Genomic DNA, 288,358 nt, shown 5'->3' on the forward strand with positions numbered 1-288,358 from the left:
ACCCAGAAAGCTGTCTGTGGACAAACGCCGGCTCCCTCAGCCTGAAGCAAGATGAGCGCCGCAACCCCATAGTTTCCTTTGACTGGACTTAACCATCCAGGGGTCCTTTAGCTTTTTCTACCTTATAGGCTCAACATGATTGATTCCATGTTAGCCTCTGTAAGTTAAATGGATGGTACGATACAGGGCAAATCACCCACCTATTAGCATTACATGCAGCAGAAATTGTGCTTCTTGTCCCCACCGATAGAGCCACCTAGCAATGACTCGAGTCCAGATGTGCAGTCCTCAAGCAATACAAGTCCTCACTCCACGCCTTGGATTACAACATCAAACATAAACTATTCAGTGGTTCTCAACTTGTGGGTCCCCAGAGGTGGTTGTACTACAACTCCCATCATCCCTGAGCTCTGGCCTTGCTAGCTAGGGGCGATGGGAGTTGTAGTTCAACAACATCTGGGGACCCACAGGTTGAGAAAGACTATGTGCACACCAACAGCAGTGCTACGCTCTCAGCTTTACAGCGCAGGCCACAACCACCTTGTTTCAGAACCTATGACAAGAAACATCCAGCTTTCTCATACGGAACACCCAATGCTTTCGGGAGAAAATTAACGTCTGGCCATTTCCCTGGCCTTTTTGCCACAGGCGGGAAGCTGCTTTCAACATGCCGACGCTGGAAGCAGAAGCAAACAAAATGAAATAAATAAACAAATCCCCACAGCATACCATTTTACAGCTTCATTTTACTCGAGTTTGAAACCTCAGTCAGTATCGGAGACACTAGAACATGAGTAATGTTCTGTCTGAGGGACTGGAATGTTCCGGAGGCCCTTAGCCCCTTGTCAAGCGTGTGCATTTATTTTTTAAATATATATATATAAAGTACAGAGGAGATGAGAAATAGGCCTGGTTTATTGTTGTATTCAGGGAATAGTTCCTTCTCCACTCCCCTCTCTTTTTCTATATACAAGTCACCACCACAGAATGTCCACGGGTAATTTATTTCCAAGCTCCAGCCAATATTAAGTTTGGTTCTGCATCACAGAAGCGTGGAGTTGGAGGTTTCTCTTAGGCCATCTGCTCAAATATCCTCTGGACGTAGGGCAAAGTAACCCAGTAAGACAAAGTTGTTAAATTGTTATACTGTGTCAAACTATATTCTGTATCTTATTTATTTCTATCTAAGTTTTTATGTGCTGCTCTCTTGTAAATTATCAGGGCACTGTACAACGATAGGTGTACAATAAAATATAAAACCCATTACCTTCCAGTTCTTCTTTGGCTAAGTCCCTTAAAGCGATTATAAGAAGGTTATGAGAACTCAGGCTTTACATTTTTTTCAGCTCCATTTGCAGTCTTCTGCGTAAACATTCGCAGGACTGCATTGCACACCGTGTTATGCAGCTTTAAGTATTTGTCTAATTGTGCACATCCTACCCATTGTTTCCAAACAGACACAGTTGTAAGAATTTAGAAATGGCATTCCATTTGAAATGAAACGAAACACTGTGCTTAAATACGGGGAACGTTTAAACATTAGTTAGGGTTCAGGGTATTTTACTGGAGCAGGCATGACACAAACACTGTTTTCTGAAAAAGAGAAAAAGCAAAAAGCTTGGCACTGGTGAGGTGGAAGGAATCTCTACAGCCCCTCAGTGCAAATGTTATATACTTGCATGTAATTATTTTTGCATGCTTTGCGGTCACAGTCACCCACCCCACCCTTCTTTTGCAGGTCTTGCTCTTGGATTGTCAGCCACCATAAGGCCTAGAATTACAGTTATTTTTATAGCATTGCTGGATACATTCAGTGGTGACAAACAAGGGTCATCGTATAAACATTTAATTGGTTACTTATTAGTGGCAGAAAGAATATTGATAGCTAGAAATTGGAAAGAAGTGAAGAGTTTAAATGTACAAAAATGGTATAACAAGGCAGCCCCGTATCGGGAAGTTTTTAATATGTGATGGTCTGTTGTGTCTTTGTACAGTGGTACCTCGGGTTACATACTCTTCAGGTTACATACGCTTCAGGTTACAGACTCCACTAACCCAGAAATAGTGCTTCAGGTTAAGAACTTTGCTTCAGGGTGAGAAAAGAAATCGTGCTCCGGTGGCGCAGTGGCAGCAGGAGGCCCCATTAGCTAAAAGGGTGCTTCAGGTTAAGAACAGTTTCAGGTTAAGAACAGACCTCCGGAATGAATTAAGTTCTTAACCTGAGGTACCACTGTATATTTGTTGGAAGCTGCCCAGAGTGGCTGGGGCAACACAGATGGACGGGTACACAAAACAAATTGTTGTAGTTGTTGTTAATGTAATTTGGGATCTGAAAACCAATGCAAAAACTTGTGTAGCTAGAGGGCAACAAACCTGAGACTTCCAGGGCAGACTGTAGCCATTCAACCAGGACACAAACAAGGACAAAATGTACTTGCTTAAATTCCTTAATACATATGGCTGTATTAACTGTTTCCTTCATATTGATATTAGCAATTTCCAGTCTCTCGCGACTTCAGTGATTGTATGAACTTACTACTATTGTTTACATCTGAACCATGCCTTTGGGTTGGGGAAAAGGGGAAGGGAAAGTGAGGATATTCAGTTTGTAATTCTTTTCCATTTCCTTTTACCTTTTTCCAAAGCTAGAAACACAGCTATTTTTTTAAATGAGCATTCATATTTCCAGGTACTATGCAAGTGCTGGTTGATCAGGTGCCAGTGCTGGTTGATCAGTTGACATCCATTGCTTGGCTCCCACAGCTCCTGTACAGTAGAAGAAATGGCTCAGTCAATATGCAGCACATATGGTTAACGTATTTAAAGTGAATTATTGACCTGCCATTCTTGAGCATCAGAAGCAGAGATCCAGGTAACCAGCCAGTTCATAACAGGACGCGACATAATACAATTAGGTCTCATTCGGTTTTATCTTTGAATACTCTCAGCATGCATTAAAGTTCATAGACATCAATGAAGGATATAGTTGAAAGATCCAGGAAAAAACAGGGTTCTTGCCTGCCTCTTTATTAGCAACTAGAAGGGAGAATTCTGTTGACTGCTGCTTCTCCTGTCAGAGCACTGGAGTAAATGAAGGAGGCCCTGTTCAAAACCTCCTTTCTGTGACTTAAAGGAAAGTCCATTTACGTGTGGAAACTGTTGAGCATATATCCCACATGTTGTGTCTGAACAGAGGGCAGCAGAAGGCATGGCCAATGGTCTAGGATGATGGCAACTGTAGCCCAACAACATCTGGAGGGTACCATATTGACTATCCCTTCATTCACAGTATCCTTCTTAAAGCTAACAATGATACTGTGAATGGACTAGTAGCCAGTGTGTTGCCCTAGATTTTAGTTGATTGCCATTTTTTCCCCTTGCAAATTGCTGGAGAACAGCATGGTAAGCACTTGTTCGCTTATGCATTAGGTCACTTTGAAGACACTCAAACTCAGGACAAAAGGGAGAAACGTGCTAAAAGGAAGACACGTTTGGCAAACCCTCACCATGATCAACTTCCGCCCGGAAATCTATGTCCCCACTGTGGAAGGACGTGTGTATCCAGAATTGGCCTCCACAGTCACTTACGGACTCACTGTTAAGACTGTGTTCATGGAAGACAATCTTACTCAGCTACGAGCGATTGCTGAAGAAGAAGAAGAAGAGGAGGAGGAGATCAGTTGCTTATTCCTCTATGTAAATTCCTATGGATACAAATATTGCAATGTTTGCAAAATAATTGGAAATCAACACTAATGTGCCTGTTTATAACTTCCAGAAAGGCACTGGCACAACTCAAAAGTTTGAGGCTTATATAATTTATTGTGCCTGATGTCAAAAATGATCATGCAATGGGCCCTTTTTGGATATTAAAGCTGAATCCAACAGCGTCGTGAGACTCACGCTTTACACATGAAGATCTGATTGGAGTTTATTATGGAGGAAAACTGGCTGGCTGAAAAGCATGATAAAATGATGGACGAAAGTGGGGAAAGCAGTGGAATGGATCCCATTCTAAATGCAGCTTCGGGCTGAACAGAAATCTTAAAGAGTCCAGTCAAGTAGAAATATGCAAGAAAGGAACCCCAGAACTTCCCATATAACAAATCAAGGGTGACTAAATCTTGCTTTACTCAAGCAGTAGATCTAGAGCTGCCAGCTGACCAGAAAAAAAGGCCTGGCCTGCTCCTATGCCTTTAACAGCAGCTTCATTTGCCAAAATGAGTCGATGAAACCTAGAATGGTATGGATATGAGCATCATCACATGCAAAGGTCTGTTCTTAGGGCTACACAGGAGCAGGGGGCTCACACAGACCAGCTACATCTACTGGCAGTGGTCTTCCCCAGAACTACTATCCTCTAGCTGGAGATGAAGGGAATTGAAAAGCATGTAGTCTTCCACTGGGCAGTGCCTTCATAGAATTGAAGAGTTGGAAGGGACCCAAAGGGTCGTCTAGTTCAATCACAGCTTCATTCTAAGCTTTCTCCACCCAGGAACAGTTTTGTCTCTTGATTTGCTAGTTGTGTGTTGAATGGACTTTTTCATCTGAGCCAACAATTCCATGCTACATTCAGACATCAGCAGTCCACTCCTGGAGGCTTGGCAATGCTAGGCCAGTTGCACTTGATGTCTTGAGCATTCAAATGCAGTGAGAAAGTATGCTGGAGTTTCTGTTTACAAGGAAGAAAGTTTCTTAGAAGTTCATTTAATGGCCATCAATCAAGGCACAATATCTTTTCAAAGGAAGCCTTCCTCATCATTCAGGGTATTTCCCCCCTAAAAAAAAGAGCAGTGGAATAATAAATGGCTATTTCCGACCAGGTTTCTATTTGAGGCATGCCTTGTTGAGCAGCATTGCTCCCCCTTCTCAGCAATTCTCGCTCCACAGCACCAGTTTTATTTGCTGGGCCCTCCAAACAATGGTCTATCCATCCATGTCATGCATATAATATCAAATTTATTACAGCAGCTCCTCAGCATATTTTCAGCCGAGGCTTCATTCTTCTCGCACATTCTGCAAATGAACAACAGTTTTAGTTACAAATGTTTCCCGGCGAGACGGCAGACCTGACGGTAGAATGAAACGCGGTGCATTTCTTCCCGACGTCTGACCCCCATACAACCAATCATTATGACACACTGCTGAGAAATGCCATTCCTGCCCTGCACCTGATGTATTTCCACTCTAAAGCGAACAGTCGTGGAAACTGAGAGCTGCTGAGCCCTTGATTAGCACTTGAGCAGAGCCAACATATATATCTCTGCATCACTCTTAAGGACAGGAGAATTAAAGTCCCATGTGACCAGGAATCAAGGAGAGGCTGCAAATGGAGCGGATGATGGATCAGGAATCATCTCCCACTTTGGGACATTGAAATGCCATCATTCACAGAGACTGGGCTGTCGTGAACATGCTTCAACTGTGTTCTTGGCCCCACTAGATTCTGACTGTGATATACATTGGTGCATTGAGCTAACCAATAGTCTGGAAACTCTCCCTGTGGACGTTCCTTCCATGCTTGATGAGGAACCTCTCCATGTCATCCATAGAAGTCCTGTGCTTTGTGAGGATTCTAAGGCATAATATGGGATGTACACAGTTTGCACATGGCAACTGAACAAGCTGGGCGTTTCATAAACGGTATCGGTCAATTACAATCATGGGGTGCCTATCCAGACCTATAACTTCCACTACCTGCTCTCACTCACTAAACCACCTCTCAGATATTTACTTGTCTTCCTAGCTCCTAACTGTTCCTGACTCAGCTTATTTCTCTACACTTAACTCAACCTACCCCCAGGCTCTATCCCAATTCACTCCCACTCCAACCAACCACCCAACTCCCAATGAACTCCTCCCTTCACCCCTCCCAGAGCTGGTTTTATAGTTCCTTGGACTCCACCCCCCTGGGTTCTGATTGGGTAACCTGTTTAACTGGTCCAGTATACCTGAAGGAGTGTCTCCACCTCCATCATTCTGCCCGGACACTGAGGTCTGGTGCCAAGGGCCTTCTGGCGGTTCCCTCGCTGCAAGAAGCCAAGTTACAGGGAACCAGGCAGAGGGCCTTCTCGGTAGTGGCACCCGCCCTGTGGAATGCCCTCCCACCAGATGTCAAAGAGAAAAATAACTACCAAACTTTTAGAAGACATCTAAAGGCAGCCCTGTTTAGGGAAGCTTTTAATGTTTAATAGGTTATTGTATTTTAGTGTTTTGTTGGAAGCCGCCCAGAGTGGCTGGAGAAACCCAGCCAGATGGGCAGGGTATAAATAAATTATTATTATTATTATTATTATTATTATTATTATTATTATTAAACTATTTCACCTCCAGCACTCTCATATGTTAACGTCACAGTAACCCATTCCAGTACTTCCGGGTTTTGGCGGGTGCGTAACCCGAAAAAATGCAATCTGAAGCAGCTGTAACCCGAGGTGTGACTGTAGTGTCTACACACACTCACACATCCCTCTCGATGCTCCATCCAGTCAAGTCAGAGGCATGATCAGAGTTCAAGGATGGATTCCAGCTAAGCAACAACAGCCGTAAGGGGTGTGCTAGGGAGGGGTGTAGCCTGGGGAGAGGGTGTGTGGCCTTAAAGAGTTGTATAGTAATAACTGGTTTTTATTTTCATTGTATTGAGTTATTTGTACACTGCTTAGGGATGATTAAGCAGTATGAAAATTGTCGAAATAAAGCAAAAAATAGAGTGGATTAGAGAGCAACATGTGGCATCCAGGCCTGAGTTTCACATCCTTATTCTAACTTAACAGTGCTGACAGACTTCCAAGCAGAGCTTTTTCCCCTCAACCGGAACTCACCAGAACTCTGTTCTGGCACCTCTCAGGTGGGTACCATTGCCATTCTAAGAGAATGAGATGAGTTCTGGCACTTCTTTTTCTTGAAAAATAGCACCTCTTCCAAGGTTCATCAAGCTGTCGTCAAAACATGGTTTGGAAGCCACTCACATTAACTGGGCGATGCCACGATTTATACACTTATACAGGGCAAAAATTGCTACCCACATACAATATACAACTTAAGCTTAAGCTTGCACCAGCGCAACAAAAAAGACTCAATTTACTCAGTGAGCAATATAACAAATACATTCAAAAGGCCTTGTAACTTTTGTTAAGCTTCACTGCATTTCTTTCCCACACAAAACCATCACGCTAGGTCAAAAACAACAACACACCAATCTGGGATTTTATTTTATTTTTTGCTGGCTTTATTTTATTTTTTTGCCAGTGTTACACTCATAAGATTTCATGCTCCACTGCTCTAATCATTTGCTCCAAACCAGTATTTCTTATAAAGTGCCTCAGATTCAGAGAAAGACATTAAGGTGATTATTAGCCCTAAATGAACCGAGGAAAATATCTTTCTGACTAGCGTGCATGTTGACTTGCTTTTCATTGCACTTCCAAACAGTATAATACCCAGTGGGTGTTTTTTTTTAACACTTTGCATTTCAAGAAACCAGGGACTGGACTTGGAATGGTGGAAGTCTGAAATACTTCAGTTTGAACAATGCCCAGTTTGAAAAAGTCCCAACTTCTCCAAATTCAGGTGTAAGCTATTCTCTAAAGTACTTCATCACACAGGTCTTTGTTATGGAACTTGCACCCACAGGAGGCAGTGATGGCTACCAACCTGGATGGCTTTAAAAGAGGACTGGACCAATTCATGGAGGAGAAGGCTATCAATGCCTACTAGCCATGATGCTGGAGGAGGGGAGAGTGCTGGTGTGCTTGGTTCCTCCTTAAATGTTTCCCACAGGCATCTGGTTGGCCACCATGAGAACAGGATATTGGACTAGATCAGGCTTCCTCAACCTTGGCCCTCCAGATGTTTTTGGCCTACAACTCCCATGATCCCTAGCTAGCAGGACCAGTGGTCAGGGATGATGGGAACTCAAGTCTCAAAACATCTAGAGGGCTGAGGAAGCCTGGCCTTGATGCTCTCCTTTTATTGTTGAACTCCAACTTCCATGAACCCCAGCCCCCAGCCAGCATGGCCATTGGTCAAGGATGATGAGACTTGTAGTCCCACAGTATCTGGAGGGAACCACACTGGCCGTCCTGCCCCATGGCTTCATTTGGACATAACCCCTATCCATGGTTTAGTTTAGGGATCATGATGGTCCATGGGAATTTCTACCACTTGGCAGTTGCCTAATTTTTGTTAGTATTGTAGATGATGCTTCGTTTTTGGAGTTGTTCTTAAAAAAAAACAAAGCTCAGAGAGATGGTTAAAATGCAGCTATAGTTTTCCGAGGCATCTAAATGAGATAAGTTGCGGATTACATCAAAAAGAGGACAAACAATTCTAGGAAGCTTTTCAAAGTGAGAACTACCACGAATTTTTTAGCTCCTCCTGTGCTCATGCAATGACTGTGTGCGCTTGTTTTTAAATAAAATTCTACAATGTCTCCAACATTACTGAGGCACACCGGAGATATGAACCTACCCCCCCCCCCAAAAAAAAATGGATGAAAAGGAATATATTCTTAGTGAACACTGAATATTTGAGAGCATCCAGGATTCATATCAAGTTACCACCTTTCCTTCCAGGGAACTTAAAATATCCTGTAAAAAATTCATGGCTTCTTCAAAATGCTTATGCAGCTAATGCACAGGCTCCTCTTGCCTGTTCTTTCCGTTATCTGGCCCAGTCAGCCCATGTTTCCTGCCCTGTATTCCCCTGGGGTGTTGCAACAACACTCAACATTTTTTTTAATGAGTTCCAATCCAGCTTTACAAGTCCCATCCTATTACAATGACTGGCCAAAGAAACAAATGTCACAGAACACAGAGTTGCATATTCTGTGGAGAGAAGCAATCCAAACAAAGCGGTTCTAACCACAGGTCATCGAAATCGAAAACAAAATATGCAAGCTACGGTCTTTTATACACATTTACCCTCTGCTTGGCAGGCTTCCTCCTTGGAGAGTGAAGAAACAGAGAAGACTTACGGAGACGCCTGTCTCTTCTCTCCAGGGATCCTGTGGGCTGGTTCACACATCACAACAGCCTCCACAAAAATTGCTGCAGGATTGTGAGGAGGGGGTGTTTGTTCAGCTAGCACAGGGATGAGGAACTTGGGGTCCTTCAGACATTGCTGGACTCCAAGTCCCATCAGCCCAAGCCAGCTTGGCCAATAGCCAGGGATGATGGGCATTGTAGTCCAGCAACATCTGGAAGAATGCAAGTTCCCCGTCTCTGAGTTAGCAGCAAAGCTATGCTCTTACCATGAACATAGAAAGCTGCCTTAAACTGAATAAGGCAGCCCTGTTTAGGGAAGCTTTTAATGCTTGATGCATTACTGTATTTTAATATTTTGTTGGAAGCTGCCCAGAGTGGCTGGGGAAGCCCAGGCAGATGGGTAGGATATAAATAATAAATTATTATAAATAAATTATTATTATTATTATAAAACCTTTGGTCTATCCAGCTCAGTATTGTCTAGACTAGCCTTGGGTCCAGGCCTACAAGCACTCCACTTGGAGATCAGCCTTTACCAAAGGTGTCATGGGCTTTGAAGACACTCGAACTCAGGACGCAAGGGAGAAGCGTGCTAAGAGGAAGGCATGCTTGGCAAATCCACACCGTGATCAACTCCCGCCCGGAAACCAATGTCCCCACTGTGGAAGGACGTGAGGATCCAGAATTGGCCTCCACAGTCACTTACGGACTCATTGTTAAAATCATGTTTATGGAAGACAATCTTACTCAGCTACGAGTGATCGCCAAAGAAGAAGAAAAAGAGCCTTGGGTCCCCAGGTGTTGTTGGACTAGCTAGCAGGACCGTCGGTCAGGGATGATGGGGGTTATAGTCCAACAACAGCAGGGACCCAAGGTTGAGAAAGACTGGTCTAGACTCACAGCAGCCTTCCAAGTTTCAGATGGGGGATGACATGGATTAAATCTGAGGCCTTCTGCATGCCTAAGTGATGCTCTATTACTGAGCCCTTCTCTACAGAATTCAATTTTAGTTTTATTATTTATATGCCTCCCATCTGACTGGGTTGCCCCAGCCACTCTGGGCGGCTTCCAGCAAATTATAAAAAGACAAAACATTGAAAACTTCCCTATACAGGGAAGTACTCTTTGCAGAAGCTGGTGCTTCTGCATGATTGTTTGTGGTTGGGGCAACCCAGCCATTTGGGTGGGATATAAATAATAAAATTATTATTATATAACAAAATTGTTATGCGGAGCCACTGAGCACTGCATCTCAAAGAAACCAACTGACCACCTTTCACCATTGCAGACACTTTAGGGGAACAACACTGTAGAAGTATAGTTGTTGGTTCACAAAAAGAGCAGCCCTTTACAAAAGTGGCCAGACCAGAAGTTTAATGAAGACCTGGTACAGACTGTGGGCAATTACATGAGGACTGACATCATCATCATCATCATCTATTATTTATACCCCGCCCATCTGGCTGGGTTTTCCCAGCCACTCTGGGCAGCTGTTTAATAGGCGCAGAAGTGCCAGAAGTTGTGGCGGATTGAGGTTCCTTGTGATCCCACCCACTCCCACTTGCAATAGCAAAATGAACACTGCAAACAGCACTAACACAGGCAACTTCCACCAAGGTTGCACTTTTAATGTGCATTTATGGGCTAGTGATTAAACCCAATAAGACAAAAGTATATCGCCACCTACTGGTTGGAGGTCCCACAGGGCTAGTCATTGCAATACATATTTGGATAGGTCTGCGGCATCACCCCACCCCCTGCCCAACCCTTTCCCCATAATGATGTATCGTAACTCCTTGGTTTCTTTTTAAAAAAATGTTCTTATTTATTGTTGCTCGATTCCTAACAGAATTGGTTCCATGAAACCAGTCTGGTTTCTATTCCTTTTTCTTTTTACGAGAGATAATTTGTTACCAGTTTTCAGCAGCCTAATTTGTATGTCATAATAAACTCCAGAAGCTTCACTCTATTAGCTATAGAGAGTAATACTGAAATATATTGCTTGAGAAAAAGGAGACCCAATGCTTCTTGGCTAGAATTTATCAGAGCAGATGTACCCCTTCTATCGGGCACCATTTGCTTCAATTATTCTTAATGCTTAACGGCAGAATAATTGGGACAAATATTGATGGATATTCTAATAAAAACACTTTCGTCAAATGCTTTAATTGCTGGATCCCGTAACTACGGCATAAAACATTTTGCTTTGCCCATTGACATTTGACAGACTGAAATACGAACCCATCACGTTCATATAAATCTCCAAGCTTGGTTTCGACAGACATAAACACTTGTGCCAACGGAAACACATCTCCAGCTGAAAATAGGCTGCAGGACTAGAGCCATAGCCCTTGGTGGGAGAACCGTAGCTCAGTGGTACAGCTTCTGCTTAGCATGCAAAGGACCAGCTTCTATCCCTGGCACCTCCAGGGAAAGACTGAGGGCCTGTTTGGATGTAACAGTCCTGAGTTCCTAAACCAGGTGTAGAGGAACCTTTTGCCCAGAAACTGAATGGGTCTCTTTATCCAGCCCTTGGAATATCCCATTGGTCACACCATTAACTGAGAATCCTCAGTTTCCACAAAAGTTTTGCCTGGCTAGCATGTGGTCATGAATTGTGATGATGATAGTGTGTGGGGGTGGGGGTGAGAGAGGCCTCTGAATTTTGGAATATCACATGCGCACCACTAGCAGGTGACTCCAGGAAGGTCCTCGAGCTGAAAGTGTTTCCTCAACCCTGCCCTAGACCATGGTTTAGGAAGCCAGAATGTCAAGCTGATGTACTCCTCTTAATCATATTGAAACACACACATATACACCGCCCACAGCTTCCTTGCAATAAGCTGAAAGGCCCACATGTACAGAACAGCTAAAGGAATTCTAATGTGCTCCGAGAAAAAGACAGCAAATGGACGCCTTTTTCACAGGGGAAGGAATTGGACAGATTTCAGAAAAGCACTGGCCGTGAGCATGTTGTGTCCCTCCTTAAATACAGAGAGCTCCTTGTTCGCTCCCAGATTTGCGCAAACTTATGATTATCTCCCACGCCCCTGTCCCTAGCAGCTTGCAAGCTGAAATTTGACACAGGGTGACAAATGGAAGGGAGGGTAAACAGGGGAATGTGCATTCAGCTCAGGATGAGTTTCACCAGGAAACGTATTCTGAAGCATCGGCAGAAGACCTGAGATTTGAGATAACAGCTTGAAGGTTTCCAGGGACCTTGTTCCAGGAATAAGGGGGAGCAAGGGGAAAAGAATGGAGCTAAGCAGCAGGAGACCCAAGCACTCTGGCTTCAAACTACCATGCTGAAGGATGCAAGACTGGCGCCAACATTGTACTCTTTCCAGCACCAGATTACGGCATTTTTATTCGCCTAGGTTTTTCAGATTTACTGTTATCGTTTTAGCTTGATGAATAGCTTCCGGTTCCTACTTCTCAGACCTTGCTATATTTTGATTTTTGTTCATTAATATTGTGTTGATGTTTTAATGTTTATGTACACTGGCCCATGTTTGGATTCTTGAAATATTACTCTGTTTTGTAATTATACTATAGGAGTTTACTATAATCATTAAAATAATTAAAAATAATTTGAAAAAAAGGTTGGTGGTGATGCAATAGGTGAGAGAAGTTTGGGGGTGTCAGGAGCTGCCAGAGCTTGGATTGGGACCCTTCATGCGTGGCTGCCCCATGTGGTGAGTCCTTGAACTGCATGCTGTAGCAGCTCCCAAGGAAGCTTTGTCTCTTCAGAGCCTGGATTGTCCATCCAATCAGGACAGGGAGACTTCCTGTTAAGCAACAAGGTTTTCCTAAACCCTGGTGTGCTCCTGTGTCCTTTGGCCCTGCCTTCTGTCCAACTCCTTGATCATGTATTGCCACATGGAAACAGTGAAGAGTCTTAGAAGTATCCAAAACCGGCTGGTTTGGTTGTATTGGCCAACACTCGTTGTGTCCATTAAAACAGAAGATCTGTTGTCATCCTGGTTCCCTCCGGATGCTTTGGACCATAACTCCCATTAGCCTCAGTCAGCATAACTGTGCTGGTTGCAACTGATGGGAGTTATGCTCCAAAACATCTGGAGGGAACCAGGTCGGCCATGACTATGCTGGGAAGATCACATCTCTTTCTCCTGCTTGTGGAATTTGGGGGAGGAAGTCTGTCTTAACGTGGATAGTCCTCCGAGCCTTGCCGTCCCAGAAGTGTTTACAGATGCTTTGTCACTGTCAGCCTGCCTCGCCATGAGCTGCTTTTTTCCAGAAGCGTCAGTTTACAAAATGTAAAAAGGTCTGCCTCAAACTCCCATCATGTCATCTCCCTCAACAGCAGCTCATTCGCAGAGTAACCTACTTCTGTCACCGACTGGCCCCATTAGTTTTCAGAACAAATTAGTCTTGATTTCAATAGGAATTTAGTGTCAGATTATCAGACTACTTTCCGACACCGTTCCTGTACATCTGCCCTAGGGGAAAACGTTGGCTCCACTCCCCCCTCCCCCCTGTAAAATCTGGAGGAACAAACTGGCTATAGTCCAACAGAGTCAAGCGAGCTATTAATGGCAGGTACACTTTTTAGCTATGCAGATAATACATCCTGCATCAGGGCATTGGTCCAGGACTAGAAAACCAGTTAAGGTAACAGGGCTGCTATGCATTTGCAATTTTAAAGGGAATCCTTGTTGTCCAAGACTGTGATCAGAAGTGCACTCACTAAGAAGCTCTGTTGGAATGAGACTGCGGTATAAATTAATGTTGGGGGGAAATGAAGAAGGACTGGAAGCTGCCTTATACTGAGTCAGAACACATGGCAGAAGAAGAAGAAGAAGAAGAAGAGGAGGAGGAGGAGGAGGAGTTTGGATTTGATATCCCGCTTTATCACTACCTGAAGGAGTCTCAAAGGAGTCTCCTTTCCCCTTCCTGCCCCACAACAAACACTCTGGGAGGTGAGTGGGGCTGAGAGACTTCAGAGAAGTGTGACATGCCCAAGGTCACCCAGCAGCTGCATGTGGAGGAGCGGAGACGCGAACCCGGTTCCCCAGATTACGAGTCCACCGCTCTTAACCACTACACCACACTGGGTCTCAGGGTTGGAGTCAGGCATAGGTCAGCAACAAAAACCATCGATCACCTGCAGTTAAATCTTTATTCAAAGGAACAAGCCACGGCTCAGGCCTAGTGTTCTTAGCAACTCTTCCCAGGTCTTGCCCCAATGAAGCAGTTGCGAGGACTGAAGGTCGCCGCCTTCCCAGTGTCCACCTGGAGTCCTCCTCTCCAGGGTCTTTCCCATGCCGTCTCATGCTGTGTCTGTGCACAACCATCCTCTGCTCTCTCATTTCGTTTCTTTGTTAGTTCTAGGAGACCAAGGGGGAAACTCCCCGGAGCAGCCTGTCTCCACTCCGTCTCCTGGCTGCCCTCCTCTCCAGCCTCAGAGTCTGAACTGATCTCTGCCACAGCCTCTTCCTGTTCACTAAACCCTGCTACCTCTTCAGCTTCCAACACCACCTCCTCCCAGTCTGCTCTTTCTTCCTCTGACCACTCATCACCGTCCCACCACCAATTCCCTGGCTCTGAGCCTTCTTCCCTTGGGGGTTTCCTGGTTCCATCACTCTTTTGTATCCCCCCAGTCCATGTCATCCAGCCAGACGTCAGAACGGCTTTTCCAGCCCTATATGCAGAGGCTAGGACCTTCTGGTTGTGAGAAAAATGTGTGATCTAACATTAATGGTGCAATTCTGTGGTGTCTGGGAGTGTGTCCCAGGGGAGCATCAGATTTCACAGTGGTGGTGGTGGGGGGAGAGAAAATAGAGATTTCCACCCATCTTGCTAGTTTGGGTCCAACACAGCTTTGGAATTGGCAGTTTGCCTACGACTTCATGAGAATCTTGTATAAAAAAAAACAAACCCACAGCATTAATTGGAACTAATGAGATATTAACAATGAAAAATTTATTAGATAATTTTCACTTAAATTAGTTTCAATAGTCTTTCCTGAACATTAAACAAAAACGTTCAGCACATGCATTTGTGGTTTAAGTTAGTTAGACAATGCGGCGTATACTTCTGTTTCCTTATTGTAGAACTCGTGTGAATTACCAGCACCAAAAACAAAGTAGATTTCAACAGTGAACATTCCAGTTGTTGTTCTTTTTAAAAAACAAATCTTTCCATTGTGAAATAAGCATAATCGTTATTGAATCAGTTCAACAGCTTCTGCACCTTTTTTGCATACATAATTTCCACAAATCAAAGGCACGATAAAGCCAACGTTAAGTACTTGAAAGTTCAATTTATTGCAAAATGAAAATGAAGCACATGATTAATACCTTCTTCGCAATTAACAGAACTGGAAAGTTCTTATCTCAAGCCAGATTATGCCCTAATAATTCTCATTATGGTTTATATATTTTTTCACATTCTTTTTAATGACGGCAGGTTCCCTGACAGCTCCTACTAGGCAGGTTTGACTAATCTCAGTGGGATAACAGTATAAATGTTTGAAGAAATGTCATCCCCCCCACAAAAAGATCTTCAGCACACTATGTCGATTCTCCAGCAACAATGCACATTGATTTAGGAAGGTCACAGTCAGTATTAAGTGGACACACAGTTATCAAAATAACATGGCACTATGCATTGCATTCGTCCTTCACTGCTTAAGTATTCACACAAGAAACTCATTCATTCATGATATGATATATCAGTATGCTTTCACACAGCTACATTTTTGAGTTTTCTTCTGATGTGAGGTATACAGTGGATATCAAAGCACAAACATTTAATTTTAAGGCATGTGTGAAACAGGTACACATCTTCTAAGTGAAAAATCCAATTCCTGTTATTTTGGCTCAAATGACATAATATAAATGTAACCATTTCTCTAGCCCTAGTTGGAAAAGCTTTTTTTAAAAAAAAATGGCCAAGATTCAGAAAGCTGTATCTTACACCCTGAAGGCTTTTGGGCATACCCAATTTGGAGTCTTTTTTTTTTTTGTCTTTTAAAAATTCAATTGGCAAGTCTTATCACAAATGGCATTTGTGACACTTTCAAAAGTTGGAAGGCTGCTATTTTTGAGAAACAAAATTCCCATTGTGTGCTTCCTTGGATCCTGGCCATGATGACCAATAAAGACCAAACCATTCTCTACTATTCCTCCAGGACATTAAAGATGTACCAAAACACCTTACAAAAATTACAAGTCACTAACAATGGCATATTATATGAGGAAGAAACCAGAGTGGAAATAGATAGTGGTTACTCATCATACTGTACTCACGGACCATTGTGAAATATCACTGAACAACAGGAGCTCTGTGTGAAGTTCCAAGCAATTTTTGTTTTTTATACACCAAAAAAACCTCATACTTTATTATGGATAGGTTAGGCTGACCAAATAGAGTTTTACTCCTGGCTGGTTAAAAGATATGCATTTGAGACAACTTGGGGAATGTTGTATGTTATATAAAGTCCTTTGCTGGAAGTGTCTTCTATTTCTTCGTCACACTGGCCACTGCCTTCTTGGCAGCATCTTCAAGGTCACTTGCGGCGGTGATTGGGAGCCCACTTTCAGTCAGAATGCGCTTGGCTTCATGAACATTTGTCCCTGGTGGGAGAAAGAGGAGGGGAAAAGTTAACTTCCAGTTTTTGCCTTCTAGATTTCGCAGGTCCAGAAGAAGGAGAGCGAATGGAGATCCTATTTTACACCTAATGAACATTTTGATGTGAAATCACCACACACACACACACACACCCCAACAACAACAACTCAGCAGGTTTCCAGTATTCATGACTGCACAGATAATCTCAAAACACAAAGACGGGGTCTGTTAAGGCTTCAAGAGCCACAGAAATACAGCTTCAAGGACAATCTTCTGAAACTTGGAGAGTCCCGGCCAGTGTATACAATACTGAGCGTGGGGTAGAATAATGGAATCATAGAGCTGGAAGGGATCCCAGGAGTTATCTAGTCCAACCTCTTGCAATGCAGGAAACTCAGCTAAAGCATCCACAGCAGATGGCCATCCAAGCTCCACTTAAAAACCTTCAAGGAAGGAGAGTCCACAACCTCCTGAGGGAGACTATTGAACAGTTCGTACTGTCAGAAAGTTTTTCCTGATGTTTAGCTGGAATTTCCAATGGCCTGATTTGGTAGCTGGATTTCCAAGAGGCAGAGGAACCAGAGACCAAATTGCAAACGTGTGCTGGATTATGGGAAAAGCTAGAGAGTTCCAGAAAAACATCTACTTCTGCTTCATTGACTATGCAAAAGCCTTTGACTATGTCGACCACAGCAAACTATGGCAAGTTCTTAAAGAAATGGGAGTGCCTGATCACCTCATCTGTCTCCTGAGAAATCTCTATGTGGGACAAGAAGCTACAGTTAGAACTGGATATGGAACAACTGATTGGTTCAAAATTGGGAAAGGAGTACGACAAGGCTGTATATTGTCTCCCTGCTTATTTAACTTATATGCAGAATTCATCATGTGAAAGGCTGGGCTGGATGAATCCCTAGCCGGAATTAAGATTGCTGGAAGAAATATCAACAACCTCAGATATGCAGATGACACAACCTTGATGGCAGAAAGTGAGGAGGAATTAAAGAACCTTTTAATGAGGGTGAAAGAGGAGAGCGCAAAATATGGTCTGAAGCTCAACATCAAAAAAACGAAGATCATGGCCACTGGGCCCATCACCTCCTGGCAAATAGAAGGGGAAGAAATGGAGGCAGTGAGAGATTATACTTTCTTGGGCTCCATGATCACTGCAGATGGTGACAGCAGTCATGAAATTAAAAGACGCCTGCTTCTTGGGAGAAAAGCAATGACAAATCTAGACAACATCTTAAAAAGCAGAGATATCACCTTGCCAATAAAGGTCTGTACAGTTAAAGCTATGGTTTCCCCAGTAGTGATGTATGGAAGTGAGAGCTGGACCATAAAGAAGGCTGATCGCCGAAGAATTGATGCTTTTGAATTATGGTGCTGGAGGAGACTCTTGAGAGTCCCATGGACGGCAAGAAGATCAAACGTATCCATTCTTAAGGAAATCAGCCCTGAGTGCTCATTGGAAGGACAGATCGTGAAGCTGAGGCTCCAATACTTTGGCCACCTCATGAGAAGAGAAGACTCCCTGGAAAAGACCCTGATGTTGGGAAAGATGGAGGGCACAAGGAGAAGGGACGACAGAGGACAAGATGGTTGGACAGTGTTCTCGAAGCTACCAACATGACTAAACTGCGGGAGGCAGTGGAAGACAGGAGTGCCTAGCATGCTGTGGTTCATGGGGTCACGAAGAGTCGGACCCGACTAAACAACAACAAGTTTTCTAAGTTCTCGTAGAACTTTTTTGATTGGAGATGCCAAAGATTGAACCTTGGACCTTTGGCATGCAAAGTATATGTTCTACTGCTGAGTAAAAGGTCCTCCTGCTGTATTTTCAAAACAGGCCAATATGTGCTCAGCAGTAAATTGTTTAGGTTAGGGGCAGGGAACTTTGGGCCCTTTAGACATTGCTAAGCTACTACTCCCATCACCCCTAGCAAGCATGGTCAATGAGCAGAGACGTTGGGAGTCACAGTCCAGCAACATATGGAGGGCTAATTTTCCCCTACACTGATTTAGATTAAGGTTGCTGCAATGCAGTGCATGTTCCTTGGAACAACAGAACACACTTTTGAGCCTAAGGTTGCAATCCTGTGCACATTTACCTGGACGTAAGCTTAATTTAACAGACAGTGGGACTTAGGTAAAGGTAAAGGTACCCCTGCCCGTACAGGCCAGTCTTGACAGGCTCTAGGGTTGTGCGCCCATCTCACTCAAGAAGCCGGGGGCCAGCGCTGTCCGGAGACACTTCCGGGTCACGTGGCCAGCGTGACATTGCTGCTCTGGCGAGCCAGAGCCACACACGGAAACGCCGTTTACCGTCCCGCTAGTAAGCGGTCCCTATTTATCTACTTGCACCCGGAGGTGCTTTCGAACTGCTAGGTTGGCAGGCGCTGGGACCGAACGACGGGAGCGCACCCCGCCGCTGGGATTCGAACCGCCGACCTTTCGATCGGCAAGCCCTAGGAGCTGAGGCTTTTACCCACAGCGCCACCCGCGTCCCTTTAACAGTGGGACTTAGTTCTGAGTAAATATGCACAGGATGGAATAGTAAGAGCCGCATTAGCTGATGCACACTTCATGTTCAGTCAACAGCAGCACTGCTTCCCCTTTGAAAAAAAAATGCCATAAATTAAGAGAGACATTTCAGGGAAGTGTGCGTTACACTCTGTCAAGCTCCTATAAAAGGCACATGCATAGCTAAATGAGAGGAGATTAATTAAAAGAGATGACTGATTGCTGCTCACATCCTGTAGCTCTTTGCTCATTAATGCTGGAAAAAAGATAGGCGCAGTTGAAATGTTCTGGCAGAGTGATCATACAAATTCCAGCTTTCCCAAAAGCCTCCTATGCGCTTTGGGCATCTCCTGACAATGATGGCACCTTTCACGGGGTAGCAGAAAGGGCAATGCGCAAGACAAAAAGGTCTGTCAGAAATTGAGACAGGTGCTCCCCCCGCCTCCCCCAAGCTCTGGAGGCTTTAATAAGCACAGGCACTGAATGTCAATAAGGAAGATCAATACAAAAATGACAAGTGCCGTCTCGGAACCATCCTGGGAGTGGAGACCTCATTTGGGCCTTGGGTAAAATATCCACACGTCTATGTTGGGACTAAAGCTAGAAAGAGGACAGTCACCTTTATGTTTCATTCCTGGAGCAGTAAAGCGTGGCAATAAATCAACGGGAAGGGGATCAGTGTCTGGCTGTATAACGTGGAACAGATATATTTCCCCCATGTAAGTCAGGAAGGCAGGAACATACAGAGCTGTTTTAGACAAGTCCATTGTCTGCATTGATTGGAAGAGGCTCTCCAGGGTTTTGGACCGGGGACATTTTCCAGCCATTCCTGGACATGCCAGAGGTTGGACCAGGGACCTTCTGAATGGTCTACCAGTGATCGGCAGCTCTTCTAGTTAAGTAGGGCTGGCTGGCTAAGTCTTATGCAACAAGTGCAACAAGCATCAAAGCGGCTCAATAAATATGCACCAATGAAGTATTATTCAAATGCCCATGTCCTACAGGAGCTGGTCTACTACTATGCATTTATACTAGAGATGGGGAATGTGATCTTCCAGATGCTGATGGACCACAAGTCCCATCATCCCTGCTGGATAGGGCTGATGGTAACTGGAGTCAAACTGTCAGCATGGTCAATGGTTAGAGATGAAGTAGTACAGAATATCTGCGGGGGGCATCATGTTGGGGGAAGGCTGGTTGAGAGACTTATTTTTATTCAGAGCGGATGCTCAAGAAGTTCAATTCTCTGTGGGTCTTCAATTTCTACACTTGAACACAAAATAAGCAGAGGCTTATGCCCGTTCATTAAGTAACTACATTTCAATTGGATGAAATGAGTTTCACATACCAGGAATATTAGTAGGTGGCTTAAATCACCACTAACCAGAGAGCTGCAGAATTATCTTAATTGTGGCGGATGGAAAAATTCTTGCAAAATCTTTTCCTCAAATTGCATGTGAGCGAGAACATCGATCTTTAAGTTTAAGAGCCAATGGTTTCACAGTCCCAACAGCAGGTAAAATCTCTCCATCTCAATTGCAGGAAGGCCAGTTCAATAGTGTTTACTCAGCTTCGAACTGTAAGTAACAAAACCACTGAAGACCACTTACATTAGTCATTTACCACCCACCGTGATAGGTTTAGCCTGTTTCTTTGTTCAAAGTATCGCCAAACTTGCAATACTTCTTGTTATAGTAATGTACTAAATGCACCTTTGCACTGAATATACCCATGAAAAGATTATCTTGATTCAACTCATTTACCTCCCATCAAAACTGCTTGATTGTGATGCACGGAGGGAAACTGAAAAAACAATCCCTTAGCGTCAAACTGGTGAATGTGGAGTCAGCATATTTTTTTCAAAAACGGGATGGAGCAGAGGAACCTCCTATCATACAGTAGCCATGGATTGTCTCTACCTGGCAGAAATTCCAACTAAGTCATCAGAGAACAAAGCCAGGGTCTATCTGTATAATTCAGCTGATTTCACTGCTGTGCTCTTCTGTCTTGCTGAATGCTTAAACCAGGGCTGAATGACCCGTTGCCTTCCAGATGCGAACTCAACACATACCTCTTTGACAATAATCATTTCCTTTTCTAGGGTCAGATAGGTCTAGAAGGCTAGGCAATGTTCACACAGCATAGGAAGAAAGCACGGAGGTTACAAAATGCAGGCACACAAAAACCAAGGCTAATACATTCTATCTAAAGGCAATTGATATTGGGACAGTTAGTGCAGAATCTATATCTATATCATCTATATCTATATCTATCTATATCTAATATTCAATCAAATATCACAATGTTTGCATCATTGTTGAACTTTAACTTCCATCAGCCTCGGACAGCATGACCAATGAGAAGAGATGATGGGCACCATTGTGCAAAAAACCACTGGAAGACCACAGGTTCCCCATCACGATTTTTAAATAGTTTAGCACAATGTGCACAAGCCTGCCCTCTCATTGAGGACTGCATGCTCCGCTCACCCTTTCTTCCCATGTGACTGCTTCCCATGCTGCCCAAACTGAAAATTGTGGTTAATAACAACTATGGTTTGTTTAAAGAAGCCAGTTTTCATGAACAGTGTTTCAAAATGACATGTTTGAAACTAACCAGAGTTACTGTTAACCACGGTTTGTTGCACCTGGTGGCAAGATAAACCATGGGTAAGGGAAGAGGAAAGCTTCTGAATTTCTCCTCAGGAGGAGAGGCTGAGAGGGAGTATGCAAGCTCAGGAGGCGGCCATTTGGGACTGTGCATGAGCAGGGAATTATCCTTATGATTAATTGCTACAAAACACTCAAGAGTTATGAATTGACTTATCTGACATTTAAAAGACGGGGATAGCTCCAGCTTGAACAAAACTCTTGAATGTGTAGTGAGGCCCTGTGGAGTCTTAAAATGCAATCAGGCGACTTCAGGCCAGCTCTAGTTAAAAGGGACTTCTGATGCAACATTTTAAAGGGAAAGTGAACTTTGGCACGCAGTGCCGGCGATCTGCAGAGGTATACATAAAAACCTTACAATAAGTTTTACTTTGATTATGCACCAAGTGTGCTGAAAAACACAGAAATAAGGTCACAGAAACTTCTTCCAAAGAAGAGCTTATCTGGGCCACTTTTTGTTGATAATTGGCAATCTCTGAAAAACTATCACTTGGCAGTGCTCAGAGCTTCCTTCTGCCCTGTTTTCTTTCTGCACACATAATGCAGTCCCAATGCAGCTTCCAAAAGACAAACACAGTTTTGACCTTAACTCCCTCTTCCTTTGCCACTAGAATGTAATTAATGTCATCTCAATATTTAACAATTTGTGCTGCTTCAGCCCTTTTAATCGGAGATAATCCTAAATGAGAGCAGAAGGATGTTAGTCATTCTGGAGACTACTGCTTATGCTCATGAATATGCCAGGACGTTTCCACAGAATGTGAAGATAAATTCTAATCAGGTCACTTCAGGACGAGAATGGGGAATTTTTAAACGGGATAAGATGCTGAACCAATTTAAGCTTCCAAATTGCATCAAGATCATTTTAATCTGGGTGTGTGTGCCAAATTCTTTTTATACTTCCATAGAGGGATTTTAAGATTTTATTTTCCTGCTCTTGATATCCCCTTTGCCAACTTTTGTATCAACAATACAGAATCCCTCCTGCAGTATACTGACTTTCGGTGTATTCAGTTCACGTAAAATCTTAGGTGAACTTTTCATTCACTAGGTAAAGTGGTTGACTTCTGCAAAAGAGCCACAAACGAGTAGCTTTTAGGTTTCCGGTACACTAATTTCTCTAACTTTTCATGTTTGAGTACTCGGAATACTGAAAATTGCAGAGGCAACAGCAGTTGCGATTCATGAAACTCCCCTGCTCCTTTTGGGGAATGAACAATATGCTCCGAGAGAAAAAGATTCCGCAAATACATCCAACGTACTCTGTGAAATGTCCTCCCGCATTCCACCAAAATATTGAAGCAAGTTTGGAAATGAAATTGTTGAAAAACTGGAGTATCACAGATCAGAGTTAGAAAGCATCTCAAAAGCCAAATTGTCCAACCCCCTATCAAAGTAGGAAATACAGCTTCCCTGGCAGGGAAGCCTCTGCCAATAAACGTCTAATAAAAGAGCCTATCACCTTCTGAGGCAACCTGTTCAGTTGCTAAATAGCTTTCCCAATCAGTTTCCCCTAACACTTAGTCAAAATCTTCCTTCTTCTAATTTGAACCCATCGTTTTAAGGTTCTGATAGCCCTGGGTTTGTCTTATGACATGTAGTGGTGTTGTGCTAAAATACATTGGTACCTCAGGATACAGATGCATCAGGTTACAGACTCCGCTAACCCAAAAATAGTACCTCGGGTTAAGAATTTTGCTTCAGGATGAGAACAGAAATTGTGCGGTGGCGGCATGGCAGCAGTGGGAGGCCCCATTAGCTAAAGTGGTACCTCAAGTTAAGAACAGTTTCTGGTTAAGAACAGACCTCCAAAATGAATTAAGTTCTTAACCTGAGGTACCACTGTGGCAGTCAGCACATTCCACCTTGAGCAATTATTTGCTGATGCTAGCAGGCCTCAAAACTGAGGTGCATGGCTGCAGATGGTTGCTGGAGCTGTCTTCAGGGAAATGTCACTGAGAGATCACTCTGAGGTTGTCACACTGGTGTATTACAGGCTTGGCACTTTTGAAACATCATGAAACATCAAGCCAGGACATCTAAAACCATACTAGTGCCCTGCTCCCTCCTTACTCGACAGCCTTCCCTAAACCAAATTCCTTGTTCATTTTGCCACATCAAAATGCTTAAGGGAATGTTAATGAGATCCTCCTAAAAGAAAGCTAATTATACTAGCAGCTTTCTTCTAATGACACCCCTTAGCTGTTAACCATAAAGGATTATTTCTGCTACATAGATGAGATATTTCTAAAACATGTGGGAGAGCAATATGAACAGGGCAAGAGACACCCGGTCTTGTATCCAACTAAGTCACTGCATGAGCAAAATGGCATTGTGCAATGGAAAACCACTTGCACCCACCCCACTTGCAGATCTGAGTGCGGGACAGGGGGCATGCAGGAGAAATAAAGGGAGGGGAGTTCTGTTGTGTTATCCAACTACTTAGTTGGCTAAATGACAGTTCTGACCAAGGCATGCAAGTATATCTCAAAAGTTGCCAAGGGACAGCAAACTCATGCCCAAATGGCTCAGTCAGTCCAGCATGAGACTCTTAATCGCAGAGTCAGGGGTTTGTGCCCCACTCTGAGCGAAAGATTCCTGCATTGCAGGGGGCTGGACTAGATGTCCTTTGTGGCCCCTTCCGACTCTACAATTCTGTGATTCCCTTGCCCTTCTTTCTTTGGAACAGGAATGATTATACATGTCTTTCCCCATGGGGATCTGGTTGACCACTGTGAGATCAGAGTGCTAAACTAGCAGGGCTCTTTGTATGTCTTGTTCTAGCTGTATGCAGAAATCATTTGCAAAATGCACAGTGACTTCAATAGTGCTCTCCTAGTGCAGGCGATACTCTTGGAAGTTCTGCATCTACAGAGCAGGCAAGGAGGGCAATAGAGATAGTATCTCAACAGGAAGCAGAAGGGATATTCACTGGAGCTGAAATTCATGACGACACAAAACTAGCAGTGTGATTAGGTGCAGTAGTGTAAAGTATTAGAACTTGGGCCATGAGGCTTCTTCAGAAAACATTTAGATTTCTATAAATGCTGCAGCAAGGCTTATCACGGAGTCCCTGCCATGGGAGCATATTCACCCAGTGCTTTACCAGTTGCACTGGCTCCCGGTGTAGTATAGGGCCAGGTTCAAGGTGCTGGTTTTGACCTTTAAAGCCCTTTGTGGCTTAGGGCCCTCGTATTTATGGGACCGCCTCTTCTGGTATGCCCTGCAGAGGACCTTAAGGTCCATGAATAACCATAGTTTAGAGGTCCCGGGCCCTAACGAAGTCAGACTATCCTTCACCAGGGCCAGGGCCTTTTCAGTGATGGCTCCAACCTGGTGGAATGCTCTGTCCCATGAGACTAGGGCCCTTCAGAATTTAACCTCCTTCTGCAGGGCCTGTAAGACAGAGCTATTCCGCCTGGCCGTAAATTTGAATTCAGCCTGATCTTTTATTTCCCTTCCCTTCCCTTCCCTCCCCCTCCACTTTTATGAAGATTACCCGCTCTGAGACCTCACAGCTAATTTTCCCCTGGCCTCCTCGTAGGGCTAATTCAGCCAGCTAGCCCCGGTGACTAGCTAATACTTATTGGATGGATTTTCCCCAAATTGATTTTTGAACTTTGAATTTTATTGTTATTCATGCTTTTATACTATATTTTATGCTACTTCTATGTTGTATTACAATTAAGTGTTTAAAATTTGTTGTTAGCTGCCCTGAGCAGGGCGGGGTATAAATAAAATTTACTATGAGCAGGGCGGGGTATAAATAATTTTATTATTATTGTTGTTGTTGTTGTTGTTGTTGTTGTTGCCATTAAAAATGAGTGAAAAGGGAAAGTAGTAAAGATTCTCACTAATGGCAAGGAATAATCAGCTGTTTGTTTTATCCGAACCATTTTATTTTTTTAAAATCTCCTCTCTGGTGTTTTGGTTTTCATTATTATTATTTTTTACTCAAAAGTTACATGCAGCTCTACAAAGGACAGTAAACAGAATTGATGTGAGTAAAAGTTTCCATGCAAAAAAAGTAAAATGGACAAAGTTGGGTGTTCTCACGAGGAATATAAACGGGTGTGAATAGTTCATACAATATCAGTCGCACAAAGCAAACACTTGAATTAAACTGTCTTGCGGAAATGAAAGGAAACAGGTAAATGATGTACAGGCAATAGATAGACTATGAGCAAAATTAACTATGCACAGAGGAGACATTTCCAGGTTGTCAAGAAACAGAAGCTAAAAGCCTTCCATGAACTAAAACGGGTGGAAGCGACCAATTGTTTGTACCCTGTTCCTGCCACAAAGCATGGGAATTTGATAAACCTTGCTTATTTTGAGACATGAATGAGAATATCACCAGAAAGTAAAGCAAAGACTAAAACATTTGAAACCTAGAAAGCTCAGGAGGCAGGCTTTTTTTTTGGGGGGGGGGGGAGAAGCTTCTCCCTCTAAACTAAACCAGCATTAACCTCCTGCCACTGGATGGTGTTAGAGAACTGTAAACAGGTTTCCAACGCAAAGCTATCAAAATAATCTGCACTTTGCTTGCACGAAAGCAAGTTTGACAGAGAAAAGGCATGGGATTTGAAGAGAGATTTATACTGCCTTACTCCAGTCACACCAGATAATAGGGAAGATTTCCCTCAAATTTTAACTCTTGCAAAGTGGGGCAAAATGATGAACCGTTTTATTAAATATGCTAAGGAGCTGGGCACCAAACAAATTTGGGTCACCGATGGCCTGACAAATATACATCTGTTTTCCATATTATTTATTTAATTATTATTTTTATTTATTATTTTTACTTTTAGAAAGCACAGTAAAGTTACTTTCAGATGCATACTTGTCTGTGAATTTTCATTTCTCAAGTTTCAGATAAGTGTCCTGAATTATAAGAATAGGTTCCCAAACATTTATTGCAGATCCATGGAGAGATTAAAAAAAGAGAGAAAAACATGTCAAATTTTCATGCAAGATGCTGCACAGAGTAAAACAATTATACAAAAACTGGGGGAGAAGCACAAGATCGGCAGTGCAGATCTATATACACTTAGGTTCCGCTATGCAAACCTAATTCGAAAGCATGTCAAAGTGCAAGTAGATAAATAGGTACCACTCTGGCGGGAAGGTAAACAGCATTTCCGTGTGCTGCTCTGGTTCGCCAGAAGCGGCTTCGTCATGCTGGCCACATGACCCAGAAGCTGTACGCCGGCTCCCTTGGCCAATAAAGCGAGATGTGCGCCGCAACCCCAGAGTCGGTCACGACTGCACCTAACGGTCAGAGGTCCCTTTACCTATTGCCGAAAATTGCTCACCTGTCTGAGCAGCGCTGCCACCCATGCTCCACAAAAGCCGCCTATCAACTGTTCCTTCCCCGCCAAAAGAACAGAAAACGCCAGCCCTGTTACCATGGTAAAAGCAAATAGACGCCAGAACTTGTCACAGCCACCAAAGACATCGCAGACCAACCATGCACTGGCCATGTATAATACGACACCCTCCCATTTCTGAACATGATCTTTTTGGGAGGAAACCTCGTCCAATACATGGAAAAGTACGGTATCCATAGCAGTGACCACAGGAGGAATGACTGCTGGGAGGAGCAGAGAGAGAAGAAATACCATGACGCATCCAGCGCAACCAGATGCCTTCATTTGCCCCAGCTGAAACAAAACAGCATCGGTCTCTACAGCCGCAACAGGCGCTGCAACCTTCCAACGGTTTGACTTCACACTCCTCCATTGATAGATGGATGCCCACAACAACATAGCCCTGCTACCCTCCATGTACTGGGCGGGGAAGTGTCTGCAGCAGGGCTCTGGCTGTACTTGTGGTGGATCCCCAAGTGATTCAGGAACCCTCCCCTTCGAGATCCTAAATTGTGCAAGGAACCTCTGTAAGCACAACAGGCTCCCCAACTCACATGTTTGTCTTTGCCTGGGCGGGCTAGGCAGGGAGGTGCGATGGGGCTTGATTCCTCACTACGCCTCGTGCTGTGCGCTGAACACCTAAACAGGGCTAAAGAGTAGCACAGCTGCTTGCCTAGTAATTAGTCTTGGGATTCGTCATCTCTATATCTGGCTGCACGAAGCCACATACAAATCTATGCCTTGCTTGATGTGGTGGGACAGTTAGTAATGTCCCCCGGCTTGTTTTCACTAGAGCTCCCCTACTTGGATGCTACGCTCCATCTTTTGCAGCATGTATTTGAGTCCAAAAGGTATGCCTTCACTATTAAGCATGGATTACTCAAAAAGGTGCCTCTTAAATCAGGCTTCCTCAACCTTGGCCCTCCAGATGTTTTGAGACTACAATTCCCATCATCCCTGACCACTGGTCCTGCTAGCTAGGGATTATGGGAGTTGTAGGCTAGGGATTATGGGAGTTGTAGGCTAGGGATTATGGGAGTTGTAGGCTAGGGATTATGGGAGTTGTAGGCCAAAAACATCTGGAGGGTCGAGGTTGAGGAAGCCTGTCTTAAATCAATAACAAAATTTTGAGGTGGAACAGCAGGGAAACATGCTCAAAGGCATTTTCACCATGCTTGATTCAACCATTTATTCTGGAGCTGAACATCTGCGTTTGTCAGATGTCAAATTTTAACTGCTTTGTAGTGGCTTCTGCAGGAATCTGGTATCTACATACTGTAATAGGCGGACGTTTATCATCTGCATATGTTACACCAATGCATGGTGTAAGTGAGGCAGAAATGGAGGTGGGATGACAATGATCCTGGTGTGCCACATGCACTGAGTTTATGTGAATTGGTCCCTAACAACAACAACAACAACAATAACAACAACAATTTATTATTTATACCCTGCCCATCTGGCTGGGTTTCCCCAGCCATTCTGGGCGGCTTCCAAGAAAATATTAAAATACAATAGTCTATTAAACATTAAAAGCTTCCCTAAGCAGGGCTGCCTTCAGATGTCTTCTAAAAGTCTGGTATTGTTTTTCTCTTTGACATCTGATAAGAGGGTGCTCCACAGGATGGGCGCCACTACCAAGAAGGCCCTCTGCTTGGTTCCCTGTAACTTGGCTTCTCGCAGTGAGGGAACCGCCAGAAGGCCCTTGGAGCTGGTCCTCAGTGTCCGGGCAGAATGATGGGGGTGGAGATGCTCCTTCAGGTATACTGGATCAAGGCCATTTAGGGCTTTAAAGGTCAGCACCAACACTTTGAATTGTGCTCGGAAACGTACTGAGAGCCAATGTAGATCTTTTAAGACCAGTGTTATGTGGTCTTGGCGGCCACTCCCGGTCACCAGTCTAGCTGCCGCATTCTGGATTAGTTGTAGTTTCCAGGTCACCTTCAAAGGTAGTCCCACATAGAGTGCATTGCAGTAGTCCAAGCGAGAGATAACTACAGCATGCACCACTCTGGCGAGACAGTTTGTGTGCAGGTAGGGTCTCAGCCTGCGTACCAGATGGAGTTGGTAAACAGCTGCCCTGGACACAGAATAACTAAAGAGAAAGAGATTGTGGTTTGTTTATTCATTCAGTGGTGTATTGAGGAGATTTCCTATTCATTTAATACGAGGGAAAAGGTGTGTCCCTGCATAAAAGTACACCTGCAATCAGAACTACCCCTTCCACTAAAACGAATGAAGATATAGGAATTTTGTGTGTGGTGTGTGTTTACACAAGTATGGAACCACAGCCTGGAGACAGAGACGTACAGAAAGCTGGTAACAGTGGGTTGTATCCAATGCCAGTCCTACCCAGGGTAGACTCACTGAAGTTAATGGATATGGTTAACTTAGGCTCATTAATTTCAATGGGTCTACTCTGTGTAGAACTTAAGTTGGATACAACCCAGAGCATCATGACTGAGGAAAAATCCTGTATTATTTTGCAATTATGTCTATACTTTGTATGAGGAGTACATGTCTGGCTTTAATCCAATACTTTTAACTATTTGCTATGAAAATCCTGTTAACAAAAAATTGCTAACGGGGAGCTGCTCTTTCCCAGCACAAACGACTACTTCAAGTTAAAATGCAAAATACACAGTTCTTCAAGTCAACCTGGCTCCTAAAAAAAAAAAAAAAAAAAAAAAAAGGCTTTTCTGCTGGAAAATTCATTCTCTCTCTCTCCTCTCTTTTATCAAGAAGAAAATACATGTAATTATAAAGTTACCATTTTCAAACGGGAGAATAATCCTTTCTTTATCCACTGGTAAAACAGCTGGTAATTATTATATAGCTGGGAACAAAGATTTGTCCAGAAAATCCAGCTAAATCAAGACAGATCTGACTGATTAAAACTTTACTCATCCAGACATTTGTAATACATTGCATGTGGGCAAATAGTCTTTAAAGTCCAGGGCACCAATCTGTAAAGATTTATGGGAATAATCATGAACCTTCGGTTAGGGGGGAATGTGCCAAATGGAAAACACAAACCACACTAGGTCCCTCTTCATGATCTTATGAAGCTGTATTTTATTGTATCTGTGGACTCGTCTCCCCATAAAAAAATAAGGAATTATTAATTTTAATTAATTTTAGTCTCGTTCCACGCGTTGGGAAGTTCAAAGAAGAGCAGATAATACGATTAAGGGTCTGCGATGGAGGATCAGCTACAAGGGAAGATTAAAGAAACTAAATCTACATGCATCTCAGCCAATGATTACGAAACTTGCGGGTGGATGTTTTGTGTCACACGATTTTGGCCTACAAGTATAGTGCTGTTAAGATGCAGATTGTAACAAAACGCTGCTTCCAGTGATCCAAAAACCCCAAAATAAAAATGAAGTATAGAAAGAGTAAAACATCGGAGATCTTTAAATGTGGGACATCTTTCCTCAATGAAAGGGATGTTCTGGAAGACACCAAGGACCTTTTTCACAAGTTGTAGAGATGGCCACCAAGATGGCTTTAAAAGAAGATTAGACAAATGAATGAAGGATAAGGCTATCAATGGCTAAAAGTTATGATGGCTGCGCTCTACCTCCACTGTCAGAGGTGCTGTTAGCCAGAGGACAGAGCCCTGAATGCCATTTGCTGGGAATCACAAGTGGGGAAAAGGGGTATTGCACTTTGGTCTTGCTTGTGAGCTTCCCATAGGCATATGGTTGGCCACTGTGAGAATAGGTTGCTGGACTAGACAGGGTTTTTGACTGATGCAACAGGACTCTTCTTACATTTCTCACCCACATCTAGAATGCTCTCTAAGGACAAATTAAACAAGTTATGTACTGTTCCGTGTGTGTGTGTGTGTGTGTGAGAGAGAGAGAGAGAGAGAGAGAGAGAGAAATCTCGTTTCAAAGGCACCCAGCACACACACAAAAATCTGGATAGAATTTTCAGTAATTTGTCAAAATTTATCCACTCAGAAGGGCTAATACGCTTGCAAATTTTATCCACTTCTGTCAAACAGTTATGGGCCATAGTGAATGGGGGAAGTGTGAAGTTTCTTTTCATCTGAATCAAACCGAGACCCTGAAGTTTCTGAATGTTGCTCCTTTCTGAACCACTGAATTGGAGTCAGAACTGAATGTGTGGTAGGTGTGCAACCCTAATAATAATAAAAAAGGTCAACGGATGCAAAGGAATGTTGTAGATTTCAAACTTACCTTCAAGTCTGACCACTAGAGGCACTTTCAGTTCAAGCTCTCGGCAGGCTTTGGTGATGCCGTTGGCTATAATGGCACAGTTGACAATCCCACCAAAAATATTGACCAGAATTGCTTCAACCTGGGGGAGAAAAAGAAACATGCTGTCAGATTTGTTAAAACATGTGCCTTTTAAAATGGAGGCACAAGGCAGTAGCAGTAGATGCAGCTACTACTAGAAGTGGATGGATATGACCTGAGACAGTGGAAGCCTGTGAGATTCAACATATAGTGTGCTGGAAAAGTTAATGTAGATTTCTCAATATTATGCAGACTCCCCGCAGTCTAAATTGGACAGGTTTATATAGAAGTTCGGCTGCTTTCTCAAAAGTCAGAAGCTTATTTTCCGAGCCAATAAGACTTCAGAAGTTATCTTCACCCTTTGTCCTATTTGCCGCCAAAGTGGCCCTGGCAAAAACTACAGTTCTCAAAAGCCACTTTTGCTTTTGGGGAAAAAAGAGAGATCACTTCCTCTTCTCTTTCCCTATAGCAGGGATGGAGAATGTATGTCCCTCCAGATGTTGCTGGACTACAAATTCCATTATCCCTGGCTACTGGCCATTTTGGCTGGGACTGATGGGATTTGTAGTCCAACAACAACCACTGCAGGGGACATACGTTAGCCACCCCTGCTCAAAGGAATGTAAAGCAGTGACACAGCTCTGTTACACTGAATAGGGGAAGGCAGTGATTATTCTTCAGGTCCAATTGAGAGGCAAGCTTTAACAAGCAACTGACGTTTTTTCTGAGTGTGGCTTTTAAGGACTGGTCTGGCATCTCTAATTGGAAGGGAAGCGGGGAGGGATATTGAGAATTGGGCAGGCAAGCCAAGAATTCTTTTCTAGCTTGGATTAAAATCTGAGCTGGAAAAGCTTGCCTTTTCTTTAAGGAGATCTTTATGAGCTCCAGAAGCTCATATTTGAGTATCAGAGAACTTAACTGGCTTTTGTCGCCAGACTTAAAATCGAAGAAAATCTTTCAGATTATTAGGGACCAGCTGGCATACTCTTGATGTGAAAGGTCTGGGTTCTTGGTTTTACAAAGCCTTGAAATGTTTGAGTTCTGGGTTCAGATGAGTAGCTGTGGGAAAGCCAGATAATTTCAGATGTAATTTTCCACGAATAAAATTGTGGTAATATTGACAAACATCAGTAAACGTGTGATGAAAATGCATAAGGTAATGGACCGAACATATAGCATATAGGCTGAGCTTTGAGAATGGTGATTAGTGACTCAGCCAGACCTTCTGACTTTTGATTGCCCTGTATAAATAGGTTCTTAAGAGGCCTTCAGTGCCATCCGTTTTGGTAATCTGCATAATTTTCTCGTTTGTTGCAGAATATGCACCTATAGGTCACACTCCTGTTACTGGGAGATTTGCATATCCAGCAGTTAGAAACATAGTATATAACACCTGCAAAAATGCAAAACTTTCCCAAAGGTTTTGCCATCTACTGCTTATTGTGATTGCTTTGTGGAATGAGATGGCGCAAGTGTCATGGACAGCTGCTGGATAATGTATGCCACGATTAGTGAGCAGCGGCGATATCCCCTGCAATGGCTCTATTTTGTAAACTCCCCCCCCCCTTTTAAAAAATGCTTATTCCTCTTCAATTCTTTTGAGGTGTTAGCACTATAATTATAATGTGGGAGATTTCATCCAGTTGTTAGATGGGGGATTCAGGAAGATAAGCTTTCAAAGCAAATCTCCAATTATGTGAACCTTTTGCTCGTTAATCATATTAACCGAAAAGGATATTTAACCGAAAAGGATGTCTTTCTTCTGTCTTACATAGTGCTTTCCCATCAACAAGCCTCGATCCTCAAGGCACGACTCCTGTAATTATAGAGCATATGGCAAACGACGAGTCTATGGACTTGTCGGTTAGTAACACCCCCTCGCATCAAGATTTTCTCTTACAGCGATCTACAAATTTGCCCCAGCCACTGGCTGTTCCTGTGCCATGTGATAACTTGAACCTGAAACGCAAACAATCAAAAATCACTGCTTTTTTTCACCCTACTGCCCCTTCACGTAGTGTGCACCCCCATTTGGACTCTTCAGGATTAACCACGCAAGAGAAATCATGACTTGAGGGAATCACAAAGCGGCCTCTTACACTACTATCATGGAATGTGGCTGGTATTAAATCCAAACTGACAGACCCATCATTTGTTGCCTATATAAATGGCAGCCACATCCTTCTATTCCAAGAGTCATGGGCCTGTGAGGACTTCTATCTATCAGGATACAAGGGCTTCTACCTGAATGCCACGCAGAATCCGTTATCACATGGTAGACCGCAAGGAGGCCTGGCTACTTTTGTTTCCCTAGCCATAAATCTTCAGGCCGAAAAAATCGACATCCAGTCGTCACTTATGTTGGTTATAAAGTTGCAAACAGCAGAGGAAACGATAGTAGTGATCAACATCTACTTATGTCCAATTCATAAGAGAAATTTGGTTGATTTGAGATGGCAGGAAATCCAAGTGACATTGGAAATGCTTTTCGACAAATACCCAGAAGCCACTTTTTTGTTGGCGGGAGATTTTAATGGACGCCTGTCACATACTGACCAAATCTTATTCTCTAAATTTAACAAGTGTCCTTCTTCACCTCTTATGACTACAGACCTTTTACCAAGGAAATTCAAAGATAACATAGCCACTTACGCAGGTTTTAAATGCAGGCAAACCTTGCTGGCCCTCAATTTCCTTCTGCTAAATGGGGCAGTCAGCTCTGACTACCCTGCTGAATTCACCTATTGGTCGGGTTCACGTGCATCCACTATTGATTTTGTATGGATATCTCCCGACCTTACCCCTAAAATATCCAGCTTTAAGGTGGCTACAAGATTGGAGAGTGATCACTTCCCTCTAGAAATTTCCTTGACTCTGGCTGACGAACTTGATAGGCACTCCTTTGTGCACCTATCAAATGATCATCTGGAGATAAGACCTACAGCCCTTAAATGGACCTCCAACTCGGCCCAGCAGTTGAACGAACTTCTCTGGTCTGATCAGCTCCAAATAAAAAGGGCTTCCCTTATGCAGGCGGATGAGCCTCTACCAATATATAATGATTTAGTAGAACTTCTAAAACCAACACTAGCTCGGCCCCCCACAAAGCGCGGTAAACAGTTTTTCCACAAAAAATGGTTTGATGAGGAATGCAAAAACTTCAAGAATCTTCTGTACAATGAATGGCTGGCATACAGAGCATCAAATGACCCCATGCCAAATAACCGCCTTATCACCCTCAGGAGAAGTTACAAAGCCCTATTAAAGGAAAAGAAGCTCGAGGCAGAAAGAAACAATTGGAACAACCTCTTGATAGCTGCAGAGAATAGAAATCCAGCCCCCTTTTGGCAGTTAATCTCTAGATACCTGGGTAGGCCGCTTGCAAGAATAGAACCCCACATCTCAGCGGACACTTGGGAAAGATACTTTGCCGATCTGTATGCAGCCCATGATGCCTGCGGAGACACGGTGGAGCAGGAAGCACTGCCCGATTGGGACCCAGTTACATGCCCTGAAGTTGAAACTCTCATAGATCGATTTAAAGCAGGCAAGGCCCCCGGTGACGACCTTATATCCATTGATGCCATCAAAGCAAATAAAGATTGGTGGACCCCACTTTTAGCAGCACTTTATACGCATATAAACAAAACAGCAAAATTTCCCTCAAGCTGGAGCTCTGCGTTGATTGTATTAATACATAAGAAAGGCCCACGTACAGAGCCGAGCAACTTTAGGCCAATCAGCTTGCTAAATGTTATTGGGAAGATTTACTCGGGATACCTGCTAAACAAACTATCAAAATGGATGGAGGATGACAATATTATTGCCGATGAACAGGCGGGTTTTCGCCCTGGAAGATCTACCATAGACCAAATATTAACCTTGAATCACCTGGCGGAAAAGTATGCCGGCAAAGCCCCAAAGGTTCTTCATGTGGCTTTTATTGACCTTAAGCAGGCATTTGATCGAATCTCTAGAAAGCAGCTATGGTCAAAACTGGCCGCTACAAAGATCGATCGTCGTCTCCTTCATCTGATTATCAGTCTCCATACAAACACCTTTCTGAGAATCAGGCTTGACAATAAAGGCCTAGTCTCCAACCCCGTTACCACCACTAGAGGGGTAAGACAGGGTTGTTTATTGGCCCCAGCATTGTTTAACTTTTACATTAATTCACTGGTGACTCACATGGCCAATGATGCATTCCACCCCCCCAAATTAGCAGGCCGATCTCTGAATGTTCTTCTGTATGCGGATGATGCCGCACTTCTTGCCAGATCCCCTATTGGACTGAGGAGAATGTTGCAAGCTCTACATGAATACTGTGACCAGCATGAGCTCCAACCCAACTATGCTAAGACCAAGATCATGGTCTTCTCTGCCCGACCGAGAATCCATCGATGGTCGATGAACGGGATCCCCCTAGAGCAGGTTAACTGCTTTAAATATCTGGGACAAGTAATACGGTCAAATAGGTCTTTTCTGGCCCATAGAGACTATATAACAACTAATGCATCTAAAGCAGCCATCCAGATTAGATCTCTATATGCTAAGAATCAGGCTCATTCAGTGAAGATAGCTCTGAGACTCTTTCAAATGAAAGTCCTCCCCCTTCTTTTGGTGGGCATCTCTTTAGGCTCCCGTAGGGATTTTTTGAAACTGGATTCTATTCAGACGCGATTCCTTAGAGCCATCCTTAGGATTCCCCCCTCGGTAGCGGGTGCGGTTATGAGATTAGAGGTCGGCTGGCAAGCTCTACGGTACGTGGCCTTGAAGACGAAACTCTGGCTATGGCTAAAGCTTTGTTTTAATCCAGTGGGTATTGCCCCCTTGATATTGAGGGACGATTTCCAATCATCGTGGGAAAAGGAGGTCATTAATGAGGTTCAATCCTGCGGATTGTCTCACCTTTACTTTGAGTCTATGACGTATAATCAAGCTAGAGCTGTGATTTCCCGGAGACTGTGTGACATTGCCAGGCAAGAGGACATAGCCCAGGTAAAACCAGGGATGTTCCTAGGGGACCAGATTTATCGGACCATACCAGCTCCCTACCTTGCAGAAATCCACTATGTGGAATATCGCAGACTTTTTACAGCGGCTAGATTAAATGTCCTCGACTCTGCGATATTGTGGGGAAGGTATAGGGGAGTACCATACGCCCAGAGAACCTGTCATTGTGCCATGGGTGTGGTTGAGTCCACCGAACACATTCTCTTGACTTGCCCTTCTTATGCAGAGCTTAGACAAAATTTTATAGCCCCACTTCTACATCAATTTAGCTTCCTACCCGGAGAAAACCAGGTTTTACGCTTGCTAAATAATTTCACTAGAGCTATAGCTTCCTTGGTGGCCAAATTTCTTTTTTTAGCTTTTAAGCGTCGCAAGACTTTAATTGACTGTATTGATATAGGGCTATCTGCTTGACCCATTTTAGTGTTGGTTAAGTTTTAAAATTTTTATCGATGTTTTTAACTGTGTACTGACAAATGTTTCTTTTCTGACTGACGGTCGAATAAAAAGGTTGATTGATTGATAATCATATTAATATAATGATATTATTATTATTATTATTATTATTGAATAGAAGTCATCTAGACTGCCTGCTCCATGCACATTGAGTCAGGTTTCAGAGAGGTGGCTATGTCAATCCAAGAAAGCTATCCTTTCTCACTCTATAATGTGCGACAAAATATACCACGATAGCCAGAAAATGGGAAATTGCACTGGTATTCTGCAAAGTGTAACATGTGACCGGGTTATGCTCTGAGTGCTTCTGAAGAAAGCGCCATCAACAGACAGCTAGTTCCTACTCTTTAAAAGCGACAGGAAAATGTCCACAAAGGAACTCAACAGCAGGAGAGCTCTTGCTATCAAGGGGATACCTCTCCAACACTGCATGGGGCTTATCAACAATTCAGGCCAGAAATTCCACATCAGCCATTCATGAAGGCACAGCATGTTTCTTAAAAATAAACTTCACTTTTGGTCGGCCTGGCTTATACTTTTTAAACCTCGTGGGTTTAAACAGCTCCCACTGATATGACTAAATAAACATGTGAGATCTGGGTAGCTGATAAGCGATGTTTGTGGCAAAAAGATTTATTTTAAAAAACCCAGTACAGTGGAATCTCGGTTTTTGAACATAATCAGTTCTGGAAGATCGTTTTGACTTCTGAAACGTTCGAAAACTGAAAGCAGAAGCCTCAATACGATAGGGAAACTCAAAATGGAAGCTGTGTAGAATGTTCGGCTTCCGAAAATTGTTTGAAAACCAGAGCAGCTACTTCTGGGTTTTCGGCGTTCGGGAGCCGAAACATACGGTAACGGAGGTGTTTGACAACTGAGGTTCCACTGTACATTACTTGAATGTAACAAAGGAGAAAACATAAAGGCCAGACATCTTTCCCTTCTCTTTAGTCAAATGCCTGAATAATCTGAACCACAGTATTTAGCAAGTGGATTTTTGCTGAAATCACTGGGGCATATTCCACATTCAAAACAGAGGAGACTCACAGAGGTAAAGTACTTGTCCTGGAGTGATAAACAGGGTAAGAAAATCCTTTACAATCAACAAGGAGAGGTAAGTAATAGGGAGTTCATCACAACAGATTAATAGTTAAGTCCCACCAGGAAAAGGGCTGTCCATCAACTCGGAGGAACCGAAATTTCTGGTATGTAACTTACAATCAAATTGCCCTATGGAAATTCCCTTCCCATTTGACTTCAGGCCATTATTTTACTTGGACGCATGCACATAAAAAGTTTCCCTGCGGCCTATCTGCACATCTCTATGGAAGCTGCCTTAATTAACTCCACACATTCAATTTTACCTCAAAGTTTATATGCACCTGGGAACTATGTAGATCAGGTGAGTTCAGCATGGTACCACAAGTTCCTTGTGACGTAAGTGAAAATTATCCAGTGTGCTTGGTGGCACAAATAGTGTACTGCATGAGAGATGAAGAAATAGGCCCCTAGCTAATGTGATGGTGCACAATAGTCACAAACATTCTAACTACTTATGGGGAACATCTTTTAAGGAACACTGAAAATGACTCGAGCTCCCATGAGGAAAACAGAAAGCAGAGGAGCCATGAGCAGGAGAGGAGCTACAGGCAGGAGAAGCCATGGACTGCTGGGAAAGCCTCTCCTCTTCCCGGAGGAGACGGGTTGTGAGCGGGAATCGCTTCCTGTGCTCATGGGGGGGGGGCATGGCCGGGCCCCCTGCGTCACTGGAGCCCTGTGCCCGTGTCATGCACCCTAGCCAGCCAATCCGGTTGGCTGGGTGTGTGTGGTTTAGCTGGAAAAATGGCCGCAAGCTCAGGACTAGACCCACTGAAAGAAATCAACAAAACTTAGTCGTGTTCACTGATTTCAATGGGTCTACTCTGGGTAAAACAGAATACCACTCAATGTAATTTTGCCTGACAGCAGTAAAACAGAAGCTTCCTAGCATTAGAATGTTCTTCTCTGTATTATATCTGTAAAACAATGCTTCCATGCCAGAAATGGATTCACTAAAACTCTTCAGTGCTCTCAGATCAGGACCATTGTTTAGGATAAGCATATGCAGAATTAAGAGCACAAGGGAATGCTAAGCTTAGTGTCATTTTAATATGATCAAGATGGCACTGGTATCTTCTCATTAACTTCCTTTTCAACTAGTTTTTACTATATTCTTTTTGTGCTTCCCTTGCAGTCTAGAATAGTTTATATCTTGCTTTTACATTTCCCTGCTAAATACTGCGTTGAATACCACACTTGATGGCATAGAAGGATTACCACAGCGAAGCTCCCCTAGTCAAGAAATAAGTGATTGGAGCCACATAAGACAAAATGTGTGTAAAGGGATTTATGAAGGATAAGAATGCACTATGAATAGTCTCTGCTGATTTTGACCTTTCATTTAAAGGGAAGAAAAGACTTGCTTCTTAATCTCATGGTTGAGATAGAAAAACTTGAAAACCTTTTATATAGCTTCTTCAGAAAACGAAAACAAATAATCCAGAGATAGATGGAGCTGAAGCTACCACTGTTGGGAACCACTTTAATTAGAAAAGATTCAATTTCTGGACCTTCAGCAACATAAACTAATCCCACTTTCCTATTTCTCTGCAGATCACATATTTCACCTTGGAACAGGACCATAATACCTTTTACTCTGGCACAGTTGGAAGCAAAGAGACTAGCTGGGGAAACTCAGCCAGATGGGTGGGGTATAAATAATAAATTATTATTATTATTATTATTATTATTATTATTATTATTATTATTATTATTATTATTATTATTTTCACCAAGTCCATGGAAGAGCAATGAACAAGGCGCAGGCTTTGCATGTAGGCTTTCAAAAATATAGAAGTTAAGAGGGCCTTCTTGGTGGCTGCTCCCAGACTCTGGAACTCCCCTAGAGAAGCTAGACTGGATCTCTCCTTGTTGTCCTTTCGCCAGCAGGTGAAGACTTTGTTGTTCGAACAGGCTTTTGGGAATTGACTGCTTTAAGGGCTGGTGCTGTGCTGCTTTTATTGTACTCATTAGTATATTTTAAACAGATTTTATATATGCAGATAGTTATGGATAATATGGACAGATTAGCTACATACGAACGAATTGCATGTCGACGCAAAATAATAATGGATAAATATGAAGAAATCTGGAACGAATATTTAAGCGATAAGGAGGATAGTGGTGGGAAGTAGGGGGAGGAGAGAGAGGTGGGAAAATATTGTTTAAAAAGGTGTAGTCATAGGTATATCAGTGTATTCAAATCTGAATTGTCAAATTGTGTTATTATTGTCATTATGTTTTTTGTTGTGTGTGTCTTTTGCGGTTGTTATTTGTATCGAAAAAATGATTAAATAATTTTTTTAAAAAAATCTATCAATGTTTAATTGTTTTAAATGATTGTCTTTTTTTCTATATTTGTAGCAGCTCATATTTAATCTGTAAGCTGCCTTGAGTCAAGGGAAAAGGCGGGGTATGAATTAAAATAAAATAAAAATAATATTCTGAATGTGAAACTTGTAATAAGCACACAGTTGCTGTTTTCAGCTAGGTGTTTAACTTCTCTTTCTAAGAACCAGTAGAGCTTGCCAGGCATTGTGATGTCACAATGCTCTGCATTTCTCCATCTCCACTGCCCACGTCTCTGGTTGTGAGGGGCAACCAATGTGGACAAGTAAACTTCTATCATACACTACAGACAGAAGAGAGGAATGAAACGTGATTTCCAGCAGCATGTTTAAAACCTTCTGGTTTAACTAACATGCCAGCAGAGACGTATTCAAACATCACATTATCTGATCATCCAAACCAGGCATCCCCAAACTCGGCCCTCCCGATGTTTTGGGACTACAATTCCCATCATCCCTGACCACTGGCCCTGTTAGCTAGGGATGATGGGCGTTGTAGTCCCAAAACATCTGGAGGGCTGAGTTTGGGGGTGCCTGATCCAAACCATGACTTGGAAGAGTGGGAATAAGCTGTGCGCACACATACTTTATCCTTCCCTTTCCTCTTCCCATTAACAGAAATCTTCCTGGTTTGTCAAAGTTTGCTATGATATCTGAACTAGTGAATGTTGAATGGTTATGTTAAATGTAAAGGTTCATCATTGCTTCACCCAATGTGTATACCTTTAAGAGGCCAGAGCAAGGGCCAGAGCAAACTAACGAGATCCAGCTTTGCAGCTGTGAGGCATAGCAGGTGCTGCTGAGTTGCATTGATTAAGCTGTGTTGGGAATTGGCTGCAGTATATAAGGAGCAGCACCTAGCTCTGCCATTCACCCTGGGGGATGGGTTGGTGGATTAAAAACCACTTATTAAAACCTTGTTTAAGTTATTTTTGAGTCCTTTCTTTTTCTAATGCATGGTCTCCCCAGCAAGCTCTCTGCAGCGTTACAACACTGCGAAAAGCCAACAGTGAATTGGTTGGAGCAGGAACCAGGAAGTGCTCTATTGAGCCAGTTGCTTGAGGAAAGGAAGGGGGGAAAGAAGTGTGTGCACACACAACTCAGTTGTGGTATTCTAAAATGAACCCACTGAACAGAGCTCTGTTGCAACTGAAAACCTCCTAATTTTTTTCCTCTCTAACGTGTTCCTAACGTTGGGGCACTGGACCAGCTACATGACAGATCCACTTAAGAAAGCATGTTTATATCATTAAAGATAAGGAAGAGGATTTTGTGCCCAATATAGACACTTTAATTCCTAATGCAGCCCCCTCATTTAAAGATCTGCCTTTTCCGTTTTCAAGCTGAATTCTAATCAGCTCCATTGGCAGCCACATGAAGAAGAAAAAAAGTATTTGGGAAGAAAATTAAATTTGGCACTGGATAACCGGCATTACGTGTGCCTGGCTTTAATAATAACGACAACAATAATATAAATAAAATCAGCTAAATTAGAGAGGAGCCTGAATGAGTTCAATCAGTAGGAAACTGAATCAGGTGGAGAATTTAATCAGGGCTTTATTATAATTTTATAAATAAGCCTAAAGACCGGTTTAGACAGCCAAGAGATTCCGTTACAAACTCTGCTGAAAATTGGTGAACATTGCTTATTATTTCTCTGCTGCCCTAAATGGATTTTGCAGTTTTTAACATTCAGGCAATGCATTCTGATGAAGGGGGTACGTTCTGGTATTCTTGTGTTCACAGAAGAAGGAAGGAGACTGAAAAAGTGCTCAGTGGGGGAAAAGAAAAACCACCCACTGCATATTGCAAACAAGTCTTCATTAACATACCCAGCATCTGAGGACACAGAACATAAAATGCGCACAGAGAACAGAGTACGCTGCCTGCAGAAGAGAGCGATTTCCTCAAATGGCATATTAATGATTAACATCTCCACCTTGCTTCATGCCTTGCAAGGCAGAGCTCTATCTCTCAGGTAGCCTTTTAGTAGGAAGTATAGATGCAAGCATCTTTGTCCGGTAACTGTTTGCTTTTACTGACACAGCAGACATGAAATATCCATCAAAGGGAAGCCATGGCCGACGGCAACAGCTAATGCTAATATGTAAAGACATCCACTGCTCTGGCCAATGCGCAGCTCATCAATACGAAGGATTAATGTTGGGAAATAGGTGCTACATGAGGACTGTCAGCATTTTGCAACAGCCTCTCAGAAGCTGCTCACAGAATCCTGTGCATCTCTGGTATCTGCAAGTCGAGAATGACATTTAGCAGCCAGAACCCTAGAGGGTTAAGAAGGGGGCCGGTTAACTTCCTGCCTGTCTGGAACAAGGACCTCCAAGCAATTCATTCACATTAGCCAATCACATTTACACCCTTACTGAGTTGCCTTCAGGACCCATTCTTCATAAACTAGTTGCCACAAAGTGCCTGCTTATTGTTAATTTATTAATCCTGTCAAGAGCTTATTACGGCTTATTACCAACCAATATACAAAATATGAAGTACAGTGGACCCTCTGGATATGAATTAAATTCGTTCCAGGGGTCCTTACTTAACCTGAAAAGTCTGTAACTGGAGGCGCCGCTTCTGCGCACGGCGCAATAGAGTGCGTCTGCGCACCCACGTGGTGTGCAGAGTGCTTCTGCGCATGCGACGAAACTTGGAAGTATACACTTCTGGGTTTGCCACGTTCGCAACCCAAAAGTTACGTATCCAGAGCGGTACGTAACTCGAGGGTCCACTGTACAAAACCACAATGTCAGAAGAATGTTATTTTGTTTTAAAAGACAACCTGAGGACCAACTGTCACAGAGAGAGACACAACCACATTTAGATATTTTGCCACCTGTTTGATCGTGAATGTATTGGTCCCCTCAAGAAAGATGTTCAGAATGGTCTCTGAAGGTCAACTAGGAAACCATCTCATAAGAGAATATATTATGCATTCTCTAACCCCCTGATAAACAGCAAAATAAAATGAAAGGCAATTTCAACCTGTGAGCGGTTGTACAGGCAGCATACTATTGTTCTAGAATGATATTTTAAAATATAATAATAATAATAATAATAATAATAATAATAATAATGTTATCCATAGGTGAATCTATAATAAAGTTCTCAGGTGGCTCAAAACAAGAAAAAATCAAGGGTTAGCAGGGCCTTGCATCTGGTACAGGAGGAAAGCCCCAGGTGTGGAACCCAAATTAAAACTCACAGATTTTCTCCCAGCAGATGTCTACACCTAATGCTAGGTTCATATATGGATTAGGGGCTAAGTTCTCTAATGGATACATAAATGGTTTAAAACAACAACAGGAAAAGTAGTTTACTTATTTACAAATGATGTGCAGTCAGGGATAACCAGCAAAAGAAGCAAATCTATGGATGACAACACCAAATTATGGCAATATAAGTGACAATGGTACCAGTTGTGTTTGTTTGTCCATGGGTCTTTCACATGGGGTAGGCTACAATTTCAGCCTAAGGGGTGTGTGGGTGAAGGGAGCCAAATCTCCACCTATCATCACCATCTTAGTTAATTTAGTTAGTGAATTATCCACCCTTCACCCTAGGTTCCCATGCAACAGTAAAAACAGTATAAAACTAATTGCAATCATAACAAGAATCCTAAAAACATACCTAGATCCTAAAAACATACCTCTCAAGCGATATTTGGGGCACAAGTCATTTAGGGCTTTAAACACTAATGTAAGCACCTTGAATTGGGCCCGAAAACAAACTGGCAACCAATGCAGAGCTGTTTCAGTAATTTGGTTGCTGCATTTTGGACCAGTTAAAGCTTCTGAGACAGCTCCATTGCAATAATCCAGTCTGGAAGTTATCAGAGCATGGAATACAGTGGCCAAGTAATTTCTGCCCCAAAGGGACCATAGCTGGTGAGCCACCCAACGCTGGGAAAAGGTGCTCCTAGCTGGAAAAGGGTAGAGGCCACCTGAGCTTCTAGGGGCAGGGCTAGATCCAGGAGCAACCTCAGCCCTGCTCCTTCTAAGACAGGCCATCTCCCACCACCCAGACTTGAGAACTTGGGACACATAAAACCTCTGACTTTTCAGGATTCAGCTTCAATTTCTTGGCCTACAGTTAGTCCACCAAACCCCTTAAATACCAGCCTAACACCTCAACTGCCTCCCTCAAATCTTGGAACAGAGAGATGGAGCTGGGAGCAGCAGCCCAAGCTTAAAGAGTCCATGGTCAAGGAGAGGAGTTCAGAAGTACATGGAAGCAATGGAGTAGTTCCATGGATTGCTACCCCACCAAGACAAGGCAACACATGCTTATCTTTAATGCATTTGTGCCTTGCAAGATGTGCACTGTGTCAGGAAGGATGCAACAGGAGTGTCACTTGGTTGTGGGTGACTGGGCTGTGCCCTCCCTTTCTGGCTGTGGTTCTTTACTCCATACCGGTGGGCAGGCACCCTCCCCAGATTCCTTTGCTGTGCCTCTCCCCACAAGAGGGCTGAGGGGAGTCCTTCTGTTTTCCCAATAATCCTGTTCCTCCTCCTTGCCTATCTCAGTCCGCCACTCCATTACTGAGCCTGGGCGTGGTTCTGGACACGTCAGGGAGTGAATGATGTCCAATGGGCAGTTGGAAGTCAGGAAGAGAGGAGGATTCATCTCCTCTCACCCAAAGTTCCCTTTTAAGATTAGAATCAGAGGCTCCCCCTTCTGCTTTAGACATTCACATAAGGAGGTGAACAACAAACATGGCTGCTGTTGCCATGTCTACGATGGCCCCTATACACACAGTCACTCTGAACTAGGCAAAATCTACTAAAGTATCTATGTGTTTCAAAAGGAAAAAAAACAAACGAAAAGCCCTACCACACGCAGAGAACACATCTATAAATCTATATACAGTCTAGCTGTTTGATGCAGCAAGAATCTCACCTATCACAGGTACCCTTTGAATCCTACATCAGCAAAATGAATATTGCACACAGTGGCTAAAAGCATTTGTGCATGCCAGTGTAGGAGTTTTCAAAATGGCTTCTCAAATATGGAACCCTCTTCGAAAGCACTGAACAATACAATGGTGTCCATATTACACCTTCACAGACTCGGGATACATTTATTATTAGCAGCACAGGACGAAGAGCAGAATTCGGTGTCGCCGTCAGAAAAACAACCCCAGCTGCTTCTGGACCAGAATGCCAGAAACACTGATTAATTCATAAGGCAGCATCAATGTTGACTTAAAACGAGAGATTGCAAAGGTACTTTCTGATACTTTTATAGGCACATGTTAATTCAAAATAAAGACCTCTCCAAAACACAATGGGTCTTCTCAATATAAAGTGGGGAAATAATTTTAAAAACAAGTCCCAGTCTCCCTTTCTCTCTCACACACACCGAGTATGTAATTGAGGGGGCTAATTAACAGGAGTCCTTAGATCCCAAGAATCAAAGCTGCTGCTAATGTTCTCTTTATGAGATGCTTCTATTGAAGACAAATTAAATGTTATCTAATCTTGCAGCAGTAGGAAAACCTAATCTTCTGGGTTAGTTTTTCATCTGCTGCTGGTGTCAGATATCTCCATCAGAAAACACCAGCACAGGGAGAGAGAGAAAAAAAATCTGTTATAAACAATATTCTAAAATTACTGATATCTCTGTCTGACCTTGCTGTAATCTGTTGCTCTGTAGCTTGATCCATTTATTTTAGCTGAAACAAGCAGCTCAGTAACTGTCAGTAAAGCCGTGTCTGCAGTGAATTAAAAGCTACATATTGGCAGAGAGCTTGCCTCAAGCCTGAGGTGATTGAAATCTGACAAAACCTTTTTACACCTGCAGGTAGCTCAATGCATTTGTTGAACACTCCTCCTTCCCAAGGCAAACAAGCTCGGCTTAACCCTTTCACTGGCTGCAGTAACAAAATCCTGTTGTTAAAGAGAGCATTTCCCTTCTGATTATTTCACAAAGATTTTACTGTCACAGTTCTCCCAGGCACAGGAGAAGCCAAGTTAACACGGGAACTGAGGAACATTTTTGAGTATCTGGGTGTCGCTGCCGTGACCTTTTGCATCAGCCATAGAAGGGCTAAAATCTGTGTGCAGATCTCTTCAGCGACTCTGTTAGAAATAAGTCCCAGCATCTCTTTGGGAGGAACATGGAGAGATTTAAGATAATGTTACCATAACAATTGCTCCAGACTTCCACTAGAGGACAGTAGAAATTCAGAATGGGAAGGGAAAATAAAAATGCAATGGGGGCTTTAGAAAGCAAAAAACCCGAAACCAGTCGTTTGTTTCAATACTTTGGGGTGTGGATTTTTCAAGAGCCAAGGAAAGTAAACATGCAAGGTAATTTAATGCGACCACCTCTCCCGCCAGCCTAAGAAGGATAGTTACAATTAGCCATCCTGGGCCGAATTTAACTAGCTAACTGGTGTGACTCTTTCAGGAACACAGGAAGTTGTCTTATACGGAATTGGACAATTGGTTCATCTGATCTAGTATTGTCAACACTGACTGACAATGCCTCTCCATGGTTTCAGGCAGGGGTCTCTCCTAGCCCTTCCTGGAGTTGCCAGGGGTTGAAACATGATGCAGAGCATGTGCTCTACCACGCAGCTGTGACCTTTCTCTCAAAGTTGCTGTGATGCCTTCAATGAAGTATCCCTTTGGACTGGTTCTGTGGGCTCAGGAATGTTCTGCTCTTAGTTGCAAGACCATGACCAGAAGGCAGGACTAAGGGACTACTGCTAGGCCCCATCTCTGTTATGAAAATCAGGAGTTCCATCCTGTTCTATTTGCTTTTTCATATCTACAGTGGTTACAGATGCTTCAGGTTACAGATGCTTCAGGTTGCAGACTCCGCTAACCCAGAAATAGTACCTCAGGTTAAGAACTTTGCTTCAGGATGAGAACAGAAATCGTGCGGCGGCAGCAGCAAGCGGCCCCATTAGCTAAAGTGGTACCTCAGGTTAAGAACAGTTTCAGGTTAAGAACGGACACCCAGAATGAATTAAGTTCTTAACCCAAGGTACCACTGGATGTGAAACTGTTGGGCAAGATCACTGGGGGACTTGGGGTGCAATGCCAACAATAAGCAGGTGACATTCACATATTTCTCCTTGTCATCAGAATCAGGTGATGTGATGGATGTACTCAATCCAGGAACTGCTTTCAGTAATGGGTTGAATGATGGCCAGTAAACTACAGCTTAATTCTAGCAAGATGGGAGGTTCTGTGGGTGGATGGTTCCTGTGCCTGGGGAAATGGGGCTCAATTTGTTTTGTAAGGGGGTGCACTCCATGTGAAAGTTCAGGTTTGCAGTGTGGATGTGCCCAGAACAACTGTGTGAACTGGTTAAGTTGAGACAGTGGCTGGCCTAAAGACATTTAGTGAACTTTGTGGCTGAGTGGGGATTTGAACACTGACCTCCCAGGTTCAACAACTACAGTGGATCTCATAGGGTGCTGCTTATGCCAAGTCAAACCACTGGCCCATTGAGCTGACTACTGTGCACCCCACACAGACTGGCAGCATCTCTGCATAGTTGCAAGCAGGGGACCTTCCAAGCCGTACTTGTGAGATGTCAGGAATCAAATCTGGGATTTTCTGGAAGTTAGTGCTCTGTCACTCAGCTGCGGACATTCCTCTACAGGTGAGATTCATAAGGAAGATGGTTGTGTTTTAAATGATTTTTTAAAAATATTTAAATCTTAAAGGAAAGATTTCCTTAAAAATCAAGGAAAGAGAGTGGTGGTGGTGGGGAGATGTCTGAATACTAAGTTGGGTCTTGTTAGAAACCTGTAAGTCTCTCAACTCCTCTGCCCTTACGATTGAAAATTTAACAACAAATATAGGAATGAAATGGCAAGGAGCCCCATTTTATCATGATTGCCCCTACCGAAGTCATCATAATTCATGGTTTCCCCATTTCATGACTTTTTGAGGACCTGGCTCGATTTTATTTTTCTTAGCTGAATTTAAACAATTCCAGGACGTTGCCAGGGCAAATGAAAACCCATCTCTGTTATGTCTTGGCATCCACCGTCCAAGCAAATGAAGTGGAAGCACTGCTGTTTTAGAAGGAAGATAATGCGAACGAGTCGCTTCCGTCAAATGCGCCACTTATTTCAAGGGTGGCTTGAAGAACCCATCAGATCCCATAGCAAGGGATTAGCTGGCTCATGCACTAGCTTGGCTCTCAATCGGAATCAACTTGAAACCTTTTCTTCTTCCTTCCCGTTTGCCCTCTCTGTGCCCAAAGTGGTCATGTTATGTGGAGAGGCTCAGGAATTAATAGCTTGTTTTCCTCCTTGGCCACCGTATCAGGGAAAAACCTCGTAATGAACTGACTAGCATGTGAGCCACAGTCCCCGCTCAGTGTGGTATAATCAGTATCCTACCGTATAATTGGTATAATCAGTGCAGTGATTAGAATGCTCAATATAATCGTGGCTGCTGGGACGCGGGTTGCAGGACTTCCAGCGATAGCAGCTGAAGGAGAGTTTCCTTCAGCCAAATTGCCGGAGGCTTCAGTTACTGTAGGAGGGGGAGAAGGCTAAAGGGCTATCCTTCCTTGCCATCATAAAGTTCAGGACAGACATGGTATGTGGCCAAGTGACACCTGTCAGCGCTGCTCATCACGTCAGCTTCAATCTCTGTTTTCTAGTAAGACACCCCAGGTACTGGCAGGGCTTAACGCGGTGCCTTGTTTACAGGACAGCTTTGGCTTGAATCATCGGGAAATAGATGGTAAATAAGATGCAGCAGCGCTAAATTCATTCCTGCACAGGGTGAATACATAATGCCATTTTATCGAGCGGACACCACTTCACATCTCAAGAAGCTATCTCAATTTGTGTTTATTTTTATGATTTATGGAAAACGGGGATTTCTTTCTTTTTTTTAAAAAAAGGAAAAATAATAACAATAACGAAGCAGGACTCAAATTATTTATTATTTAAGCCAGTGCAACAACAATACGCTGCATGTTCCTCTGCAATTAGTCCGTGGCACTTTTAAAAATGTACCGAAAGCTCCAGTGACATATAACAAAACAAGAATTATGCAGTGATCTGAGAAGTAAAGCGGGTGGTGTGGAGGGGAAAGCAAGCGTAGGATTAATAATTTAAGCAATGTGACACAACAGGTTGTGTATTTCTCCGGCGTTTTACCAATGCGCTGTGACAGAGAGCGCGTTTCTGTACAACCTCATCATGTTCTACGTGGCGTTACAAAGCTAAGGGGCTGAGCGACTTTAACCACTTGAAGAGGGCGATAATCTTCTGAAATGACACAATCCCATGTATGTGTGAATGTTCTGAAGGCAAGAGAATGCCCAACGAAAACAAAACTAGAGGAGTTCTTCTGCCAAAAAAAGAATCTTATATAAGAAATAAGGAGGTCTATTTTAATCAACTGCAACCTTCCAAATTAGCAAGCGTTATGTATCACCATGACATATCATGTAAATTTCTTCCAAGGAACCAAAAATTGCAGCTGCTTCTCTGAAGATGGTTCTGTGAGTTAGGTTCAGGGAAAGCATAAATCTAGGCCTCAGTGACTGGCTCTCTCAGCGGAAGGTTTTGGCATACACAGCTTGGATTTCGGCTGAAGGGCCTCAGCTACTCTGTGAGGTCCAAAGTGTGGCCAATGCTGCCTGTATTTACACCACATACTAAACCATGGGTAGGCAACCTAAGGCCCAGGGGCCGGATCTGGCCCAATTGCCTTCTAAATCTGGCCCGCGGACGGTCCAGGAATCAGCGTGTTTTAACATGAGTAGAATGTGTCAGTTTATTTAAAATGCATCTCTGGGTTATTTGTGGGGTATAGGAATTCATTCTTTTTTTCCCTTCCCAAAATATAGTCCGGCCCCCCACAAGGTCTGAGGAAGAGTGGACCGGCCCCCTGCTGAAAAAGTTTGCTGACCCCTGTTAACTAAAGCAATACGACACCACTTTAAACTGTCATGGCTTCCCCAAAAGAATCCCAGGAGCTGTCGTTTGCCATGGGTGCTAAGAGTCATTAAGAGACTCCTGTTCCCCCTCACATAACAACAATTCTCAGGAATTGAGTGTTAAGTCATTCTGGGAACTGTAGCTCTGTGAAGGGACTAGGGGGTCTCCTAACAATTCTCAGCACCTTTAACATACTACAGCTCTAGAATATAGAGGTGGGGAGAGCCATGCCTATTTATAATATTAAAGATGTGGCTACTGTTGACATACAGTGGAACCAAGAGGCTTGGGTGAAGGATTGTGGGCCGGTGGCTGGAAGGAGGAAGCGACTATGATGATTCTGATGAATCTTCACCCAAGTCCGACCCTCAACTCAAGGGCTGCATGGAGATTATTCTGGCATTGTCTATCTGTATAGTCTTGCTTCTCCCAGAACTGTGTGGGCTGGAAGTGGGGAGAGGGGCACAAGTAAGCCCCATCCTCTGCATGCTAGCTCCAGTTCAGACCTTCCTGCATTGATGGGGAAGGTTGGAAGTGAAATCCTGACTTGCAATCCTCTTTGTGGAAAAGACCCCTGTCTTATCAGGGTTCCCGATCTCAAGGTATCAAAGTGCATTCACCCAAACTGAAGAGGGCTAATGTATAGGTTGGAAAGCAAAAACTGTTCTTTCCACGCTCCTACTGCGACCTTCTGAAAATCACACAGAATGCTGAATTCTCTCTCTTTTTGGCTGACATTTATTGCTGTCTCTTTTATAGGCAGAGTTCCATATTTTCCTTAGGGCGCAGGGCAAGTGCTATACTTTAAAAGGACATACAACAAGGGAACACCAAAATCTCACCCTGAAGAAACATCATGCCCTGCTAAACAGCATTCCCCAAATATATGCTGCCTCCACTTACTGCACCTGTCAAAACATTTACTTTTGATACCCACCCACCAGAATAAAAACAGACGAAGAAACAGTTAGTCACCAGCTAGGAGAGATTTGGGAATTTTCAGCATTTTGTCACCTGAGAAACATCTTTGGCATTTATTCCCTGTGCAGGAGAAAAAAAGCAGCTTCTCAGTAATTCCTATCTAGGTCAAGCCACTTTTAAATTGATAGACAGACGCTTCTAGGATTCTTAATAATAAGAGAGTAATTAACATATAAAAACACAATGTCAGGAGCGCTGAATTGCATCTGTTATGTCAAATATTTGCACCTGGCAAATAATTTAAAAAGGGTCTTTTAGCAATGAGCACACAGTAATCAAACAGGGTACTTTAATTGTGGCAATTTTTTAAAACATATTTTTTGATTTTGTTGGCTGAGGGTGCAATCCTGATGGTGGTGGTGAGAGAATTGAAGATGGACTAACCACAACATTTTCTCCTGCCCAGGAGGGTAGACTAGAACCCAATAGCTTCAAGTTACAAGAAAGGAGATTCCGACTAAACATATGGAGAAAATTTCTGACAGTAAGAGCTGTTTGACAGTGGAAGGGTCTCCCTCGGGAGGTGGTGGACTCTCCTCCTTTGGAGGTTTCAAAGCAGAGGCTGGATGGCCATCTGTCATAGATGCTTTAGCTGAGATTTCTGCATTGCAGGGGGTTGGACTAGATGATGCTTGGGTCCCTTCCAACTCTATGATTTTGTGATTCAGCGGTCTATTGGCCTCCCAAGTGAAGTGCTATTACTTGTGTATAGCCACTGGGCAAGTTGTCTTTGGGGTGGGTTAGGGAGGTGAGTAGTTCTAACAAACTTGTCAGGGTTAAGGTAAAGGTAAAGGTACCCCTGCCCGTACGGGCCAGTCTTGCCAGACTCTAGGGTTGTGCGCTCATCTCACTCTAGAGGCCGGGAGCCAGCGCTGTCCGGAGACACTTCCGGGTCACGTGGCCAGCGTGACAAGCTGCATCTGGCGAGCCAGCGCAGCACACGGAACGCTGTTTACCTTCCCGCTGGTAAGCGGTCCCTATTTATCTACTTGCACCCGGGGGTGCTTTCGAACTGCTAGGTTGGCAGGCGCTGGGACCGAGCGACGGGAGCGCACCCCGCCGCGGGGATTCGAACCGCCGACCGTGCGATCAGCAAGTCCTAGACGTTGAGGTTTTACCCACAGCGCCACCTGCGTCCCTGTCAGGGTTAATAGGGTTCAAAATGGAGATCTGGGATGCAGATGCAATTTGGTGAAATAATTTTGCCTTTTGAATGCTAAATTGCAGTGAATGGGTCTTCTGGTTGTGTTTTGTTGGATTCTAGCCCATGTGGGAGTGTAGCTGGATCAGGAAACTCAGAAGGCATTGGGACATGACACTGACTTTGTGTTGCAAATGTCCTCTTTGCAAGTTAAAAGTGGGGTTAAGGGGAAAGTGATGGGTGAGCAGCAAAGACAGTGCAAACTTCCGACAAGAGTGTGGGTTGAATATGAAAATAATTATAGTACACACACTCCTAAGAAAAGCAGACAAAATGTTACTTCAGAGTAGGATAATAATGAAGCAACTTAGTATACCCAGTAAATATGGTCCCTTGCTCACTTCCACTTAGACTTAGGGAAGAACTTTTGTCCTTAATGTTATCTTCAGGGACTGCCAGGTTACTTGCTGAGTATATTAAAGGCCATCCATTGTGAGCAAAGTTTTGGGAAGATGAATGTTCATTTTTATCTTCTGCAGAGTTATATAAAACTAATTTGATTTTTTTTATAAAAAAAGAACCTGAATAACTGTGACAGTTTAAAAATTAATGATCAGTAATAACGTTCATACAACTAAAGTGCTAACTTCGGAATTCACATTATAGGATGAACTAGATGGCTCACAGGCTCGGTAATGAGTTTGAAGTCCTTTTATCACTGCCAATTTGAAGCTATAATATTTGTAAATTTGCCGGGCAGCTTTAAAACAAATCACATTTCAGATGTAATGCTCTAGTCCAAATCTGAAGCAGGCATAAAAATGAAGGTGTCCGCATTTACATGTGCTATGTACCTGATTTATTAGCCAAAACAAAGTGTGGCATGCAACAAAGGAACATGGATCCAGAGATGAGATGTGGGTAAGGTATTCTCATCTGCATGGCAAGAAAGACTGAGACACATATCCTAGCCTGCAATGTGTGGCTTCAATAAAGATGCACATTACCATCATTATGTGCTTGTGGACCCACCCCCCATCAATGCTTCTTTCCATGCATATCAGCTTGCATGATTACAGAAGTTTCAAGAGCTGGATGCACATGACATGCAGATATACATCTGAGACTCGCTCCATCCAACTCAGCAGACTTCTCTTCATGTACACAAAAGATAGCCTACTATAGTGTGCATCCCAGTAGTGATGTATGGAAGTGAGAGATGGACCATAAAGAAGGCTGATCGCCGAAGAATTGATGCTTTTGAATTATGGTGCTGGAGGAGACTCTTGAGAGTCCCATGGACTGCAATAAGATCAAACTTATCCATTCTGAAGGAAATCAGCCCTGGGTGCTCACTGGAAGGACAGATCCTGAAGCTGAGGCTCCAATACTTTGGCCACCTCATGAGAAGAGAAGACTCCCTGGAAAAGACCTTGATGTTGGAGAAGGGGACGGCAGAGGATGAGATGGCTGGACAGTGTTCTCGAAGCTACCAGCATGAGTTTGACCAAGCTGCGGGGAGGCAGTGGAAGACAGGAGTGCCTGGCATGCTCTGGTCCATGGGGTCACAAAGAGTTGGACACGACTAAACAACAGTGTGCATCTCTCTTATACAGGGCATAGAACTTCCTTTTATGCACTTTTGAGTGGTGAGAGCATTGCTTGATTAATTGCATATTCTCCCATATACTACTAGCCAAGTTCAAGGCTTTTGTGGTAATACACAAAGCACTAAACAACTTGGGCCCCTTGATACATTAAGGCAGTGGTTGTCAAAGGGTGGATGTGGCAGAAGCGGATGGCAAGCCACGGTAAGAAGATTCAAGGACAATCAAAGAAACTTTTAAACATTTCAGTGGAGTGGAGTGGAGTACAGTACACACACACACAAAACCAGAAATAGTATCCCTGTGTCTCTTCAAGAGCATTGGCTATTCTTTTACAGTTCCCCACAACATATTGTTGTGAGCAGGGATTTTCAACTCTGGCAAATATGAAAGAGCACTGCTGGTTGTTCCCTGTGTTACAGAGGCCCAACCAGGAGTCTTGCTGCTGGTTTTGCTCTGTGGAACACTCTTCCTCTGGAGATTCGGCAGGCCTCTTTGTTGTTCACTTCCAGGAATCTCTTGAAGACCATTTTATACTGACAGCCCTATTTGGTTGTTCATATTTTCCTCAGGATTAGTCAGACATTGTAACAATTATTTTGTATTGCTTTTACAGCCTTTTGGGTTTTGTTGCATTTGCATATATTGATGTGCAGCGCCTTGATATTTTATATGAGTTGGCAGTATAGAAATATGTATTTTTAATACAAATAAATGAAACAGTTGGCAAAACAAGCTTGCTTTTTTCTCAAGCAGCAGGGGACATCCAAGTGGCATTATCACAGTTTTATTGCAGTTGTATAATCTGCCCAAAGCGGTTTAGGATCACTTGGATAAAGAAAAACTAAGGGGCAGGTGATGTGAAGACCTAGCTGGGAAAAATGGGAGGTTGCGACAACAATCTAAATTTTCCCAATGGTATAGTCTCTTATTTGAAAGAACAAAAGATCCAGTTACCTAAAAGAACTGATAGTTTCCATTCTACATAGGACTTTTCTAGAATTATACCTACAGATTTGCCTTCTGCTACATTGGACGGTAGCTACAAAGAGATACCTGTCTCCTAACATATTTGCATCTGTAATTTGAAGAAGGAGGAGAATGCAATCCTTTGTGTACTGGAATTCCCTTTATCTGATGGTCCAAAGGAAACATTCTTGAGAAATATTTTGTCTAGTTTAACAACCTGTTCTAATGAAGAAACTATCTGCTTTCTGTTAGAAGTTATTTACCAATTTGTGACATACAGAACAACATTACATGCTTTAGCTGCATTGAAACGTCAGATGGAAAGAACCAGCTAAGGAACCAGCTGTTGTCTGAGAGTTTAAGGTTTATTCTCCTCAGTTATTTCAGAATGGTTTTGTTCTTTTTATTATGCCAAGTAATGGTTTTTAGTGCAATTATACCATATTTTCACTTTTATCTTATTTTACCTTCAGCTCATTGCTTAAGCGTCAAAACCATATTAGAAATTTATTTTTAAAGTGGCCAACATCACTTCAAGGCTAGTACAATAAATGTGTTGATTTAAGCAAGCCTAGTGTCACCATTCTGCTGTCCCCGTTCCTCCAGACTTCCAAGTAGTCAGGCCAACTGTGTGGCTGAAGGAAAGCTGTTGAGAGGATGGTCCTGCTGCAACACAAACCACCAGAAGTGTCTCGCCCGGGTGAGGTGGAACTGCTGTGCTGGCTTCCCAGCACATAGGTTGCTGCTGTTTTGCTGGGGGAAGAAGGGCGAGGAGGTTGGCAGGGTGTAAATGCACCAGTAGGAGCACTGGATTACTATTATTCATAATACAGTGGTACCTCGGGTTAAGTATTTAATTCGTTCCGGAGGTCCGTACTTAACCTAAAACTGTTCTTAACCTGAAGCACCACTTTAGCTAATGGGGCCTCCTGCTGCTGCCATGCCACCGGAGCACGATTTCTGAAGCAAAGTTCTTAACCTGAAGCACCATTTCTGGGTTAGCGGAGTCTGAAACCTGAAGCGTATGTAACCTGAAGCGTATGTAACCCGAGGTACCACTGTAATGATAATACAATCTTATTACCTGCCCTTCACCTTAAGGTCCTCGGGTTGGTTGTTGTTGTTGTTGTTGTTGTTGTTGTATACACACAGGTCTCAAGGCAGTTCACAACAACATCAATCTAAAGTTCAGTATTGACACCAGTTTAAAACAAATTGCAAACACAGGAATAGGGCCTGTCCTGAAAATATATACAGCCGACTCTCAGCTTACGACAGTGTAACGTTCCGGGTACAGTGGTACCTCGGGTTACAGATGCTTCAGGTTACAGACGCTTCAGGTTACAGATTCCACTAACCCAGAAATAGTACCTAGGGTTAAGAACTTTGCTTCAGGATGAGAACAGAAATTGTGCTCTGGCGGCGCTGCAGCAGCGGGAGGCCCCATTAGCTAAAGTGGTACCTCAGGTTAAGAACAGTTTCAGGTTAAGAACGGACCTCCAGAACGAATTAAGTTCTTAACTTGAAGTACCACTGTATAGTGCATAAAGCCAAAATGAGTATGGTCAAAACACACACTCTCTGCTTTCCCAAGGCCACATATACTCTACCAAGAAACTCTGCACCTTCGAACGTTCTCCCAAGTCGAGTGCAATGGCGGGTGGGACAGCCGATGTTTTTACCCCTGGAAGCCCAACCCCTTTATTTTCCTTTTGCCCCCAGCCAACTGCATAAATCTGAATTCGGAGTCAAAGGCCAGGGTAAAGAGGTGTGTCACGATGTGATGGAAACCATGCCAACCTCCCTCCAACCAGCCGCCCCCCCCCCCCCCGGTGAGCCTCATCTGCAAACCGCTCTCTGCTTGGTGGCGCCCCGAGAGAGCGTTCACACAAAAAGTGCAGACTTTCCTGCTACCCTTCGGTCTAATTAAAATGTTTAAGAACCATTTAATTACAACGTGCCGAACTATACAAATGCAAAGATCTTTCCTACAGAGAATACGGAGATGAACTGAATGTTGGGATTTTTTGATTTTATTTTTTTAATCAAATCTTTAGCGAGTACGCGACTTCCTTGTTTGTAAACAGCTATACTAATGCTAAACATATTTATTCATGACTTGACAAGAAATATAGCTCTGTAATTAATCATTTCCCTATCTAATTCAGACCACATAGAAAAAAGCACAAACAGAACTTGTAGCCCCTCTCCCATTGTGAAAGTCAGCTATATACAAATGAATGATTATCTGCATTATCAACTATCTACACATGTGCGGCTCTTTTCAGCAGAAACAATACCATACCCTTGATGCATGTTGCTAATCTCACCCGCATTCACTCAGCCTTTGTTTTGTTTTAAACTAAGAAAATCCCCTCACATATTAAACGCTCTCTATCATGGGCTATTAAAATTATTGTTTTAGGTTATCTATTAATTGCAGGCTTCTCCATCTGCATTCACTGCTAAGAAGCTAACCCTTTATTAATTGAAAACTCTTTTCAAAAATCTGGTGGCGCAGAAATGTTAAAGGTCAAGGGTCAAGATGAATTCTTTGAGAGAGCCGCCATAACTCCTTTAGCTTCTGAGGAAATTAACTTGCTTTGAAAATAATAATAATAATAAAAGACTTGAGTTCTTACCGCACAGGCAAAAAAAACACACACACAAAAAACGTAGCTGGGAATAAACAGAACAAATATTTAGTAGATTAGAGGACGCTATTAAAAGAAGAGTTTGATACTCGGTTTCAAAGTTCTTATGCGCTTTGCGATATTATCACTGAATGCTATATTGACAACATCCAAGAGGAGGAAGGAGTGGGGAGGTTGGAGGTACCAGACCTTCTTCCAAGTGCAAACTAAGGAGGTGGAGTGCCCCATCCATTTGGAAGTGAAACAGAGCCAGCTAACAACAACAACAACAACAACAACAACATATTATTTATACCCCACCCATCTGACTGGGTTTCCCCAGCCACTCTGGGCGGCTTCCAACAGAACATTAAAATACAATAACCTATTAAACATTAAAAGCTTCCCTTCAGATGTTTTCTAAAAGTCTGGTAGTTGTTTTTCTCTTTGACATCCGGTGGGAAGGCATTCCACAGGGCGGGTGCCACTACCGAGAAGGCCCTCTGTCTGGTTCCCTGTAGCTTGGCTTCTCGCAGGGAGGGAACTGCCAGAAGGCCCTCAGCACTGTACCTCAGTGTCCGGGCAGAACGATGGGGGTGGAGACGCTCCTTCAGGTATACTGGACTGGGGCCATTTAGGGCTTTAAAGGTCAGCACCACACCAAAGGTGGAATGGCGGCTGGGCAGACCGGGGCGTAACAAGCTTATGCATGCTCCTCCAATGTGCACGGGGACCGGGAATGGAACCTATGTGCAAAATGGTTGTCGACTGCACACACCAATACCACCGAATCCACACAATATTTGATATTTGTGGTGGCAAATTCACATGCAGCCCTGAACACCCTGCATGCCGATACTCATCCCAGGGTGAAACAGCCCCAACAAATAAGCAGGCTAAATAATAATATGTGAAAAGCAGGAAGTGTATTTGTGTCATAGAGGAGGCGGGGGTGGGGGGAGAGAAGAGCATCAGTTTAATTTTAGAGCTCTGTTGAATTCTGCAAAGGACGACAAAATTATTCTGGAATAACTGCAGATGATAATACATTCATTATCATTGTTTCACATTGTCATTTGTCTAAGTGTCTGCAACCGACAGATAGACCCATTTATAATCCCTTGCCCGTCAGAGACGGGAAAATTCTTTTGAATTAGCTCCTAAACTTGAGCTACCCAATCCAATTCTCTCCGCGAATGACTGGGCAACGGTTCAAAACTTTGCTCGGTGCTGGTGTGCATTATTCAGCCTCTTCAAAACAAACAAACAAACCAACAATCCCCAAATTAGTAAACAGAGAGGAACTGATGGGATTTTTCCAAAACGTTTGCTCGACTACTAGCTTCAGTTTTGTTCTGAAGGGAACAAAAGAATATGTAAAAAAACACACAAAATATAAAAGCCTCGATATAGCAGAGCCCAGCAACACCTGCTTCTCCACCCCCTGGACTGTAGAGACCGATACGGACACCCTAGACAAAACATTAACATGGATTGAATTGTATTGGCATCCCAGTCTTGGTGGAAGGTGTATGCCATTTCCCTACTACTATTGCTTCACCTACTTCACAGAGTTGTTGTGAGGATGAAATGGGGAGGAGAAGAACCATATATATCACCTAATAATAATAATAATAATAACAATAATATTTGTACCCCACCCATTTGACTGGGTTGCCCCAGCATCTTGAAATCCATGGAGGATAGAGGTGGTACAGTGGTACCTCGGGTTACATACGCTTCAGGTTACATACGCTTCAGGTTACAGACTCCACTAACCCAGAAATAGTGCTTCAGGTTAAGAACTTTGCTTCAGGATGAGAGCAGAAAACGTGCTCCGGCGGCGCGGCGGCAGCGGGAGGCCCCATTAGCTAAAGTGGTGCTTCAGGTAAAGAACAGTTTCAGGTTAAGTATGGACTTCCGGAATGAATTAAGTACTTAACCTGAGGTACCACTGTATATGAAGGTAATGAATAAATAATAATAATAACAATAAATCTTTAGCAGACAGCTCTTGTTCCCTGCAGTCATGATCTGAATCTCGCACCCTCCAGCTGTCATGCATTTGCTATTTCATATTTTTTATAATCAGAACAGGCAGTTAGTGTGACATGTTTTAACATCACATCGAGTTTGGACGTGAATGTGGTACTGCCTGGTACAATACACTACCCATTACACAGAATTCCAGTCCTTTCACCACAGCAGGATTACAGAATGTACTAATGGATTACTTAAACATTTCCGACCTCGGCAGTGCAAGAGTGAACTTTATGCTTGGCAGGTATGTGGGGCTGGGGCAGGAGGCCAAAAATGCGGAAGCTTTTATAGAAAGAGAGGGAATAGAAAACCATGGCTGAATGCATTAACTAAGCGGGAGCCATGTTGTTTTGTGGAAATAGCAGCAAATGGAAGTGGACCGCCTGAAAATGTATTGACGACAGGAAGACATTCTACAATTTGCCAGGTATACAAAAATGGCTTGTGATAAAGTTGAATAGTGAAAACTGCAGGTATGCTAAGTGGACCTGGTGAGCTAAATAGAAAACGTGGTCTAGACCTTTGTTTGCAGTTCTTTACGAATGCATTAGTAACGTCTTCAGCAAGACACGGAGGCAGAGAAGATAAGACTGTGAAGGGTAGAGCAGAGGAGGAAGCTCCTTAGGCATTTTTAGACGGAAAGTCCACCCCATTTTAAAATGTTGGATGTTCCGCCTCAGAGTACGTAATACATGGCCACCTTAGGGCACCATGCCAATCACTGCAGTAATAAACGGAATGACAAGTTTGGACCTAGAAAGACGAGTGCTAATGATAGGGCCTGAATGATCAAGGAGCTTATAACTTACAGCCATTCGCTTCTCTCTGGCTGGAATCTCTTCCTTGAGGTAGATTTCCCCTCAGTTATTATTTTATCGTGACTGTTCAGTGGTGACTTGTGAGTTGGATGGTAGTGGGACCTCCGCCCAGCCCTAGTGCTGAGCTTGTCGGAATGGAAATGGGGCAGCGAAGTCAGGGAAGCTCTGGAGCGGCAACAACGTCTATGCAAGGCCACAGCTCCCCTTATCCTAAAAGGGTATCAACTAATATGGGCCTTGTTATTATTAAAGATGGAAAAAACATTTATCTATAAAGCATTTCTGTACTGCCACATCATAATATGGCACACTATAAAACCTCATTTAATGTTATTCATTCAGATGACCAACTGATCAAAAACTGAACATCTGCAAAGGACTGTCGGCTTTTGTGCTGCAATCCCCTTTTTTCTTATCATGCTTGTTTGTGAGTCATGTTTTTCCCCATCTGAACAACCGGTGACCCATCTAGACCAGCATTCTCTTCCCACAGTGTCAGGCTTTGGGGAATCCGATCCCTCCCACGGTGGTAGCCAAGAAGCAGAAAAACAAGAAAAATTCTTACCAAGTATTTTATTCAATATTCACAGAGAGAGAACGTAGAAATGCAGTCTATCTTAGATAATGCCATTGCTTCAAGTAAAGTCCCACCCCCTCTGTCTCTCCTATTCTACGTCATCCCTCACCGGCTTACCTGTGCTTTCTGCCTCTGAGCTTTCTGTTCTACTACTCTCAAAGCACGCCGGGTCCTGGGATGGGGGGGGGGATCAGGAATGCTTTCTAAAATCACTGAGTCTGTCAGATGTCTCTCTCCTGGTACTTCTTCTTCCTGATGCCCTCCCAATATTTCCCATCGTCTCCCCTCTGCAGCCTCTGAACTATGACATGTTGTAAATCTATACGGTGGTACCTCGGGCTACAGACACTTCAGGTTACAGACTCATAAATAGTACCTCGGGTTAACTTTGCTTCAGGATGAGAACAGAAATCGCACAGTGGTGGTGCGGCGGCAGCAGGAGGCCCCATTAGCTAAAGTGGTGTCTCAGGTTAAGAACAGTTTCAGGTTAAGAACGGATCTCCGGAACAAATTAAGTTCTTAACCTGAGGTACCACTGTACTGTCCCCCTCTTCTCGGGAAAGTTCAGCAAAGGGGAACGGGGCAGCCCCCACCATTCCTCCTCAGTCCAGCCCCTGACACACAGTGGCCTATCAGATGCCTGTGGTAAATCTGATAAAATTGTGGTTTGTTGCAACTGGTACTCTTGACAGCCTCTGACAGTGGAGGTAGAACTTAGCCATCAGGTTTAGTGGCCATTGATAGCCCAATTCTCCAGGATTCCAGGATGCTCCCTTTGCTGTTGTTTCAGCGAACGAAAAACAATTAACACAGAGAGACGAGTCCAGTCCTGTGTACTGGCTGGGTATTGCTCCAAAATCTTCCCATCTGGAAGCAACTCCCCTGGAGATGCATTTATTCACACCTGGCTTAACACTAAGTGCTACATCAACTAACCAAAGGAGGAACCAGCAGCTGGACACTCTCTTGGATATGTTGGAGAAAGAAGCACGCGGCAACGAGATGTGGGTATGTCCCAATGGCTTTGAACCAATGATTTCCAGCACAACGTCATGATTTTACCTGCCCATGGTTTGTCAGGCAACAGTCTCAGAGTATCACAAAACTGTAGCACACTCACCAGCTGTAGTCTGGGCACTCAAATTCAAAGCCAGATTTTGCCCTCCAGGCTCATGGCATATTTTTCTTTCAACTCCCCTACCCTGCTATTCATAACTCTTAAAATAAAAAATAAATGTAGTAATCGGAATTAATGCTTGAGGAGTTTGTTTTATCCCATTCTCACTGCAGTCTGAAAGGCAACTGTATTAGCACTGCATTACCCTGACATCCTCTATGTTGATTAATCAGGTTATCAGCAAAGCCAGTGATGCTGATCCCTTTTCATACCTGTTGCAGCTATAAAACGGGCTCCTTTCAGAGAAAACGGTGGAGGGCTGATACCATGGAGGAACCATGGATTTTCACTTTAGGTGACACACCAAACAGGGGCAAGGGAAGAAAAAAGAATAGAACAGCTATGCTTTTCGTGAAAAGTTAATCTCTGACAGAGCCCCATTTCTCTGGCTTCTCCACCTGATCTAATTGCCATAGTACCAATATTTTGAATGCTGATGCTTTTCATTTGGTAAGAAGGGGGGTTGTCTTCAGAAATCCCGTGGTGTTATGCAGAAAACATACAGTTTCCCAAACGGGAGTGAAGAATTGAAGCCAGATTTAGCTGAACAGCAGCCACTCCATAAGATGAACCAAGAACGCGCAGTCTAGCCTGGTGGGGACATCTGTGTAGCAGCGTCATTTTTGCACATATTGTGTGGGCAGGGACTGTTAGGGTTTTGCTATTATAGTCAGGTCATGAAACGTATTCATGAAACGGTTGCTGTAACCACGTTGTCCCATCTGTGCTGAAATCTATTTCAGAGCACACAACATCTTAACCATGCCAGACACCCAAGAGCACGCTGTAAAATCTTACATTTGCAGGCAAAACCTGAAAGGAAGAGACATAATTCTTCTGATTTGTTGGATAACTGTGTGGGACTTGCCATTACTGAAAGGCTCAGCTGCCTTGTTGCTCATTTCCCCTGTAATTCTACTCTCTGAATCTAAAATCTTCTTTAGGAAGCATTATAGGAAATGTTCAAACAGAGCATCCTTTGTGATGCTGCTGATTGTTCTCCCCCCTCTGTTTTTAATTCCTTTATGTGGTTGTCTGTGGAACTTTGCACAATCAGCTGCGGCAGGAGAGAGTGTTTTGCACAAAAATGAAATGAAATGTGTAAGTGGCATATACCTGGGGCACTCGTGGTAAGAAACAAGTATTTCCAAAAGAGACGAGCTCTTAAGAGATGCTCCTATCCCTGACAAAACAAACACAGCAGAATCCAAGGAATGTCCAGGCTTCACCTTGTCATATTTGGCGTATGGTGTAGTGGTTAAGAGCGGTAGACTTGTAATCTGGTGAACCGGGTTCGCGTCTCCGCTCCTCCACCTGCAGCTGCTGGGTGACCATGGGCTAGTCATACTTCTCTGAAGTCTCTCAGCCTCACTCGCCTCACAGAGTGTTTGTTGTGGGGGAGGAAGGGAAAGGAGAATGTTAGCCGCTTTGAGACTCCTTCGGGTAGTGATAAAACGGGATATGAAATCCAAACTCTTCTTCCTTTTCTTCTTCTGTGATGCTAATCTAGCCCATGGAGCCAAAAGGGTTCCTTACCTCTGGGGTATACTATGGGGAGAAATCCACGCATGGCAAAGCTTTCCCTGGACTATACAACTTCATGTTGCAGGTGTGGTTAAATGCTTCTCTCATTTGGGGATGGGAGGAACCTGCATAGCTAGGCTGAATTCATGACATGCTAGCTCTCTCTATATGAAGGGAGCTTTTCTCCTGATGGAGCAAACATGCCTGCACTAAACACCTCTAGCCTAAAGAGCTCCAGTCTAGATTCACCACGAAACGCAGTTGATTATGTGAACTGGCATCAACTGAGCCTGCCATACTGTTCAGAATAAGGAGTCACCACTTCCACTAATATCAAAGAGGGCGTGTGTCTAACCAATTAAACTTGACGGATGGATTACTTCCATTGAGGAGACATTTGCATAATTGGTTCCATTTCAGTCTGTTTGCCGTGAACCTATAAAATGTGACTTTTACTTTGGATTCTCCCCCCCCACCCCACAATAAAGGTGAGGGGTTGCTTGAGGATAAAGTTGCAATTGGATTCCCCACAAATTAACGAGACACAATGGCAGATGTTCTGCCATGGAAATCATCTTAGCTCCAGCAATTTCTCCTGAGTTATGCTAATCTCCATCAGCTGTGGAGCCAGTCCATGGTGTTTATTTCTTTTGTTGATGAAAATGCACCACTTTTTCATGTAATTCAGAAATGATGCAGACACACAAACACACAAAGAAAGGAAAGGAAGGAAGAATGCTGAAAAGAATGGCAGAACTTTAATCCGATAGATGAAGGCAGCATATCCTGAAAATCAAAGCGGGTAGAGGATCCCTTAGAATACACAGATGCCTGCATGGAATTGCTGATCTAGTCCGGGACACTGTTTGCCAAACTAAGAGACAATTAGGAGAGCTACGGCAACACAGGCAATGATGGTGCACTGAGAAGGAAACTGAAAAGGACATGGTAATTTCAAGGTCCATTAGAGACACGGAGGGTGGGAAGGAAATCAATGTTTGCCAAATAGAAAGGGGCAAAATCGGTAGGGAAAGGAATTTTAATTTCAAGCTACTAAGCAGGTATTATGAATAATGCAATGCGAAAATAACCCATATATCTATATATATGTAATATTTGCATTTTAAGAACTGGGGGAAAGGTAAAATCCTGAGAAAATGAAAAGACAGGGCCAGGAGCACCAAAGCTAGTTGCTGCGCCCAAGCCTGGACCATTGAGAAAAGCCCTGCTGGATCACACCAAAGGTCAATCTGGCCCTGTGAAGGCTATGCGCTGATCAGCGTGCACTGATCTCCCACACATAAAACAAATTCACACACAGGCTTCTTCCAAAATCCATCCTGTTTCTTACAGCGGCCAACCAAGTGCCTATGGGAAGCCCACAAGCGGGGCAGAAGCTTAATAGCCCTCTCCTGCTGCTGTTCCCCAATGACTGGTATTCAGAAGCCGGCATGGTGCCTCTGATCCAGGAGGCCATTGTGTCCAGGAGTGATTGACAGCCTTATTCCCCAAGAATTTGTTTAACCAGTTTTGAAAGCCAGCCAAGTTGCTGGCCATCACAACGTCTTATGGTAGCAAATTCCACAGTTTTACGATGCACTGGGCAATTAAGTATTTCCTGTTGTCTGTCCTGAATCTCCTACCATTCAGTGGTACCACTGGATGACCACAGGTTCTTTTTTTTATAAAAAAAGAGTCTTTATTAATTTAAATTACACGCATATACAAAGAATTTACAAAGAATTTACAGTGGTACCTCGGGTTACATACGCTTCAGGTTACATACGCTTCAGGTTACAGACTCCGCTAACCCAGAAATAGTGCTTCAGGTTAAGAACTTTGCTTCAGGATGAGAACAGAAATCGTGCTCCGGTGGTGCGGCGGCAGCAGGAGGCCCCATTAGCTAAAGTGGTGCTTCAGGTTAAGAACAGTTTCAGGTTAAGAACGGACCTCTGGAACGAATTAAGTACTTAACCTGAGGTACCACTGTATAATCTCATACTACAAAAAGAAAACTAAAGAAAAAACAATTAAGAAAAAAGAAAAGAAGAAAATACAGAAAAAAGAAAGAAGAAAAAGCAGATTTATGTGCATAAAAAATTAATCTTCCTAATTAATACTTAAATAAACACTTAAATAAAAAAGACTTCTGACAAAACGAGTCTTCCAATCATTCTCATTGTACTGTTTATACTGTCATTATTTTTCCCTCACAGTTTTATATTCTTTAATATTGTTCCCATCTACTCCACAAACGGTATTTGTTGTGTTTACAAGTATCACTCAAGTTCTGATAATATGGTGTGGTTGGTACAATATGATCTTATATAATCCTTAAATATTCTCAATTCTCCAAATATTTTCTGGTTCAATACTCCTCTAACTCTTCCCATCAGTTTTGCTAGTTGTAAATATTCTAACACGAGTATCTGCCAATCTGTGAATGTCGGCATTCTAAAATAGATGTGGGGTCATACTACCACATGTGGTGGACTTGTGCAATCATTAGGGAATTCTGGGATAATATCTATAATGAATTCAAGAAATTATTCAGACTCACTTTTTTAAAAACCCCAGAGATCTTTCTTTTAGGCATTTTACCATTAGAAATTAAAAAAGACATAAGACCACTGTATATGTATGCCACCACAGCAGCAAGATTTTTTGTGGCGAGGAAGTGGAAAGGATGATCACAGGTTCTAATATGAGACATGTAGGGAAACTTCCAACAGCAGTCTCCTGGAAATCTTCAGGCCACATGACAAAGAAAGTACCACAAGAAAGTAGCCAAAACATTTGAGTACTTTTTTTGTGTGTCCAGGGGTGGAGGAGATCAGAATGTGGATTCTTGAGTTCCAGTTGAAGTCTCATCCAAAAAATAATCATTATTATGCATGTATGCACACGTGTCTTTTGGGGGAAGGTGTGCTATGGTATGGCCCATACTTTACAGGTGAAACTCAGAAAATTAGAATATCGTGGAAAAGTTCATTTATTTCAGTAATTCAACTTAAAAGGTGAAACTAATATATGAGATAGACTCATGACATGCAAAGCGAGATATGTCAAGCCTTTATTTGTTATAATTGTGATGATCATGGCGTACAGCTGATGAAAACCCCAAATTAACAATCTCAGAAAATTAGAATATTAAATTAAATCAGCAAAACAAGGACTGCAAATAGAGCAATATTGGACCTCTAAGAAATAGAAGCATGCATATGTACTCAGTACTTGGTTTGGGCCCCTTTTGCATCAATTACTGCCTCAGCTGTATGCCATGATCATCACAATTATAGCAAATAAAGGCTTGACATATCTCGCTTTTAAGTTGAATTACGGAAATAAATGAACTTTTCCATGATATTCTAATTTTCCGAGTTTCACCTGTACTTGCAACATTGAAAGAACCTACACTTTTCAAAACCAAACCATGACTAATGGTCTATAAACGAGAATATGAGAAACTATGGGGCGGCTATGGAGGAGGACTTGTAGTATGAAAACCAGTAAGGAGCTCAGTGTAGCTAGTTCAATTGCAAAGTAAAAATGGCTGCCTAGGTGGCTGCAGCATGCCCATCCCCTTAAAAGACCACTAGTGGCACACGCCAGAGTGCTCAGCTATCACCCTGATATTTATTTTGCAATAACGAAGGTGAGCTGGATGCAAGCCACTCCTTGGAGACTGATGATCAGTTGGCTTTAATTGCCCTTAATTATACTTGAGCCATCAGCTCCTCCCCGCTACTCATTAATCCCTAAGAAATGTCTTAATGCCTGAATTGTTACTGCTTAGGCATCACACTTGTTTATTTCCCAGGCCTTAAATCTTAAAAAGTAATTTTTCCTCCTACTTTATAAGACTGCATTTCACTGCAGTTGACAAGCTGGGTAAAACCAAAGCGACTTGACCAAACCGCAGCCCCTACCTGCCTGTCAGCTTTCTCCTCTTTAGTCTCAGTGCTGCCCTTGTAGGTGGAGGATGGGGCCCAAACTAGAATTAGATGACTCTGCCTGTCCCTGGCTCTAGCTGTGCTGTTTGGGGTCTCTGTCTTCTCCCCTCCTAGTCCAAAAGAGTACAAGCCGCCACTGATCATCACATCTGGTTTGCTCATCAAAATGCCTACTGTTTCGTTGTGGTGGTTGCATGTAGGATGAGGCTAACACACACACACGCATACACACACACACACCTTTTCTGGAAAAGAAAACCAAAATCACATTACATAGAATTAAACACATATGCAATCACATTAATGGTCCTTCTATAAGACAAGAGACCAAAAATAAAGGATCGAGGTGGCTGGGGAGAAAGAAGAACCATAAGGTATTAGGCAAAATTCAATATTCAAGAAGTGGCCAAAAGAGGAGTTCTGAATGAGACACAGAAGATCAATACCTGGTTCTGTTACACACTTGACATGTGTCCGTAGAGAAATCATTAGGGTTTACATTTTCCAATTTAGCCTTTGATATTGAGTGACCTCCTTGGTCCTGATATTTCAGAGGGGAAAAGGAATGGAAGTGCCCATCGATTTCAGATAAAAATGGTGGGTGCCGAAATGCTTTTTTTGGGGGGGGGGGAGGGGAGGGAAAACCAAATGCACACAAAGACGCACAAGGGGGACAGACAGAGTAGGCAGCCATAGGCGCCCATCTCATGTGAGCGCAGCAAGCTGAGGTCGATAATGACAAGGAGGACTTGCTTGAGAGTCCCAAATCATCACTCCTACACAAAGGACTCTCGCAATAGGGCATGTAAGCAGCCCCTTGAGAAAAGCATAACACTGTTCCTAGACAAAAAGCACTGCTGTTAAGAGAAAGAGCAAGGATCTTTATAAGGCTAAGTAGGATGCCTCTTTGTCCATGTGGCTCAGCTTGAGCTTGGCAGATTCAGGCAGGTTCATTTGGTTTTCCATTGCTTTGACCCTTTCTTTTTCAAAGACACACCTTCTCATCTTCGCACACTGAGGGAAGTGGCCTTTTGGAACAGGGATGGAGAAAGTCTTGTCTTCCAGGTGTTACTGGACTCCAACTCCCATCAACCATAGCAAGCGTGGCATGTCATAGGACGAACGGGAGTTGTAGTCCAGTAAGTTCTGGAAGGCCAGAGGTCATTTTGTTATGGCTTGGGCATTTGCAGTTTCTTCGAGCTTTCATGTAAAACAAAAGAAAGTTCCTAAACACCAGAGTCAAGAATACAGTGGTGCCTCGCAAGACGAAAAGAATCCGTTCCGGGAGTCTTTTCGTCTTGCGTTTTTTTCGTCTTGCGAAGCAAGCCCATTGACGGAGTAGCGCTATTAGCGCTATTGACATTTTAAGGGCTAAAAACGGCTTTTTAAGGCTTGGGGGATTAGCGGTTTTGCTGCTAAAATGCTTTTAGCAGCTTAGCGATTCAGAAAAAGGGGTTTTGGAGCGAACCCCCCCCCCCGAAAATTTTCATCAATTTTCGTCTTGCGAAGCAAGCCCATAGGGAAATTCGTCTTGCGAAGCGCCTCTGCAGACGGAAAACCCTTTCGTCTTGCGGGTTTTCCGTCTTGCGAGGCATTCGTCTTGCGGGGCACCACTGTAAAACATTCAACAGAAACCAGATAGTGATCTCAAATATAACTTCCGCTAGGAAAGTCAGGAGCGGAGAGCTTGATCCTTGCAGTGGACCAGATCCAGTGGGCCCAAGTCTGACAAATGGACAGTGTTGTCCACATTACAATGACAACAAAGGAACAATTTGCAAAGCACCAAAAAACATCTGGCAGTCAGAGCTTGTGGAGAGCTGTGCTCTAGGCTTTGCAAGACCTGACGGTCAGTGAGGCTCCACCACAACACCCATTGCTTATGCACAAAAATGTCCATATTTGTTTATACAGATAAATAGGTGCAGCCTCTACAACCCTCCCCCTCCCAACGTTTATGCAAGGAAGTTTTACTATTTGTCGAGATAATTCTGGGCAACACTTTGGAAGCTGAAAAGCAAGTTGCATGCACAGTAAAGTTTAATGGCAAATATCAAATTCGCCCTGACCTTTAAAAATATTTACAAGAGGGAAAAATGGATTATTATTATTTTTTAAGCCTAAGAGAGAGCAGCACTGTGATATAATTCGGGGAGAAACTGACACACACACACAACACACACACACGAACACACACCAACAAATCATCCAAACTGGATAATAGCTTCAAGGTAAAGTTTGCTTACACTTGTTGTGATAAAAATACGCATATAAAACATGTGTGGAAAATTGGTTATGTGGCAGAGGGAAAATTATGGGAGAAGTATGAAGTGGAACAGCACAAGGCCCTAAAGAGATTTTATGAACAGAGCTCATGGTATGACTTCGAAGCCCAAGGGTGTCCATACAGATGAAAACTATGTAGATTTTCTCTGCACAAGTAGCAACAATTTTATGCTTTCCCACATCTTCAAAATATTTTACTGATACTGTTTCTTCTGTGTCATTTTTCCTGCTGCGGCGGATCCCCTCCCTTTTTTTTACTTTCACGGTTCCTTCCTCCCTCGCCACCTGGGACAAAGGTTTCCCTTCCTGAAAATATCTTATCTATGCTCCAGTGAGTGTTCAAACCGCCAGATTGCTGACAGCCATGAAGGAATGCTGCTGGCCCTCATACACCTGGTGAATGCCCTGGAATGTCAAAGGGCAAACATGGCCACGTACAAAAATGGTACATGAAAGTGCATCACGGAAACGACATTTATGTCTGATGCTGGGGATGGGTGGGTCTAATGTACCCTGACTTTACCATATGCAAGTGAAGGGCATGACTGGAGAATGGATTCTGGACACTTTTTTTGGATTCCATAGCCCACTACAGAATTTCAGTGCCAATCCCTAATCCTCATGTTGCCTACTTCTAATCAGCGGTGGAGCTCCAAGAACTTAGGTAGAGGTCCTCCACTGGATAAAGGACCCCTGACCATTAGGTCCAGTCGTGGCCGACTCTGGGGTTGCGTTGCTCATCTTGTTTTAGTGGCCGAGGGAGCCAGTGTACAGCTTCTGGGTCATGTGGCCAGCATGACTAAGCACTTCTGGTGAACCAGAGCAGCGCACGGAAATGCCGTTTACCTTCCCGCCGGATCAGTACCTATTTATCTACTTGCACTTTGATGTGCTTTCGAACTGCTAGATTGGCAGGAGCAGGGACCGAGCAATGGGAGCTCACCCCGTTGCGGGGATTCGAACCGCCGACCTTCTGATCAGCAAGTCCTAGGTTATGTGGTTTAACCCACAGCGCCACCCGTGTCCCTCCACTGGATAGAAGATATATAAACACGCGAGCATTTAAAATGATTGTTTGCAATATGCAAACAACGCCATGCAGCACCCATATTATTTCACATCTTATCTAAGTCGGAGCTGACCAGGAATCCCTTTGATACCGGGACACGATCTCAAAGCAGGTAAGTTCAATAAGCTGTGCAGTTATTTTTTTACTTCTTTTTGAGAGGGGTGGGGGCATCACTTTCACCGCATGTTTGAAGCAATTTTCTCGAGTGACAGGCTGTGTTTTGTCTTATTGAACATTTAACCTCTAGATTTGGACAGCACACATTTGGCTTAGCCACATTTCTTTAGGGAACACTGGAGTGGTTACTTCAAGTGACAGTTTTCTAATTATTCTGTCAAGCATCAATCTGTGAAGTTCTACATTCCTCAGAGCGCTGACTGACTGGGCAATCAGCACCTTACTTATAGCCTAAGTATCATCTCCCCTGGAGCGCCTGCCCTGCCAAAGGCTTTGGGGGGGGGGTGTCCGAGCATACACATGGCAAAAGCTGAAAGTATCATAACATGCTGCCAGTGCGTATTCCCACCCTAAAATCAGTAGCTTAAGATAGGCTGTTTTGCATCATGGCCGCTGGCTGCAGACTGATGCGAGATTAACAGCAGCAAATGGACATCGCTAGCAAGAGCTCCAGATGGATGCCCTTGTGCCTGGACACCACAGAAGACAGAATGCTAAAACAGATGGACCATAGTGTGTCTCAGCATAGCAAGTATGATTGATTATTTAATTTATATATCACTTATTATTTAACATATCTTTAAGCGGAGTACAAAAAACTAAAGCAACAACAGACGACTTGAACAAAATATTACGAAAATACACAGCAACATATAAAAACGTTATACTAATACAAAGTCACACACACACAAGTTCATTTTCCTTCTGACACATTAATTTTCCTTCCTCTCTCTTAGCTTCCAGGTTCTCATCCAAGGTCCAAACAAGCTCCCTGCTCACCCACAAAAGAGGGTGGTGCCAGTGTGGTGTAGTGGTTAAGAGCGGTAGTCTCGTAATCTGGGGAACCGGGTTCGTGTCTCCGCTCCTCCACATGCAGCTGCTGGGTGACCTTGGGCCAGTCACACCTCTTTGAAGTCTCTCAGCCCCACTCACCTCACAGAGTGTTTGTTGTGTGGGAGGAAGGGAAAGGAGAATGTTAGCCGCTTTGAGACTCCTTAAAAGGGAGTGAAAGGTGGGATATCAAATCCAAACTCTTCTTCTTCTCTTCTAAAAGTCTCACAATGAGAAGAGTTTCTGGAAACTGCAGGCATCACCCTAGAGTCTCATTCTAGCCTTGTTTTTTATGGGCAGGCCCAAAGCGGATGGTACTTCCTCAGGCTATGCTAGAAGCTGTGGTTCTCCAGTTGTTGCTTGGCTACTTTAATAGACTTTGGCTGTAGCTGATGGGAGTTGGGAGTCCAAGAAAATGCGGGGAGCCACCGGTTCCCCCATCTTAGCTTACACAGAATGTACATAGTTACTGCTTTCTATATAATTTTGTACATCTGCTTATCTATACAGTGGTACCTCGGGTTAATTCATTCTGGAGGTCTGTTCTTAACCTGAAACTGTCCTTAACCTGAAGCACCACTTTAGCTAATGGGGCCTCCAGCTGCTGCCATGCCACCGGAACCCAATTTCTGTTCTCATCGTGAAGCAAAGTTCTTAACCCGAGGTAATATTTCTGGGTTAGCAGAGTCCGAAGCGTATGTAACCTGAAGCTTATGTAACCCAAGGTACCACAGTAATTCCACTTTTGTCTCTCGTGAAATCCTGGACCTGCTTTTGTAACATCAATCTTTATATCGTAATAACTCATTTTACAAATATGAGGTGAATATTGACTCTCAGTGGGTCTGTGGCCATTGCGTAGTTCATCTGCGTAGAGCAGGGATGGGGGAAATTTGACTCATGGGCCTAATCAGGTCTGACAGGCCATTTTAGACAAGCCACCGTGCTTTTAAATCCTGACAACCAGCTGAGAGGGCTTCAAAGTGTGTCAGGCACAGGAATGGGGAGATCCCTACTTGGCCATGAAGCCCACTCGGTAACCTTGGACCACTCACCAGCGAACAATCTATCCTCACAACATTGTTGTGAGGATAAAATGGCGGCAGTGATGACATACACTGCCTTGAACCCATTGAAGGAAAGGCAGGATACAAAATGAAATCAACCAACCAAATCAATCAATCATAGGCTGTAGGCTTGAGGAGACCCACATCAGTCGCTTCTTCCAGAGAATCTAGTTAAAAATGGGGACAGTCAGAGCATCTTGTTGCTTGATGTGCCTGAGGCCTAAATCACAGTTAAGACAAGATGTGTACTGGGAAGTATTTTGGTTTGAAAACAAAAACAATCATTTGATGAAAAATTTTATTCCAGAGATCCGCTTTATACCAGACCAGGAAATCAGGCTCTTCCCCTGTTTTGGTGCCAATATATACAGAGCCCTGCTCAACTGAGTGCTTCTCCATTCTCCACTGTGTGGCAAACACAATCTTACTGAACTGAAAAAGGAAGACCCTGCTCAAGGGGCCACTAGGTGGCGCGTTGGAAGATGGCCGACAATAACATCTCTCTGACCCATACGAGGTATTAAGGGGCTGCTATGGGAAGTAGGCAGCCTTCCTACCCCCCCCCCAAGGGTATGGGGGGGGCTGCCCTGCCAGCGGTGTTCATAATGCACCCCCTGATCCGAGAGACGGGGGTGTGGAACACTTGGCAAAAGCCCTCGATGGAATCAGATCTTCCCGACGCCGATTCCAATCAGCGCGTGCTGGTTGCTTCAGCCTGGAATTATAATTGGAACTAATTGGCAATAACGGATCGGAAGAAGGCTGAAGCACATATATCAAGTAAGGCTCGAAGATAAGGACTGCTGACTAATGCATCTCTGTGATCGGGAGTGACGGATGGATAAGTAAATCTCTTGATGAATTACCACCATGAGAACGTAAGGCTGGAACGAAGGGGGGGGGGTGGAGGAAAAAACCCTCTTAAATTCCTTTGCATGATATGACTATAATAATCCTCCACCCTAGAAAGAAATAAGATCGTCGCGTTTTAAAAAACATAAACAGAACTTTAAAACTGTGTGGGGGAAATGACTACAATACGAGAAGATTGAAAGGCGAGAAGGAGGAAAATTCCTATGACGCAGTTAAAAAAACATGGCGTCTCGCAAAGACAGGCTGGCAGGAGAACAGACGAGGGGGAGGAGATTCAGGACTTTGAAAAAGAAAGAAGGCTGGAATGCAAGTTTGACCTGACAGAGCCCCTGATAATGTCTGATTTATTGGGCTAGCCTGAGGAAAAATAATGGACCGACCGAAGACTAACAGAGGTCGTTCCTGAATAATATGAGCTTGGAAGAGCACAAAACCCACACAGAGACGCCAAATCTTCAATCTGTTTGTGAAAATCATCAGAGATCGCAAAGAAAGGAATAAATGATAACAACAAGAAGAGAAAGAAAGTAATAAAGATCTATCCGAATCGAACTGGATGGAACTGTTTAATAAAAGCAGCAAATAAGTGATGTCTGGAGTCATCTGGAATTTTGGACTCGTGCTGAGCTTGATGTATGGGTACCCCCCCAAAATTTTAAAATTTGGCTGTATAATTTGGAATTAATGTGATTTGAACAATGTGATGTGATTGGCCTGTTAATAAAAATTATTTCAAAAAAAAAAAAAAAAAAGGAAGACCCTGCTCTGTGGGCATGCTCACTCTCTGAGAAGTTTAGATCAGGAAACTGCCTTTCTTCATAAGCATGTGTTAATTATGTGTGTGTTTTGGTTTTTGTGTTTTTTTTGTAAATAATTTTATTGAGATTTTCCACCAAATTTTAACATATTCAGAAAATTCAAATTACATTTTCAGTTTAAACGCCCCCCACAACTTCCCACAACTTCCCTTTCTGGTTTAGAGTATATTATTTCTGTTCTGCATATAATTTTATGTACCTTCCATGCTAAAATAAATTTATTTCCTAATCTATTCTTAACCTCTTATTCCCTATTTGTATTTACTATTTGTATTTGTAAATCCTGCAAGTAAGTTCATTTCAATGTATTGCTTCTGTATATATATCTTAAAAGGTTCCCAATCCTTTTTAAAGTCATTATTGTTAGTTATTGTGTTATATACTGGTTATATCCTATTGAAACTTAACATTGTAGATGGTTCTGGTTTAGTAATTTTTAAAAACCATCATTAGTTCAAAGGAATTCTGTGGCTCGTGATAAAAACAAAATACCCCGCTGCCAAATAAGGTTTTCTTCTAAGTATCGCACAATACGAAAAAAGTATATAAGGCTATATGAAAGTTTTGATTAAAGGCAAATCTTTCACAATCCACAGAGCACATACTCAATCAGGGGCTGAAGAGGAAAACCTCTAGAGAGCTGGAGGAACTAAACAATTCTGGTAAGGTTTCTGTGACTTTCCAGCAAATAGTAATTTGCTCTTTTATATTTCTTCAATGAAAAGCCATGCATTGCAGTCCCAAAACCTTTAAATCAAATGATTTTCTGGGCATCAGGCATTCAAGTTTCATCACCTACTATAAAATATTGACTCTGCACATTCGTTCCCCTCCCTATACCCTCTCTCTGACTTACTCTTAACAGTAATTGATTTCTTTTTTCAAAGACTTGCCTCTGAAGAGCCCTGCAATAGGATCCAGAAGGCCTAGCTTAATCGGGACTTAGTTTCAACAAAATTAACTTTGCAAAATAAAAATGTTGCCAGTAAATAATAATAATACTCTCAAAACAAACAAACTTAGAAAACCCAATTAGTTAACAAGCTCCTTTTTTCGGGTTCAGAGAAATGATTATTTTAAGAAATCTATCATTGTTACATGTTTTCTGTCTTAATGTGCTCGCTTTAATCACGTACAGTTGACATTACCTTGTCAACAAGAATAAAGCTTCACAAACTCTCACGCTTAATAAAACTCTCAGCTGGAGTTCATTTCTGAGCACAACTCAATCTGGCATGTGCTTGCAAACCAAATTAAAAGTTTTTTCTTCTCCCCTTTGAACATCGCCTTTCAGCGGCTATTTTACTTTTCTGTAAAACGACCTTTGGCTTGGTCCAATATGTTCGCAAATGCAAATGCCGTCCTTGGGACAAACGTGACCCGGTAGCCTTGCTGTTAAACTTATCAGGCTGGTTGATGCCGTTTTTGTAACGGAGGCGGGAAGACGCGGCACTGCCCACCTCCGCCACCGCACTCCCAAAGTCAGGCAGAGACCGCTCTGTGTGGGTGGCCCGCAGTTCAATTCTAATTGAGGGGAAAGAATTGCACAATCAAGCCTTCACGCACACAGGCCTCAGCATGGATCTCCGAAAGGAGGGCTGTGTGCCTGCTCCGCCACCACTTCAATTGCTCTGCCACCCAAGTAATTGTCTGAAATGGCTTCTGCAGAGCCCCCACCTTCCTCTCAGATAATGTGCCTTCCCTTTACTGCGCAACAGGGATTTTGCGAAACGCGCCGTAAATGTCTCCCGAACATCCGTCATCAAAATGCACAGGACCTGCGTACAGTCACGCTTTTTACACAGTGTTTATTCAGTTACCAAAGAGGGCGCAGGGAAGAAATGGGTTTTTACTCTCTTCTAAATGGTTACACCCCTGCCTTTCCTCAGCACCCTCTCACCGCACAGAGAAGACTAATATACAAGCTACAATTCAGATTAACAACAACAGCAACGCAGAGAATAAATTCACACAAACATTAGCTGGCGGATTTGAGACCCGCTATGTCACTCTTTTGTATTAGCTTGTTACATTGCCAGTTTCTGGAAACTTTAGAGCAGGGAAGGGAAACCTGGGAATCTCCACATATTGTTGGACTACATCTCCTATCAGCCTCAGCCAGCATGGCCAATGCTCAGGGATGATGGGAGTTGTAGTTCAGCCACATCTGGAGAGCCAAAAGTTCCCCATCCCTGCTTTAGATCTCCAAGCCAATTACCCCCCCCCCAAAGAAACTCCAACTCCTGACAATAAGTCAGAACCCAAATGCAAAACATTCTATGACACATGTGCAGATAAGTTCCTGAAAATATTCACTTGCCACAGAACATAAGGCTTCTCCCCCCCCCCCCCGGCTCTTTTTAAAAGGTATTTACAGTGCAACTCTATGCTTGGCTGCACCATTTGATTTCAAGATGTCTTTCTCAGACGTGTTTCTCTACAGTTGTATCCTTAATCACGCTCAGCACCCTTCCCTAACCTGCTGCCCTCCAAACAGTTTGAACTAAACACGGAATCTAATTTGATGCCACAGCTTCAAAGAGCTCTTTTTAAATGTAATAAACAGAGAGATATTTTGTTTGTTGGAGAACAGAGCACACAGCCTAACAGGTTTTCTTTCCTTTTCCCAGAGTGAACAACAACTAATACAATGCTGTAATTAAACCACCATCCCTGGGCTGCTTCAGACGTCTTAGAAAGATGCATCCTTTTGCCCGGGTTTCCCCTGACCCATAAAATTGGACTCTGCTACTGCTGATTTTCTCTTTTCGTAAAATACTGCTTTACTGGCTTTCATGTTGTTATTTCTGTTTTTATGAAACTTCCTTCCTTCCTTTTATGCTTGCATCTCTGCATACGGGCTTAGAGATTTTTAAATATAAAACGTTTCAGAAATGCTTTTAAACAAACAAAAAAAGCTTTGGTAGTAGAACAAAACTGTTGCCAGCACTGATATCCTTATGAAAAATGTAGAAAAGGGAAATGGATTTTCAAGTTACTACACAGTTCATATAACATGGCTCTGAAACCTTCCCCTAAATCAAATGCTCTCACTTCCCCTATGTAAAGCAAATGCGGTTTTCATCTTTCTCAAGTCCCCCCCCCCCCACGCTCCTCTGTCATCCCCTTGCTGCAAACTCTGCTTACGTTTTGCTGTTCCTCAGAGGCAACCCTGCTGTGCACACTGCCACATACTGCAAGGGACTTTGACTAAGGGCAAAATCAAATACAGTGGTACCTCAGGTTACAGACGCTTCAGGTTACATACGTTTCAGGTTACAGACTCTGCTAACCCAGAAATAGTGCTTCAGGTTAAGAACTTTGCTTCAGGAGAAGAACAGAAATCATGCTCCGGCGGCAGCAGGAAGCCCCATTAGCTAAAGTGGTGCTTCAGGTTAAGAACAGTTTCAGGTTAAGAACGGACCTCCGGAATGAATTAAGTACTTAACCTGAGGTACCCCTGTACATAAGAAGAGCCCCGTTGGGTCAAGCCAAGGGACCCACCTAGTCCAGCATCCTGTTCTCACAGTGGCCAGCCAGTTGTTCATGGGAAACCCACAAGCAGGACCTGAGTGCAGCAGCACTCTCCCTACTCCCCCCCCCCCCATTGCCCTTGGTGCATAACATGCGGGTGGCGCTGTGGTCTAAACCACTGAGCCTCTTGGGCTTGCTGATCAGAAGGTCAGCGGTTCAAATCTGCGCAAATTGGTGAGCTCCCGTTGCTCTGTCCCAGCTCCTGCCAACCAAATAAGAACAAGAATAAGAATAAGAATAAGGATAAACAACTTTTATTTGTATCCCACCCTCCTCGGCCGAGACTGGGCTCAGGGTGGCTAACATCAAATATAAACATTAATATAAAATCAAACAATAATTAAATCACCTCTTAAAAACCTAGCAGTTTGAAAGCATGCCAGTGCAAGTAGATAAATAGATACAGCTGCGGCAGGAAGGTATACAGCGTTTCCATGCGCTCTGGTTTCCATCACAGTGTTCTGCTGCGTCAGAAGTGGTTTAGGCATGCTGGCCACATGACCTGGAAAGCTGTGTGTGGACAAATGCCAGCTTCCCTGGCCTGAAGCGAGTTGAGCGCCGCAACCCCATAGTTGCCTTTGACTGGACTTAACCTTTCAGGGGTCGTTTACCTTTACCTTCTAACAAAATAAAAAGGTAAAGGGACCCCTGACCATTAGGTCTAGTTGTGACCAACTCTGGGGCTGCGGCGCTCATCTCGCTTTATTGGCTGAGGGAGCCGGCGTACAGCTTCCGGGTCATGTGGCCAGCAGGACTAAGCCGCTTCTGGCAAACCAGAGCAGCGCACAGAAACGCCGTTTACCTTCCTGCTGGAGTGGTACCTATTTATCTACTTGCACTCTGATGTGCTTTCGGACTGCTAAGTTGGCAGGAGCAGGGACCGGAAAACAGGAGTTCACCCCGTTGTGGGGATTCGAACCGCCGACCTTCTGATCAGCAAGTCCTAGGCTCTGTGGTTTAACCCACAGCGCCACCAGCGTCCCTAAATACACAGAGATTAACTTCATTCATACAATTCACGTTTTCACTGATGGTTTTTGTTCTATCTTTATGCTGGAAAAATTGGGATTATTCATTCAATGGGAGCAACTGCCCATACTCCTCTCGCCCTGCCGCCTGTTGCTGCCCTTGCCTGAAGATCATGTGCTACTGCTCCAAATTTTGTTATTTTAGAAAAGGACAGATTTCCTTCAGTCTAAGAAAAGACTAAAGAAAGTGGAAGGGGACGAAGACTGAATGATGATGATATTAAGTATTCACCCTAAATTCCTTGTCTGGAAGCAAATTGAATCAGGCCCACAGGCAACCACCTGTATCCGCGCTCTGTGGTTAAGCTGCTCATACCTATTTCAAAATAAAAGGAATTCAGCACCAGTAAAGAATTTTAGTGGTTAATTAAGCCTTGATGGCATCAAGTCTCGAGTTAGCATGCTTCTGCTAGCGCAGGACTTTGTGGCTAAGTTTGACGAAGCCTCCATTAACACCCCCCACTCTAAGCAAACCATTACATCTCCATTCATCAAATAAAAAGGTATTAAATCACTTCTCCTTCCAATGGCTTGAAAAATGCCCACACAGCAAATGAAGGTTCTACCTTGTAATAAGGAAGGACAGCGCACTAAATCATGGCAGAAAACGCCTGCTCCCCAAAAAGGAGGAAGGGGTTGGGAAAGGGAAACACTGGAAATTAAATGCACTAAATGCAACAATACAAAACGAAAATCGCTTGCCTGAACACCCAGTTATTTGCCGGTAAAACAAGAAAGAAAACAGAATTAAGACAAAGCATTGTAGCAAAATCGCAGATTAAGTGTTTTCTATTGTATTTTAGTATTTTTATTGAGTGCCGTGCAACAAAAGATGGGTTTAAAATGCTGCTAAAAATAAAGTGCAATTCGGAATGTAAAAAAAAAGTCTATTTCATTGCCCTTCTCAGGGCTCAGTGGTCAAACTCTGAACCGGAATAAGCCCCTTGAAAGCTCTTCAAACAGTGCTTTACAATCCACACAGGTGTCTCTTAGTGTCATGTGGCCTGGGCCTAATGACAACATCCTTATTCTGACCCATAAGAGTGTGTCTCCTTTCAACAGAAACACTTCCGACAGTGGGTGAAGAAAGAGCTGTGAGTGGAGTGGGGGCCTTTCCCCATCCTTTGGACCCCCTGGGAAACTCAACAAATGTGCTCTACCTGGAATTAGGTGTGCAGAGTGCAGCTGAATGCAGTTATGGGCAGCCTGAGGAAGGACCATCCACATTGGGCCTCCTATGAAAAGCAAGGCTAGAGTGAGAGACTAGGATCATGTCTGCTGTTTCCAGGAACTCTTCTCATGAGACTTTCGTGGGCAAGAGTTTGTGAGAACCCAGGGGCTGAGAAGGAGGAAGGACAATGATTGTGTCAGAAGGAAAATGAATTGATATTCATATCTGTGTGTGTGTGTGTGTGTGTGTGTGCGCGTGCGCAACTTGTATTAATATATTTTTATATGTAACTGTATTTTTTGTAATGTTTTCTTTAAGTTGTCTGTTGTTGATGCTTTCTTGTATACTGCTTAGGAATATTTTTATGAGATGGCCTTACATAGTGTATATCAACTAAACTTGAAATTATGTGGCCCAGATCATTGCTTTACAAAATGGCTTTTCCAAGGCCAAATTCTGAACATTTTCCAGATATGGTCTATGAATTTGGTATTCAGATATTCCTTTGATGATAAGGTTTAAAGCCTTGTGTATGTGGGTGGGGGGCTGCAATCTGCGGCATGTGAGAAAGGTCTTGGTAAATATTGCCTCAAAAATCCATAATGAACAAAAGACTGTTTCCTCTTCCTGCTCAGTTTCTGGCTCAACCTGTCTTAGAGTGAATCTTCACCTTTAAACATGGCTGTATTTTATTGTATTCCAGGGATAAACAACCTCTCTCTCTCATACACAAAGGAGGTACAAAAAGCTCACCTCACACCATTTTGTGTGGTTCTATCCTTTTTCTGTCTTTTTGGATGTGGTGGCCATTTTGTGCTATGCCACATGTCCACAGCAGCCACTTTGTGATATGCCACCCACCCCATGCCAACCATTTTGTTACTGGCACCCACAACCTTTTCTCGAGATTTCCAGTGTGTCCACTGTCCTCAAAAGGTTGCCAACCTCATCTGTATCATCTCTGTTTGAATTTATGAACCCTAGAACTATGTGGAGTCACACTGTTGGACCACCCAGCCCAGGAATGGATGCTCTCTTGCATCTTAGACAGTGGAGATGCTAAGGGCTGTGTGCAAGACATTATGCTCTACCCAGCGTGACCTCATCCCTAAGTCCCTCCGCAGGCCAGGTGATGTGGGCCATAGTTTAATCTTATTAGTCCTATGCCCATGGGTAGGCAAACTAAGGCCCGGGGGCCGCATGCTGCCCAAGCGCCTTCTCATCCGGCCCACGGATGGTCTGGGAATCAGCATGTTTTTACATGAGTAGAATGTGTCCTTTTATTTAAAATGCATCTCTGGGTTATCTGTGGGGCCTGCCTGGTGTTTTTACATGAGTAGAATGTGTGCTTTTATTTAAAATGTATCTCTAGGTTATTTGTGGGGCCTGCCTGGTGTTTTTACATGAACTGAATGTGTCCTTTTATTTAAAATGCATCTCTGGGTTATCCCGCCTGGTGTTTTTACATGAGTACAATGTGTGCTTTTATTTAAAATGCACCTCTGGGTTATCTGTGGGGCATAGGAATTCATTCATTTCCACCCCCCAAAAATATGGTCTGCCCCCCCCCCCAAGGTCTGAGGGACAGTGGACCGGCCCCCTGCTGAAAAAGTTTGCTGACCCCTGCCTATGCCTTTGTTAAAATAAACTCTCTTTTGTTCGCCCCAACTCTCCTCCAGCTTCCCAACAACTTCATACTGCGTTCCTTGCATGGGGGAAAAAAAAGCAAGTCACAAATGAAAGACGCTTTCATGCTGAGCAGAGGAGAACTGGGCAATGAGGCATGTAAAAGATGCATGGTTATTTGAATCGGAATGCAAAAGGCTTGTTAATGACCACAGAAAAATATGGTTGCTTCTCTATTACCTAATGACATGCAATCTGACAATTCAAATAAATCCGCTGCTGACACACTGCGTTACATTGAGAAGCGAAGGCCGCTGACATTTTGCTTCATTCATTACCGTCTGCCAGCAACGGTATACCGGACAGCGGGGGGTGAGGGTGGGGGAGGGATGCATCCTCTTAAAACAAACAAACAAATAGTAGAAGTCTTTACAGAGCCATTGGGTGTCAGGAAGCGTAATCCATTAAAAAAAAAAAGCAAAGGCATTCTTCAGTCCTGCTACATTCAATGCAGCTCAAGCGCCTTGATGTGGACTGAAGTCTCATTGATTTCAATGGAGCTCAGGCACTTTTATCTTATCTGGACTACGCCCAAGAAATGCAAAAGTCTTTTATGAGAGATTGATTTAAAGATAGCAGTAATGAAGAACCCTCTTTAAGGCTGCCTCAAATTGCCTTGAGCCAAGCAACTTGGAACAGTAGTTGGAGCTGCCATGAAAATTCACCCACAGTGGGAAGGGGAGAAAAATATACTTTGGGACGAAGCTCTTCCTACTGCAGACAGTGCCAGAATGAGCCTCAGTTGGGAATTGGTACTGTTAATGTACATGAGAGATGCAGAATCCATGGTTGGTTCTCCTAAGGTTTTCCAGGTTTTTTTAATGGAGACTCAATTGGAATAGCAGTGCTAAAAGAGGTGGTGTTTAACCCTTCTTCAAATGCAGTTCTCTTTACCTCCCCACAAAACAGGGTGTCCAAACTCATCATTGCAAGCAGCTTAATGTACTTTAATGGAAGCCAGAGGTTTTCTAAACGGGGGTGGGGGCAGGTTCTTCCAGCTTCTACGTCAATTGTGACAGCATACTTATTTGTGGTGCTATATTTCTCCCTCCTCTAATCTCCACTTTCTATTTTTTGTTTTGTTTTACTAAACATCTAAAATATCATTTATTTCCTCTTCCGCCATTTGACCTCTTCTACGCTTGATAATCAGAAAAGCTGCCCATTATGCTGCAGAACAGGCTGCAATTTTAGGGGAAGAAATCCAGAAGAATTGTTGCTTCAAAAGGAAAACAGCAGTGGTAAGAAAGTATTTTTTAAAAGGACAACTGGTATTATTTTTATACCCGCGACAGCTCCAGAAATAAGCAAATAGCAGAAATATTTAATGATACCTTCTTTTCAGGATTCTGATCACTGCCTGAGATGTTGAGAAAATGGAAAGCCAAAAGATCTCCAATTCATACACACACACACAACATAATGGCATTGATGTTCCCCTGCCATTATTTTACCTTCGCTGCCTTAGACAGAAGTGATTCGTTGGACAGGAGTAAACAAGCTTAAGAAAAGTGACATGAATAAGAAATGCTTATTCCATATTCAGAAAACAACAGTCTGTGTTTGGACTGAGGCATGGCTGCAGAAGAAAACAAATTAAGCTTGTCATCAATTATTCCATTTATGGGAGCTAACAGCTGCCAATAGCCAACATTTTACAGTGTTGGAGAAATGTCAGTCAATATAATCTCCTCTGAATACGACAAGTAAACAGTTATTAATAATCACCTGGTTTGATTAAAGGTCTAATGTTATTATTGACCATATTCTAAATATTATAAGCGGAAGCTTCTGTTCCGTTAGCAAGAGATACCGTGCTATGCCTGCCTTTTCAAACCTACTTTTAAAATAACATTACCTCGTTTTAAACAGAGAAAATTTCAGAACCCACATAGTCCTATAGTGGTCAACCAGAAAGGTCACAAGAAAGAGATGAGGGCAATAGCTCTCTCCCACCATTGGTACCCAGTGACTGCCTCTGATCCTGAAGATACTATAAAGCCATCATGACCAGTAGCCATTACCAACCTAGTCCTTGATAAAATTTTCTAATCCCCTTTTAGAGCCCCTGAAGCTTGTGGTCATCACCAGCATGATCAGTTAGAGGGATTTCCCTGAGCTCCAGATAGGGGGGTCGATACTGTTGACTGTGTTGGGTGTTAGGAGGCAGCGAGGTCTGTGTGGTGCAGACACACCAGCGGAGACCATCTGGCACTCCTGCTGGGGTGTCTGCACTCCACTGACCTCCCTGCCTCATGGCTTCTCCTTCCAGTAAAGAGCAGTGACTCCCCTGTCAGGTGGTCAGGGAAGCACCTTTGCCACACCATGCTGTCTACTACTGGCCATCACCACATGCTGTGGTAGCAAATATGCAATGTTAACAGGCATAAAAAGTGTGATGTAAGTTTTAGAAATCAATAAATATCAGGCCATGGTCAGGCAAACTAAGCCCCGGGGGCTGGATCTGGCCCAATCACCTTCTAAATCCGGCCCGAGTACGGTCCAGGAAGCAGCGTCTTTTTACATGAGTAGAATGTGTCCTTTTATTTAAAATGCATCTCTGGGTTATTTGTGGGGCATAGGAATTCGTTCATTTTTTTCCTTTCAAAATATAGTCCGGCCTCCCACAAAGTCTTAGGGACAGTGGACCGGCCCCCTGCTGAAAAAGTTTGCTGACCCCTGTATTAGGCTCTCCCTCTGTGTTCTCTGATGCTATGAAATGGGGTGGGTATTCACATACAGATTTTTCACTGGTTTCTCCCAGACTCTGGAACAGGAATGAGGGATTTCTGGCTCTCCAGTTGTTGCTGAACTACAATTCCCATTGGCCATGCTGGTTTGGGCTAATGGGAGCCAGAGTCTCAGCATCTGGAGGACCACAGGTCCCCCCGTTGCTTTAAGGCATTCTCCTCCAGTGGGGTTCAACTGTCTTCCTTCCTTTTGGATTTTAAGTGGAAGATAAAGACCACCTCATTTCTGTGGGCATACAATGCCATGGCAGTTTGGCTAACCTATACTTTTCTACTGCTATCTATCTACTTATTTAACTTCCTATGCTGCTATGGGTTTGTTGTTTTTTTAAAGCACCACTTTAAATTTATTAATGTCATGTTTTAATTAATTGTTGTTTTGGTGGTTATTTTGTGAGCTACCTTGGGTATTTTATACAGAAAAGATTGATTTTCTTTTTTAAGCAAATAAAGAAGGAATAATCTAAAGCAGATTTTGGTCCAAGGGCAAGATTCTAACAATTAAGAATGCGCAATTGACCACAGCCAAGCATTAGACACGCTCAACATAACCTGAATCAATCACTTGTCTCTAGCAGGCATTCCACTGCTACATGAGTGTAGAAGAACAGCCCTTCTGGATCAGGTCAAAGGTCCCAGCTTGTCCAGCATTTTGCTCTCACCATGGCCAACAAGATTATGGGAAAGCCTGCAAGCAGGACCCAAGTTTACACCATGCCTACAGCGAGAGTGTTGCAGTCACATGCAAAAGTTTGTGTGAACCTTCTGCTTCATGGAAAGGAAACAAGAATTCACACAGGTCAGTCCTGAGCAGAGCGGACAGCCTCCCCTGCTATGCTTACAGAGGAGTTGCATGAGATCCATGTCTGAACTTGACCACAGAAGCATCAGTGACCTCGAAGAAACTTCTTTTATTACTCAGTTTCTTGTTTATAGAAAACCATGCCCCTGAAACAGTGAGGGGTTGTTTCAACGTGGCGGGCTTTCTGTATACTGATAAAAAGGTAAAGGGACCCCTGACCATTAGGTCCAGTCGTGGCCAACTCTGGGGTTGCGGCGCTCATCTCGCTTTATTGGCCGAGGGAGCCAGCGTACAGCTTCCAGGTCATGTGGCCAGCATGACTAAGCCGCGTCTGGCGAACCAGAGCAGCGCACGGAAACGCCGTTTACCTTCCCGCCGGAGCAGTACCTATTTATCTACTTGCACTTTGACGTGCTTTCGAACTGCTAGGTGGGCAGGAGCAGGGACCGAGCAACAGGAGCTCACCCCGTCGCGGGGATTCGAACCGCCGACCTTCTGATCGGCAAGTCCTAGGCTCTGTGGTTTAACCTACAGCGCCACCTGCGTCCCTGTATACTGATACCATTGCTCAAATAATCAGAAGGAAAGAGAGCAACTTACAGAAACAAATTACAACGCAAGAAGTGTCTAGAAATAAATGGATTGTGAAGTCTGATTGTCACAACAATGTCAGATTATTATTTCCCCACCCCACCATACCAGATATATAAAGATTTCAATTCTTGAATGCAATTAGCTACTCCCATTCAGTAATAGCCACTGAACATTTTATCCTGGCAATGTCAACAATGCTTCCCAGAAGGGAATGCCTGAAAGTCTAATGGCACCCCGTCTTCAACCTTGATGGATAGGGGGAAGGATGAGAGAGGCGTGGCATCAGTGCTCCAATTGTGGCGGAGAACGTTTAGCCAAGCCATGCTCTCCCCCTAGCTTTCTAAAAAGAGCATCTAAGGAAGTCATTACAAGTAAACTTCCTCACCCACACCTGCCCTACTTGTCATCTGGACGCTGCACTAAAGGTGAGGAGAGGTCTTGCTGCAGCTGTGTTCTGATCCCTGAAGCAACTGGTGCCTGGAATGGTGCTCTGCTGCTGCCCTCCTGACAGCAGCATCACTGTGGACTGGGACGGTGTGGGGCAGAGGCAAGATCGGGGTTGTGCAGGCATGCTGGCAGGGCCAGTCGGGTGCTCCCACTACTGCACAGCTCTGATCTTGCCTTCACCCCGCCCTTGCCCCATCCTAGGAAGTCGTAGCAATTCTGCCATCAAGCAGAGCAGCAACACCCCTCTGTGCTGTCCACTGCTGCCTTTAGGGGTGGGAAAGGCAGAAGAAGAAGAAGAAGAAGAAGAAGAAGAAGAAGAAGAAGAAGAAGAAGAAGAGGAGGAGTTTGGATTTGATATCCCGCTTTATCACTACCTGAAGGAGTCTCAAAGCAGCTAACAATCTCATTTCCCTTCCCCACAACAAACACTCTGTGAGGTGAGTGAGGCTGAGAGACTTCAGAGAAGTGTGACTGGCCCAAGGTCACCAGCAGCTGCATGTGGAGGAGCGGGGACGCAAACCCGGTTCACCAGATTACGAGTCCACCGCTCTTCACCACTACACCACACTGGCTCTGCAAATATAATAATACGGTGGTACCTCGAGTTAAGTACTTAATTCATTCTGGAGGTCCATTCTTAACCTGAAACTGTTCTTAACCTGAAGCACCACTTTAGCTAATGGGGCCTCCTGCTGCTGCTGCGCCGCCGGAGCACAATTTCTGTTCTCATCCTGAAGCAAAGTTCTTAACCCGAGGTACTATTTCCGGGTGAGCAGAGTATGTAACTTGAAGTGTCTGTAACCTGAGGTACCACTGTAATAACAACAACAACAACAACAACAACAACAACAACAAATAGTTTTCACTGTACCCTCAGTGTACATGGGTGTGCTTTATAAAGTGGAAGAGTCCAGGTCCCTGCTGTGAAGAGCTTACAATCTAGAATTTGACAGAGGAGAAACAACAGAAGGAGGGAGGTTGGTAGAGACAAGGCTGAACGGGGAAGCAACATGCAGTTGTTTCAGTAACATGTGCTTAGGCTTAGTTGCACACCGAGTCACTGAAGGGCATGAGAGGAACTAAGGGATAGTACCAAAGGTTTCATGGAAAAGGTGGACTTCGAGGAGGGATCTGAAAGCAGGAAGAGGTGGCATCACATGTAGAATATCCCTTATCCTATGTGACTAGAATGTGGCCTTCCTGTATTCCTTATCCTATGTGGAATGTGGACTAGAATGTGGCCTTCCTGTGTTCCTGTGCTGTTTTTCCTGTTGCATTTCTTAGAGGCCTGCGTAGGTGAAAGTTCTCGCACAGTGCCTTCTGTACGACCCTGACACGGAAAGCTCCAACTCTCTAAGTTGATGTCATGACCCTGTAATCTAACTATTCACATCCCCTGTTTATTACCACAGACTAGAAGAATGTTAAGTGCACTCTATATAATCCCTGCGTACCATCCCTATCTATCATAGATTAGTATGTCCCTGAACTGTTTCTATCTAGTAAGATGTGTAATGCCTGCGTGTAACTCTATCATACGTGTATATACGTACCCCACGTGTAACCAATCAGCACCAAGCGCATATGCTGCAATGGGGGTAATATACAATAAAAGGGAGTCTCTTAGACTCGATCTGGGAGATGCCTCCCACATGGACACCTTCGACTCGTCTGCCAGTTATTTCCAACCCAACAATCACAGAGGTCTACGGAGAAAGAGGAGACCTTCAGGTGTTGGGTGCTGGTGGAGCTGGAAAAGTGAAGACAGGGATGTATTGAGATAAAAGAGCAAAGGAAGTAGGGGAGGGAAAGTCCATGGAGGGTTCTGAAGGTAAGGACAGGGAGCTTGTGCTGGATCTGAGATAGTATAGGGATTTGAGGAGTAGCTTGGCTACAGCATCTCAGGGAATGAATGTCCTGATGCCAGGACATGAGACCCAGTGTGGTGTAGTGGTTAAGAGCGGTAGACTTGTAATCTGGTGAACTGGGTTCGCGTCTCCGTTCCTCCACATGCAGCTGCTGGGTGACCTTGGGCTAGTCACACTTCTCTGAAGTCTCTCAGCCCCACTCACCTCACAGAGTGTTTGTTGTGGGGGAGGAAGGGAAAGGAGAATGTTAGCCACTTTGAGACTCTAAAGCCAAACTCTTTTGTCTGTCCCAGTCTTAAAGGGCCAGTGGTGGAAGGCCAAACAGTTCTTTTCAGCAACATAAACACAAGGTGATTTGAGACAGATGAATGGGAAGCAGTGCAGAAGAGACAAGAGGAAATGTAAGTGGAGCAGGCGGATTTTTAGAAAGGCTTTGCAAAAAAAGTGTTCCTGCATGTTACGCCCCAACAGCTCATACAGTGCCTTAAAAACTGCCCCATGCTATAGGAGTGGCAATTATGAATAAGAGGCAATCTGTAATTCTTCTTCTGAAACCATGCATAGCTGATGCATGTCTGCATTGAACAGGAGACAGATCGCTTGCAATGTATTGATGGAAATCCCAATTCGGCTCTGCCTGCAATATTCCTCATAACTTGCTGTGGAAAGGAAAAAGTGACGTAATCTCTCTGATGTGCACAACCACAGCAGTGGCACGAGGGGCAACATGTAAGCCTCACTCTGCAGGACCAAAGGGACAGGCAGCTCAGATGCGCCTGATTTAAAGGGAACTGCAGCATGAATATGTTTTATATATATTTAAAAAGCAACAACTCAGGAAGCAATAGCAATGGTATACAGAGGCATACAGTCAAAGCCAAAGAGGTTAATATTTTTCCTTTTTCCTTTTTTTTTTAAAAAGGATGATGGCAATAATTTCTGTCTGATTTGAAATCTACAGTGGACAAAGCCACAGGCTCCAATTGTACCTACCTGTCAAGGTCTGACATTCCTATTAGCAAGGCGCCCAAGGGCAGACACCGCTTTTAGCAGGGCACTTATTTTACAAAGGATGGCAAAAGCCCAACTTGTCTAGTGGGATGCTTTATATACAAAAAATAAAAATGAAAGTGAAAAGTAAAAAAGGCATATTCTGAAAAGCAGCAGGAGGCAAGCTGGAGGAAGAACCGAGAAAGTAAAAATGGTAAGAGTGAAAAAGAACAAACGTGTCAAGCGAGGGAGAGAGGCAAGCTCGAGGTGGCCAAATTCCCTCCAACTTACAGAACAGGAAGCATTTCTATCAGAAAGCCAAGTGGATAATATTAATTAAAAGAGATAACATGAAACAGAAAAAACAAAAGGAGCAGATGAAAGGAAATCAGAATTATTAAATAAAATTGCGACGGGTTAAAAAGAAAAAAAGAAAAAACCCCGAACGGAATAGACACTATGATCAAATGCACCAGGCCCTTTGATTCATTTGCCACAGAAAGTCTCCAGCAAAGCCAGGAATTGAAACTTGATGTTTCTGAGATGAGAATCATAGAATTGTAGAGCTGGAAGGGACACAAGGGCCATCTAGTCCAACCCCCTGCAGTGGAGGAATGTTTCGCCCAACGTGGGACTCAAACCCACAACCCTCATGTTCTACCACCTGAGCTGTTGTTTGGCGAACAGTGATATTAACAACAAGTACAGTGGTGCCCCGCAAGACGAATGCCTCGCAAGACGGAAAACCCGCTAGACAAAAGGGTTTTCCGTTTTGGAGGTGCTTCGCAAAACGAATTTCCTTTGGGCTTGCTTCGCAAGACGAAAATGTCTTGCGAGTTGCTGCGATTTTTTTTCCGCTCCCCACCCCCTTTTTCTAAGGCACTAAGCTGCTAATAGCCTTTTAGCAGCTAATCCCTTAAGCCTTTAATAGCCGCTAATAGCCGCTAAACCGCTAATAGCGCTAATCCGCTAATGGGGTTGCTTCGCAAGACGAAAAAACCGCTAGACGAAGAGACTCATGGAATGGATTCTTTTCGTCTTGTGAGGCACCACTGTACAAAAATCCAGTTGTGGTGTTGTTTCTTTGGTGCCACTCACATTGAATCATGGCACGATGCCAGTCATTGCTGCAGTAATAATCTGAATATGGGAAAAAATGTAGGCAGAGGTAATTACACTAGTCTTTGCTGCCCAACTGGCTCAGTTCATGCCCCTTTTTACTTACAGTGGTTTGTTTGTTTAGTCGTTTAGTCGTGTCTGACTCTTCGTGACCCCATGGACCGGAGCACGCCAGGCACTCCTGTCTTCCACTGCCTCCACAGTTTGGTCAAACTCATGCTGGTAACTTCAACATACAGTGGTACCTTGGATTAACAACTTAATTTGTTCCGGAGGTCCGTTCTTTACCTGAAATTGTTCTTAACCTGAAGTACCACTTTAGCTAATGAGGCCTCCTGCTGCCGCCACGCAATTTTCGTTCTCATCCTGAAGCAAAGTTCTTAACGCGAGGTACTATTTCTGGGTTAGCAGAGTCTGCAACCTGAAGTGTCTGTAACCCGAGGTACCACTGTAGTCATCTAAGAACAATGGAACTGCTTCTTACTGAACTGTGATTCCACGATGTTGGGAAATTAATAAATACCCCAGTCATATATTCCCCATCAAGACTCCTGTGCTTCACTCCTTCACGCTATTAGAATATCCACACAAGCTACCCAATAAAATGGCATTACATGATTGGCCTGGTGAGCAAGTGTGAAAGCGGTCTGCATATATTCTGCATTCAGATGCTCATTGGATGGCAGTAGTGCAGGAACTCAGAAGAACAGAAAGTTCATCTGGCAAGAATTGCAGCTAAATTCCTGACAGATGGCCATCCAACGACTGGCTAAAAACCTACAATGAAGGAGAGCCCACCACCTTCTGAGACAGCCCCACAGAAATGGCTCCCACACAACTAGTAATGCATAAAAGTGTGGCATTGGGAGATAAGACTTACTGAGCTTGCTAGCTTCAAAATGCGATGGCTGTGGTTGAAACGGCCAGAGGCCTGCTCAGTTTTATGACACGACTTCTTCCCTACGGTTTGCTTACATTGTGATACAATCAACATTCATCTGCCTCAAAAGACCATGGAGTCTTCAGGGGTGAAGTCAAACCACAGTGTTAGCAGCACGGAAGTGACCTCCCCAGGGCACAAGCCTGGACAATGTGTATGGAAGTCCTGGGCTGCCCAGATGACAAGACCCTGCTCCCGGCCTCGCTGATGTGGTCCAAAGGAAAACAGAGCAATGCGTTTAGCATCAGGAGTTGCCAGAAGGAGGCCTGCAAGGAGCCATCCAACTGTCTTAGGGACTCCGCTCTGGATTTATGTAGGGTTTACTCCTTAGCCCTTTCTTCTCAAAAGATATCCTGCAAAGCAGTGGAGGTTTAGGACTAGAGTTGTCCTTCTATATGGGCGACCTTCCCAGGTTGAAGAGCCCCATCTGCCCCTCATGCAATCAATATATTTAAATATTTCAAATACAATAAAACCATGGTTGGGTGAAAAGGTGCTTGGTGTTGCTTCCAAAGGAATCAGAACAACGGGATCACAGCTAGATTTTGGGTTAGACTGTGAACCTGAGCTGAAGGTTTACAGAAGGTGGTGACCTCACTCCTGTGATCAAGCTGTAGTTGTGAGCGGCCCAAGCACACATAACAACCAGGGGCCAGGAATGCAGATGCATGTCTCCGAAATCAAAAGGGGTGTTGAGACAGATCAGCAGGGCTGGGAATAACTTTGTGCATGCAGAAATGGGAGATGCCTGGGACCCTGTGCATGTGAAGCTACCAGTCCACAGAGCTATGGCATTTCCTCTCAGTGCAGGAACTGTGCTTCCATGAGCTCTGCCATTTTGGAACTCTGCCACTGAGCCACGGAGGCCCTCCTCTTGTAGCTGAACAGGATTGAACCAAGGAGACTCAAACTGTCACAACTTCAGAGAATTGCTGCATTCGATGCTACTCAGTCCACACTTTTTGGCTTTATGAAGACAAACATACGAGTGCATTGAGAAAGCATCTGTGCGGAGTCAACAGGTTTTACCTTGGGATCAGCGGTGAGCAGTTTGAATGCTTGATATACTTGTGCTTCTTTCACGCCTCCACCAAGATCCAGGAAGTTGGCAGGCTTTCCTCCATTAAGGGAAATGATATCGCACGTTGCCATAGCAAGCCCAGCGCCATTGACTGCAATTAAGAGAATCAGAGTTGTGCATTTAAAAATGGCGAGATGCAGACTCGTAGGGATGTCGTTTAGAAAGTGCCACTACCACTACCCAGATAAGTTACCATTGAAGAGTGGTAGAAAAACGCTGTAACTAATAATACAATAAAGAGAGAGAGAGAGCAGGGAACAGTGTAAAAGAGATGGACTTTCGGGTTTAATGTACATGGACACAAAGAAGACATCAGCAATATTTGGTGTCTGGCATTCTTAGGCTGCTATTTACTGATTCATTTCCCCCCAGTGATTATGCAGAACTAAATGGACTAAGACACGTTTTACTATTGGGTGTGTGTGTGAGAAAGAAAGCAAGAAAGGCCACAAAGCAACTTCCTGCTCTCTGCTGCAATTGCCATTTATCTCTGGAAATAGAGCAGCACTATTTGCAAATGTAGGGACGCGGGTGGCGCTGTGGGTTAAACCACAGAGCCTAGGACTTGCCAATCAGAAGGTCGGCGGTTCGAATCCCCACAACGGGGTGAGCTCCCGTTGTTTGGTCCCAGCTCCTGCCCACCTAGCAGTTCGAAAGCACGAAGTGCAAGTAGATAAATAGGTAAGGCGGGAAGGTACCGTATTTTTCGCCCCATAGGACGCACCGGCCCATAGGACGCACCATGTTTTTTGGGGGGGAAATAAAGAAAAAAAAATTTATTTCCCCCTCAGGCGCTTGTGGGGCCAGGAGCGGGGAGAAGCGCTTTTCTCCCCACCGCCAGCCTTCACATCAGATCCGGGGACAGGGGGAAGACTCGCTGCGCCTCCCCACTGTCCCGGGAGCTTGTGGGGCAGGCAGCGGAGAGAAGCGCTTTTCTCCCCGCCACCAGCCTTCACGTCAGGTCCGGGGACAGGGGGAAGACGCGCTGTGCCTCCCAGCTGTCCCCGGAGCTTGTGGGGCAGGCAGCGGGGAGAAGCGCTCTTCTCCCCGCCGCCAGCCTTCACGTCAGGTCCGGGGACAGGGGGAAGACGCGACGCGCCTCCCCGCTGTCCCGGGAGCTTGCGGGGCAGGCAGCGGGGAGAAGGGCTCTTCTCCCTACCGCCTGCATGCAGAACAGGTCCGGGGACAGCGGGAAGACGCGCTGCGCCTCCCAGCTGTCCCCGGAGCTTGCGGGCAGGCAGCGGGGAGAAGCGCTCTTCTCCCCACCGCCTGCATGCAGAACAGGTCCGGGGACAGCGGGAAGACGCGCCGCGCCTCCCAGCTGTCCCCGGAGCTTGCGGGCAGGCAGCGGGGAGAAGCGCTCTTCTCCCCACCGCCTGCATGCAGAACAGGTCCGGGGACAGCGGGAAGATGCGCCGCGCCTCCCAGCTGTCCCCGAGCTTGCGGGGCTGGCGGCGGGGAGAAGCACGCATCTCCCCGCCGTCAGCCTTATAAACCACATAGGGAGACAGCGGGATGGCGGCGTTCCGCCTCCCTGCTGTCCCCCGACCTTGTGGGGCTGGCGCTGCGGCTCTCCTGAAGCCTGGAGAGCGAGAGGGGTTGGTGCGCACCGACCCCTCTCGCTCTCCAGGCTTCAGCGAAAGCCTGCATTCGCCCCATAGGACGCACACACATTTCCCCTTCATTTTTGGAGGGGGAAAAGTGCGTCCTATAGGGCGAAAAATACGGTAAACGGCGTTTCCGTGCGCTGCTCTGGTTCGCCAGAAGCGGCTTAGTCATGCTGGCCACATGACCCGGAAGCTGTACGCCGGCTCCCTCAGCCAATAAAGCGAGATGAGCGCCGCAACCCCAGAGTCGGCCACGACTGGACCTAATGGTCAGGGGTCCCTTTACCTTTACCTATTTGCAAGTGTACTTCCCCCACCCCCCGGTAAAATATATGCATTCTTTAAGAAGAGTTAGAGGGAGCACTGTGGTACATGGAGTGTTGAAAAAGAGGAGCACAAAATGGGAGGTGCCTTAAAATGCTAGCTGAAGTTTGTTTGTTTTATTTTATTTATATCCTCTCTTTCCCCCCAAGTAGCTCAAGGTGGTATCTGTGGTTCTCCACCTCCTCATTTATTCCCCACAAACAACCCGGTGAGGTAGGTTAGGCTGAGAGGCAGCGACCAGACCAAGGTCATCCAGTGAGCTCCATGGCTGAGTGAGGAATTGAACCCTGGTCTCCCAGGTCCAACGCTCTAACCACCACACCACACTGACTCTACATCAAAGAGATAGGGTGGGATGTGAAATAAATCAGACAGATAGTCACCAAGCCTTAAATTCGAGTGGTTCAGCTGCCTATCAGTTTGAAAGCAAAATGGAACAACCCAAATTAAGGAAGTGGTTTCAAAAATACCTGAAGGACACCTTACCATATCTAAGTAAATACATTTGTAAATTAAAGGGTGCCCCCCCCCCTTTGCTTTTTAAAGTGGGCCTTCCAGGACAGCCACACAATGAAAAAATACAACTGTCTGAAAAGGGAAGTTCTGGGTTTGCTAGGAATTCCATAAACCAAGTCCTTTCTATCTTGCTACCATTTGATTGTGGAGGGCAGAAGAAACCTCTGCCACAATCACAGCTTTGCTAAAATTTCATCATTTTATGTATGCGAAGGTCGCCATGTATGTGTCTGGCCAGACAACCCTGACTATAAAGCATATTATTATTCGTTTGTAAGTTGTTTGGGGATTAATTTGAATGAAAAACGACACAAAAATATAATAAATCAAATCATATCAAATACTTTTTTAAAAAAGCAGAAAGAATGCTGTGGTAACCAGTGAGAGCCCAAGTAGACCCAGCTGACACCATTGGGCCTGTTTGCTGTTGACTCTCCAATTGCCGTTCTCTGAGTGGTGATTTGCAGAGTCCTGGACTTTGGCCTCATGGTTCAACTCTAGCTGCACCACTAGGTTCAAGGCCCAAAATAGTATGGCAATAGTATAGAAGTCCGAAACAGTGGCACAAGGTTCCTGATCCAGGCTGGCTGAAGAGGAACAGTCCTTGTTAGAGTCTGTAAATATACTGCAATGTTCTGTTGCAGGCTCCCGACTGGTTTTGTATAGAAAATGAGAGGAACCCTGACAGATGCTGGGAAGAAAACATAAAGCTAACCTTGCTTGGGGACTGCATGTGACTTGCAGGCTAAATTATGCCCATTCATAGGGTAATTTTAATTGATTAGTACTTAATAAATGAGGCATAATTTTAATTGTGCATAATACAATGATGTTTTCACAGTTTTATGTTCTGAACTTGCATATACTTTCCCAGGGAATTAGGAGCAAAAAGCATATTCTGAAACCAGCAGAAACCCCACAAAACGTCTCCTGCACTTACCACTGATCCCTTAATTCCCCTGGCAGTTTTATGGGCCATGTCTAATTTCATTAACCTTGGCATAAAGCTAACATCCTGTTGGAAAATATTTAAAAACTCGGTTCTCCTTTTAACCAAACTCCCACTGGATATTCTTTTGATGACAATGCTTTAGATTTTATCTTCTTTTTTTTTAATGGTTGACACCTCTGCTATGTTAAATGTTGCCTGTGTTGCAAATACATTAACTCATCTGGGTAAGAGAGAAGAAAATGCTTTGGCACGTTAAATTGATTGCTTCTCTACAAAGTAAGCTTTTATTTTTTAAAAAATCCTTGAACAGGAGCCTACAATCCGGATGGGATGTTTTAGGCATATAATTTGATGGTGCTATTGGTTTAATGAGCTACAAATCCTTTTAAAAATGTTAATTCCAGTTAGATTAAGACCTCAGTACCAAAGCTACAAATTTGTTCTACCACAATCTCTGAATCTCGCAATTAAGCATGGAGAGAAATCTACATGCCATAAACTGTGAGGAGCAAAAAGCTACTTCTCTAGATTATTATTATTTTAAAAAAATCCCATGAAGGCTTAAAAAAAAAAGTGTAAATGAAATCTTTATGTCAAATATAGACTGGTTCAGCTCTTGTTTCCATTTTTATTATGAATTTTCCTTGTATATCTGAAACTGATTTTTATGTGTAATATTTATTTTGATACTAAAAATGATGCTCTAGTTGTTAATAGTGTTTTGCAGAATGTAAAAATTCCCTGGGTTGTTGTTTTTTTGTATCTCCTGTTTATTGAAGATGTTATAAGCTATGTTGTAAAGCACTTAAGAGTTTTTGCTTAAATATAAGTGGTCCAGATAAATAATTTAATCTTTTATTTCCATTCACTGAAACTTTTTTCAAACAATACAGTCTTTTGCAGGATCCCAAATTTACATGGCCACACATGTACGTTTATCAGGTTAGGCTTTTAACATGCTGGGGAACCAAAGTATAATGTTAACTTACATTGAAACCAGGCCGAGGGCCTTCTTGGTAGTGGCGCGTGCCCTGTGGAACACCCTCCCATCAGATGTCAAGGAAATAAGCAACTATCTTACTTTTTAAAAGACATCTGAAGGCAGCCCTGTTTAGGGAAGTTTTTAATGTTTAATGCCGTATTGTGTTTTTAATATTCGGTTGGGAGCTGCCCAGAGTGGCTGGGGAAACCCAGCCAGATGGGTGGGGTATAGATAATAAATTATTATTATTATTATTATTATTATTATTATTATTATTATTAACCCAATCAAACTTTTAAAAAAGAAAAGTGAACAAGAAATGTAAGGAAACAAGAGACAATAATCCAAAGGCAAAGGTTTGGGTAGGAAGATTCTGTGTCTACAAGAGGGTCTCCCCCCAGCCCTCTCAAAAATAGTCCCATGCCTCTCACTAAGAGCCAATCCAGGCATGGGTCACATCCACACCATTCATTTGAAGAATAAAGCTACCCAAAAATAATCCTGGGAACTGCAGCTCACCCCTCACAGGACTACCATTCCCAGCATTCTTTGAGGGAAGCCATGTGCTTTAAATGTATGGTATGGTTGTGGCCATGACATACTTTATTTAATGCTGTATTGTTTTTAACACTCAATTAGGAGCCACCCTGGGTGGCTGGGGAAACTCAGCCAGATGGGCTTGGTATAATTAACAACAACAACAACAGCTATTATTATTATTATTATTATTATTATTATTATTATTATTATTATTAACCTGCGATCTGCAATCTTTTTGTTGTTGTTTAGTAACAAAGCAGCTGCATTGGGGCTTCTAATATGATCTAGAGCAGTGGTTCACAATTAGCTAAAGTACTTTAGACTCCCTGTTTTTAAAAAGCCAAGCCATGGACTGAAATGCTTTTGAAAAAAATGATATTACCTGTGGTAGCTTTTGTTACCTAAATGGCGCCACGGACCCCCTGGGTCAACAGACCACCAATTGGGAACTACAGATCTAGAGACTTATCTACCCCCACCCCCAAACTGCTAATAGCAGCTTGGGGAGAGAGGCAATTTAGAATGGGGAAAATTCATGGGAGGAACCAGCTAAAGTCCACTCCCCATTCGCTGATCCATTAATAGCCCATTTGGCTATTTCGAAAGTGAAAGATTCTGATCAGGGATTGCTTGAGTGACATCTAGTTGAGGTCTCAACTGTTCTAAAATCTTGCCTGGGTGGTGGGTGGGGAGCCTGGCCTGGCATCCACCAGAACATAATGACTTGCTCCAGTGGATAGGTCTATGCATGTGCAGAAGGCCCCATTCATGTGCAGAAGAGCATGAACCCTTAAAAAGGCCCCATTCATTGTCCGTAGCACATTTTCTTTGATGGTTTCCCATACAGGAAGCAATACAGAAAACACTGATTCTAAATTCAAATGATAGTTCTGGGTATGCAGTTGAAACATTCTGCCCAGATTCCTTGGGGCAGCAATTACTTTTCCTTCCGTTATTTAGAGTTCATTTCTATTCAAATGTTGACAACTTTTTGGATACATGGCTGACAATTCCAGTAACGCAGTTGCGGAGTAAGTAATACACCCACCCGCCATCATTTGGCATCTTTGATGTTCACAGAGCGCGCATATGCCAAGGAAAATGACTGCATGCAGCTTAAATGTGAAGAACAGCTCTGCCGCACATTTTTAATGTTACTAAGTGGCCGCGTTTGGACGATCATATTGCAGCTTAATTAGGCAATCTATGAATGAGCCTTTGATTTCAACCTTTGAGCTGGCAAACAAACCAGGAAGTCTTCAGTTAACTATAGTTTCCTGTTTCGTCCAACCTGGGAGACTGCGGTTAACAGCTTCAGAACAAGCCAAGATACTAACTTCAATATCTGAAGTTGTTAACCATAGTTTCCTATGGGAAAGTTTTTAATGTGTGACATATTAGTGTGTTTTTTTTGGTCTTTGTGGAAGCCACCCAGAGTGGCTGGGGAAACCCAGCCAGATGGGCGGGGTACAAATAAATTATTATTATTATTATTATTATTATTATTATTATTATTATTATTATTATTATTTCCTGGGAAAGCCAAGTTTACTGCAAACTTTCTATTTTGTTCAGGACCTTGTGCAAATGGGATGTAGACGCAGCCGTGAGGCTCATTCTTACCTTGGCTCATTAAGCTGAGATACGATTATTTGAACGCAGCCTCCATGTTTGTTAACGGTTATGTCAAACACACGGCTGGGAATCCAAACGACAACTTTAGTCATGATCAAAGACCTGCATGCATGGCAGAATTGTTGACTGGTTTTCATTGGACTGCATACCTCCATGTCCTATTGCTTGCTGGTTTTGAAACTCCCCCAGTTTCCAAATATCCCCCCCCCCCATCTTTTAACACATAAGGTCTTTGAATCGAAGCCAGAAATGTATAGTATGAACATATTTTTGCTTACCAAAACAGGCTATGTTTCCATCCAGGCCTATGTACTTCAAGTCATAACGGGCAGCTTCATTTTCTATTGGCTCATTCTCAGATTTGTCATCCATGGCAAATATCTCTTTTTGCCTGAACTCAGCATTGTCATCAAAGTTTATCTTGGCATCAAAGCACACAACTAAATGAAAGGGAAATGAAATCAATACATCAGGGCTATTGAGTGGTTAGTTCCAAATGTGAAATAGAGTTGCATAATTTTTAAGCACCACACTTTTCAGTATCGAGAGTGCACAGTCCTGATCTCTGCAAAATCAATGTAACTCCCCGCCCCCCCCCCCCACGGAATTATACAGAAGCAGGCCTCAGGGACTTAGAACAGCAGACATCAAAACTCAATTTGCCATAGGCCTACCAGGTGTCAAGAGTCTTAAACTAAGATGTGGAACGCCAGCGTGGCAAAAACACACAATCAAAGTGAGGGCAGAAAAGGGAAACGCAACAGAGCAGTCTCCCATAAATGTTCTCAACAGACCGACGTAACAATGCATGCGTTTAATTACAAATCTGTAATAGCTGTAGCTCTTACGCGTTATGTTAATAAAGCCTTTAAGCGATTGTTTTACTATATCCTGCACAAACAAACAAAGTCAGAGAAAAACAGGAGGATAAACTAGAGAGGGGGAGAGCCACATATGCCTTGAGCTTCCTGGAGGAAAGGTAGGGTATAAATGTAATAACAAACAGATCTAAAAACAAGAGGAAATGCAACCTAAAATCAAACAGAAGTAATCAAACAAAAAAAAGCAGCTAAATATAAACAAGCTGCAATTTTAGAAGCAGATCACACACATGAGGAGCCGTGAGATTGCACTCTCCTGTCAGGAGCTTGTCCTACACTCAAGTAGGACCCTGGCAGAGACACATGCCCGACTGGCATGATCTCTCCCTCCTGGTCTTTCTTTCGGGAGCTTCAAAAGCTTTCTTCTGCCCGAACATCACAGCGACCGATGCCAACAGACACCAGCACACTTAGGGATCCGCAGAGTCTTTGCAGCTTGCGTAACAGACCTCAGCAACTTAGCACTTTGGCTAATCTACTTTATTAACATATAAACACACACGGAGTACTGCAACATGGCTCCCTTTCTCTCTAACATCAGACAGCATAGAGAAAGAACAAAGGACAATAGTCCCATTTCACGGAACACAGTAACACAAACATCCTGTCTCCATCACTTCCCACTTTGTGGAGTCAAAACATACACCGTCATGTGATAGACAAAAATCCCATGACTGCAATCACGGAGCAGGAATTCTAACATCTCCTTCCTGCTTCTGGCTCCAAACTTAACCAGGGTTTGCTCTTAACCGAGATATGAAACCCTGATCCATGCCTGCACCGCTAGCAGGACTCTCCTGGCAGACCTTTCTAACGTCACCATGGAAATCTCATTTCTGCAGAACTTTCACCATTAACAAGAGCAACATTGCAAAACAGCAGGGAAACAAGCCCACCTATTAATATTTATAAAACATTTTCTGCCGTCAAAAGAATATTGTTACATACATGATAGATTATACAAATGTACTTTTTTCTTCTTCTGAACAAATATCAAAGAGAGCCCTGGCACTTCTATTCTTGGAATGCTTTCCCTCTGCTTTTGCTATTGACATGAAGCTGTCAGAGATGTGCGAATTCAACAGCTTATGCTAAGGGGCAAGGAGAATGCTGGCAGTCCTTGGGGCCATCTAGGACAGACATTTTAATCTCTGATTTAAGCATGAACTGCAACAACGCTTGCAGAGTTCTTCACAGTTCCTGTTCACCTTCTCTAGAATGTACCTGCTTATACACTGGTCCACCTGCCATATATATCTAAAGTAACAGGGTTGCTCAAAGAATCCAGGGGGGTGAGAGGATACATGTGGACAGTGGTCACATTTATGGCACCACTTTAATTAGGCATGGCTCCTCTGCCCCAATATTCTGGGAGTTGTAGTTTGTTAAGGATGCTGAGATTTGTTAGGAGACCCCTATTCCCCTTACAGAGTTGCAGTTCCCAGAGTAGCTTGATGGTCAATTCCACTTCTCAGGGAACTCTGATAACTGTTGCTCTGTGAAGGGAACAGGGGTCTCTTAATATGTCTTGGCACTCATAAAAAACTACAATTCCCAAGAGTCCTTGGGGGAAGCGACCATTGCTTAAAGTGGTATGATACTGCCTTAAATACACAGTGCATATGATGATGATGAAGAAGAAGAGTTTGGATTTGATATCCTGCCTTTCACTCCCTTTAAGGAGTCTCAAAGCGGCTAACATTCTCCTTTCCCTTCCTCCCCCACAACAAACACTCTGTGAGGTGAGTGAGGCTGAGAGACTTCAGAGAAGTGTAACTGGCCCAAGGTCACCCAGCAGCTGCATATGGAGGAGCGGAGACGCGAACCCGGTTCACCAGATTACAAGACTACCGCTCTTAACCACTACACCACACTGGGGCCTAAGGTGAAGTTCTCCTATTTCACCAACAGTTATTTCTGCATTCTTTGAAGACTACCGATTTCCTTTCAATGGAAAAAATATATATTAATTTAATCCAGGTTTTAATGAGCAGCGGGGGGCGGGGGCGGGGGGGGGGTACAGGAGGTAAACTAATTGCCTACTTGCTCCAAAGCAGCAGAACATTCAAATCCTATCCATAACCGCACTCATAGATTGAATGTGGATATACATCTGGATGCAAAACACCCAATGCCATTCCCAATATTAATGCAGGATATTTATATGGGCTTCTGTCATCAGTCTTGAAATCATAGAATCGTAGAATTGGAAAGAACCCAAGGGTCATCATGTCCAACCCTCTGCAATGCAGGAATCTCAGCTAAAGCATCCATGACAGATGGCCATCCAACCTCTGCTTAAAAACCTCCAAGGAAAGAGAGTCCACCACCTCCCAAGGGAAACTGTTCCACTGTCGAACAGCTCTTGCTGCCAGAAAGTTTTTCCGTATGTTCAGTTGGAATCTCCTTTCTTGTAACTAATGTAAACGAAGATCGCTATCCTAGGTTCCTGTTGGCATGTTACATAACAATGGCAAACTACTGTATCCGGATTGAGGCCAGGATCACAAGATACGATAAACCCACCACTACCTACTGCATTGGCTTCCATTGAAAGGAATGGGAAATGTTTAGTAGTGTAAGCATGAGACTGAAATCTTGAAATCTCACTTGGTTGTATGGCTGATAACTTCCATAGATGTCGATGGGGCTGCTCACATTTAACTGATGAGGATCCACCCTCAGACATGGGCAGAATTTCCTGATTATAACTTCTGTTCCATTGTCTAATGTTCCTCTCATACCTGTTGTGTTGCGGAGATGTGACTTTTCACACCAGTGATTAATATGTCACGTAACAACATGGCTTCTCCCCCTCCCTTGGTGCACATGAATGCTTCTGTCTCCCAATGAAAATGGTAGGAAAGTATAGTGTGCTGTGCTGGGATCCTGCCCCAAATACTGTCACTTTACTCGCACAATTTCCTGGGTTAAGAGAGCTGCAAATGGATTTTTTTTCTGGAATCAGGTCACATGGAAACGAGTGCTAAACATGTGCCATATTCCATTAGTTTTCTGGAAGTGTCTTTTACATTACGTGTAAGCTCAAATACAACAAAGAAATAAACAGTGAGGGAAACATCAGGGAAATGGAATAAACTGCTGTGTGGCTGCAGCCCTAATCTGCATGCAGTTAGTATAATGCAAAGCACCTAGAATCCAGCTAGAAAGTGTAATACAATAATTTACAAATAATACATCTTTCTTTTCCAATTTTTTTTGAATCTGGTTTCTTTTACTGTTCTGTTCGTAGTGCCACAAATCTATTCAAAATGCCGTAGGGAATTTTTTCAGAGGCGAGGGGGAGAGCAGCAGCTCCTGCACAGAGGCAACATTTGTAAATTCTGATCATTAATCATTTCGCCCAATAATTCAGTTTAATTTGACTATTGTGTGTTACGGTCATAAAACAAACACACACTTGATCATGACTGTAATTCAATCTCTGAATTATTGCCATGTGTTACTATAAATGAATTATTTTTATGATATTTTGCTCTCTTTTTTTTATATAAAAAAAGTCACTTTACTATATTTCATTTGTCCAAAGGAACACAATCTTGAGGCAAAGGGAAATGTATCTTTCCTGCATCATCGAAGATCTGTGGCTTTTAAGAGAGCCATTAAGTAACCAGAGATTTTCGCTCTAAGACTCAAAACATTCTGTTTTATTCACTAATGCGGCAAGTTCTCCTTACTGGGTTTATCTGTTAGATACAAATTACTGGAGAAGATTATGCTATTTGCTTATAACTGTGTGGACTACAACTGATGGTAACTTGCTGCATTTTGACAACCAAAACGTAGGAAAAAATATGTCAAATCAATTGAGCCATTAAGGGTTTCTCGTTTATTTGGGTTTCTTTATGCACAGTTATATTTCTTTCTCCGTTAGTGGATCAGATCTATGGTTCACATCCACCAGGAAGAAAGGGTTCGGCTTTGTGGGCCTGATTCTGTGGAATTCCCATTTGCAGTCAGATACGCCCTTCCCCGCTGAATTTCAGGTGATAGGCAAAGATATTTCCATTCAGCAGGCATTTTATGAAATTCCATGAGCAAGCATAATACAGCTTATGTTTTTACTTGTGGGTTTTGTTTTAAACGCTGAATTGTTTTGATTGATGGGTATCTTCATTGAGGGTTGTGTACATTGCTTTTGTGACTATCTATGGTGCAAAACTCTCCCAGAAATATCAGAAGTAAAATAGAATAAAAACAAGCTTGTTCACCCTAAAAGCACTGCACTATTTAGACTTCAATCTAGTCTACACGTTTCTTGGGATTTGGACGGTCTTGGGATACTGTCTGTCAGTCGAGAAAGAGAGAAACTACTGCATTTTTGCATTGTCTCTGAACATTCCTTATGACAAAAATGAATCATTACAAGTTTCACTCACATATTGTATCAGAAATGGGGAAAATAATCAAGTAAAGCAACAATAGGGCGGAAAATCCATGGAAAATGAGATTTTGGCTGCTTGAAATGTGACAGTAACTATGCTGGAAGCTGTTACGAGAAGAGTTGTGTATATAAGCCTCCCATAAATAAACATCTGTTAAGGGAGATAAAGATCCTGTTGAGAGTCTAATTGGCCTTTAACTCAATGCCATGTTAGCCAGATGAGGCGCAGTCCTAAAGTAAGTTTCAAGCTATGGCTATGAAGGCAAGTCTGTTTAGAATTAGCCATGAGCGTGCATGCATTTAGGGTGCTCGCATGGAGCAAGAGGAGCAGGGACGTGCTTCTGGTCCCCCTCTCAATGTCACAATCCCAGTGGTCCTGTCAGGATCGGGCATGCTCAGACTCATGAAGCAGAAGCAGAACTCTGGGTGGTAGTGGGGTTTGTGGTAACCAAGGATGGAGGCTCTCCCGCTTTCGCCTCTCCCATGGAGCGTAGAGCTTCATTTGATCTGGAGGCGGCAGAGGCTGTTGTTGTTTAGTCGTTTAGTCGTGTCCAACTCTTCGTGACCCCCTGGACCAGAGCACGCCACACACTCCTGTCTTCCACTGCCTCCCGCAGTTTGGTCAAACTCATGTTGGTAGCTTCGAGAACACTGTCCAACCATCTCGTCCTCTGTCGTCCCCTTCTCCTTATGCCCTCCAGCTTTCCCAACATCAGGGTCTTTTCCTGGGAGTCTTCTCTTCTCATGAGGTGGCCAAAGTATTGGAGCCTCAGCTTCACGATCTGTCCTTCCAGTGAGCACTCAGGGCTGATTTCCTTAAGAATGGATAGGTTTGATCTTCTTGCAGTCCATGGGACACTCAAGAGTCTCCTCCATCACCATAATTCAAAAACAATTCTTCGGCGATCAGCCTTCTTCATGGTCCAGCTCTCACTTGGTCCAGCTCTCAATTGGTTGGGGCATCCTGGTTGCTCCTGCTCAGTTCTGAACTTCTTTGCCTGGCTCCTGAACTCCTGACACCTGCTGAGCTTGTATCATTACTTATGTGAATGAAGATCTCTGTAAGAGCCCCTGTCATCATGTTTTGGGCAGGAATCAGGACTCGCTCATGCAAGGAAACAAGCAAACAGGACAAGAGTCTAACATCGATGAGCGCAGAATCACACATCACAGTCAAACCTTGGAAAGGAGGTGGGGATTTTGAATGTGACAACTGTGGAAAAGAGGCAGATGGTGTGCCCATGGCACATTTTCTTCGAAAATTAGGGAGGTTATGTTGGCACACGGGTGTAGTATAGAACTCCCATGCATGTGAGTTCATCTAGAAATTCCTATTTCTCTGCTAGATCAATATGCTTTTTTGAATCTTTCTTTTTCTCTTTCGTACCTTGTCCTTCCGGAGTTTCGCCAAAGGGATTCACTTCAACTTGAGTGGCATCAATTTTCAGGAAAAGGTTGTACAGCTTCTTAATTTGATCGGCAGCCTAAAGTTGAAAAAAAGTGGTGCATAATTACACAAAAGGAAACCAGCGGAGGCGGGCAGAGAATTATCCTGAATTAAGACGCTAAAGATGTTTGTATTTTCTGCATCAGTGTAAAAGCAGCTACAAAAAAGTTAATGACATAATAACCTTCCTTTATGAAACACTAATGCTATCTATTGCTTTTAAATCAGTGGCCGATTATTTTAGCCAGGAGGAAATGGAATGCTGATTTGAAACGTCAAACATTACAGAGGCTCACTCTTCGCAGTGCACTAAATAGAACTTTGTAGTTAAAAAAAAAGAGAGAGCGCAGTGTCATTAATTCAAACAAACTTAATTTAAGCACAATGAACCAAGTTTGAGAGTTGATAATGAATACATTATGCTGATATTGAAGTTAAAGTGATTACCTTAATGAGACTAAATTCAGAAACTGTGAAGCAATATGCAGCTGACAAATGCAGATTAGTTGCTGAATTTGTTTGGAAAATGTATAAACCCTCCCTTCCAGCATCAAAATGCAACTCTGACTGAAGAAACAATTGTTGAAAAATTGGCTTCTTTGCTCTCTAAACTCAGCTCTTATCTGTTTTCTGGTAAGCAGCATTGACACACGATCAGAACTAACTAAATAACTGCTGCATATTCCTTAAATGTAATTGTAAAAAAGCAAATAGGGAGGCCACTATTTAGAAACGGCATTAACTTCATGATCTGCTGAGACTTTTATAATTGCCCATAACCGGGAGCAACGGAACAGGGGCTGGTTTATCTAACAGTTCGTTCCTCTGTGTCATTATATTGGGGAATCAACAACTGCACATCAACAACCGCAAGCCTCTAAAAGAATCAGCTAGCCTCTGGTTGCCAACTCCAAGGCTAAACAGAAGTATGGACAGACTGATGTCTGTAGCTGTCTTGGGGAAGAAAGAGCGTGTGCCCCCCCCCCCATATGCCACATCATCCCTCCAGTGGTCCTACCTTGAAACAAACTGCTGACCTGGTAACAACATAGAGGAAGCTGTTCATAAAATAACTGCATGGGGAATCTTAGCCCTTGGATAAAAAAGGTAAAGGTACCCCTGCCCGTACGAGCCAGTCTTGACAGACTCTAGGGTTGTGCGCCCATCTCACTTAAGAGGCCGGGGGCCAGCACTGTCCGGAGACACTTCCGGGTCACGTGGCCAGCGTGACATCGCTGCTCTGGCGAGCCAGAGCCACACACGGAAACGCCGTTTACCTTCCTGCAAGTAAGCGGTCCCTATTTATCTACTTGCACCCGGGAGTGCTTTCGAACTGCTAGGTTGGCAGGCGCTGGGACCGAACAGCGGGAGCGCACCCCGCCGCGGGGATTCGAACCGCCGACCTTTCGATCGGCAAGCCCTAGGCGCTGAGGCTTTTACCCACAGCGCCACCCGCGTCCCTTGGATGCTCGTCTCTAAAGCAGGGATGGGGAACTGGCAACCTCCAGATGTTGCTGATCTCCTATCAGCTTGGCATGCAGAAGGTTCAATGCAGAGCCATTTCCAGGTAAAGTTGGAAAAACTCCTGCATGAAAGCCACTGCCAGTCAGCTTAAGACTGAGCTAGATGGATCAGGGTCTGCCGCAGGGTAAGGCAGCTTTCTAGGATGGGCAAAGTACTCTCTGGTAGGCCTCATCCTCTGTTGGTGGAGCTGCTCATTCAAAATTTATTTGATTGATTGATTGATTTCTATACCGCCCTTCATCTAAAGATCTCAGGGCGGTTCCCAAGATAAAAGCACAGATAAATAGTTATAACAGAAACAACAAAACAATAACCCCTGCTTCCCACAGACACATTTAAAAGGCCATAGAGTCAACCAAAGGCCTGGTTGAAGAGGAACATTTTCGCCTGGTGCCTAAAGATATATAATGAAGGTGCAAGATGAATTTCCCTGGGGAAAGCATCCCACAAACAGGGAGACGCCACAGAAAAGGCCTGTTCTTATGTTGCCACCTTCCAGACCTCACGTGGATGGAGGAGGCAATGAGAACCATTCTTTAAAGGCCTTGACTGATGTTCTGTGGCTTATATAAGTGGGAACCAGCGGCCTAGGGAGTTTTGAGGAGAGCAGTAGTTGCCGGAGACAGCACTAGATGGCTGAACACCGCCATGTTGATTTCTCACAGTGCCCCAGAGCAACCGTACGATGATCAGGGACATTTGGGGGGGGGGGAATTAAAATGGTAGCTGTGGTGCTGCTCAAAGCATGGAGCTGGGGGGAGGGCAGGCATCAGCTGTGGGTTCTCCCGGCTGCCCAAGGATTCCACATGCTGATGCCATAAGTGATTTAGTGACTACTTGTAGCTGTTCATAGTTTACTTAATCCCAACGGCGCTTATGGTTCTCACTGATATAAGCCACTTTTGTGCACAGAACATCAGTCAAGGCCTTTAAAGAATGGATCCAATTCTAATTTGAATGAACCGCTCCACACGACCAGAACTATAAACCCCAAATGTTTTGAATCTGAAGAACAAATGGCAGTTCCCTAACCATACGTTTTATCAAATGAAGTATTTACCATGTTTATAGTAAAGTTCTCCACATTAATGTTTGAAATAATTTGGATACTAATGGAAAATGTTAGTATAAACTGAAATTTAGCCCACCCTCCAAAAAAACACCCCACAAGGCAGTCGTCAAGCAGTATTAAGATTTGTCACAAGGACTCCACAGTATGTTAAACGGAAGAATTTCACTGTCGTACTAACTAGAATTCTTCTGGCATCTACCTACTGGGGAATATAAACGATTATGATAAGACCAAATTAAATAGACCTTTGATTGTACTGATGTAGCCATTATGTTTCTATGCTCCAGTAAATCACACTGCAAAGGTTATAGCACATGGGAAGAAATGTATTAGCTGTTGTTTAGTTAAGCAGTTCATGCATTGTGCTAATAATTAAGTGCTAGAACATGCAAAGCTAGAAAGATTTAATAATAATTCTCTCTCATTAAAGATACTGCTAAATCTTCAAATGGGTGTTAATCATCTTAATGATTATGCATTTGTTAATTGCACAGTTGGGATAGAAATTAATTAGAAGTGGTGTATTAAAAATTCAAAGGTTTTACAAAAGTGGCATTTTGATGATATGGGAAATTCTGTGCAAAACCCCTCACAAAAAAACAATTTATCATCCTTCTCTTCCCAGAGCAGTAAAATAAAGATTAAGCTAGTTGCAAAACGGGCCTGGTGGCTTGCATTTTCATGCTCCCATTTTGGAACATGAATGATAAATTTTGAGAGGAGTGAAATGCATGCTGAGAATCTACCATCTACAAAATGGCAAGCTTTTGCTTTTCAATAATAACCTGAAGAAAACTGCAGGGAAAAAATTCTGTAGAAAAATTGCAGAAGTGTTGGATGGTAGTGGCAAAAAGATCAACACTGCATTCCAGAGCCATTTCAATCAGCAGGCATCTTCACATTGATTTTTCAGGATTGGCTACCTTGGAAGGGATGGCCAGGGACATTTCTCTTAAGCATCCAGTGGAAGAATGAAGAGCTACCTGTTTATATTTGTATTGTATTTGCTATTTTATGGTTTGCTGCACTGGGCTCCTTTGGGAGGAAGGGAAGGGCAGAGTAGAACTGAAATTAAAATAATTAATTAATATACAGTCGTACCTCGGAAGTCGAACGGAATCCGTTCCGGAAGTCCGTTCTACTTCCAAAATGTTCGGAAACCAAGGCGCGGATTCTGATTGGCTGCAGGAAGCTCCTGCAGACAATGGTAAGCGGTGAAAGCCACGTCAGACGTTCTGGTTCCAAAGAATGTTCACAAACCAGAACACTTGCTTCTGGGTTTGCGGTGTTCGAGAGCCAAAACATTCGACTCGCAAGGCATTCAGGATCCAAGGTACGACTATAATTAATATACAGTGGTGCCTCGCAAGATGAAATTAATTCGTTCTGTGAGTTTTTTCGTTCTACGAGTTTTTCCGTCTTGCGAAGCACCGCTGTGTATTGACGGTTTCCCATAGGAAATGCATTGACGGTTTCCCATAGGAATGCATTGGCGGTTTTTTTAAAAAAAGGCGCAAGACGTTTTGTCTTGCGAAGCAAGCCCATAGGGAAATCCATCTTGCGAAGCAACTCAGAAAACGGAAAACTCTTTCGTCTTGCGAGTTTTTCGTCTTCCGAGGCATTCGTCTTGCGAGGTACCACTGTAATATAATATAAATTTCCATTGTTATGCAGAGTAAAAAATGGACAGTTTGTATACTGTGGATGCATGTAATCTTGTACACTCTACATACAGCCGTTGGGGCACCACTTGACATTGTCCTCATCATAAAGCTGCACCCAGGAGCAGGGATTTGCAAACAATTACAAATGGTGGAAATTCCTGTGTCCTGGAGAAAGGAAAGCACCACCCCTTCACCTACATATGGGACACTGATGCTGTTTCTTGGTCATGGGACGTGATGGAATTCTGGGAATGTGCTTCTGGAAAGACGGACGGGGAAGCACAATTCAAAGTAATGCCTGAAGAAAGTAGGAGGCCATTTCCAGTAAGCAGTGAAAGGCTTATTGTGTTGTATTCAAACTTAGTCCAGCTCAGAGTAGATCCATTTATTTCAATGGTTCTACGCTCAGCAAGCCTACATCTAGATCCTATCTATTTGTTATCCCAAGCCAAGTAGGCATGCTCTAAGAATAGATTCTTGGGATGAAGCCAACCAAGTTACACTGAAGGGCTGACCCACTGAAATCAATTATTGCGATCGGCTTAAGTCCATGGATTTCAAAGGATCTGCTCCGAGTATGATTTAGTTGGAACCCGTATTTTGAACACCGATTGTCTGCCGTAACTCCTAAATGAGAAAGGAAACCAGAGGCAGTGGTATCCCATTAGCTCTGATGCCACCAAGGTCACTGCCACACTGAGTGCAATCCTCCCTAAGTATAAAAAGTTCCTGGAACTCCAGAGAACTACTGAGTGGAAAAGGGTCCCAGACATCTGAATGCAGTCACGGTCTTGTTCCTGGAAAAAATTACCTGCTGTCGCAGAGGTCCCTTGAATCCCAGATTTTCTGCCAGCCGTTGGGCTTGAAGATCCTTCACCCCTTCAAAAATATCTATTTCCTCCTGTTGCAATAAAGTGCACAAAACAGAACTAGGATATTCAGTTTGAAAACAGACCCATAACTTCAAAAGCACCCCCAAAATGCTTAATATATATTTGCAAGTTATTAATTAAAATGTGGCAAGTTGCCAAAAGTCTGAGACTGAGGCTATAGCAGCTGCCTATAGGGTATGTTATAATTACTATGCCAGCCAGGGAAGAGAGTCCCTCCAAAAAACTATGTAATTCTTCAGGGTGGCATGCTGACAAGACAATCTGACACCGGTTTTCACTTTTAATTACTGTACAGATGGCATCGATGAATACTTAGTCTGTTAATTTTTGTGACTGGTTCTGGCAAGGAACCAGAGCACTGGTGTCAATGCCCGGTAACGTTTCTCTGTTTGTGTACGTTTCAAATGTGCATTATGGAACTCCGCATGCATGTACCGTTAGCTCACCAAATGTATAAAAGGGATCCTTGTTGCTAAGTGACTGTCTCATGAGAAATACTTTTAAGACTGTAACCACTATTAGAAGGTCAAAATACAATCAAGCATTCCAGTACAGTAACATGAAATAACAACTAGCTCTAATGTGTGTGGGGGGGGGGGGGCATTTCATAACAGCCAGTAAACCATTCATATTGCTAAGGAGCGAAAGAGTATTTTCTTGCTGAGGGGGCAATAGAGACTAATTTATAGAGGAGCAGAACCAGACAGATAGCCACTGCTGGACAATATAAGGAAACAATACCGTATTTTTCGCTCTATAAGACGCATCAGACCACAAGACACACCTAGTTTTTGGAGGAGGAAAACAAGAAAAAAAATATTCTGAATCTCAGAAGCCAGAACAGCAAGAGGGATCGCTGCACAGTGAAAGCAGCAATCCCTCTTGCTGTTCTGGCTTCTGGGATAGCTGCGCAGCCTCCATTCGCTCCATAAGACGCACACACATTTCCCCATACTTTTTAGGAGGGAAAAAGTGAGTCTTATAGAGCAAAAAATACAGTACTTGTTTGTTTGGATGCTCCCCTCATGAAATCGCCTCTATGATTGTGGAAGCTTGACACTCCAATTTTCTTTCTCAGAGGGAAGCCCCACTGTGTTCAACCTAAGTGACCTTTCTCATTAGGGCCAGTTTGGAAAACCAGCAGAATCTGGTGGCAAATATTCTCTTAGAATGTGCGCCTTTAGGCTGCAGCTGGGGTATGGAATATTAAGAGCTTTGTTTTGGTCCAGGAGGAGATGGCTTAACTGTATCTTGGGTTCAGATGACACACTAAGCCGGAAGTTGGCTTAGTTGCCATGCTGAGCTAAAGTAAAAGGACTGGGAAGGAGCAGCGCGAGTGTTAAGCTCCTCTCAGGGAGCCATCAGATTTGCAGTCCTGGTAAGTCATCGTTTGACTTGCTATGATACTCCTCTGTCAGGAGAAGTGTCTGTGAACACATGCAGCTCTGCAATACTTTGTTCAGACCACTGGTCCTATCTATCCCAGAAGCTACACTGAGTAGCTGAAACTCTTCAAAGTCTCTGCAAACTGTAATCCTTTCAACTGGAGATACCAGAATTTCAGCCTAGGGCCATCTCCACGCAAAGCACCTTGAGCTCTGACCCCTCCAATATAACACGTGTTTGGCACATGAACAGCCCATTTTGCAATGCGCCAAATGAACATATCTTGTACGCATGGAGACTGCGAGCCATACAATTGCAAACTCAGAAATGGCAGGGTTCTATGTGGGCCACTGTGTGCATGGTCTCTGCAAGCAGCAGGTGAAGCTGGCCCCTGCACACACATTCACTGTACACACAGAGGACCTGATCTAATAGCGGCAAAGAATAAATGTATCAATCAATCTTCATCTGAGAACTGCTACTGTAATAGTCAAATGCATACACAGTCAAATAGTCAAATGCATACACTGCAAAAGAAGTGATAGTTGTCAGGGATGCAAAGAACAATGTTTTCGCCTGCATGATTTGGGTCAGAGCTGCTCACCAGCCAAACTTGGTCCGCAGGGGAATGGGAGATAATGATGCGGATCCAATCCAGTACCCCAGCCATAGCTGACAATCTCCAGCACAGTTTTCCATTTGTACTGTAAGCTGCCTGTTGCTGTTCCCAATGAAACCAAACCAAACCAAGTTAGACCTGTTATTGTGTGCTGTATGAACCTGGCAAAACGCCCAGTTTGCTTTTTCATGATATTGGAAGAAATTTTCAAGCTGGGGTCATGGGAAGCTCCAATTTCCCATACAAGGTTTGCTGCTGCTGCTGCTGCTGCTGGTGGTGATGATATAATAATAATAATAATAATAATAATAATAATAATAATAATAATAATAATAATATTTTTAAAAACTTATGCCACCAAGCTTTGAAATGTACCTTGAAGATGAGTTCCGGGCTTTTAGCTGCCACTTCTTCTATATCAACCCCACCTTGTGGGCTGCCAACCAGAACAGGTCCATTGCAAGCTCGATCCATTAATATTGCAAAGTAAGTTTCTCTTGAAATGTCTAGTGCTTCTGCCACCATGACCTGCAAAGTACAATTTGGCAATGTATTATTAGCACGTCTTTGCAGGCAATATCCAACGGAGACAGTATTTTGTTAGCTGCGTTGGAAATTCAGGCTTCCGAGTGAGGAAGTGGCCATTATTCAGAGAGAACACATTGTACTGTAATAAATGTGCACTGGAGTTCGACTCACATTCTTGAATCCATCATTGATTTCTCTCGTCACGGAAGAAATCAATGACTTCATTAGGACATTGGTATCATACAGTTCCTTTCCATTTCATTTTCCTCAGGATTATGGAAATAACCCACAATGGAGATGAGAGAACACGAGAGGAGAAACTACCACAAACTAAGGAGGGACGTTTTGACAAGTTATTTGAGACAAATGCAGGAACAGTATACTTACCTTGGTCCTATTAGCAAGCCCTTACATCAAAGGAAATAAAAATAAGAGAGAAATTTAAAAGGGGCAATTTTAACTTTGTCCAAAGCTGAGAATGATGGGAGAATTATCTTACATCTTCTTCTTTTAGAAAACTGAGGGTTTCCTGTGTGAGTTAGGTTAGGCTGAGAAACACTGACTGGTCCAAGGTCTCCCAGTGAGGTATTTATGGCTGAGCAGGGATATGAACGAACCCAAATGGCAGTGTTTTGTTGATATCCCATATATTTGTTTTTGCTATTTTCCCATTTCTGAGAATCTCTCTCTCCCCTTCCTCCCCTGACACTTAACAAGGGCTTTTTTTTCCAGCTGGAACTCAGTTCTGGCACCTCTCAGGTGGGCATCATTGCCATTATAAGAGATCAAGGGAGGTGTTTGTGGTGAGTTCTGGCACTTCTTTTTCTTGAAAAATAGCACTGCATGTACCCCTCTTTTTATCTACATTTTGTACCCCCTTCCTTCCTTCCTTCCTTCCTTCCAAAACCAAAAAAGCACACAACCCCTTTTTTTAAAAAAAAGCCTTGGCATTTGAAGAAATTAATACAAATACAGTACGCTCTAATTTGTTGCAGTAATTCAGGTACAGATTTCTGGGCAACTTTGAACAGAATTCAGATCTTTAAAAATATAATAACAACAATTGCAATAATAATAATAGTGGTTTGTGCCCGACATTGCATATATCCATTTGTCCCTTGCAATCCTCCTCTGCTATCTGTTAGTGGCCGCTTATGACGGCTCTGTTCTACTTCATTATGCCTCTGAATGCATAGGAATCACAAGTGGGGAGAGTGCTGTTGCGCTCAGTTCCTTCTTTTAGGCTTCCCATAAGCAACTGGTTGGCCACTGTGAAAAGAGGATGGTGGACAAGATGGGCAATCTTCTTAGACTCTTATACAGGCTTGCGGTGGTCTCCTTCACCACACTATGCTGTTTGAATACAAATGGCCTGTGGCATGCAATGTTCAGCCAGCTCATAACCATCATTTCTGTATTGGTCCCTCTTACTCTGCGGTTGCACATAGACAGGCCCTGCTCATGGGCTTCCTAGAGGGATCTGGTTGGCCAGGGTGGAAAACAGGAATCTGGACTTCAGTGGCCTTTGATCTGATCCATATCAAAGGTTCCCGAATGGCTTAATTGTTGAACAAATCGGCTCCTGAACACCATAAACTCAGAAGTAAGTGTTCTGGTTTGTGAATGTTTTTCAGAAGTCGAACGTCCAACGTGGCTTCCACAGCTTCCGACTGAGTGCAGGAAACTCCTGCAGCCAATAGGAAGCCGTGCCTTGGTTTTCAAATGGTTTCGGGAGTCGAACAGATGCCCGGAATGGATTAAATTCAAGACCCAAGGTACCACTGTAATGCCTTATGTTATTCTCCTAATGCTTTGAGAAGAGGTGGAAACTCAGCATTCTAATCTAAATGCCAACATATCCCTTCCCCTCAGTTGCTTTTGAAAATCAAACAGGCTTTGACTCAATATATACCCTAGATTAAGGAATAAAGAGGGCATGAAAACACATTTTTAGTGGCTGCCCCATACTGACAGCACTTCCACCTCTTAGAAATCTTAGCATCTTTCAGGATATATCCGTGTAGACTGGCTTTTGTGAATGCTCTTTTACCTTGCACTATATTATTTCTGCTCCAAGCCTTCAAGATGAGGACCGCTATGAATTTAAATGAATGAATGGACTCCTGTATTTAGAACCCATTACTGAGAGGTTGTGTAATATCTTCCAAGGATCTACCATGACATTGAAGTCTTTCTTTTTAAAAAAATAATCACCCAGATCTTTAATTCAAACTTTAATAAAGTTAATTCTCTAATTGCTCGGAGAAAAGGGACAGGTAGTGAGTTGTGATAAACGGAAACTGTCTTTGCAGATAACCAGGTTCTCCAAATGCCATGAGGCCGTAAGAGAATTTTATGTAAACCTATAAAATAGCTGCCAACTTCTGAAGGCGCCGAGGGGAGTGCTGTTTATTTAAGACAGATTGATCTTGCACCAACATATTAAGCATTACTTCAGGGAAAGGAAAGTCTTTACCTTCTAAAGCTCATTTGTTGATAAGGACATCATCTGTACTCAGGACATAAACCACAATGTTCCTAGTCCCTCCCTCCCAGCAAGCCTCAGAACTGTAGTTTCATTGGGTTGCTGAGGATTCTGCATTTGTGGTTCTTGCTACCACTTGCAGAATCACATCCCCAGGCTTCTGGGAGCAGGGGTGGGGTGGGTATAAAACAGAGGCGGCAATAGAGGTGGAGAGGAAGTAAGTCCATATTTCACAATCCTCGCTACAGAGTGAATTTTATAGTGTTTGACATCTGCCAAATATGTCTAACATTTTAAAATAATTACTGTGGTGGGGGGACAATGGCCCCAAACACACACATGCATCCAATTCACGGACTACAGAAGGTTAACACAGGAGACTGTGTGCCATTTAGCACAGGGCAGCCAGTGTGGCGTAACGGTTAGAGGACTGGACTACGACCTGGGAGACCAGAGTTTGAATCTCCCTGGGTGACCTTGGCCCAATCACCATCCCTTAGGCTAACCTACCTCACGGGGTTTTCATGAAGATGAAATGGGGAGGAAGAGAACCCTGTGTACCACCTTGAGCTCCTTGGAAGATAAAGGTGGCATATAAATGTAACAAACAAACAAACAACCATGACATGCTTCTGTCCTTGTAAGCTTCAAGGAAAGCTAGGAAGGTGAGATGAAAGAAGGGAAATTGTTTGTTGTGGATAAATCCACATGTATTTGCAATGACTAGGGAGTGCGCAAAACGGACTTCAAATAGGAAATAGATTGTGCTCCATGTCTTTTGAAAACAGGTTAAAGTAGTTGCTCTGATTCTTTCTTTCTGTACTGAAATGGCCATTCCAATGAAGGAAAGCAGAGATCTACTTGTACGGGAGCCAAAGAACTTGCAATTATCTGACTCGGGGCAATGAGTTTAATCTATGGCCAAGTTCCATGAGTTGTCCTCAACAGACTTGTAACCTCTGCTCCTCATATTTATGATCATTTTAGTCTGAGCAAATGGTTTTTTACAGCGACAGACCAAATCATTTTAGCAGCAATTCACTTTTAATGTTCCAACTTGTATTCATCTTTCTACACCAGTGTGGTGTAGTGGTTAAGAGCGGTAGTCACGTAATCTGGGTAACCGGGTTCGCGTCTCCACTCCTCCACATGCAGCTGCTGGGTGACCTTGGGCTAGTCACACTTCTCTGAAGTCTCTCAGCCCCACTCACCTCACAGAGTGTTTGTTGTGGGGGAGGAAGGGAAAGGAGAATGTTAGCCGCTTTGAGACTCCTTAAAGGGAGTGAAAGGCGGGATATCAAATCCAAACTCTTCTTCTTCTTCTTCTTCAAGTATGGTTGAGAAATTAGACACAAAATTCAGATGTGTCAGCAGGCAGAAACACCCTTCTATGCCATTCAATGGACTGAATCTGCCCTCTTTGAAACGGTACCACTTTGATGGCTTATAGTTGTTAACGAGCACAGCTTTGGAGCAAATCTACATGCTTGATGTTGGTGATCATCCCACAAACTGTGGAAGGGAAAGGGGAAAAGAACTGTCTCATGACAGAAATAGTCCTGATAGCCTGTATTGAGGGCAGAAATGTTCAGAAGGCCTTAGTCAAGCTCAGACAATACGCCAGTGTGAATAAGAATACGTTCTGTCTTTTCTAAGTTGCAGTGTGTTCACTGGCCTTCTGAGGTTGTCATTAAAAGAAATCTTCTCCAACAATTTCTGGCCTCAATATTGTCTCGTCCACTGGGACACTTTAAAAATCTTGTGATGGCTCATAGTCATCTTGTGATCCACCAATAAATACCATTATCTTTCCCCCTCGCCATTCCCCCCCCCCAAGCTGATTTGGTCTCATCTCATTGCAAAAATATTCAGCGTTGGTTCCCAAATTACTTGACATTGCCTCCTACCTTAATGTCATCTGCAAATTCCATCAACATGCTTCTCCATCCCTTTCTCTCACCCACACTAGTCATTAATAAAAACTGCCCACACAGTTGGGTCACTTAAACATTTTTTTTTCAGCTGCGCAGGAGCTCTTGACAGATAAGCAGCTTCCACGCGGTTGGGAGAACATCAAAAGGGCACTTCAGTGCACATTCATTTGAATAATCTGTTCTAAACATACAAGGCTTTCATTTCATATCGATTTCAGAAGAAAAGCAGAAAGCCTGCTTTTCAAGCCTAACCATCTAATAATGGATGTGCAATATTTCAATTGCAAGTGAAAGAGAAACATTTCCCTGTCGGTGTACCAAAGGCAGTTTTTAAGCAGTAACTAGAGAGATATGGGCCCTTTTTAGAGCACATGCATTTAGGAAAGATGGGTGTCATTTTCATGCACCTAAAACATCCTGGCAATGATCCTGCACACAATTATTACAGATCCAGTGAAATCAATGTGACTTCTGTACATAAAAGGGAGCAGTTAACTGCAGCCTGGGATAAACGTTTTAAGTCAAGAATGATTTCTTATTATCTGCTTATCGCATTTAGCATTCATTGGGCATAATCTAGTTCCTGCTTTTCCTGCTAGATTATTGCTTGTTATTAACTTCTATTTGCCAAGCCTCCCTTCACACTCTCAAACCCTCTTCCTGATAATCCCACCATATCAAGTCCATATCAGCCCTGCATCCATCAGACAGCTAGCTTTCCTGTGAAAAGGATGGGCAACTGTTTCATATTCCCAGAATCTCCAGCTAGGGCTGGAAAAGGCCTATCTGAGACCCTGGAGGACCAATGCTATTCCGTGTCAACAGTACTGAGGCAGATGGACCAATTGCCTCACTCAGCACAAGACATATTGCAATGCGCCCACTAGCTTCAAGCTACACCTGACAACATTTATTATGATTTGCAGGTGGGGGACTCTCTTACCTTCTGAACTTTGACACCACCCTTCGGAGTTTGCTTCGTGGTGAGATTGTATCCAATCATCTGTTCAGCAAGCTCCCCTACCACTTTAGGGCTAGAAAAGGGAGAGAGAAAGGCAAAAATCTACATTAAGATGGATGGCTTAAAAAAACAAACAGATAATACTGCTGTAATTTACCAACTTACTCCTTGGTTAGATGCACGCCTCCTTTCAGCCCGCTGCTGAAAACACCTTTTCCTCTTCCTCCGGCCAAGATTTGAGCCTTCAACACAATTTCTGTAGCATCTGTGAAACAAAACGCAAGGCACATTGTTGTGCGATCCAAACCATGTTGTCGTGAGACCTGCCACCACTGGGACAGCCCCAAAGAGAAACGTCCACTTTGGGTCACTACTGGTCACTCCATCAGACTGCAATGAGGCTGAGGACACATCTCTTGGGAAACTGTTTTTGGATGGGCACACACCTAGATGAGAAATGGGAGCAGACTGGGAGTGGAGGGGGTGGAGATATGACTTAACCTGGCTTCTAAATACAATGCTTGGAAGCTGTGTCAGTAGTGAGAGAATATATATTCATTCAATGTACAAATGTATATTCAGTGTGGTGGGTGGGTGTTAGGTGACTTTGCTATTTTATGTTTCTTTGATTGGTCTGTTGTATTTTTATTGTATTTCTCTTTTGGACTGTTCACTGCTTTGGGGCCATTTTGGTCAAAAAGTGACATATAAATTGTAACGTAATACAATGTACTCTTCTACCCAGCTATTTGTTTCCCTTGCTCTTTACATTTTGCTGCTGTGCTCTGTCCTTGTTCTACTAACCGATGGTGATTTTATAGACAGGCTATTTAATGGTTTGAGGGATTTTAATATGAATGCAATTTTGTGAACGAATTTATTGTCTGAGTCTGTTGTGCACCACTCCGAAAGGCAAGTGGTCAACGATTTTTAATAAATAAATAAAATTTGAAAATTAGTTTTTGCCTTTTCCCTAGACTGTCCTTCATCCAAAGTATAGCAGGGTAGCGCACACACCCAATAAAATAACATAAAATAAGAGCGTCAGTTCAATAATTCAATAATTCAAACAGCACAGTGGTTTTAAACAAGCTCATCTGAGTTACAGCCCTCACTCAAATGCCTGTCTGAAGAAAAGTCTTTTCAATTGACTTTTAAATACCCTCAGTGAGGAGAACGTTGTATTTCCACAGGGATGGAGTTCCAAAATCAGGAAACTGTCGTGGTAAAGGCCCTCCCCCGGTGATATTGGGCCTTGCCCATCAATGGACCATGGGGAGAGCATTCCTGACAGAACACAAAGTCCTAGGGCAGATATGAGATAAGGAGCTTCTTTTTATAGTGGGGGGCCTGTGTAGTATGGGTTCGTACACTAACATTCGTATTGGGCTTTGTAGCGAATGGGCAGCAGGTGCAGCTGCTACAAAATAGGTGAATATGGGTTCACCAGGTAGCCCCACACAAAGCACATGACAGAAGTCCAATCCTGAAGTCGCATGAGCATGGATCATTGTGGCCGATCAACCCTAACTCAGAAGGGGCAACCAGTCGACATTGGAAATATGCACACACGGCCTCAGAGGCCACCTGGACCACAAGCAACAAAGCTGGAGCACGGAGTGCCTCCAAACTGTGCGACTCCATCCAAACGGAGATTCCCACTGACACACCCCACCCCACCCCACCCAAGCTGCTATTATAAAAGAAGTGGGACATCTAAGATTTGACGCTCATATCTGGCTTGTTACTGAGAATCCTAGGTGATCTATGCATACAGAGCTTGCAACGGGATTGATGAGTTAAATTTTGTGTGTGTGTTTTCCTATTATGAAAGCATCAAATTTAAGCCAGAAAAAGAAATTGCATTCTCCCTTCCACACAGCTTGTCGGAGGTGTGCACTAGAAAAGATCTGCTTCCCAAGCACTTATTTTTTGACACGTATCACTTTGAACCTTAAATCCTTCCCCTTGAAGATCTGCCGTGCATTCCAATACCCCCCGCCCCCCGCTTTCCCCCATCCCCAGCTTTTCTATAATTCATGCCGCCAAAAGGCACATAACAAGGAAATTTAAATGCAACCAAAAAATCAAATAAAGAACGAATCCAGTTTTATATCTGTGTTGTCTAAGCATACAAATTATTAAGATGAATTTTTTTTTTAAATAAGCCACTTTCCAACTGATGATAGCAAAAGCCAGGAATTGCTCCGTTCACTGTGATAAAACATCTATTTTGGCATTGTTAATAGACGCTACGAGCATTTAATTAGATTACTTTGAGTCGCTAACCATCCCGACAATGAAAGCCTTGTATGCACCATGGTAAGTGCTGTCAATTATGACTGCGATCATTACCCTTTGTGCCACAGGCTCTTCAGGCCAAGTCAGTGGCATTCATAGCCTGCATACTGATTACTTTTTACTTGGCAACAACAAATAAGGAGAGAAGACAGACTGAGAGAGAGGGGTAAGGGAGGGATGAAAGAGGTGGTTAAAAAAAACAGTGGCAGTGAACCTGCCAAAAGAGCATCAAGGCCGTGAAAGAACTTTCAAGGCAACAAGTATGAAAGCCATAAATAAGTGCATAAGGAAAGTAAGCATAACTATGGAAAGGTTAGACCTCAAGTACTAATCAATATAGCGACTTAGCGGAACACTTTACAAACAGGTTCCTGACACCCTAGGGGAAAGTGACATGGAGTAATTTAATTCCACAGTTATTTGCCCAAGCTCTGGAAAATGAAGTAAACCAGCCAAATCTTATTTTACAGTAACTAGGCCTGATGGTTTAGTATTTACCAAGCTGATTCGCTCCTCCAGTGTCGCCTCTTCCATTTTATTTAAAGATCCGACTCTCACAAAGCGCACCACAACCAATTCCTATTTGCCGCCGTGCTTTCCGTGTTGTCTCCTGCCTGAATTCCCAGATTGCATTAGGAAAGAGTACCTCGCACAGGAAATTTAATTGTATCCGAAAATATATACATGGTTCGACTGTCCTCGCAGGATGATGCACAAAAGAAAGGCACAGCTTCTAACAGGCTTTGTATGGAAATGAAATAAGCCCATATTCAGGAAACGACATTAAAATGGATCTCTTCAGTTAACGTCTATCATTCAGCTCCAATAAATCTACAAATAATTCCAAGAGAGAAAAATCTTTTTCTAACTACATACTAGATGTCTCTCTCTTTCCCTGCATGTATATGTATGTCTCTGTGTGAGAAAGTGGGGAAAATCCATATACTGTATTGCTATTTAAATAAAAAAAATCAGGTGCCAGAACTCACAATTGTATGCCTCCCTTGTTTTCTTATATAGTGGTACCTCTAGTTATGAACTTAATTTGTTCCGGAGGTCCGTTTTCTTAACATGAAACTGTTCTTAACTAGAGGTGTGCTTTTGCTAATGGGGCCTCTTGTTGCCACTGCACCACCGCTACACGATTTCCGTTCTCATCCTGGGGCAACGTTCTCATCTTGAGGCAACTCTTCCAGATTAGCGGAGTTTGTAACCTGAAGCATTTGTAACCTGAGGCATTTGTAACTCAAGGTACCACTGTAATGGCAATGGTGCCGACCTGAGAAGTCCCGGAACTGAATTCCGGTGAGCTCCAGCTGAAAAAAAGCCCTGATTTTATGTAATTTTAGAAAGTGGCTGGCACAACTAGTGTCATATTGATATTTACAACCAGGGGATGTGCTACAGTGCAATATAATGTAGCATTCTCAACACTCCTTCACTTTGCAATTAAGGCCTCTCAATCAATTGCTAGTCCCGTCTTCTGGCCGATAAGACATACTGTGAAACACATTAGTGTGTTTGCAGAGCTCCAAAGTAAAAAACAACAACAAATTAGTAAGATAAGTCAAATGCTTGTTAGAAGTGTGTTGCTTTTGTAACCAATTCAGTCATTAAGTAGTGTACCAGCAAATCTTAAAAATGCATTATTGGCCATGAAAACTTTCCTGAGAATTTATATTATATTATTACAAAAGGATGATTGGCTAACCTCATATATATGTGAATCTCCACTGAATTGAAGGGAGAAGACATCAAAATTTGTAGCCCGGCCTTAAGATGGGGTTGACTGAACGGAACTGAGCAGATTCTACAGCTTATGGTTAGACTAGGGTTGCTATACATCCGGAAATTTTCCGGATATACCCTGGTGGAAATGATGTCTGGGAAAATATGGATGTATGGCAAGCCATGTCGGCAGTGCTGTTTTTGTTGATTTGCATAAATAATAGCTCAAAATAGGCAATTATTTCTGCTCAACAACTTTTTTTAAGGCGGGGAGGGGGGGAGCTCAACAACTTTTGGGTCTGCATTTTCACCTAGGTTAGAAAAGGATTTGGGTGACTGATTTGAAACTTGGTAGTGCATGAATTAGAGGTTTTGAGGCCAAACCAGTAGGAAGGATAAGAAATTGCTTAATACAACTTGGGATACAAGTTAGATATGAAAGGAAAAGGGGAGGAGAAATTACAGGAGATGAGTAAGAAGTCTGATGCATGGGCTGGGGCAGGAGAGATATAAAATAAAAAAGCCCTCTCTAGCGTGTCTGTGCCATCAGCAAATAAGAACAGTGCCTGTACATTTGCCTGTCTTTTAGATTCTGCAATTGATGGAAACTTACTCTTTTTTAAAATGAAAGCTGGGAATCTAGATGTTATCGATCACCAGGCATGGGCAGCCAGGAATGCCCTCTTATCCTCTCTGTGGATGTCCATGGGTCATACTCTACATATGGTCTCTGCCCCAAGGTGAGAGAGTGACCATCTAAAAAAGATGCAGGGTGGTAGAATAACATTATTGTCATGGTCAGACCAGTGAGGTCTTTGGGTAAAGATTCCCCACCTTTCAGAGGGTAAAAGGTAAAGGGACCCCTGACCATTAGGTCCAGTCATGACCGACTCTGGGGTTGCGGCACTCATCTCGCTTTATTGGCCAAGGGAGTCAGCATACAGCTTCCGGGTCATGTGGCCAGCATGACTAAGCCGCTTCTGGCGAACCAGAGCAGCACACGGAAACACCGTTTACTTTCCCGCCGGAGTAGTACCTATTTATCTACTTGCACTTTGATGTGCTTTCGAGCTGCTAGGTTGGCAGGAGCAGGAACCGAGCAACAGGAGCACACCCCGTTGCGGGGATTCGAACTGCCGACCTTCTGATCGGCAAGTCCTAGGCTCTGTGGTTTAACCCACAGTGCCACCCTCCACACTTTCAGGGGGATGGAAGCCAAATTAATACGGTTCACCCCCAGAGTCTTCTGAAATTCAATGGATTTGGGAGGAAGGCCAGGATATAATTTTTATAAAGAAATGAAAAGAATGCTGGCCAATTATGCCCTGTAAAAATATCCCGGAAAAATCCTACAGGTTGAAAGAGAACCTTAATATTCATGTGTAGGAAGAAAGATCTTTGGCTGCTGTGAGCAGAAAAATGCTCTTTCAGGTATGGTTCTGGGAAGCAGGAAGATTGCTTAACAGCAGCTACTGTCTAAACAGCTGCACAGCTAGCTGTCGGTCCTCAGCAAGGGCCGGACTCTAGGTAGTCCAGTTGTGCGACTCAAAGTGGGCTGCAAACATTGCATGGTCCACAGCAGGCAGGAGGTGAGTCCTGAAGCAGCAAACAAAGACGAGAAGCAATTGCACAGTGAGAACGAGACGGGAACTGGGAGCAGGGGCTTAGAAAAAAGGGCCCTTGCAGAGTTTGATAGGTAAGAAATGGCCCTTTGGGGTCAGTCGACTGAACAACACTCTTCTTCTTTGGGGATCACTTGTTTTAACAATGAGTCCGTAGGTGACTGTGGAGGCCAATTCTGGATCCACACGTCCTTCCACAGTGGGGACATTGGTTTCTGGGCAGGAGTTGATCACAGTGTGGATTTGCCAAGCATGCCTTCCTCTTAGCACATTTCTCCCTTGCGTCCTGAGTTTGAGTCTCTTCAAAGCCCATGACACCTTTGGTAAAGGCTGTTCTCCAACTGGAGTGCTTGCAGGCCAGTGTTTCCCAGTTGTCAGTGTTTATACTACATTTTTTAATATTTGCCTTTAAACCTCTTTTGTTGACCACCAGCATTACGCTTTCCATTTTAAAGTTCGGAATAGAGTAGCTGCTTTGTTAGACAATCATCGGGCTTCCGCACAACATGACCGGTCCAACAAAGTTGATATTGAAGAATCATTGCTTCAACACTGGTGATCTTTGCTTCTTCCAGTGCACTGATATTAGTTCGCCTGTCTTCCTAAGTGATGTGTACAGTTTTTCGGAAACACCGTTGATGGAATCTTTCAAGGAGTTGGAGATGGCATTCATAAGTGGTCCATGTTTCACAAGCATATAGCAAGTACAATAGCTGTGTAAACAAGCATTTTGGTTTCCCTGAGAGTGAACAACACCAAGGCAGGCTGGCACTGCAGCCAAGGAACTGTCCCCCAAACAGAGAGTTCAGTCTGCCAGGTTTGCAGTGAAAGCAAAGCACTTGTGGCACAGGACACAATGCACAATGTTTGTTATGCCTCCTTTGAAAGTACATTTGCCTGTTATCCAATTCAGCCTTGACAACAAGAGATCTGATCTGCACCTCATTCTTACGGTAGGCCAGGCTCCTTCCTGTCTCTGCACAAAGGGCTGGTTTGTATTTGTCTGTCTACCCTGTGCTACACCCTCACTCATCCCACGAGCTAAAGGTTTGAGAGAAATGTAGCCTTGGATGCCATCGTTCTAAACCTGCTTGCTTCCTAGCTCTAGTTCATTTCAGTGGCAACTAGATGAAAGGAGTGCTTGTTTGGAGGATTGTGTCCAATTCAAAAGACTTGTACTCAGTCTGGGCCGACCCGTCGTAGCAAATGAATTAAATCTATACAGAGCAATTCTTTCAAGGGACAAAACCTTTGGTATTAGATTTTACAATACATCTCCTTGCGTTTTAGTGTTGTGAATACAAATTGAAGTGCTGCACCTTGAAATTGCAACAGGACTCCATACTATAATGAAAGCTTATTGTGAATCAATAAAAATTGGACCTACTTTAGCAACTATGATTGCTCTGGTCCACTGGAAACGCCTGGAGCAGAAACGAGCAGCTTGTTTTCAGCCCACTGCTGTGTCTATTTAACTGCTGGATTCCTGATCACGAAACAATATGGTTGGGTGAGAACAGTGACTGAGGTTTTGATGTGGGATTGCTAATTTTACCTACCTACACATTGTTCTAATATTCCATTCACACTGATGGGAGTTTACAGTCTGCTGCAAGAATAGTAACAAAAATATTTTGCTCTCTACGCATAAATAACATCCCATGATATGAGTGTGTTATTGGGCTATTATGGGGGGGGGGAGCCACTTGTACTAAAATAATCAAACAACTATTAAAACTTTTAAATAAGCTCTCATGAATGCTTGATCCAGTTATTTATTTAGGGATTTATATTCCCCCTTTTGTACAGACCATACAATAGCCAACAAAAAGAATAGGGTGGTACAGTGATTTAAAGCATTAGACTAGGGCACGGAAGAACCAGGTTCAAATCTCCACTCAGCCATGAAGCTCACTGGGTGACCATAGGCCAGTCACAGTTTCTCTGCCTACCCTACATCACAGAATTGTTAGGAGGAAAAAACGAGGAGGAACAAGTACATTCGTACCTTGGAAGTCAAACGGAATCCATTCTGGAAGTCCGTTCGACTTCCAAAATGTTTGGAAACCAAAGCATGGCTTCTGATTGGCTGCAGGAAGCTCCTGCAGCCAATCAGAAGCCACAGAAGCCACATCAGACATTTGGCTTCCAAAAAAAGTTCAAAAACTGGAACACTCACTTTCAGTTTTTGACCGTTCAGGAGCCGAAACGTTCGGCGACTAAGCCGTTCGAGATCCAAGGTACGACTGTACGTCACTTTTGAGCTCCTTGGGAGAAAAGGAGGATACAAATGTATTTTAAAAAAAACAGCACTCCTGGGCCTTTTATTTATATGAGCTATATTCCTAGCACAGAAATCTAGCAGGTGAACAACTGGCATAGAGATCCAAGGAGCCGAAGAAAAGCCTCCTCTGCTGTTATAGGCAGGGGACTGAGGCCAGAATAAAGGACGACAACCTAACCTGGGAGCTGATGTCCCTTCAAGTCACAGAGAGATTGCAGCACAAATAATATTCCAAGAGAAAGTAGCAATTCTTTTTCCCTCCCCTGCTCCCCTTCCAAGGAAGAAGATCCAGAATGGTGGCCAAGACACCTGCATGCAAAAACAGCCTCTGTTTTTATAAAGATAGCACTCCCACAAGTGAATAAATGAAACTGAGGTGTGAAATTGAAGTTTCTCTACAAGACAGAGATCAGCCTCCCACTCACAAGCAGAAATCGGCAGTGTCATATTTATGTTAAATGCCTACGTAGCAACTTGCACGGCTTTTTTATTTTTAAATTGATGCCACCCACATTCTAAGCAATCCCACTTACGTTTCATCCCCCACAGATGCAGCCAGGCCTTTCCACACAGTTTTCCAGATCCTGCCCCATACATTCTCCCCTCGCTCGTTTCAGAACTGAAGACAGATAAATCATCTTTTTTATATATAACTCCAACCTCTTCAAAATGTTGTGTATTTATTACAAGATCATAGGCCTCATTAAAATCCATAATGATAAATTACCCAGTCTCTTGATCCCATCAGCCAATGTTATTAATTGTTTTCATATCTGTTATTACACACTTCACTAATATTAAAAACTGAGGAGGAGGAAGCTAGATAAACTCAACTATGGTGTACCTTGACTACCGCAAAGTACCTCTTCTACGTGTACACGGCAACCTTCTGGGGTCATGGATTCTAGCACAGGAATGTGCTTAATTAGTTGTCTGGTGTATGAAAGCCTTCTGCAAGCTGGTGCCCTGATCTATAATTTCCAACAGCTCCAGTCAGCCTGGCCCCAGTAGGATATGATGTCACAACTTTATATTATTAATAATAGCTGTGGGTGAAACCAAAGAGAATATGTACAAAAAGATATGTACAGGGAACCAGGCAGAGGGTCTCCTCGGTAGTGGCACCCATCCTGTGAAACGCGTTCCTATCAAGGAGATGAGTAACTATATAACTCTTAGAAGACGTCTGAAGGCAGCCCTGTATAGGAAAGCTTTTTAATGTGTAATGTTTTATTATGTTTTCATATATGTTGGAAGCTGCCCAGAGTGATTGGGGCAACAGAGCCAGGTGGTCGGGGTACAAATAATAAAGTAGTAATAGTAGTAGCAGCAGTAGTAGTTGGACTCTAACAGTGCTAATGCTTTCCTGAATGAGTTCAGCTATCACAGATGTATCAATGATGTGTAAGGAACACAGTAATAAGGCAAACCATACCAGAAGGCTCACACTGCCATCTCAGCAGCTATGCTGGTGAATACTGAAGATACCAATATTTCATTTTGGGGCAAGGTACTGGAGAGTGTGGTGGCATCTCAGCTCTAGGGGTTTCTGGAGGAGACTGATTATCTAGATCCATTTCAATCTGGTTTCATGCCAGGTTATGGGACAGAGATGGCTTGGGTTGCCTTCGTGGATGACTGCCAACGAACTGGGCAGCAGGAGTGTGTCCCTGTTCATTCAGCTGGACTTCTCAGAGGCTTTCGATACCATCAGCCACGGTATCCTTCGGGCCAATTTGCTGGGATAGGACTTGAAGGCATTGTTTTAAAGTGGTTCTGTTCCTTCCTGGAGCGGTTAACCCAGAAGGTGGTCCTGGGTGACCCTGTTTGATGTCTTGGCCACTGGGGTCCCTCAAGGTTTCCCTATGCTATTTAACATTTACATGCAACTGCTTGGAGAGGTCGTCCAGAGCGTTGGGGCTTGGTGTCACCAGCATGCTGATGACATCCAGCTCTATTTCTCCTTTCCACCTAAATCCAAGGACGCTGTTCTAAACCAGTGTCCATTCTCAGTAACAGACTGGAAGAGTGTGAACAAACTGAAACTTAATCCTGACAAGTCAGATGTGCTCTCGGTCAGTCAGAAGGCAAAACGGGGTATCAAGATTCAGCCTGAACCGGATGCAATAACACTAACCCTGAAGACACAACAGTTTGCATGTACTCCTGGACTCAGACCTGAGCATGGCGATGGTTTCTGTGGTGGCCAGAAGGACATTTGCACAGTTAACGCTTTGGACCCTCTCCTTAAGATGTCTGATTTAGCAACAGTGACACATGCCTTAGTTACATCCTGTTTGGAATTACTGTAATGTGTTCTACATGGGGCTACCTTTGGAAAGTAATCAGAAACTCAGGGCTGTCTTAAGCAAATGCGGCGCCAGGGTGCAAAGATCCGCACCGCGCCCCTGCCCCTGGTTGCCCAGTCCCAGGCACACAGGGGGGCGAAGCCAGCCGGCCGCCTCAGCTTCTCGCTGGCTCAGTTGCCCTCAAACTCGCAGCAGAGAGCAGAAGAGCCTGCCGCGGCACTCTGACCGACGGTGGGCTGTTCCCCAGACTCAACTCTCAGGCTCCGGACTCCTGCCCCGCACCCCTAGCGCCTATGGGCCCAACTCAGCACAGCAATCGTGCTTGGGAAAACGGGTAAGCCAGTCCCCTATGTCTACCCGTAACAGCTACACAAGCAGACAAAGGGAAGTCACACAGGAGGTATTCCCCGCCTTCCTTCCTTCCTTCCTTCCTTCCTTCCTTCCTTCGTTTTTTAAAATTATTATTATCATTAATGCAGATAAACGTTAGCAGCGAAAGACTGCTCAGCTGTGTCTTCAGATTCATAATAGCATTTATTATAATGCAGCTTGGAGGATAACTTTTTTATGCATCATGAAGTAGGCAGTGTTGAAATCAAGTAGTCATTAAGAACGAAATACACAGCTCTTGCCCCTAGCAGCAACAATATGCACACCTGTGCTCCTGCACTGATTTCTTTCTCTCCCCTCCCTTGTCTTTTGTAATGATGGCAGAACAGAGCTGGGAGGTGGGAGGGGGAGAGAGAACCTTTGCTTTTTAGCCTGCTTCTTTATGCATGGCTGAACTGCGGAATTCACAGTGGGAATTTTTATTTATCTCCAACTCTAGAAAATGAAGAATTAGAATAGCTTTGTGAATATACATCTTTTTTCCCTCTCTATTTTTTTTTTAAATAGAAATAAGTTTTCCTTAAGAAAGTACAGTCATACCTCGTGTTACGTTTGCTTCACATTGCGGCTTTTCAGGTTACCAACGCCACAAATCCGGAAGTGTTTACTTCCAGTTTTGTCGCATGCGCAGAAGCGATTTGCGCGCTTCGCGCACTAGCGCTCTATCGCGCTTCACGCATGCGCAGTAGCAGCCTACTTACGGACTTTTCAGGGTGCGAACGGCATCCCAAAATGGATCGTTTTCGTAAGTAGAGATACCACTGTATATGCCTGAGAGAGCACTTGGGCCCCACTGTGAGGATGGTAAAGCTTAATGAGGCTATAATCCAACACACGCCAAGTCCCATTGATGACAATGGGCTTAGCTTCCGAGGAGACATGCACTGGATTGCAATGGGAACCTCTTATCCATGGCAAACAAGCTTGGGAGCTCTGGTGGCCAGAAGCCTCGCATCATAGTCCAAGTGAGCAGAATAGACCACATTGCAAAAGCTACTGCTATGTAATAAATCAACACACTCCAATAGATTGAGGCAGGTGCACTTTGTAAAGTCCAAGCAGACAAGACCCTGCAACCTGAGTCTAACAATCAAAAATCTGACATAGGAACATAGTGGTGAGGGGCACACAATTTTTTTTTAGTGCTTTATTTTTCTACAAAACCAACCAACCAACCAACCAACAAACAAACAAAACACGGCCATTTCGTAGGTTCATTGGTAACAACACATGGAAGTCAACTGAAAATAAAAATAAAAATATTTAAATATTATTTAGATATTACAGAAGCTTGGCAGTTTCAAATATTCTAACTTTGTTTACCAGATACAATAATATAAACATGCTGAATTAGATCACCAAAATTTTTTCAATGAATCCGGGAACACTTTTTAACTTCAGTAGGAATGATAGGATTTTGTATAGGGACTGATTTGTAAATCCGGGGACTGTTCCCAGGAAACGGGGACATCTGGTAACCTTACCTTAGAGCCCCAGAAAATAGCCCAGTGCAAACTGAAAATATTCCAATGCAATTCTAGAGTTCCTAGAAAAACTCCTATCACTGCATGGAAAGATAACAAAGGAAGGAAAGGGAGATGCGGGCAAGCATAGCACACACACGTTGTTTCAGCTACAGTTATCTAGGATTGTAGGGTATGGGGACAAAGGAATTGTGCCAAAGGTATCGTGGGAAATGTGAGTTCTGAGAAGGGATTTGAAAGTAAGAGAGGTACCATTGTGAAGGTGTTCTGGAGGAGAGTCCAAATTGCACAGGCCAGGAAAGAAGGAAAGAGGGGGTTAGTTTGGAGGAGGAAGAGGAGGAGATTACACTGTTTATAGACTTCAATTCCAAACCTGGATAAAATACAGTGGTACCTCGGGTTAAGCACTTAATTCGTTCCGGAGGTCCGCACTTAACCTGAAACTGTTCTTAACCTGAAGCACCACTTTAGCTAATGGGGCCTCCTGCTGCTGCCGCGGCACCGGAGCACGATTTCTGTTCTCATCCTGAAGCAAAGTTCTTAACCTGAAGCATTATTTTGGGGTTAGCGGAGTCTGTAACCTGAAGCGTATGTAACCTGAAGCGTCTGTAACCTGAGGTACCACTGCAGTTCGCCCACCAGCAGGAGGGAAAGAAAAAAAAAGCTACAACAGAATACATTGAATCCAACAAGCAAATGTTCTATGGAGAGAAAGCTGCTTATATGAACAGGAGGAGGTAGAAGACAGGGCAATGTTTGTTACGATATGGATGCAATGCAGCTGCCAACTGCTAGCTTGAAAACATCACATGATGGGAATGTTGGGACTGTCCATGGGAAACAGAGGGACAGTCAATTCACAGTGCAAAGCACCGGAATTAGCTCAGAGTGTTATATGAGCTGTACAGGAAGTACAGGAATTGTTTGTCACTCAATGCTGGAGCTTGAAGAGAGCAGTCATGTTTTTTGTGACGCTGCAAAGACAGAAATAAAGGCATGTAAATACGTTTCTGTCTATCTCTTTCCCCTACCGGGGGGGGGGGAGAAAGAGGGGGGGATGTTCTTCTCACGCTGAGAAGAATCACCTATCGCGACCTTAACCTGGATCTTGCTGGGGAATGCAGACAGGGAGGTCAACAGGAGATCAAGCCGGGTGCCTGGAGAGTTGCCAGGTACTATTGATATAGGCTTGAATTCCGACAATGTTTAAGTAAAGATCTTGCCATCACCTGCCTGGCTCTTTCACACAGGGCAAGTGACGACTCCCCTCCTCCCCCCCCCAAAAAAAAATCACCTGTGGAGTCTTGGCATCCATTTGATAGATGTGAGCAGTCAAATATGAGACACAGGGAAGACGGAGCCCATCTCTGTGCAAAGAGATTTGTGTACTATTCCAAGTCTTCTTTGGATGATCTAAACAGAACTAAATTGGCTCGCTGTCCTTGTGCTGACCTTTCCGCTTAGGGGCAAATTTCACACAGAGACACAAGGAGAGCAAAAAAATAAATAAAAGGAATAAAAATGAAAGGGATTGGGGAGGGGAGTGGAAATCTGACGGGAATTCGTTATGATGTTTCTTTTTTGTGCAGTGAAGGCTGAGTAATTGGAAATTGCTGGTCAAAAGCTTATTTTCATGTCTAACGCCATCGAGAATCGAGGGAACACAGTTCACCCAAGCTACAGAGGGACACTCCTTATAGATGCCACTGCTTAGAGATGCACGGGCTATATTCAAAAGGAGGAAAACAAAACAAAGAGGGGGGCAGGGAACCGCAGACTAATTATATACAGAAACACCGCAGAAGGAAAGTGAGGCATATATTTATTTCTGAACGCGTCTTATTGCCCTGTTTATTGAAGGGTGTGAGGGGAATCTGCCAAGAGTTTTTATTTGCTAGCATTCACAGCATCGAGCTCCCCCACTTCACCATTGAAAAGTGACTGCATTAAACAGTACAAAAGAGAGAGAGAGAAAAATATTATGGCCCCGAGGCAACTGGTACATATTAACTACTGCAAAGAGATGAAGTCTCCTCAGAAGCAGGCACCACCATTTTATAATTTAATATACACCAGAACAAATAATAAACTGAGCACTGGTAATTCTGCAACATACAAATTTTGAGCCCATCTCCAAAAACTGTTTTAAAATAAAAGACAGCTTTGAGGAGAGCATTCCGGTGGACGTAAATGGGTACATGACAGGTATTCATTACAGTGGTACCTCGGGTTACAGGCGCTTCAGGTTACAGACTCTGCTAACCCAGAAATAGTACCTCGGGTTAAGAACTTTGCTTCGGGATGAGAACAGAAATTGTGCTCTGGTGGCGCAGTGGCAGCGGGAGGCCCCATTAGCTAAAGTGGTACCTCGGGTTAAGAACAGTTTCAGGTTAAGAATGGACCTCCAGAACGAATTAAGTTCTTAACCCGAGGTACCACTGTATTGTTTACCTGTAACTTAAATGCCTAGTTCTATTTTTTTTAAAGAGTTTCATGCACATAGATCATTAGAAATGTTAAGAAGACTAGGTTAGAACTCTTCTCCTTTGTATCCAGGCTGGGTTCAAACATAAAACAAAACCACGGTTTGCTTTAGCATCTGAAATCGGTTCAGCCCACAAATTGTGGTTTGTTTTGGTGCTGTTTGGAAATCTGATGCTGCGGTTTGAAACTGGTTTGACACTATAGTTTGTGATAACTATGTCTTACTGCTATTTCGGAGTTCAGATTTCACTGACAAACCATGGTTACACAAACTGCTCCACTCAACAGGCTGCTTAACCATAGAGATGGGAGCAAACTGACAATGCTAAGCACTGAGCAGATGGGGAAAACCTAGAAAACAACTCAAAACTATGGTTTCCCTGTTTTACACAAGGAAACTCAAGTAAGGTGTAAGTTCTTAATCAAGGTTGGCAAAAGCCATGGATTTCTGTTACACCTGAACTCAACCCCATAACATGCAGAGAAATCATCTTGTATGGAGGACCATTCAATCATGGCTGCCCCAATCTCCAGTATGAACTGCAATTTTGAAATTGTTACTACAAACACATGCCATCTCTTGTAATGCTATCCATTTTGCTAAGTAAATAAGCATCACACCTTTATTTTAAAAATATAATTACTAAACTTCTGAATTGTTCCTTAGAAGCTCCAAATTTTTAGGCTGAAAAGGGGGGGAAAGGCAAATTATTTTTGCCACCTAAGATGTCTGCTTCATTGACTATGCAAAAGCCTTTGACTGTGTCGACCACAGCAAACTATGGCAAGTTCTTAAAGAAATGGGAGTGCCTGATCACCGCATCTGTCTCCTAAGAAATCTCTATGTGGGACAAGAAGCTACAGTTAGAACTGGATATGGAACAACTGATTGGTTCAAAATTGGGAAAGGAGTACGGCAAGGCTGTCTATTGTCTCCCTGCTTATTTAACTTATATGCAGAATTCATCATGCGAAAGGCTGGGCTGGATGAATCCCTAGCCGGAATTAAGATTGCTGGAAGAAATATCAACAACCTCAGATATGCAGATGACACAACCTTGATGGCAGAAAGTGAGGAGGAATTAAAAAACCTTTTAATGAGGGTGAAAGAGGAGAGCGCAAAATATGGTCTGAAGCTCAACATCAAAAAACGAAGATCATGGCCACTGGGCCCATCACCTCCTGGCAAATAGAAGGGGAAGAAATGGAGGCAGTGAGATATTTTACTTTCTTGGGCTCCATGATCACTGCAGACAGCATGGTGACAGCAGTCACAAAATTAAAAGACGCCTGCTCCTTGCGAGAAGGGCGATGGCAAACCTAGATAGCATCTTAAAAAGCAGAGACATCACCTTGCCAACAAAGGTCCATATAGTTAAAGCCATGGTTTTCCCAGTAGTGATGTATGGAAGTGAGAGCTGGACGATAAAGAAGGCTGATCGCCGAAGAATTGATGCTTTTGAATTATGGTGCTGGAGGAGACTCTTGAGAGTCCCATGGACTGCCAGAAGATCAAACGTATCCATTCTTCAGGAAATCAGCCCTGAGTGCTCACTGGAAGGACAGATCCTGAAGCTGAGACTCCAATACTTTGGCCACCTCATGAGAAGAGAAGACTCCCTGGAAAAGACCCTGATGTTGGGAAAGATGGAGGGCACAAGGAGAAGGGGATGACAGAGGTGGTTGGACGGTGTCCTCAAAGCTACAAACATGAGTCTGACCAAACTGTGGGAGGCCGTGGAAGATAGGAGTGCCTGGCGTGCTCTGGTCCATGGGGTCACGAAGAGTCGGACACGACTAAACGACTAAACAACAACAACAAGATGTCCGCAAACAAGAGGCTTGCAACATAAACCCTTGCATACAATCATAGAATCATAGAGTTGGAAGAGACCACAAGGGCCATTGAGTCCAACCCCCTGCCAAGCAGGAAACACCATCAGAGCACTCCTGACATATGGTTGTCAAGCCTCTGCTTAAAGACCTCCAAAGAAGGAGACTCCACCACACTCCTTGGCAGCAAATTCCACTGTCAAACAGCTCTTACTGACCACAGTGCTGGAGACAGTCAGGTCGTGCATCCATAGCAGTGACCAGAGAAGGAATGACCACTGGGAGGAGCACAGAGAGAAGGAACGCCACAATGCATCTGCAACAACTCAACCAGATGCCTTCATGTGCCCCAGCTGCAGCAAAACATGCCTCTCCCATATTGATCTCTACAGCCATAGCCGGCGCTGTAATTCTCCAATGGTTTGACTTCACCCCCACGGGCGCACTCCTCCATTGTCTCCCAAGACAGATGGATGCCAGCAATAGCTGATGAGCCCCTAAGCTAATGAGCAGAAGGGATCCCCACAACCTTCAGGCTTTTATCCTAGGAACTGGGAACCTGCCATCAGACTCTCTCCAGTCGCAGATGTCTGCAAGAGTCAGCCTATCCTCTCACAAATGTGTTTGCACAGACCTTGGAACATGTTCCCGAGCAGTGTGACTCGTGGAAGATAAACAGTAGTGGTTCAAAACTACCGGTCAATCTCCAGGATCCCAAACGATAAGGGGGTTATTTTAGGAAGCTAATGATTGAGGGTATGGGGAGAGAGATAAGCAGGACACAATATAAAAAAGGAATATAAATTCAACATCTAGCAAGCCTAACAGTTTGAGCAAGCTGCCAAGTTCCACTTATATGCCAGACGCATTAAATTAGCAAACAAAAAGATTACCTCATCTATATCTTGTTTGACACTGAGGTGGACAGGCTGATGCCGAACCAATGGGGAATCTGGATCAACATGAGGTAGAGCACCTAAGTCTTCAGAGATGGGGATGTGAGGGTGATTATCACTGCCCAGAGTAGGAAAGAGGTACAAACTGGAAGGATCTCTGTAAGTTTCTGTCAGACATATTAAACTGAAGAGAAAATACTAACGTTTGGCAGCCCTGACTGGGACTGAAGGGAATTGTAGTCTGAAAAATCTGGAGGGCACTAGTTTGAGACTGGCTGTGCTATTGTGTATTAGAAGTGTAGATGGCTGAGATGTGTCTATTCCATATTTGAGCAAAGGAGTCTTTGCTCTAAGGCAATGGCTCTCCAAGTATTTTTCCCATGGACCACTTGACAATTGCTGAGGGTCCAGGCAGACCACTTCATGATATTTTCCTGACTGCTGTAGCAACTGTTAGATGCTGTGTGGATTCTAGTTATATGTTTATTGCTTCTTTGTTTTCTTATATTGTATTTTATGGCATTATAATTTGAATTCCACAGAATTCTTTAGAATTGAAATTGTAAGTGTTCTTTCCAAACATGCCATGGACGACCTGAAGGGAGCTCGTGGTTCGTGGTGACACGTTGAGAACCCTTGCTCAAAGGAAATCAGCAACCGCGAGAAAAGAATTCTCACAGCTTGAGTCAGCTAAGGGACACTGTAATGCATTCACAATTTTCTGCAAGGTGCAAGGGAATGGAGGAAGAGAAAAATATATATAACATTCAAGGGCAACCAGCGTACAAATTAAAATAAATAATCAACAAAGTATTCATTGCAAAAGAATGCTGAAGTCTTGCTAGCTCTTTAACAATACTACATCTTGTAATTTTTTCAAAAAACAAATGCCACATTTTTATAGCGCAGATGTCAGCCTTAAAACACTCATATGTTGTTGAATTTATTCTAGAACCACACAGCTACAGAATGCTAAATAAAGACGAGAGATAGGAACACCTTATGGACTCCAGTTATAAGAGCTGCTTAAATATTTGTAAGCATTTAGCATAAAACAATAAGAGACTTCAAATGATCTTGTACACAAGCCCACTGCATCCTAGTGATATTTCAGCATCAAACCTATATATATACATACACATCACGGTTGGGCAGAAAGTATCTGCAATTCACTTGTGGGCCACCGACTTTCAAATACAGTCATGCCTTGGATCCCGAACGCCCTGGAACTTGGACGTTTTGGCTCCCAAACGCTGCAATCCCGGGAGTGACTGTTCCGGTTTGCGAACGTTCTTTTGGAACCTGAACGTCCAACGGGGCTTCCTCAGCTTCTGATTGGCTGAAGGAGCTTCCTGCAGCCAATTGGAACCCGCGATTTGGTTTTTGAACGATTTGCAAGCGGATTTCTGGAACGGATTCCATTCCGACTTCCAAGGTACGACTGTAGTTGACAGAATGCTAGCACAGGAAAACAAACCTCAGTCTGATTGAGCAGGGCAAACCTGATGTTTGCTTACGCTGAGTGCCTTCTCAAGATCACTTGACCAGTTTAATTATGCCTTAAATGCAAAGAGTTCCTGAGCTTGCACTTCATAAACTTCATAAAGCTAAACACATATTGATTATTCAAGGGGATTCTAGTGAGGCAAACACAAAGCAGACTGCATGAGAAGCCAGCCCAATTCTCCCTGCACACCAGCCTTCCTTATTCATGGACTACAATTCCCATCAGCCCTAGCCATTGTAGCCAGTGGTCAGGGATGATGGGGAGTTGTAGGCCAGAACTTTTAGAGGGCACCAGGTTGGGGAAGCTGATATACAGGACCTAACGGGCTAGCATCTCAGCCTCTGCAGACTGCACACAACTGTGTTTTCAGTCCTCATCTTCAAAGGAAATGCTGCTGAATTTAGTCAAAGCTACTGAAAGGGTTTTTGTGTGTGTGATGTGTGCAGAGTTAATTGCAAAGAACTACTTTGGATAGAAATGATATCTACCTTGTAGACTCTCTTTCTTGACCTTTACTCCCCATGTGTGTCAGATTTCCTATGCGGCTTTATAAATAGTGGCTTGTTATCATAAACAATTACATCACACAGTGTACGAAGGCACCCTACAAGCTGCCAGCTTTATTAAGTTAATAATAGATTTCAAAGTGTGAATCCTAATTAATTTCATTTTCCATACGCACACAAGGCTCCATGGGAAGCCAAAATTATAGAGTAGCCATATGGTGCCTCATAAGTAATAATTAAAACTAATTTCCTAATCTTCACTCGGTAAAGGGGGAAAAAAAATACAAATAGTTTTCAGACAATGGAGAAAATGAAACTTTGGTGGTCATAACTTCAGTCATCTTCCGGAGAGGGAATCTTGCTTTTCCCCATTTTTAGTTTTTACTTGTGCCACGAGCCAGCTTCGGAAGTTGATAACATTAAAATAAACAGCTGCTCTGATTCTGACAATGTGAGCTGGTGATCTAAGAGAACTTAAAAGATCAAAGGTATTAGGCACAATTCAGAGAATAAGGTCATGAAAACATGGGAAGAACATAAGAAGAGCCTGCTGGATCAGGCCACTGGTCTATCTCGTCCCATCCTCCTGTTCCCACAGTGGCCAACCAGATGGCCGTGGGAAACTAGCAAGCAGAATTCTCCCCTCCTGTGGTTTCCGCCAACTGGTATTCAGAAGCACTGATGCCTCCATCTGTGGCTAGCAGCCATTGATCACCCTCTCCCCTGTGAATTTGTCTAATCCATCTTTTAAAGCCATCTAGGTTGGTAGCAACTGGAATGATAGGGTTCCAGTGGAATCACCAGGACTTCAGTGCTTACCCTGAGGGTATTCATATGAATAACCCTCACTTGTTGCTAGGGGAGCAGGGTTGTGCCCAGCTTCCACCACTACAACACAAGAGCAGCCATGCCACCCACTGGTTGCACATTGGAAGAGTGTACAGTGGTGCCTCAGGTTAAGAACTTAATTCGTTCCGGAGGTCCGTTCTTAACCTGAACCTGTTCTTAACCTGAGGTACCACTTTAGCTAATAGGGCCTCCCACTGCTGCCACACAATTTCTGTTCTCATCCTGAAGCAAAGTTCTTAACCCAAGGTACTATTTCTGGGTTAGTGGAGTCTGTAACCTGAAGCATTTGTAACCTGAAGCATCTGTAACCCGAGGTACCACTGTCCCAATATACCAATATTCCCTGTTCAGGGAAATTTTTAATGTGTGACATTTTAATGTATTTTTAATCTTTGTTGGAAGCCGTCCAGAATGGTTGGGGAAACCCTGCCAGATGGGGGGGGGGGTTTACAAATAATAAATTATTATTGTACGTGCATAGACATCCTTCACGTGGGAGAGATCCTCACAGGGGCTTCTGAATGTGTAGATCAGTGTTTCCCAAACTTGGGTCTCCAGCTGTTTTTGGACTACAATTCACATCATCACTGACCACTGGTCCTGCTATCTAGGGAAAATGGGAATTGTAGTCCAAAAACAGCTGGAGACCCAAGTTTGGGAAACGCAGATGTAGATTTTGATAGAGTGGCTGCCACTCCCCACACCAAAGTTTGAAGAACAATCTTTATACGTCATAAAACTTGTACCATTCTTGCATTTTGCCCAAGGAAAGCAAGTGTGCTCCTGTCATGCAACACAGTAAGTCAGATAGTAGTTTGTACAGTAAGTGTGATATATACTCATGAGTTAATGGCACTAAGCTTCTATTATTACAGCTTTTAATGTAATCAATCATGAGCTAGATGAACGAGTGAATGCTGGAATGAATATTATCTCTGCTTAAACTGCTGGAAGCTGTTAATGGCTATCTCAAATAAACTGGCTTTTGCCACGGAAAAACCAAGATGTGAGCTACCATCCTTGGAAGTTACGAATCAGCATAATATAAAATAGTATAAATTGGGTGAAATCATGCAGTCAGGAATGTGGTCTTCAAGAAAGGGCAACAGCATCCTGTTAAGGCCAGAGATCCCTGTCCTCATGACCAGAACATGTTTGTCATTAACTTTCAGCAGAGGAAACAGAGAAAGGTCTGAGCAACTTCTCAGAGGGCTGAACAACTAGATGAAAGAAAATTATAAGAACTTTGGGGACAAAGATGTCTTGGGGCAAAAACCTCTGCAGTATCCTAAGAAGCAGTCCATCAGCATCCCATTCCACCATTCCTCTGTACAGTGGTACCTCAGGTTAAGAACTTAATTCATTCCGGAGGTCCGTTCTTAACCTGAAACTGTTCTTAACCTGAAGCACCACTTTAGCTAATGGGGCCTCCCGCTGCCTCTGCACGATTTCTGTTCTCATCCTGAAGCAAAGTTCTTAATCCGAGGTACTATTTCTGGGTTAGCGGAGTTAACCTGAAGCATCTGTAACCTGAAGCGTCTGTAACCCGAGGTAGCACCATATTGCTAGAATGGCGATCTAGTTATTCAGAAGCCCAATCTTTGGAAACTATCCTTTGATTATTTTTTAAGAACTTTAGCTGCAAATTGCATTACAAAACATAAGAAACAAATTTGTACACCATAGTTGCTTACGGAAACACTTAAGGATGTTGGCAGAAAGCTTAACAGAGGCATGCATTTTCTTAACGGGCACAACAAAAAATATAGATAGAATCTTTCATCATCCTTGCGAGATATTACTGGGTGAGGAGGCCTAAGTACATTTCTAGTTACAAACATTTGTCATGTTCAGTCTTTATTTGGACATTATTCCATAGATGTGTATATGCAAGATGTTGCATACTGTGGTATTGTATTATGACGCAAAGCTTCCATGGTTTCTGTCAGGGAACTGCCATCAGAGCTGGAGGCGGAGAGAAGGCTCCAGAGGGATGGCGGAGAGGGTCCCAGTAGAGAGAGAGATAGCCCATCCGCTGGGGAAGGAAATCAGCGTAACACCAGTGGAGAAGGGGGGCAGATGGGGGAATCGGAGAGGTGGCTCCAGGACTCCTCGCCGGAGACCAGCGGAGAGAGCATGGGTACTCCGCTGCCCACACCCTCTTTGTGCAGAAGACTTCCGCGCAGGCAGAGTAGGAGAAGACTGGGCGTCAAACAGCTTCTATGCTGGAAGAGGTTCAGGAAACACCCACTGACGGATTCTGCCAGCGACTGAGGCAGCCACGGAACTTGAGGCTGTCCAGACAGAAAGGGTTCAACCAGGCAACCTAGCCAGGAGTAGCGGCAACTTACGCACGAGCAACCCCTAGAACCATTACAGTTTCTGTAACACTTTCTAAGCTTATGGGTTTATTCAGCCCTTCACTATGCTGTTGTACACTCTAGTTCTCGCTATGTCTTAAGGATAATGAAAAAATAAGCCTTTGCCCCTCTGGGAATCTCATGTGGGGCAGTGAATCTGCCGGTTGCAGAAGTGTAGTCGGCTTCCACCTTATGGTTAACAGGTCAATTTGCAAATAAACCCAAAGACTGCAAAAACAAGATGAAGTATCCAGTGATCACTTATTCCGAAGAGATGAAAGCTGGTAAGTGCTGCCCTTGAACTTTTCACTGCTCAATAAAATGGGGAATGTGAAATTTAGGGTCCTCATACTTATTGAAATCAGAAAGGAGAAAGGGACTAGACCAAATATGGTGTCCCTGTTCGCTTCCACCCTCCTTTACATTCTGATATCTTGCTCTCCTCTTCCATCATGTTTCCTTTTCTTTGTCTGATACAGAAAAAAGTAATAATAAATAAAATCTCTCCCGGCTTGGAGACCAGTGTTTTCCAACTGTTTTTTGTCCATGCCCCACCTAAGTATCTCTAAAATCCTGACACCCCCCCCCCCTCGGTGACATATAATTCTTATTATTCAAAAAATGAACTCCTATTCACATGGAGGAAGCCTAAAAGGCCATTCACTGTTAATAATACATTCTTGAATTGCCCCCCCCCCCGCCTTAAAAATCAAATTGCGCCCCTGTGGGGCATGTGCCTCATGCTGGGAACCATGGGACTAGACAATCGTCACCCCTAATTTATATCCTGCCTTTCACAACATGGTCCCAGGGTAGGGCACAACATCTCAAAATGCATTCAACGAAGTATCAAGAAATTACACTAAATAATAAAATTTGATTTAAAATGAAGCAGTACAAATTAAGCATATGCATCCCTTACTTGGGAACAACTGAAGACTTCTTCACATACCTTATGCATGAGGGGGCTCCACGAACAGAAGGGCGAGTGGCCCAATTCCAAAGTCATGCCGCACTGTGCCCATTTTCCCTCCTCCTAAACGCTCACAAAGAACTAATATTAAAACAGCTGCTCTCCTATGGCTTTGAATCCACTCAATTGCCCCCCCCGCCCCCCCCCAGCTACGGTTACACCAGATTAATAAGGGACAATATTGTGGTTGGGGAGATATGAAAAGTGTCTTGGCGAGTCCTCGCTAGATTGCTCTTCAAAGCAAATTCGACACACAGCCTTCAGGACTGGTGTTTTAAAGCCAATTTTACTGGGTAAATGAGAAATGAAATGAGATAATGTGTGCAATAATTGTCTTCTAGTTCATTACCGCTCTTCAGAAACCCAAACGTGTACAATCAAGTCATTTTCTTGAGCCAGTGAGATTGCCACGTTAAATGCCTATGTGTTTCTCCCCACCCCGCTCCCGCCGCCACCTAATATTAACTCAGCAGACACTTACAGGACCTTGGTACATCTGCCTATGAAACATATAAGCAGCAGGAATTAAATTGAGGTTAGCTTCTTAGTTACAGCCTGAAGCAATGTTGGAGTATCAACACAGTCCTGGTTTATTTTTTATTTATTTTTCCTACAAAGGGAATTGTATTAAAAAGAGAAATGGATTACTCCTCTCCTAAAATCCAGCCCCCTGAGCATTGAGGATTAATGGTCCGTGTACAGTGAGAAACTCCACCCTATGAGAAAGAAGCTGCAGGTCTCTTATAAAGGCCAGATCTGAATTAGAGGAAAACAAAGCGTAAGAACTGCCATGCTCAGAGAAACAGCATTGGCTGCAAACTTGGAACATGGAAAATATGTGTGTGTGTGCGTGTGAGAGAGAGAGAGAGAGCGCGCGTAGGAAAATCAGAACATGTGTGAGGTTGAGTAATCATCTCTCCTAGAATAAAACAGCTCTCCTAGCCCTCTCCAACGAAGCGCTAGATAAAAGCTTTAGCCAACCGTAAAGAAGTAGCAAAACAGTGGCTGGCAGAAGCACAGCAAGTGACAGAGGTCGCTGCCAGCTGCATCCACGTGCGATCGTTTTGTGCATGTGTCGCAAGGAGGACATAAGCGGGGCTTGCATTGTAAACTCTAAACCTCCCATGACTTAAGCATTTAACTGTGCAGTTTAATCCCACTTACGGTTTTGGGACTTAGTCATAACTGACTTTCATTGTGCACAATGAGCCTAAGCCAGTGTGACCCCAGCAAAAGATTGTGGGCATCAAGCCAAGATATCTGTGTGTCTCCTAGCTCAGACACGGATGGGGCAAACAGCTATCCCATTCCTACCTGTACTAACTTCTCACCTGTAGGCACCTGTACTTTCCCAAACACCTCTCCAGAGTATTGGAGTGAATGAATTTTATTATTTCGGTCACAGCCCAGTTCCAGCCCACATACAATATGAAGGAAGTCATAAAACACAATAGAGATACATTTGAATTTGCAAATAGGTATAATAGGGACAATACAGATATAGCAACAGTTTGAAAATATATAAATTAATAATAATAAAAAAAATTATTTATACCCCACCCTCCCTAGTCAAGACTGGGCTCAGGGAGGCTAACAACCAATAATAAAAACAAATTAATTAAAATACAACATTAAAACATTAGGATGCAGCCTCTTCACAGGAGGAGAAAGGAAAAAGAAAGAGGGGGAGGGAATCAAACTGATTCTAAGCCAAAGGCCAGGCGGAACAACTCTGTCTTACAGGCCCTCTAACATATAACCTAAAATTATCATTTAAAACCTTAATCATTATGATAGTGCAGCTTGTTCCCTAAGTTTTATGGCAATCACACAGAATTTGGCTACCCTTAACGTGATGTCAGGATCCTTGTCCTCTACCAGGGATTTTAGACATTGAAGTTCGGGTTCAGAGTATAGGAGGTACTTACTAAATATTGAACCGTATGGGTTCATACTGGGAGAGGCTGATAGCCTCACAACAGGTGCAATAGTTTTGTACAAACAGAGCACATGATTTCATCTACCTGATTTGGGGTGATCATTCCCTCCTCCTGCAGCCCCATATGATTCACAACATTTGACAAGCCTTCAATTATCATGAGAAACTTTCCAAGATGTATAGGGGGCTGCAGCTGTTGGTGGAGGAAGAAGGTCAACCTGTTACGTTGCACGACCTGGCCTTCTCCTAGTGCAACATCTGGGAAGGCGAAATTACAAAAATAACAGAGCATATGATTGCCAACACATTTTGGGTGAAGGGAGATTTAAGGATCTGCTTTCTCTTTCCATGCTGCCTCAAAGGATGAGGCAGGATATAAAAAATTTAAATGAATCAATAAATGAAAAAGGCCACTCATGAGTAGAAATAGAAGCGCAGACACAAAACATGATAATAAGCCTAAACTTTGATTAAGACTTGTAAGCTTACCGCTGTATGATTAAACATAGATATCCTGGCTCATAAATAAACAACATTTCAGACTGCAATAAAATCATTCATTCAAATCTCAATAATTCAATATCCATCCTAACATGTTTCTATATATATATAACAATCAAGATCAGATACATGCCCACCACTTTAATGCATCAAAAATCAAATGGAACACATTTCCTCTGGGAGTGGGGGTGTAGCTGTTGATATACCGTATTTTTTGCTCTATAAGACTCACTTTTCACCTCCTAAAAAGTAAGGGGAAATGTGTGTGCATCTTATGGAGCGAAAGCAGGCTGCGCAGCTATCCCAGAAGCCAGAACAGCAAGAGGGATTGCTGCTTTCACGGCGCAGCGATCCCTCTTGCTGTTCTGGCTTCCGAGATTCAGAATATTTTTTTTCTTGTTTTCCTCCTCCAAAAATTAGGTGCGTCTTGTAGTCTGGTGCGTCTTATAGAGCAAAAAATACGGTAACTAATACATTTGTAGGGTGCTTTCTAGAGCCTATTCTGGTTTGACACAAAAAGTTGCCCTCATCCTTTTCTTCTTTCTCAAAGACTGGCTTTTCAGCTGGCCCCCAGGTCTCCTCTCAACAAGCATTCAGGAGAGGGGAAAATAAAGTGAGGGTTCCTTTAAACCGAAAGAAATGCTAACACACTTTTGCTGGTGACATAAAGCAATGAAATATTACAATGTCACTTCCTTGACATTGCAGACCAAGGGGGCACAGTTGGCAATTTTCTGCTGACATCTCCAAGGATGCTATCGAGGGATCGAGTCACTTGAAACTACTCAAACAAAACCAAAAGCTATTCTCCTCTCCCAAACAATTCCCCGAGCCAGAATGATGTTGTTTTCTAAGACCAGGATCCAAAGCAGAAAGTTGACCCAATGCAATTTTCATTAAAAGAAACAAGGAGACTCAATAACTGATGCTCTGAAGAGGTTGGATACTAAAGCTGGGGTTCAAAGAGTGGTTTTAGGTACCCCCTCCAAAAAAGCTTATCTCTATTCAGTTACATTTGAGGCCTTGGGTAGCCAAAGTGCATCCTTCAAATGTTGTTGGACTATAACTCCCATACTGTCTGGCCACTGGCTATGCTGACTAGGGCTGATGGAAACTGGAGTCCAGCAACATCTGGAGTGTACCATGTTGGCGATGTCTGTGTTAGAGAATTTTTAAAAATATATATTTTAGTATTTAACAGGCTACATACCTCACACCAAACACACATCATGTCTATAACCAGCTCTTGAATTTTATCGGTACTTGCTACACAATGCTGTGTGTGTTTGCTGCTCAAGAAACAATTCCAAAGCCTTCAAGAACCAATGATAGAGATCTTTGGATTCTGGAAGTCAAGATTGACCCAATATCTTCTCCCTTCCTCATGTGGAGAACCTTGGCACCAGTGTTTCCCAAACTTGGGTCTCTAGCTGTTTTTGGGCAACAATTCCCACCATCCCTGGCCACTGGCCATGCTGCCTAGGAATGGTGTAAGTTATAGTCCAACAACATCTTGGAACCCACGGTTGAGAAAGGCTGCTCTAGATGTTTAGGTCTACAATTTCTATCAAGCTGGCTGAGGCTGTTGGAACTCATAGCTCAAATAGAAGGGCGGAACAGTTATGTAGAGCTATCCCAAGGTTCCTTGGTTTTCTATGGTAGAAGTAGTCATATTTACTGTGAAATGGGGAATGGGGGAAGTATTCTAATTTTGGCAATTTTTGCATAAAGGAAAAAAAATATTTTGGCTCCTTCACTTTAACTCTTCTCTGTATAAGTAGCATTGTCCTCAAAGAGGTATGTAGGATACACTGGCCCAGTTCACACATGACACTAATCCAATCCAAACCATGGTTTAATATGAATCAGGAAATGTGTGGGTTCCCAGAATGAAGACCATGACTGCTGCACTCAGCCCTTGGTGCTGCTTCTTCACCAACTGGGTTTGAACATAAACCATGGCTTAGCCAGATCGTAGCCACTGTGCTGCTCCTCTAGTCCTGCCATGGTTTGGCTTAGCATTATGTCTGAACCCAGGCTCATGGCTTGTCTTACTCTAGATAACCCACAAGCTATAACCACTATTTGTTCTTGTTTACTGTTTATGGTTTGCCTAGGGGATACAAACCATGACCTTCGGTCTGGAAATACAGTGGTACCTCAGAACTCAAACGGAATCCATTCTGGAAGTCCATTTGACTTCCCAAATGTTCGGAAGCCGCAGAGCCACAAGAGATGTGCAGGTTCCAAAGAACGTTCGCAAACCAGAACATTCACTTCTGGGTTTGAAACATTCGGAAGCCAAAACGTCGACTGGCAAGGCGTTCGACTTCAAAGGTTCAACTATAATGCTAAGCCAAATTCTAAACCATAGCTTAGCCTCGGGTAGTGTGGCAGCATCAGGACCAGGAGTGGAGAGATATGGCTATGAGCTTCACTCCAGGAACCTAAACATTTGCTCATTTGTGCTAAGTTATGGTTTCGCTTAGTGCTGCGTGTTAACTTGCACCTGAAAACTATTTGAATAAGCCTTTGTATGTCATTTTTCCAGTCGCAAGAAACCTAGAAATGCCATAAAAATTAATCTAGCACTTGATATTTTGAAGCTCTTTTCCATTTAAAATTCTATAACTCATAACATTATTGATTTATGGGAGGGTGTGTGGCATAAACTTTATTTTTCACCAAGTGCATTCTGCTTAGAGAAATGCCTAGATAAAGCTCACCAGGGAATAGAGAGCAAGCAGCGCTTCGCACCTTGCCCTTTGTTTAGATTGTCAGTTCTTCCTTTTGATCTCTCTTCTGCACTTGAAAAAACCCAAAAATTGATTTTCCCAGATGAGCGAAAAGTAGAAAAGGGACGATGTTTTATTAAAAGATTCTTCATTCTCCCCACAAACTCTTATTTCCTTATTTATACACAAAGAATACCAATCATCTTTGTTGTTTTGGGCAACTCGATTACAGGAAAGAGATGCTCTCAGAAATTCATTCATTGCAGAATAATTCACAGAACAGCTGTTTCTAATCACTCAAAGTTGCCTCAATGTGGAGATTTTTTTTTTTTAATATTTCAAAAAACGCACACAAAATGAGCCTTGTAATGGCATTCAAAACAGAATCTCAAAAAAGAAAGGGGAAAAAAAGAAGAAGAAAAGAGGAAAAATGTGCACTGTAAGACCATATAAAAATGTCTTTGGAGGTACTCAGTGTGGACACGTTAGCTGAAGAATGTAGCCATGTTTTGGAGTGTGAGCATATGAACCTTCCTTATTCTGTGTCTGTCTTGCTACTTGAGGTCCATCTAGGTCTTTCCTGTCTACCCCTGTTCTCCACAACCACCTGCAGAACTCTTTCCCAGTCCTGCTGCTTGAGACCACCTGAAAAAGGAGATTGGACCTGGGACTTCCTACTGAAAGAAGTATATACCGGTCTGGTTCCCACGTTGTGCTGAGCCAAAACATGGCTTAGTCAGAACTTAGTCAGATTGCATCTGCTTTGCTTTTGCCTGGTCACTCTGCTGCTGTACTAAGTGAACTAAGTCAAAGTTTGCCTCAGCATGGTACCTCGGGTTACATATGCTTCAGTTTACATACACCTCAGGTTACAGACTCCGCTAACCTAGAAATAGTACCTCGGGTTAAGAACTTTCCTTCAGGATGAGAACAGAAATCGTGCTCCGGCGGTGTGGCAGCAGTGGGAGGCCCCATTAGCAAAAGTGGTGCTTCAGGTTAAGAATAGTTTCAGGTTAAGAATGGACCTCCGGAACGAATTAAGTACTTAACCAGAGGTAGTCTGAAACCAGGTCATTGTATAGTTCTCCCAGACAAACTACAAGCTGAAAACCATTGAAAACCCCTTGGTTATAGCTCATGACTTTTGTGGAGAGAGCTAAACTATGAGTGCAGCACAGAAAGACTAGGGAGGAGCAAAGCAACCACAATCTACTCTCCAAAAGGTCGTATTTTTGTGCAAGGCCATGATTTGCCTTGGTGTGACACAAAAACCAGACTCCTATATCACAGAGATGTGCCTCCTTCCCATTTTCCTCAGGAACAGAGATGGAACCACAGAAATCATCTCTGACATTGTCATAACTGCATATTTTTGGGTAGTGGTCTTTTGACCAATTTCTACTAAACTGGGTTGGGGGGGGGAGAGAAAATGAGTGAACACTGTCCACATTCAGGCATCCCCTCCAAGCGTATGTTAAACATGTGAAGAAGGGAAGCTCCCAACATCTGTGCCTTCGATGGGATGTCTGGCAAGGGAATCCAATGAGTGGGACTCCCAATTTGTTCCACAACTGAATAGCATGCTTCTGTCTGCTGCAGTTTCTTCAATGCCAGGAAAATTGTGGTTGTCAGTTGCAATTTGTCATTTCCTCACACCCGCGTGGCCTGGGGAAAGAGCAGAGGACCCTACCCTGGAGAGGTCACGGGTTCAATTCACTCTCCAGTAACCGAGGCTTCCATCAGTACTTCCTAACATAACTTGTAAGTCAGCAAAAGTAAAAGTAAAATGACAACTACAGTGGTACCTTCGGTTACAGACGCTTCAGGTTACAGACTCCGCCAACCAAGAAATAGTACCTCAGTTAAGAACTTTACCTCAGGATGAGAACAGAAAACATGTGGCAGCAGCGGGAGGCCCCATTAGCTAAAGTGGTACCTCAGGTTAAGAACAGTTTCAGGTTAAGAACAGACCTCCGGAACGAATTAAGTTCTTAACCCAAGGTATCACTGTATTTAAATCTGAATGTGCCTATAACAAGTGGATGGAGGGTGAAAATGTATCACCATTCTGGTTTGCTGCCTGAGGGGGGAGAGTCAATGACCAGACAGAAGCGAAAAAAACACAAGGATGTTACCTACATTAGTTACTTCATGATTAGTTATTTGGGAGCTATCACAACCCTAGGAAGATATTGTAATCAAGTGCATAGTGCCTATTTCTTTTAGTAGTATGGAAGGAGAACTCCGAAAATACTGTGTTCAAACTATGAACCAAAGGAGTTTCTGACTTGTAAGTTGACAGGTAGATCTTTTATGGTTATGGTCTGCTTAGGAATCACTGAGTTCAGCTGCGCTGTAGTTAAATGACAGCTGTTATGAACAAGCAAACCTTTAGACTCTCCTGTTACCTCAACAAACAGGGAAATGGCTGATTAGGAATTTATTAGAAATGTGTTTGGTTTTTTGTTAGCACACAAGGACTTTCACATCAGGTTTCAGCTCTCATATACCAAAGAACTCCAGAATGTGGAATATTAGGTAATTAGTAATGACAATGGGCTGCATCCTACAATAGGAGTAGCTCCATTGAAAAAAATGGGCATTTCAGTAACTTATCCACAGGGGACTTAAATTGCTGCCCTTGTCCTTACAGAGACTGTGGAATACTCTGCTGCAAACAGATAAAGAAGCATAGACAGTGGGAGATTATCCTTTACTCTCTCTCCATCATTACAATTAAGTTAATGAACTAAATGTTCCTGTCGGAGTGTTCTTTATACCAGTACCCAGCTTTTCCAATATCTCCCTTGATATTCAAGAGTAACATGCAGACACGATTTTGCATTCCTCCATTTGTCTAGGGTGCCTTAAAATCCTTAATTTTCTGTGTAATGCTGTTTCTTCTAACTACATGCTGAATACTAAAATCTTAAGTAAAAATTCAGATTTAAAAGGTGAATGACGATTAAATTTTTGTCCACGCCTAACAAGAGCAATGAGAAACTGTGAAACATGAGAAAAAACCACAGAGAGTAAAAAACTCCAGAAGGACAGCACTTTTGAGATACACTACATAGTGTACTCTTTGTACACACACATACTCACAATATTATTATGGTAGTAGTAATAGTAGTAGTAGTAAATTAATTAAATTTATATCCTCAAAGGAGCCAAGGGCAGCATATATGCCAATACTAAAACAACCCTATAAGAACTGTTCAAAACTTATTAAAGCAGGCACCTATTCTCACACCAACAATTCCAGAGTTGCCACAGAGAGGACTTTTATTCATCAAATTCATCAAAAGTTTAATCATGCATGCACAAGCACACAAGGCAGAAGTTTTATTCTGCATGTTTATTTTATTTACACTCTCTTTCATAGCACTCTAGAAGGAACACTTGGCGTTGTTTTTCTTTTGCCAAAAATAGAAGCTGGCCATTGTTTTATAGATTTAGATAAATGCTAAATTACAAGGATAAATATGTAACATTAGAAATGACCTAGTTTGCTTTCTTAGCAGCAAAATTTAGGCAGGCTTTTTCTGGATAAAAATGTAGGAGAATGTTAATTGCTAATTTTATTTTGTGCTTTTGTACCAGCTCTTAATACAGTCATAACTCGGGTTGCGAACACTGCGGGTTGTGTGTTTTTACGGACCGCGCTGAACCCAGAAGTACCGGAACGGGTTACTTCCGGGTTTCGTCGCTTTGCGCATGCACAGAAATGCCGAATCACATCATGCGCATGCGCAGACACAGCGCTGCAGGTTGCGAATGTGCCTCCCGCACAGATCACGTTCGCAACCTGAGGTATGACTGTAATACTCAGTGGCTCCCACGGCTGTTATAACTCATTTTGAATACTGTACTAATATAGCTATATGCATAAAGTCTCATTTAGAAGTAAAAAAGAAAAGAAAGAAATGTAGGAGGAGATTGCAGAAGCAATAATCTGGAGACCTAAACCGTGTTTCATTTCTGTCTCCCCTTTTCATCCCTCTATTTTTTCAATTCAGTGCATTATTTTTTGTGGAAATTGCTCTGCTTTGTAAGTGCATTAGTAACAATGAATGGATGCTAATGGCAAATACAATATTAGGCAAGCTTGGCAGTTTCATAGTTGCAATTAACGTTTTTCAGGTGATTAGCCTGAGAAAGTATGTGAGTCAGCATATTGTACACAATTCTTTGGGTTGCTAAAAATTTGTTGGCGTGTCAACAGTTTTCAGTACATTTGTGTTTTTTATTGAGATTTAAACAATGAAATGGTTGTCTGAAATGCTGTTGTCTTTAAGTAGTATTCCAATTAAAATTTCTGTCCAATATAATATTTATAATCACATAAAGTATGTTTTAGTTCCTTACCCGCCCACCCCCTCCAATATTCATGATGAAATATTTGCAGTATGCTGGGACAAAAATTAACACGAGTGTCTTTTTTTTCTAGCTTTGTTTACTAAATACCAGTAAATATGCTAACTTTTCTAATGCAAATTACCCTATGCAGATTTTCAGGAAAACCCACATATCATCTAAAGGCTTCCATGGGATCAGGCAATTTACCTCAAGCAGAGGTCAACTTGGGCCTTGCATAGGAAGGTCCAGAATCCCACCAGATCCCCAGATCCTGCACATTGCCCAACTGATGGATAAATATGCTTCCAGAACTTCCTAAAATCCAACCAGATCCACATCTCTAGGGGCAAATCAATGTAAATCCACTAGTATCTAGGACCTCTGTTGAAACTGGGCACCTCTGCCTACCTCAAAAAAGTCCCACCTCTTCCTCTGGCATGGTACCATTGCAAGGAAGTCTTGGAGGTTCAGGAAACAGGAAGGTGTACTGCTTCCTGTTTCCTGAACCTCCAAGACTTCCTTGCAATGATGCCATGCCAGGAAGAAGGGCCAGAGGGAGTAGATCAGGGTTCAGCAAACTTATTCAGCAGGGGGCCAGTCCACTACCCCTCAGACCTTGTGGGGGGCCGGACTATTTTTTGGAAGGGGAAAAAAAGAACGGATTCCTATGCCCCACAAATAACCCAGAGATGCATTTTAAATAAAAGCACACATTCTAATCATGTAAAAACACCAGGCAGGCCCCACAAATAACCCAGAGATGCATTTTAAATAAAAGCACACATTCTACTCATGTAAAAACACACTGATTCCCAGACCGTCCGCAGGCTGGATTTAGAAGGCGATTGGGCCAGATCCAGCCCCCGGGCCTTAGTTTGCCTACACATGTAGTAGCCCTTCTCCCTTTCCCCACCCCCACCCTGTGGCAACGTTGGACCAAGAGAGTGCAAGACTATTTATTTTTATGGCCTCCTCCAATGGTACCGCTATGAAGTTCAAAGTTCTACGGTCATGTAGCTGGGGCTGATAGCAGGGGCCTTTGCCACATAATTTGATATGGTACCTCTCAGAAAGGGTAACGTTCCAGAACCAAAGGGTTCCTCTAGGGATCAAAACATATTTTGGGAACTTCTGTGGTAAAACCCAACACAGACCTGGAACTGTTTGACTTCCCCATGCGAGGTCTGGACAAACAAACCCCTTCATTTGTTCAAAGCAAGTGTAAGGGTGCTGCGGGGCCACTGAAGCTTGCACCCCCAACACTGTCTATTCCTCCACCAACCATTCCTTCTCCTCTGCTGGCTGCATACTTGGCAAGTACATTCTGCTTCTCTATATGAGGGGAGACCCTGAATAGCGCAAGGGCCATGCCTCCACATGGAGGTGTTTGTTGCATGTGCATTGACACCTGAACACAACAACCCTTTCCCACTACTCAGTGAAGTAGCAGATTTAGCAGCAGTGGGGCAGAGCTGACCCCACAGCTCCCTTTAAATGCGTGAGGGGGTAAATCTGAACGTTCCTGAAGAGACCAGCTTTTGCCTGGTTCCCTTTTTCACTATGCTGACAAACGAGTAGAGAGTATTATCAGGAGAGCATCCCTCAAGAATATAAACACAGGCTGGAGGGTGGGTTGGTGGGACAGCAAATGTTCTAGGCAATTGTCTGTTTCCAGGTGAACAAAAACAGACATTTCTTTCACCAGTACTTTAAGGTATGATTTAAAACATGAGATGTGAAAATCAAAACCAAATTGTGTGCATGTAAAGAAGCGTTAACGAGATTGGATTTTAACACTGAACTATCGCTGGAAAGCGCAATTAAACTCCATTACCTCTATGTGATGTGCTTTTTTCCCTAGCTAATCTCTACCTAAATTGGGAAAGCTTTTCGTACAGCTGAAGATGTTCTGGCATTTGCTTAATCTGCTGCTTCAGATTTGAGAAGTTGCTATGACTTTCAAATCTCTTTATTACTTCCAAAATTTGCAGATTTTACTTTTTTTAAAAAAGGGTAAACACGTCTAAGAGTGTATCTCTGTATCTCTTTATAGAAAGGGAGTCGTACCTTGGTTGCTGAACAGCTTAGTTCCAGAACGTTTTTGTTCCTGAATGCAGCAAACCCGGAAGTGACTGTTCCGGTTTGTGAACTATTTTTGAAAGGCGAACGTCTGACGGGGTTCCATGGCTTCCAATTGGCTCCAGGAGCTTCCTGAAGCCAATGAGAAGCCGTGCTTTGGTTTCCGAACATTTCAGAAGTCGAATGGACTTCCAGAACGGATTCCGTTCGACTTCCAAGGTACGACACTATTGGATTCAGTTGGAAGAATCTAGCTTTTGCTACATTTACTGATTATTTTTAAGAGCTGCTCTTAAAAGTATCTCCAACATAGTGACCATCAAAAAACAAATGTGCTCTTCGCATGCGTTCACCAAGCGGCCAGCTGTAACTCCAGATGTCTTTCTAGTGACCACAAGGCCCATCACAAAGTGAGATGCCCTTCCTGCTTAACTCTCTGTGCCTCACAAAGATCTGAGAAGAGGCTGGTGGGTGGGTGAATGACAGACCTTGCCCTCTCTTGAGCCGTCTGTCATGTGCTCAGAACATAGGAGAAGAGAGCGTCGGACTTACACTTCATACTTGGGCTTCACAGACACCCTGAACCAGATCAGAGATTCTCACTTCTCATAAATGTCTTAAACGTCTGGAACGAAGCGAGAAGCTAAATCGTCCCAGCATGACAGGAAACATGGGGGAAGGAGTGCAGTAATAATTGCTGACATCAAGATCAGTCAAAATCTATTGAGCAAAACCAAAACAGCCATTCTCCTGGATGAGGCCAAATGTCTATCCATCCTATCAGACCAAAGCTTCCAACAGTGGCCAACCAGGGCAAAGGCAACAGGCCTCTCCAATTGTGACTCCCCAGCAATGGGCATTTGTGTATGTGTCTATGTTCACATAGGTTTAAGGAGAATCAGTGTAAAAAACATTCTCTATAAATGCCAAATGCACAATATGCTTCTTGTATACTATAAATGGGATGTGGGTGGCGCTGTGGGTTAAACCACAGAGCTAGGACTTGCCATTCAGAAGGTCGGCGGTTCGAATTCCTGCGACGGGGTAAGCTCCCATTGCTCAGTCCCTGCTCCTGCCAACCTAGCAGTTCAAAAGCACGTCAAAGTGCAAGTATATAAATAGGGAAGGGGAAGGTAAACGGCGTTTCCGTGCGCTGCTCTGGTTCATCAGAAGCAGCTTAGTCATGCTGGCCACATGACCCAGAAGCTGTACGCCGGCTCCCTCGGCCAATAAAGTGAGATGAGCGCCACAACCCAAGTCGGTCATGGTCAGGGGTCCCTTTACCTTTTATACTATAAATACAGACGATAGAACAGCATTCCCCATAGAACAAATGGGACATTCCCCATAGAACAAATGGGAAAATTGAGGCTAAGAGATTGGCTTGCCTAAGGCATGTCGGATAGCTTAGAAGGCCAAGGTGAATTTCCTAGTTCATCCCAGTCCACAGCTCACTCTTTTAAATCACTAGGCAGCACTAGCTTATTATGTAATTTCTGTCTTCATGCTGCAGATTTTGGCTTAAGAAATGAAGACTGTTCTTGCTATGCATATCAATATGAGGTAGGCAGATCATATAAGTGACAGGGTGTGAGTGTGTGGAATGGCTTCTCCTATGAATTTACATGGCCCAGTGTGTTGCAGCAAGATCATATTTGCAGAACAATGGAAATAAATTTCTGATTCAGGGGAAATGAAATAGCTAAGGCAACTACAAAACTGGTGCATTCCAGTTAATATCAGAATGTAAGAGGTGTTTGGAGTCCAATTGCACATTTTATGATGACGGAATTACTCGCCGTAATGTCTTGATATTTTATAAATGCTTATCTAAAATCCTCACTAAATTAAAGGGGAAAGAGAAAGCAAATACAGTCGTATCTTGGATCTCGAACACCTTGGCTCCCCAACAAATAGGCTCCCGGATGATTGAAACCCGGAAGTGAGTGTACCGGTTTTGGAACGTTCTTTTGGAAGCCAAATGTCCAACGGGACTTCAGTGGCTTCCAATTGGCTGCATGAGCTTCTGAACAGATTCCGTTCAACTTCCAAGGTACGACTGTATATGTAAAGCTTAAAGGTAAAGGGTCCCCTGACCATTAGGTCTAGTCGTGACTGAGTCTGAGGTTGCGGCGCTCATCTTGCTTTATTAGCCGAGGGAGCCAGCGTACAGCTTCCGGGTCATGTGGCCAGCATGACTAAGCCGCTTCTGGCGAACCAGAGTAGTGCATGGAAACGCCGTTTACCTTCCCGCCGGAGCAGTACCTATTTATCTACTTGCACTTTGACGTGCTTTCGAACTGCCAGGTTGGCAGGAGCTGGGACCAAGCAACGGGAGCTCACCCCGTCGCGGGGATTCGAACCGCCGACCTTCTGATCGGCAAGTCCTAGGCTCTGTGGTTTAACCCACAGCACCACTCACGTAGGAGACAACTAAATAGTGAAGTTACAAGTGGACCTTCAAGTCAGCAGAGAGCTTATTTTCTGTCATATTCCAGGTTACTTGAGTAACTTCCTTTTGTTACACATCACATGGTGGCAGTGGACATCTCTAAATTCATGGGGAAAGTTAAAATACTAGCAGTATACCCGGCACGAGGAGCTATAAATAAGACCATATTCTTTCCCACTGCAAATCCTCCCAGCTATCTGTGTCCCTTGGGGCTTGTTAGTTTCATTTCTAGACCCGGGGGACAAAGCACTTGCTGCAACTACCTGGAAAGAGAGGGCTAGAGACACATTCCTTCTTTGTGACTGGGAAGAATTAAAAGCATTTGAAAAGGAGGGAGGCTTAATAATCACATCAGCTGTTGTTTTTTAAAGCGTGTGTGCGTTTGCGTGCAAAATGAAATCTGACTTTAATACAATTCTACATGTTAAAGCTGACACACAAGTTTAACTGCATCCATGACCTTCCATTAACAATACGGGATTAAAAGCCAGCAGGAAAACAAACAACGAGTGTGTGTGTCAATTTCAGCAACACACATTAAAGACGGCAAAGACTGTGAGTGGCAGTGGAATGTTATTCCCATTAATAATATCATTCAGGGCACAATCAAATGAAAGTTTAGCAATCTTAATTATGAAAATTAAGGAGAACCCTGCCTGATGAGACCAAAGGCTGGATCCAATGGCCACGTCTGAGCAGGAGAGCAGATGTTTCGCAGGCCAAAGATCCCTGGTTCAATCCCTGAAATCTCATGGTAGGGTGGAGAAAGATTCCCTGCCTGAAACCCTGGGAAGTTAGTGTAGAACCAGGGAGGCCCATGTGGTATTCTCCAGATGCTGTTGGACTCCCATCAGCAGAATCAATAGGTCAGGGATGATGGGAGTCATTGTCCAACAACATCTGAAAGATGCCATGTTTGCTCCACCTGGAAGAGACAATAGATAGCTAGATGTGTCCCACCTGATTTGGGTGCCCCAACCTCAGCTGAATCCCTGTTTCTCCTCCAGCCTCCACTTATCTCCCCAATGATGTTCCTCTGTTTTTGGCCTCTCTCCCAGCTGCCCGTCCATGCAGCCCAAAGGCAAGTACAAGGAGAAGTCTTTAACTAATCAGCTCCTTCCTTCTGACAGCTTGTCTCCCCAGAACCCTTTTTTTTGGGGGGGGGTTAAAACTTGTTAGTTTGTGAAGAACTGAGAAGCTGGGCAGAAGGGAGGTGGGCAGAAGAACCTGGAGCATGCTGCTTTTCTTGAGGGAAGACATACACCATGCTTATAGTCCCGCTAAAGAAAACAGATTTCAGGCTCCTGCTGGGATGAGACTTGGAGCATTCAGTAGGAGGACCAGAACAGAACAAAGAGCCTTCTGATGGCAGAAGCAGGAGGTGGGGGAGATGTGAAGAATGGGAGTGCTTTTTGTGCAGGGCTGCTGGAAGGGAGGTGGTAGTGGGGAACCCAGAGAAGAATTTAGGGAGGGAAAGGGACTAAGCTCTCTTGTTACGTACAGCAAGCTGACAAGTCCACCAGTCCACTGGCTAGCTCTGAGAAACTCCTCCTAACAACAGAGGGTGGTCTCTACAATATATAAAATACTACTCCAAGACACTGCAACCCTACCCCCCTTATCACGATTAAACATGCTGACAAACAAGATGGCAGTGTTTAAGCTTGTGGGCCATGATTTAATCAGGAATAACTGGTTCGTGTGAATGGTACCAAAAGTGAACTGGAGGTTGAAGGAAGCGTGACTTCTGCAGTTAAAAGGTTTGAGGGAAGGCACCCTCAAGGTATGTAGAAGCTCAGTGCAGGAGACAGTTAAAGTGATGTTGCTGCTTAAGTTGAGTACCTTAAAGTAAAGGGACCCCTGACCATTAGGTCCAGTCGTGGCCGACTCTGGGTTTGCGGCACTCATCTCGCTTTACTGGCTGAGGGAGCCGGCGTACAGCCTCCGGGTCATGTGGTCAGCATGACTAAGCCACTTCTGGCGAATCAGAGCAGCGCACGGAAACGCCGTTTACCTTCCCGCCAGAGCGGTACCTATTTATCTACTTGCACTTTGATGTGCTTTCAAACTGCTAGGTTGGCAGGAGCAGGGACCAGAAAATAGGAGCTCACCCCATTGCAGGGATTCGAACCACCGACCTTCTGATCAGCAAACCCTAGGCTCTGTGGTTTAACCCACAGTACCACCCGCGTCCCATTGAGTACCTTGGGTGGTATCTAACTAGTGTTTTGTGCTAGTCCAAGGATTGTCACTTGTGCAATGTGCAACTCAACAGAAAAAACAAACAAACCAACAAAAACTGTTCTCCATCTCTTCTCTATATGTTCTCACTGTCCAGTAGAGCTTCCTACAACCTTGCAATTTTACTTTCTCATTCCCTGCTCCTACGTTCACACCATTTTCCACTTGCAAGCCAAGATACAGAAAAACTGGTTACTCAGCATCCCAACACTTAGGGGCTTTATCTGTTAGTCATGCTGAGAGTATACTCAATAAAATTAATGGACATTAATAGGAGCAAGATAACATTATCATTGTGTTGCGACCCACACAATCTCCGACTTTTGCAAAAAGCCTAACAATACAATTCCCACCATTAAAATCCATTCCTCTACACTTTACTGAACATAAAAACTGCCCCCCTGAATCACATAAGAAGTTGACCCAGCCTAGCACTCTAGCTTGACTCTCATGGGCAGCTGCCAGCAGGGAGAGGATACTGATTAAAAGCCCCCTGCCGATCCTCACATCTGACCGAAGAATCAATGCCTTTTAATTGTCATGTCTAATAGGCATTGACAGACTCGACCTCAGGGATTTATCCAACCTTTTTGAAAGCCACTCAAACCAATGGCCACACCTTATGATACAGTTATCACGACACAAATTCTATTAATTAGGTGTTGTGTGAATCGAGGCCTTCTGTTTTTATCGTTTACTGTTTGCGATTTCAATTTCATTGCATGTCATTAAATTCTATCATGCTTAACTCTTCTTTCTCCTTCACCTTCCAGGGCTGAGGATCCCCAACCTATTTAGGCTTTCATAAACAACCCAATCCTTTTTATCAGTTTAGTTGAAATATGCCACAAAACAACAAGTAGGGTGTGGCCTTTGAGCCCGGCTTGTGGAATTCCCAGAAGCCTCTGGTTGGCACCATAGGAAACAAAGATACCAAACAACATGGACTTTTGCTCTGATACATGATGAATCTTCTTATGCCCTTATACTGCATCCGCCCGCATTCTTTTGATATGGAGCCTAGTGCATGCTAAAGAGGGGCATGCCATAGGAATGACATTGCGACCCTCTATTGATGCTTTTGAATTATGGTGTTGGAGGAGACTCTTGAGAGTCTCATGGACTGCAAGAAGATCAAACCTATCCATGCTTAAGGAAATCAGCCCTAACTGCTCACTGGAAGGACAGATCCTGAAGCTGAGGCCCCAATACTTTGGCCACCTCGTGAGAAGAGAAGACTCCTTAGAAAAGACCCTGATGTTGGGAAAGATGGAGGGCACAAGGAGAAGGGGACGACAGAGGACGAGATGGCTGGATAGTGTTCTTGAAGCTACCAGCGTGAGTTTGACCAAGCTGCGGGAGGAAGGGGAAGACAGGAGTGCCTGACATGCTCTGGTCCATGGGGTCATGAAGAGTCGGACACGACTAAACGACTGAACAACAACAACAACAACACTGCTGTTTTTAGTTCCTTTCCTGATAACACCATAGCATTCGCTTCCCGCACCCCATCACCCTTGAAAATTATAAATTTAATGAAGTACCATAGAAAGCATAGTATTCCTTAGAACATTCAAGAGACAGATGGTTCAAGAAATGTGAGCAGGCGTATGCACTCAACGTCCTACAGAACAGACACCAGAGTCAGTCTACGCTGACCTACTTTCAAAGTTGGATGTTGCATTTCCAAACATTTGCTTGCCAAAAAGAATATTTCACTGATAGATGAATCTCTTTTCCAACTGTTAGCCACCTGGTTACTGTTCAGAGAGATTGGGTGTGGGGATTGTAGCTCACAATATAGCACCCCATCTTTCCCAACCTGGGGTCCTTGCATTTTGGCTCCCATCAGTCCCATTCAACATGGCCAATGGTCAGGGACTATAGGAGTAGTAGTCAAAGCATCTGGAGAGCTCCAGGTTGGGGAAAGCTGTAGCAACGTGTTTTGCTTCTTTGTCAACCCAGATCTCTTCTATGCAAGCAACTCATGTGCATGACCACTATTTGGAAGTAACAGACACCTGCTGCAAGCCACAATGGCCATTTTAGACCAGGCGAACCTCTACTTGCAATATGGCATCTATACCAGATGTACCTGTATTGGTGCTGAACTAGTGCCTGGAGATGGCAATGACTGCCTATACATTCTCACATCCAGTGTGAGGACATTACCATACAAAGCTCTCCATGCCTGATGGAGCACCTCTACCTGCAGCAGCAGCCTTCAGGCACAACTCCCTCCCACAAGGAGTTTAGACAGGCACTATCCCTACTGAGTTTCAGACACCTGGACAAAGCTGTACCCTGAATGCTTCTCAGGTGTTTTACTTAAAAAGAAAGAAAGAAAAGAATTTAAATTATTGAACACTTTAAATTTTGGAAGTTGAATTTATGTTTTAAGTTCCGTATACTGGATAATTATTGTACAGCCGTAACTCGGTCGAAGAACAGTCCTGTTAACGAACAACTCGGGAAACGCACTCCGCAAAACTGGAAGTAGGTGTTCCGGCTAGTGAACTTTGCCCCAGAAGACGAACAGAAGCCGACCGGTGGAAGGGCACCAGTGGCGGGAGGCCTCATTGGGGAAAGCGCACCTCAGTTTAAGAACATTTTCTTTTTTAAAATAATTTTTATTGAATGATTTTATATTACAAAAAACAATACAGCCATGGGACAGTTTAAGAACGTTTTCAGTGTAAAAACAGGCTTCCAGAACGAATTAAGTTCGTAAATGGAGGTACCACTGTATATTTTATATGTTATATATTTTACCTACAGAGTAAAAAGTGTGATTTAAATAAAAAAAATAGTGTCAAGGAGTGGTTGGTAAACGAACAAACAAACAAACTCCTTTTTTCTGGGGGTACGCATACCCCTAAACATTTTGTGAATCTTTGACCATTTACTGTATTTATTTTCCCCGATCTGAACTATAAAATGGTGATTTTCCTAAGTCAAAATGAGACCACCCCTAAACATTTTTAAGGAAAAAAAGCACTGCATACATGCATGCATGAATACATAGCCAGATAGCTGTTCTCATACTATAGCAAAGTATGTTCTCATACTTCAGCATATTATAGCCACATATCAGAAGTAAAAAAAAAGTCTGGAGAACATGGATGTCCCTTCTCTGCTACAAAGCAGCAGAAGGGGAACATGGTTCTGCAATGGACATGCAGGGGAGGAGTGGCTTATCCCTAACCTGATGGGGGACTGCCAAGGACTAAAGAAACAGCGGTCCACATTCTGAGATCCATTTTCACCACCAACCGTCTACAGCCTGTCCCCCAGGAAATACCTGCAAGCTCCACCCCTCCAGCCTATGGAAGGTGCTCACAGGAAGCTGTACTGGATCCAACTGAATATTACTAACCCAATCTGTGCTAATGAACGTAGCAATATTAACAGGCAATTTCTGGGAAAGCTTTTGTGATGCCAGTGGTCGACATCAGGATAACACTGTTTCTGGAAGGAAGACAAAGTTATGGCAATCACACGCTATCTGGTTTTTCAACCGTGACTATTATTTTACATCTTGTCTGAGTATTTCAGGAACATGAAAGTGACAGCAAAATTAATGTCAAAACAAACTGACAGCCCTCGCTGTACTAATGCATTCCATGCTATTGGGAAATTCTGATTCAATCATACCTAGCCTGCTCTGACAGCAAGGAAAACAACTAGAAACGATGTTCTTGAACTTTTTAAGCCGAGAAACAAGAATGCCATACTATTCCTCTATCCTCAGAAAATCAACCGAATAGCAGATTAAGAGGAATGGTTACAGGCTACCCTCCCTTCTCCCATTTCCGTTTAAAGGGGGCCTTTCCAAATCTCTCATGGATCCCTCTTTCGGGTTCTTCTATAAGGGCCATTCATAGAAAGATCCAGCAGTCACTGGGAGTCCGACCCCAACCCTTTAACTATGGATATTTCCCTTGTCAAATGGGCTTACAACAAGGAAACCTTCTGTTTTCCATTTCTATGGAGTTGGCTTGTAGTAGCAAGTAGAGGTCACTACTGGCAGTCTGAGTCTTCCAGGATTTTCCCAGGCCCAACAGCTTGGAAGCAGTGAATTTCCTCTCTACAACGGCAACTTGAAAGGAACTTAGCATTAGCAATTTCACTCCTCCGATGCTACATATGTGGTTGGTGTAAATCACATGCCTGTCTGAGAAGAGTGTGGGGCAACCTTGGGTCTCTCACTCTCTCTCTTTCCCTAACCTACTTCACGGAGGTGTTGTGGAGAAAAAATTGGGGAGAGAAGAACATGTGAAGCATTCTGAGCTTCTCATTGAAATTGTGGGATAAAAATTAAACCAACAACAATACCTCTATGGACAACGTGTAGCTCTCCAGATGTTACTGGACCACAACTCCCATCAAGCTCCAACATGCCAGTCTTGTTGGCTGAGGCCAACAGAGTTGGAGCCAAAAAACATCTGAAGACAACACGTTGCCCAGCCCTGTCACAGAGGTTAAGCAGTGTCTTAAGTAGGCTATCCTGCCTTCACCAGAAACTGCTTTTGACATGGAATATAGGTTAGAAATCTCACCACAGGATGCTGCTAGCTATTGTATATATTGCATCAGAGAAGAAAAAAATTCAACATAGAAAAGTGGTTGGGTGGGCATGGATAGACTCATGCCTACATGGTTTCCTCAAGTGAGAACATTGGAGGACTTGAAGTCCATAAAGCATGTGTCAAACTGCTGTACATGGAAACACAGCCCATGTTAAGCATGCAATAGTTCTGTATTTTACACATTAGGAAGGTGGAGTTACTGGCAACACATCCTAGCTTGCACGCTAGTTATTTTCACAGTTGAAGAATAACAGTATACATCACAATAAATTAGAAATAAAGAATCCAAATTATCCTTGTGCCCATGTTATTTGTAATACAATCTGGCTTTTTATCACATTTATATATTAGGAATTGTGCCTTCTGCGGAAAAAGTCACCAATCAAACTCCCTTAAAACAAAACAAAAACAAAAACAAACAAACCACACAACATAGCCAGGATTAAAGAGAATGGTTTCTATGGCATATGCTAACTATGAAATTCAGTACTCAATTTATAACAATATTTTGTTTGTATTTTCGTCTCCATTCCCACTTCCAAGTGGCAATTTTAGTAATTTGATCAGAAATCCAACACGGAGAACAGTAACTCAGCACAACATTAGTGTCAAACAGCTGAAATGAGATTTTGATTTGCTGGCCCCCTATCCATTACTCACATTACTATAAATCTATTTGATTCAAAGACGTTTGGTGGCAGAGAAGGGTTATAAAATAACTAAAGGTATGCTGCAGCTTGCACTCACGTCCTTCGTGAAAGTTTCTAAAAGTATAAATGGAGACTTCTAAGTGCTGGAGGGCAGGGGAATAAGGGAGGGAGGGAGAGTAATTTTCTTATTCGAGAATTTCCCTATCAACACTGCTTTATTAATTAAGCTTGATTTGTTTGGAGACCACATGTTACTTTGAGCTGAGGTTAGGGAATCTGGTGGCCCTCCATATGTTGTTCGACTCCAGCTCCCAACAGCATAACCAAGGGTCAGGGACAGTAGGAATCCAGCAAATTCTATAGGGCCATGGGTTCCCTACCCACTGACTTAAAATATTATGAGAAACGCCACCAACACTGAAGAGGTCCTTGCTGACTTACATCCAAGCTGGAGACTTACATACAAAATCTCTGCTCAGGTATTTACTGGTATATTCTCGGTGGTGTTGGGCTTACTCTCTTTTGTCTGTGTCTGTAAAATCTGCCAATATGAATAAATCCACCCCTTCATTTCACAGAATCTAGAGTACATTCAAAGTCCTAAGGGGCAAAATTTGGGTAAAGGTAAAGGGACCCCTGACCGTTAGGTCCAGTCGCGAACGACTCTGGGGTTGCGGCGCTCATCTCGCTTTACTGGCCGAGGGAGCTGGCGTACAGCTTCCGGGTCATGTGGCCAGCGTGACTAAGCCACTTCTGGCAAACCAGAGCAGCGCACGGAAAAGCCATTTACCTTCCCACTGGAGTGGTACCTATTTATCTACTTGCACTTTGACATGCTTCCAAACTGCTAGGTTGGCAGGAGCAGGAACCGAGCAACAGGAGCTCACCCCATGGCGGGGAATCGAACTGCTGACCTTCTGATCGGCAAGTCCTAGGCTCTGTGGTTTAACCCACAGGGCCACCCACGTCCCTAATTTGGGTGTTGTTGTTGTTGTTTAGTCGTTTAGTCGTGTCCAACTCTTCGTGACCCCATGGACCAGAGCACGCCAGGCACTTCTGCTCTCCACTGCCTCCCGCAGTTTGGTCAAACTCATGCTGCTAGCTTCGAGAAACCATCCAACCATCTCGTCCTCTGTCGTCCCCATCTCCTTGTGCCCTCCATCTTTCCCAACATCAAGGTCTTTTCCAGGGAGTCTTCTCATGAGGTGGCCAAAATATTGGGGCCTCAGCTTCACGATCTGTCCTTCCAGTGAGCACTCAGGGCTGATTTCCTTCAGAATGGAGAGGTTTGATCTTCTTGCAGTCCACGGAACTCTCAAGAGTCTCATCCATCACCATAATTCAAAAGCATCAATTCTTTGGCGATCAGCCTTCTTTATGGTCCAGCTCTGACTTCCATACATCTTGCAAAGTTGTTTCAAAGAGTTTCCCTCTTTTTTCTTGATGCGCCACCTCTTCTTGAGGTTTATGTAAATTATGTAAACTACCGATGTGCAAATGCGCATCGACGAACTCACTGAAAAACATTTAAATGTATGTACTGTAAGTGCATATTTTTCATTCTGTGCACACAAAATGCATGCAATGTGATGGATTGGCTGATTGATGGAGTGTTAAGGAGATCAAATTTAGCTGCTTAGCACATCCCCCACCCAAAAAATGTCTGCTTGCAGAAACATCTGTTTGAACCCAAGGAACTACAGTGGTACCTCAGGTACTTTATTCGTTCTTGAGGTACGTTCTTAACCTGAAAATGTTCTTAACCTGAGGTACCAGTTTAGCTAATGGGGCCTCCCGCTGCCGCCGCACAATTTCTGTCCTCATCCAGAAGCAAGGTTCTTTACCTGAGGTACTATTTCTGGGTTAGCGGAGTCTGTAACCTGAAGCGTATGTAACCTGAAGCGTCTGTAACCTGATGTACCACTGTACCCAACCGCGCATTGAGCCCTCCTCTTCTTGACAGTGAATGGGAAAGTTTTCTCACACAGCAGAACCTTCACTCACCCCACCAAATGAAATTCTAGATCAGGGATAGGTGGAGGTGGGAATCCAAAATACACCACAATTACTAACATGGCTCACATCCTAGTATTAAATGCCTTTGTCACAAAGAACTAACTGATGGCAGCCCCCCTTCCAGAGAAACCTGCCCTCAGCAAGTCAAAGCCATAAAGGGAAATCTGATCTCACTCTGTTCATGCAGCAAAACCAAAATCTAGCAACTTCAAATGCATCTGCAGCTTGCAAATATGGTTGTTTATTCACGTTCATTAGAAGTCAATGCCAATGCCAATATTTTTAGGTTGCTACCTTAATCCCATCTGTCTTCTCTCTCTAAAGGAGTTCAGCCTCATACCTGACACCGACTGAAAGCCCCATGCAAATACTAACGATACATTATGATCGTTCCCTCACAGACGAATTCGGAAGCAAGCTCTCAAATCTCTTGGCTTGTTACGCCATGTTAAATACAGATATAAAAAGACAAAGTTGTTTATTTTGAGCTTCTATCATAAGGGAGATTGGGCATAACAGAGTACTTTCATGATTATACAGAATGTGTTATTTCCTTATTTGTTGGATACTTGCAGGCTCTTGACCTGGAGCATAAAATGACTTAACGCTGACTTATAAGCAGTGCTTCTTATAAAGTCGTTTCAACTAAGAATTGCTTGGAAATGTGCAAAGCCAAAAATCCTTTGGGTTCTGTCTTTTACTAGACAGAATCCCCTTTGCAGGCATGCATTAATGCCATGACTTTAATTTTCTAGTCATCCGCTTTGCTTGGGGTGGGGGGAGTCTATCAACTCCATTAAGCATGTTTACAAATCCTTTTATGTTCTTTCCCCCTTTTTCACTAGCAACTTCAAGCAGCTTTTGGCATATTTTTCAGGGAAACAGTTAATCAAGAAATGTACTAAATACATAGGGCATTCTAACATTGCCAATGACTTTAGTACTGCAGAGCTTTGTATCTGAAGGAACTGTATCCACCACTAAAATTTTCATTTGCAAACAGAAATTTTTGGAAGCTGTTTTTTAACTGCAAGCACTGGCAGTCAGGCAAACTATTCCAAGGCTGTCTCTCCCTGGCTCAACGCAGTTGCAACACTTCCCAATCTCTGAATCATGATGAATGAGAGATCATGAGCTCACACACTCCCCACACCCCTCAGGCTGGGATGCTATGGTCAGCTGAAACAATAATCAGAATCGGGTTTCAAATATTGATTTACATCGAACTACAGTTAGCATTTGGGACGTGGGTGGTCTAAGCCACAGAGCCTAGGGCTTGCCGATCAGAAGGTCGGCGGTTCGAATCCCCGTGACAGGGTGAGCTCCCATTGCTCGGTCCCAGCTCCTGCCAACCTAGCAGTTCGAAAGCACATAAAAATGCAAGTAGATAAATAGGTACCGCTCCGGCGGGAAGGTAAACGGCATTTCCTTGTGCTGCTCTGGTTCGCCAGAAGCAGCTTAGTCATGCTGGCCACATGACCCGGAAGCTGTCTGCGGACAAACACTGGCTCCCTCAGCCTATTGAGATGAGTGTGCAACCCGAGTCGTCCGCGACTGGACCTAACGGTCAGGGGTACCTTTACCTTTACAGTTAACATTCAGCATGGTGAAGATCATGCAGGTAGGGAGAGATTCAGACCAGAGAGAAAGGGGAATGCAAGCCAAAGAGGAAAAACCAAAATGAATCCCTTGTGAAGAGACTGAGAATGGTCACATCTGCCCCCAAACCATTAAAGACCTAATGGACACTCACACATTGTGATCTATGCCAACAAAGGCTCTGGAACAACCAGTGCTGTCAAGTGCACATCCTAATGGGGGTTTTTTTCAATGCCAAGAGAAAACCTTTTGCTTCATCCAAGTATTTTTAAACAACTCCTGTAGTTCAGACCTTTTAGTTTTAAATCTGTTTTTTAAACTTTAGGGTTGTGGAGAACATTCTATTCTATTCAATTCTATATTTTATTTTATTTTATTTTATTTTATTTTATTTTATATTATATTATATTATATTATATTATAATTATATTATATTATTAGCTCTGTATGCCACCCTTCATCTGAAGATTTCAGGGTGGTTCACAACATAAAATTACAATATAAATAAACACAAAATACCTAATAAGAACAGTGATAAAACAATACCCCCCAAATGAACACATTTAAAAGGACATAGACTGTTAATCAACCAAAGGTCTGGTTGAAGACATGAACTCAACTAACCCAGGTTTCTTACTGGTCTTTGTCTGCCTTACCACTTTGTCTATCTTGTGGGCATGGGGAAAGAGAAGACACCCAGCTAAGATGATCTTTCTAGGGAATGCCAGGGTTTTTCAACCCCAGGGTGCAGCAGAGAAGCACATGGCTCTGTATACCATCTGGGAAATCTACAGAAGTGCAATGGTGGTTTCTGTTTATGTAACTATCATGGCGTCGTATCCTGCAATGGCCCAAATGACGTTCTAGATAACTAAATGAAACATAAGTTGGTTTGCAGGGATAAGTAGACGAACAACATATCAATTTTGAAATGCATTATTCAGACTGAATTTAACTAAACACAACAAAATGATGCCCCAACAAGCAAGTTAACTACAAGGACTGTGTTAATTAACGGCTTAGTGGAGCATGGCAGTAATTTCGTAGCTCTTGCAATTCCCTTTACACTAAAATTCAAAGATATCTTAAATAATCCAGTTAATTCACTGTGCACTTGATACACTTAAATAAAATGGAACATTATCGCCGCGAATGATGGAAACATGCTTTCAAAGATGGAAGATGCAAGACAGTTCAATGAATGAATCATAAACGTTTTTCCACCACCATGTGTTTTACTGACAGAGTGATGGAACACTGACAGCAGAATAACAACAGCAGCAGCAGCGACCTAAATAAATTTATATATTTCTTAAAGCTGAAATAGGCCCCTAAGTGGTTTACAAAGTGCAAAAAGCCACAAATATTTAAATATAAGCACCCATAAATAAATCAGGCAATGTTGCTGTTTAGTCGTTTAGCCATGTTCGACTCTTCGTGACCCCGTGGACCAGAGCACTCCAGGCACTCCTGTCTTCCACTGCCTCCCGCAGGCAATAAAACAATCCAATTAAACAAAGCAATTTAAAAGGTCAGGAGATCAAGGGAATGCCTATGTAAACAGGTCCATTTTCAAAAGCCAACAGAATGCCAGTACAGATGGGGCTATCGTACTTCAGCAGAGATACCCTCCTCCATCATTCCGTATCATGCTGGTTTTCAGAACTGTTCAAGCCCACATTGGCTAGGCTCTGAAACTAGGTGTTCCCACTATGCATTCCAGTTTCCTACAACATTGTTCAGTCACAGCTGGGCTCCTGACTTGCTCCAGTCCATGGACCAACCATGGCCTGCCCAATGTATGAACCCCCACTTCAGAGCCCAGTTTGGGTCGGGTGATTCTCAGAAATGGGGACCTGCAGAGAGATAGGGGAGCTGGCAGAAAATTGTGCAAGCAGAAACGCACCCCATGCTTGACAACTCCGGCCCCTTTGTTATTGCTGTTTGCTCCATGTTTTAAAAACACAATATGCTTCCCACCCCCCTTCCGATATTAATATCCCTGTAATCATACACTGCAATCAATGGCAATATCATTAATAAACCATGGAAATGCCGAACAGTGAGAACATTACTCAGTCTAGAGATCCGTCTCTTTTTATTATGACAGGCATACAACTAGTTTTCTTTTCAGTCCTATTTATAAAAGCCCTTATCTTATTAAGTAGTATCACATCTCAAGTTAAAAGCAGCGAGTAAAGGTACGCTACAAGATCTTTTTCTGGGCTCAGCAGTCCTTAAAGTGAGCTGATGAGAGAATGAAAAGGGAGAGATTAAAAATGATGAGTTCAGAGCCTCACAGGAGATAATTTTCATTTAATCTGCTGAAGTGGCACACGCTGCATTCTGCTGCCTTATTGTCATTGCAATCTGAAGGACTATTACCGAAACAACTTTCACCTACGGAAGAGCAAGGCTGCATATGTAGAGCTTAGTTCTTTAATTCGGAACGCAGCCCTTACCGGCACTAAGCACACAGTTACGAATTGACTTTGAAGTCCCATTAAAGCAGGCATAGGCAAACTCCGGCCCTCCAGATGTTTGGGACTACAGCTCCCATCATCCCTGACCACTGGTCCTGTTAGCTAGGGATGATGGGAATTGTAGTCCCAAACATCTGGAGGGCCGGAGTTTGCCTATGCCTGCATTAAAGCCAACAGGTTTCCAACTGAGGTGCGGGGCTAAGAGAAGCCCATGTAACTCCCGGATACCTCTGCCACTTTTCCGTAATGTTGTACGTGGCTTGAATGGCATGGAGCCAGACCTGTCCCTGGCTCAGTTCTTAACTATGAGTGCTTGTGTGTCTTCCCAATTGACCTGAATTAATCGTACGACAAGAGCACAAAGCAGCCAAGACAGATGGCACTTGCCCAATCTTCACATGTGTGACAGGCTGGGCAGAAATCATGTTGCCCTTCATAAAACAGGGAAAGGAAAGGTGAGACTTCATCACAAGACTTCATTCCACCCCACTCCTTTGCCCCAGAGGCACCCAGTACAAGCTGCTGCCCAGTATGTGGTGGCCAAAAGAACATATAAGGGAAGACTCATTATACTATGAGAATCTTTAGTAAGCTGCTTTGGAGCTATAAAGCAGGATAAAAGTGCTCAATGAAATATGCTAGGATTCCAAACCAACTACAGTGGTACCTTGGGTTAAGTACTTAATTCGTTCCGGAGGTCTGTTCTTAACCTGAAACTGTTCTTAACCTGAAGCACCACTTTAGCTAATGGGGCCTCCTGCTGCTGCCGCACCGCCAGAGCACAATTTCTGTTCTCATCTTGAAGCAAAGTTCTTAACCTGGAACACTATTTCTGGGTTAGCAGAGTGTGTAACCTGAAGCGTATGTAACCCTAGGTACCACTGTACCTGACTGATTTCAGAAGCTTCCCCATGACATTATGGTACTGGATTGTGCACGTTTCGTGCACAAAACATTTTGTTTTGTTTTGCTTTGATTTGATTTCCATTCTGTTTCATGTCTACATGACACATGCAGCTATTCAGGGATTTGGAGTGACGCATCAGACATTAAGCTCTGTTTCCCCTTTTCCTTGAACCCAGGTGTGACTGTGGACATTCTAAACAGGTATCAGGAGTCAGAAATGAGATGGCTGAAATTCAATTACTCGATCAATATATTTGTGGATGGGGATAGAGTGGACCATGAAATAGTCAACTCTGGTTTGGATGACATTGCACTATTCCTAAAACTGGGTTCACAGCAACAGAGTGCTGTTAGGTGGATGTTCATACAAGTGTGATCTGCTGGCAATATCTAGGTTAGATTCCTGCTACATGGGGTCAGCTATGCAGACTTCAGGTGATGTTTTTAAGCACCAGGTAAAAGCAGCTTTGATTTCCTGGCTTTTAATTGCCTTCGGTGGTTTCCCTGTTGATTTTGATGGTTTTACTGTTGGAACATTTTTTTATTGCTATTGTTTGACAGTTTCATTACCTGGTGATCCAAGGACTTTTACGCAGAAATGTAACGAACATAAAATAAACTACTTAGCAATGGCTTGCAGCACAGTCCTACGCAGGTTTTTGCAGAAATAAGCCCCAGAGTCTGAGGAAACTTGCTACTTAATAATAGTAATAATATTTAGATGTATTAGTCACTTATTACCAAGGTTTCCAAGCGACTTACATAAACATAAACACATTATATCATTAAAAATTCATATAAACCATTAACATTAATACTGAAAACACCTATAATTCGCACGTGCACAGGGAGACCACCCCCACCCCCTGGCATAAGAGCCAAGGGGAGTTTTGGCAGCACACTAACAACATAACAAAATCAGCTCAGTAAATAAGAATGCAGAGATGTAGACTTGCATACATATCTAGCAACCAGCTAATGGCATCTGGCAGCTTGGTCACCATGCAGACTAAGCAACAATTACTCCCGCCAGCCACACTTTCTTTTTCATTTATTTATTTTTTAAAGTACACGTGGGCCCTGGCAACACAAGACTGTAGTACCCTCATTAAGTTTCTTGCTTAGGGGCCTAGGCAGCCAGCCCTGCCCCATTCTGGAATGCCATTCCATTCTCTCCTACACACCACTTTCCTTTTCCAACTGATAGTCAACATTTCATAATTAGTGAGCATGCTCATTTCACATTGGGGTTTTTTTGTGGGGGAGGTTGCCCCCTTTGGTGGATTTTTAATTTTTTTATTTTCTAAGATTCTGCAATACTGGGGTCCCCAGCCCTACCCTAAGTATAGGACTAAAAGGTAAAGGGACCCCTGACCATTAGGTCCAATTGTGACCGACTCTGAGGTTGCGGCGCTCATCTCGCTTTATTGGCCGAGGGAGCCAGCGTACAGCTTCCGGGTCATGTGGCCAGCATGACTAAGCTGCTTCTGGCAAACCAGAGCAGCGCACGGAAACACCGTTTACCTTTCCGCCGGAGCGGTACCTATTTATCTACTTGCACTTTGACGTGCTTTCGAACTGCTAGGTTGGCAGGAACAGGGACTGAGCGACGGGAGCTCACCCTACTGCAGGGATTCGAACAGGCCGACCTTCTGATCAGCAAGTCCTAGGCTCTGTGGTTTAACCCACAGCGCCACCCGCGTCCCGCCCAAGTATAGGACTATCCCTCCTGTTTATCAGTGGTCTCAGTTTGTCTACAATCCTGTCAGCGCTCACTATCCAAGTTTGCTGTTTAGCAGGACTGATAGCAAGAAAGGGAAATGAAATTCTGGAAAAGTCATATTGAGAAACAGCATCTGCTGTTCTGCACTACACTACACGTTCCGTTATATATGTATATATGCTAACACTCAGAGCCTCTGGGACTAAATGGAATAAAGATTGCATATGAAACCACGTTCGTTATCTTTATATATTTCCGATCCCTAGAATAAAAACGTGTCTTCGCTTCAAAGACTGTATGCAACATGTATGCAACAATATATTTGCAGCACAACATAATTTTCCAGGCTGGTTTACAGCCTCTGCAGGTTTCACTTCATTACTAGTCAACTTACTTAGTCTCTTAGCAGCCTCAAGAGCATCATTTGCAGTGTCAGCCACGAAGAATCTCTGAACTGTGACCCCGTGATCAGCCATCAGTTTCTTACTCTGGTATTCCTGCAGGTTTAGCCATCGTCTAGGGGCCAACTGAACAGCCTACAGAAATGAGATGGGGAGGAGATCACAATGTTCATTATGAGCAGTTCATGCAGCAGTCAACAGAGCTATTAAGCAGCATAGTTGTGGTCACCTGCAACCTGCCATAAACAAAGCTAGGAAATAACTCTTTAAGATTTTTGCATAGAGTACACTGTATGCATGTTTATGAGCAAAATATCCCGCATCCTTAGAAGAAGGCATTTAGATGGCACCAGTGTATGGTACAGTACTTCTTAATTTTATCCAGGTGTGCTCTAGCTTCTGTGAAATAAATTGCATCTTGATGGTTTCCCTCTCCCAAGCTCCCAAAGCACAAAACATCGTTATCAGGTTATTAGATTAGGTTGTTCACGCTTCCATCCAGACAAGTCCCAGTCACAATATTGGGGTTTATTCTTGTGTAACTGTGAGATTTTCAGTCTTAATTTCAGTGCAGTTCTCACCTGAGTTTCAGACTTTCCAAGCATCCCCAAATGAACAAGAAACGTACATTTTTTTTAAAAAAGGCATCAGGGCCAAACAGGTTCTAAATAAAATCTATATTAAAAAAAAGAGAGAGCCACTGTGATCTAGCAGATGTTTCATCCATATCCACTGATGGATATCTAGCGGAGTACTGGTTAGGGAGCCCTGTGCTGCAATCCTTCATCAGCCATGATTTTGTTATGTGCTCCAAATCTGGCTACTTCTCTCCTCAGCTATGCCCCTAACTCCTTCCAATTGTGGCTGAATTGTGCAGAGAGAGAAAAAGAAGATGGGGGGAGACAGAGAAACCTTTGCATGGAACTGAAGAGGGTTGAATTGGCTGTTAAATTTCTATTTCCTATACAGATCTGCAAATCTAAGAAACGGGGCAAGTTGGCCCTCAGTGCCGAACACAATGAACGCTTAAGATCTAGCCTACTATTACAATCTTGTAACAGCATGGAATCTTCTAGCGCCACAACTATTTCAGATTTTGCTGCTATAATCACTTTCAAGTTGACCTAAAATTAGAACCTGATCAGCTTAAGCCGCTTCTTCAAGCCCTATGATCCTGTGCATACTTACTTTAAAAAAATAAGAATTATGCTATTTAAATATTTGTGAGCATGGCTACATTTGACACTAGCTCAAACCAAAATGCCAAGATTAAAAGGTGTCATAGATCTTGAACCATGGTCCCTGGGCCTCATCCCCTTTGCCACTCAGGCATCAGTCAGGCCATATAACCACAACACATTATCAAGCTGGGATAGCTCAGTCGGCAGAGCATGAGACTCTTAATCTCAAGGCTGTGGGTTCGAGCCCCATGCTAAGCAAAAGATTCCTGCATTGCAGGGGGTTAGACTCAATGACCCACATGGTCCCTTCCAATGCTATGAAGGGCTCTGTGGCGCAAGGGATCAGTATGTCTGTCTGTTAACTAGAAGGTTGGTGGTTCGAATCCATCCAGGGATAGCTGTGGGCAAGATTCCTGCATTGCAGGGGGTTGGACAGGGTGACCCTTGGCTTCTCTTCCAACTCTACAATTCTATGCCCCCGGAGGCCAAAATTGTGAACTACACAAAGTCTAAACTCCATCCAACCACTGCCTGCTCCACCTGGAAAACCAAACTTCAAGCTACGCCACACGCAGCCCAGTGTTCAACATATACTATGTAAGGAATGGGGATCCTGTGGCTCTCTAGATGTTGATCAACTCCCGTTTCCGTCAGCGCCAACCAGCACAGCCACTGGTCGCCAAAAGTGAGAGCTGTAGTACCAACAACATTTGGAAGAAGAAGAAGAAGAAGAAGAGGAGGAGGAGGAGGAGGAGGAGGAGGAGGAGGAGGAGGAGGAGGAGTTTGGCTTTGATATCCCGCTTTATCACTACCCTAAGGAGTCTCAAAGTGGCTAACATTCTCCTTTCCATTCTTCCCCCACAACAAACACTTTGTGAGGTGAGTGAGGCTGAGAGACTTCAGAGAAGTCTGACTGGCCCACGGTCACCCAGCAGCTGCAGGTGGAGGAGCGGAGACGTGAACCTGGTTCACCAGATTACAAGTCCACCGCTCTGAACCACTACACCCTGCACTATATGAAACTGCTTAAGCGGCTAACTGTCTGAGCAACTCAGAGGTCCTGGACAAGCTTGCCACAAATTCTCACTTGCTTATACATCCTGAAACCTTGCTAACTCAACGCGCAAGGTGAACCCGCCTTTTCGCCCCAACACTGAGTATGCCAGTTCTTCCCTTGTACTCTTCTACATGCTTGCATTATCCAGCATAGAGGTGCAACCCTGCAAAGGACTGGCCCCATAATGAGTTACTAACAATCATGTTAGAAGTCAAAGTAAGGGCATAAGAACAGCCCTAGTGGATCAGGCTAGAGGCCCATCAAATTAATCATCCTGTCTTCACAGAGGCCTATGGGAAGCCTACAAGAAGGACCCAAGTACAACAGAGCTCTCTAAATTTGTGATGCCCAGTACAGTGGTACCTCGGGTTAAGTACTTAATTCATTCCAGAGGTCCGTTCTTAACCTGAAACTGTTCTTAACCTGAAGCACCACTTTAGCTAATGGGGCCTCCTGCTGCTGCCGTGCCGCCGGAGTACGATTTCTGTTCTCATCCTGAAGCAAAGTTCTTAACCTGAAGCACTATTTCTGGGTTAGCTGAGTCTGTAACCTGAAGTGTATGTAACCTGAAGCGTCTGTAACCCGAGGTAGCACTGCAACTGGTATTCAGAGGCGTGTTGCCTCCAACCATAACCAGTCCTCCATCCATTTGTCCATTCCTCTTTTAAACCCATACAAGCTGGTGACCATCGTTGCCTCCCATGGGAGGGGGAGTCATAAGGGTGTCATATGACCATGTAAAAGTATTTCCCTTGGTCTGCCCCGCATCTTTCAGCAGTCAGCTTCATGGGCTGCCCCTGAGTTCTAGTATTATGAGAGAGGGAGGAAAAACTTGCTGTAAATAGCAATGAGAAGTCAACCTAAGCAACTGTTGTACTACCCAGCCGTGCTGTAATTACATTCTATGTCCTGTGGAAGACATCCTCCTTATGGAGAGATGAACTGTGCCCCTCTGGCAGCTAACCTGCTAGAATCAAACAGCTGTTCATCAAGCAAAAAACCACTATTGGTCCACCAGCTGAGACAAAACAGACACATAGGAATTATTTATTAGATTAATACTGCAATGTGTTTATATCTATCTATATCTATCTATCTATCATCTATCTATCTATCTATCTATCTATCTATCTCTACACACACACATAGAGTGGAGAAGCAGGTTCTTTCTCGACAGCTTTGCATTACAGGGGGAAAAAGTAATTATCCCACAGCTATATACGTCTATGGCTTGCATGCAATATTAAAGCCTTATATCAAAAGCAGCCGCCCATCTGCTGCTGCCTCTACTTTACGACTGTACATCATGGACCACGACCATCAAAACATGCAAGTTTTGTAGGATGCAATAAATAGGCAGCGCCACAAAAAAAGTGAATAACACAAAACAGTAAGAACGTGTTGACTTCCCTTGCAATAAACTGGCGTTTAAAGAGTATATTTGGAGATTTATTTATTTATTCAATCTACACAGGAGGGCTGGAGCTGGAACGAAAAGCTTTGTTATGTGCAAGGAACGCTGTATGAGAGAGAGAGAGAGAGAGAGAGAGCGCTACAGGCTCTCAAATGCCTGGGAATGCTACACAGAGTGAATCTTCCATGGAGGGAGCACTTTATAGCCCAGTTGGAATGTACGCAGCTCAGCTTATTCAAGCATGCGATGAACAAGCCTCAAACCTGCCTTTTGTGTGCTCAGCGCACCACAAGTCAACATTTCCAAAGATGTTCCTCTTTAGTCAGGCCATTGGTTGACTGACATTCAATGCCCTTTAAAAATGTCCCGGGGCAGGAGGGGTAATTAGGTTGCTCTTGTTTTTAATTTTGATTATGTATTTTGTGGTTCTATAGTGTGGTTTTATCCTGTGAACTGCCCTGAGACCTGTGCGTATAGAGCGGTATACAAATTATTATTAACTCCCCAGGCTAATTGACCATCGTTTCTAATGCCCCAGTCAGGAAACTTCTGATTACCAGGTTCAGAGCATGCCGGGATCTTAAGCCAACTCCAAACCATGGTTTATGATCTTCGCTCATTCTGGTCTTAGTAGGTGTAGTCTCCCTAGCTTGGACATAAATGGAACTATGGTTCATTAAATCAAGAAACACTGAAGCACAACACATGAGGTTTCCAGCAAATGGTACCCAAGAAGATTTGCTGCCTCCAACTGTGGAGGAAGAGCACAGCCATCATGGCTAGTAGCTAATCCTAGCCTTCTGCTCCATAAATATCCCTAACCCTCTTTTAAAGCCATCAGAGTTTGTGGCCGTCTCCTGTGGGTGCAGGTTCCATGGTTAAATTATGTGCTGTGTGACAAAGTACAGTGGTACCTCAGGTTAAGAACTTAATTCATTCTGGAGGTCCGTTCTTAACCTGAAACTGTTCTTAACTTGAGGTACCACTTTAGCAGTGGGCCTCCCACTGCCACCATGCAATTTCTGTTCTCATCCTGAGGTAAAGTTCTTAACCCGAGGTACTATTTCTGGGTTAGCGGAGTCTGTAACCTGAAGCGTCAGTAACCTGAAGCGTCTGTAACCCGAGGTACCACTGTTCTTTTTTTCCTTTGTCCTGAATCTTCCAACATTCAGCTTCACTGGAGGTACGAGAGTACTAGCGCTGTGAGAGAGTGTAAAAAAACCCCACAACTTTTCTCTAGCCAACTTCTAATATGTCACCCACAACTTTTCTCTAAGCTAAAAAGTCCCAAATGAGATGACTCAATTGGCTCTTGGTTGCAGAACGTGACAAAGACAGGCTGTGATGCTAACTTCAAAATGACCCAGACTTTGGCTTGCCTTGGGCTGCCCAAAAATCCTAATGAGCTTCCAAAGCTCAGAACCATTCTGAGATGCACTCCTGCCAACCGGAAGAGGTCTGGACCTTTTCCATATCCTGCTATTCTTACAAGATGCCTCTGTTGCCTCCACAGCACAGTTCAGACCAGCCCCAGTCCAATGTTGAAGCTCGAAGCTAAGGAAGAAAGTGAGGGGGAAATGACCCTGGCTTTGGGTTTTTTATTTCAAAGACAGCTTCAGAGGCCCAACGCATCTCAGAACAGGCTACATACTGATTCCCAAGACTGAGGCTGGAAAGATACATCCTCATCTATGAAGTTGACATGCGCTTGCAAGGCGCTCGTAGGGCTTCCTGGATGCAGTTCCTCACAGACAAGCTCTCCTTCAGCCTTGAGGGCTTTTAGATGCAAAGCCGGGAATCAACACTCAGAAGGAAATGAGCTCAGGCACTTCCTCAGAAGCAGGCAACCCACCTCTCAATGGAAGAGGAAGCCTTTGACCAAAGGAAGGAGGCATGTGGCTTAAATGACAGTCAGTGATACCTCGGGTTACATAGGCTTCAGGTTACATACGCTTCAGGTTACAGACTCTGCTAACCCAGAAATATTGTTGTTGTTGTTTAGTCGTTCAGTCGTGTCCGACTCTTCGTGACCCCATGGACCAGAGCACGCCAGGCACTTCTGTCTTCCACTGCCACCCGCAGTTTAGTCAGATTCATGTTTGTAGCTTCGAGAACACTGTCTAACCATCTCGTCCTCTGTCATCCCCTTCTCCTTGTGCCCTCCATCTTTCCCAACATCAGGGTCTTTTCCAGTGAGTCTTCTCTTCTCATGAGGTGGCCAAAGTATTGGAGCCTCAGCTTCACGATCTGTCCTTCCAGTGAGCACTCAGGGCTGATTTCCTTAAGAATGGATGTGTTTGATCTTCTTGCATTCCATGGGACTCTCAAGAGTCTCCTCCAGCACCATAATTCAAAAGCGTCAATTCTTCGGCGATCAGCCTTCTTTATGGTCCAGCTCTCACTTCCATACATCACTACTGGGAAAACCATAGAAATATGGGAAAACCCAGAAATATTACCTTAGGTTAAGTACTTTGCTTCAGGATGAGAACAGAAATCATGCTCTGGTGGCACGGCAGCAACAAGAGGCCCCATTAGCTAAAGTGGTGCTTCAGCTTAAGAACAGTTTCAGGTAAAGAACGGACCTCTGGAACGGATTAAGTACTTAACCCAAGGTACCACTGTAATAGGCAGTTGCTGTCTAGTCAACAGAGAGCCCTTGTTGATGGGTTGGGGAAGGCCCCTCAAACCCTCCAACAGCAATTTGCAAACCTGGTGAGAGTCACAACTCCGCTTATTTAGGTTCGGAAACTCCCGGCTGCCTTCTTAAAGGCAAGAATAAAATGTGTAAGACCAAAAAAAAAAAGCAATGCACATTTTTACTATGATTTTCCTTTCTTTTCTATTTTTTGCCCTTTAGATGATGGCTCAGCATGCACAGTATTTGCCGAAAACAGGCTGAAATTGACATTTGCTGAAGCTCTCGCAAACTAAGTTATTTCCTTTCCACCCCAATCTGGGTAAAGAAGCGCAGCTTGGCTTTGTGCATGGGCCCGTGCATAGGAGCCTGCCAACGTCCCCCCTCCGCGTACAACCGCTTTGAGCGAGCGCCAGGCTCCGCGCTGCAGTAGGGGAATGGAGTTGCACAGATGCTTAGAGCTGTCAGAGGTGACCTTGAGGCTCGCAGCCAAGTTCGCTGCACAGTTAGCTGGGGTTTGTGACAGGCTCTTTGTTTGCCTCTGCAACTAAGGAGCAGCAGGAACGAGGACCTCTGGGGGCAACTAACAAATGGGCCTGGAAGAGCAAGATGCATTTGAGGCAGAGGCAGAAGAGAACTCATCGCTTAACCTCAAGTCACTCAAGGACTTGTGCGCTGGGGGGGGACAAAGGAAGCAAAAAAGAAAGGTCCGTTTTGAAAACCTCGTCTCCCTCTCTATAAAAACTGCAACACGAAATGAACATGATGGGATTGCAATAAAATGGGAGGGAATGAAGGGACAGATAATCAGCTTTTTATCCTTTCACTACAATCCTATGGGTCAGTTTTGGCATTCTGCTCACTCGGGTTTCTGCAAGCGCCTTTCCACGCCTGTATTTGTCTTGTTTTGTAACCTTTTTAAGATCATGACTGCTGCCCAATTATTGTTCATTTAGAAACATTCATCAGTCCTGGAAAAAGCTTTCTAAAACACAGAGACCAGCTTTTCCCAACCTGGTGTGCTCCAGATGTTTTGAACTACAGCTGCCACTGACAGTGTTGGCTGGGGCAGTTGAGAGCTATACAGTGGTACCTCGGGTTACAGATGCTTCAGGTTACAAGCGCTTCAGGTTGCAGACTCTGCTAACCCAGAAATAATACCTCGGGTTAAGAACTTTGCTTCAGGATGAGAACAGAAATCGTGCAGCGGCAGCAGGAGACCCCATTAGCTAAAGTGGTACCTCAGGTTAAGAACAGTTTGAGGTTAAGAACAGAGCTCCGGAACGAATTAAGATCTTAACCTGAGGTACCACTATAGACCAAAAATGTCTGGACAGCACCAGGCTGAAGGTTGACACTGGCCATTACGATTAATGTCACAGATGTAAAAGCACCATGCACATTTTCAATGTCATTAAAATACCACAGGAATATATTTAAATTATTCTTGCATTGCAGTGGGTTGGACTAGATGACACTTGGGGTCCCTTCCAACTCCATAATCCTATGATTCAATGAAAACATCTTGCAAAATATTAAACCTATGAAACCTTAAAATGAGCTATGGAGAACCTGTGGCCCTAATTAGGTCTCCTCATTTGGGTCATAATGTGGCTTGCACTAAACCACACCAACCTGACACCACAGGACTTCTGGCTCAGGGTATGGAAAGTGAAATTCAAAAGGAAGAACCAGGAGAGTGTCTCCAAATTCTTTCCAGCTACTAGAATCAATAACTTTTTTACTTTTTGACATTTTTCTTGTCACCAAAGCTGTCAAAGTGACCCACAGAGGGTGGGATATTCCGGATCCGGCCTCTGGCAGGATTCCATATCTCGGCCCTGCCTTAAAAGCATCTCAAACAAGAAGTTAGCAATGTATTTTTGCATGGTGAATGTCATTTATGTTTTTATTGGTTGGTTGGATGTAGCCGGCTCTAATGTTTATACTGTGCTGCAAATCACTTTGAGACACTTTTGCGAGTACGCTATTGATAAATATAAATGATCATAGGTCCTTTAAACATTTTAAATTACAATTCAATAAACAAGAAAACTTTTCAGATTATAAGAAGTTGTGCGAAGGGCTTTCCATGTTCACTCAATGTTGGGAAATTTAATCTATGAAAGGGTATGCCCTTAACATATGCAATTTTTAGACAGTATTTCTACAGCATCCAATCCTGTGGTTAGTTCCACTACCTTGGTGCTGGGTGGCTTGCAAGTGACAGGGTGGCAATCCCAGATTTGCCTGCTCTCTGAACCAGACAAACAAGAGCTTATGCAAATGAAATTCCCATTCCAGGTTCAGTGCCGAACTGAAAAGCGATACCATCCAAGGCAAAACATCGTAAGGCGTTTTCTCTTTGAGCCAATTAAGTGAGAGAATGTACAGGATGGAGACTAACATTGTGCTAACGCCAGAACGATGTCACCCATGCAGTGTGAGCTGTTGTGATTCCTCAACCCCAGCCCTCCCTAGGATACAGGTGAAGAGAAAAACAAGCAGTGCTGCTTGGGGCAGAGGGTCCCTCTGTACCTTCCACAGAATAGGGCAAGCTCCAATAAAAGCCACATGCCCTTTTCACGATAGAAGCAAACACTTGCAGAACTTCTTCCAAGACGCACGACCAAGTACAATATAATCCTCATAAGACTTCAGGTGGCCTCAACTCTCCCCTGAGAGAACATCTCTCCATAGCAGAGGTAGGGAAGGCTCACTGGAAGCTGTCCAGGGTCCTGATTTCTTTCACCTCCGCTTAAAAAGACCTGACCAGGCTTTGCCTCTGGCCTTACCTGCTTCACTCTAAAGCTACTGAAATATCAGGACAAACAAACAAAGAAATGAACAAACAATAAATAAATAGGCAATAAGTCCTTGTTTCCTCACCAAATAGAACATAGGATAAATCAGAATAGCTGATTAGAAGACAACAGATGAAAGCCATTTTGGAAGGTAAAATATTATGTACAAATCTGGATGCGAGCCATTTTGCAGCTACATTCAAGAAATATGAATTCTTGTCAAAGCCCACAGCTATAGTACTTTCCCCCTTCACAGATTTTCATTTAGTCATTGGCCAATTTCTTAATATATGCTCAGAAGAGACAAGTACACGCTCACGTTCACAATGAACAAACTTTGCAGGTTAGTTGCTAGGCATAGGATTCTGGGAGAGAATAAACCCAAAAGCCAAGTACAATGGAGGGCACCATTGGTACTCCTGCTGGTAATCCTGCCCCCCCCCCTTGCCAGGGAAAGGATGAGAGAAACCACTGAGGGGGTGCGTAGAAGCAAGGGATTTGAAGTGTCTGTCTGTGGCGATCACACAGGGTCCCCGGACGTTTGACAGTCTATTGATCCCTGTGCCACCACTGCGCTCACTTCCCCGCTGCCACCAACCCGTTTCTCTCGGGTACACACGGAGTCCAGACAGTTGTTAACATTAAATCAAATAAGCAAGTTTATTTTATAAGCATTAACAAGGTTATGGTTTCTGATAATTTTTCTTGTCAGTTTCTTAATCTTAGTTTCTATACCGGCCTATACCTTCCTAAAATCTTCTATCTTATTATCCCACTGTCTCTCTGACTCCTCCTAACAGTTTCTCTCACTCTCTCACATCAAAACTCAACCAACCCACAGACTTATCCTCCCTCTTCCTTCTCCAACTCCCAACTGACTTCCCAACAACTCCAACTCTAACTCCTCCCCTTGGGCTCCCACTGGCCAATCACTTCACACTCATTTAACCCTTTCCTTATGACCCATCTAGGAGGGCAAACACCACACTGCCATTTTCCTAATCCTGATTATTGGTTCAGCTAAATTACCACAGTTCCTCATATATTCTCTGCCTCCCTACCTCCCCCCCCCCAAAAAAAAGAATTGGGATTATTTCTTAATCCGATGCAAACCCATCACTGAACACCGTAATATTTGAAGAATTCTTAAGGTCACTTTTCACTTTTGTAATGCACATGCTGAGCTTGTACAGGATCGCAAAATAAACTAGTTTTCCTTTTATTACTTACCAGTAAAACAATTATATCACCTTTCTGCATAGAGCTCCCAAGCCCATTTACAACAGAATCTTACAGCAAGTTGAGCAAGTTGAAACATTTACTTGTAAGTAAGACAGGCAACTAATCTTGAGAATGACAGTATAAAGAAATCATCAGAAATCTTAGCACATTGTCAATTGAAAGACAGAAACACACACGCCAGGCATTCTTATTTATCAACATTTCCCTTTGTGGACCATAAAAAACATTCCAATCGTCAAGCAAACACTTTCCATCCTGAATTTCAACTGAGACAGGATTTCAATCAGGATTTTTCACAATACACAAACTCCTTGTGATAAATGAACTACCGGTGAAGATGAATGAATGCAGCCTACCCCTGCATACAACAGTCATTGATTATCTGTACACTTTGGAAATCGCTGGAAATTGACTGTGTATTAAAAGCTCTGCAGAGCTAAAGAAAACATGTTTAAAAGTTACATTACAAGCTTCAGAGAAATAGAACCTCTCTCTGAAGAGAAGAAAAATATCATTCCTATGAAGAACAGCTATCCAAATGGTTTACATTGCGGTTTTCACATCTCATCGGAGCAAGTAATATTAAAGGATTTTTATTTTATTTTTTAAAAGTGGGTGAAATATTTAGGAAAGCACAAAAATGATTTACCATACCTTGAATGTGAGGGAGAAAGCTCACTATTTTGTCACCCGGCTGTTTCAAATGGGCACTGCAAATCTGATTTTCTTTCTTTTCCAGATATATTTTATTAAATGTCCAGAACTTTCACATATACCGGTACATTCTAATACATAATACATTTTTCTTTTGTTTTGTCGAATTCCCATCCGATTTTCAATGGTGTTTCCTTATTTCTCCCCCTTGATGCACCCTAACTTCTCTCTCTGATATCAAAACAATACTACACTAATGCAAACCTGATCTTCAATGTAGATCTTCTTGGCGCTCAAAATACTACCATAGACATCTGTTCGGTCACTGCAGGACATGGATGTTGGACTAGGTGGGACACTGGCCTAATCCAGGAGGTCCTACTTATGATCTTATGAGCCAATGTGGCCAAAGCATCTTGCCGTCCCCTCCAAAAAAACCCACCTTTTAAAAGATATTGATGGTCTCTCATAATCAAAGGATCAACGAAACATCATCTAAGGGCACATTCCAGCATGTGAGAAGGTTGTGGAGCAAAGCTGGTGAGAGGGTGTGGCTTTCATAGAAGGGGTGTGGCCTAGCAATGTGTGTGGCCTGAGAAAAAACTCTAGAGTTGGGTACAGGATTCCAGACAGCCGAATTTAGCCACAGTGCCTGAGGACTCCGCACACCTGATCCAGGCAAACAGCTTTCCACTTGTTTATATTGATTAATCCAGGCATAGGCAAACTCCGGCCCTCTAGATGTTTTGGAACTACAATTCCCACCATCCCTAGCTAACAGGGCCAGTGGTCAGGGATGGGAATTGTAGTCTCAAGACATCTGGAGGGCTGGAGTTTGCCTAGCAATGTATATCTGAAGGAGCGTCTCCACCCCGCACCGTTCTACCTGGGAACTGAGGTCCAGCCCGGACGGCCTTCTGGCGGTTCCCTCACTGTGAGAAGGCAAGTTACAGGGAACCAGGCAGAGGGCCTTCTTGCTAGTGGCACCTACCCTGTGGAACACCCTCCCACCAGATGTCAAAGAGAACAACAACTACCAGACTTTTAGAAGACATCTGAAGGCAGCCCTGTTTAGGGAAGCTTTTAATGTTTGATGAATTACTGTATTTTAATATTTTGTTGAAAGCCGCCCAAAGTGGCTGGGGAAGCCCAGCCAGATGAGCGGGGTATAAATTATTGATTGATTGATTGATTGATTACCTATGCCCAGATTAATCTCACAGCAGTATGTTTGTGCAAATCAGTGTGCAGGAAACATACAAAGTAAGCATGGCCCACGCTACAAATGTGCCAGATATTTGCAAAGACCACGAACCAACCTTCCTCGTATGTCGCACGCATGAGAGCTGTGAAATAACTTTCACGTTTGAAAAGAAGCCCTACATTTCTCAGACCATCCCTCTGGCAGCGTAGCCCTCTGGAGACTTACTAAACAGGCTGCTTTCATTTGGCAGGGAATCAAAGCAGCATGTGAATCCAGCTTTTGCATCAGGTACCTGCCAGCTGTACTACTCATTCTGACAATCCCTTCCTGCCACTGTGTGCTGCTGTCAAGAACCTCCATGTCCTTTGCAGCATTATGCCAGAGGTAGCCATGCAGTCTGGCCTGGCCGTGACAGATGGACAGCAGGGGAAACCAGGGTTCGAACAAGGTTCATTGGATGTCACCTGAGATTTACTTACAAGAGAGCAATGTGTGTCTGTCTGTGATATATCTTTAAAAAAAAAAAAGCATCTCCATTTCATTCAAAACAGAGGACACCATCTTCTCACAGTGTTTTTATTTTAAAAACATTACGGTGAGAATTGATCTTTTGCTTCTAAGTAGAAAATTCTAATAATAATAATGTACATAATAATGTACATAAATATTTAAAGCTCTGTGTGGTGTATTTGTTTTTTTGCACAAAGATGTGGTGATTTATTTATTTATTGCCACTTTACTGCTTAGTTAGAACTGTGTGATTCATAAAAAGGCGGGATATAAATATTTAAAATGAGATAAATGTTAGGAAAGTCACTTAAATAACACAGATGGGAATCTAGAGAGAAAAGTCCCGGTAACACTTTACTGAGAAAACTGAGCCAAAAAAATGGGTAAAATTCAAAAAGAAAGGTTTCGTCTCAGGCCTTGTACACAAGCAAGGAGATGTTCAACCAAACATACAGGAAAAAGATCCCTGGTTGCTAAGCAACATATCTATCCATCTCCCTCTTGGCTAGTTGACTGTAACACTAACAAAATTAACCCTTAGGTCATGCACAGAATGATCCCTGCTGTTGTACTTTCAACAATTAATAAAAAGAGCTTTGCTGGATCACCACAAAGGCACATCTAATCCAGAATCATGTTTATCACAGTTGTCAACCAGATGCCATTATCCAAGAGGCTGGGTTCTACAGCGTCTCTCTGTAAAGACTGAAATAAAAAAGGACAGCAAGAAACTTTTCCTTGTCTTTATACTCTCCTGGGCAACCAGTCAGGAGCTGCCGACAGCATCCTGACATTCATACATGTATCCTCCATGAATTTGTTCAAGACATACGTGGCCCTTTGGCAGCTGTAAACATCCTTCTCAGAGGATCAAGGCTGAATTTCTGAAATCTTTACATTCAAGCCTTCATGTGCATTTGTTAAGAATATAAACCTGGGGTGGAGGCTATGGCCCTTCAGATGTTGGACTCCCATCAGCCCCAGACAGAGTAGGCAATGGTCCTAGGCCAGTGACAGCCAAACTTGGCCCTCCAGCTGTTTTGGGACTACAACTCCCATCATCCCTAGCTAACAAGACCAGTGATCAAGGATGATGGGAACTGTAGTCCCAAAACAGCGGGAGGGCCAAGTTTGGCCATCACTGTCCTAGGCAATGGCAGCATTTGGGTTTCCGAGCCTTGATATAAACCATGGGGGCCAAACCCATAAATTGTGCTGAGCTCCATATTATTTCTGGACACTGCCCTGGCAGACAGCCCACACAGGTGCAACTAAGGGGGCCCTTGAGGTCTGAAGACTACAAGACTCAGTGATCAGTAACTGATGGGACTGGGATTTGATGGGATTTGTCTGCATGCACCAGCACATGATACAAGGAAGACTTGCACTAGTATGACAGGGAGACCTTGTGTTACACACACGCGTGGACACACACACACACACACACTGCAATGAGGAATGTTATACTGCCTGGTAAAGCATCAACATTGGGGAGAGGATTTTTGTAATTTTTGTTTGATTCTCTCAAAGACCATTTAAAACTTGCATTCGGGAGGGGGAACCCTGCACTTTCTACACAATTGCCTTTTTTAAAAAAAACACTGTGTTTCTTTATATGCAGCGTAAGAAAAAGAAGTATCCATTATGCGTGAAATGGTCTTTAATAAACAGAAACAGTTTTATCGACATTCATCTGGTACCTATTATTCCAATATAAATAAAGGCTATCCATCTTTGAGCCAAGTCATTAGATTTTTTTGTCTTCTGTCCTGAAGATGAACATAATTTGTTGATTCCGACAAGGCTGCCATTTCCCATAATTTGTTTATCCACCGACTTTCCAATAAAACAGTCTCGCTATGACCATTATTACAAACACCAATTCCCGGCTTTGTCTTTTTATTAGCCCATTTATATAAGATGGCAAAAGCATTTATGGATTCCTAGGAACAGGGCAGCCATACATTTCTGCCATTAGAGCTGGCATAAGCTACCTCTGCCTCATTCCCTGATTCCTTCCACCACACAATCTAAGCCTTTCCCAAGGTTCCACAAAACCTTACCAAGGGCACAGGGCATTGCAGCTAGGGAAAAGGTTGAGGAACTCCTCTTGCATGAACACACTGCATAAGCACTGCAGTGGATCTGACTCTACCTAACTGCTGTGGTGAACAGTAGATTTAAGCTGTATTTGAGGTGATTTAGACCCACTCCCAATAATGCGCAGTTTCATTTTATCCAGTCACTCAAGAGCCTTTCATTGAAATTCTCTCATCACTGCACACACAGGGAAGGGGTAGCATAACGAAGAACAGCTGATACTACCCTAGCAGGGGAATACAGTATTTACTAAGTGACTTTCATATCCCAGTTTTTCTTCCAGCAAACTCAAAATAATGTGCGTGGGTGGGGACTGATGTGCAAGGACCTGAAAGCTCCACGGCAAACTATGGCAGGTTGTTAAAGAAATGGGAGTGCCTGATCACCTCATCTGTCTCCTGAGAAATCTCTTTGTGGGACAAGAAGTACAGTTAGAACTGGATATGGAACAACTGATTGGTTCAAAATTCAGAAAGGAGTATGACAAGGCTGTATATTGTCTCCCTGCTTATTTAACTTATATGCAGAATTTATCATGCAAAAGGCTGGGCTGGATGAATCCCAAGCCAGAATTAAGATTGCAGATGACACAACTTTGATGGCAGAAAGCGAGGAGGAAAGAAGAAGAAGAAGAAGAAGAAGAAGAAGAGGAGTTTGGATTTGATATCCCAAAGGAGTCTCAAAGTGGCTAACATTCTCCTTTCCCTTCCTCCCCCACAACAAACACTCTGTGAGGTGAGTGGGGCTGAGAGACTTCAAAGAAGTGTGACTAGCCCAAGGTCAACATAAAAAAAATGAAGATCATGGCCACTGGTCCCATCACCTCCTGACAAATAGAAGTGGAAGAAATGGAGGCAGTGAGAGATTTTACTTTCTTGGACTCCATGATCACTGCAGATGGTGACAGCAGTCACGAAATTAAAAGACGCCTGCTTCTTGGAAGAAAAGCAATGACAAACCTAGACAGCATCTTAAAAAGAAGAGAAATAAATGTCCGTATAGTTAAAGCTATGATTTTCCCAGTAGTGATGTATGGAAGTGAGAGCTGGACCATAAAGAAAGCTGATCGCCAAAGAATTGATGCTTTTGAATTATGGTACTGGAGGAGACTCTTGAGAGTCCCATGGACTGCAAAACCTATCCATTCTGAAGGAAATCAGCCCTGAGTGCTCACTGGAAGGACAGATCCTGAAGCTGAGGCTCCAATACTTTGGCCACCTCATGAGAAGAGAAGACTCCCTGGAAAAGACCCTGATGCTGGGAAAGATTGAGGGCACAAGGAGAAGGGGATGACAGAGGATGAGATGGTTGGACAGTGCTCTCGAAGCTACCAGCATGAGTTTGACGAAACTGCGGGAGGCAGTGGAAGACAGGAGTGCCTGGCATGCTCTGGTCCATGGGATCACAAATAGCCGGACACGACTAAACAACAACAATAAATGATACTTCCACACTGACTCTTAGCAACTGAGCAGGATTCCCATACATTAAAAAGCAGCAGTGATGGGAGTTAGAATCCAACAACATCCCAAAGAGCCACAGGTCCCCCCCCCCATCCATTTTTTTGAGGAAACCGCAGAGAAGGGATATCCAGGCCTTAAGGGTCATGTTGATGGTTGGCATCCATCTGTCTCTGGAGACAATGAAAGAGTGTGCCTTCAAAAGCAAAGTCAAACCATTGGAGAGTTACAGCGCCTGCTATGAAGACCAATACAGGAGAGACATGTTTTGTTGCAGCTGGGGCAGATGAAAGCATCTGGGTCTGCTACTACAGGTGCAACACCGAGTCTCCCTATACACCTCCCTGCAGTCATTCCTCCTCTGGTCACTGATGTGGATACACAACCTGACTCGCCTCCAGGCACTGTGATAGTCTGCAAGGGATTCCCACCCAGCAGGGTTGATGTTGCCTGTCTTCATGTCACATTTTCAGACAACTTTATAACACAGAGTTGGTACTCGCTCACTGAACCATCATTTCATGTTTTCACAACCTACTTTAGATGTTTCTGCTTACACTCTAAATCAGCTTCTTGGGTTGTTTTTTTTAAAATGCAAGCTGCAAGCTCGCAAGCATGTTTTTGACTGGTACATAGTTGACCGCCCCGAGTGGTCAAGTCAGCTTCCAGCTGACCACCTGCCCACGAACCATTAAAAACTCTGCCAGCTCAATGGGCAGGGAGTGTGCTGCTGCATAGCTGGAGATGCTTCGAAAACTATTTCAGGAGGCCAAAGGAGATCATGTCATACACACTCTCAGCCACTTTCCATCCCAGTTTACAAGACAAAAGAACTTTAAATCTTTAAACACTATGTGTATTCTTTAAATATTGATAGCGCAGAGGTTGTTTCCGTGGTCTGTAAAACAAATACGAAGCATGGGTGCAATGCAAATTGCTGCAGAGAGAAGTACACTAGGAAGGATGGATCTGATAAACATCTGAAATCTTAGACGTATGCCTGCACCAAACACTCTACGTTTTGTCCGTGCTTTATTCAAACATTAATTCTGTTTGGTTAGGGGTACTGGAGGAACAAAAGGAGAGAATGCGCCAAGAGAAGCGGGATGAAAGATACCTCAAGGGTGCGGAAAAACAAATGTTTTACTGGGGGAATGCACCAACACCACTTTGTGAGCATATTCATAATCTGAATATTCGTTTTGGTTCTGCTAGAAGCTGCTATACACACACACACACACACAGAGAGAGAGAGAGAGAGAGAGAGAGAGAGAGAGAGAGAGTTACTGCTAGTGTTTTCCTTCTGTCTTAGACACATGGGAATCAGAGAACATAGTGAATGGGACGGTGTCACAGTGCTACAACAATGAAGTGTTCAGTAAGATGAAAGGTCTACCAATGGCTATACAAGTAAACAGCAATATGTGAACACAAAGAAGTAGGCTTCAGAAATAAACTCGGTACATGCAGCAGCCACAGGTCCTGCAGAAGAAGAAAACACTAGTTCCATGGCACGCAGTATGTAAAGGAAATAGAAGGAAATGCGGTCTCCCTCTCGCCATGCTGCCTCTCTGAACTGACATTATTTGCAACCTGGGATCACAGATTTCCTGCTGGTGTTGGAACAGCTCTAGCATTGCTCCCTGTTAGCTCTCGGATATGGATTCTGAAGATCCATTATTGGTTAAAACTTATCTTTTCTCCCTGTTGGGTTGGCACCTTTAACCCTACTGGATTCCTACCAATCCAAATGGAAAGCTACACTGCATGAAAAGCTAAGGGGCTTGGGGTTTTCCCCACAGGCCCTGATAGCTGTAGGTTATGAGAAAGCTAGGGCAATAATCCACCAACGAATTTGGGATGTGGAACTGCAATGCCAAGTGAGCAGCAATAAAAGATAATGGGAGAGGATTTACCCCAGCAAATTATTTGTCAAAATTACAAATACCTAAATACAGATGGTCATTTACCCTCGCTAGATTCAACGTGCTGCCATCTGCCTTGTTGCAGGGCAGATTCGAGGGTAAACCATACAAAGAACGAGTCTGCCCCTGCGGCTTGATGGAGGTAGAAACTCTCTCTCATGCCTTGCTACGCTGCCATTTCTACGGGGATATACGCTCGGTATTTATTACCCCTGCTATGCAAAAATCTCCAAATGACTCCAAACTTCAATGTCTAAAATCCCTGGTAGAGGACAAGGATCCAGAGATCACGTTAAGGGTAGCCAAATTCGGTGCGATTGCCATAAAAGTTAGGGAACAAGCTGTGCTATCATAATGATTAAGGCCTTAAATGATAATTTTAGGTTATATGTTAATGACTAAGTTTTAATTTATATATTTTTTAACTGTTGCTATATCTGTATTGTCCCTGTTATACCTAATTGCAAATTCAAATGTATCCCTATCGTGTTTTATGACTTCCTTGATATTGTATGTGGGCTGGAACTGGTCTGTGACTGAAATAATAAAATTCATTCATTTGCTCCAGCATTGCAAATTACCAGACAATTATCTACCAATCACTTAGACTTTGGATGGGGTGGTCGAAATATGAAATATCTTTTTTAAAAGGTATTATGTTAGCAAAAGTGAACTTGATTATGTGGGTGGATGGAAGAGAAGCATTTAGAAAACAGTCTTTAACAGGAAAAGGCAGATGAATTGGGAATCCATTGCTGGGGGAAAGAAGAGAGCAAACATATACTGCCTTTCTCGCTGTTCAACATTTTATTCGATTTGCTTGTGTGCTATGACCTGTAATACAAAGCACTCTTTGCAATTTCAAGACTACGTGAAAGGAAATACGCCAAGTTGTCTATAATGAAAAAGGGTACAATTCATCAATAAAATGAGCAGTGCTTTTCTATTGCAGACTCTGAATTATTCAATAAACATAACTGACAACACCTTTGTTGCAGCTGTTCATAGCCAAAGGAGTATTAGGTAAGTTAACTTGAGCCAATACAATTTTCAGATGAGCCCAACGTAATGCACATTAGGTCACAGACTATAAACTAGTGCCTGGGCCCTGGGCAACCTAGGAACAGCTTCTCCTCTGTGCCCCCATCATGAGGTTTTGTTACCCCAAGCGAGAACGCAACTAAAAGAAGCAGAGAACCTAGTCACATTTAACAAAGACCTGCATCAATGTCCCTTAGTATTGAAGACGGCAAGATAAATATTGCTTCAGCGGCAGGGGGCACATAGTAGGACAAAAGATCAATTATCAACTGGCCCATGTTTTAATTTCTGTGGGGGAGCCTCATCTTGTTGCCCCATCACTAGGCAAAACACTTATGTGCTGGGATAGAGGACAAGGCCTTCTTGGTGGTAGTGCCCTGATTTTCAAACACCCTCCCTTTCAGTGATAGTGCTCCCACTTTGTACACCTTCCCACTGAGGTGAGAGGGGCACAGAAGCTGCTGGCATTTTGGCACCCAGGCTTTTCAGAGGGACCCAGGAAGCTGCCTTGCACAGTATAAGACCATTGGCCCATCCAGGTCAGCCCTGTCTACAATGACTAGAAGTGGTTCAAACAAGGTTCCAGACAGTGGTCTTCTCCAGCCTTACCTTGTGATGATGGTGACAGAACCTCAGACATTCTGCATGCATAGCCTGTATTCTACTACTGACCAATAGTCAATTTGCTGCTCTGCAGACAAGTGAATTGAAGTGCTAGCTATTATATTTTAATCTGTGCATTTTATTGTAGTTTGATTCTGTTTTGTAGTGTCCCTTGGAATCATGACCTGATGCAGGCTGGGACAGTGACAGAAGAAATATTAAAGTGAAGAAAGGCACAGGTCAACTCCAAGACCTCTGAGAATTACAGGCAAGTTGACAGAAGTGTTGTTTTGTTTGTTTGTTTGTTTGTTTGTTTGTTTGTTTGTTTACTATTCGAAGGGTGAGAGGCAGTATTTGGGGGCAGGCTGGTAGTCATGGAGGGTTATCATTAGTAATAAAAAAGGAAATTAAAAACCCTATCACTCTTTCTGAACAAACAGGAGCACCTGATGGTCTGATCCAAATGTTTCTGCTGTATTTGACAAACGTCCAGCTATGTCATGTTCCTTTCACCAGATTTGTTCACTCTGATTGAATACAGGCCTAAATTCATGGCAAATATCAACATCCTACCTCTGTCTTTTTAAAGGGATACTTGCAGTTACTTTGAAGACACACGTAACTCTAATAGGGAGTCTAAAGGTAAAGGTAAAGGGACCCCTGAATGTTAGGTCCAGTCGTGGCCGACTCTGGGGATGCAGCGCTCATCTCGCTTTACTGGCCGAGGGAGCCGGCGTACAGCTTCCGGGTCATGTGGCCAGAATGACTAAGCCGCTTCTGGCGAACCAGAGCAGCGCACGGAAACGCCATTTACCTTCCCGCCAGAGCGGTACCTATTTATCTACTTGCACTTTGATGTGCTTTTGAACTGCTAGGTTAGCAGGAGCAGGGACCGAGCAACAGGAGCTCACCCCATCGCGGGGATTCGAACTGCCGGCCTTCTGATCGGCAAGTCCTAGGCTCTGTGGTTTAACCCACAGCGCCACCCGCGTCCCAATAGGGAGTCTATTTATTTTAAATATTTTTGTACTGCTTACTCTCAAGGAAACTCTCAAAATGGTTTGCAAGATTAAAAACAGACATTAAACCACTTCAAAAATATTTTTAAAAAACAGGACCGTAGAATCCACTGTTAATAATCAGAAAACATCAGAGCAAAAGGTGAGTGTTTCAGATAAAGGTTGGAAACACACTACGGTTGATGTTTCCTAAATAATATGGGAGGGGAGCATTCCAGAGAACAGGCACCACCACAGAGAAGGCCCATTTTCACATTACCACTAGATCACAGAATCATAGAGGCCCATAGAGTTGGAAGTGACCACGAGGGTCAGCTAGTCCCACCCTCTGCAATGCAGGAACCTTTAGCCTAACATGGAACTCGAATGCACGACCCTGAGATTAACAGTCTCATGCTCTACTGAGATATCCAACATTCAACACTGTAGGTCCACTGGTGAATTTGGGGATCTGGAGGACTCTGTGGACCCAGTTCTCCCACCCAAAAACCTTAATCTCTTCAAAACAATATCTGACTAACCCGAGCTACTCCAAAGGTGAGGCAGATGAGGTAATTGGTTTTCCGTATGTGTGGAAAAAATGACTAGAAGCAGTATCTTTATTATTCTTTCAATTAAATTTTTATCATGTATTCACAGGCAATTTCTTCAAGAGGGATAAAACATTATTTTCTCATTTAAATTTCAATGGTCTGTTCGTCCTGCACAGATGCAAAATCGGGCATTTCTGCTGAAATGCTCTGTAGGCATAATGATTAGACCTAGCACCAAAATATTCAGATATGAACATCCATACATTTATGTAGAAAACTAAGAGATGATTAAAGGTTTCTCGTTTATCTGATTAACTGAATTTCAATTAGTTGATCAAAATATAAAGATTTCAGTATCGAAAACTACAGGATGACAATAGGTTCATCCACCACAATTGGCTTCAAAATCCAAATTTATTTTTTTAGGACTTTTGTAAAAACAAAACAAAACAAAAACAAAAACCTGGCAAGTGCTGGCAGCATCGGGATCAGTGTGCTAAAGTTCCTGCAGGTTCAGGGCCTACAATAAATGGACAAAGGTGACATGCAAACTCCTTGTCATTTGGTACTCCTCAAAAGTGTGTTGAAGGACATGAAAGAAAGATAGCAGATGGTAAATGAGAGCAAATGAATGATTATGGGAAGTGCAGACAGCCTGGAAAGATTGATGCGCGGTTACCCAAGGCAGGAAGGCTAAGATGAAATATGGAAGACAACTGCCAAAGCGGATGTCTTGCCTACAAGTCCCCATAAAGAAACCATGAAAAGGATCACCAGGGCAGCGCTCTCTCGGGCTGGAGAATAATAAGGTGACCCAAAGGGGTCTGTCGTAGTATACATGCAGCTTTCCAAGCAAGACAGCTACTCTAAAAGCAGACAATCCCAGTTCAAGACCTTTCCCCTCTGGTTTCCATAACAGATTAGGTCCAGTTTCATGTTTCCATCCATTCTTTGGAAACATTGCCTTTAAAAAAGATAATAACTCATTTTTTAACTCATTTCAAGCAGTATATGGACCAAGAACTCCCAGAAGTGCAAGCTGGATTTAGAAGAGGCAGAGGAACCAGAGACCAAATTGCAAACATGCGCTGGATTATGGAGAAAGCTAGAGAGTTCCAGAAAGACATCTACTTTTGCTTCATTGACTATGCAAAAGCCTTTGACTGTGTCGACCACAGCAAACTATGGCAAGTTCTTAAAGAAATGGGAGTGCCTGATCACCTCATCGGTCTCCTGAGAAATCTCTATGTGGGACAAGAAGCTACAGTTAGAACTGGATATGGAACAACTGATTGGTTCAAAATTGGGAAAGGAGTACGGCAAGTGTGTATATTGTCTCCCTGCTTATTTAACTTATATGTAGAATTCATCATGCGAAAGGCTGGGCTGGATGAATCCCAAGCCGGAATTAAGATTGCCAGAAGAAATATCAACAACCTCAGATATGCAGATGAAACAACCTTGATGGCAGAAAGTGAGGAGGAATTAAAGAACCTTTTATTGAGGGTGAAAGAGGAGAGCGCAAAATATGGTCTGAAGCTCAACATCAAAAAAACGAAGATCATGGCCACTGGGCCCATCACCTCCTGGCAAATAGAAGGGGAGGAAATGGAGGCAGTGAGAGATTTTACTTTCTTGGGCTCCATGATCACTGCAGATGGTGACAGCAGTCACGAAATTAAAAGATACCTGCTCCTTGGGAGAAAGGCGATGGCAAACCTAGACAGCATCTTAAAAAGCAGAGACATCACCTTGCCAACAAAGGTCTGTATCGTTAAAGCCATGGTTTTCCCTGTAGTGATGTATGGAAGTGAGAGCTGGACCATAAAGAAGGTGGATCGCCGAAGAATTGATGCTTTTGAATTATGGTGCTGGAGGAGACTCTTGAGAGTCCCATGGACTGCAAGAAGATCAAACGCATCCATTCTTAAGGAAATTAGCCCTGAGTGCTCACTGGAAGGACAGATCGTGAAGCTGAGGCTCCAATACTTTGGCAACCTCATGAGAAGAGAAGACTCCCCGGAAAAGACCCTGATGTTGGGAAAGATGGAGGGCACAAGGAGAAGGGGACGACAGAGGACGAGATGGTTGGATAGTGTTCTCGAAGCTACAAACATGAGTCTGGCCAAACTGCGGGAGACAGTGGAAGATAGAAGTGCCTGGCGTGCTCTGGTCCATGGGGTCACGAAGAGTCGGACACGACTAAACGACAACAACAATAACTCATTTTGGCAAACGTCTAGATCCAGGATGGAAGAGCAGGCACCAAGAACCCCTGTGGCATGTTTCAAGTCTTTAGCAAGGAGGAAAAACTCCTTTAAGAGTCTAGAATCATAGCATAGGAACTCCACAACTTTACAAGATGGTCCATTCATAAAAACAGCAACAATCCACTGCCCTAGTCTTCCCAGTTCCAAACATCTTACAATCATCCACCCGGGGGGTGGGGGGAGCTTGGAAAAACAATGCAAACCACATGCACATCTCTCCTAAGCAACCTAATCCAATTCCTGCTTTCATATATTCTTGTATTCACATACCCCACAAATTCCTTTATTGGCTATAACAAAAGATGGCATCAACTTTATTCTGATGACTTATGAAAGAGACCCTCTCTTCTTTACCTTAATTTATGTTTGTGCCAGAGACCTGTACTGAGAACTCATAACCAAAGTACAGTGGTACCTCGGTTTACAAACAGCCCGGTTCACGAACAACTCCGAACCCGAACGCTGCAAACCCGGAAGTAGGTGTTCCGGTTTGTGAACTTTGCCCCGGAAGCTGAACGTGCTCCTGAGCTTCTGTTTTTCCTGTTCCGCAGCTAATCTGAGTCCCCCGCATAGTAATTAAGCCTTTTCCCTCCTGCTTCTGCCCTTGCCCCGCTCATTTGAGCCCCTCCCCCCCATTGCAATTAAAGCCTTCCGTTTCTAACTGCAGTGTTCTGAAGTGATATTTGGTCTTTTGTTTTTGCTAATCTTTTGCATTTTGGTTGTGTGGCTTTTTCATATTTGTGACTGTGGCTTGTTTTTCGTTTTATGACTATCATCATTAATTTTAATTTTTAACATCTACAATACTGTCTTATTTATTTTATAGTACAGAACATTGATTATTGTTTTCATTTTATGGATCAATGGTCTTGTTAGATAGTAAAATTCATGTTAAATTGCTGTTTTCAGGGTTGTTTTTCATTGTCTGGAACGGATTCATCCATTTGCCATTGCTTTCTATGGGAAAGCACGCCTTGGTTCAAGAACGCTTTGGTTTAAGAACAGACTTCTGGAATGGATTAAGTTCGTAAACCGAGGTACCACTGTAGAGGATTCGCCCCATTTCTCTCACCAGGGGGGGAGGCCCACTGTTCTCCATCCAAACTAGATCTAAGGGAACAAGGTCACGCTTCATACAACTTTCCTGTCTGTAACACCATTGTCCATTTCAGAACTCTCTGGAGCCAAGTTGATCACAACTAGTCCATGACACAGCAGAGAGTGCACAATTTGAGTGTGTATCAGTGAGCCCACTCCCAGACAGATGTACAAAGTTTAAAGACTCCCAGGGGAGGTGCAAATGACTTCCTGGGAATATTTTCTGGTCTGACTTGAGATAGGTAGGGTTGTTGTTTTTTCCCAGGACCCATTCGCTGCACTGCAGGCTACTGTGTGTTCTCTATTACAATCTGCAGTGTCCTGAGAGAAAGCCTCATTTTATCCGCTAGTAATTCTGGCTGTTCTAGAGATCCTCCCTAGAAACCTGAGAGCACACTGGAGAATCCAGAAGATAAAGAGAGTTGAAATTAATCGGAAAGTCTTCATGAGATAAGATTGAAGTCAAGAGAAACGAGAATCCCACAATTACTATTTACTCGGGGGGTAGGATCGGGGGAAATGAAGCAACTTGACGCAAAGGTTAACAAGAAGCAGGGACAACACAGCAAAAGTGAAATTCATCACGAAAACTTTCCCCCACCCTCTCTCGCCCTCTACCTCAGCCTTTCCGGTGAGTTTAATGTTAAGGTTCTAAATATACAACCCGTTAGCTTTCCCTGTAAATAATCACATTGAAATGATAAAAGGTCAGAAAGTGAGGAAAATCAGGAGCTTACTGATGCTTAAATGAGCTTTGAAAAATTGAACTGGCTCCCAGCTTGCCCTTCATAAAGCCCCTTCATTTTGGTAAGAATGTTTAATATCTTTGTGCTATTTATCCTGTGTGAGTAGAGTTACTATGTCATATTACTGAGAAGGCAAATCATACAAGGAGTCAGGGCATATGAGAAACTTGAACTTTGGGTCAATAAGCTGAGATACACTCCAACAGCAGAACAAGACTAGGACTTTCATTTGTCCCTCATGATATTAGCCCAGATACAGTTCTTTCTGGCTCAAAGCAGGCTGCCATTTTCCTTCCATGCTTACTATATGTTTAATTTTACTCGCTGTCTTTGAACGGCAAAAGCTAGAAGACCAGGCAGTGTGTTCCTATCACATTCCATGCACTAGAAATTGAGGAGGGTGGTTTGGGGGTTTCAAACAGAGAAACAACAAACAGAGAAAAACCACTTGGCTTCACTGTTAACACTTAATCTTTGCAACCAGGGAAGAGCGGTGGAACAATAAATTGGTTCATTAGAATAAGGACACTGGAAGCTATTTCAATCCATAGGAAATGGGATAATCAGCATGGAATATTACAGAAACCCTTAATAGCCTCTGACCAAAACAAAAGCTAAGTGTCAAGCTACACAAAGCTCATCTCCCAATAAACCCACTAACTAGCAAAAAGCTAAAACACTGGAGGGAAATCCATAGAACGGAAAGTGTATTCACTAATCCACCAGAATCGCTGGATTATCTACTTAGCACACCAAAATAAAAGAGGGAGGGGAAGGGAGGGGAAGGGAGGGGAAGGGAGGGCCCCCCCTTTAATTTCTCTGCTTAATTACAAGTCAAGTTTTGCAGGACATTCAAAACATTATAAATGAAACAAAACCCCTTAAACAGCTTACTTAACGCTGAGCTGTGAATCACTTCCCTCCCTCCGCCAAAAAATTAATTTAAATGCATCTCCAAGTATTTATTCTGCTTTTCTTCAGTCTGTCTTCATTTGTTCAGCCTTCAGCATTAACTCACCAAAACATTTTGACTCAAAAGAAATCTATCCTCTCATTAGCGCTGAGAAGAAGTTGAACAACTCCATTTAAGCTTGATAGAAGTTACGAAACCTTAAAGGAAGTTTTGCAGCAAATGAAACAAACAGATTTGGTTTAAGAAAGGGAAAGGAAGATTTAGAACCAGTGGAAGGCGGCATATCTGAAAACTCTCCCAGTACACGAATCCAGAAAACGGGTACAAATTTTCCTTTCTCTGCAAGCCCCTTCGCCGCCACCCCATGCTGTTCAAAAGGTCCCCCCCCCCCAATTTGTATTAGATTTGGGAGGTCCAAGGAGCAGCTGGAAGGGAAATCACTGAAAAATCACCTCTCACCATTCTACTGACTGAAGCTTCTATATGACCTCCATCAATGGAGGGATAGAACCCTATACATTTTGAGTGGTGAGTAACATTGTTCATGAAGTTTATTTAGGAACAAAAATGCAAAATCATCATCCTGGAAGCCTTCACAATAGAAGGCGCTGATTTAAAAGAAAGTGTAGGAAAAATACAATATATCTATGCTAAATAATGCACGAATGAGGACTATATTCGAGTAGTTGAACAGTTGCAGGGAGAAGATCAGGCGGGTCAAAGCTCAGAATGAGCTCAGGCTTGCAAGCGAGGTTAAATATAATAAAAAGGGTTTCTTCATCTATGTGAAGAGGAAGAGGAAGAACAAACAAGTGGTAGGTGCACTGCATGGAGAAGATGGAGAAATACTGTTGGGTGGCAGAAAGAAGGCAGAACATCTTGTTAAATTGTGGGTGAACATCTCAGACAGCACAGCGATTCTTCAAACAGCTCTTGTTTATTCACAGGCCAGGACAGAACTGAACTGAAGGGTTCAGTCAGCCTGCTTATATAGAGCTCCAGTACAATGTAACTGTAACAACTTTCTAAAACTATCCAATCACTGAACGTCACTTTCGATCCCTTATTTGCATAACTATCTACAGTATCCCCCTGCTGGCCCAGGGTGAGGACTTCAGTACATAACATATCTCAACACCACCAACTACTTTGGCCCCATCTTCTCCGAAAAGGAAAGCGGTGCCCAACCTGGTGATAACAGAATAAACGATGCAAACAGGGAGCTGCAGCCCAAGATAGGAAAAGAGGTGGTAAGGGAACACCTAGCTACTTTAAATGAATTCACATCTCCAGGGTCTAAGGGCACTCAAGGAGCTTGCAGATGTAATCTCAGAGCCTCTGTCTACAATCCCTGAGAATTCTCAGAGAACAGGTGAGGCTCCTGCAGACGGAAAATGGGCCAATGTGGTCCCCATCTTCAAAAAGGGGGAAAGGAAAACCTGAGTAACTACCAGCCGGTGAGCTTGACATCAATACCAGGAAAGGTCCTGGAACAGATAACTAAACGGTTAGTTTGAGAGCACGTAGAAAAGGATGCTGTGATTACTAAGACCCAGGATTCTGGATTTCTCAAACACAAGTCATACCAGACACATCTATCTTTCTTTTTTAATAAAAGCTTGGCGGATCAGAGGGATGCTGTGGAGATAGTGTACCTTGATTTCAGTAAGGCTGTGACAAAGTCCTACATGAAATTCTTGCAGAGAAGCTGGTAAAACGTGGGCTGGACAAGGCAACTGTTAGGTGGATTTGCACCTGGTTGACTGACCGAGCCCAGAGAGTGCTCACTAATGCGTTGACATCATCCTGGAAAAAGTGGAGTGCTGCAGGGTTCTGTCCTGGGCCCGTTGTTGTTCAACGTCTTTATAGATAAAGGAATTGAGAGGATACTCATCAAATTTCCAGGTGGCACATTCCCTCGGGAGGTGGTGGACTCTTCTTCATTGGAAGTGTCTAAGCAGAGGTTAGGTGGCCATCTGTCATGGATGCTTTAGCTGAGATTCCTGCATTGCAAAGGGGTTGGGAGTAGGTATTCCTTGGGGTCTCTTCCAACTCTACAATTCTACGATTCTATGATTCTGTGACTCAGTTCCAATGTGCCAGCTATCAACAGAAATTATATTGCATATGTAATTAACTCAAGTCAATTTATGACTATTTTGCTTAATGAAAACTTCAAAGCTCTGGGAAAGGCATGCTTTCCTGACCTAAAAAATAAGCACTTTGAAGTTCCTGATGAAAATAGATTCACACTGCAATATACAACTGTATAATCAATTGTATAAAATACTGTAATACATTCACTGCATTTGCAAATGAAATAAGATTGCATGTGATATGCATTAGCAACCCCAAAGTAAAATGAAATTATTTTCTCTCTATGCATTGAAAATGTTCTTTTTTATTTTAAGTACCTTAAGGGAAAGTTTAATGTTTTTGCTCTGATCTTATAAAATGCCTAACTTCATCATTTTACTACATTAAAATTATATTTATGCAAAACACAGAAGTGTTTTGCGTATTTAATACAGCCAAGAAAAAAGTAGATTTTATAGTGCACAAAAAAAGACTATTTTACTATCTTTCGTGTGTGTTTTCCAGTAGTTTTGCTGCACACAAAGCTGCTCTACCTTCTCTGAGAGCTTAGTAAAGCCAACTTATGATCAATGATCTTGTCAAGAAGAACTGCTTTTAAAAAATCTGGTAGCTGACATAAATGTCATTTCTACTGCACAAGGAATCTTGACCCCAGCCACAACCGAAGTGTCTTTAAGAATATTGAACACAATACAAAATATAACTTGGGAGTTAACTTGACCTATTTTTTCCTCTTCTTTAGCAGTAACAAATTAAACAGAAGCCAGCCGCTTAAAAAATATTCTTACTACTTATGACTAAAATTGGTCTCTAACGATCTCTGTGCCATCTAATTACCATATTTTTCGCCCTATAAGACACACTTTTTCCCCTCCAAAAATTAAGCGGAAATGTGTGTGCGTCTTATGGAGCGAATGCAGCTCCACGGCTTCAGCAATAGCAACACGAAGCCTCCGAAGCGTAGCGGGAGCGCTCCCGCTACGCTCTGGAGGCTTTGAGTTGCTTTTGCTGAAGCCTGGAGAGCAAGAGGGATCAGTGCACACTGATCCCTCTTGCTCTCCTGGCTTCGCTTCGCTGGAGAGGCGCTGAGCAGCTTTCCCTCTCTGCGCAGCACCCCTTCAGCGAAGCGGGAGGAGAAATGAAAGGGGCTCCGTTTCTCCTGCCACTTCGCTGAAGGAGCACTGCGCAGAGAGGGAGAGAATTTTTTTTCTTGTTCTCCCCCTCCAAAACTAGGTGCGTCCTATGGTCGGGTGCATCCTATGGAGCGAAAAATACAGTATGTTTTGAACAGTTGTGATTTCCAAGAGTAGGCAGGTTCTCTGATAAATAATTACGTATCCATCAAGAATTTGTCTTCATCTTCTTTACAAGCCATCCAAGTTGATGGCTTTCACTTCCTCATGCTCCAGTGAGTTCCACAGTTTAACTATGAGCTGTGTGAAGAAGCACTATCCTTTGTCTGTCCAGAATCTTCCAACATTCAGACTTATGGGCTACCCCCGATGAGAAAAGGAAGGGGAGAGAAAATGCCGGCGAAGAACAGAGAGGGAAAGGAGAGTCGACAGCGGAAGCAGCGGGAACCTGTCTAAAAAAGGCTCCTTTGTGTGCAATAGCCAGATTGCAGATTGCATAAATAAGGGCTTATTTCAGAACAGAGGCAAGCAAACCAGGGAATAAGCATGGCTGGAGAGATGGGGTCTTAAGGGAGAACATACAAGACAGGAATAGCCAGCTTTTGTGTGGCTTGAATCAGAGAAGACCCAAAGGTCAACTCATTCCACCCCTTTGGCAGACCACGTCAATGACTTTCTCTTAGTAACCAAACTGAATATTGAATAGATTTTGTCATCTAAACAAACAAAAAATTCTCTTTTAAAATACAAAGGCTATGAAGATCCTTTAGGAAAGGATAAGCATCTGGAAGGAAATGAGCACAATACTTTTGACACCAGAGATGAATATCTTCAGGACTAACTCTGTGTGTGTGTGTGTGTGTGTGTGAGAGAGAGAGAGAGAGAGAGAGAGAGAGAGAGTTTTTTACAAGCAAAAGTTTTAAAAACTGTTTTTAATGTATTTTAAATTGTTGTAACTTGCCCTGGGACCTTAAGGTGAAGGCCAGGTAATAAATAAAATCGTAATCATAATCATAATAATCTCAGCTGTATCATATCACCTTCAGGTGCAAGTGTGGTGTAGTGGTTAAGAGTGGTAGTCTCGTAATCTGGTGAACCGGGTTCGCTTCCCCGCTCCTCCACATGCAGCTGCTGGGTGACCTTGGGCTAGTCACACTTCTTTGAAGTCTCTCAGCCCCACTCACCTCACAGAGTGTTTGTTGTGGGGGAGGAAGGGAAAAGGAGATTGTTAGCCGCTTTGAGACTCCTTAGGGTAGTGATAAAGCGGGATATCACATCCAAACTCCTCCTCCTCCTCCGCCTCCTCCTCCTCTTCTTCTTCTCCTCCTCCTCCTCAATGGGTCAGTGCTTCTGGCTGTTAACCAGAAGGATTCCTGCACTGTTGGGACTAGATATCCCCGAGTCCCTTCCAACTTACAGTTCTATGATTCTTTGAACCATCAAAGTATTGGAAACCTGTAGCCCTCCAAATGTAGCAATCAAAGTATGGGAAACCTGTAGCCCTCCAAATGCTGTGGTACTCCAGCTCCCATCAGCACCATCAGCATGGCCAATGGTGAGAGATGATGAATGATGAAGTCCAGAAATATCTGGAGAGTCCATGCATGTATGAAGCGGGAGTCGGCAACGTTCAAACTAGACTTCTGCTTTCAGCAGTGCAACAATGTGTGTGTGTGTGTGTCCTTAGCATATCATTTGCCCTTAATTCCAACACCTATGTTTCTTGTCTGCCTATGAGATTTATTATCGCTGAACGGATTTGTATCAAATCCTTCTCCCAAAGAGCATGGGGATGTACGCATGAGTCTTCTCCTATTTGTCATGGGCAGTTTGGATGCAGAGGAATGGTGGAAGGAACCAGCTGGGGAACCACCATGGGAAGATGGCTCAGAGCCCAGGGAGTGGTCGGGGGACAATGATGAGTGGTCAAAGGGAGAAGAAGGGAAAGACCAGGGAGCTTTTGGAAGCTGAGGAGGTAACATGGATTGGTGAGCTAAGAGAGTCTGGGGCAGAGAAAAGTCTCAGGGAGAAGCTTAGGCAGGAGAGAAGGGAGGCCAAGAGGCAGAGATGAGTCCTGGTTAAGTAAGAGATGAGATGAGTCCTGACAGTAAGAGCTGTTCGACAGTGGAATTTGCTGCCAAGGAGTGTGGTGGAGTCTCCTTCTTTGGAGGTCTTTAAGCAGAGGCTTGACAACCATATGTCAGGAGTGCTCTGATGGTGTTTCCTGCTTGGCAGCGGGTTGGACTCAATGGCCCTTGTGGTCTCTTCCAACTCTATGATTCTATGATTCTAGGTGTCTCCCCCTCCTGAAAAGGGCAGAAGCAGCAAGAAAATGGCGGAGGAGAGATTGGCGACGCCAAACACAGTCTCCAATTGCTTGGGGAAAAACCTGGGAGAGGAGGAGACTTAGGCAGGTGTGGGGAGGCCAAGACCTCCAGTCCCAACAACTGCTTCTTGGGGCCAAGACCTACTGGAGATGAGTCGCTGTGCTCATTAGGCCTGTCACTCCTGTGCAGATTGTGTCTCTGCTGATAAAGAGTTAACTTCAATTTGCTCAGTGTAATTTAATGCTGTCATGCTCCTGACACATTTTATTCTCACACAAAAAAGTCTATGAGGTCGGTTTGGGCTGAGAAATAGTGACTAACTTAGCTTTCTGGCAGAATATTGATCTAAACCCAGTTCTCTACAGTCCAAGTACAATAGTGGGCTCACTACGACCACAGTGGTTCATTACAGAAGGTGTTCCACAACAAAAAGAAAGTGCTGTGTTCAGTCTGCAATAAGAGAATGACTATCACACTAGATGGTTAATGAGTCACATATTTCTACTGTTCTTGTACATTTCTATAACACCCAGCCACTGCCACAAGTGTACACAATTTCCCTTAGTCTTTAGGTCATTGTCTTTTTTTAATAGCATACTAAGAACTGCCAGAGGGTGGAATGGAAGTGGGGGAGGACAGAGAGGAACAGAACAAGAATGACAGATCATTTCAGCCTAAGAAGAAAATCTAAAGAAAAAGGGGAACAAACGTTTTTTTGCAGCCCATTAGGTTTGCACAGCGTATCAGCAAAATGCTCTAATGGTAGGAATGGCTGAGCAATGCAGCAAGTTGTAGAGGTGATGAAAAATTACCTTTGCTTGAAAAGGAACGGATCCCAGTTGAGAAAATTATCAGAGAGGCTTCAGTAGCACCAATGGTATAATCCTACACCCAACTGTCTACGTAAGTCAAGTCCCACTGAAATTCTCAATGGCGCTTACTTCTGAGTAGATATGTACAGGACTGAACTTTAAAAGTCATACCAATATATAGGTGACTAAAGTTTGTCTCGCAACTCGGAATTCTTAATTCAGAAATAAGAAGAGTGCATACTGGAGAATAATAATAATAATAATAATAATAATAATAATAATAATAGTAATAATCATTTATTTATACCCCGCCCATCTGGCTGGGTTTCCCCAGCCACTCTGGGCGGCTTCCAAAAGAATATTAAAATACTGTGATACATCAAACATTAAAAGCTTCCCTAAAAAGGGCTGCCTTCAGATGTCTTCTAAAAGTTTGGTAGTTGTTGTTCTCTTTGACATCTGGTGGGATGGCGTTCCACAAGGAGGGCGCCACTACCGAGAAGGCCCTCTGCCTAGTTCCCTGTAACTTGGCTTCTCGCAGTGAGGGAACCGCCAGAAGGCCCTCAGTGCTGGACCCCAGTGTCCGGGTAGAACGATGGGGGTGGAGACGCTCCTTCAGGTATACTGGACCGAGGTCGTTTAGGGCTTTAAAGGTCAGCACCAACACTTTGAATTGTGCTCGGAAACATACTGGGAGCCAATGTAGGTCTTTCAAGACCGGCGTTATATGGTCTTGGCGGCCGCTCCCAGTCACCAGTCTGGCTGCTGCGTTCTGGATTACAGTGGTGCCTCGCAAGACGAAAAGAATCCGTTCCGCGAGTCTTTTCGTCTTGCGGTTTTTTCGTCTTGCGAAGCAAGCCCATTAGCGGAGTAGCGCTATTAGCGCTATTGGCAGTTTAAGGGCTAAAAACGGCTTTTTAAGGCTTAAGGGATTAGCGGTTTTGCTGCTAAAATGCTTTTAGCAGCTTAGCGCTTCAGGAAAAGGGGTTTTGAAGCGGGGAAAAAACTCAAAATTTTTCGTCAATTTTCGTCTTGCGAAGCAAGCCCATAGGGAAATTCGTCTTGCGAAGTGCCTCTGCAAACGGAAAACTCTTTCGTCTTGCGGGTTTTCCATCTTGCGAGGCATTCGTCTTGCGGGGCACCACTGTAGTTGTAGTTTCCGGGTCACCTTCAAAGGTAGCCCCACGTAGAGCGCATTGCAGTAGTCCAAGCGGGAGATAACCAGAGCATGCACCACTCTGGCGAGGCAGTCCGCAGGCAGATAAGGTGTCAGCCTGCGTACCAGATGGAGCTGATACACAGCTGACCTGGGCACGGGATTTAACCTGTGCCTCCATGGACAGCTGTGCGTCCAAAATGACTCCCAGGCTGCGCACCTGGTCCTTCAGGGGCACGGTTACCCCATTCAGGACCAGGGAATCCTCCACACCTGCCCGCCTCCTGTCCCCCAGAAACAGTACTTCTGTCTTGTCAGGATTCAATCTCAATCCATCTCAATCCAGAATAAAAAATCCATCGCTTTTGTCAGCTACGATTTGTATGATCTCAATTTGTACTTTAAAATCCCAATACGTTGGCATGCTGCAGTATGATAAGCCATCCTTATTGTCAGATAAACATGTTTAGGATTTCACTTTTGGGGTGTTAAGATCTGTAACAAATGTTACAGTTACAGGGGTACCTCGGGTTACATACGCTTCAGGTTACATACGCTTCAGGTTATAGACTCCACTAACCCAGAAATAGTACCTCGGGTTAAGAACTTTGCTTCAGGATGAGAACAGAAATCGTGCAGCTGCGGTGCAGCGGCAGGCCCCATTAGCCAAAGTGGTGCTTCAGGTTAAGAACAGTTTCAGGTTAAGAACAGACCTCCGGAACGAATTAAGTACTTAACCCGAGGTACCACTGTACTTCTATTTTCCTCCACACACTTCAAGTCACCTTCAATTATCATATCCATATGATTGACACAAGTTGATTGGAGAGGCACAGAACTGAGAACAAGCGAATTCTGAAAGCACTGATAACGCAAGTCACAATGGCAAGCTACAGCATCACCTACTCGCAATGATAAAAGAAGCTGGCCCTAAAGATCAAACATTCCAAGCAAATGAAAGTCTACAGAAGATGTTTGATTTCTTGCTTCCTGTAAATGCGAACATTGACTAGGCCTCTTGAACTTTTTCAGACATGCCCTAACGTTTACTGTGTGGTAAGAGCAATATCAGGTAAGCGGAAGGCATGGTGAAGAGCAATTTTCCACCAAAACTCAGGAGGTCTTGAAGGAGACCCATCTGCTGACAATATCAAATCAGGCTGCAGTATTAGAGGTCACTGCCAAAGCAACTCATAAAAGTAGCCAGGCACTCATAAGAAGGAGGGCGGCAGCGAACAGCATTTATAGGGACATTCAGTGGATGATGGGAGAGCCCAGGTGTGCAAATCCTAATAATAATAATAATAATAATAATAATAATAATAATAATAATAGGTGATAAAGTTAGGAAATGAGTTAGCATTTCACATTAAGTCCCCAAAAGGCACAAATGAAAGGTATAAACGTCTGAAATGCACATGCATAAAGATACAGCAAAAGAAGCTGTTCCTGTCTCAATAAACACCTGTAAATTTATCCATATGAGCATGCCTGACAACTTTGCTCCTTCTGCTTCAGGTGCCACACAGCAAGTGCAAACCTGGGACACGGCCTTTTCCGTTGTGGCCCAACATCACTTAGGAGACCCACCTGGCCCCACAAGCTTTGCGATGGACCAAGAAGACATTTTTGTTTCATAGAAAGCTTGCAAATTACTCCCATTGTATCGATCCCACGCTACAACAGTCTTTTCAGCCATTTTCAGTATGGTTTGTTAGAATGTTTTAGTGTTTATTATGCATCATTAAATTGTTACTCTATAGTAAACCCCACTTTGAATAGGATATAGGTAATTGAAATATAGGTATGGGGGGGGGAGAGACAACGAAAAGACATTTTACTGTCCCTAGTTGAGAACCACCATTGCCGGCAAATTGGCTTAACTCCCACCTCTGACAACCTACTCCTGGGATCGTGTATCTGCGGCAGGGCTAGGCCAGCTGCAACCTCACAGAACAACCAATTCCCAGGACTAAAAGTGACTGAACCATTTTTAGAAGGAATGCAAAAGTTCAGTCCTCACACAAAAGCAAGAGATCATCACACGGGTGATGTTTTACCATGGGATTTCACAAGGTGAATAACGGCACAATCCTAATCATGTTTGCCCAGAAGGAAGACCTACTAAATCCAATAGGGCTTCCTCCCAGATAAATAGGGCAAGAAGTGGTGCCTCAACTACTCTCCCTTATAAATAGCTAACTCAGGTGGTGGGTGTTAAGTTGTGGGTGAACATATCAGACGACACAGGCCAGAACAGAACTGAACTGAAGGGTTCAGCCAGCCTGCTTATATAGAGCTCCACTACAACGCAACAGTAACCATTTTCTGTAACTATCCAATCACTGAGCATCACTTTCAATCCCTCATTTGCATATGTGGACCTGAGTGATAACTATCTACAGTATCCCCTTGCTGGCCCTAGGTGAAAACCTCAGTACATAACACTGGGTACCAACAAAATGGGTCCCCTGAGAAGCAAGAGGTAAGCATGAGCAGGTAGGGACCAATTCAGTAAACCCACAACTTGCATGGGGGTTATGTTCCAGGGTTCGCAGTGAAAGCCCATAGTCAAAACATATTGGGTGCAATGGTGGGCAGCACTGCCAAAGTCTTTTTTTCTAGATGTCCACCCCCTTAAAAAAAAAAAATTGCCAAGCCCATGAAACTGAATGTGCGTAAGTTGCAGTTTTCCTGTACATATTTAAAAAGAAACTCTAATGCGGTTGAGAAGGGATGCAAGACTAATGGGGACTGAGCATGCCCAGTAGCCACAGAAAAACATAAAAAGGAAAAAGGAAAATTGGCAGTGGTGGAACGGCCTGGTTGGAGGGAATGGCTGACAGAAACACTCAGGAGGAGAAGCTTGCAGCCTTTTGTTGCAGGCCCCCTTTGCATTTCCTGTTAACGTGTCCCTAGCGACGACAGCTGATTTTTAAAAAAAGAAAAAAGCTCATGCAACAAAACAGGCTCCCGTCACACGGCAGGCACCACCTGTCATCACATAAGGACACATGCAAAGAAGTATTTGCCATGTGAAACTGACCAGATTCTAAGAAAAAGGAATCTCTCTCCCTCTAGCTCTCTTTTATGAAAGAGATGGACGTGGGAAATTGGATCCAAGTTTGCAATGCAGATGCACCTCTCATTCTAAGCCACTAAAGCACGATGTGTCAGACGCCTTGCTTCCAAGTAGCCTGTTGCACATCTCATCTGCATCTCCCCCAGCCCTTGAAAACAGGTGCAGCGAATCACATGAATATTCGAGCTCCTTTCCTCCTGCTCTTTGCTGCGCTCTCCTCACAACAAAAGTCTTATCTGAATTATCCCATCCCCCCCCCCTAAAAGCACACTAACTCCCAGAAAAGCCAATCCTGTAGACCTGCTGGCCATGAATATGATGCAGGAGAGGGAAGAGGAGGCCCCCATGTGCCACAGTTGCATGGATTAGCCCTGAGGGTGACACAAACCATAATCTCTTATCATTTTTCACCTTCCCCGGTTATTACCGTCATCAGGCTTGCTTATCATTCCTGAATTACTCAGGGCACACAACATCCGAACGAGCGCTTTTATTTAAGCGGCTGAAAGTGATATGCCGAGAAGTAACCATTCATTTTCTGGCAAACATACTCTTTCATTTACAGTTCAGTCATAAAAGCCTAATTCAATTTAGGGCAAAGCGGGATATCATTTAAGGTCCATTGAATCCTGAAGGTCAGTATTCTTTCTACCACACGCTCTTAAGATAAAGCCTAGTCTTCAAGAACTTAAAACCGCTTGGACATTTTAAAGTCGCATATTCATCCTGCAGAGCAAAAGGCTGGCGTTGCTTGGAGACGGGGCATGAGGAATGCTGCCACCAACAGTTAGACCTGTTCAGACCCAGCTAACTGATAAGAAAATACACAGAACCTTTGGTCCTTTTCCTTTGCTTGTCTTGTTTATCTGCTACTGCTTCCCAATGATAGTCGAACCACACTAAACCACTGAGCCTCTTGGGCTTGCCGATCAGGTCGGCGGTTCCGTTGCTCTGCCCCAGCTCCTGCCAACCTAGCAGTTCGAAAGCACACCAGTGCAAGTAGATAAATAGATACCGCTGCGGCGGGAAGGTAAACGGTGTTTCCATGCGCTCTGGCTTCTGTCACAGTGTTCCACTGCGCCAGAAGCAGTTTAGTCATGCTGGCCACATGACCCAGAAAGCTGTCTGTGGACAAACGCCGGCTCCCTCGGCCTGAAAGCAAAATGAGCACCACAACCCCATAGTTGCCTTTGACTGGACTTAACCGTCCAGGGGTCTTTTACCTTTTTACCTTACCCAACCCATGGGATTTGGGGCTGCTGTTTTTACATTCTGAGGAATAACATCCTAAAAATTAGATTTGTTACTGAGCTTTTTTAAAAGATGCATGCAACTCCAAACCACCCACCCACCAAGACAAATTGTGCTTCTGTTCGTGATTTCCTCGCCCTACAGGCACAAATTCTGGATATTAATCATGAAAACTTTTCTTCAGGCAGAGGCTGTTACAATACGAAACACCTGCTGGCATTTATCAGTAAGTTATAAGAGTTAGGTTCAACATTATCAAAATCCATTGCGGGGAGGGAGAAAGAAGAGGCTAAAAGAACAATGAAACTTAAATATCCCTACAGGTAGCACCAGAAGCCTTCCAAAAGGAAGCCATAATCATAAGTGAAATTTTAGCAAAGAGAACCGCAGGGTGCCTTCAGATGCCATCAAATCAGATTAAATAACAAGAGTAAGAAACAGGTCAGGTCTGTTATAGGTTTAAAGAAACACAATTAACCTTGACCTTCCCAAACGATTGTAGAATACAGGTGCAAGTGAAGGGTTAGGACACCGAGGCTACAATCTCATGCATTTTCAGCAACTCCCACTGAATTTGGTGGAATGGTTTCAAAGCAGGCATGCGTCAGATTAAACTGCAAGGATGCAATCCTACATACAGTGGTACCTCGGGTTACATACGCTTCAGGTTACATACGCTTCAGGTTACAGACTCCGCTAACCCAGAAATAGTACCTCGGGTTAAGAACTTTGCTTCAGGATGAGAACAGAAATCACGCCGCCGCAGCACGGCAGCAGCGGGAGGCCCCATTAGCTAAAGTGGTGCTTCAGGTTAAGAACAGTTTCAGGTTAAGAACGGACCTCCGGAACGAATTAGGTACTTAACCTGAGGTACCACTGTATGTTTATTCAGGGGCCAGTCACTGGGATTTGCTCCTGAGTAAATGTGAACATCTGACACCTAAGAATCAAGAATGACACTGAAGAATGTTAGAGAGAAGAAACCTCTGGTTTTTTATTGGCTGTACATCACCCATTACTCCGCCCACTCGTCCTTGACCCCACCCACTGTTGACCTCCCACCGTGGCACCACTATCTTGTGACTACCGGAAGCTGGTCCAGCTTGGAATGTAGCCCCTAGGCTGAGACTAATCCCCCCACCCTTAATTCACAAATTAATTTACTGTTGCACCACTTTAAAAGGTTTCGTTGTCGTATTTATAGTATTCTAGTCATCTTTGTCTCAGTCCCGTCTTCCCATGTTTTGATATTGTAGGGATTTTGTCTGACACCTTGCGTCTCGACTAGGGAGGGGGGGAAAGTGGGGAATCTTAAAATAATAATAATAATCTCCAGCCTTTTCAAGACTGCCCTTTTCTAAGCCAAGCATCTGCCTGTCTCTTCTCAATGACAGGCAGTCAACACTGTTAAACAAGATAGGAATAAAGCAGATGCAATGGAAGGTTGTCGAAGGGGGAGGTTTTTATTTTGCTCATTAAACTGTCTCGGAGACCTCCACGGACTTCAAGCAGGTGTCTGCCTAGGCAAAGATGCTCAACTGCCGGGTACAACTTGCAAGCTTGGGACCCGCGGCTGGTTTCCCCAAGGATAAGTAAGTAGGACAAATGTGTTGTGTTTGTACTAATAAAAAATACTTGACGGGCATCTTCAGGTCTCCTTGTCACAACACAGAGAGACAGATTTAATCAAAGTGTCCGTCAAAGTGTCCAGGGAACTCAAAATTAGCAAAACCTTCAGATACCCTCCTTCCTTGTTTATTTGCCTGCACTGAACGTTCTTAGAAGGCATCTTATGTTTATGGTGCCTGCAGGAAAGCTCCATCTACAGACCCTCAGGGTCCTTTCCAATTCTACAACGCTGAGACGGAGGCCTGTTTTGGGAGTGCAGCAAACTACGCCTGCTGCCAAGCACCAGCAGATCAGGCCTCGCTGGGCACAGGTGACATGATCAGTACAAAAGCCCCCTGACCTCCACCACTAAGTGCCCAGCCTACCAGAACTTGTGCCATGTTCACAGAGGTGAAGGAGTGTACAGGTAGTGCGGCTGCCTGGGACATTTTAAAATGTCACACGGCATTTTTGCCTTTGGGAGAGGTGACACCTACTTCTGGCCACACCCACCTGTTCCCAAATCATGGTGGGGGTTTATACAGACCCCATGTCAACACAGTGGCTCAGTTAGATCAAGGGTCCGGAACTTTTGCTGGCCAGTAGGACAGATCTTTATCACCTCACCCCCTGTCAAATTTGACAAGTGGGGAAGCCCAGCCACCTGGCGTCACTATGCTGCCCAGGCAATGCTATTCTTTGAAACCAAGGTTGTGGGGCCTTCCAAATAGGCTGTTTGAAAGCCCTGTTGCAAACAGACCTGCACTGCTCCTTGATCCTCTGATTTTCTGAGGTTTAAAGGGCAACAGGGGGCTGCTTGCAAAAGGGCTTTCAAACAGCCCAGCACACTGCCCTTTGAACCTCCAGTTTTCAGAGGTTCAGGAAGCAGCATGGGGACTGAGAAGTGATTTTTCCAATGGATACTACTTCACTCTCCTGGTGCAAGGCAAGCTCATACCACCCATCAGTGTGCCTTGCTCCAGCAAAGGAACGATGGGAGTATCTCTTTAAGCTCCTGATTGGTTGGGGGGGGGAGGTTTGAAGCCCTGCCCTCACCTGAAGTCGTTATGACATCAGGTATAGTGCAGGTGAGTGTGGCTTACCCAAAGCAACCTGGGGAGACCTGGAAGACCTAGTCTGGCCTGAGGGCAGAGCTCCCGCACTCTTGATATAGATCAGGCATAGGCAAACTTCGACCCTTCCAGATGTTTGGGACTACAATTCCCATCATCCCTGACCACTGGTCCTGTTAGTTAGGGATGATGGGAATTGTAGTCCCAAACATCTGGAAGGCTGGAGTTTGCCTATGCCTGATATAGATGGTGTCATTTTCCATACCTTGAGCTGCAAACTCACCAGCAGCAAGTTTCACAGGCAATTGCATAAAGCTACAATGGTATTTTTAAAAAATTGCCTGCTTTACTGTCATTGGGCCAAAATATGCAGCAATGGTTTTGAAAGCCGAAAATGTATTATGAGGTTGCTTTAGAAAAGCACACACAGCCTCTGAACCACCTAATGAACAGCTTTACGGGGATTATGTTTGTGAAATTTTAATATGCAATGTCCAGCAGCCTTCATTCAAATGAGTTAATTTTCTTAACCCAGAAGTACAATATATTGGCTTCAGGCTTCAAAGCCTTTAACTGGCAATGAGCATTTCTTTCTTTCTTTTAATGTAACTCGTATGAAGGCACTGAAGATACAGGTGTGTCTGAATTTCAGAATAAAGATGCACATTGAAAGAAGCACTAAATGGAAATACAGCATCATCTTTCACCTAGATGCAACTGAACAAAACTCTGCGTGTCCCTGGAGGAGCTATCGTGCGAAAGGGCCCTAAAAATTCTATTATGGTTATTCATTTACTTTCCCTGAATCCTAAACAAATTGGAGCAAAGGGGGCTGTGAGTCACACGGGTTTTACAAGGATGTGCTCCTAAGATTGGTTCATGCGGTGCCTTTAAGTTTGGGGACTTTCTGGCATGGTTATGAAAGTGCATTACATGACTGGCCAACGTTGCCAAATAAGTGCTCTAAACTTCACTACAGTGGTACCTCAGGGTAAGTACTTAATTCATTCTGGAGGTCCGCACTTAACCTGGAACTGTACTTAACCTGAAGCACCACTTTAGCTAATGGGGCCTCCTGCTGCCGCCGCGCCTCCGGAGCACAATTTCTGTTCTCATCCTGAAGCAAAGTTCTTAACCTGAAGCAATATTTCTGGGTTAACAGAGTCTGTAACCTGAAGCGTATGTAACCTGAAGCGTATGTAACCCAGGTACCACTGTACATGGAAGAGTTCCTTTTATGCCACTCCATTTCTGCCCTGCCACTTGAGGTGGGAGACGACTTTGTCTACCTGGGCTCCACCACAACCAGCAACCTCTCCATCGAAGCTGAGCTGTGTCAACATTTCTTGGCATGGCTATTGTTCCCCTGTTGTAATAAGAGAAAGAGCGGCCACTGTGTCCTAATGCAATCTCTGTGTTGGGAAACTCCTGGCTAAGAGGCTTCAATTTGCTGGGTCTTCCTGGCAATCATTTGGCATAATGACCCATTCGCCGTCTTGATCTCATAATGCTCATAAGAACACTTACCAGATTCAGAGAGAGTAAAGCAAGGAGCCATTAGCAAGCCCTTCCCTCAAAATACGCCACCAGAGGAAAGCCTTTTGAGGCTTGATGCCAAAGAAACAGATCACCCAGGGACCCGAATGCGGCGCATGAATCATCGGTACATAACAGGGGACCAAGCATTCTTCTTCAGCAAACACGATTACTGAGTGAAGGATTTGACACCAAGGATAATGAATTGTGAGAGAGGTTCTGCTTTGTGTCTGAACATAATCAGCACAACACAAGCTACAGGGAAGTTCTGCCAATTTTTTCCTCTCTCCCTCTCTCTCCTTCTCCAGTGAGGCACACAGAGAGAAGCATGCCTCACTCCCAAGTCACTTACAGGGCCTTCCGCAGTCCCAAATTCAAAACAAGAACAGGTTTCCAAACTAAAGACTGTGAAGGAAAGCTTGCAAAAAGCTGCAACGGTTTACTGACGTCCAAGAAACAACAACAACATCTGACTGGGCTGCCCCTAGCCACTCTGGGTGACTTCCAACAGATTTGAAAATATAAAACATCAAACATTAAAAGCTTCTCGATACAGGGCTGCCTTCAAATGTCTTCTAAAAGTAAGATAGTTGCTTATTGCCTTGACATCTGATGGGAGGGCATTCCACAGAGTGGGCACTACCACTGAGAAGGCCCTGCGTCTGGTTTCCTGTAACTTCGCTTCTCACAGTGAGGGAACTGCCAGAAGGCCCTTGGAGCTACATCTCAGTGTCTGGGCTGAACTATGCGGGTGGAGATTCAGGTATACGATTCAGGTATACAGTGCCGAAGCCATTTAGGGCTTTAAAGATCAATCTCAGGTTTTTTTTCCCCCCAGGGGGTAGTCAAGGATATGCAGTACCGGCACCTCTTTTAGTTGTTGTTGTTTAGTTGTTGTGTGACACTGACCGTAACAACTTCATGCTGGGAACCAATGTAGACCTCTTAGGACCAGTGTTTTGTGGAATTCCAGAGGCATGACTATATTGCCATTTGTGGTTTCCAAGCTCTTGCAGCAAAAGCAAGGGCGAGAATGGTTAATTTCCACTTGGCAGTGCCATAGCTTTGTATCAACCAAGAGGCCTTGTGGAGAGAGGGCTAACATGAGAAGAGCCCTGCTGGGTCAGATCTGAGGATCAACCTGGCTTCCCACAGTGGCCAACCAGGTTATTCCAGGAAGCCCATAAGCAAGTCATGCCAACAATCATTCTCCCATGGTGTAACGGCCCCTCAGCAACTGGTATTGAACACAGAGGCTCCATTTAACCACAATTGCACACCCATGGCATTCTACAATCCACTTCTAAACCCTTGGTTATCACCTTGTCCTATGGTACCAGTATTTCTCAAACTTGTGTCCTCAGCTGTCGTCGGACTACAACTCCCATCATCCCTGACCACTGATCCTGCTAGCTAGAGATGATGGGAGTTGTAGTCCAACAACAGCCGGGGACCCAAGTTTGAGAAACATGGGCTTATCCATTCCTTTGAAAAGTATTCCCCTTTCGTCTGCCCTTAATCAACAACCCATTAATTTGATTAGGTGGTGCAGAGGGAGAAAAGGGCTCCTTTATCCTCTTTCAAAACACCACAATTTTTTTTTTGCAAACTTCTAGCACATCCTCCAAGCTGCAACCCCTAGCTCCACAACAATTTGATTTATTTATTTATTGGATTTATATCACACCCTTCCTTCCCAAGGAGCCCACTCATCGTCTTACATTAGAACCTGTCTAAACAATGCACCCACAATGGGATGTCAATAACTACTGCTTTTGTGCACAGTTGTTGAAAGTTTCTTTGATTTTGTGGCAAAAAACAAAAAAAAGCCCAACAAAACAACACTTGCAATTTAAATGTAGCATTCTCAGACAGGTATTTCTGAGGTGGGGCTCTGTGAGGGCAGCAGAGAAGGAATTATTTCTTGCCGTAAGGTACACGTGTTAATAAACTCTTTTTTTTTTCCTGGTCAGTGCAAATCCTGTATCTGTTATTCCAGATACGTCAAAAAAACCCAAAGCATTTTTAGTTTGTAAGAAATTATATAAAAGGGACAAGTAAAATTATGATTAACAACCTAGACAGTTTTATATGGTGTGATGCAGTTAACTGAAGAATGTTGCCTTTGAGAAAGTCTTTTCACTTGTATGTAGTAATTAGACACTGAATTAATTGAACATTTTTATCAACACATTTAGTATTTCACATACCCTTCTGAAAAGGCTTTGGAATATTTGGAGAACAAAGAACATGCATTTTAAAGCATGTTTTCAGCCTCTCCCGATCCAGAAACTTTTAAAAACTTAGTTAACAATTGCAACATCCCTTTGCAAAATTGAAAGCTTGTGAGAGAATAGCCGAAGTATGCTTGGCTCCATAAAACAAACCACGTTTAAAGACGAGAAAAGGCATTTTGAAGTTTTGGCAGACAAATAAATAAAAGAATTTGACAGCTTCTTTTATCCACAGCATTATTTACTGCTTTTACTTTCAGCATGACTTAACTGGTTTCATCATACATAAGAACAAGATCATATTTACATACTAAGCCTTAAAAGCTACTTCTGTGTAAAGTCCAATTATTAATTTTTGTTCCTGTTGTTGGTTGCTGCATCAATTGGTCGTGTTGATCGGTTGTCGCTGCAGCAATTGGGCAGGCGATTTGCAGCTTCTATTGGCGAGGGGACATATAAGAGGCGGATTTTGCGGTGTGTGTCCCCCCCCCCCAAAAAAAGCTCAATAACCCTGGGTAATCCCCTCCGCAAAAAAAGCTCCACAACTTTGTGCCATCTTTGTGCCAACTTTGAGTCTCCCAAAATAGGGGGCGTCTTCTACACGGAAAAGTACGGTAAGCATTTTTATTCAAATCCACACTTGCGCTTGCTTGAGCACTTTCTCCCAGGAAACCTGCTATGTAGCTCTGCATCAGAACAAACAACAATTGAGCTTTCCAATCCACAAATGGATTGCCATTTGTTCCGATTTAGCACTAAAGAGTGGGTTTTCCAGGGCAAAGCAGTGGGACAAAGGCAAAACCGCTTGGACCCATGCTTAGAAAACAAGCAAACGAGACCTAAGGCATGTAGGATCTGTGTTAGCAGCTTGTTGCCAAAGTCTGGGTGCAGATCATGTTATCATGGCCAAGACCTACTGGCCTTACATTGGTGACCACAGCTGACCATTTTCTATAAAGCATTCACAGAAGAATTTCTGACTGCCTTGACTCTAGAGACAGGTTTTGTACAATACAGAAGGAACAGGTAAAAAAGAAAGGACCCCTAGACAGTTAAGTCCAGTTGTATTTAACTATGGGGTGTGACGCTCATCTCCGCTTTCAGGCTGAGGGGCAGCAGACAGCTTTCCGGGTCATGTGGCCAGCATGACTAAATTGCTTCTGGTACAACGGAACACTGTGACAGAAACCAGAGTGAACGAAAATGCCATTTACCTTCCTGCTACAGTGGTGTCTATTTATCTACTCACACTGGCTTTCAAACTGCTAGGTTGAGAGGAGCTGGGACAGAGCAACGGGAGCTCCCCCTCAATGTTCAAAATTAGCTAGGCGCCAGGAACATTTTGCACCCATCGTTCTGCCTGGACACTGAGGTCTTTCTCCGAGGGCCTTCTGGTGATTCCCTCACCGCGAGAAGTGAGGTTACAGAGAGCCAGACAGAGGAACTTCTCAGTAGTGGCGCCCGCCCTGTGGAACACCCTCCCTTCAGATGTCAAGGAAACAAACAACTATCTGACTTTGGAAGACATCTGAATGCAGCCCTGTTTAAGGAGGTTTTTAATGCTTAATGTTTTGCTTTTACTATTCTGCTGGAAACCACCCAGAGTGGCTGGGGGAACCCAGCCAGATGGGTGGAGTATAAATAATGAAATTATTATTCTGGTTGACAACTGTAAGCACAGGACGCAGGATTAGATGGGCTATTTGCCTGATCTTCTTCTGTTCTTAGCTTTTCCAGTCCTTTAGCACCCACCAAGATTCCCATGTTACCTATTACTGGAATGTGTCCAGAGGAGGGCAACCAAAATGGTCAAAGGCCTGGAAACGATGCCTTATGAGGAACGGCTAAGGGAGCTGGGCATGTTTAGCCTGGAGAAGAGGAGGTTAAGGGGTGATATGATAGCCATGTTCAAATATATAAAAGGATGTCACATAGAGGAGGGAGAAAGGTTGTTTTCTGCTGCTCCAGAGAAGCAGACACGGAGCAATGGATCCAAACTACAAGAAAGAAGATTCCACCTAAACATTAGGAAGAACTTCCTGACAGTAAGAGCTGTTCGACAGTGGAATTTGCTGCCAAGGAGTGTGGTGGAGTCTCCTTCTTTGGAGGTCTTTAAGCAGAGGCTTGACAACCATATGTCAGGAGTGCTCTGATGGTATTTCCTGCTTGGCAGGGGGTTGGACTCGATGGCCCTTGTGGTCTCTTCCAACTCTATGATTCTGTGATTCTAATAAAGGTAAAGGTAAAGGGACCCCTGAACCTTAGGTCCAGTCGTGACCGACTCTGGGGTTGCGGCGCTCATCTCGCTTTACTGGCTGAGGAAGCCAGCGTACAGCTTCCGGGTCATGTGGCCAGCATGACTAAGCCGCTTCTAGTGAACCAGAGCAGCACATGGAAACGCCATTTACATTCCCGACAGAGCGGTACCTATTTATCTACTTGAACTTTGACATGCTTTCAAACTGCTAGGTTGGCAGAAGCAGGGACCGAGCAACGGGAGCTCACCCCATTGCGGGGATTTGAACCGCCGAACTTCTGATCGGCAAGTCCTAGGCTCTGTGGTTTAACCCACAGCGCCACCCGCGTCCCACTAGTAGTAATAGTAGTATTTTAATTTCTTGCCCACCCTTCACTCTCCCATGCCGGGTCTGAACCACAACTGCCTGTTCTCACTTCCAAATCCATCTATCACTATTCACTCACACACAATACTGGGTTAACTTGGGGCCGATTTTAACCCAGGATAATACATTGTGCAACCTATAGTAAGAATTGGTCTATACAAAAGCAGGAAAAAAGTATTTGCAAGGCCATAACATATTGATTCCCCTTGTATTATTTAAAGAACATACTGGTATATTACACAGAGATCGTCTATGTTCCATTAAAACAGCTAATGGCAGTTTTAATTGAAATAAAGCTCTCTCTGCAGTAAAGCAGCCTAAGATTGAATTGCAAGGAGGAGGAATTGACCACAGAGAGTAAACTTGCAGCTGAAATTCTGATCACAAATAACTGCTACCCTAAAAACTATTAAAGACTAGTTTTAATCTCATTTGAAAACAATATTAGTATTATAGTTGATTCAGCATGAATACTCATTTTCTTCTCGTTAATTAGTAGAGAAAATAGATAAGGGCTTTGCTCAAAGGCCCTTTTATAACTAAAAATCTAAAATAGATTTAAAAAACAAGACCCAGCAACCTATGTTTATGAATGATATCAGAAACAATTAGTTCAAACTAAGCCAAATAACATTTTGGTAAAATGATATTAATAGGACTGCAGCCAATTAATTAGTAGCTTACTCAATTCATATATTTGTTGGTTAATTGGTGTGAGCAAAGGCCAAATTTAAACACTGAGGCTATCAATTAAGAGCACACACTTGTTTAAAATATATTATTTCGTTCAGGTGTGTTACTTTTCAAGGAGTAGCCTGACTGAGGAAATATTAATTAATTAATTGTGTAAGCAACTGTAAAATGATCAGATTGTTTAGTTAAATCTGCATGAAACTGAATTTAAAATGTCTTTTTTTCTTAAGCGCAAAGTCTCTTTGTTTCACAGGAAGCGTAAGAGGCACTACCCACAGCCTCATACAAAGGAGGGAATGCCTCCTATGAAAGCATTTGTCCGCAATACACTTGTATTAAAAACCATTATTTCTAAAACCTGCTGACCAATTAATAGCAAAAGCCTGTTTTCTTGATCAAAACATTGCAGCCCTAGTTACTATGCTTATGAGCTATGTAGCCCTGCACTGGTGTTTTTATATATGCCGGAAGCCTCCCAGAATAGCTGGGGAAGCCCAGCTGGATGGGTGGGATATTAATAATAATAATAATAATAATAATAATAATAATAATGCCATTGAAGTTTGAAAATATCCAGCTTACTCTGCACATTTACCCAGCTCGCAATTCACAAACACAGAGCAAGTTCCTTTGCCACGGGTCTCCTCCTCACAATCAAGTTAAGACTTCTGTTTCTCTTTTGTTCCTGTGTGGTCTGCGTTCCAAAAACCAGGGGCATGAAAAAAAACCCCACCACTGCTGCTATGTTGTTAGTTGCATATTCAGCCATTGCACAAACTGATTTCAACTTCTAACAATGCACATGTCCTGCGTTCGAAATTTGCCGGGCACCAGGCGCATTTTGCACCTACAGTGGACGAAGAGGCAAGGGAACGGGTACCACTTCCAGGCAAAGCCATTGGGGGAGCATCACATCATTGTGGCCCTAACACAACACATCATGACCCAAAGCCGGACTTGCTGAGAGAACCTATAGAGAACGAAAGCTTCAAAATACTGAAGTGAAAGATTCTGAAGCCATCTTTCTTAATTAAAAAAGCAACACCACCCAATTGCTTGAAGTGGAAATAAATACTCTTACTTTAAACTCTAATTCAAGTTCACTACACAACTGGATCGTGGCTTATGCTCGCTGCACATGCATAATGTATATAAGGCCTTTATGAGCAGAACAAAACCCACTACAGTGGTACCTCGGGTTAAATACTTAATTTGTTCCGGAGGTCTGTTCTTAACCTGAAACTGTTCTTAACCTGAAGCACCACTTTAGCTAATGGGGCCTCCCACTGCTGCCGCGCCGCCGCTACACAATTTCTGTTCTCATCCTGAAGCAAAGTTCTTAACCCGAGGTACTATTTCTGGGTTAGCGGAGTCTGTAACCTGAAGCGTATGTAACCTGAAGCGTATGTAACCTGAGGTACCACTATATTTAGAAAAATTAAATGGGACCATTAGAAGGAGCAGTGCGGGGAAGAGGCTTCAGGATCGACAAACCAACTTACAAAAATTCACAAAACAAACCAATTTAGAAGCCAATCGTAATGCAAGATGTCATGATGCACAACACAGCTATGTGGAAAGGAAAGGGGTGTTATGCAGTTGTCTAGACAACAATTTTTCCTCCCCACAGCATGCACAAAAGGAAAATGCTACCCGGTTTAGAACAACAATCTGTATGTCTTAAGCATTTGCAGAGAGCATTCATAATTGGTGACCTAATTATGATTTGGGGAGGGCAGCTCAAGCATCACTAGATAGAAAGGAAAATATTTTATTTTATTTTAAATAATCTTTATTAGTTTTTCAATTAGATACTCCACATACACATATTGTATTACATTTTACATTTATACTTGCTCTTCAGAGCTGACTTCCCTCCTTCAGAAAGGAAAATATTTTAAACGGCCTTTCTTTCTAAACAGATTTTAGGTTCATTAAATGGTAATTTACCTTCCTTCAACATTTCAAGAAGACAGCTATGTTTAGGTTCCGGTAAGTATGCAAATATACTTAAATGAAACTGACTGATCAGGTAAGAGACATGATTGAAAAGAAAAAAAGAAAAGCAAGATTTATTTATCGCTTCCATTTCAAAAATTTATATTCTACCCTTCAAGGGTCAATTGGGATTTCCAGGGCAATTTCAACCAGTTGACAGCTCCAGACATTAATCATTTTTATAATACGTTTAAAATGCAAAGACCTTGGCAATATTTTGCTTCTTGTTCCTTCTTATATGAGGTTGCAATGTTATGCGTATTTATTTAGAAGTCCCGGTGAACAAAATAAGACTTGCTTCCAGGTAACGATTCAGAGGCTTGCACTGTAAAAGTTCTACCTTGACGGACGAGAAAACAAAAATGAAACCCGGCAATGTAGAATCATGGCATCATCAAATTTTTGAGTTGGAAAGGACCCTGAGGGTCGTCTAGTCCAACCCCCTGCAAAGCAGGAATCTCAGCTAAAGCATCCATGACAGATGGCCATACAACCTCTGCTTAAAAACCTCCAAGGAAGGAGAGTCCACAACCTCCCGAGGGAGTCTGCGCTAAAAACCATGCCACCAGCAACATTTCTTATATTGTACCATTGATCCATCCAGCGAGGTACTGTCTACTCCAGGCACCCCCAAATTTGGCCCTCCAGATGTTTTGGGACTACAACTCCCATCATCCCTAGCTAACACAACCAGTGGTCAGGGATGATGGGAACTGTAGTCCCAAAACATCTGAAGGGCCAAGTTTCGGGGTGCCTGGTCTACTCCGACTGGCAACAACTCTCCAAGGTTTCAGGCGGGGTTCTTTCCCAGCCCAGGAAAAGACATCTACAAAGCAGATTGCTCTACAGTCCTTCACATCACTTGGGCATCAGAAGCTTCCATTTGCCCAGTAAAAGGTAAAGGGACCCCTGACCGTTAGGTCCAGCCGCAGACGACTCTGGGGTTGCAGCGCTCATCTCGCTTTACTGGCCGAGGAAGCCGGCATTTGTCTGCAGACAGCTTCCGGGTCATGTGGCCAGCATGACTAAGCCGCTTCTGACGAAGCAGAGCAGCGCACGGAAACGCCATTTACCTTCCCGCCAGAGCAGTACCTATTTATCTACTTGCATTTTTACATGCTTTCGAACTGCTAGGTTGGCAGGAGCAGGGACCAAGCAACAGGAGCTCACCCCGTTGCGGGGATTCGAACCGCCAACCTTCTGATCGGCAAGCCCAAGAGGCTCGGTGGTTTAACCCACAGCACCACCCGCGTCCCTATTCGTCTAGTAAGCATCCCTAATTCATCTTCCAAACAGTGTAGGCTAAAGTGTGAAATGCTAATGTGGGGACTGGAAACATGGGACCCATCCAATGGCAAAAAGGAGGGGGGGCAGGACAGAAAGAAAGAAAAAGGGTAGTAGAGAGGGAAGCGGATGCCCCACACAACTTTGACTCTAGCCTCACCCACTGCCAGCATGTAGCCAACCCCCAACGGAACGCAGTCATCTCCAAGTTTCCCTTCCTCTGCTAAAAGCATAGGAATCAATGAATTAGTAATTTGGAAAGGACATAGGATGAATAATTGTGCTCCCCCTCATCCTCTTCAGACGTTCAGCATGAATTCACCTAGGGGCAAATACCCAGCTGATACGTAATCGCCATTAGGCTACCTTCCTTGCATGTAAGGCTACCAACCCATTCGCACTCACCCCAGTGCATGTTTATAGTGAAGGCCTGAAGAGGGCTTCTGTGTTTTATCCTAAAAGGCAGCCGAGAAAATTAGCACACAAATTCCAACATTATTATTATTATTATTCCACATCTGGAAATCACTGCAGCTGGATGCAATAAAATTTTTTGGAGGACTGCGGAGCCCTAGACTGTGTACAGTAGTACCTCGGGTTACATACGCTTCTGGTTACATACACTTCAGGTTACATATGCTTCAGGTTACAGTCTCTGCTAACCCAGAAATAGTGCTTCAGGTTAAGAACTTTGCTTCAGGATGAGAACAGAAATTGGACTCCGGCAGTGCAGCAGCAGCAGGAGGCCCCATTAGCTAAAGTGGTACTTCAGGTTAAGAACAGTTTCAGGTTAAGTACGGACCTCCGGAACGAATTAAGTATTTAACCCGAGGTATCACTGTATAAGATAACAACAGCTCCAAGTTTCCATAACTAATAAACTGGACATCAACACTAAAGAGGGGAACAGGGAACTTCTGGCCAACAATCTCTCTTTTTCAAAACAAAAACAAACCACAGACATCACTGTAAAATAATTTCATGTGAAACAATATCGGCATCTTTAAATAGGAAATGATCAACAGAGAGCAGAAGGCTATATATTCTGGAGTGCCAGTGAGGGCACGCTCTGTATAATACCATGGTCTTATAGCAGAATATAATGCAGAGTAATAACGTCTGTAATCATTTGGTACCAGCTGCTTTCAGGGACAACCTTGGCTCAGTAGACGAAGCTTCTCAATTAGCAAAGGAAGAGCCCTGATGCCACAGCTCACCTATGCATGCAATGATCCAACCATGACGCTTCTTGTTTTCTGACAAAATGCAATGCTAAGAGCACACATGTCCTTAGGATTTAATGTACACCTGGGCTAGGAAGATTGTTAGACCTGTAAGTCAATGAAGACCAATTAACAGCATTTGCGCCGCTCCAGGTGCTGCACAGTTTTGAGCATCCTTTCATCCCGCTAAATGTTTTTACTTTACCATATGTCATCAGTTATGCATAAAAACCAACAGCTAACTATCAGCTTTTTACCTCCAGCGGAACTGGAGTTATGTAGTGAAGGGAGGGTCACGTGATTTAAGAAATCCAGCAGACGACTGCAAGAGAAAATATGGAGCAAACACACCTACGGACCATTGTGTACCCTTAGAGCAGGCGTCTTTGAGATACTGTAGTGCAATAGCACCTGGGCCATTGTTGTAAGCATATACCAGACTAGTGACTAGATAATGTTGCAAGCATATTCTGAGAGGGGGGTGGATCTGGCCAGCTGCTCCTACAAAAACCATCTTCCACAATGGAAGATCCACCATGAATTCACTAGGTACAGTCATGGGGAAAATAAAGTGCACCCTCCTTGAATTCTGTGGTTTTACATAGGAAGTCATAATAACAATCACCTGTTCCTTAGCAGGTCTTAAAATTAGGTAAATACAACCTCCGATGAACAACAGCACATGACATACAGTGGTACCTCAGGTTAAGAACTTAATGTGTTCTGGAGGTCCGTTCTTAACCTGAAACTGTTCTCAACCTGAGGTTCCATTTTAGCTAATGGGACCGCCCGCTGCTGCCGCCACACGATTTCTGTTCTCATCCTGAAGCAAAGTTCTTAACCCGAGGTACTATTTCTGGGTTAGTGGAGTCTGTAACCTGAAGCGTCTGTAACTTGAAGCATCTGCAACCCGAGGTACCACTGTATTACATCATGTCATGATTTATTTAACAGAAATAAAGCCAAAACGGAAAAGCCATGTGTAAAAAACTAAGTACACCTTAGGATTCAATAGCTTGTGGAACCACCTTAAGCAGCAATAACCTGAAGTAATTGTTTTCTGTAGGACATCATCAGTTGTCCATTGCTGTGGCGGAATTTTGGCCCATTCTTCTTTACAGCGTTGCTTCAGTTTGTTGAAATTTGCTGGCATTTGCTTACGCACAGCTCTCTTAAGGTCCCGCACAGCATTTCAATTGCGTTGAGGTCTGGACTTTGACTGGGCCATTGCAACACCTTGATTCTTTTTCAGCCATTCTGTTGTAGATTTGCTGGTGTGCTTGGGATCCTGGTGCATGACCCAATTTCAGCCAAGCTTCAGCTGTTGGGCAGATGGCCTCACATTTGACTCTAAAATACTTTGGCATACAGTGGAGTTTATGGTTGACTCAATGACTGCAAGGTTCCCAGGTCCTGTGGCTGCAAAACAAGCCCAAATCATCACCCTTCCACCAGCGTGCTTGACAGTTGGTATGAGGTGTTTGTGATGATATGCTGTTTGGTTTTCACCAAACATGATGCTGTGCATTATGGCCAAGCATCTCCACTTTGGTCTCATCTGTCCAAAGGACATTCTTCCAGAAGTCTTGTTCAGATGAAACATTGCAAACCTAAGCAGTGCTGCCATGTTCTTTTTAGAGAGAAGAGGCTTTCTCCTGGCAAGCTTTTCAAACAAACCATACTTGTTATCTTTTTCTAACTGTACTGTCATAAACTTTGACATTTAACATGCTGAGGCCTGCAGAGCCTGAGATGTAACTCTTGGTGTGTGTGGGTGTGGGTGGGTGGGTGTGTGTGTGTGACTGTATTTTGCAATTTCTCCGAGCACTGCACGGTCTGACCTTGGGGTGAATTGCTGAGACGTCCACTCCTGGGAAGATTGGCAACCGTCTTGAATGTTTTCCACTTTTGAATAATCTCCCTCAATGTAGAATGATAGACTTTACATTGGTTGAGAGATGGCCTTATAACCCTTCCCAGTTTCATGGGCAGCAGCAATTGCTTCTCTAAGAGCATTGTGTCGTCTTTCCTCCTTGGCATTGCGTTAAAACACACCTGAATGCTCCACACCAGCAAACTGTTGAAACTTCAGCTTTTATAGAGGTGGGCACTCTTGCTGATGATCAATTAAGCAAGGGCATTTGATTAGCAGCACCTGTCTGCTTACCTAGCCTCTTAATTCCTATGGAAGCAGGAAGGGTGCACTTAGTTTTTCACACATGATTCCTCAACTTTGGCTTTATTTCTGTTAAATAAATCATGGCACTATGTAATATGTCAGGTGTCGTTGTTCATCTGAGGTTGCATTTACCGAATTTTAAAACCTGCTAAGGAACAGATGGTTGTTATTATGTCTTCCTATGTAAAACCACAGAATTCAAAGAGGGTGCACTTTCTTTTCACCATGATTGTAAAAAGGTAAAGGTAAAAGGACCCCTGACCATTAGGTCCAGCGTGACAGACTCTGGGGTTGTGGCGCTCATCTCGCTTTATTGGCCAAGGGAGCCGGCGTACAACGGAAACGCCGTTTACCTTCCCGCCGGAGTGGTACCTATTTATCTACTTGGACTTTGACGTGCTTTCGAACTGCTAGGTTGGCAGGAGCAGGGACCGAGCAACGGGAGCTCACCCCGTCGCGGGGATTAGAACTGCCAACTTTCTGATTGGCAAGTCTGAGGCTCTGTGGTTTAACTCACAGCACCACCCATGATTGTAGGTTTTGACAAACTCTCTCACATATCCTCACACTTATGCAATATAGGCTAGATATGCACTGCCCCATCCTACAGGGTTACGGTTAGCATTACTGAGCTTATGCATGTTACGGTAAGTGCTTTAAGCTGCCTCACTGCTACTGCTGCTGTTATTCTGCTATGAAGTGTCAATTTAGGCACAGAGCCAGAGCTCACCAGGCCTCAGTCACAGAGTTTTATCTGTGATGTCAAGACACACCCTTAGAACATCAGAACTAATGAACTGAGGGTGCAAACTCCACACAGCCACATTTATTCTGTTAAACGAAAACGCAAGAGGTCAGTGGGCATGTGCCAAGGCCACAGCTTAGAGGGCCACCCGCTGTCAGGCGCCCACTGGCAACCCACAGCCAGGCAGGGGGTCAATTGCTGACCTGAGGCCCCTAGGCCAATTCCCCTATTTCTTGAAGGTAAAAGTGGCTGGTGGCAGGATCACCGTCACAGCCACGGCTCAAGGGAAATCACATTCCATGAGCTGCTCCGAAATATTATCAGGAAGAAAAATTAAAGGGAGACCTGAAGTAGAAGAAGCATTAAGAGAGATCCAAAGGGAGTGGGGGGTGGGGGAAGTACGAATGAAGATCATAGAATATGGTGGCGGAAGACAGGAAGAGAGCTGTGATGTGGGGAGAGGGAAAATAAGAGAAAAATAAATAAAAGGCCAGAACTCTGGGGGCAAGGACAGGAGTTGTTTGCATGAGCTGCAATGGCAGAAGAGGATTTTAAAAAAGGAAAGGTTGATTGTGTGGCTATGTTGGCTCCTAGGAACATTGGAAACTGCCTTATTCCAAAAGTCAGAAATCAGTCCATCGAGTTCAGCATCATCTACTCTGACTGGCAGTCAGGATTCCCACTAGCCTCTCTCCCAGCTCTACCAAAAGATGCTGAGGCTTGAATCACAGACCTTCTGCATGCAAAGCAGGTGCCCCTGTACTGAGCTACGGCTCTCCTCAGAATAGCCCACCAGTACCAACCGCTTCCTAACCTGTGATACAGAAACAGCAGGTGCCACCACCATAGATAAGAAAGCCGCTAAGGGCCTCGTTCTCTGTAGTGAGGGTGACAGAGTGGTCACTAGCTCTGTCTTCTATCCACGCACTTATTAAACGTGCAGCAGAGGGGCCCGTTCTCTTTTCTAGCTACCGTGCAGTGACAGCTGAAACACTTCCTCCTCTTCATTTCCTTCAACAAGCAAGCAGGAGTTCAAGGAAGCCACCAGCTCTGCTTGCTCTGGATCAGCCTTTCCCACCCCCTGGGTCCCCAGATATTGTTGAACTACAACTCCCATCACCCCTAGCTAGCAAGGCCAGAGCTCAGGAATGATGGGAATTGTAGTCCAACAACATCTGGGGACCCACAGGTTGAGAACCGCTGCTGGATGGTTTAGATCCTGCTGCAGTTTCTCCTCCATCCACCCACCTGCCCTCTGGGCTGTGCAGCGGAAAGGGCCAGCACCACAGCATCTTAATGAAGTCCAAACCAACCTGATGGCAAGCTTATTAGCTGCAGCCTCCTGCACCAGATGAGCAAAAGGTAACAGAAGGGAGCTACAGGGAGCTCCACTGCCTTAATTTTCCCATGGCAGAGCCAGACTAGCACTAGCGAAGGTGCAAAGAGGTCAACAAATATTCCTTAAACCACTTAAACCAGGGCTTAGCTGAGATTGCCTGTATGAGCAAGGCAAAGGGAATTGCACCCACTGGGTGGCAGGATGAGGCTCCTTTACGGGAGTCGGGGATAGACACGTTGCCAAGAATCTTTCAAAGTCTAGCCCCGGTTGGTGCGGTATGGTTTGAAAGGCGAGGCATACAGTAACTACCATTCAAATCAATGGGACTTGCTTCCGAGTATACACCCCTAGGAATGTGTATCAGAGCGAAAGCCTGCTGTTATGCGCTTCGAGTGTTTTGAGCATGAACAGAGTGCCTTTCCGTTATCACTGCGAACGGGTCCAGTATATATATATACATCAGCACAGGCTAAATAAGGAATTTAAACACGCTCCTAGAAGAATAGGCCGAGAGGAAAGGCGAGCTCGCAGAACTGCCACCGGGATCCCTTGCCCAAGAACAGCAGCAGCAGCAGCACCCAAAGGAGACCCAGGGCAGTGAGGGAAAGCTCCGCCTAAGCCTGGCCAGCCGCTCCAACCCTCCGCCGGGACGCTGCGGCGCCAGGGCAGGAAAGCCGGAGACGCCGGGAGAGGCCGGGCGCACTCACCGGGCTGCGCCTCGCCAGCAGGGAAGCTCTGAGCAAAGCCAAGTCCCGCAGCGCTGTCCCAGCCTGGCTTGCCATGGGAGACGCCATCTTAAGTCGAGCCACACGTGGGCAGCGAGGAGGGGCGGCCGCCTGAGCGGAGACAGCCCAGGGGGCGGCCCCGGCGAGGAGGGCGAGGAGGCGGAGGCGGCGGCGGGCGGGGAAAGGAAGGCGCCGGCGCTGCCCGCGCGCCGTGGCTGAGGCGTCTGCTTGAGAGGAAATGCGCCCTCGCAGACCTTGGAGACCGCTGCTTGGGGACGGAATAGTGCACCTCTTTCGGAGAGGAGTAAGAAGCGGGGAGTGGCTTGCCTTCGTCTGCTTCCAGCCGCTGGCCCGCGGCGACCTTTGAGCCACTCCAGTGGCCCCGAAAAGCGCCTAATTAATGCCACGGCGACCGGTTGCACCGCCTCGCCGTGCTTCCCCCGCGCGTAAAAACGCACCCGCGCGCCATGCCCAGATTCACGCTCCAGGGCAATTCTATGCTGCTTTGAAAGAAGCCCGCTGGCGTGCCTAGGGTGGGGCTGAAGTGATGCAGCTGTACATACATGGGGCTGATCTGCACAGGACACCTTGCTGCAGCCGGAGTGATGCTCTTGTTCCCCCTATTTATGTGGGAGCGAGTCCCAATGAAATCGAGCCGATTTCAGGATGAGCGTCCTTAAAGCCGGCCCGGAGTCCCGGGACAGTTGAGATGTTTTGCTAGAAGCGCGGGCTACAACCGACGATACAGCTTCTTGTTGTTCATTTCTATACGCTTAATATTTTAAAGGAAAAATCTCAAAAGCGGTTTACAACACATTAAAACATCCAACAAGACAATCCATAATAAAAGAAATTCAAGCTCCAGGGGAAATTTTTCAGATCCTCCTCTTGCCCATATTATTATGATGATGATGATTATTTATTCAGTTTGTCATTAGAACATCGCAGGGTGATTCAGATGACACAAATACAAAATGGGAACACAAAATACATGATACAAGAAGGTCAAACCAATAACCTCCCTCCCACAATCACGTTTAAAAGGCCATAGAGTGTTCCAAGGCCGAGTTATACAGAAACATTTTTCCCTGGTGCCTAAAAGAGATGCAATGAAGGAGCCAGATGAACAGGGACAGCATTCCACAAGACTTTGTAAGAAGAGGGCAGCTTTGGGCGGCAAGGATAACTTTTCCTGTTTCAAACATTAGAGCCACTTTGCGCATGAATTTTTCCTCATTATCTGTGACAAATCTCCCATGTGAATTGGCTGTGGCTTGTGAAGTATCCCAGAGCATGGGGGTCAATGCATGGACTTCATATGTGTAGTGATCCTTGTATAACGCTTTTATTACAAGCATCCCAGACCCCTTAAAATTAATCACCCATGAAGACCTTTTAACCAGGATGGCTATTAAAAAAGAGTAATGAGCAGGTGCATGTTCCACCCTTTTAATACATACGTATTGATGGAATGGGTATTCCAGTCTGTGCTCACTATTGTAATAACAACAACAACTCTCAAGAGGTTCTGCTTGCAAATTTCCCATGGGCATCTGCTGACCACTAAAGAACGGGATGCTGGACTAGATTGGCCTTTGGACGGATCCAGCTGCTGCCTTGAACCTTACTTCCTTCATTCCAAACATCTTGGTTAAGATTATTAGTTTGCAAAGCCTTTCAGAACTGACCTCACATTTCCCCCCTCATTTCATATATATATATATATATATATGCAGGTTTTGGTGTCCTCGGGTGTCTTCCCGTGTAAAAGTTGGGGTGTCTAGGCGACGTTTCGACGAGGTCTCACTCGTCATCTTCAGGCTGGTGCTTTCGGCTTCTTGTTACTGGAACAGAGCAGGATCTCAGTGTTTGAGTTCCTATAAATACTGTTGAGGAGGTGTGGTGTATAGCCTCCAATGTTCTGGGCAGAGAGGAGGTTCCCAGGCTAGTGTGCCTTTTCTTCTTTTGTTCCTTAATTACTTGAGGGATATCTTGAGTGATTTCTTGAGTGATTTCCTGAATCCCACTTAGGTGGGTCATTAGGTGTGGATTAGTTGCTAAAGCCTTCGTGTCTTGAACTCTTGAACTTTGTGAAGAGTTTTTCTGAGAAGATGGCTGTACTGCACTTGGTTGTGCTCTGGCTTGGCTTCGTGTATAGGGGCGAGCTGTGGTTTTGTGGCCTGTGCCAGCCAGATCTGTGTAGGGATTGCAGGGGAGTGCAGCATCCGGAGGTGCCACCCTGGTTTGGCTACTGGATGGTGTCTGTAGTTTATCTGTGGAGAGGGTCTGGGTTTGGGTCTGGTGTGGTTGATTGGTGATGGCGTTCTGTGTGCCTCTGGATCTGGTGTCAGATTTTGAGCCAAGCCAGAGCACAACCAAGTGCAGTACAGCCATCTTCTCAGAAAAACTCTTCACAAAGTTCAAGAGTTCAAGACACGAAGGCTTTAGCAACTAATCCACACCTAATGACCCACCTAAGTGGGATTCAGGAAATCACTCAAGAAATCACTCAAGATATCCCTCAAGTAATTAAGGAACAAAAGAAGAAAAGGCACACTAGCCTGGGAACCTCCTCTCTGCCCAGAACATTGGAGGCTATACACCACACCTCCTCAACAGTATTTATAGGAACTCAAACACTGAGATCCTGCTCTGTTCCAGTAACAAGAAGCCGAAAGCACCAGCCTGAAGATGACGAGTGAGACCTCGTCGAAACGTCGCCTAGACACCCCAACTTTTACACGGGAAGACACCCGAGGACACCAAAACCTGCATTCCTGTACCCGTGAAAATCTACGAAAGCATATATATATATATACACACACATTTTTATTAATTTTTTAACATATCATTTCCAACAATCATTTAACATAAATTCTTATCTTATACAATATTTTAGACTTCCATCAACAACCTCTGAAGATTTTCTGTTCTTTATCACTTGTTCTGCATTTCTTAATTTTTCTATTACTTTTAATTAGCATTAACTAATAGTTCTATTTATAATCTTCCTTGCAATATTTCACATAATCTTCCTTACAGAACTTCCTGCAATCCTACTAGCATAATCGGTTTATTGCAGTTGCTTTTTAAATAATTCAAATATTTACTCCAGTCTTCTGAGAATCTCTGGTCCCGCAGATTTCGAATCCTTCCTGTTAATTTATCTAATTCTGCATAGTCCATTAATTCCATTTGCCACTCTTCTTTCGTCAGTAATTCTTCTTGCTTCCATTTTTGTGCCAACCCCTCATTTCCTTATACAGTGGTACCTCAGGTTAAGTACTTAATTTGTTCTGGAGGTCCACTCTTAACCTGAAACTGTTCTTAACCTGAAGCACCACTTTAGCTAATGGGGCCTCCTGCTGCTGCTGCGGCACCGCAGGAGCACGATTTCTGTTCTCATCCTGAAGCAAAGTTCTTAACGCAAGGTACTATTTCTGGGTTAGTGGAGTCTGTAACCTGAAGGGTATGTAGCCTGAAGCCGTATGTAACCCAAGGTACCACTGTACAAGGTACCACTGTCAGTGCATGCTAATGCTAAAATAGCCTGTTCATTCCCAATATCTTTTGTGTAGGTCCTTTTCTGATTTGTTTGAGATGAATGCCATGCCCAGCGCTTGGGTGGTGAGTGCCCAGCAGTTCAAGGAATGTTGTTTATCATTAACCTTTTATTTAAGCATTAAAAAAAACTATTTAACAAACACAAACTCATTTTAACCACCAGGGCTGCATGGAGCTTTCAAAGGAAATAAATAAATAAATGCCCTGAATACCATCTGAGCTCCTGCTGGTACATGTCAAGAATAAAACAGCTATTACAGCAGTGAAGAAAAGAACATTTATGGCTTCGTGTGGGTTTTTTTTAGTTTTTTTTAATGGATAACAGATTCTAATTTAGAATGAAATAGACCAAGAGTAAATTCACCTTCACTCATTTCGCAATGTTGTTGGTCCCCATTGACTTAAGTGGGAATTCTTCAAGCAAAAAGGAAAAGGGGGGGGGGGGAGGCGAGGCATCATCTTTCAGATTTTTCTCACTGAGAAAAACAAATGACTGATTTGTTTTGACACTCATTTATTTTATTATTTGTACCTACAGCCTGCCCTTCACCGAATGGTCCTGGCATATATAAACTGTTTAAACCCATGAGGTAGATTACCTTATTGGCCCACATATAAGCCGCACCCGAATATAATCAGCTTATATTTAAAATTTGGGGGAGGGGGGGAAGAGAATACCCAAATATAAGCCGCTCCCTTAAAATTCTGCAGGCACTCACACCCATTCCGTTTTACCATTTGTCTGTTTCAGCAGCAATATTGTAAAAGCCCATTTTTGTAAGGTCGCGAATTTAAGCCACACTTTAACTTTTCCCAGTCGGAATTGGGGGGGGGGGAGTGAGGCTTATATTCAGGCCAATGTGGTATGTGGAAACTCATTCCTTGGCGATTTCCCAAAAAAGTCTGAGGAAATACCTTAATCAGAGTCAGTGTGATGTGGTGGTTAGAGTATAGAACTAAGACCTGTGAGAACAGGGTTCAAACTCCTCAGCCATGATGCTGACTGGATAACCTTGAGACAGGTACTGCCTCTCAGCCTAACCTACCACACAGGGCTGCTTTGAGGAGTAATGAGCAAAGGGAGAAGAAGAAGAAGAAGAGAAGAGTTTGGATTTGATATCCCGCTTTATCACTACCCTAAGGAGTCTCAAAGCAGCTAACATTCTCCTTTCCCTTCCTCCCCCACAACAAACACTCTGTGAGGTGAGTGGGGCTGAGAGACTTCAGAGAAGTGTGACTAGCCCAAGGTCACCCAGCAGCTGCATATGGAGGAGCGGGGACGCGAACCCGGTTCACCAGATTATGAGTCTACTGCTCTTAACCACTACACCAGACTGGCTTACCCCATGAAGAACCATGCTTACCCCCCTGATCTTTTTGGAGAAAAAAAGGCGGGATATAAATTCAACCAATCAATAAGTATATGGTGACTTGCTGTTGATTCTTTAGTGCTCAGTGCCAAAATAGGCTTCTAAAGGGTTTGGCTAGTATAAAAAAAACAGTTACACCAATGTTTAGGGATAGATAATGAGTTGGTTTGGAGCAGGGGTCAATCAGCACCCACTGTTGAGGGCCACATCCTTTTGGCAGTAATTTATGGGTGATGCATACTGGAGCCAGAAGCAAAAGACTTTGGGATTGTTCAATATAGATTGACCCAATCCTCTCAACCCAAGAGGATTTGACAGGGTTGCTCTCAGAATAGTTACACTACTTTCAAATAAGTAGCAGTGGTGCAACTCACCTGAACACTTCTCTGCTGGTCATGTTACCAGGAGGTAGAGGAGGTCGGTGGGGTCGGGATTGACAAATGCAAATGAGGTCCAGTGCTGAGGGCCTTCTGGCAGTTCCCTCAATGCAAGAAGCCAAGTTACAGGGAACCAGGCAGAGGGACTTCTCGGTAGTGGCGCCCGCCCTGTGGAACGCCCTTCCAGCAGATGTCAAAGCGATAAACAACTACCTGACATTCAGAAGACATCTTAAGGCAGCCCTGTTTAAGAAGATCAAACCTATCCATTCTGAAGGAAATCAGCCCTGAGGGCTCGCTGGAAGGACAGATCCTGAAGCTGAGGCTCCAATACTGTGGCCACCTCATGAGAAGAGAAGACTCCCTGGAAAAGACCCTGATGTTGGGAAAGATGGAGGGCACAAGGAGAAGGGGACGACAGAGGACAAGATGTTTGGACAGTGTTCTCGAAGCTACCAGCATGAGTTTGACCAAACTGCGGGAGGCAGTGGAAGACAGGAGTGCCTGGCGTGCTCTGGTCCATGGAGTCACAAAGAGTCGGACATGACTAAATGACTAAACAACAACAACAAAGGTTATTGTATTTTAATATTCTGTTGGAAGCCACCCATAGTGGCTGGGGAAACCCAGCCAGGTGGGTGGGGTATAAATAATAAATGTGATGATGATGATGATGCACTAGCAAGAGTGCAGGATTGGCTTTGCTGGTGCACCTGCAACACACCAACCTCGCCAACCAATTTGTTGTCAGGTGGGTAAGGAAGGGGCTTCTTTCCCCCAAGCTATACAACTATGGTGTTTTTAAAATAATAATAATAAATTATTTTAATTTTTATCAAATCATAGAATTGCAGAGTTGGAAGGTTCGCCCAGTCAATGCAGGAATCATAGCTAATACTGCCCTTTCCAGTTGCTCTGAAGCAATGTAAAAACAAAAAAACCCAAACACTGTTCAAAGCAGAAGAGGAGGAAATAAGGAGGAAATAAATAGGGAGGAAGGAAGTCTGATGGGATGGGGAAATGCGGCAGCTTCAGGAAGTGTGGTGAGCCATATGAAATGAGGCCAGGAGCTGCGTGAGGCAACGGGGACTGTGGGTTGCCCCGCTGTGGTCTGGGTGGTCTGTGGTTGTGCCTTTCATTGCAAGCGATCTGAAGAACCCTGCAGTGAAATCGTAGCTTCAAAGAACTCAGGGACTAACCTTTCCACCTACCTCAAGAGAGCTAAAAATTTTGTTCCAAGGAAACACTTACTAACTTTCAAGAGGAAATAGCAAGCCGAAGAGAAGCAAGAGCAAAAGAATGTGTGTGTTTGTGTTTGAAGGAAATTTACAACTGGTGTGGACAGAGTGTAATAATCATCCCTCATTCTTTTGGTATTGGATGGTGTGAACTTCCACACACAGAGACGCGCACACAGAGGACAGTAATTATGATTGAAATGAATGGGTTGGAAACAAGCAGCACATCAGTTTACGAAAGGCATGTTTCATCTTTATCGAAAAGGCTGCTATGTTGCGAAGAAAAGAGGGACCCCCAGTCTATCGAGAGAGATTTGTTGCAAGACGCTCGGTTCCAGATAGGCAGAGCTGCTCTATATTGCGGGGAGAGAGAGGCAATTTTATTGAGTTTCTGTCAGAGACAATGGAGGACCAAGGAGGTAAAAAGCGCTAAGATCTGAGCTGCGAGATCTAGTGGAGGAAAATGACTTCTCAAGAGGAAGGACCACCGATAAAAGGTGACTGTGACCCCTTCAAAGACGGCTTAAGAAGCTGCTTGAAGGATATGAAGAGACAAGTGTAGTGAATGTAATAAAGACAAAGCAAAGAATTGTCCAGCATGGAAATCAAAGCGGCAGAATATGCTGATGTTAAAGGAACAAGTGATTTCAATGGCGGGTGCACTCAAAAGTTCTCTTGCAGGGCTTCTGCTGAGGCCTAAATAAGGACCAATACCTATGGTGCAGGGTTTCCTATTCTTTTTCAAAAGCATTTTGCATCAAGTGAGGAAAGGTGATAATGCATGGGATATGGGAAGTTATGGAGGGGGAAATTAAACCCTTTCTCTCCTGCGGTCCTGAAGAGAATCCCTCTTCTGAGGCCAATAGTATAACCTGTACAATGTAAACAGTTTCCAATGTCCTCGTGTGTCTTTGTGTGTGTTTGAACTGAAAATTAAAGGTGGGGAAGCAGCAGAAGTGGGATGATCAAAATGGCCTCCCCCTCCCCTTCCCCTCAGGAATCCTTGTTCTTACAAGGTGAAAACAGGTATGGCAGAGCACAGGACACCAACATCACATCCACTGGTGCCTAGAGGAACTTTCCTTGGTGTCCACAGTGTCTCCTCTGTGGTGGTGTAGTGGTTAAGAGCAGTGGACTCGTAATCTGGTGAACTGGGTTTGCTTCCCCGCTCCTCCACATGCAGCTGCTGGGTGACCTTGGGCCAGTCACACTTCTCTGAAATCTCTCAGCCTCACTCACCTCACAGAGTGTTTGTTATGGGGGAGGAAGGGAAAGGAGAATGTTAGCCGCTTTGAGACTCCTTCGGGTAGTGATAAAGTGGGATATCAAATCCAAACTCTTCTTCTTCTCCTTTCCCTGCTGAAATTAGGCTGGAAAAAATGATTCTGTTGTAGCCAGTGGAACAGGCTGTGACGCATGCTTTCTTGCCGTATGCATGCAGTGCCCATGATTTATTTGCCCAGCTTCCAAAGGTGCCCACGGGACCAAAAGGTTTGAGGCTCATGCAGAAGCATGATTTTGAGCAGACGAATTCTGTAGGAGCAGAATGAAGCTGAAGGTTGGAAGATTTAGGGCAGATAATATTTGTTGTTGTTTAGTCGTTTAGTCGTGTCCGACTCTTCGTGACCCCGTGGACCAAGATAAGATTTAGGACAGCGCATAGTCAGACTATGGAACTCGCTCCCCCAGGAGGCAGTAATGTCCACCAATTTGACTGGCTTTAAAAGAGGATTAAACAAATTCATGAAGGTAAAGGCTATTGATGGCTACTAGCCATTGGTGGCTGTGCTCTGCCTTCACAGTAATACTTCCAAATACTAATTGATGGATGCCATGGGAGTGAAGAGTGCTGGTGTGCTCATGCTCTGCTCCCTGGTTTCCCATAGGCATCTGGTTTGCCACTGTGAGAACAGGATGCTGAACTCAATGGGTCATTGGCCTGATCCAGGAGACTATTATTGCAGTATGTTCTTCGGCATTGCTCAGCCATTCTTTCTCTACTAAAACAGGCTGGCTGATACATTGGGAGGCATTTCATGTGTATCCCATGGTCAGTGAAGGACCATAGCTCAGTGGCAGAGTGTCTGCTTTGAGTGCAGAAGGTCCCAGGTTCAATCCCCAACATCTCCAGGTAGGGTTGGGAATGTCCCCTTGCCTGAAACCCTGCCATCCAGTGTAGACCCTACTGAGCTAGAGGGACGACTGCTCTGACTCAGTGTAACACAGCTTCTTAGGTCTGATGTCTAGTTTGGCCGTATATTACAACTGAAGAAGGATGTTGGCTCCTGTGTCTTGTAAAAAACTTTCTTTTTCTGAATCGGTAATGTACAATTACAGCTTTCCGAGTCAGACCTGTGAACTTCCAACCACTTCCAAGTGTTTTGAAGTTCAGCAGGTCTGGCTGGGAGCCACAGTGTGCATTATCCATTCAGCAAAACATTTGCACATCTTTTCAGACATGGGATTTACTCCAGAAAGTCATCCAGTCATCTTTAAAACATAAGGTGAGGTGCCTTTCTTAGAGTTTAGCCAAAAGAGGTTAGAGAGAGGATGCAGTAATTCAGACATAATGAACCCGTGTGATAGAGGGAGGGAGAGAATTGAATAATAAAAGGACACAAATTGAGGCAAATTCATCGCATAATTAATTTCAAAATGAAACATTTTAAAGGCTGCGTAGTGACTACGCGGGTCTAAATTAGGGCATTGCTGTAACTTTATCAGGTTCAAATGTTCAGTGAAAATTAAGTTCATACACATTACACATGCCTGCTAGTTTAATATCAGAGGTGAGGCTATTTTATGTGCTATTTTCTGGCAGTAAGAGCTTTTTGACAATGGAATGGACTCCTTCAGACGGTGGTGGACTCTCCTTCCTTGGAGGTTTTTAAGCAGAGGCTGGATGGCCATCTGTCATGGTTGCTTTAGTTGAGATTCTGCATTGCAGGGAGTTGTACTTAGTTGACCCTCTGGCCCCTTCCAGCTCCACAATTCTACAACTGTGTTTGTATAAGGATTTTCCTATCTGGACTACAGCAATCAATTCAACCAGTTCCATATATCATAAAATATATCAGTTGCTTCAACTGGAACTTACTAAATTTTCCAGGGACGCTGGGTTTAACATACAAAAGGGTAAAGAAGTTTCAAATCACCGTATGCTTCTTTAACAGAGCGAAAGCATCTCAAGCCACTACTCTGACTGTAGTAAAAGCTCAGAAAATTCCACCCTGATATTCTGCATGAAATAGCACATTTAAGTTAAAATTGCTCCAGGCTGCCAGTGGTTCTGCTTTCAGTCTAAGTTAGTAAAGGATCAGAGCATCTGTGAGTTTAACCATGTGTGTGTGTGTTTGTGTATAGAGAAAGAAAGAGAGAGAGAGTTAGTTTACCATGCAATCAGCATACAGTTTAGTTCTCTTAAGCTTTAAATGCATAAAATGAAGTCTGTACTCAGAATCTTTCCCAATTGTATTTTTAATATCAATCTACTCTTGATGAAAGAGTCTGTGTTTTATCTTCTTCAGTGAAAACCCAAGAAGATTAAAAACAAATTCCACACAAACAAGGTGATAAGAGACATATGACAGAAAATTCATATTGCCCTAAAAAATTCCAAGGGGAGAATGGAAAATATAAATGAGCAGCTCATTGAAGAGTCAGTGGAGATTTAATGTATAAAATTCAGGTAATGTGCACTCAGCAATACCCTACATTGTGGAAGCTACCCACTGCTTTATTCGCTTATTTTAAATGCTCCTTATTTTAGACCTTCCATTTACTTTGATTGAATTTCCATCTATTAAAGCTTCTCTGTGAAATCTGCTTATCACTAAGTGGGAACGGGCAGCTTTGATGAGTGGGGAGAGAATCCAGAGTTTTCAGGCGCTCTTAAGCAAACTTCTAATTATATGGGGGTTGGAGGCCTTTTGCAAAGACTAGAGGCTGGAGGCCTCTACAGAGAACCAGCAAGAGTACCTGTGTTCCATTCCACATTCCCAAGTGCTTTCAAGAAGCTAATGGAACGCCTGTCATGAAGGGTGGAGCCTTTTGTGATGAGGAGGCCTGCAAAGACACATTTTGTCCCCTGCCCATGTGAGCTCTATCAGCGAGGTTTTCAATTTTCGCTCCAGTTCTAGCACTTTATATCTCCTCCTATGAATGAGTGGCACATATTCATTTATATGACAGAAAGTAAAGAACTTCTGTTCAAAGGCATCACTGAAATAGTTCTGGCATTTGAGGTAAAAGTCTAGACGTGTATTTTTATCTTTCTCTCAGATTTTAGATTTTTTTACTAAAAAGAAAAAAAGGTATATTCTGTATGCATGGCTCCACCCTTCTAAAATGGTAGAGTGTGTGAGCCTGTGGTATAATGTAGACTGCGTACACCCTGTATATTTAAAAGCACATATAAAACACATGACTTTCTCCCAAAGAATCCTGGGAATTGTCACCCTGTGAGGGGCAAATTGTTGTTCCCAGGATTCTTTGGGAGAAGTTGTGTGTTTTAAATGTATGGTTTGTACAAAACCTAGGTCCATATCCCCCTCAGCCATGAAGTCCACTGAACGACCATAGCCAGTTTCTCTCTCTCTTTCTCTCTGCCTCAGCTAAACCTACTTCGCAGGGCTATTGTGAAGTAAATTGGGGGGGAATAATTTATGTCACCTTGAGCTCTTTGCAGGAAAGATGTCCTGCTCCTGCCCAAGGACAATGGCAGGTGCACTTTCTCATAAGAACCCAAGCTTTATTCTAGCAGACTAACAGTGCAAACTCAGTAACAGGAGAAGAGCAGAAATCAGCCCAGACTCCCTTAGGCAGCAGAGTTGTGGCAAGGATCAAGCCAATGCAGGAGCTTCGAAGGTCCCTCAGTTCAGAGGAAAGGCCTGGGGTCAGGATTCCAGGATCAAGAGGTGCAATCTGAGACTGCACAAGAGTGTGATGTTGTTCCAGGAACAAGCCCCACCTACCCATTACACTTTTAAATAGCTTCTCTTGGGAATTCCTATTTCCCCACCCCATCCTGAGAAATATTTGGCTGAAGCTGAGTGCTCTTCTTGTGGGGCCTGAGGCTGGTCCTGCCTCTTGATGTGCCATTGTTGCCTCAGAGACAAAAGGCTGCCTTTCCTCAGTGTAGTTCGTTTTGCCATCATGATTCAAAACGGCATCTGGTTGTATCCAAGCACGGACAAAAATCTTGATCTTGGGGACAACCTTGTAAAATGTGGTTATGATATCTTAAGAGGTGCCCAAATGCCAGCAAGCAACTTGCCAACATAGATAGTAGATTAAAAAATAATAATGGGGGAGCAGGCGCAGAGCTATCCTAAGCCTGCTTACTTTAATGTAAGTCCTGCAGAGTTCAATGAATTCACTCTCCAATAAGTGCATTTAGGACTGTAGCTCACAGGTAGGGAATCTGCTTGGTATTCAGAAGGTCCCTGATGTCTCCAGGTGGGGCTGGAGAAAAGTCTTGGCTGAAACCTGGAGAAAACCTGCCAGTCCATGAACATAGTATCGAGCCAAATGGAACAATGCTCTGGCATATTGCAAGGCCGCTTCCTATACAGTGGTACCTCAGGATACAGACACTTCAGGTTACAGACTCCACTAACCCAGAAATAGTACCTCAGGTTAAGAACTTTGCTTCAGGATGAGAACAGGAATGAGAACGGTGGCAGCGGGAGGCTCCATTAGCTAAAGTGGTACCTCAGGTTAAGAACAGTTTCAGGTTAAGAAGGGACCTCCGGAACGAATTAAGTTCGTAGCCCGAGGTACCACTGTATTCCTAGAAGGGCAGCCCAATTCTGACGTGGAAATCCCAAAGAATCCCCTCATATGGGGCTGCCGAGAACTGTCTTCAGGTTTTGAAAACACACCCCTTCAAATCCTGCTACATGAGAAATCATTTAGAGGGACGTACACAGCAGGCAGGCAGGTGTTCCAGGAAACTTTGTAAGGCCTATTATTCATTGTGAGCTACTCTTGCGCTCCTTGTCACCTGACGGTAGGCCACATATGCAGACTCTGATTAATAAACACTGACAATGAACAGTCGGAGCTGCTGAGACGGGAGCAGTTTCAGTCTGGGGTATTTTTCAAGGTAGGAATACACTTTGTTCTTCAGCATCTTCCTTTTGAGTATAGCGAATATCTGGCAGGCATTGCCTTTCATGAAAAGGCACGGACCCCTTCGCGTAACAATACGCTAATAATACCTCTCAGCACTCTATTTTTCAGAAGTCTTTCTCTCACTGGACTGAAGAGAATGAGAGAGAGAGAGAAGTCATGGATGTTATAAAGATGGAGAGAGAACAGATGGCATGCCCATTTAGGGGGAAAGCTGATCTAAGGGTTGTTGCCACAGCAGGTCCTACTCAGAGTAGACCCAGCAATGCTGCTAGACCCGACTAACCAAGCATCATGGATTTCAGTTTGTCTACTCGGAGTAGGGATTAGCATTGGTTACAGCCCCACGATTCCGAGTGCACATTTGAATTGGCGACGCTTAAAAAACAAACCCTGTTTTTCATTTTGAACTTTCCAAGAAACTCTAAAGACAAGGAAAGTAATAGGAAAATAAAAGAATACAGATTGTATGTGTTCATGGTACCATAGTATCAGAGTTTAGCTGAAATTTGTCTCTTTAGTTACAGGAAAGGCTCACTAAAGTCCTGACATTGTCTTCCAGGTGATTTGGAGGGTGTTGCTCTTTCCTGTTCACCTCTATAAAGTGCATCGTATTTTATAAGTCTTTCCCCCCTAGATCTGTAGGAACGGCTTGGGAAGATTATGATGTGCTCACCTTTGATTTGTGCATGTTATAAAGTCACACCATGTGGCATAAAAGTCGAAGCCGCCTGTGTGACCTCTTGCCAACCTTGCCATGTGCAAAAATTTCTCATTCAGGGCTATACACCAGAGTTCTGCACATCTAAATTGGCATTAAGAAAAAATGTTGGCTTTTCCAGCTTTTGTAGATGCAGTTCTATGTATGTCTACATGCATAGTTCAATTGGACTATTCTGTGTTCCCAGGTAAGCATGCACAGAATTGCAAATTCAGGATATGCATAGGCATGTGAAGGTAGTATTATAGACTTGCCATTAACATTGATACACATGTTTGTTTTTATACAGCTTGTTTTCAGATCCTGAGAATATTAACGACCATCAATGTTCAAGTAGCATGTGTAGCTAAAAGTGCCTTTTATCGGAAGGAGTAAACATGCCTACAAACGGCATCCAGTTCTGCAAAATGAATGAATGAATAAGGTATAGACATTTTCTATTTTAGTTTGTTTTGAAACAAAATTTAAAGGTACCCAGTATGTCTCCCCTAGACCAATTTTCTTGTAATATGGCAGACGTAATCCACCCAAGAAGGGCTTGTATGCCTGCAAATTTCAACCACTTCTGTCAAAAGGAATAAAGTATCACACACACACAGAGAGAGAGATTCTAATCCCCAATTTTTGCAAATGCATGGGATTCCTTGGAAGAGGGTATCATGATGACCACTAGTATAGAAGTTGATATGAGAAGGAAAATTAGATAAATACATAGAGTATAGGTCTTATAGTGGCCACGATGATGTGATATAGAACCCCCATTGTCAGAGGCAATATACTTTGTTGCTTGGTGCTGAGTACAAAAAAGGAAAAAAGAAACAGAGTCTGGCACATTCCTTTGCTTGTGATAGGTTTTATTTTGTTTTTGTTTTCTTGACAAGGCTGCTGTTAGAGATGAAGTGATAGAGTTTGGATCTGGTCCAACAATAGAATCTTCTTCTTCTTCTTCCTCTTCTTCTTCTATACCCAGAGGTTTCAGGGCAGTTCACAGAATAAAAGTCCAAATATAGAACCACAAAAAATACATAATCAAAATAAAAATAACCCAATAACACCCACCCCCACATAGATGCAGAACGTGTCTTATATTTTGACACAGGGTACACATAGCCTCATGCTATGTGTCAAGTTATTTTACACCAACAGTAAGGCTTCATGAATAATGTTTCCTCCCCACACCCCTCCCCACCCCACCTAAATGCAGCAGAGTTTGATTCTCTGTTCAACTTGTATCTTTCAAAGTGGGTGGACAGTACATCATTCTATTGAATTACCTGCTCAGTCACTCAAATGTCACGGTAAGATAGATAGATATAGGTTCTATTTGGAGGAGCTTTTTATCGATCAACTAAGATGACATTTTTAGCAGGGGACTAATTTTCATTTGTAGAAAGCCAGCCAGTCCAATAATAATCCAGGAAGCCTCATTAATTAAAATCTACAGTAAAAGAATAAAGTGAGTTGAAAGAAGCTAAGCAGCTGGCGCAGTATAAATAGACAGAGTTTTTAATTGTAACCTTCATGGTAGGAAAGGCAAGAGTTAACGAGGGCAACTTAACTTCATTATAACACTTTTCATTTGGCTTTCAGCCGGAAGGTTTCAAAGTGTTCTGTCTTCCAAGAGGTAATTTTATTTATATTTGAAGTAAAGTTAGGAGCTTCACTGAACATCCTTCCGTTTGGGTTTGATTTTGTGTAGAAACTAGCAATTATGATGGGACAGGTGCTTCCTAAAAATATATATATCCGTATATAAAATCAACTGCGTGAATATTCAGTTTGTATTTGACATCCTGATTGGGGCCTTGTTTTTCTTACAGTGCAACCCTTTACACTGAAACCAGCTCCCAGGTAACAATGCAATCCTAACTATATCTATTCAGGCTTTGAAGTCCTGTTGAATTCAGTGGGGCTTCCTCCCAAGCAACTGAGGTCAGGATTGCAGCCTCAACCACCACTGCTCTGAGGTGTTATTCCTTCTTCTTTTCTGGATCACTCACATGAATGATCCTCCTCAATCCAGGATCCCACCATGAATCATAGGTGCCAACTCCCAGGGGACTGGTTTGGAAGTCAACAAATGTGTAAAGTACTACTATGTTCTACCTCGGGTGCCAGAGGCATTATGCCTCTGGATACTGCTTGCTAGGAATCGCAGGTAGGCAGAGTGCTGTTGCATTCATGCCCAGCTTGCAAGCTTCCCATAGGCATCTAGTTGGCCACTGTGAGAACAGGGTGCTAGACTAGATGGGCCATTGGCCTGATCCAGCACGCTCTTTTTATGTTTTTAGTACTTCAGTATGATGGGATTATTGTCGGGATCTCCGCTTGGCCAAGCTGATAAAGCTCATCTTCCTGGATCACCCTCCTGACAAATAATTAACAACCTGAGCCTTTGATGAGGCTCCAAGGCACGTTCCCCCATTCAGCAGAGAATCCAAAACAGCACGTGGAAGTGATGAGATTTATGGCTACATTGCTATGCTTTATTACTAAGCTATGCAGACAGCAAAATACATCCTCTCTCTATGAGAGCAGAGAGCAACTGAAACAAAGGAACAAAGGAAACAGGAAACCAGTAAACATCACATCCGTCTCCTGCCTCCATGAGAGTTCCAACAGCCTGGAAGGTCTCTGGAATGTAAACAGAGTCCTGTGACTCCAAGCAGCTGCTCAGTGGCAAACAGAAACTAACAATTATGGGGGGGGGGAATAACACACACACACACACAGAGCTATAAACAACATTTGAAACAACACTTGCTAGCTTAACCATGTGGGTATGTCAGATGGGCTTGATGTTAGTAAAGTTGTGTTTTCAATATATTCTTGTTGAACACAGAGCAGTTGAGAAAGTAGTCTGAAGAGCACCTTCTGAGCAGAAAATGCATAGAATTAAGAATTATTAGTGAAGGAGTATTAAAATAATGAAATGCAGATTAAGTGATAAAGACCGAAAAATCTTCAGATGCAGTTGATGGAAGTCCAAAACATTGTATAAGATAAGAAAGTATGTTCTATGATTTTTGGAAATTATTTGTAAAAATCGATAAAAATATTTTTAAAAAAGAAAATGCATAGAAATGTAGAGCTGGGAGGAAGCCCAACAGCCATCTAGTAGGACTCACAACTAAAGCATCCATGACAGATGGCCATCCAACCTCTGCTTATAAACCTCTAAGGAAGGACCGTCCACAACCTCCCGAGGGAGTCTGTTCCACTGCCGAGCAGATCTTACTGCCAGAACATTCTTCCTGATGTTTAGTTGGAATCCATTGAATCCATTAGTTTGGGTCTCAGCCTCCAGAGGAAGAAGAAGAAGAAGAAGAAGAAGAAGAAGAAGAAGAAGAGGAGGAGGAGGAGGAGTTTGGATTTGATATCCCGCCTTTCACTCCCTTTAAGGAGTCTCAAAGCGGCTAACATTCTCCTTTCCCTTCCTCCCCCACAACAAACACTCTGTGAGGTGAATGGGGCTGAGAGACTTCAAAGAAGTGTGACTGGCCCAAGGTCACCCAGCAGCTGCATGTGGAGGAGCGGAGAAGCGAACCCGGTTCCCCAGATTATGAGACTACCACTCTTAACCACTACACCACACTGGCTCTCAAGAGAAAACAACCTTCCTCCATCTTCCATGTGACAGCAATTGAAATATTTGAAGACGGCTATCATATCTCCTCTCAGTCTCCTCTTCCTCAGGCCACACGTACTCCCCCAACTGTTCATCATAAGACTTGGTTTCCAGACCCTTGATCACCTTGGTTGCCCTCCTCTGCACATGTTCCAGCTTGTCCATATATCCTCCTTAAATTGTGGTGCCCATAACTGGACACAGGGTGGACCTAGACACAGATTTAAAATGCTATAAATAAATCATTACAACGAATGGAAAGGAAAAAACCCTATGTAAAAATCCATATAATTTGGATTTTATAATCCTTTGTGCTCTCCAGCACCATCTGGTGTTGGATGTTTATAACATATTCAAAATGTATTGTGACGAATGTAGCTGAGTCCACAGCACTCTGCCGTCCAGTAATGATCCCTTGCTCACACTCGAAAGGGAAGGGACATAGCTCAGTAGTGGAGTGACCAAGGTCCCAGTTCCAATCCCTGATTATCTGGAAAAGCATCAGCATCCTGCAGACACAGGGTACTGAATGAAAATAGTAGAACATATTATAAACCTGATTTGAATTCTTCCTTCTGTCTCTTTTTTAAAGCTACACTTCATGTCTCCACGTATACTGATTCTTGATATTCTAATACATTGCGGGCAAACATTTTCGCTTTCATTGGATTTTTCTTCTGATGTGATTACCCTGTTTCTCCATTTAAAGCAGTAGACAGCTGCCTCTAGTAGGAACTCTTCCAAATACTAACTTTCCACACCAGTGATCAGGAACACATTATGGTTTAACTTGATTGTTAATGAAAATGTAAGATTCATAACCAATATGCTTACATCAAGACCAAGTATTCTGCTCATGGGCCGCTAGGAAATTATGCAGAGTTTATTTTGAAATTGCTAAAATAATAATAATAATAAACAACAAGCAAACAAACAATGATTATCAAAGTGGGATATATAAAAAACACAGATACCTTCCAGCCCCTAACAAGCTAAGTTTTAAGGGTGCTTTGGCTTGGATCCTAAAAGAAGTTAGCTAAAAGAAGTTTATACAGTGGTACCTCGGGTTACAGATGCTTCAGGTTACAGGCGCTTCAGGTTACAGACTCTGCTAACCCAGAAATAGTACCTCGGGTTAAGAACTTTGCTTCAGGATGAGAACAAAAATCGCGTGGCAGCGGTGCAGTGGCAGCAGGAGGCCCCATTAGCTAAAGTGGTACCTCAGGTTAAGAACAGTTTCAGGTTAAGAACGGACCTCCGGAACGAATTAAGTTCTTAACTTGAGGTACTGTACCACTGTAGAAGGGTCATTTCCCCTCCCCTTCTACTCCTCCCTGAAGTCACCTGTAAACTTAAAAGCTTCTATGGAGGATGAGGTGGACTCCTGAACAATATGGCATGGGTAGACAGGATTGTCAGGGGGAAATAGCCCCAAACAAGGTGAATGTCCTGAATCATAGAATCATAGAGTTGGAATAGACCACAAGGGCCATCGAGTCCAACCCCCTGCCAAGCAGGAAACACCCCCTGTCAAGCAGGAAAGTAACTTATATTAGGATCCAAACAATTGTTTCCAGAACTTTCTGTTGGGGTCATTAAAGGGTTTGGGATGTCACTTTGGAGCAGTGCTGGTGAACTTGTGCCCTTCTAGTAACTGAGCTCCAACTTTAGCACAGGAAATCAGCAGAGATTATGGGAGTTGTAGTTCAACCACATCTGGAGTGCCACAGGTTCTCCATCCCTGATTCTGGAAGCATACCTGAATGGCATTCCAGTCCATGGAGCCAAGATCCAAAGGACTGCCCAACTAGTTTTACATGCCCGAGTCATGGGGCTTATGTTTCTCAAAAACAGCTCATCCAGGCTACATAGCAAATTCCTTTCCAAAAGCAGTTTGCCACATGGCATGCAGGCCTGCTGTTCAAAGGGGGAAAGTCATGAATCCAGTGGTGTTTGCTTACAGTAGATCTTTGGATCCCAGCTTGAATGTTTGCTGGAGTAGTTGGAATATGTAAATGCTAAACCTAAAAAGTGATCTGGGAATGGTTGTGACCACAGTTATTGGGGGACAGAAGAAAGACCAACAGAAGTGTAAGGTGAGTAAGGGTGAGTAATAAATGTAATAATAACAACAAAGGAGCTAACAAGGAAAATCTCTCGCCATATGAACTGACAAGATTCAATCATCATCTGAGGTCTTTCTTCATGTGCCCCCTCCATAGGAGGCTTGGAGGGAAGCAATACGAGATCGGGCCTTTTCAGTGGTGGCCCCCACTTAGGGGATGCTCTTCCCAGGGAGGCATACTGGGTACCACCTTGATCTGTTTTTAGGCACCTGGCAATGACTCCTTACCCTTGGCCCTTAATTTGAAGGGTAGTGTTGTGGCTTCTTTTAGTGGGGTGGGATGTGCAAGCCCTGCCCTTTACCAGTGTTTTTAAAGATTTTTTAATTGGATATTGTTTTAATGAAAGTTGGTTTGGGGCAGGCATTCTGTGGGGAAAGTGAGTAAACAACGTCATCATCAACAACAACTACAACTATTAAAAGCAGCAAAGCAAGAAAATAAACTACCAGCTCACCACCCCAACAAAAACCCGCAGAGAGGACAAAATCTTAGTACTACACCCAAAAAACACACCCAATACTGATTTTGTCTCTTGTCAGAAGCCAACAGGAAAAAACAACAAGACTCCCCATGAGGAAGTAAGAAAAGTTAGGTGCAGCAATGGAAAAGCCCCTGTCCTGGTAAACATGCTGTTTGTGGCGAGTTCCTGCCGCCCACCCAGTGGAAATAAAGACACATGACACAATTATTAAGGTTAATGGGCTAAATAAGGCCACAACTTTATTGGTTACAGGTGATGAGCGGTATTGGCTTAGGCATTGGTCCTAACTGACTATATTCGGCTTCAGCCCATCTGCTTGAAGTCTGGGAAGGGTTAACCACTAGTAGAGGGAGTCCTGCTGATGCACCTCAACTAGGAACTCCCCCGGGGTCACCACTTGGGAGCGTGCCTTAGGCCCTCACCTCCATAGGCTTCGGACAGGGTCACGGCCCCCCAGAATCCTTCATCGGACTACCCTTCAATATGTGGGGCAGGTGATGGTGCTTCCTCCTCTCTTCCATCTACAGAACAATACCATGCCTAACCGCCAATACCAAGAAAGTTGTGATGATTTGCTACGAGGTAGGCGAAAACCAAGTGGCTGATGCCAATTTGCCAAGTGGAAAAATTCCTTCCAGGCCCCTCAACGGCGACCAACCGGGATCCACAGCAAGGTCAAGGAATGAAAACCTTAAAGGGCGGGAGGGTGGGAAACACGATCAGCTGGAAGGGGCACAAGAGGGAGAGCCCCGGTCACGCCCCCTTTAAATAGGTCAGGCCATGCCCCCAGAGCCAGCCGATTGGCTGGCCAAGGGGTGATGCGGCTGGGGATTCCCCCAATCGTGCAGGGGCTGGGCTCCAACCACCATGTGTGTGGTGGGAGTGTGAAGCCCACATCCCCACCTCCTCTGGAGGGTGGAAGTGGCTTTATTGAAACAGCAAGGGAGGCTGGAATAGGTACACATTGGAAGAGATTATCCTTGTGTCGCATAAAGAGCACATTGAAGTGACTATTGTTCCCAGTGCTCACTGGAAGGACAGATCCTGAAGCTGAGGCTCCAGTACTTTGGCCACCTCATGAGAAGAGAAGACTCCCTGATGCTGGGAAAGATGGAAGGCACAAGGAGAAGGGGATGATAGAGGACGAGATGGTTGGACAGTGTTCTCGAAGCTACCCACATGAGTCTGACCAAACTGCGGGAGGCAGTGGAAGACAGAAGTGCCTGGCATGCTCTGATCCATGGGGTCACGAAGAGTCGGACATGACTAAACGACTAAACGACAACAACAAAATTGTTCCCAGTGTGTTTCCAGGAAGCTCGTTATCTCAGGAAAATTTCTACAGAAACAAATCCAAAATGTTACACTCAGAAAACGAACACGCAATATAATGGATTGTGTTGCCTTTATACTTAGATTGTGAACTTTTACAACAATGAGCACCTGCCTGAGTACAATGGTTCTTTGTCATCAGTTGCGTACATCAGTACACAGAAATCAAGCTTTTCTTTTCTGTCCAGCTGGACCTCTGATAGCCTGGCAGCTTGATGCTCTCCACCCTCTCATTAACATATGCAAGGAAAGGGAACCAGCTCTGTGTACAACTATTATTTCACTGTTTCCCTTGTTAACCTAACCTGGTGAGTTCATCTTTCTGACAGTGCCACCTGGCACCTACATGAAAACCAGCACCACAAGGTGCACCTCTTCTTGCTTTCCTGTGCTTTGCCACTTCCAATCATGCCACCACCAATAGGCGCATAACCAAATCCTTATAAGGAATGCGAGAACCCTCATGTCTCAAAGGCAAAGTGAGCATAGGATTTCGAAACACAACCTGCTGAACTAAATCAGAGATTGCCGCAAAAACCACCACACAAAAATCATGTATGGTGGAGCAGTCCCACCTTATATGCATATATGAATTTTACATCCCCCTCCAACACACAGGTAATAATCGGTGTACAATTTTGTATGTTTGCAGAGTGTATCATTTCTCACCTTGGGAATCATATTTGCAGCTCTCTCCCTTTTTTGATTTTGTCCTTCCCCCTCTATACATGTAATTGATTGCCTCTGTCTATGCACCCTTGTATCACACCTCTCCATGTGTTTGAGGTAAGGTTACCAGATTTTTTTCAATGAATCCAGGGACACTTTTCATCTTCAATGGATTTTGTATGGGGACTGATTTGTAAATCTGGCGACTGTCCCTGGGAAATGGGGTTGTCTGGTAACCTTAGTTTGAGGTGACCTACAAAGCTACAAATCCCAAACACACAACAATAGCTTTGCTTTAAAAAGAAATATCCTGCAATCATGATTTTTTTAAAAAAGGCATATGAACACCATGCCATCTTTCATTTTATTTTGTTTTGTAGCAGAGGCCCAACCTATGCTTGTGAAAATGGATCTAGGTCTGCCAAATGCTGTCCGCTGATACTTCAGCATGGATCAGATTGCCTTTTACAAGACGGGTGAAGGCAGTGGCTGCCAGACTTGGTTCTGGCCCTCCTTTCCCCCCTTAACTGCCCAAAATAAAATCTGTGGATGACAAACTCCCAAAGCTGATCATCTATTTCACACCTGCGGCAATGTGAATGTTGAATTGTTGTTCTCCATGACAACCTTGATTGGAATGTGAAAGGACAGAAAGTATTATGTGTTCTCAGGGAGGGTAATTCACAAACAGAAGCCAAATTCTGCACATAGCTCCTTCTTGTATCCTGTTCTTCTGGGGCTTGGGACCTGCGGGGGGAGTGGTTGGGAATATCAGAGCCTCTTCAAGTCTAGGTCAGGCAAGGCAAGGCAAGGCAAAGCAGGACCCTGGACAGCTCCTCCTGGGCTTTGCTACTGAGTTTGAAAAGAAGAGAGACTTTGGGCTCACGCACACTCCCAATTGTCCTGCCACTTTCTCCTGCTGTTTACCACTGAATCAGAGCAAATGTCAATCAGGTTTTCTTCAGATTGACACTTGCTCCAATTTAGTGCTGAAGGGTGGGTTTTCTGGGGGAATGTGGCAGAGGAAGGCAAAACCGCTTGGACCTGTGCCTGGAAAGCATGGGACAAGTGAAAAACTGCTCGGATCCGTGCTTTCCAGGCATGGGACAAGCGGGAGTGCAGACGAGCCCATAGAGCATCCATCACCAACTTGTGCTGGTGGAAGCTTCAGTCCCAAACATCTGGAGAGCATGAGCTTAGCGAACGTTGGCTTGGAGTCACCTGAGGCCATAAAAAGGCTGGAAGGCTCAGTCTACCTGGGAGAGCTGTCTGCTCTCCCAGGTAGACTGAGCCTTCCAGCCTTTCAAGGGCAAGTAGACATAATTATTACAACCATTTAGCTGTTCCATTAATCTCATTCAGTGAAACTCTGCTTAAAGAATCGTATAAAACAGATTTTCCCATCCTGGTGTCATCCTGATTTTGGGGACTATAGCTCCCATCACCCTTGACCATTGGTCATCCTGACTAAGGCTGATGGGAGCAGTAGTTCAAAATATTTGGAGGGCACCAGGTTGGGGAAGCCTGATTTAATATACCCTTCCATGCTTGTGTACTCCTCTCCCCACACACATCTATTTATGCTGTTATTCTAAGGAAGGTCAAGAAGTCACATTTCGTTCTGAAAGACTATTATTCTGCTTTAGTTTTCAGTGTAATTTATTTATCTTTTCGTTTGCTCAAATTGTATGAGTTTTTCTAGACACATCTCTGGGATTTATGTATTAATATCCGACCCCAGATGAAGGAGCTTTTATCGGATAAACAATCTTGGTTGGGAGACATGAATGTTAACATTGTGGATGAAGAGTGGAACTCTATTCACCCTTTCACTAAATCCGATTCCATTTGGATGACATATTGGTTAGAATATTTTTATTTTATTCACTGGTTCTATTACTCCTTCAATAAACTACATAAATTCAGCGAGGGGGAGAAATGGTCTGTGATAGGTGGGAAATTCAATAACACTACACAGTAGGAACCAATGAACATATATTTCAGTTTAGCACTCTTTGGTGCTCAGATGGCTTATTGTCTTGTGTGTTCTCTCAGAAGCCTGGGATCAATATCTCACATGACTGTTAAAGCACAGCTGATATCTCTCCCATAAATGCATCATGGAACAGAAATGGCTAATTCCCAGGGCATCTGTTGGGTTTCAATCATGGCTCGTATCTCAGAAGGAGATTCATGGAGAGATTTGGTGGAAGTGTTTGGCTTCATACTGAGGATATATGTGTTCACACACACCCTTGTACTAGCCCAATTGTTGGTATTTCTTAGGTTTTTTTCCAATTCACTGGATCAGTCTCAGCAATGCATCAACCTGGACCCAAATTGTGCCTCCTCTGTGACTATTCACACTTAAGATGTTTGCATGTGCACACAGTGGATCTTTGTTTCCTAAAAGACAGGTTACTACAAAGCTTCACAAGCGGTTTCCCCCAGCCTTCGGAGCATTCTTGAGACGGATTTATTTTGAAACAAAACTTAACATGGCCTCTGGTTTCAACTCTTTGCAATATCCTAAATTCACATAATGCTTTTTTTTTTTTTTTGGTGGAGGAGGGGGGCATTCTGTTAAAGCACACAAAGACCCTAACCCTGCAAAAACCTATGCCTTTTACCCCAGCAGAGCAGGGCACTCCATGAGCCCACAGGGTCAGGATTTATTGGGCTCAAGAGAGAGGGCCTTCTGAGTGGAGGCCCCTTGGTTATGGAGCTGCCTCCCAAGTATGGCACATACACAGGCCTTTAAATGAGCTTTATAGACCCATTAATTCCAACTGGCTTACTTTCAAAGATGCCGTCGTGCTGCTAACTGAAACAGTGTATTGTGTGAGTCTGGTGTTACTTTTGCCCTGATTTCCTTTCGTTATTGTTTTTAAAAGTTGAATTTGAAGGTATGTACCATGTTTATAATGCTTTTTTAATGGCTAGAGATGCTGTCTGGAAAGGCCTGTGCCCCCAAAAGCAACCTGACAATCTTTAAATAAACAAATGAAAGCAAGAAAGCAAACACAGCCCCTCATGTGTGTCATTGCCCATTCGTTGAAGGGGATCAAGCTGCTTGCATGCTCCCCAGTGTCTGGCAGGGATGGGAAACCTGTGGTCCTCCAGATGTTGTTGGACTCCAACTCCCATCAGCAAACATTGCCAATTATCAGGGGTGCCTGCAATTGCTGTCTAGCAACAGACAAGGAGCCATAAGTCACCCACCCACCACTATAGCTACGAATCAATCTGGTTTGGGGAGAAATAATTGTAGGCTGTTATTACCTGTGGTTTAGGTAGGGGGCAATCATTTAAAGAGTGAGTATGTATGTATGTATGTATGTATGTATGTATAAATAAATAAATAAATAAAACAAATGAGAGCTTTTGATTGATATCGGTGGTGTTTCCCAAGATGCATAGACCTATTTCTCTCTTTCTCTTTCTCAAAAGGGCTTTGCAGGTTCTTGAAAAGAGAAATCCTTCAACACCTGCTGGGAGAGGGTTGAACGTACATGCCATGCACCACATTCTTCCATCCTTCATCCCCCCCCCCCCCCGAAAAAAATCAAGACCTGCTTCTGTTACCAGGCCCAGTGTTCAGTACTTATGTCTTGCCACCATCATGGCATGATGCAACGGAATGTTCAACATCGTTTTTCGCTTTCTGGTTGCCACAGCATTTGGAAGACATTTCTGATCCATTTTCTTTGCGAGGTACCATGTTGTCAGAGTCATTTGTCACTGTCGTAAGATGTACAGGCTGTAAACCTTCCTCTTTTGACTGCATGGGATGATTGCTGTTTCCAAACATGTTCTGACCAAGGCTGCTTCATCTGTTGATTTATTTTCATCTGGTTTCCATTTGACCTGTACGCACACAGTCTGTTACTTGTTCAATAATGCTCTCATCTGTACAGATCTAAGCTGTCTTTTGCTGTTCGGTGTGATCTGGACTTTTATCCCAATCAAGATGTTTTTTAAAAAAACTTCCCGGCATGGATTTCATTACAGCTGAGAAGTTTCAGAATTCAATTTTCCTGAGTTCTGTTTGAATGAAATTTTTATTCTGTTGTGCAGGTAATTAGACAATGTCTGTCAAGAAAGGCTCAGGAATGTATCTTTCAATTCCCACCCCTCCAAAAAAACAAAACGAAACATAGTTTGCTCTGCAATCCCATGTGCTAACTCAAAACTTGAACTTCAAAGAAGATGTAAATTATGTTGAAAGCAGAATTGTACATTGACAATAAGCATATTAGTGCATGTTTATTTTATTTTTAGTTCAGTCTGACATTTCTGGACACAAAACTGCAGAAAGCTACTGTAGAATAGTGACTCACACACTGATATTTTCATCAAGTTATGCTGCCAGTTGGATTCGATTCCTCCTAAATCTTCTCGCACTGCATCAGCAGAGCACACTATTTTGCTGGCAAGAAAAGAAAAAGTTACACAATACCCTGGTGCTGGTGGGAGTTTGAGGTCATAACCCTTAATGCCACCAGGAATCTGCAAATGCAAGAGAGTAAATTAGGGAGGATGATGGGCGCATCTAGGAGGATCAGAGTTTAGTTGAAATCCTATGCTCATTCAGTGGGTGGACCCCACCTACTCCTGATGGTGACACAACTAAAATCTGCAGAAGAGCTGCCATAACATTAAACACTCCCTAAGGAGAAAATGAAGCACCCCAGACTATTGTCCTCTAGCTCTTCCTGCTCTACCCTACAGCCACGCTGGATAATAAAGTTCAAACTTACTGTGTGGCCAAATCATAGCACAGCACCAGTGTTACGTATGTCCAAGCTGGATAAGACAGAAATTATATTTCTGTTGGAATTCTGTACAACTGAGCTGCTCCTCTGGTCGAGTCCTCCGGAATCTCCTCTGTTGTTGATTAACGACCTAAGCCTCTGATGACCTAAGCTTCAGGCACGTTCCCATTTCACAGAGTATACACGCAGCAGCAGAAGGACGAGAAATATGGGCTACATTGCTAAGAGTTTTATTTCTAACTACGCAGACAGAAAAGAATATACATCCTCTCTCTGTGAAAGCAGAGAGGCAACTGGGACAAAGCAACAGGAAACCAGTAATATCAACATCCATCTCCTGTCTCCCGTGAGACTTCCAACAGTCTGGAATGTCTGGAATGTATCTCCAAGAAGGTATTTGAACCTTCAAACTTCCAAGAGATCCAGGCTTTGGACTCGAAGGATGCTGAGCCATGGTTAACTGCCCTGAAGGCTGAGCTTGATTCCTAACAGAAACAAAAACCTAACATCTTCAAGGTAGGGGTGTGCATGTGTGTGTGTGCCACTGGGCTACATAACTCTGGTTTCATGCTGTTTTTTTCCGATTGGGAAGGTCTCTGCTGGAAGGTGCTTCAGCATGCAAAATACATATTTGGATTCCAAGATGGGAAGCAAGGCACAGTGGAACATTTTAAACTCAGCTTCAAGTCAGGCAAAATCAGGATAAACAAATACAGCTGGCCTGCCACTTATGCGAAGGTTCAGTTCAAGGAGGAATGTGGACAACCTATTTCTACTGGGTAATAAACTGAATCCTTTAAAATGGAAAGCAATGTAACTTCAGAAGCATCTTCCTCGTTGACCTTTGGAGATATTAAAAGACATGTTGTGGGGGAAAGGAGAATAGAACTCTAAAAGCTGGGAAGCTGAATGCTGCTCTTGTATGTAAAATCAAAGCTAAGATAATAAGCAGCTCCTCACTTTTTAAGACTTGTTTGAAACACAATAATAAGGCTCCGGCCATGGCCCTCAGCATAGAGGAAGAAAATTCTAGGATGGTAAGAAATGAAAAGCTCTTATTACAGAAAGATGTGGATGAGCTGCATTTGCAGAATGTCTTACTGTGCCAATAAAATTGTCATAGAACTGAAAGCATTCTTGAATAATAACATTTTAACTGCAATTGAAATGAGCACTCTTTCAGAGCATATTCAAAAACCCTTGGCACTGGAAACAGACCACTGCAACAGTTCTGGTCAACAGCCTGAGATTTCTGATCAACCAATTAGATGAACTATCAGGCAACATGTGAGCACTCCTCAGACTGCAGAACATGATGGAAATCAGCAAGATTACATATCAGTCTGTGTAGCTGATAGTCTTGTTACACCAAAGGAAACTGCAGCAGATCAAATCAATGCAGAGTTATTTGTGTCTGAGAAAAATATATCAAAATCAAGTGAAACAAATAAAATAGAAACAGTATTTGTCACAAATAAATTTACAAAAGGTAAAAAAAGCAAAAAACCCCTCAATGACTCAACCTGCTGAGTAAAGAAACTTTTCCATCACATGTCCCACCCCTGAACATAATTGCGTAGGCGAGGTTACATATACCAGCCTCAATGCAGCAATGGGCAGGAATTGTAAAAAGTATTTTGGGGTTCCTGTTTCAATATGCAAATATACATGTACTGTACACACAATACCTTATATACGTTATAATACTATTAAGCTATAAACACTATAAAGTTCTAAACATAACTATATAGCATAATACATTGGTACCTCGGGTTACATACGCTTCAGGTTACATACACTTCAGGTTACAGACTCCGCTAACTCAGAAATAGTGCTTCAGGTTAAGAACTTTGCTTCAGGATGAGAACAGAAATCGTGCTCCGGTGGTGCGGCGGCAGCAGGAGGCCCCATTAGCTAAAGTGGTGCTTCAGTTTAAGAACAGTTTCAGGTTAAGTACGGACCTCTGGAACGAATTAAGTACTTAACCCGAGGTATTTAACTCTATATTCCTTTATATCTATAAATAGACATTGCACTTTAAAAATACAGGACTGAAATACATTTTAACCACTTTTAAATTTGCATTTTAACTAATTTCATTTCAAACAATTACATCTTATCAAATAAACATTAAATAAGCATGATTGCCCCTGTACTTATCTAAAAGTTTCATGACAGGGCATCTGCAATCACATTATCCCTCCCTCTGATGTGGGAGACGTCAAAATTGTAGTCTTGCAATTGCAAACTCCTCCTTATTAGTTTGCTATTGGCACCTTTCACTTGGTTTAACCATTTCAGAGAGAAATGGTCAGCACAAATAAATATGGCTTTATTTCCCCGCTAGTGTTTAAGACTAGGTTACGCCGTTCATAATAGGGTTTAAGCATATTAACATGTAAAACTTTACAATGTCCACCTTCTGAGTTTAAACTAGTTTACATTGGATACTCTACTAATGATACGGAAGGGACCTTTCCAGGAAACTTCCAGCTTTCTCTTCCGTCTGGGATGAAGCATCAGCACTTGATCTCCTGGCTTGAACTCTTGGTTCCTGGCTTGTACAATGTTTTCTGTCGTTGTTGGGCTTTCTGTAAGTTGTTCGCTGCCAACTCCTTTGGTTCTTTAAGGTTATCCTGGAGCTTGTGTAGGCATGCCATCACACCCTGGCTCTCAATTTGTTCTTGGTCCATGCAGCTTTTAAAATGTCCAAAGGACCACGTGGTTGTCTTCCAAATGGGCTGAATCTTGAGCTTTCTTGGGGTACCTCCCTGTACCCAAAAAGGAAATGTTGCAGCCAGGCATCCCAATCATTTGGGTGGTTGGAGGCATAAATCTTGAGCATATGATTCAAGGTCCCATTAAAATTTTCAGTGAGTCCATTTTTCTGAGGATGATAAGCTGTGGTGGTCAAGTGTTATATTGCACAGGCTTTCAAAAGTTCTTTCCTCAAACTGTGGTCTGCGTACGCCTTTTAGCTGGTCTGACTTGTCTGGTAAAAATGGTTCTTTTTGTACCAGCTTAGAGTGTAGAAGGGAAATTTCTGCTCCAGTATCCCTCAGCCCTCTTAAGACCTCATTGTTTATGGTGATAGTCTCCATACAATCTCTGTTAAGGTCTTCCTTCACCCTCCAGACTTGTATAACTCTGGGAGGTTTCTCAGTTTGACTGGGCTCAGGTGATTGTGAACTGGGGTTCTGACTGCTGACACTCAGTTCTTTGTACCATTTTAATAGTCTTAGCAGCTACAGGGGTTTTTGTTTTCTTTAGTCGGGGATAACATGTTCTGATGTGACCCTCCTCCAGACAGTAGTAACAAATTACTCCTTTAGGTTTGCATTGTGTAGGAGTGGTCTGCCTTTCTAAACTGATCAACTGTTTAAGCTCATCAAAGGTTTCAATTTTACTTCCTTCCATCCATCTGTCCAGAGCTTTATCAATACAGCTACCCAGTTGGACATAAGTCTCTCCTGATTTTCTTTTAATGTCACGAAAGGTTTTTCTACTTTGCGCTGCAGTTAAACCAAACCACACTTTCACTCTTTCTTTGAATGTGAGGTAATTAGAGGTTTCATCTTCTCTTAAATCTGAGTATATTTCATTCAAAGTTCCACATATCTGTGGGCATAAATACAGCATCCAGTTTTCCTCAGGGATATTTAAGTCCTTACAGGTCCATTCAAAACTAAACAGGAATGCCTGCACATCATCACCTTTGACATAAGAGAGTCTGTGTACTGGTCCAGTAAGCGCTTCCGCTGCGCCACCAGCAACAGCTTTCTTTGCAGAGTATTAATTAAGTCCAGTGCAGAGATTCTTGTTGCAGTACAAGCTTCAAAGTCTCAGCAGCAAAAAAAACGACACAGGGAAGCCTGCCTTTCCAATGACAGGTTTATTGCAGAAAGATAACACCTCCGGAGCTTTCAGACATTTTTTGCTTCACGCCCAACACTCCCCCAACAGGCAAAGAAAACAAACACTCTTTATATACTGAGCAACTTAACAACTTAACGAGCTTGACTACTTAAAGTCACATGACATTGCTAATTTGCCAGCGTCTTAGGTTTCACACCCTAACATGACATACTTAGGAAATCTCTTTACATTAGCTGAGGTAAAGTCTCCACCCCCTACCAATGGATGTGGTGGTTCTCTCAGCTTAATTTCCTCAATTTTTAAAAGAAACATGTCTTTTTCAAGGGCCATCATGGCCTCCCTTTCACTTTCTTTTTCCTCATGAGCTAATCTGCTCTCTCTCTCTCTCTGTGCCATATCTCTCTCAGCCTGTATCTGAGCTAGCTGAATGTCAGCTGCGATTCTGGCCTCTTCATCTGCTAATTTTGCCTTTCCTTTTTTTTCTCTCTGCTTCAACTTTGGCCAATTCTAATCTTAGCCTCATCATTTGTAATTCAGTATTAGGATCCTCCTCATACTCCCTTCGCTGGATCATCCTGAGTCTCTTTTGCTTGGCGCTTGCTGACCATTTTCTGACAGATTTTTTTCTTCTTCTTTTAATAAAATATCCTCAATACTTCATTAAACTGGTTGTTCTGTATCTGTGGGCACGTTTCTGTGAGGGTTTTAACTTCATATCCCACCTCTGCCACCAACTAATATGCAACGATGCAACAGCACTCTCTCTCTGTTTTCCCTTTTTCTCAGGTGAAATCCCCAATGGAATCTGAATCACAAGCGACAGTGGGTTTTTCTTTTGGGAAAACAGGTTGCAAACAAACTTTATTATAACAGATGTAAAAAAGGAGTTTTGGTTCTTCTTCCACAGAAATGCAACAAACAGTACTGTTGCTTTTTAGTAAAACGTATACTGTCTCAAGTTATAGCCTGTATGCTGTTCAGGCTTAAGCTTACTTTCTTTTACACATCTTTCATAGATCAGACTTTTCCACACACACTTCAGGAACTTAGGATTTTAACTGGGCTTTTTCTTTACAGACCACCAAATCCTCCTTGGCCTCAGAATCACTACTGCCCTTTCAGAGTACAGTGGTACCTTGGGTTAAGAACTTAATTTGTTCTGGAGGTCCGTTCTTAACCTGAAACGGTTCCTAACAAAGGAAAAATCATGCAAAGTCAAGATCCTCTTGAATTGCCCCCCCCCCTCATGAGATGGAGGGCTGCTTCCCAGGGACCTCTCACAACTTTCCTAGACCCTCCTAAAAGAGATAGAGCTTTCCTTACCGGGCTCTGCAATCCCAGAGCCCTCACACTTCCTTCCCAGAGGCTGGAAAGTGAAGAAAACCCACTGGGGAAAAAATAATGGAGATAAGAGAGTGGTGGGATTCCCCTGCACGCTCTCTCTCTCACTCTCTCCTATCTATCTATCTATGTATCTATCATCTATCTATCCTTTCCCGCGTAACGCTGCAATCACATAAGTGAAAGCAGCACCAGTTGCAGGTTTAATGTACCAGGTTCCAACAAGGCAGAGGTGAGCAACCTGTGTGGTCTGGTAGTCTGGAACTCCCTTCATCCCGTCGATCAGTTTTGATGGGTGGGCAAGGCCACGCACCTGGCAATCTGATGTCATGATCAGGCAAAGTCTAAACAAGTCAAAACAGAGGTCAGATTCTGATAAGACAAATTCGAGCAAAAGAAGAGGGAAGATGCCAGCAAATTGGGTAGCACCATGGAGAGCTCCATGTGAAGCTCAGGGATAGTAATAAGTGAGCTCAAATGTTGCTTCACAACCAGCAAACTCTCAGTGAGAGGCTTAACCCACCCTGGGTAGCTTGCTCTGCCTTTGGTGAACAAAGCAGAAAAGGGACCATGTTAGCTCCCAGTTTCCAAAGGCAGGTAAACTCCCAGCATGTAGAAGTGAAAACCATATGGAGTTCAGCCAGTTCATAGTTTTTGTCTGATTACTTCCATTCATTCTCTCTCTCTCTCTCTGATCTGCCCCCTGATTAATCAGGGACACCTTTTAAAATCAATTTTCAAATTTATTATACTTCACTAATTGTTACAACAGGTTTATAATAAACATTATGTCTTACTTTGGTGTATAATGTATGTACAGTGCACGTTTTAATACACAGGTATTTTATAGATTTTTTTTAGGGGGGGTTGATAGTACAAATAAATAATAGTTTATTTCCCCCACTTTCCCATCCCCAGTTTCCACCTTCTGGACTGAATGTTGCTGCTGCGGCGCCCTTTGATAGTCTGGAGAGCTTAAAAGGTTACAGACTCTGCTTTTAAGAGCTCAAAAAACTCACTGCTTCCCTAGTGAATACGCACAAGTAGCAGCTTGTGGGAGAAGGGCTGACAGATTGCCAGCCCCATGCTGTGGTCCTGTCATTTACAGCCAGGTATGTATGTATGACAATAGGAACCCTTTAGAATGTGAAAGGAGAAATTCTAAAGAAAATGGCTTTACCAGCTGCCAAGGCTTGTAAATAGAAGTGGTGTTTGTTACAAGCAGAAAGTTTATTATATTCTCCCTAGTGGAAGCTTCCTACCGTGTTGAGGAGGAAACAGATTTACTGACTGCTACTGACCCCGAGTTGGTCCCACGCATGAAGAAGATCTGCAGAAGGCAGAAGGCAATGCAGCCCTAGTCACGTCTACTCAAAAGTAGGTCCTGTTAAGATTGATGGGGCTTACTCCCAGGAAACTGGGAGCCTTAGTTCACCAATGTAGGAATGAAGGATGGGAGGGTAAGCAGCGGTTTTACTCCTTCTGCTGTGAATCAAACTATCCAAGTAGGGCAGAAGTGTCAGTTGCAATTAGCCAGTTACGGTAATGTATTGAAAATCGTTTGATTGATTAGAAGGCAGCAGGTTCTTTTTCCTTTCTGAAAACGGAAAGAGACGTGACCTCTTCTAAAATGGTGCACATCTGAGCACGTTTGCGCATTACCTAAACAAGGCATGTTTCTTTTCTTCAGAGTTATTGCTCTTATTCATTTGCACATTTAAATGCTTGAAGATATTGTTTTTAATCTTCATATTGTAAGCCACCCTCGGAGTCCATGTGTGCTGAATGTGCAGGAGATAAACTGAGCAGGCAGTTTTCATCAATATGCAGATTTCACCAATTCCATCAATTATAACTCATACAGCCAGTTTACAATGATGTCACTTCTGCCAACTGTTTTCATGCAAATTTCCCTCCTAAAAAGCCATTGTGGCAATTCTTGTTTCCATTGGGGGGAAAAACCTCAACCAAATACTGCTTAGACATCAGTCATGCTGTCCACACAATAACATCCACATGAAAAATTTGTGATCAAGAAGCTGAAATTCAATGACTAGGATGAATTAATCGGGGGAAGCAGTGTACTGTGAATCCACTGTATCGACTTGATTTCTTTTTCTACATGATATATTTCTCTTGCAAGGGAGTGGATGACAAGCTGAGATGGGGATTGCCATGGGCCCTGTGGAAAACTCTTGCAGGACTGGTCAGAGAAGGAGGAGGCATGGAATGAGAACACCAGGGAGTAATACTGAGAGTGTAGAGCCTGCTGTTGAGGAGGGGCTGGGTAGTGCGGCAAAAAATGTCCCTGTCCTAACTGTGCCAGATATCCCAGCAGAGGAAAGAGAGTCACCTGAAACAGTCAGCCATCAAGTTAGCTTACAAGGCCAGACCTGATTGGTCTCGACAGAGGAGCTGAGTCATGCACCCAGCTGCACTGGGGAGTCCCTCCAGAGCAAGCTAGGAGAAAACCTGCCAAAGAGTTTATTGATTACTAGCTAATCAAGGTGGTCATGCTAGAAGGTAGTCCTGCTTCCAGCTCGATGACAAACTTGAACTATTTCTACCAAAAGCTTTAAAGCACAGAACAGTGCAATGCATAGGAAAAACATTGTCCAAAGGCACTGCAGGTGATATGGCTACTCAAGCAAAGGCGGTGATCCGACAATGACATGCTCCCTGCACCCCTGTTATAAGGGAAAGAGGTGGGCACAACTTAGTGTAGCAAGTGGATCCAACCCTCAGGCTGGGCAAGCAACCTAGTACTTCATCGAGAAGGCTGAGTCAGCCCTGTCTATTAAAGCCTGCAACAGCATCTCCATGACCTGGGTGATGCAGGAGGCATCACTACCTGCTCAGAGTCAGATGGCACAGGCAGGGTAACAACCCTCCTTGGAGAGATGGGACTGGACAACACAACACCAGAGGTGGAATTGGTGGCACAATAATCAAAGTGGATGAGCCAAAACCAGCCTCCAACAGGTCTGAAGATGGAGGAACAACCTGATCTCAATGCTGTGGGGACAAACAGGGAGATGGAGTGAGGTGAGGGAAATACCCCACTAGGACCTTCCTCGGGATGCTCTTCCTTGGGCTCTCCTGACCTGGGTGTAGAGATCTGCCCAGACCACTGGATCCCTCCTTGGCGTCATCTGTCAACACCTCCTTTTCTCTGTGCTTGCCATACTGCCCCAGGGCCCATGATATATTGGGACAAGGTCAGATTGACCTTGGGCAGGAGGTAGGGATGGACAAATCAGTCAGTGTTCATTTCTCTCAATCGGGGTGGGTGCCAACTTGAACAAAATATTGGGGGCACCAGGTAAGCCCCGCCCCACAGAACTAATCACATGATGTGATGCATGCACACCATTTGAATGCCAATGCCAATCAACTGGGGGGGGGGACAGCCCCCTCAAAGATTTTATTGGATGAAGCTAAGACCCCTTGGCCCCTAGAAGCTGGCTCCTATGCACTCAATTCCTAATTTTCCCAACCTTAAATCCAGTTCTCCTAATTTCCACAGCAATTTGCAGATTGTTTTACAAAATGAAATTTGCATTAAAAATTGACAGCATTTTAGTGCAAATTTCTCCTAACATAGTTTGGTGCGCAGTTTCGACAAATGTGCACATTCTTGCAAGAAATTTCCCCAGGGAGAATGCAATTTGTATGTTTTCACCCATGTATGCACTTTCACCCACACTTGCAACTAGTATATGTATTTTTGTAAACATTGTTTGGTTGGAGAACTGCACTGCAAAATCTGTGTGAATTTTGAAGGACAGACGTGTTTTGAATATTGTTTCTAGAAGCACAAATTAAATAGTTTCTCACTGAAAGATGTTGGCTATTTGCAGTATGGTAGCGCTGCAGAGAGCTTGCTGGGGAGACCATGCATTAAAAAGGGACTCAAAAATAACTTAAACAAGGTTTTAATAAGAAAAACAAAAACTCCACTTACACTAAATACATCAACAAACCAGACCCAACCACCAACCCATCCACCAGGGTAATGGCAGAGCTAGGTGCCGCTCCTTATATACTACACCCAATTGCTGACACAGCTTAATCAATATAACTCAGCAGCACCTGCTATGTTTCACAGCTGTAAAGCTGGGTCTCGTTATTTTGCTCTGGCCCCTTAAAGACATACAAATTGAGTGGAACAATGATGAACCTTTACATTTAAATAAACCATTCAACAAAATGTGCACCAAATAGAACATTTCCCTCATCCCTCACACATGATAAGAACAATGGAGGATATTTGCTTTATAAGAAACTATAAAATAATGAAGAGCAGGTACATTCCGTTGTGTTTTGCTGGAGAAAGAAGGTTTAAGAGCTGCTTTTTGGAACAAAGAGAATGAAATGTATTTCCTGGAGCAGAACAGGGTGCTTGCACAGGGAGCTAGCAAGACTGACATGAAATGGCAAAAGTCAGTCGCAAAGACATGGTGAGTAGGAATGCAGTGTGGAAAGTGACAGTCAATTCCCTTCAGGATCAGTTGGCTGAAAAAGCTTATCCTGGGCTAGGAAATAGGAGCTGTGGAAATGGTGGACCTTTCAAGATAGAGGAGAAAATAGTTATTTGCTGCAAGTCCTGCTATTGCAGATGAAGACAATGTCCTAATAGCTCCTTCTCTCACACTGAAGGAATGACAAGAGTTGAAGACAGAGATGTAAAAGGCAGGAAGGTAGAGGGAGATGTCATGAGTTGTGGAAATGTTGAACGTTTGGAGATGAGAGATGAGGCGAGGAAGGATACAGCTATCTCTCCTAGCAGGTTCTGAGGCTTTATCTCAAGATCATTTTGTAGAGATTGGTTTTTCTCGTACAGATAAAAGCAGAGAATTGAGAACTTCTAATAGAAACGGAGATAGGTGAGGTTGTCAAGAGCTTTGGAGGAATAGATTAGCGATGGGAAAGCTCCCCCAATCAAGCTCAGAATTTGGCTTGGGAACCCAAACAGTTTTCTCCCCAAAACATGGAAAGCAGCCCCATTTATTTCAAGCTCAATCAAACCTGCTTCCCTCATCCCACAATGATGTGTGCCAGCAGAGCTGGGAAAGCCACACTTTCTCATCCTCCAGACTCACAGCCATAGAGGCATGACATAGGGGAGAAGACACTTCCTGTTCCATTGCCAGAACTAGAGCAGTGAGCTAGGTAACCAGGGGGAGGGAGATTGGAGGTCAGGCAGACAGCTGGATGTCAAAGGAGTACAAGTTCGCCTACAGCTTGGATTTAAGTCTGAGCCAGAGAAGAACTTCTGGGAATGCAATGCTCACCTTGTCTTTCGGGTGACTGATACAAACTGACAAATCCATGGAGGATAAGGCTATCAAAATGGCCACTTGCCATGCTGGCTGTGCATCATCTTCAGCGTGAACCCCAGTTGCTGGGAACTGTTAGGAGCTGTCCTATTCATGAGTAGGACCCTGGCAGAGACACATGCCCTACTGTCATGCTCTCGCCCTCCTGGTCGATTGTTCAGGAGCTTAAAAAGCTTTCTTCTGCCTGAAAATCACAGTGACTGATGCCTTGAAGACATCAGCACACTTAGGGATCCGCAGAGTCTTCGCAGCTTGCATAACAGACCTCAGCAACTCAGCATTTTGGCTAATCTACTTTATTTACATATAAAACACTCGGAGCATTCTGACTTAGCTCCTTCCTCTTTCTCACCAGACAGCAAAGAGCAAAGGACAATAGTCCCACTTCACGGAACACAGTAACACAGACATCCTGTCTCCATCACTTCCTACTCTGTGGAATGAAAACATACACCGTCATGTGATAGACAACAATCCCATGACTGCAGACACCGGGAATTAATCTCCAATAGGAACTGCAAGCGGAGAGAATGGTGTGGTACCCAGAGCCTACTTTGTGGGATTCCCATAAGCTTCTCATTGGTTACTGTGAGAGCAAGAGGCTGGACTAGGTGGGTGTTTGGCTTGAGCCAGCAGCACTTTTCTTACACTCTTAAGTTTCTGAGCCAGGAAATGCAAAGTCCGATTATATTATTGGTGGCCTCTTCATGTGGACCTTTCACATGTTTCAAGGCAATGTACAGAATATGGAAAAACCAGCTAAAAACAGATTGAAAAAACAACCCAAAAGCAGGTAAACTTAAAAAGTAGACAACCATGACATTAGTATAATTGTGGCATGGTGAATAATGATTCTGTGCAGAAGAATTTTAGAGATGTGGCTAAACATGATGTTGACCAAACTGAGTGTGGTTACCTAAACCCGGAAATCTAGGCTTGTAACTTTGTGGGTGTCCAGAAATCGGACTCTTCTGCACTTCAGTCAGAAGTTATTTTATTTCCATTACACAGACCAGGTTGTCCTTCACCTGACTCTATTACAGTGCTTATATTATTAGATTTGTATTCCATTTTTCATACAAAACTCTTAGAGTGGCTCACAGCATCTATAACATCCAACAGATCCATTAAAAAATGCCAAACAAGAAAAATAAAACTCCCCACAGGTCGAGAATGCCTTGTCCCTCTGAAAGTTGAGAATGGGGGCAAGAGGAGAGGAAACTCTGAGCTGAATCAGGAGCAGACATGTGATGGTTTCTGTGCTTGCTTCCCTCTTCCCTGTTTCCCTTGAGGAATATAGGAAGCAGCCTTCTATGGAGACAGACCATTGAACCATCTCACTCAGTACTGTCTGCAATGACTGGCAGTGGCTGTCCAGGCAAGGATCTCTACCAGCCTTACCTGGAGAAGCTGGGGATTGAACCCAAGATCTTCTGCGTGGAAAGCAGGTGCTCACAAGGCCATGCACCTAACCTGGCCACTGCAACAGGGGAGGGGTGCAAGAGGTGGTGCATGGCAAGGCCTCCCCTCCCCTCCTTCTTTACTGGACATTGTACGTGTCTCTCTTTTTCCGTTTCCACAGTCTTCTTAGTCCCTTCTAGTCATGTAGCACTGTTTCCATGGGAATCTGACTGGCACAGGCTGGAAGGTGCTCAGGCTATACAGATGGGGAGTCTTGCCAGCTGTGATTAGAGGCTGGTGAGGCATAAGCAAATATTAACAAAAGAAAGAAAAACCAAATACCTGCAAGAATGCCATCTACCATATTGACCTGGCCTTGACTTAAGATCAGCAGATGAAGCCTCCTGGTGATTGCTATTGCAGGGTGAGGTGAGGACACCAGGAAACGGCTTTCTCAGAGGCCCTTCTTGTGGACTTCTGCCCTTCCTGAGGTCTGTCTGGCCTCATCTCTTTATAACTGCAAGATGCATCATTTTGGAGGGCGTTTGGAGGAGGAGAGACCTGACTGGTGCTGCTATTAGTAATTGGCATTCAGTGATCTGTTGTGCATGTTTCATGGACTGTGTTATTTTTATGGATTTTATGTATTCTCAACTACTTTCTTTTATTGTAAACCACCCAATGATCTGTGAAAAGGCTGATATATAAGCCATCTACACAAACAAACTTACTTGCAACCACACATCTCTAAAGTAAATTAAAACAGCACCTGTTCTGAAATTTTCAGTAATTTATCCCAAACCACCACAATAGTGGGGGTGGGGGCATTTTCCTTTCACCCCTCCTGTTGCAAATAGTCAAAAGCAGCTCAGCTGAGAATATTATTCCAGGTTTAATCTAAACACCGGAAACATCTCTCAGATGTTAAAACCTGACTTCTAACATCATGCCATGAACAGCTGAGAGGACAGGACAGTCAGGGGGCTAGATAATAAATGTATAGTCTCTCTTAAACAAGAAAAACCAACCAACCAGCCCTATTCAGATACAACTAAGTCCAGTGCCACCTATTGACTGAACAATAGAATAACACTATCCACCCAAAACAATTCCTTCAGCTAAGTTCCTTCTGAAGAAGCTGAGAGTTAGAAATGTTTTAATTGTTCTGCACCTTTAAAGGAAATCCAGCAGGTGATGCTCTTCTTGGCAAAGGAGAAATATTTTACTGCTATGGCATTCTTACGCTAAAGCTACACAAGCAAGGGCAATAAAAGGAAGCAGGAGTTGGCAGCCCTAAAGGGAGCCCAGAAAGCTCACTGTCTGGTTTCGGCTGAACCCATCCAGTAAATCTTTTCCTTTCTCCACTGAACCTCACTGGCTCCGAGAAGACTGGATTTGCTTCAGCCTTAGGGATGACACATGCTAAAAACCCTTCTGAGGGGAAGCTTGTTTCTTCCCCGCTGTGGAGAATGGGTTGAATGATTATTCATCATAAGCAAAACCTGGCATTTTTCACTCCACTGCTCAACCTACATTGGGGAAGTTTACAGCGGCGTGCAAAATTCCATGTTCTGATCACGGTGAATGAGCCAGACAACCTGTTTGCCAGAAGCAGGAAACTGCCGCTGGTGGTAAAAAAGAAAGAAAGAAAGAAAAGGGAAGGTAAAAATAAGATACTCTGCAAGTGGCTTGGTTGTAGGCCCTGATTTCTAAGTCTCCAATGAATCTGTTTGAGCTACCCGCACTTTGAAAGTGTCACTGCTGAATGTTATTCCTGACGCATCACAGACCACCATTTGCTGTTATGTTGTTAGGAAATGGAGAAATCTATTTTCATCTCCAGCGCATTATGTGTGCCTATTTCATGCGGAGTTTCTGATTGACTAACAAGCCTCTCCAGTAACAAGGATCTCCCAATTGCACCTGAGGCAGCAAACACCCCCCCCCCCCCAATGCTGGCATTTTGCTCGTGAGCTCAAGTTAGGAGCTTCTGTCAAATAAAAAAAAGTGTAGCATTGAAACAGCAAATCTTGCTGTGTAGTTTGAAGGTATCTAAAGGAGCCACTTCACATTAGCAACAGCTATGAAGTCAACTGTTCGCCAGTATTTTAAAGTAAAGGAAGAACGTGTAGATTTCTTAGCAACTTTCTCTATATGTATTTGTGTGTGTGTGTTTGTTTGTGTGTGTATAGAGTAGTTTAACTACCTGCTGTTTCATGACAGACCAGGTGAATGTGTCTTCAGTGTGTGGCAAGGAAGCTTGAGGAATTTATCCTTTGTGAATTCTGCTGTGAGCCAAGCTGATCCACACACTCCAGACTAATGTAGTCATCTTTTGGATTCTGCATTTCTCTGAATTTTGCAGTAAGTACTCAGCTAAAAAAAAAAAAAGAAGAAGTATCAAAATATCTTTTAAAACACAAATTTTTAGATAAATGTTTATTTTGAGAGAATATATGTTTAGACATGTGCATTCAAAACTATTACTTAGCTCTGTATATAAATGCAAATGTCTGTGCAGATTTTTTTGGTGTTTTTTTCAAGGCTCGGAAACAGTTTCTGATTTTCGGCAATGCACATATTGTAAATGTTTCACCACAGCTATTATTCCCCCCTTCACCTTCCACTTGTTTTCTTTGAGCAGATAAGAACTAAAGAACTAAAGCTGTGACTATATTAAGGAAGGTAAATGTATTAATCCCAGCATACCTTCTGAAGAGAGAATCACAGAGCAGGGCCCTTCTGCTCCAGGAAATCTAAACCTTATCTGACATGTCCAGGTTGATCAAGCCAGACCTTGCTATTAATGGGATCCTAGTGCATGCTCCTGTTCCAGAATATTCTATGGTGAAATGCATCACCGTAGGCCATGGCTACTGCCACACCCACCAGACCCCTGAGAACCACTCTCATATGATTTTCAGGGTAGGCCGCTCAAAGGTCCTCTCAGAATTGTCTCTTATGACTACCTCTGCGGAAGGTGACCTCATCCTAGTCTCACAGCAGCCACCTTCAAGCTTGGCCCACAGAAGGGTGAAGATACCCTGCTCCTCCACCATCCCACACACAAGATGTCCCGGATTTAGATAGAGCTGGAAGCCATTTTCCAGTCAGTGTAGGCAACGGTGATTAACATCCAATACCCTTTTTAATGTTTTGTGGGAGGGGGATTATTTGTTTGTTTTTGTTCTAATTTTTATGCAGTAGATGGATAGATGGACTGATAGTTGAAGGACTGATAGCATCTTCTTGGAAAAGCTACTTGTGGGTTTCCTTGTGAAAAGGCCAAAGGAACTGAGCTTGTGAGGGAACTTGAATCCCAGACCCTCCAAGTGTCTCTGATTTAGAGAAGCCATCCCAGTTTCTGATTTCATTCCAGAATGTCCCACTTTTCCTTAGAATGTCCCAATTTTCATTGGAGAAATGTTGGAGGATGTGGAGTTATGCGACCCCCGAGTTGTCTGAAGGCAATCCTGTATAGGGAAGGTTTTTTTAAAAAAATGTTTAATGTTTTATTGTGTTTTTATATATGTTGGAAGCTGCTCAAAGTGGCTAGGGCAACCCAGGCTGGATCTAGACGCGTCCAAGAAGCATTGTAAATTTAAACAAGGAAAACATGTAGAAAAAAATGGGACTCCATATGTCGCTATCTAATGGCACAATGTTATTTCGCACACACAACACATTTAAACCGCTTTTTCTTTACCAGTCTAGCTGAGTCCCCAATAAGATGTGTGGGGTATAAATATGGAATGGGACATTCCTATTTTCATTGGAGAAATGTTGGAGGGTATGGGCTGCTGCGTCACAGACTCTCTATATAGACTATACCTTTAAAGCACATTCCAAACACATTTTCCACTCAAAGAAATTTGGGTCCTGTTGTTTACTCCTCAGAGATTTACAATTCCCAGCAACTCTTAACAAACTACAGTGCCCAGAATTATTTGAGGGGTGGAATGAAATGAACTTGTTTAAAGGTGTTGTGTGTATGCCATCTATAGCTTCGGCCCTCAGCTCTCCCATGGGAGGAGAGCCTTCTGTGGAAAGTACAGAACTGAAAAAGGTACATCTCAGCCATGGTTCATTGTACTTAACCCCCCCCCCCCACCACCACACAAATAGGGCTGTAGAATAATTGCATTGATTTCAAGCAGACATTTACATCTGCGAATGTTCTTATTGCTTTCTCCTTTGAAGAATTGATTTTGGCCAGGACACAGAATAGCAAAAAATAGATTTGTTGTATCGAATTCATATTGGCATGATTAGGAAACATTGTAGTTATGAAAAGAACATGCACATTTCCGTTTTTTATTACGTGGTCTTTTCTCTCCACCAATTTATTGGTTTAATATATAAAGCCTAAGCAAAAACGATGCAATATTATTATACATAATCAGAGAAACAGTTTAAATAGCCGGATAGAAAATTTGTCAGTACAATTTTATGCCCTTAATATGGCTTCCCATATTATGAAAATGATAATATAGCTGTATTTTACTCTGTGTACTAAAACAATGGGTTTCAAGCAGAGCTGGGCAAAAATTCTCTCCCCAAACTCTTTACCCACTTTGCTGGCAGCAAAAGCAGTGGTATTATTTTGCCAAATATTCACCAGGAGGAGAATCTCTCCAGCAATGTCATGGGGGGATGGGACGACTGCACATCAGCTGTGACAACAGCAGAACGTGTTTCTCTCCCCACCGCAGGAAGTGGGAGGGAACCTCTTTCAGTCTGGCCACTGAGAGTGGCCGCCGGGACCACATAACACCAGGCCTGAGAGATCTGCATTGGCTCCTGGTACATTTCTGAGCACAATTCAAAGTGTTGGTGCTGACCTTTAAATCCCTAAATGGCCTTGGTCCTGTATACCTGAAGGAGCGTCTCCACCCCCATCGTTCTGCCCAGACACTGAGATCCAGCACCGAGGGCCTTCTGGTGGTTCCCTCATTGCGAGAAGTGAGGTTACAGGTAAACAGACAGTGGTGCCCTCCCTGTGGAACGCCCTCCCTTCAGATGTGAAGGAAATAAGCAGCTATCTTCTTTTTAAAATACATCTGAAGGCAGCACTGTTTAGGGAAGTTTTTAATATTTATTGCTGTATTGTTTTTAACACTTGATTGGAAGCCGCCCAGAGTGGCTGGGGAGACTCAGCCAGATGGGCGGGGTATAAATAATAAATTATTTATTTATTTTATATTATTATTATTATTATTATTATTATTATTATTATTATTATTATATCAGTCTGATGGCCACATTTCCACCTAGGCAACCTTCCAGGGACCACATTCCAGTGGTGGAAAGGTCTAAAGGCAACAGCGGGTGCAGCAACAGACAGAACTCTTACACTGGTAAAATTCACTGTGTTTCAAGTTATGGAAAAGAAGGAGGTTTTGATGTACACTCACACCCTCTGTGTATATGCTCCATCAGCTGGTAGAATATTACTCTTGGGTTCATGGGTTTGAGCCCCAAGTTGGGTGAAAGATTTGTGCATTGTGGTGCATTGACTAAATTATCCTTGTGGTCCCTTTCAATTCTACAACTCTATGATTCCATGAAAATCACTCAAGGAAAGCGCAGAGCAAGGTGCTTGAGGGTTGTGGCCTGGTCAGCGGCGCCGGCTTACCCCTGTGACTGTGGGTGCCCAGCATTTACATTGGATGCATGTACCCAGTGTGTGCGCCACCAAAATTTGTGGCTGCCCAACCCCCTCAGGTGGAGTTTTTTGGGGGCTAGAGCACCCAGGGCCCCCTGGACCCAGCATCTATGGGCCTGGCACAGCTCCCCCCCACATGGTGGCTCCACTTCAGATCTTCCCATACAGTGGTACCTCGGGTTAAGTACTTAATTCATTCTGGAGGTCCATTCTTAACCTGAAACTGTTCTTAACCTGAAGGATCACTTTAGCTAATGGGCCCTCCAGCTGCCGCTGCGCCGCTGGAGCACGATTTCTGTTCTCATCCTGAAGCAAAGTTCTTAACCCAAGGTACTATTTCTGGGTTAGTGGAGTCTGTAACATGAAGCGTATGTAACCTGAAGTGTATGTAACCCGAGGTACCACTGTATTGAGTTGGAGGTAATAATAATAATAATAATAATAATAATAATAATAATAATAATAATAAATTTATACCCCAGCCACTCTGGGCGGCTTCCAACAGAATATTAAAATACAATAGTCCATTAAACATTAAAAGCTTCCCTAACCAGGGCTGCCTTCAGGTGTCTTCTAAAAGTCTGGTTGTTGTTTATTTCTTTGACATCTGGTGGGAGGGCGTTCCACAGGGTGGATGCCACTACCAAGAAGGGCCTCTGCCTGGTTCCCTGTAATTTGGCTTCTTGTAGCAAGGGAACCACCAGAAGGCCCTCGGCACTGGACCTCAGTGTCCAGGTAGAACGATGGGGGTGGAGACGCTCCTTCAGGTATACTGGACCAAGGCTGTTTAGGGCTTTAAAGGTCAGCACCAACACTTTGAATTGTGCTCGGAAACGTACTTCTGATGACCAGTTGCTGAAAACTGCAGTATGGAAAAACCTTGCAGGTGTCCCACAGGCATTTGGTTGGCCACTCTGAGAACAGGATGCTAGACTAGGTAGGCCATCGGCCTCATCTAGCAGACTCTTATCTTAAAAGAGATTCTAAGCGAGTGCAGCTGGATGCAGTTTGAAACCTGGCCACTGTAGTCTACCAATTGGCAACTGTGAGACTTGGTTTCTGCAATGCATTCTATGTGGGCTGCCCTCGCGCCTGGTCTGGAAGTTCCAGCTGGTGCAGGATGATGCGGGCAGAGGGCCAACAGCGTGTGACATCTCTGATAAAACATGCTCCCTGGCTGTCCATACACGACCAGGCCAGGTTCAGATATTTTCCCTAGCCATACTGTAGTACCACCAAGAAAAATGACACGATGGGAATGGATCGAAATATGTGCAATGTAATAGAACCAGCTATGTTTATTATACAGTAGGCTACAACAGACAAAGAACCTGAGCGATGGCATCAATAAATAATTACAGCACTCGAAAGATACATCTCAACTGTATCTCCCAAGTGGAAAGTTCATCAGCTTGATAGCTGGGATTAGATTCAATGCCAACATACAAATGAATATTCACCATCCATTCCACTGCTACTCCGGATGGAAGGTTCATAAGTCATGATAACTGTAGTTACATTAAATCCATGCTACTACTGATATTCAGCACAGCATTTGTGCCAGAATTCAGCTGTAAACCTATTTGGATGCCATGCTGTTCTTTGGCCAGTTTTGCTAACATACCTTATTCATGAACTTCACAATGGTACAGTAGGAGTCAACAAAACATGTGGCTGATCTAATCTGTCTAGTCAAGGGTTGCCAGTTTTCAATCCTGGGATCAATGCTGCATGCTGAAATGTCATGGACTGGTTGGATGCAGAGGAATGTTGGGAAGAACCAACTGGAGAACCACCAAGGGAAGAAGGCTCAGAGCCCAGGGAGTGGTGATGGGACAATGATGAGCGGTCAGAGGGAGAAGACTGGGAAGAGGAGGTGTCAGAAGCTGGGGAGGTAACAGGGCATGGTGAGCTTGGGAGTCTGTGGCAGAGAGGAGGCCAGAATCAGAGTCAGAAGGTGAAGCAGGAGAGTCGGAGGAGGGAGGCCAAGAGGCAGAGATGAGTCAGGCTGGTGAAGAGTCATAGGTGTCTCTCCCTCCTGCTGCGACAAGCTCTCCTCCCAGAACCAGAAGAGGGCTGAAATGGGTGGAGCAGCAGCAGGCTGCACACAAGTGCAATCTTTGATTGCTTGGGGAAAGCCTTGGAGAGAAGGAGACTTAGAAGGCTTTAAGGAGGTAGGGACTTTCAGTCTCAGCAATTGATTTTCATGGAGTAAGATCACCAGGAATGAGCTGATCAGCTCAATATGCCTGTCACTCAACCAAGTCTTTGGTTGAGTGTTTTTGCTAATAAAGAATTAACTTTGAACTATGTGATTACTGACCAGCACGCTCCCAGGACATTAAATTTCTGAGCCCAATCATTTGAATGTGCAGAGAAGCCTCCCTGCAATCAGAAACTTTACAATCAGAGGAAGGTTTTTAAGGTTTTTAAGCACACCTTTGTGCTAATCATGCAAAGATGTAAATAAATGTCCATGGATGGGAGAGGTGGGGCTTGGGTGAGAGCCCCTGCTGCCAGCCACATTTGGATGTATTCATACTAACACCTGAACACAAAGCCCACCAGATGCAGCCCCATGAATGACGGGAATTGTAGTCCAGAAATGTATTTTTGGAAGGCTGCAGATTGCCCATCCTTGCCTTTAAAGCACAATGCTGCTTTCTTAGTGGAAGAGATAACTGGTGTTTGGACAGGGCAAGCAGATCTAAGCTGTTTTGCACTGAGTTTTGGAGGTTTAATGCACTTCTGTTTGTAAACTTCTTTTGCAATCTTTGGATGGAGAGTGCCACCTATTATTTCCCCATTACACCATAGCTGTGGAACAGATTGTGAGGGGCTGCAATTAGATGTGTGCAGGTGGTATTACCTTCTGCAGTTTCTTTATTTCAGGCCGAAGCCAAACAGCTGTTGATGTTAATTTTGCACATGCAAGCTTTCTCTTTTTTGAAGTTGAAAAACATAAACAAGACTTTGGAAAAGGGTATTTTGCTGTATCCAGCCTCCCTATAGCTAGCTACTTTCTTATGCTTTACATCTTCTGCCCTTGTACCCACTTTACCGAGATAAAAAAAATGCACCCTATTTTTCCTGATCTGTGAAAGAGCTTCTGTATTTTGAAGATGCATCAGTTTCCCCCAATGAAAATGCAAAACAAAAATAAGACCACAACGTACTTACGTGGTTCATTTAAGAATCTGCAGCAGTTGCTGCAGATAGCTTAAACTTGCTTCCTGTGGTCCATGTCTAACTGGGGTAGACAACAGAGGGTGATAACTCCACTTCTGTCTCCTCATTTGGGAAACATATTTGGTGTTTCGCAATTTTCTGACTAGTTGCAGGATCTTAGCCAGACCTAGCAGAGTATACGCAGAATCCACGGAAGCAATTGGCAACTTGGCTGCAGACAGGATAGACGAAGCAGGAACCAGGAACTTGTAGTTAGGTGTTTATTATATACAGTGGACTATTTACAGAAACAGAACACAGATCGTTAGCTTGCTCTCTCATGCACGACTCACAACTCCTACACTGACACAGAACTCTGAACACGAACACTGAACTAACGCATTCCAGTTAGTAGGCCATTAATTATCACTCCCTTGAGAGAGCTTGACCAATCAGGGAGCAGTCTCCATGTCTCTGTTATCACCAGGCAGACTTACTCCTTCAGATTGCCTTCTGGCTGCCTGCCAAACCTTAATTGACTCTGTGTGAGTAGCTGCACGTACACAGTTTCACAACAGTGAAGACCACGGTAATCTGTTTTGCTGTACACAAGACGGCTTCAGTTATGGACTTCCCATTGCTGTGGTCACATCACATGGACCGAGAGCCCCGGATGCCTTAGCCATTTGCTATGAAACTTCAGAACAGTGGCAGAAACATTTGCCAAGGATTGGAAACACCCACCACCTCTTGTCTTCAGATTTGCAGTGTAAATGTGATGTGGAATCCAGCACCTACTTCTTTTCACCTGCAGGAGGAGGGAAGAGAAAGTAGTTGCCAGAATGCCTTATTCAAGGGAGAGATCTGTGTTGGTGGAAGGACTCTGAGAAAGGGGATGTTTGGGAGGAAATAACAAAAATAAGTAGAAACGTATTTTTGTGGGGAGGAGGCAGGTAACCTTTATGAAGCAGGGTATATTTTTGTGTTGTGCCCCCCCCCCCCCGGTTAAAGACTGCCTCATGAGTAATGATTTGCCATCTGTGCAGTTGTGGCCCTCATTATAATTATAACTCATACCAGGTGAGGGGGGCAGATAATTTTCCGTAGGAGGAATGACTCACACAGCCACTGTGCCCATTATCGGTGTGTCCCCCCCCCCTCGCCCACTCCCCTCTGACTATTCCCCCCTCCCCACATGTATGCACAGACATACAAGAAGCATCTTTCAAAAGTGCATAAAGGCAGAATTAGCACCAGGTATGTGCATATTTTGGATGACTCTGACATAGATTCCTAGCTGTATCTTGACATGGCCATCCTCTATCTTTGAACATCGCCTCACAGCCAAAGATCCATCCTATCTAATAGGAAAGGGTCGTACCTCAGTGATAGAGAACCTGCTTTGTAAGGTCCCAGGTTTAGTTCCCTGCATATCCAGCTAGGGCCAGATGCCTGCATCCCTGGAGAACCCCAGCTAGTCAATGTAGACAATACTGACCTGAGTGGACTTGAGGTTAGGTTTCTCTCCCCTTCAACTGCCTCATTGTGATTTCAGTGTTCAGTGTACAGTAGGACAATGCAATGCTACAGTGGTACCTCAGGTTAAGAACTTAATTCGTTCTGGAGGTCCATTCTTAACCTGAAACTGTTGTTAACCTGAGGTACCACTTTAGCTAATGGGGCCTCCCACTGCCGCCATGCCACCAGAGCACAATTTCTGTTCTCGTCCTGAAGCAAAGTTCTTAACCCGAGGTACTATTTCTGGGTTAGCGGAGTCTGTAACCTGAAGCGTATGTAACCTGGGGTACCACTGTATCTGAAGGCACAGCTAGAGAGAGCTGTGGTGAGGCCACGATGAGTTCAGGGCTCGGAATCTTACTTCACCAAGAGCAGATGTTTTCTTGTGGCCTAAGCAACTCTATGATCCTTCACATACAGCAAGCAAGCAAGCAAGCTATCATGAGACTGCAAGTCAGAGGCAGGCTAAAAAAGACAGGCTTGCTTAGCACAGAACGGTTCTGTAAACTACATTGGTACAAACTGGGCAGAGTTCAGGTTTATGGGACCTACTCTTTTCATTACTAGAACTTCCTAGGATCAGCAACCAGAGGGAACACTGGATCTGGGGGCTTGAATGAATGGACAGGGAAGCTGTCCTTGAGCACATATTCAAGGGATTTTATTTCTATATTTTTAGCACCAGACCCTTTCTACAAAAATCTTTCCCTGGTTTCCCAACAGGCTTGCTTGCTTATTTATTTATTTATTTATTTAAACAAACCAGGAAAAGACTTTTAGTTGTCGCCATTGTTAAACAACTGTGAGTCAGAAACCTCTGCTGAATGACAGCAAATCATCGAGAGATCTACCGGTAGTTCTTGACCGACACTGTGCCCTCCCCTGCAATAAAGGGTCCTTGATTGCGGTCCTCTCCTGTTTGCAGATGGCTGCGTCAAGTGGTCTTCAGCAGCAAAAGGAGGAGAAGTTGTGGCGGCGGCAAAGCAGATGTTGTTGCAGATAGAAGCCACACACACACACACACAATTAAGCTGCAGTCCCAAAGCTTGGCTAGCAGAGGCAGGGCTTGATAGAGCAGCACCAGCACTGCCACGTCAACAGTCTGACCGCAGAGGCTCGTTTTGCAAGAAAAAGTGGATATTTGCTGTGACGTCTCCTAGCTGGAGAAAGAGGCTGAAGCTGTTGCCATCATGTGACGGCAGCAGGGCTGGCTCAGGAGGAAATGGATCCTGGGCTGGCCCAGCCTTGGCCCCTCCCTGCTCCCCAAATATCCCTACAGAAATTGCAGAGCAGAATCACACAAGATTACAGTGTTCAAAATGGCCTCCATTTGCTCGTGAGGAAAAAATGGGATATCCCATTTTTTCCGGGACAGTGGCAGGATATATAATAGAAGTATCAAGGTTTTAGTTTATTTCCTGGTGTTCAGAAGGCATTCTTATTTATCTTAACTCATGTTTTTAAAAATGTGGAAATTCTCTGGTATTTTAAAATATTTGCTAAGATGTTTTAAACCTATGTTGCAAGCTACTTAGAATTTTGTTTAAATATAAGCAGTATATAGCCTGCCAATAAATAAATAAAATAAAAATGTTGCAATTCATTTTCAGGGACTGTCAAAAATCCAGGGAACAAATCTAGTATATAAGCAAATGACAAATATAAATATTGCTCCTTCCGTATACTTCCTTCCATACACAACTCTGTACCTGATCCCCATCTATGACACCTAGTGAAAGAAACGTAAACCTGATTTTGGTGGGTGCTCTGTTTTCTTGTCTACATTAACTCTAAAACCGAACGCCTTCAGTTATGTACATTTATGGCATCATTCTTCCCTGGGTATGATCTGACTCCGCAGGATTTCTCAGCGTAGAAGAATTTTCTTTTTATGTGCACATCACCTGGGTCCAAAACATAGAATATTCCCAGCTGCACAAAACAGCCTGTGGCAAGTAAGTTAAGAGCTGTCAGTCGTACACATGGGGTGCCTGACAAACATATTACACATACAATTCAAGGCTGACCTTAGACTGCACCTGAATTTAAATCTGTGTACAGCAGTTTGCTTTAAATAGGCTGTTAGCACATCAGAGTGCCAGCAGCCCTCCTTTTTTCCTCCCCCCCCCTTTAGTGATACACTATTACTTCAGACTTTAGATTGCTATAAATGGGGACCAGAAGGTAGCCCCATAAAATTAGTTCATTTTACAATAAAGATGCCAACTAATTGCTGGGCACATTTGGGGGAAATATATCTTTTAAAAAGCAGTTTCCCATTCACAGATAACTAGACTGTCCCTGGAAATGTATCACTGGTAATTACCTGGCGTTTTAAAATCTACATTATGTCACAGAAATATACAGGACGGAATAAGCAGGTAGCCTCGGGGCTGTGAATTTTGTGAAGATGCAAAGCGAATGGTATGGGAAGTACCAATAAGGACGGATATGCTTATGATGATTTTGTGAAGGGATAAGAGTAAGAATAAGAATAAGTGGCATTCCACTGAGATCAATGCAGAGCAGTCCCACCAATAAGAAGGTTGATCGCCGAAGAATTGATGCTTTTGAATTATGGTGCTGGAGGAGACTCTTGAGAGTCCCATGGACTGCAAGAAGATCAAACCTATCCATTCTGAAGGAAATCAGCCCTGAGTGCTCACTGGAAGGACAGATCATGAAGCTGAGACTCCAATACTCTGGCCACTTCGTGAGAAGAGAAGACTCCTTGGAAAAGACCCTGATGTTGGGAAAGATGGAGGGCACAAGGAGAAGGCGATGACAGAGGACGAGATGGTTGGACAGTGTTCTTGAAGCTACTAACATGAGTTTGACCAAACTGCGGGAGGCAGTGGAAGACAGGAGTGCCTGGCGTGCTCTGGTCCAGGGGGTCAAGAAGAGTCGGACACGACTAAACGACTAAACAACAACAAATTTAGTCATGTCCATTAACTGAGTTTGACTACTCTTAAATACCAGCCCTAAATGGCCAGATGCAGTGATCCCCCATCCTTCTCCCATGTGCTGTTCTGGGGGTTCTCCCGACCCCCACAGAGCCAGTTTTGGGGGGTACAGGTGGGAGAGCCCCACTGTGCTAGCCTAAGTCCTTGTTTAGGCTTCCACAAGCAGAAGTTGGATCCTGCCCATTATGTGGGGCTTGTACCTACTTACAGTAGACCTGTTTCAATTAATGGGCAGGACTAAATTAGATTCATTAATTGCAACGGGTCTAATCTTAGGACTAGCATTGGACCCCAACTTGTGTCTTGAGTTTATATGGTGGAGGTGAGCGGGTGGGGGAGATGTCCTTATCTCCTTGACAAATGTGCTACAGATGTTTAGAGCACATGCTGAAGGCTTAGGTAAAGGTAAAGAGACCCCTGACCATTAGGTCCAGTCGTGACCGACTCTGGGATTGTGGCGCTCATCTCGCTTTATTGGCCGAGGGAGCCGGCGTACAGCTTCCGGGTCATGTGGCCAGCATGACTAAGCTGCTTCTGGCAAACCAGAGCAGTGCACAGAAAAGCCATTTACTTTCCCGCTGGAGCGGTACCTATTTATCTACTTGTACTTTGACGTGCTTTCGAACTGCTAGGTTGGCAGGAAAAGGGACCGAACAACGGGAGCTCACCCCGTCGCGGGGATTCAAACTGCCGACCTTCTGATTGGCAAGTCCTAGGCTCTGTGGTTTAACCCACAGCACCACCTGGTCCCTTGCTGAAGGCTTACCTATTTACTTAGCCATCCCTGGCCAGTCTTACTGGATTGTGCATATGGCTGGTTACTGTGTAGTACTGGGATTTATTATGATAGATGGTATATTGCTGTTTTTAGTGTTTCAAAGTATGATCTTACTGTTCTGTACACTGATTTGAAATCTGCTAATAAAAAGTGGTGTATAAGTGCCTTTAAAATAAAGAAAAACCAAGGTCGGAAACTAGAAATGTATACCACACAGATTTTAGGCAGCTGTGGGTGGGTGAGAATGGCTCAAGCTATCACTGAGGGGACAGTTTTTGCAAATGAACCCTAAGAGACCTAAAGCACGAAAGCATTATACAACAGATAAAAACATATCCACCATAAAGATACAATAATAATAATTAAATCAAACTTAACAAAGCAACGGTCATTGAGGAACAGCACCGAAATAAAGAAGCCGAGAGGAGAGTCAACTAAAAGCTCTCTGGAACAGCAGTGCTTTGGCCTGTTGCCTAAATGAGTGGTGTCAGAGTCTCATGAACAGTGGCGGAGCGTGGGGGGTGCAGGGGGGGCCGGCCGCACCGGGCGCAACATCTGGGGGTTAGGGTTAGGGGGCACAAATCCACAGGTTAGGGGGGGCGCAAATTACTTGCCTTGCCCCGGGTGCTGACAACCCACGCTACGCCACTGCTCATGAACGTCCCTCGGGAGAGCATTCTGGGAAGTGGAGGCCATTATGGAAAAGGCCCTGCTCTTAGTGACTGCCTGCTGTATCTCATTTGACCACGGAACCTGGGGCAAGGCCTCAGATGGGGCATGCCAAGAGCAACATACGAAAGACAAAAGAGGACCCAAATCTGCATAAAGTTTGTTTATGGTAATTTATATGTATAGAAGCAAAGTTAGGACTAATTACTGTAATTTAGATAGAAACACAATACCTTGGTTCTCAAACGCCTGGTTCCCAAATGCCGAAAACCCAGAAGTAAGTGTTCCAGTTTTCTAACTTTTTGGGAAGCCAAACATCCAATGTGGCTGTTGGCTATTGTATCCTCAGTAAAGTAGAACACATGAGGTGATATTCAGCTATGCTTTATTCAGAGTAGACCCATTGAAATGAATGGAGCTAACTTAGTAATGTCCATTAATTTCATTGTCTCTAACGCTGAGTAAAACTTAGCTGTCTGCCTCTCATGCCCATCCAAATCTGGAGTTAACCAGGTAATTTTACGATGAGTACTTAGCAGTAGCGCTAGTAAAGCAAAAGCAAACAATTAATTTGATTGCATTAGCTTCCTGAGAAATGGTTACCTTTCTTTCTTTAAAAGTCGTCTCAGAACTTGCAAGCAGAAAGCTCTCCTCTCCGGAGATTCGCAGCTTCTGTTCATTATGAAATGGGCACAGCCTAATAAGGTATTCTTTCCTGTTTGATATGACAGATATTCTCCAAGGAGCTAAGCTCATTTCTGCACAGTATACTACAGACAACCTGTAGAAGTAAACGACCATTTATCTCCTTGGCATAACACTCCCCAGCTTACCCAGAGAGCTAGATAACCTTAAACTGAACTTTGCCTATGGAAGTTAATCTACAGCTTTGATATAATAGTGAAACTTTATATTCGAGGGTTGCTTTTGTTTCTTCTTCTTCTTCTTTTGTTTGCAAATTAGACAGAGCTGAGTTTTAAATGAGGTTCTCTCGCAGGTATTCGGAGGGAGAGGTTGACTAGTTACACAGATTTTATTATGATCTGGGTGTATTGACTTTTAATTATGTACTGTTTAACAACACAAATAGGGCTGTCATTCCCATCAAGAACGGGTTACTGTGAACATTCCCTATTGTGTGATTTGTCTCTCCCCCCTCCATTTTTTTTTTTACTTACTTCACCTTACTTGCTTATGTGAGATGCATAAAAATGAAAAAGTTTGCATTTTACCTGGAAAAGAACTAAGTCATATGTAGGAGTTGTGGGGCCGCTACACTGTTCCACCCATATATACATAGGAACAAAGAAAATCTCCATGGACTAAGACACATGTTCACACATTATATTCAATGTCTGCGTACATGAGCAGCTGAGTTGTATACTCATAGTTAGTCACATACATTGTTCAACAAATGTACAGTCCGTGTACACATGCACACAAATTTGAGGCGAAAGCCCAACGGGCTTGAGGCTGCCTTTGAACTGCAGAGTGTTTTTCACAGGTTAAGTCAGCAGGCAGAGGTGTCAGGGGCAAATGGTGGCGGGCAGTGGCAGAAGATAAGCCATTAGCATTGGCTGTAGCAGCTGCCACCATCTCCATTTCTCCAGAACGTCTCTAGGCAAAACAATGGGCATTGGTGGTCATGAAGATGCAGCAGGTCACCTGGGCTGTACTTCTTGTCACACTACCAACCCCTTTAAATCTATCTATCATCTATCTATCATCTATCTATATCTATCTATCTATCTATCTATCTATCATCTATCTATCTATCATCTATCTATCTATCATCTATCTATCTATCTATCTATCTATCTATCTATCTATCATCTATCTATCTATCATCATCTATCTATCTATCATCTATCTATCATCTATCTATCTATCTATCTATCTATCTATCTATCTATCTAATCATCTATCTATCATCTGTCTATCTATCATCTGCACACACACACACACACACACACACACACACACACAGTGGTACCTCTGGTTAAGTACTTAATTCGTTCTGGAGGTCCGTTCTTAACCTGAAACTGTTTTTAACCTGAGCCACCACTTTAGCTAATGGGGCCTCCTGCTGCCACCACATCGCCGGAGCACGATTTCTGTTCTCATCCTGAAGCAAAGTTTTTAACCCGAGGTACTATTTCTGGGTTAGCGGAGTCTGTAACCTGAAGCGTATGTAATCTGAAGCATATGTAACTCGAGGTACCACTTTATAAGCGAGGCTAGTACAAGCATGATGGACTTCCTGGAGCCTGGGTCTTCTGCCCATGCTTCTTTTCCCTGTCTGAAACATGTCCTTGAATTGTGAAAATAGCTTTTGCTTGCCTGGATGGAAGGAGGGGTGTGTGTGTGTGTGTGTGTGTGTGTGTGGAGAGAGAGAGAGAGAGAGAGAGAGAGAGAGAGAGAGAGAGAGAAACCTCTAGCATTTACATGGCTGGAATATAATCTATTGCACAGAGCTAAGGGTTGTATCTCTAGCTCCACCCACATTTGGCCTCTGACCCCACGCACCACCAGCCTGCACCCCATGGAATTTTGTCCACAAACCAATGAGGTTCTCAGGCTGAAAAAGTGTCCCACCCCTCTTCCATCCCATTCTAACCATATCCTTCTCCATATGGCTGCAGAGCTAGGAGCTTTTAGATCATTGTGTTTTCCTTTCTTTCAGAGCAAGATCTAAATTCCCAGATGGGGTATTACTGCTGGTAGACAATCTCTATGTTGCACGAACCGTAAGTGCATCTCCCTCAGAAAGAGCAAGCCTCTGCTTTATGCAGCAAGGCTTCTTCCCACATCTTGGTGGGGCACCGACCACCTCCCAGATTCCTTCTCATACGTATTACCATGTCCACTGCCAAACAGTGGAGCCCTTAGGCCCTCCCTAAGAATACTCTAGCAACATATGCGGCATCAAGGAATAACGAGGATGTTAGTCACATACAAAACCACAGGCTGAGCTACTTTATTTGCTAATTAATCTGTGGTGTCTTCCCACAGTTTATTTTAAAGGATCTAATTTATACACACAAACCCAGGCGTACTCAGAAGAGCTCTGAGTCTCCAGCATACGTTGCCAGCAAAGCTTGAAATTGCTCTCCATTCATATTCTCGGTATGTCTGCTGTTTGGCACTTCTGTGAAATGATGTTCCAAAAGCAGCTATAACCACACCCTTGCAAGATTTGCTCTAGCACTAGGATTTTATCCTACAGAAAAGGCAGGCTGGGTGAGATGGAGAGTGCATGCTAGAGAGGATTATCATTGCTTCTGAGTTTCGCCCAGAGCAGTAGTTGCCAGTAGGAATGGACTCTGGGCAGTGGCGTAGCGTGGGTTGTCAGCACCCGGGGCAAGGCAAGTAATTTGCGCCCTACCCCGCTGCACTGTCCCTCCCCAGATAGTCCCTCACTCTCTCTCCACACCGCACCGCACGCCTGGCACCCTCCCCTCCACAGTGGGTGGCGACCTGGCGGCTCGGATCGGATTCGCACAGCCAGCACTGCAGTGAGAGAGAGTGAGCCAGATAGGGGCAGAGAGCTGCGAGTGCGCCCCCCCAGATGTTGCGCCTGGTGCGGCCGGCCCCCCCTGCACCCCCCACGCTACGCCACTGACTCTGGGGCCCACAGCCCAGTTGGTTTGCCTCCAGTGAAGATTAATTTCATGTATGATTACAGCAGTGAGATGCACAAAGATGGAAAGATACAGTCCTACCTTCTATGGAGGAATGGTTGATAAAATTATTGGATTTAGCTGAGATGGCAAAATCAATGTGTTTGATCAGAGAAAAATCATTATTGACATATCTTGAGGATTGGAAACTTCTTATGGACTTTTTGCAATGGAAGAGAATATGAACTTGGGATAGCCGGATTTGAAGATTGAAAAAATATTGGCTTATAGAAAATAGAATAGTTGGATGTAAATTTGAGTGAATATGTTGGACAACTTATTATATTTAACTGACAGACAGAGAATGTGAAGCCAGTGTGGTGTAGTGGTTAAAAGTGATAGTCTCGTAATCTGGGGAACCGGGTTCGCGTCTCCGCTCCTCCACATGCAACTGCTGGGTGACCTTGGGCCAGTCACACTTCTTTGAAGTCTCTCAGCCTCACTCACCTCACAGAGTGTTTGTTGTGGGGGAGGAAGGGAGAGGAGAATGTTAGCCGCTTTGAGACTCCTTTGGGTAGTGATAAAGCGGGATATCAAATCCAAACTCTTCTTCTTTCCCCCCTTTCCTTTTCCTTTTCCCCTTTTCCTTTCTTATGTTTTCTTCTTCTCTTTTCTTTGCTCCTGTTTCTTCTTAGACTAGATTTTTTTTT

At 43.6% G+C, this 288,358-nt stretch overlaps 1 protein-coding gene across 1 annotated transcript; it reads right to left on the reverse strand.

Annotated features, from left to right (window-relative positions):
* Positions 1-14,910: 14,910 nt before the first annotated feature.
* Positions 14,911-231,026, reverse strand: SUCLG2 (succinate-CoA ligase GDP-forming subunit beta). Its single transcript, XM_083426277.1, has 11 exons — positions 230,877-231,026; positions 173,357-173,498; positions 119,330-119,429; positions 119,147-119,237; positions 113,632-113,784; positions 111,170-111,259; positions 106,039-106,135; positions 99,644-99,805; positions 92,758-92,900; positions 31,347-31,467; positions 14,911-16,582 (listed from the first exon to the last, which is right to left on the reverse strand). Exons 1-11 carry the CDS (start codon positions 230,961-230,963, stop codon positions 16,467-16,469), a joined length of 1,302 nt encoding a protein of 433 aa, XP_083282403.1. The 5' UTR covers positions 230,964-231,026; the 3' UTR covers positions 14,911-16,466.
* Between the last annotated feature and the right edge of the window lie 57,332 nt (positions 231,027-288,358).

Source organism: Podarcis tiliguerta (assembly GCF_965153285.1).
Source record: "Podarcis tiliguerta genome assembly, chromosome: 2".
NCBI lineage: Eukaryota > Metazoa > Chordata > Lepidosauria > Squamata > Lacertidae > Podarcis > Podarcis tiliguerta.

Excerpts from the sequence above, each read along its gene's own strand:
- SUCLG2 (XM_083426277.1), bottom strand. The coding sequence starts at position 230,963 with ATGGCGTCTCCCATGGCAAGCCAGGCTGGGACAGCGCTGCGGGACTTG. Across the intron at positions 119,238-119,329 it reads GGCGTGCATCTAACCAAGGA|CCCTAAAGTGGTAGGGGAGC; the intron begins GTAAGTTGGTAA and ends TCCCTTTTCTAG. Across the intron at positions 92,901-99,643 it reads TGGAAACATAGCCTGTTTTG|TCAATGGCGCTGGGCTTGCT; the intron begins GTAAGCAAAAAT and ends TCTTAATTGCAG.